This window comes from Onychomys torridus, chromosome 5, assembly GCF_903995425.1.
Source record: "Onychomys torridus chromosome 5, mOncTor1.1, whole genome shotgun sequence".
Lineage (NCBI taxonomy): Eukaryota > Metazoa > Chordata > Mammalia > Rodentia > Cricetidae > Onychomys > Onychomys torridus.
The window spans coordinates 71,126,164-71,386,538 of NC_050447.1; the positions used below are offsets into that span (position 1 = coordinate 71,126,164).

Here is a 260,375-nt window from a genome sequence, read left to right on the forward strand (position 1 = left end):
GGTTATTCAAAATTGGACTCAACAATTCACCCCTTTATCCCATCATTATATTCCCTTTTTCCCTTAAGAAAGAGATCTTTGAATCTAACCTCCTTTTATTTTTTTCCCTGACCATGACCAATAACAACTTGTAACCAACCCCCTAAACAATGACAAACATCCATCAAATGACCAAAACCTATCCACTCCACCTCTTGGGAATATGGGCATCATGCTCCCTAAGACTGCTTCTTGTTGTTTGGGGGTGATAACATCTTTGGGGGGACTCTGAAAAAAATTAAGATAATTTTCAAGTCCTGGGGAAGCTAGCTGTTGTCCAATCTCAGTGTGATCAGATAATGCAAAGCTTATCTGAAGTTCTGGCTAGAGTAGTCTATAAGGCTGGACCACCTCAGCCAGCAGTCTTGAAGCTGTTCTGAATGTAGCACACTGAGGAAACTGCAACAGAGGCACTCTGAGAGGCTGGATCACCTGGGCCACCCATTTTTATTGGTGTCTGGTCTCCTTGCTCTGAAAACACATAAACTTTAAAAGGTAACATATATATCCGCATTAACACATGTACAGAATGTGCAGTGTGCACAAGTCAGTTAAAGATGATTTGTTTGTTCTATGTTTGAGCAGGTAAAAGGCATCTGTAAACTTTATAAGTTATTCAGACTGCATAACAAAACTGTAAAGGTCTCCCCTGGTCAAATCTGATCTCAATCAACCTAGAAGGAATCCACAGCCTTTCATATCCTGTGGAAACAAAAGCATAACCTCTTCCCCAATGTAATACATTTTTTGACTTCCATTTTAAAGCTAAGGCATTCCTAATGTACATAGGTTGGTTTAATTCAGCAGTCCCTTCCACAATCTAATATCTCTCAGCAGCTGTTGTCTGTTCATTAGCATTCAAAAAATTCAAAATTAACAAAGCATCATATAAGGTCTCAAACTCCCTGTGTTATAATATTTCACATTCTTATGTGGCTTCTTCATTTTTTATTACTTTGTTTCTCTCTTTAAAGACTTTACTTATTTATTTTTATGGATGAGTAGAACCTCCTTGTATCTGTCCCTCGGGGAGAGACTTTCCAGTGGCAGATTGAGGGGTGCAAGGAGAAAACTTTCAGACAATGCATGCTTTGAAAAAAAAAATGTAGTCTCCAAGTTATATTTACCCATTTGAGTATGTTATTTGGAGCAATTTAAACTATTTATTTTTTGACTGTCTATATCCTTTTTTTTAATTAAGCCTACACATATTGTTAAATATGCTGTAACCTATTTAGAGGGTTTTTTTCCATCTGAACCTGCTTTACTGAACATCTGTAACCTTTTCTGTCTGCATGAGCAAAATCTTAAACTGCCACACAGCTTAGTTCATGACGCGCTGGAGGCTCAAACCTGAAGACAATGGCATTAGAGAATGTGGGACTAGGAAGCCACATTTAGCTCTGATTCTGTGTGTTTGGAACCTTATTTTTAAGCTTTCTCGGGTCTTATATGGAAATATGTGCCCCTACATTGGGCGCCATTTGTAGTTGGGCTTTTCTGTGGGCTGCCAGCTCACAAAAAAATGCCATGGAGTCTTATAATTAATTAGGAAAGCTTGTCTAACTAGCTCTTATAACTTAAACTAACCCATATCTTTTCATCTAAATCTTTTATGTGTCTCAGTCACCTTTACTTTGTAATGTCCATACTGCTTGCTCTGTGTCCCTGGCATCTCCTTCCTTCTTCCCAGCATCCTCTCTGCTCAGAAATCCTGCCTAGCTATTGGCCATTCAGCTTTTTATTAAACATCTTCACAGTGTACAAAAAGATTATTTCACAACACAATGTTTCCTAAAGTGAACCCTTCCAGGACCACACTTTCCACTCCTGTAGTCCTCCCTGTCTTAGATAGGGTTTTATTGTTGTGAAGGGACATCATGACCATGGCAACTCTTATAAAGAAAAACATTTAATTGGGGATGGCTTACAGTTTCAAAGGTCTCGTCCATTTTCATCATAATAGGAAGCATGGCAGCAAATAGGCAGACATGGTGCTGAAGAAGGAGCTGAGAGTTCTACATCTGGATTGGCAATCAGCAGCAAGAGAATGCCACATTGGGATACATTTCCTCCAACAAGGCCACCTCTACTCCAGCAAGGCCACACCTCCTAATAGTGCCACTCCCTATGAGCCTCTGTGGGCCATTTTCTTTCAAACCACCATGTTCCCTGTTTTCTTCTCCATATTCTTCTAGCATTAAGCATATCACATTTCCCTAGGCAGCGGTGGCACATACCTTTAATCCCAGCACTACACAGAGAAACCCTGTGTGGGGGTGGGGGGCAGACAATTTTAGGGCACACCTAAAAGAGGAATGTTGCCAATTGAGTCATTACCTCATTTAATTCACACCCCCACAAGGTTCTTTAATCAATCTGAAAAATGTTAAGGGATGTTTCTTGCCTTTGAAGGCATTCTTGGCATGTGGTAGATAGTCTTTAGCAATTGCAACACAGTAAGAAGACATGACAAAGTGTCTTCCACTTGGGGGTGTCCCCTTTCCATGGCACCTAAGGACAGCAGTTTGTTTACAGGAAAATAGGACATTGTGCTCACTCTCCCAACAACTGATATTTTGCTTCTTCATTTCCATTTCAATAATGTATCATTACAAAACCTTCTAGAAGATATTTTAATAATAAACTGATTCTATAATATAGGTGCCAATGGTAGCCATAATGTAATGAAAGCCAAGTAGCAACAATATACACAGTGTAAGTCAGGTTAATAACAATCACGTTCAATAACAAGGACCTAAAGACTGCCTGACCAATAGTAACTGTAAGATGCTAGTGACCATGACTGCATCCCAGTTTCAGAGGTGCCAATATAAAACATCTTGCTCCCTAGAATCAATATAACACAATAATTCATTCACTTCGTCCATTATCTAACTTTATTCATTTTTTAGCTCAAGGAAGATGCCAAATTTGTCTGCCTACTGACAAATCAACAATGCCTACATAAGAACCTGAGCCACAATGTGTGCTCAAAATATTTGTTAAATGAAGACACCCATGAGATAAGAACCGTCTAGTTGAAAAAACTGTGCTTGACCACTGCCTCCATACATAAAATGTAGCTTTTCACTCAAACATGTCATACTATCACATGGCCAAACTCACTATGGTTTTCTTCTTGACCCTTTGGCTGGCTGGAAGCCTGTTTCCCAGAAGAAGACAATAAATGATTGGCATGTGTCATCCAAAAGACGACTGAACTTTCTAGGCTTCTACGCGGTTTTTAACCAAATTTTGGTAGAGTGACCCAGAAGATTCCACCACAGCATTCTCTATAAATCAATGGAGGAAGGAAAAGAAAGGGAAGGAGTGGAGAGGGAAAAGAGAGAAATGGGAGGACAGACAGGTGAGATAGGAAAAGAAACAGAGAGATAGGAAAGAGGAAAGGAAGAAGAAAAAGTACAGAGAGGGTAGAAGAGAGGAAGGGGAGAAAAAGAGGCAGAGAAAGTGAAGGGAGGAAGGACAAGACCAAGTCTCATACACAAAAGGAAATTCACTTGCTCATACAGTTGGGTACTTCCCTGATGGGTGCTGTGGAGCAGTAAAGATGTGGATTTTAACATCTCAGAAGTCAAGGAAATTCTCCAGGAACCCAGGAAGAGCTAAGCTTCCACAGTAGAAAAATCCCAGGCCTAACCTTTTGTGTTTCTAAGCAGCTGTCCATCTGCAGTGTGTGTAGAACAGCTCCATAATCATTCAGTTTAATATCCAGTTAAACAAAAAAGGGAAAGGCCATGTCTCACTGACTGTATGCTCTCTTAAATTCCTGCTCCTGGAGCTTAATTGATGGGGATCAATGGTAGGGAGATCCAATGGCTGTCCTCTGCAGAGAGACGCCAACTCTTTTTCATACTCATGACTCAAGAACTTGCTCTTATGGCCATCAGAAAGGTGCCTCTGTACCAGGAAGATCTAATGAAAGCTCTTGAAGCCTGTTGGTACAGAGCATCTTTTTTAATTACCCATCAAAACCCATCTGTCATCTGCACATTTCATTAAAAGAAAACCCTAAAGGGATAAGATATATGTGATATACTCTTTCACATTAATTAACACAATTCAACTTTTCATTTCGATACCAACAGCATCTCATGTCTTTAGTTTCTTAACATCACACACTTAAGTCTGAGGTTATTTAGTGCTTGGGAATTGCTTTTTTCCCCTTTCAAAATGCACAGAAGAGTGTTTAAACCATAGCTCCTGCTTAAAGTGTGGCTGAGACATAGAAGGCATGAAAGCCTGGACACCAGCCCTAACATTCATCTCATTGAACATGACCCGGTAAACAATTGCTGGGCATGGTGCCAGGAACTCAGACCACAAATGCGCAAGGCACCTACATCATCTTGGGGAAAGCTTCAATAATAAAATCTGTTATCAGAATAAATTTAATTTACTTGATATGCTCTCCCTCACATGGTGCTATTTTCAAATAAACCATCCTTTCAATGAAAGAAATGGTAACAATCACTCATTGAGGGAGATGATGGAATTAAGACATTGTTGCATAAGGTTCCTCTCCTTCAATGTTCATGATATCTCTCTTTCACATTTCTATTGGGAGCATCCCAAAATCCACCCTCAAAGAACAAAGGAGATTTAAGTTGTCCCTGCTTACATATTCCAGGGTTTCTGGGTTCTCAAAGGCAGAACGATCTCACAAGTGAGTAAATTAGACATAAAAGGAGAGCTTGGGGCCAAAAAAAAAAAATCATAGTAAATAGAACAAGAGTGACGAGGGATGTGTTGAGCTGTGGCAAACAAAATAGCAGACACACAGGCCTGGTTGCTATTCCCCCTTGCCCCTATTTGTGTGTGTTTAATGGAAACCTGGTTTCTCAATGAAATTTTACATTAGGAGATGGCTTCTGTTCTCAGTCGCATCCTTGGGGATTTTAGTGGAAAAAGAGAAAGATGAACAACTTTGAATTCAGGATGCTAAACATTAATTTACCTACTGCATATTTACTGCTAATATTGCTAGTCATAGGGACTTAAAAATAAGTAATGTCGGTGTAACCTAAGTCTATATTGCTGCAAGATACAGGCATCCTAACTTGTCCCCCATGTCCTCTGTGACAATATACATGCATTTATTTTACTATGTGGGCACGAGGGTTGAGCCCCACTGAAAGCATTGGCTGATGGGCATGGCCCTCCATCAGAGTGATGGGAAAGGCAGCTGCCTGCAAGGAATGTAAAGATCCTTCTTTCTAGACTATTTCATTGAGAATATACCTGGTGGGCTTTTTGAACCAGTCTATGGCTTCCTTCTCACATTCATAAATATTAGTGTCTGCTTCCTGGATGACCAAGACTTATAATTCGCAAAATGAATCATAGGGTTTCAGTGAGAATTTGTCACTTAAAAATTACAAAGTATTTCCTACTGCAGAAGAGTGCTTGGGTCTCTTTAGATACCATAAGCAATAATGAGTCAAAAGCTTAGGAAACCATGACCCAAGTTGAGAAACTCAGCATTGCAGTTTCTTTGTTCTCCCCATGGTGAATGCTCTATCCTCACCCTGAAGAGGTGACCAAGATGGCTGCCTCCTAGTTCACAACATACCATCCTTTGCCAAATCTAAGGGACTATTCTTTTATAGACACATATATTTTTGTTTTAATATACTCCTGAAAATTGTTTTGTATATAAAATGAAATAGGGCCTTATTTTAGTTTTCTCATTTGGATAACTATTTAAATATCACTAAAATACCAGTTTTTCTTCACTGATTTGTAATATTACCTATGCTATATATTCAAAGCACAAAATCTAAGAAATGTGGTTTCAAAGAGTTTTTTGTTTTATGTGGGTGAGTGTTTGTACTGCAAAGGCCAGAAGAGGGCATTAGATCCCCTGGAACTAGAATTATAGACAGTTGAGAGCTGACATGTAGGTGCTGGGAATAGAACTTGGGTCCTCTAGAAGAGCAGCTGGTGCTCTTAACTGCTCAGCTATCTATCCAGCTGCTATAAATATGGGTTGTTGGGTTGTTTTTTTTTTTTTTAAGATTTATTTATTTATTATGTATACAGAAGAGGGCACCAGATCTCATTACAGATGGTTGTGAGCCACCATGTGGTTGCTGGGAATTGAACTCAGGACCTCTGGAAGAGCAGTCAGTGCTCTTAACCTCTGAGCCATCTCTCCAGCCCCTAAATATGATTTTAGACTCCATTTTGTTCCACTGTTCTATTTTTTAAATTTCTGTATCCATGTTGCACAAATCTCAGCTGGTTTATACTACATGCTAACATATGGTAGGACTCCCCCTCTCCTTAGCTATCCTTGGCCCTGCCTACCTCTATGGAAACACAGAGTCTGCCTATCAAGCTGCGCAAACTCACAAAGCATGCTGAACTTTCTTTGAATGCACTATCAATTTGGAGTGAATACTTTTTCATATTTTGAGTAAAATTTTAAAAGTTTAAAAATCTCTAGGTTTATGGCATTCCTTTTTCACTTTTCATTTTTCTTTATTGCCTGGAAATTTTATATGTAAAGTAAAATATTTTGTAAACATGGAAAAGTAGCAAGGGAACTCAGAAATCTTCAAGCACTTAGGAAACCTTTTCCTCTTCATAAGGCAAATTTATATATTTATCATCATTGCATATTTAATAATATTTGAATTTATTTACATTGTAAATATTTAAGGTATATAACATGATGTTTTGACATACAAATGTATAGTGAAAAAATTACTGCAGTTCAATAAATGAACATATGTCACCTTCTGTAGTGACATTTTGTGTACATAGCAAGAGCATCTAAAAATACTCCGCAAATCTCTGTACGTAAAGAAGTCTTATTAGTTACTATCTCCACTGTGAACATCCATTTCTATGGCTACAGATTTGTACACTCCGACCTGTTTGTCCCAGTTCCCTCTTCCCGTCTCCCCTGGAAACTACCATGTTACTCTCTCCATTTATTCAATATTTTAATGCCTTGTTTTTCTTTTCCATTTGGGGTGTGTGTGTGTGTGTGTGTGTGTGTGTGTGTGTGTGTGTGTTGTCTGTGTATGTGTGCACGCATGTTTGCATATGTGTGGATATGCATGTGTGGGCTTGTGTGCAGATGGCCACATGTGGAGGCCTGAGGTTGCTGTTGGAAGTCTCTTTCAGTCAAATCCACAGCTCACCGCTACGGCTAGTCTCCCAGCCAGCTTGCTCTGGGGATGACAGAGCAGTCATTTCATACCCTCTTCTTTCCAAAGCTGGAATTACAGTCGAGATGCCACATCCGTCTGGCACTCAGGTGGTTCCCGGGTCTAAACTCCATCAAGCACTTAGTCACTGAGACATCGCCACACCCAAAATATCTGGATGCCTTTTAAAGTGCTTTTAAATTCTGTTTTAAATAGCTTTTCAAAGCATGTTTTACAAAGTTTATTTTCGGACAATTTTAGTCTTATAGCAAAAAAAGAAATTAATTTCATCTTCTAAATTTTTGTTGCCAGGACATAAAGAGACAATATACTTTTTATGTTTATAATCTGAGAAAATTCTCAAATCTAATAATACTGTGTGGCTTCTTTTGGATTTTTTCCTTTATACGATCAAGGTACCTGTAAATAACGGCAGTTGTTTCCTCCTTTAGAATTCCCAATATGTAAAAATGATTCCCATAATTCCAGCGCTCTGGAAGCTGAGGAAGGAGAATCTTGAGTCTCAGGCTTACCCTGATTCATAAATAAAAATAAATAAGAAGAAAAATGTGTGCAAGCATGTTTGCATATGTGTGGATATGCATGTGTGTGTTTGTGTGCAGATGAGTATATGTGGAGGCCTGATTACAAAATCTTGTGATTTTGTAATGCCACATTTTCCCCAGTTACAAATTATATTCTATAAGGCAAAATTTTTAGTAACAAAAAAAAAAAAAAAAAAAAAAAAAAAAAAAAAAACCACAACCACAAAGAGTCCTAAGTTTTCAGGGCTTAACATCTAGATCTCTATTATTCAAGAAGGTTAGTGTGGTGGTGAGGAGACCTACCCAGAAAGGGCAGCAGGTGACAACCAGGGAAATGAAGAAGCCTGCCTCACGGGACAGAAAAGTAGTTCCCGGTGTCATAGAGCACGTGAATCCCCATTAATAGCTCAGCCAAACCCTCAGTTCAGTGGCTGGGCAGATGGCCCGGCCAGTAAAGTATTCCTCTGCAAGGATGAGGGCCTGAGTTTGATTCCTAGAACCCACTTTAAAGAAATCAGATGTGATGGTACTGCCTTGCTATGCCAGCATCGAGCGAGGAGAGACAGGAGGAGCCCTGGAGCTCTCTGGCTGGCCATTCTAGCCCATTGGTAAACTCCAGGCCATTGAGAGACCCAGTCTCAAAGTGACTGTTAATGGCGTCTATGTGCACACAGGTGCGTTCTCACAGGCATGTGCACACAAACACATACATACACACCACATCACACACACACACACACACACACACACACACACACACACACACACTTCAAGCTTTGTTTATCTCACTTACCTTCTGAAGAGGCAGCATTGACTACCACCAGACTAGGCCACCATCTTTCTAAGGTTACCTTAGGTGACACTGTTCCTTTGTGCTTCTCTGCAATCATTAGATTTTAAATGGCATGAGCAATCTACATTAATTTTTCTACACAGTGCCCATAATGTCCCAGTGTTTTGGAGTTTATTGACATGGAAAGTGATTCCAAAATCAACTAAGCTACTCCAAAGAGTGAGCTGCTGAGGTTTAGCACACAGATTCGAATCTAAGAACCTACAGGGCTCAGAAATCATTCTGTGGTCCTTCATTCTATTGAAAAGGCAGGGATGCATACCTGAAGAGAGGTAGAGCTCCATGCAGAATCAAGGGGCTGGCTCCTGGGCCTTGCTGTTTGCATCTCCAGTCACTTAACTGTTCTTTAAAAGCCCCCTGGGAGGGTTGGGGAGGGTGCTTACCTTTATGCAAAGACTTTATGCAAATTATTTCAAACCTTTAAGTAATGTGAAGGACAGAGAACAATTACCCTGGTTAAAGGACAGAAGAGGTTTTAGTTGCTATGGAAAGTGGCCTAAAATCAGTGGGAAAAAATACACTGCACAAATTAGTACATGGCATTCTAGATCTGTTTCTATGCAGGAAGACTTTTGAAAGCATCTGACAGCTTTGGCCTCTCTGATAGCTTACCGTTCAAATACTTCTTCCTGGGCTGTTTCATTTATTACCATTCAGCAAGCCCTGACTGTTCAAACAGCTGTGAGTTTTTCCAAGACTCTTCACGTGTACGGAAGGGTGCACATATGGACGTGAATGGTCTCTAGTGTACATGACAGAGCACTGCACACGGAGTGGGTCTTACAGAACTGGGAGAGAGAGGGCAAAAGCATCGTGTGCGTGTTAGAGCAGCGGCATTAGTGGAATAGTTGAGCTGGGTCATAGGCCAGGAAGAAGTGGAAAGGCCAGCACCAGAGGTACAGAGAGAGAGAATTGGGGGGAAGAGAGGCAGAGAGCAACATGGCGGCTGTGATGGAGAGGCTAGGGGAATGTGTTCTGCAGTTGGGTGGGCAATACTGAAAGTGTTATGCTCTGCATATGAACTGCTCTCCCATGAGCTCATGTGTTGAAGGCTTGGTCCCCAGCTTGCAATAGTCATTTGGGAGACTGGAAAGTTTGGGAGATGGGTCCATGCTGGAGGAAGTGGGTCATGAAGGGTATGCCAGGAGTCAACAGAGCCAGAACCCCTGAACTGAGTTATCTGAAACTGTGAGCCAAAGCCAAGCTGTTCTTGATTTTGTTCCCTTGGGTTACTGGTTACAGTTCCATGAAAAGAGCACACATGAAGACATGGCTCACAGGCAGCTATGACAACAAACCAACAAAACACTTAGCATAACGGCTAACCTGCAATAAAGGCTGTCTGCTTCCATTCAGAAGCCGGGAAGTAGCTTGATAGAGATGGCCAATTTGAGTAGGACCTAAGTTTCCACATTAGACAGACAGATCTTCCTTATAGTGACAAGGTGGAAAGTTTAGAGTGAGGCCATCATATGTTCAGATCTGTGTTTCAGGAAGTAACTACCATATAATAAAAGGAGAGAGATAGAGGGTGGAGGGAATGAGTCTTCTATTAATCACCGTGGGGTGTGGGTGTGTGAGTATGCCTGTCTGTGCACCATCTATTTCCTCTGTCAGCTGCCAGCTCCCGCGATGATAGAAACCCTGACTTCCTGCCTCCTGGACACTCATTCACTGGATGAAAGAGTAAGTGGAACTCATTCTCACAAACGAATCGGAGCCCGTTTCACAGCCTTTCAGGAGGCTCACGCGCTGCCCCTTGCCCCATAGTCAGCAGCAGCCCTGGGATGCGGACAGAGGATTTTTCTCTTCTGGGTCCTGGAACTTGTCAGGTCACATGGCAAGCTTAAACTAAATTTATTACTCACGCCTTAAATTATCTCAGACAGACAAAGGCAGAAGATTAGGGGCCCGGCGGGGAAAATAACACCAACAATAAACTAACACATCGATTGCTAGTCTAAAAAATAGGAGTTCCACTGGATCCCAGTAGGTGGCAGCATCCGGCATCATTTTAAACCTTTGCAAACAGGCTCTACCACCTCCACTTAGGCTCTATATGGGCCAGGTGCTAGGCTAGGACTGGATTTTATTATGAAATTTAAGCCTCGTGGTCACTTAACACGGCAGGGGGTGGGGTGGGGGGTCAGGGGCTTATGAGCATCCTAGTTTAAAGGATCTAACCCAAAGCTGCTCGATCTCCTTGTCAACAGCAGGCAGGCGTGGGAAGGCCTTTTCGGAGTGGAAGGCTAGCACAACCTTGCAGCTGAAGACTTTTCTGTGGGGGGCCTCACTTCCTACAAGCCTCTCACTCAGGGGCTCTTTGTGGGTGAGAAGGTGGAGCAGACGCTGGCTGCTAGGCCGAGTCGCCTGCTGTCTGCCTTGCTTCCTGACCCTCCACCTTCAGCTGGACTGGCCTGGTCCTGGGCACACTGATTAGAGACACCACCACCCAGTAGGCTCCCCACTCAGCACCTGTTCTTTAACAGAAAATGTCTACTGAAGGGGTGGAGTTGGAACTCAGTCACGGAGTTCTCATCCAGCCCGTGGGAAACAGGAGTTCAAGCCCCAGTATTGCCAAAAAGGGAAATATTTACTGAGCACCTACTATGCCGGTATTTACACTCCTAACATCAGCTTCCCACGCCCACAAGCTTCACCCCCAAACACTATCCTCTTGTTCTAGGCTCCTCAAGGTTCCCAGATGACTTCCTCAAGCCCAAGTGCTTTGGTCCGGCCTTAGGGCTACCCTTCTAATGCCAGCAGGACTGTCCTGACTGCTCCCACTGCATGAGAATGTGTCCGTGTTTTGCTGCCATGAACCATGGCTTCAACGTGTATTCTCCCCCAAAGCAAGGGCACAGCGGAGCTCAGCCTATGGAAATGGTGCTTAGAGTTCTTAAGGTCAATGTGAACAGACTTTCAGAAGAGGAATCTGGAGGCAAGCATCATGGCTGAAGATCTCATCAGTTGCTGGAGGATCTCTTTACCTAGCATTATCCTGTCATTTGTTGGTGACACGGGCCGCACAGCTCTGTGGCCTTCATTACATAGGATGCTGGTGACTGAGCCCTGATGGACTTGAACTGCATAAAAACAAAACATTGATAAATATGAGAATTATAACTACTAATGTTTATTAACCAGTTTACACTTACAGCTCAGCATGGCAGATATAACCCTTATGCCCATTTTATAGACGAGGAAGCTGGGGCCAAAAATTTTATTTCTCCAGCATCATGAAGCAAAAAGTGGTAGAAGTAATACCAAGTTCTCTGAGTCCAGATCCTGAGCTCCTAAACTTATTCCACTGTCCACTCAGTTTCCACCCCCAAACTCCAGCACCCTGAACGATTACATCTGACAGTTTATATAGAGACAAACAGCCTCCTGTTACACACACACACATATAGATACACACACAAGCACGTGAACACATACAAACATATGTATGTACACATAAACACATGCGTGTACACACACACACACACACACACACACACACACACAAACACACTCACACTCACACCTCCCAGCCAATGAAAATTGATCCAATAACTAGAGCTAGAAAGCCATAGATTGGCGGGACTTGGTCACTGCTCTAGGCTTACTGCATTTTGCTCTCACACAAAATGCATGCGTGTGTGTGACGAGTTCCCATGAGAACAGAGACAAGACTATGGTACTTTTCTATGACAACTAGATCTGAACTTTCCTCACGATCTTAGGAAATTATAGATTGCCATTTTGTGCTCACCTTTCATCAAGGTTGACACACTGGGAGGCTCCTTCCATGGTAAGGACTCTAGCTCACCTGTGAGAATTTTCTGCATTAGTTCTGTTTTTCATCCCCATGACCATAATGCCTGAGAGAATGACACTAGGGTGGAGAGGGCATTTATTTTAGTCACAGTTTGAGAGGCTTCATTCCACCATGGTGGGGAGAACATTGCAGACCACCTCACCTCAGGGTAGACAGGAAATAGAACAGTACAGAATAGGGAGGGGTCAGGGCAATACAGAGCCCCCATGCCTCCAACAAAACCCTGCCTCCCACACTCCAGCACCTCCCAATGGCCTATTTAAATGTGGAATGCATAAACAGATTAAACTATTAACTAGGTCAGAGCCCCCATGACTTAACTATGTCTAGACTACCCAGAGTAATGCTTTGCAAGCATCCTAGGTGTCCCTCAATCCAGCTAAGTTGACAATCAAGATTAACATCACAGAAGGCAACTCTCTTCTCCTCATCCTCCATCTGTATGCTGGCTGACATATAATAAGTGTTCAATAAACATCAGTTCACACAAGAGAAGGCATGAACTCACTCTTGGGAGAGAAAGGCAGGTTGAGTCTTCATCCCTGAAAATGCCTGCTCCTTAAATCCCTGTTCCCTCTCTTGGCTCTCCCCAGTGTGTCTGCCTCTGTGCTGGGTCCCCACTCTGTCACTTGGAGGGAGATGTGGCAATGCACATCCAAAGCCAAGGCCATCGTGTGCCAAGTAAGATGGGAAGAGAAACACAAGCGACTCAGAAGAGCCAGCAGCCTTTGTCAAAGGCTGGTGAGGTGATCCTGGAAAGAAGCAGGCTCCTAGGAGAGTGAATGGAAGGGTGTAATTAACCAAAGCATGATAGATTAGCACCCCATGTCACAGGCTTTCAGAAAACTCACCAGAGAAGGGCAATTTATGGTCATCTTAGACATCTTTAGTTTTACTGTGCAGCACAGGGGAAGACAGCAGAGAAACACTTTGAAATTTTAATTTTTTTTTGGGGGGGGGGCAGAGTTAATACAGGATTTCTCTGTGTAGCCCTGACTGTTCTGGAACTCACTCTATAGGTCAGGCTGGTGTTGAACTCACAAAGATCTGCCTGCTTCTTGAGTGCCGAGATGAAAGGCATGTACCACCACCAGTTTATAATTTAATTTTTAAACCAGCATGCAAAGTGTCACAAAATGCATTGTGACATTTTCAAACAAATACTGTTTTAGTAGATTCCTCTCCCTGCTCACCTCCCCCATCATCCTGCCCCCACAACTTGTATCCTCCCCCTCCAGTCTCTTTTTTGCTTCCACATCATGTGTCCTTCTGCCCACTTACCACTCTTTTTACCTTCTTTTGGTCTCCAGAAATTAAAAACTGAATTACCATATGACCCAGCTATACCACATCTGGGCAGACACCCAAAGGACTCTGTGTGTGAATTCATAAGTAATGTCCTTTACATTACTTAATTCCCCAAGACTTGAGTCAACACACAAAGGACAATGAAAATGTGGTATATAAACACAATGGAATTTTACTCAGCTATAAAGAAATGCAAAATTATGAAACTGGCAGAAAAATGGGATAACACTGAGGTGACCCAAATTGAGAAGGGCAAAAAAACCCATGTTCTCTCCCATATGCAGCTCATACCTTGTAATGTGCATGTGCATGTGTGTGTGTGTGTGTGTGTGTGTGTGTGTGTACAAACGTGGGTAAAGCCTAAAAAATTAGGAAGGAGAGAGCCTCTCTGAACAGTACTGAGAATGAGATTGAGAGGTATCTTAGCCTAATGATACCCTGGAGGGAGGAAAGAGCCTGCATTGAGAGAATCCAAGTCTTCACGGTACATTAAACTTCTATACATAAAAATTTAAATGTGTCGGGGCTGGGGAGATGGCTCAGTGGGAGGGCTTGCTGAGCAAGAGGGCCTGAGTTCAAATCCCCAGCACTCACATAAAATGTCAGGTGTGGCTGCCTATGTACCTGTAACCCTAGAGCTGTGGGAGAACACAGGCTGCTTCCTGGGGTTTGCTCACTACCAGCCTAGCTCTAGGTTCAGTGAGAGACCCTGTCTCAAAGGAACAGGGAAGAGTCATAGAGCTATCTGACGTGCTCCTCTGGTACATGTGTGTGTGTGCACGCACACACACACACACACACACACACACACACACACACACACCCCACATATGCACACCTATACCACACACTCACAAAAACACAAATAAGTAAAATAAAACATGGAAGAGAAAGAGCTGTGGCGTACATTCAGTTTTGTGCTTCTCAGACTTGGCCTCGATCTTTCTCTGTCTAGTAGTTCCTAGTTGCCTGTATTCTTTGGCATGGCTTGTCTTATGGATTCACCCCTACTACCCAGAGTCCAGCTTCTTTAGGGGATGAAGGGACCTCACCAGCCCTAAGGCAATGTAAATGAGCACACGTCCATGCCAAAAGTCCAGCCCACACACCCACAGAAGCCCCTCTCCCACATCTTAGGCTAGTGCCTCTAAGTATACAGTAGGAATCAATTTGCAATGCAAAACTGTGTTTCCAGAGCCTACACATTTACTATGAAAGGTTACATGTGCATACAAACATCTGTCTTGCCTGATTTGGACTGTTTGCCCACACACATTTTGTCACACCTGATTTACATTGCTTTGGGCTGACGGAAACAATTCCAGCACAGACATTTCTTCCACTGTGGCAAGAACCCCCTCACACCCTCCTCAACAGGAAGTCGGGACACCAGAATTGACATCCACTTTCCTTGATGGAAACACAATAGCTCTTGAAGAGGAAGAAAGAATATTTTTCCAGCAACAACTCAATAATGCAAATCCATGCACTCAATACATTTTTATTCATTGATCATGGGCAATTCATGAAGCTATGAACTGAGCCAGCTGGGGTCAGAGCAGGATGAAATAAGCTTTGGGTTGGTTTTTTTGTTGTTGTTGTTACATTTTTTTCAAATAGAAAAATATGTCTTCAAGCAAAAACTGCTCTTGTAACAATGATTTTTTTATGTTAAAAACTGTGTTCCATATGTTGAACATGCTCTACCCACCACCTGCCCATTCTCCCCAGCCTTCCATTTCTCACCCATCTCATTAATAAATACCCTTTGTTCCCCTAGACAATAAAAATGGATTTTTTTTCCCCAAAGCCATACACTCTAAAGAGAAGCAGGGTGGGATGTAGATCATCAAACACAATAAACATCCCTTAATAAAGTTCAATAAAGTGCATCTTCCAGCATTTTTATGAGAAATAAATTTATTGATCATGACCTGCATGTCTAAGGCACTTAGCAATCAAGTGCCCGACAGACTACCCTCTGGAGGAAGCAATGCCATTGTCTTTGTGACACACAGCCATGAGTCCCAGACCCCCTGATTACCCAGGGATCTGCACAACCATACCAGCCAACCAAATCTGAATCCCAGGACTCAGATTTTATAAAATAAAAGAGGGGTTAGAAAGGTGGCTTAAAGGATAAGAGACCTGGGTACTCTTGCAGAGGACCTGTGTTTGGTTCCCAGCACCTACATGGTAACTCACAACCATCTATAACTCTAATACCAGGGAATCCTCTCCTATCTTCTGACCTCTGTGGGCACCAGGCTCGCACACAGTATATACATCATACAGGTAAAACCCTCATAAACATAAAATGAAAAGTAAATAAATAATATTTACTATTTATTTAATAAGTTATTCATTATTCATTATGTAATTTTTTAATAAAAGAGGGTGAGGAGTAAAGAAAAGGAGGAACAGGGATAGAGGGGAGGAGAAGACACTGCCAAGCCTTGCGATCTGGGATAGAAAAAGGAGTTACCCAGTGCTCACTCGGTATTGGTTCAAAATTCCCCTGCATGCTCCCAAGTCCCTCATAGAAAATGGCACAGGGTGTGGCCCCAGGCAGACCAAAGACACCCACAGGGCAGCCGGGGTCCTTATGGTCCAGCCTGCCTGAAGCATCCACAGGCCCACCTGGCACCTTGCAGGGCTGGTGTGTGGGTGCCGTTATAATGAGCAAGAATATGATGGAGAAATGGGAGAGAAAGAGAGGAGAGATAGTTTGTGCGCTGTGGTAAGAAACACCACTGAAGAGGCAATAAGGAATGAGCTGATACTGGCAGATACCTAAGACCAAGGTGGTTTAAAGGCCTGGGCTGCTGTCTAGGGCCATGTCTGGGTCTATGGTCCTACTGCAGCTGGGTTCTGTGTTGACGTCCATGACCTATGTTGCCACCAAGGAACACAGGGATGCCTGGAGTCTGGGCTGCCACCTGTGGTGTCCAAGGGCCATGCTGCTACCAGGGTCATGTTAATCTGAGTAGCCTGCACTGCCATAAGGTGCCATGGTAACAGATGGGCCTGGGGGCTTCAGGTGAGGGCCAAGTCTGGGTCCATGGCTCTACCACAGCCAGGGTCTATGTTGATGTCTAAGGTTCCTGACACCATCAAAGGCCATGCTGATGCTAGGGGCCTGGGCTGCCACCTGGGGTCATGTTGGTGTCCGAGGGCCACTCTGCAGTGGGAGCCATGCCAATCTGAGAGGCCTGCACTGCCACCTGGGGCAAGATGACATCCAAGCCTGGGCTGCTGATGAGTACCATGTCTGGGTATGTGGTCCTAACCACAACCCAGGTCTGTGTTGATGTCCGTGGCCCATGGTGTCACCAAAGGCCACATGGATACCCAGGGTTTGGGCCACAACCTATGGCCACTTTGTGGCCCAAAGACCATGTCACCACCAGGGCCATGTCTATCTGAGTGTCCTACGCTGCCACACAGTTGTTGTCCAGGCCCAAGCTGTTCTCATGTGCCAAGTCTGAGTCTGTAGCCCAGCAGCAGCCAGGGTCTGGGTTGAACCTGGCTAATGTGGCCACCAGGGGCTGAGTGGATGCCTGCAGTCTGGACAGCCACCTGAGACCGTGTTGATGTCCCAGAACCTTGCTGCCGCCAGGGCCATACTAATCCACGTGACCTGTGCTGCCAAGAGGGCCATAGTGACGTCCAGGCCCACGCTGCTGCCAAGAGCCATGTCTGAGTCTGTGGTCCTGCTGCAGCTGGGGTTTGTGATGATGTCCATGGCCTATGTTACTACAAGGGGTCATAGAAACCAGGCATGTTGAAATCCCTGGCCCTCACTGGCCCTGGGATAGCTTGCCTCGCCCCTTGCTGGACACTGCAGCAGGAGAGCTGGCCCCTCCACACTTGGAAAAGATGGCCCCAACCTTCACCATGGGCATGGGAGAGCTGGCTCTGCTCCTTGCCTGTGGGGGTGGTCCCAGTGGCCTGGACTGATCAGCTCAGCTACCACCCAGCCCTGGGCCTTGGGTTGGCCCACCCTAACATCTATGCCATCTTGCTGGAGTGTGTGAAGGGATTGGTTGTGCAGAAGAATAACTGCAGGATCCCCATGACTTGGGGCAACAGCGGGATTTCTGAGTGGAATTTCAGTCAGGGCCCAGTGATAATGGTGTGTGTGCCAGAGGCCTTGAACCAGGCCAATTGAGTGAACATTTTGTGGGTGGGGCTGATCGGACAAAAGGGTCTACCGTGTGACACACTGCAGCTCCCCATGCCGCTAGGATGAGGGAAGAGGTGTTGGAAAGTCGGAGGAGCAAGCTGAGTTTTTTCAGTTTTTTGTTTGTTCATTCATTCACTTGTTTTGTTTTGTTTTGTTTTTAGTTAATTTTAGGGGGCATGCTGCAGGTGTGAGAGGCCAATGTGGAAAGACTGGGATGTGAGTGGGACTGGGGTACATGATTCCCAAGGAATCAACAAAGAAATACGTTTTTTAAAAATGGCGTAGTACGTATGTACAGCCTGTGCACCTCTTCCCATTGCCGTTTCTAGTTTTCTTTTTTTTTTTCTTTTACTTTTATTTTATTTTTTGTTTTTTGTTTTTTGAGACAGGGTTTCCCTGTGTATCTTTGCGCCTTTCCTGGAACTCACTCTGTAGCCCAGGCTGGCCTCGAACTCACAGAGATCCACCTGCCTCTGCCTCCCGAGTGCTGGGATTAAAGGTGTGTGCCACCACCGCCTGGTTAGTTTTCTCATAATACCCGTGGGCATAGTTGTTCCACCATGTTGTTTAGGGGCTGATAACAAGATTTTTAAAAATCTGTCTATGTGCAATACAGATGCAGGTTTTTCTCCAAATACTACAAGGTGTGATTGGTTAAATCTGCAGAGCCTTAGATATGGGGGCGGGGGACTGCATAGAAGTGCCTCAGTCTCCTTGACTTACATATTGAAGTATCTATGGATACCATTTTTTAGTTTACATAACCCATATCATTAATGTATCTGAGATAATTGTGAAATGTTAGAAATTAATTCTTCCATGTTGACTCATGTTCTTTTGGATGGAAATATGGAGAAATCCATATGCTTAAAACCTTCTCAGTCACTTACTATTATTAAACTCTGAGACACACCTACTGGTGTAATAGTGGCACGCCCAGTGTAGGGTTCACCAACTGCTTTCTGGTTGAATTTGAGGCCTGCTCCACAGCAGTGAACACATGCTTGGTGCTGTAAGCCTTGTCAAAAGCAATGGCTGGGAAGTCACAGGCCCTGAAAACGTGCTACTGGTGTTTTTTGTTAAATGGACATGTAGTCATTCTGCCTCAAAAAAAAAAAAAAAAAAAATGTATACCTATAGACTAGTGCTGCTCTCAGCCTGAGTCAGGGAACTTTTTTTTTTTTTTTTTTTTTTTCAGCAGGTGATGTTTAATGAAGAAATTTACACCTGGTCAAAGTGTTGAGAATAAGTCACTATTGAATGCTCATCCCTAAATGAGAATTTCATCACTTCCTCCAAAGCCTAGGAAACATCATAGCAGAGGAGCTGGAGAGATCGTAAGAGCCAAAGGATGGATAGAAACTCTGTGAAACACTGCCTCCTGGATATGAAGCTGTTGTAACCATGAACACACAGCAGAAGTGACTTCCTGCACAAGACCTGCTCTCACACACATATGCATGCACACATACATACATACATACATACATGAAGGGAGAAGAAAGACTGGTTGGAAGGGAATCAGCAGCAAGAATAGCCATGGATAATGGAGGGCAATGGGCGGAGGTGAATAAGCTTATAATATAATCTAAGTGTGTGCAATTATTGAATGTATGCAACTACAAAGAAAGAGAATAGGTGGTGCCTACATGAATCATGTAAGCAAAGAAACTCCAGAATCTGCACATGTGCTTAGAATTAGTGATGTTCACCAATGACAGCATTATTCCTCTCATTGTGTGTGTGTGTGTGTGTGTGTGTGTGTGTGAGAGAGAGAGAGAGAGAGAGAGAGAGAGAGAGAGAGAGAGAGAGAGAGAATTTTTCCTTCCTGCCCTTTTGCAGTAGGCATAGCCACATCATTTGCTGTGAACAATGACACATGTCACCTCTGGTCAACATTCCAGCCCCTTCCCTACCATACAAGGTAGTATCAGAATGATGTGCTACTGTGAGCTTGAAGTGCATGTGGAGGGCAGGTTCCTAGAAAGTTCCATGGGTCTATTACACCACAGGACTGATCAGTTACTGTAGCATGTGGGCCATCATCACTGGTACATAGTCTTAAAATCATTCTCTCATTCGCTTATTCAACATGTCTTTTGTACACATCTAATATATGGTTGTCAATATTCCAAGGATATGGCCATGAGCAGACACAAAACTCCCTGATGTCCTGAAGTCAAACTATAAGCTTTCTTCACCTAACCTTATCTGCAGCTCAACTGTCTTTTCTATTTCATTCCAGTGCTGTGTCATACTTGACAAATGACATGTTCTGGCTGAAATACCTGCTGATGCTGCTTTACTGATTACATTCTGTTTTCTCCATACCCAATAAAGGAAAATCCAACCAGCTACTATCAAATACCATCCTCCACTTTCTAATGTTTTTTTTTTTCCTCCTAATTTTCATGGACCTCTTGATTCTGATCACACGTGGTTTTATAGCCCCTTCTAGTAACAGCACATGTAAGAACAGGTGGGGAGCTGGAATTATGTGGCTCATGCAGAAATACAGATACAAAGCATGCTGTGGACAAGCATAGAATCTTGACTGTGTGCACCTGCAGCATGCTTATGTTCTTACCTCTTAAATCAGCATCAGGACAGGGCACACATGGCAACAGTGCAATTATACATGCTCTTTGGCTCAAGTGCTGCTCCTGCCAGATATTTACTATGTCAACTCTGGAAATTCGGGCATTGATTCAACAGATACTTGCTGAGTGTGTACTAATTGCCCTGTCCTGAAGTGTGAAAATTGAAATGAGTCGACAAACATTAGACCTTACCTTATGATTTCTAGATGGCCACACTCAGGGTTTTGATCTTTACCCTTACATCCACAGGATGCTAGTAAGTGAGGGAGAGACTGAAAAGGAAGTCATGGTATCAAAAGCTGCCATTCTGAAATGGTAGTGGGGAAGGACACAAAAATCCAGGAGATATTCAGGGAGCCAAGAGGACAGAACTAGGTGGCTGGCTGGATATCGGGAGAAGTATACCAGGCTTTTTCTTTTAGGTACCAACCCCGCTCCCAAATCATGACACAGAGACTATTAGTTTTGAATGCTTGGCCTAGCTTGGCTTATTTCTGGCTAGCTCTTTTAACTTAACTTAACCTGTTTCTTTTTGTCTACGTTTTGCCTCAGGACTTGTTCCCTTTTATTACTTCTGTGTATCTTACTTTCCCTGCTTCTCTGTATCTGGCTGGCATCTGCCTGGCTTCTTGCCCAGGCATGTCCCTCATTCTCTCCTCCTTCTTTCATTTTTCCTTGTCTCTTTCTAGATTTCTCCTATTTATTCTCTCTGCCTTCTAGCCCCACCTATCCTTTCTCCTGCCTAGCTATTGGTCATTCAGCTCTTTATTAGACCGATCAGGTGCCTTAGGCAGGCAAGGGGAAGTAAATGCAACACATCTTTGCATAATGAAACAAATGCAGCATAAACAAATGTAGCACATCTTTACACAGTTAAAGTCATGTTCTGCAGTATAAACAAATGTAACACACCTTTGCCTAGTTAAAATAATATTCCACAACAGAGGGGCCCAAAATAACTCCCAGCTCCTCACACAGATGAGTGTGGTGGTTTGAATGAGAGCAGCCTCCATGGGCTCAGATGTTTGAATACTTAGTGCCCAGTTGGTGGAACCGTTTGAGCAGGATTAGGTGTGGCCTTGTTGAAGATGTGTCATTGGTAGCAGGCTTTGAGGTTTCAAAAGACTTACCCTATTCCCAGTGTGTTCTCCACCTACTGCTTGTGGATTAAGATGTGAGCGCTCAGCTACTCTCCAGCCACCTGTCACCATGCCTTTGCTCCACCCTCATGGACTCTAATAACCCTCTGAAACTGTAAGCTCAGTCAAACCCTTTCTTGTATAAGTTCTCTTGTCCATGGTGCTTTATCACACCAATAGAAAAATAGCTAAGACAAAGAGTGAGTGTGGTACTACCAATGAAGACTGGAGAGTAGACAGGGGTGCCATTGAGGCGGGTACATATTGGGCTCAATTATTTAACTTTATTGAACTGCATTTCCCTCTTCTCCGATGACAGCAGCACCCAGGGGAAGACTGTAAGAACTACAAGATCATTAGATCCTGAATACCAAATTCTGCACCAAGGAATTGGCACAGATAGGGTGTAATCATGGTGGCTATGTCTCCCCTCATCAGCCATATAAGAAGCAGGGGACAAGGGTACCTGTTCTCACAGCCCTGTCCATTGTTTTTGTACTGCCCCCCCACCCATGGTTGCCATGGTATTATATTTCTGGGACTCTTTAGATGTTTGTCTCTGGGTTTGCTTTGATGTTCCAAAAAGACAAGGACTGGCTTTAATTTCGCTCAACAGTGTATTCTCAATAATAAATATGGTTGCAAAAGGAACAAAGTGCATAAGATGCTTGCTTCCCAGGGACCTCATTCATTCCTGTGATATGTATCCAAGACAGGTGAACAGAAATAGATAGCCTACCACTTGGTGGATATTGACGCTGCCATGGCAAACCACACCATTTCATTGCTAGTAAGCAAAACGAAAAGACCCTCAGGAAGTTCTCTGGAAATAAATGACAGGTTTCTCCTAGCTACACCCAGGATGCAGTACATGGGTAGACAGTATTCACATTCACTCCTCCTCTTCTGTCTGATCCAGGTCTTCTGTTACTACTACTGTTGAGAACCTGGGTTTTCAAAATGTGCCTTTCTTTTTACCCCCACCCTATGTGTGTGTGTGGGGGGGGGGTCACTTGCATTCAGCTGTGTAAGTGGAGGCACACACATGCCATGATGCATGTGTGGACGGGTCAGAGGACAAGCACAGGTGTCAGCTTTCACTTTGAGGCAGGGGCTCTCATCTGCCTCTATGTAAACCAGCTAGCTGGCCCTGGAACTCTCAGGGATTCTCCTGTCACTGTCTCCCGCCTCTGCCTTGCATCTTTAAGAGTACTGGGATACAGATGTGTCCTATCACACAGATTAAGTGGGCTCTGGAGATGTGCAGTGAGGTCCTCACACTTACATGGTAAGGGAAACCTGCTGAGCAATCTCCCCAGCCTCTAACTTTGCCCAGTCTTAATTTTTGAAACTAGAGAAAGAGGTAGGAAGGTGGAGAAACAAAACTGGTATTTTGTTTAAACCACTTAAACTGTTAATCTCCACTGTGTCCCTCGGAGAACACTGATGTGAATGAGCATCTATCCAGCAATAAAACCGTGTGATTTAGTGTGTATGATCCTCCTGGATTTTCCCTGTAGTTACTGTCTTCTGGCTGGTCCTGTGGCGTTGTATTGAACACTTACTATCTATTACGTCTGTGCAATGTCTTCTGTCTGAACAAGGTTATAAACACTTCAAAAGCTGAAGCCAGCACCTAGTAAGACATAACTGTATTTGTTAAATACATGCAGTTAATTGACAGGCTGCTCTCCGCTGACAAACACTGAAATCACTGAGTTAGGAAAAGGGAAGTGGGAGGAGAGCTCATGCTGGGACAGTCCCTTTTCCATAACAGCACTAACTCAGCAAATTAAAGCTGGAAAATGCCCTTGGCCCACTGGAGTTTTACACAGTGGTTGTTTTCCACACTATGGCCCTAGGCTGGTTACCAGTTCCACACCAGCTACCTATCATCCCTGATTCCGTTTCATCGGTAAGGCATGGCCCTCTGTGGTGGGTATTGTGTTCCCCAAAATATTGTGTGTTCCCTGAAATAAACATATCTGGGGTCAGAGAACAGACAGCCACTAGAACAAAGCCAAAAATGGTGGCTAGAAAATGGGAAGAGTAGGCTATAGCAGAAGTTGGGCGGTGGTGGTACACACCTTTAATCCCAGCACTTGGGAGATAGAGCTAGCTGGATCTCTGAGTTCAAGGCCACTTTAGAAACAGCTAAGCATGGTGACCCACGCCTTTAATCCTAGGGAATAGGGGCAGAAAGAGAAAAGTATATAAGGCGTGAGGACCAGGAACTAAAGAGAAAAAGCATGTAGTTAAGCATAACTGGAGAAGTATTCAGGCTTTGGAGCAGCACAGTTCAGCTGAGAGCCTTTGGGATGAGGACACAGAAGACTGGAAAGTCTGAGGAAACAAGACCAGCTGGGACTGGCGAGGTGAGGAAACTGTGGCTTGTTCTGTGTCTCTGATCTTCCAGCAATCACCCCAATAACTGGCCTCGGGTTTGAGTTTTATTAATAAGACTCTTTAAGATTCATACTACAGCCCTCCTGGGTAACTGTTGACTTTTGTATCACACCACTTTCCCCCCTTGCTGACACTTGGCTGACCCAGATGCAACTATTTCCTGGAATGACAGGGATGAATGAATAGGGAAGGGCAGGTGATGAAGAGGATACTGCAGTGAATGGACCTCGGCAGTGCAGTCAGAATGGTGGGGCATACCACTTCACTGCTGCTAATTCTCACTAGGCCGGCCTCTAGGAGGCCTCAGGAGGAGGCAGAAGTCAACGTTTCTCCAGTCTAGACTAGCTAGCTCTCTTCCCCAAGCATAAGTCTCAAGCATTGGCTAGCAGGAGAGATAAATGTACCGAGTAAACCTGACAAAGGCTCCACCTGGAACCAAAGAAGAAAGTAAATAGAAATTTCACCATCATCCAAGGCAGGAGATTTGCCAGGAAGACCTTGACTGAATGGCCTGGATTCCACCAAGGCCCTGACAGAGTACCAGTCTCTCATTATAGAACTTCCATTTCCTCCATGTTCCCAGAAACCTTGACCCCAGCCAACATAAACAATAGCAGGAAGAACCAGAGAAGTGGAAACTTACCTTAAATTCCAGTAGCAGAAAAACACATAAAGGTCGAAATTGTGTCCATGGTGAGATCTACAGCCTCTGAGATCCTTCAAGGGAGACTCCAGTTTGGGTCTTTTCCTGCTCATAAACATTACACACACACACAGGTTCTCAAGGGCATAAAACCCAACAGGATATGTGTAATTTTACTAATCGGGAATGCGGTCGGTTGGCTCACAGCAGCAGAGGCTGTGTGGCTTCATGGTGACTGTCTGCAGGCTGGAAAGTCAGGGGACCCAGCAGCTGCTCAGTCTGAGAAGCTGGAAGCCTTAAGGCTGCAGCCCCAGTGATGGCTGGAGGCCTGGAGCTCCCTGAGAAGTTGCTGGTGTGGGTCTGCGTTCAAAAACTGAGGAAATGTGGAAGCAGGGGCAGAGGCACAGCCGCAGTAGCTTAGACACACCTGCTGGGGGGAATCGCCTTGCACGCGTGCGCTTCTGCCCTTCCGGCTCTTTGTTCCGTCTCAGTAACAATCGTATTCAGAACACTGACCTACGTCCCACTGAGATATCCCACAGACATACCTAAAAACACGTTTCCAATTCTCGAGGCATCTCTCAGTGCAGTCAAGCTGAGCACCAAGACTAACCACCACAGGGGGCCAGAAAGGTTAGGAAAGTTCTTCACTCTGATCTGTTTCACTCTGTTGCTCCAAGGTCTTATGTAGCCGAGATGTGAGTGTTGAACTCATGTCCACCTCCTGTGTACTGAGATTATGCACATGGCACCACCACACATGGCTTCTTTTTATTCATTCAATACCGCTACTTTGACTTTATCAATTGTGAGTGTCTGTAATCTTGGCTCACTGAGACCATTGTGGCGTAACCTATCATATATGCACTGTGTGTGCCAGTAATTTCAAGATGCATAATGTGCATGATAAGGAATGGTGAGCTAAAGTGCTTCTAAACATTTCCTTCATTTCTGTGTCCTTTTAAACCCTAGTGAGTCAACATTGCCTTACTGCACAACATTTTAAAAAATAAGGCCAGGTTCAGTGACATACACCTGTAATCCCAGCTCTGGGTGGTGATGGAAAGATGAGGAGAAAGCTCATTACAGGTTCAAGGCCAGTCCAGCCTATGTGGCAAAATTTAGGTGAGCTAAGGATATACAACAAGACCCTGTCTCAGAAAACAAAACAGCTGTAATACAAAGTAAGAACCAATGAATCGAGGGAGTGTTCACGTACAAGGGCATCTTTCTTGTTCTATGAAGAATATACATTTTTGTTGTTGTTGTTGTCTTCGAGACAGGGTTTCTCTGTGTTGTTTTGATGCCTGTCCTAGATCTTGCTCTGTAGACCAGGCTGGCCTCGAACTCACAGAAATCTGCCTGGCTCTGCCTCCCGAGTGCTGGAATTAAAGGCGTGCACCACTGCCACCCTGCAGAATATACATTTGTTTAAAGTATATGGATGTGTTTGTCTTTAGCTTGGCATGCAGGCAACAATACAATAAAGGAATTATAAAAATATAGAGAGAATACTGAGGCTCCTATCTGACAGCAAATTAAAGAGGGCCCATCAGTATGTCCAAGATGATACACAGCCAAATAATCCCAAAAATTCACTACACACATATGATGACTCTTCTTCTCAAATAAATAATTGCAAAGTGATCCTGCTAAGTTTGCAATCTAGAAAGGCATATATTTCAATAATACTAATGGATAAGATCAATGTGTCATCAAGGCAGGAAGGTACTGGCCATGCTAAAGGAAGGCACACACTGTTTCTGAGAAGGACAGCGAGCTAGAGTTCAATAAGTGAAAGGTACTGAAAAGGCCATGCCAAAGCAAAAAGGATTAATCATAACAAAGGCTTTGCTCCAAGGCCTGTGACTCATGACTGAATTTAGACGAACCAGCCAGCCAGCCTCTGTGCAAGCAAAAATCAGTCCAAAATGCAGATCTTGTTCCTTCAGTTCATCTAAGCCTAGATTGATTAAATTATACTGAGACTCAAGGATATGAAAATAAATATGGCCATAGTAATAGGAAAGTAAATTTTAAATATAAAAATAATAGAAATGTCTTAATTTTTTCTTTGCACTTTACACTCACATGTATGTGATGTGGTTGTACATCTCCGTGTGTGCACACATGTATGTGAGGGTCACATTCACATGTGGAGGTTAGAGGTTGATGTCAGGTGTCTTACTTGGTCACCTTATATTTTGAAGCAGGGTTTTGGAATTGAGTGCAGAACTTGCCAATTTAGCTAGTCTAGCTAGCCAGCTTGCTCTAGGATCATGCCTCTACCTCCCGAGTGCTAGGATTACAGGTGGGCCTGCCATGTCCAAGTGGCATTTAAGTGGGTGCTGAAATCTGAACTAACTTTATTCCCTGAGCCATCTCATGAGCCAAAGGTTTGACTTTTAAACTGAGTTTAAGTCAGTCATTTCTAAAATGTACTAGTCACTGTATTCAAGTATGTATTGTATATTAATTTCAAAGTTCCCTAATATCAGCCATACTAAGCCTGTGGTTGTAGTTGGGTTGTTTGGGGGCAATTAATTAACTATATTTACAACACGTTTAAGTGTTGAAGAAAAAGGAAAAAAAAGCAAGATGAAAGGAGACAAGAGAAAATGAACGCCAGGCTTATTAGGCCATGATACCATTTGGGAGGCTGAGGCAGAGGACGGCAGGATGAAGACAAGACTCAACAGAGAGAGAAAGAGGCTGGAGGAGGGAAATAAACTTAGTCATTCCTCTCCTTTGTAATCAGAACCAGCAGGCAGGGATAAGGGGAAAGTGGCTGAAGAAGGGCAGGGGAGTGGTCAGACCCACAGGCCTGAGGAAACGGGAGGACGTGGGGTGGAAGTGCTGCAGCCAATTCACATTCAACAAGTGTAACTATAAGCATTATCAACGTGTGTGGGCGTGTACACACACACACACACACATACACAGACACACACCTTGATGAAACCTGAGTACAGTTATAACCCCATAACAATGAAGTCACTTCAATAAATAACTAGGCAACCTTTATCCCAAATTCTGATTGGGAATTAATACATTGTTGGCAAGATAGCTCATAGGACTTCTTTATCTTAAAACCTGGAAATAAAATACTCTCATTACACCCATAAATGCAGTAATATAATTTTAAAATTTCTTTTAGACATACAAAAGTATTTCTAAGGTCTTAAAACTTCCCAGACACTTCAATGGCCCTGTTTTCTTTCAAGTGTATTGTCATTGTAAAACATGCTCACAGTGACCCACTTAAGTGGGCTGACAGCTTCAAAACTGCCCCCTTGGGAAGCTGGTTATTCCAAGGGGGCAGCTATCACTCTGATCTTTTGTGGACTCCATCTTCTGCGCTGGTTTCAGAGTCCATAGGATAACCTTAGAAAGAGCAATATTTACTCAGAGACTTCACAGTGCTCCGCTCCATCAACTGAGCCATCAAAGAGAGTTCTAATAGACTGTAAGAGGCCAAAGATACTGAAAGTTGGGTTCGTGGTCAAAATTTATAGTTAGAGAGTAGAAGTGTTGTGTAGCTCTTTCCTCCCAAATGCCTACCCCTCCTGAAGGAATGCTTGTATAAAAAAAAAAAAAAAAAAAAAAAAGAAAGAAAGAAAAAAAAAAAAAGACTAAGCCGGGCGGTGGTGGCGCACGCCTTTAATCCCAGCACTCAGGAGGCAGAGGCAGGCGGATCTCTGTGAGTTCAAGGCCAGCCTGGTCTACAGAGTGAGATCCAGGAAAGGCACAAAGCTACACAGAGAAACCCTGTCTCGAAAAACCAAAAAAAAGACTTTCATTTATTCTGTTTGTATGCACTAAATTAAGGGCAAGCTACACAGGTGTTCTACCTCTGAACAAGCTCTTGCAGGTTTTAAAGATATTTATAAAACCTAATACAATGCACTATTATGTAAATTAATGAAACAGCAGTATTATTATTGATAAAATGAGAAAAACACACACGTTCAGTTCATATGTAATTTCTCCTCCCTGCCTCCTCTTTCCCTCTCTATCCTTCTGTCCCCAGTAACCACCCTCTTCCCTTCTCATATCTCAGGCATTGCGCTGTCTTCCTCACACTGCTGCTTAAAGACCCTACACACCGTGTAAGACTTTGGAGTAAAAGACACCTAAGTTTTCTCTCCAGAGTTGTAACTAACAATTGCAGGAGAGAGGAGACTCTCTCTGCAGTGGATACAGCTTTGATGAGTCCTTATGTGTGGCGGGCTCTTCAATGATGTTTTCTGCTGAGTCACCCATACTCCTGTAACCCCCGGGGTTGACTGAGGCAGATGTGGAGAGAGTTGTTTCTTCAGTGTGTCCTCTGCCCCATCCGTGATTCATTTCCATCTCCCCAGGGAAAGTCACACAGTAGGAATAACTATCAGGGAGGGAGAAGGGAACCTCCCAACTATTTTAACCAATAGTACAGTACAGCCATGTGTATAGAGTGTCCCCAATTCGTTTCTTTGAGGGTAGTATTCATACAACTGAGTAAGACAAAATAAAAACAAGAAAAAGCAGAATTACTAAAAATGTTACCATTCACAAGCACTAAAAATCTGGCCCTTCCAAAAATACATCTTCCACTTTCTTACTGAGCTCCTTCCAATTCTGACTATTGTGACCTGAAGGCCACAGGTGCAATTATGCCGTCTGCTTTTATGCAAAAGCAACATTTAGAGCAACTGATATCTTCAGATGAAATTATTTCCCATGTAAGTTTCAGACACCAAGACATATCTGATGTCAGAGAGAAGTCACCCTCTGAACTGAACAACGCCCCCCTCATCCCTAGGTCTACAAATCCACCTTAAACAATGAGACAAACACGCAGTGTGGTCCAAGCAGTGGTGGTTTTTATTAAGAATAACTTTGGTTCTAAGAATTCCACCCTCGATTCTGTAATACTTTCCATTAAAAAAACAATTATACAAGAGCAAATACAAAAAATATTAAATTATGAAAACAAATCCATTAAGGCTCCCTTTATATATATTATGTACACTCAAACAGGTCGAGATTCTCAGAGTAGAAGAATAAAGTCAACTGTTATAGCTTAGAAAGCAAACTACTTTACTAGCAGGAGACTACAAAACACAGGTCTAGTTTACGAAAACCACAGAGTGGAAAAATGGAGCCTTTTGTTTCCCCTAAAAGTGGCTCGAAGCACAACACTGCCCAGATGTTGACAAGTCCTCAGGGTTTGGACCATACAGTGTTAGGAGCAAAGAAACAATCATGGCATCTTAAAATGCAGGCTCCTAAAAGCCTCCCCACCTATATGCTCTGGGACGCAGCAGAAGCCATCACTTCGTGCTATTTACAAGTCCTCTTTTGGCCAGACCCTGTAGCACTAACCACCAAGGGAGATCACAGGTCTGAATGCAACCAGGAAGGAAATACATTTGTAGGTAACTTTTCCCCAGTGGCGTGTGAGTCTTAGAAACACAATCAGCCCTGTTCCTAAGGAGCTGGTGATGGCCCTCAAAAACCCTGTCAAGCAGTGGAACTGTTTTCAGGATACACATCTCAAGAGCTAACTTCCAGTTAGACAAAAAGGTATGAGCCAGTCCTAGATCTTCACCCTAACACCTGACATCATTACTCCATACACGCAAAGAAAGAATAATTGATGTGCATTGGAGACATTTTTTCCCAACAATCAGGAATGAACTTTCTTTTCTCAAGAAGAAGGTAGAACACAAAGTAGTCACCATTCCAATCTTAAAAGGCAAACAATTTTATCTTCAGCATCTCTTATTTTATATAGATCACACTTGCTGATAAGACCTAGAATCCATTTCTGCTGTAATCAACTCTTACATTTCTCTATCTAGCAGTGAATTATCATCCATTTGCTTCTTAATCAAACTTGGATGGAACGTGGGCCTGTTAACTACCAAACTGAAGTGTTCCCAGTGAAAGCTACTATCTAGTGTGCTAATCAAGGATTCCAAAGCACTATATCCAGCATTCTATGCATCATGAAAGGAAATAGAAGTCTTCAGTGTAGAAATTACTGGTTAAATCATCTCTATGGAGAAGTACTAAATTAAAAAAAAAATTCCTCCCATGCCTGCAGTATAAAATATATTTTGCATGAGAACTCTCATATTATTTGTAACTTAGGTGTCTCATTGAACAGCATGCTAGCTAGCATGAGGAAACTGAGCAGCTCTGCCCAGCACCTCAGCTTTTCCTGAGAGATGCAACACAGTAGTTAAGACCGTCCTTACCAACAGCATCATGCTGAGAGCACGCCAAAAGAGCTGTTCAGAAGAAGAAACGAAAGGGGGAAGAAACACATGATCATTCACAAGAAATGATTAAAGCTAAGAATCGCAGATACTCAATGTAAAAAGTATAAAGTCTCCCACTAAAGCCGCCTAGAAATGGATCTCTAAATGCATCACATACAGTATCTAATGGCCTCACGGCTCAGTCCTCAGGGATGCCCCTCTACACTGCTCTCAGGCAACTCAAAAGATCTGGCCTCTCTGTGGGACACAGAAGCTGAGTTACATACTCTAGTTAGTCCTCCAAAGAACTAAGGAATTGCTTCATCTAAAAAGATAGTTGAGCAAGAAATGACAATTAAAACTGAACAGGAAGCCTCTGGTCATCAAAACAAGAGGATTAGACACGATGTACCTTCTCGGAAGTGGAAAGGCAGCATGTGGCATGTCATTCTGAGAACCTGGAGAGATTAGAGTAAGTTCAATGGGTGTTGCCATGGTAAAACTTCTTATCCCATTTCTGAATTTCAATGTCAACCAAGATAATAGGTATGGTTAAACATAAATATGAAACACTAACATTTTCCATTCTTAATTTGTAATGTGAGGGGAAATAATACATTAAAGAAGAAAATTCCGGGTTCTCTAAACGAAATACAAATACTGGATGTAACAGATGAAATGCATTTTGATACAATCAAAATGATCTAACAGCTAACCAAAGATTCCACACCATTTCTTTAGTTTGTAAAGGAACAGGGCTCCATGTCCCACTAAACTTGAAATGGAAGAAAAGCTGAGTAGCGCAACCCTCCCATGACATTCCAGTGTCCACTCCCTAGTTCTCTGGGCTTGCTTTTGTGTTTTGCTTTGTCTAAAGTCTCTAAACACAGGTCCATGATAACTTGTGTGCTGGTCAATGTCTTTCATTTGGCGAATGGGGATTGCAACCGTCAAAGACGAGTCATCTAGCATGATATGATGGTAAATCAAACCCAGTCCTTTTTAATAGCCAGACTTCTCGGCGATCTGGATTCTCTTCCTCGGGACATTGGCCCAAGATGAGCGCTGCCGAGGTCCCTAGCCATGCTCCTACAGCGATGGTGGGGACACGCCAGGTCACAGGCAGCCTGGCCTAGGACTCCTGGGCCTGGGCCACCTCCTGGCCTGTTCTCCTGAGATTGCCCTTCACCTTCACGAATTCCGGGGCATTTTCTTGCTCTTCTTCTAATTTCTGCTTCTCAAGTTCAAGCTAAATAGATTTCAAAAACAAGAGAATTAGTTATGTACTGGGAGGCTTTTTAAAAGAATCCCAACTTTCAGAAAAAGGTATGTGTATAACTTTAGGAATGTTCATCTGTACAGAAGCATGAGCCTAATGCTTGCTGCCACAAACCACACCAAGAGGTGACAAGAATAAAAAGAACATCCTAGGCTCAGCATCCGGTTGCTCTGGAGTCTTTCTCACAGAAACCACATTAAATTGGACCAACACTTTGAGTACAGAGAGACTTCTTCAACTTTTCTGGAACACGTACGTGCATTTGTGTGCATCTGTGTGTGTGGTGTGGCGTGCATGCCTGTGTGCATGTATGTTCACAGGAGCATGTGTGTGCAGGTCTGTGAAAGGCTGAGGTTGACCTGGACAGTCTTCTTCAGTCACTAGCCACCATATTCTTTTGAGGCAGGATCTCTCAGTTGAACCCAGAGCTGGTCAACATGACTAGTCTACCTAGCTGGCTTGGTCTAGGACCCCTAGTCTACTTCCAAGTCTTAGAATGACAGGCTGGCTGCCACAACACATCCACCCCACATTTACACAGATTCTGAGGATCTGAATTCAGGTCCTGGTGCTAGCCAATGCTTTATTTAGCCTGAACATTCTTCCCAGCCCCTTGGACTGGGGACTGGCTCTGGTCTCTGGTGCTTTCCTTTTGGTCCTGAACAGAACCTGAGTGCCTGCCTTGGAAGGGATGTATGCCTTCCACTGGATTTGCTTCTTGTTTTCCCCGCAGAGTACACACATGCACATCTGGCCTGCTGGAATTCGGCTTGCCCAGCGTCCAGTGACCTCACGTCTCAGAGCTAGACTGCTTCTCATCCCAGCCCTACCTGCTCCAACTTCTGCTGCCGCTTTAGTAGTTCTATTTCCAGGTCGGATTTCTTCTTCTGCGCTTCCTCCTTCTTCTGCTTTATCACTTGGTCTCGTTTCCTCTTCTCCATCACCTTCTGCAACTCCGGTTTATTCTGAGGGGCCAGACCCCTGCAAGAAGAGAAAATGAAAAAAAAAAATGTTAGCTTAATGGAAGTATCTTTCAGAAGAAGACATGTAATCAAAGGTATCAGCTGATGGACAAGGAATTAACCAGATGACTAAACCAAATGGTTCTTCAACAGGACTCAGACATTCGCCAGCATGGAAGAGAAGCCAAAAGCCTCTTCCAAAGAGTTCATAAAGTCCATGAACTCAATTAAAACACATTAAGCACCTACTGTGTGCAAGACACTTGGCTTGCAAAGAAGACCAGGATGAGTGGGGAAGGCAGGCAGCAGCATGCTCATACAGTGGGTGGGGTAGATCCTCACAAGAGAGGTGAAGATGCATGCCCAGGACATGAGCTGAGTCCACCTGAAGTCATAAGTCGCAGCCTTTAGTCTCATGTGCTGAACACAGCTTAGGCACAGGCCATTCTCGAAAAATGACTGAGAAAAATCTCCTACCTTTCATTTTCCAGATCTGAGAGGGGCTCGCTCTTGTACCTTTAAAAGGTCCATCCAAGGCTAGGCTGTTCGAAGGACAGAGGCATTGGAGCACACTCCCTCCTATCTACCAGCCAGCTATCCCAGAGTATCACTGTTATGTGCTTTATGATATATACAAGAGGTCAGACTTCAGGGAAACGCTACATTCCTGAGAAAGAAACTAGGAGGCCATTTCTTCAAATGGGGAAAACCAAAGCTCAAACAGACCATCCCCTGAGGAAATGCTTGGGGCAAGCTAACAGTAAGACCCCATCAACATGTTCTCAAGTGGCATTTGTAAATTGTATGCCAGCTAATTCACCTTCTCTTTCCTTTAGGATTTACTCACCAGCCCCAGCTCTCTAAGATTCTAGATGAACCTGCCTACCTCTTCTTTACCTTCCTTATTTACTCCGCTGACCCATAAATAATCTCTACTTGATGTTAAAATGTATTAGGTACATTTCAAATAAAAATGCAACACCAAAGCAGGAAAAGCATTCTGCATCAGAGGCAGAACAGGTGTGTGTTAAGTGTGTGTACACACTCATGCTCTGCTCACACACATGACTGCATAATGATCAACCTTTCCACACGGCACACGTAACCTGAGGTACACAGGGAGCCTACACTCTCCCACTGCTGCCTACCTGGCCTGGTTGCTGACTGCTGGTTGCCCTGTGGGGACAGTGGTCTCTACGGATTCTGTCAACTCATACTGATTAATCAACTGGTATTTTGATGAACACCTTTTAAAGAATTATTTCCAAAATGTTGCTCAGGTTATAAAAAAAAAAATCAACAACATATGGAACTCATACAGACTTTAATTTTCTGATTCAAGATTCCATTTCCTTAGCACCCTGTGTGCAGTTTTGTTCCTGTTCATTCTTGGCAATTGTGAAATAAACCATAAAACCATAAAAGTAATCTCCCTCCTTTCATTAGAACTTAGAGCAGTTTTCTTCTAAAACCTGCTAGGGAAAACAGGGGAAGAAGAGGTGCGTGCGTCTTTATCCTTCACTACCAATTTATCCTTCACTACCAGAGGTGGAATATACTAAATCCTCATTCTCTAAACACAGCCACACAAGCCACGACAAACCACCCTATATTTCACACTTCCTAGAAAATCACACACACACACACACACACACACACACACACACACACACACACACACACGATTCTGGCATCTCTCTTGCACAATAAAATCATAATAAAAATTTAAAGTTGTTTAGAGAATGAGGATTTAGTATATTCCACCTCTGGTAGTGAAGGATAAAGACGCACGCACCTCTTCTTCCCCTGTTTTCCCTAGCAGGTTTTAGAAGAAAACTGCTCTAAGTTCTAATGAAAGGAGGGAGATTACTTTTATGGTTTTATGGTTTATTTCACAATTGCCAAGAATGAACAGGAACAAAACTGCACACAGGGTGTCACGGAAATTAAATCTTTAATCAGATAATTAAAGTCCATATGAGTTCCAAGTATCACTGACCAGGTGGGTGTGATGCCTCACTGTAATCTCAGCACTCAGAAGGTTAGAGCAGGAGACTAGCCTGTGTTAAATGCTGTCTCAGAAAAATCCAAAAGTATCATTAAGGAATAATAATTTAAGACTTTCTCAGTTTTGTGAATATATAGGTCTCAATATGAAACTGTAGACAAAATTAAATTTTAGGATTAAGAATTTAGTTATATGAATAATTTAAATTTCAGACATCTTCCTATATTTCACTAGAAAAATTAACTTCAATTATTAATAAATTTTTCTGGGTTATACCAGAGTTGCTGAGCAAACTCTGATGTCTGACTCATTAAGCTGATATCTATTGTAACACAAGAATTAGCTTAACTATGTTAAGTATTCATTTTCTGCTCAAAGCTTCTACAGAATGGAGATGGTCAGATAAAATATTCAGCAATAGAAAATATTGGGAAAATGGTCCTTCTGTGATAATAGTCAAGAAATCATACATACTTAAATTTTACTCCAGTGCATCATTTAACTTTCTGTGTTGATGAGAAAATGAAGAACTGTCTGTAGGCTTGCTAAATCCTCAGAACAGTCTGCAGACTTGACGTCCCAAGACAGGAATGAGCCTTTCCAAAGTTTGTAAGTAAACCCTTCATCCCTTGAAAGGAAATGGTGGGTTCTCCTCATGAGCTCTAACATCTCCATTAACAAGTATGTCCAGCACACATGCATGTGGATAAGTGCATGTGAGAGCAGGTGCCCAAGGAGAACTGAGGTACAAGATCCATGGAGCTGGAATTACCAACAGCTGTGAACCGCCTGACAGGAGCACAGAGATCCAAACATAGGTCCTCTGGAAGAGCAGCAAGTACTCTCGATTGCCAGATCTCCAGCCCCAAGCACAGCCAATTTGTAAAATTCAGATTAGTATTTTATGCCAAAGGGTCATGAAACATATCAATTCTCATAGAATGAAAAGTTGAATGCATATCCCAAGCTCTCTCCCCTTTAAGCAAACTGCAGAGGCATCATTTACACTATATACTAATGGTAAGCATCATAGTTTGAATCTGAAATCCCCAACCCACTCTCAGGATTGGCTTAAAGCCTATGCTTATTTCATTCCTATTATGTGATATTGAGATTAAAAATTTTCAAATGCTGATTATGAAGATATTGAGCTTTTGCTCAAGCTTTTGCATGGATGGATACTGAGAAGAGACATTAAATAACAGTGGTGTCCTCTGTAAGTACATATTATATTTGCAACAGTTTAAACCATCAAGCTTATGATACTTTATTACCAAGGCAACAAACTGATACATATAAATTATTTTAATTTTAATTTAAAAAGAGAGATTGGGAGGCTTAAAATTTTTTTTTATTACATATACTTGTTTTTTTATGTATGTGCACATATGCCTGTGTGTGTGTGTGTGTGTGTGTGTGTGTGTGTGTGTGTGTGTGTTCAACACATACCACAGTATGCATGTGGAGGTCAAAGGACAACTTGCTGGACTCACCTTTCCCTTACTATGCGTGTGGATGAAGGACTAAACTTGGGTCATCAGGCTTGGCAGCAAGCACCTTTACCCACCGAGCCAGCTCACTGACCCTTGAGGCATTTTTAATGGCAGTCTTCACCCCAAGGACAGCCTCCCCACCAGAGCTGCTGACACCTGCCCCAGGAGTTCTCTCTAAGCATCTCTCTCCTTCTAGGTCATGGGACTGTGGCTTTGTTGGTTTTGGCACTGGCCAAGTGAGGGTGCTGCTGGTCGAGTGTTAATGGTCCTGAACACAAGTGCGGATATTTTTCATAAATGCTTAGCTCCTGCCTGCTTTGATACACAACACAAAAAAGAAATCATGGATTGGGTCTTTGGTCTTCACACGGCCAGAGCAAAGGCAGGTCCAGCGATATCTAAAACAGATCACAGGATCTGAAGCAAGCCTGCCTGGAAAGTGATGCCTGCATTTTGCTGAGGAAATGGCCTGCTGAGTGGGCTCCAAACTGAGGGGCTGCTTTCTGTAGGCTCCCATTCTTCTGACTGTTCTGCTCTAGGGCCTCCATCCATTCCAAAAACTGGTAGGGGAAGGGCTACCCTGTCAAACTCTAAGAAGCATTTTAGCTGAAAAGTTAATGAATTTTGTGAAAAAGAAGAATAAAGCAAAAGTCAATCTTAATTTTACTGAAAATACATTTTCTAGATTACAGGCTATAAACTACTCTGCCAAAATATTAGCAGCCTGGGTCATATTGATGCTAAAAGTAGGACTTAGAACAACCAGAAACCCCTCTTCCCTTTTCAACATTATTCTTTATTGATTCTTTGTGAATTTTACATCATGTACCCCAACCAAGTTCATCTCCCAGTCCCTCCATATCACCCCTCATCCCTGCAGCATGCCCCCCCAAATTACTAAAAACAATCAAGCAAACAAACCACCTCCCTCTTCTGTCTTTCCAACACCTCTTTATTCATTCCAGTGGCATTGGGAGCTGCAGTGTGTCACACAGTATACCCTTTTGTCCACTCAGCCCCACCCACAAAATGTTCATTGCAATGAGTCACTGGTCTGGTTCAAGTCCCCTGGCACACCATTATCACTGGACCTTCACTGAAACTCCTCTCAGAGATCCTGCAGCTATCATTCCATGGGACCAGTGCTCCAGCAGGTCCTAGATGAGGTAGATATTAGGGTGGGCCAACCCAAGGCCCCGGATGTGGGTCTGGGTGGTAGCTGAGCTGGTCAATCTGGACCATTGGAACAGCCTTCTCAGGTGAGGGGCAGAACCAGCTCTCCAAGGCCCAGGCTATCAAGGCCAGCTCTCTCATTCCCATGGTGAAGGATGGGGTCATTTCCCCCGAGTGGGAGGGGGCAGCTCTCCAATGGAGGGCAGGGCCAGCTCCTCTGCTGCAGTGTCTAAGAGGGGCAAGACCAGCTATTCTAGGGCCAGTGATGGGCAGGGTGGCTAAGCATGGCCCTCGGATTTCAACATCCATGGTTCCTATGATTGTAATAACACAGGCCATGGGCATCATCACAGACCCCAGCTGCCTCAGGAACACAGACTCAAGACATGGGCAGCAGCTCAGGCCTGGACATAACCATGACCCTGGTGGCAGCACAAGCCACCCAGATCAGTATGGCCCCAGCGGCAGCAAGGCCCTCAGACACCAACATGGTCTCAGGGGATAGATACTGTTTATAGAAATTAAGACAATACTATAAATTAGAAAACGAAGTGAGTAAATGAGAGGAATCAGGCAATTAATACAAATCAAACATGAGAGACTTAACCTTGCATAGCTACACATTTTAACCCTCCAAATTCACCCATGTTTAACTTGCTTTGAGCATCTTTCTTTAGAGTCAGTTGTAGATCTTTCCATGAAGGCTTAGCAGAGTGTTAGGGGATGAGAAAGCTACAATCTCACAAATCTGAATATAATCCTATGTAAAGCGTACTCATTCTTCAATAAAGTGATCCTGTGTCTTTAACTGTCCCTATGCACTGGTCTGTTCTAACATCACTTAAAAAGCAGAGGATGACTTAATGGGTAGAATGATTGCTATGTAGGCATAAGTACTTGAGTTTGAATTCCCCAGAACTCACAATTTAAAAAGGAAAAAAAAAATCCTAGTCATGGTAGCAAGTACCTGTAATCCCAGGACTAGGGTGTGGAGACAGAGGGTCCGGAGAGCTTGCCGCCAGCCAGTCTGGTCAACCAGAAAGCTCCGAATTGAGTGTGACACCATGTTTAAAATGAAAAAAGGTGTGACAGGCCCAATGTCAACCTCATCTCGACATGTGCCTTCCCACACACTATACACAACATGTAATAATAAATTAACAGATAGCAGGGACCCAGGCCTAGAAATAAATAGGAGTGCTCCATAAAATATGCATACATAGCTGGGCAGTAGTGGCACAAACCTTTAGTCCCAGCACTCAGGAGGCAGAGGCAGGCAGATCTCTGTGAGTTCGAGGCCAGCCTGGGCTACAAAGTGAGTTCCAGGACAGGCTCCAAAGCTACACAGAGAAACTGTCTCAAAAAACCCCAAAGAAAAAAATATGCATACATTTGGAAAGAGACAGTGTAAAACCCTGCCAGTGGCAGACACACCTGCAGGAGCTTCATGGAGAGACAGTCTGGCTCTGGGATGCTCATTAACAGGATGCCGTCAATATGGCGGACAAACAAAAAAATCCTTTGAAGCCTTTGTAAACACAATTAAAACAAAACGGTTACCTTCAAATTCCTGAAGGAAAAAAACATTCAAGAAACTGCCATACCTTTTTTGATTCATAAGGAGCTCTCTGTGGAGGTCTTGATGGTTTCGGGATGTTTTGACAGGGTTGATTAGCTTCTGGGGCTTAATTAGTTCAGGATTGTCATCTTCTATGTAGTCTGGCTCGGCCATGATGTTTTTAGGAATGAGACAGGAGTCTTTGGGATCAGTATCCTCAAGTGGGCTATCTGAAACACAAAGAGAAGGTACATTTATTTGCAGGCTTTTCTGTCAACACTTCCTTCACTGATGCTGAGGCCCGGAGGGCTGGGCCTGGACTGTCACACTAGGGCATGCTGTCCTCTGGTGTCTACTTCAGGGACATCATCAACTAATCCTCCTAAGGATTAGAAAGCAACAGGGCAAAACAAGAGCCCCCATCTCATTCCTGTTCATGCCAATCACACCCCAAGTTCCAGTCACACAGGACACTTCCTGCCACCACATCTCAAAGACGAGCTCACAAGAAACACTTGGGTACCATCTCTTTCCTCAACCTCAGCAAATGAATCTGCACTACCCGAGACTGCATGGAGACAAACTTCCAGCACTCACAAGGGTAACAGGAGGCCTGTTCCCTTCCATCCACTCATCTATTCTTGGGGCTAGAGCTGAGAGAGAGTGAAGGAAGGGAAGGTAGGTGACCTTGCAGCAAGATCCCTTTGGGGACATGTAGAGAATGTCTCTGGAATATAGCAGAACAGCATGCTGACATACTTGGCCTGGGACTTCCTCCCTGGCTCTCTCCAGGTCTTTCTGGAACTGTCTACTCTATGACTCTCATGTTTGCACCCCTTCATGGAGACACTCTTCCAGAGAGCCAGGCATCTGTCTCCTTTCTTAGAACCTGTAACTAACTAGGCTGTGTGCAACATGTAGATGCCTATGAATGTGACTACTATTTCATGACAGAAGAAAAATCCCACTGGGGCCTGGAGCAAGAGCACCAGGACCAGCTGCATGGCAGAAACCAGGCCCCGGGTGGCGCTAGAGAATGACTGCCATGCATGCCAAGATGCATTCCTTGGTGCTGACCCCATCCCTGCTCCCTGTCCTCAGAACAAACCAGATGAATACTTCATAATAATTAACGGGAGGTTTGAACTTGCCTGTCCCAGTTCAGTGACTTTGAGTTTCAACCTCAAAATCAGTTAAGGGCCTAACTACAAAGGAGTATTCCAACCTTCCCTTCTCTGGAAAGTCCACAGTTACGACTACTAACTTTGTTTACTTCCTCACTTACTAGGTGGGTCAGAGAACGAACCACTGGATCAGAGAACAGGGGAACGTGTGGGAGGAAGAGCCACACCCAAATGGTTCCTATCCAGCACTGCCACCTTCCTGATACATACACCACAACAAACATCCAGACACAGGGTAATGTAGGTTTCTGTCCATTCTCTGTAAGGCAAGGACCACCTCTCCTCTTGTTCTAATCCTGGCTCCTCCAGATATGTGGAAGATGTTGCATGAACATTGATATATGAAATCTGCACCAAGAGAGTGAGAAAAGTTCCTCCGTGAACAGGCTCTTAGGCTAGTGCCAGCTTCTCCCTCTACTTCTGCCCATGGAAGCCAGCCACCACAGATGGTTAAGGGAGGAGTGAGGCTAAGCGGAGATGGAGGAACAGAGAGAGCAGGGCCTCTGTCCGTAGACTCCAGGGTAGACACTGGGGAAGAGCAAACATGCATGCTGCAATAATCAAAGCAGGGGTCTGAGATTCAGGGTTATCAGTGATGTCTCTCTGAACTGTCACCAAATGGTGCTGGATACCTAGCATAGAAGCCAAAATGAGGCAAAGTGACAGCCAACAACTACCAGCACCTTAGGAATAGCAGGTGCAAGGGCAGGGCCACATCTGGTTCCAGCAACAACCCTAGAAATAAAAGACTCAGACTCTTCAACAATCAGAGAAACAGAACTTACTATTAGGCTGGTACTTATATTGCTAGCGGCGTAAGGCTAAAAGCAAATTGCAAGTCCACTTTTGGTTTGCCAAACTGCAACACGTAATGTTTGTTTATAGCAACTGATGTAAAAAAAAAAAAAAAAAAAAGATTCAAAATTAACATGAAAATAATCATACTAGACACCCAAAGAATAAGTCAACTAAAAATTTTAACTGTAGCTGCATCATTTTAAATATTTGAGGTAACACTGCATGTAATATTAAGGCTCAAAGCTATCAAACGAGGAAAACACAAAATAGAACCCACATATTCCCTAGATGCTGATAATATCAATATATCAACCGAGAAGCCCTGCAATCATAACCAAGAAGAAAAACACAAACCTTGTATGTAGGGAGTGAGGGAGCCCATCATAACCAGCTTGACTTCAACACTGCTGCTCCCAGGCAAAATGTGACCCTTTGCTTGAAATCTCAAATGCACAAGGCACAGTTCTACATTCCTGACCGTCTAAAAGAGCCCAGAGAAGATTCATTCTAGTTAATCAGTAGACAAAGCAAGCCACCTGCTTCCATAAAAGGACCTGCTTCTCTACTCCAAGCCATGACATCCATTCAACACAGGAGTGACTCCACAGGTCAAAGTTACAGAGGGAGGGAGGGTTGGGAGCAGATTGAAGGCAGACAAGGAAAGAATAGGGTGGCCCTCAACTCCAGGTGACAGGAGACTCGGGCCAGGATGCTGTACACAAGTAGGTGGCCAGCAGAGTGTTTATGACTTCTCTTTTAGACTTCAGCTTCTTGGAAGGCCTCCTCCCTGACAGTAACAGTGGGTGAGATGCTAAGTGAGGTCTCCTACGAGACAGACAAGACCCTGGGGCAGTGAGGTGGAGCTCCATGAGTTCTTCTCTAACCAGAGCAAACACCGTCTTTAATTTTCTTTGACTTGGAGTAGGGGAGTGGGCACAGGAGCCCCACGCCCCAAGTACCATGTGCAGATTCTGAGCCTTCCGTGGCCCAGGCAGTAGGTGTGTGCAATGCTCCTCCTGCAAACTGCTGTAAAGGGACTTGGAAAAGGGAGTGAACTGGCCCTGTACCCTCATGACTGTCCCACAGGGTGGCTGGCACAGGAGCTGGGGACTAGACAGGGTCCTTTGGCTTTCCACCTGGAGCCACAGCTAGGGCCAGATGCAGCCATCTCTATGGCTTTCCTACCGGCCTCTTTCCTCTGTCAGCCATCCTGTTCATAGTTCCCCAAGTCCGACAACAGAATCCTGATCCTATGGCAGTGTGTCTGTCTCAGAGGGCCCATGCTCTGACTGAACTGGCATAAACACTATGGACTGCACCATCACTCTCCTTGGCCTTCCTCTACCAGGAGGCCTTGGCCACTTCTGCTCCCTCTAGCAGGCACGATGGTCCTTTTCTATTCCATCCACTGAGCCTCACACCAAGCCAAATCTCACTCATCCTCTCAGATGCAGATACGTGTCAAGTCTTCCAGGAAGCTTTTCCTAATTTCCTGACTATAATTAAACTCTGGCCTCCAACAACTACGGAATCATCTTTCCTCCCTCTTTCTAGTATGCATCAATTGTGTGCTTCAGAAATATCTACATGTAACTTCATCCCTTTATTGCAAAAACTGTAGCTCTTCACACTCTGCAGCCACTTTGAATTTGTTCTTTGGCAGGACTTAAAAGAAGTGGCCAAGTCGGGGTAAGCTATCAGTAGAGGGAGCCCCTGAGCTACTTGACGTCCTTGGCCTCTTGGAACTGTGCTCAAAGTAGGGTGGGAGACTGGGTGGGGTTTTCACAGGGCATCAAGCAACCAAAATGAGAGTAAAGATGCGATAGAAAAGCCTAGAGGTAAACGGGGTACTATCCTTACATGAAGTATCTCTTCTAGAAATTAACACAAGATATTCTCATCATACTGATGCCAGTGGCCAGTAATAACTGGACCACAGCATCAGCTTTTTTTATGTTGTTGTTGCTGCTCCTCTGTCTATCAAATATCAAGTCAAGGAAAGAAAAATCAGTGCTGGCTCAACCAAGGAGAAATACCGTAGGCTGAGATCTTCGACGAGGCTTAATTTCCTTGACTTCAATTGCCTGACTGTCTTTGAAAATGAGCGAAATAATGTGAAAGTAACCTGTTATTACCTAGGCACCCTCTTTAATCTCTGCCATGAATAAATAGGAGCTATTACTAGCCAAGCTATAGCCCACATCATTACCTATTGTATCTAGAGGTGTGAGTAACTCATTTCTTTTGGCCATATTTTCTTCCAAACCATGACTTCAAATTAATAATGCAGTTTTCCTCACTGGTAACATTCAGTGAATATGTGTGGATATATATATCCATATCCATGAGTGTATGTGCATGACATTTGTGTATAGAGGACAGAGGACAACCTCAGAGGTCTTTCCTCAGAAGCTCTTCACCTTGTTTGGATACAGGGTCTCTCACTTGGGACTCACCAATCAGGCTAGGCTGACTGGCTAAGGAGCCCCAGGGTTTGCCCTGTCTGCCTCCCCACTGCTAGGGTTACTTATCACACCACTATGCCCAACATTTTATAAGTGTGCTTGGGATCACACTCAGGTCCTTGTGCTTGACAATAAGCATTTTTAACTATCAAGTGCTTTCCCCAGTCCAATATTCATTAGCTCCAAGACCACCACGCTACAAAAACAAGACCCTTCTGGCAAATGTTCAAAGGTCTGCCTATCACTCTACTGAGGTACTACACTGTGTCCTGATGACTCCAGACAGTGTCTTTCCAAGTTAAATAATGATTCCCAGTAAAAACCTTCCTCATGGAGCTAAGAGAACAAACACTTATTGTGGCTGTCACTATCAGGCCATTCTGGTTCCATCTTTGCACATCCGTACACAAAACAGATAAAATGTGTGGTTGAAAATTAGAATACAGATTATGGCAATTTTCATTTGCCTAAATATAAAAAAAATTTTTTTGATTCTATCTGGAAGCCTTAAGACTTGAATCTTGGTTTAAAGAGTTATCTGTTTTGTGGCAATGCATATACCAGATGCATGCTCACATACAGCAGGGCACACCAGAGCCAATCAACACCAAGCAAGTGAACTTTTGAACTGCAACAGCTACTCCCGGAATGCTAAAAGGATCTGGAGGCATTCTTTCCGAGAATCTATTCCCCAAACTGGCTCTAGAAGATTCTGGCAAATGCAACTAGCAACTCTGAGAAATCCAAGATGCTTAAGACTGTAGCCTGGCAAACTGAGGCTTGGATCAGCCTGAAAACCGGAAGGTGCTTCTGATCCAAAGCAGTCTCCTCCCTCTTTCCCCCGGATCCCAGACAGACAGGAAAGTGAGTTAGTGCAAGAGACTCTCTCCCCAGTGGCACTGGCCTCATCTGCCAATGTCTTGAACAGCCTGGCCTTAAGGTGAACCTAAAAACTCAGTGTGGAACCAGGAGCCATCATCTGATACCCAAAGGCATTTGACAAATGCTTGGAGGACCTCTGGCCACAAACTTGCTATGAGAATACTTGGGGGAAGACACCCCTCTGGGATTATCTTTGTAAACAAATAGTGTTGCTTTTTCCTATTCTGCCAAGCTCTACTACTGTTAGAGGAGACCCTAGCATTCCCAAGTGGCTCATTTAAAACAATGATGAAATCTTGACCAATTTGCTCCCAATATGCTGCTGTCTGAACACCATACAATGACGTTCTTGGGAAAATGTCCAAACTCATTTTCTCATCAGTTTTCTTCACCCCCTCCCCCCAATGTATTTTTAAAGAGGCGCATACTTTATATTTAGACAATGGGAAAAGCAGAAGGCGGAATGAAGAAAAGCAAGAAACATCCAGAAGTCAGAGCATGTACCAATAGCCGTGATATGCTGGATCAGCGTCAGCTCCAATCAGTGGTGATGGTACAAATAACACTTGGGTGTATGTACTTAAGAGTCAAACAACTCCTTGTTATTTGCTATCAAGACGATGTTATCTAGGAGTGGCTGGTGGAGGGAAGACATCAGACAGGGGAGGGGGCATTCTGGGGTATGATGTTCCATGTGCTAATACCAGCTTTGGTGGCACAAGATGTTCACTCTGAAGATTCATCAGATGGCACTTTCTGGTGCATGCCCTTCTCTGTAGGCACAATAAACACATCTCAACAATGGCTGTTAAGACTATCAACTAAAAATCACCTGTTGTTTCAATGCTATTAGCATATGGCCTTGCCAACAGCAGAATATCTGAGAGAAGCTTTGGTGAGGGTGCAGTATTGATAGTGTACCAGAAGCCAGAGGCCTTGAACCAGACCAACAATTCATTACAATGAAAATTTGCAAGTAAGGCAGTTTGGGCAAAAGGGTACACTGTGTGACACATCACAGCTCCCATGGCCACTATGGCAAATGAATATGTGATGGAGAGGTGGGAAAGATGGAAGAGCAAAATTTTGGGGGGTGTTATTTTATTTTGTGGGGGGAGGCTACAAGGGTGGAGGATGGACACAGAAGGACTGGGAAATGAATAGGATTGAGGTGCATGATGTAAAATTCATGAAGAATCAATAAAAAAATATGAAAAAAATAATTTGACCTTGCATCTCATTAGACATGTAGGCATAGTAATCCTATGCCTAACCTTAACAGCATAAAATAGAGACATGTTAATACCACAACGCATCTTGGGACTTTTATTCTGCCTCCAGCCCAATAGCTGTCTACTTTACTCATTATGCATAGGTTCCATTGAATATTACACAAAACAGGCAGAACATGTCCATCAATGTATGCAGACAGTAAAGAGCTGGCTTGAGAACAGCAGTCCTGGATAGGCCCTTGCTTAGGTCATTCAGCAGTTATGTGATTTTGTTTAAATGGCTTACCCTGCATCTCAGCTTCCTTAACTGGAAATCAGAGCTAACTTAAAACAGCTATGGACTACTCGAAGCATGAGAAATAGGTGATGTGGAACTCATCTACCACCCACCAGTGCCCATCCATGCCCCAACACACCAGGTCAACAATCGCCTTCTCTGTAATGAAAGTGCTAGAAGAAGGGATAATGACAGCATCCTGCAAGTCTGATGTAGAAACAGAGAGTTAATGCTGATGAACCCAATCTTGGCCTCTGTTCATTTTTCCAATCTTGACCCAGAAGTGTGAAAGACGGGGACAGAGAGAAAGTAGAGAGAAAAAGAAAATCCCTGATAGGCCAGGATGGATCCCATGCCTGCCATGGCCTGGGAAACCCCGTGAATTCCCCCCAATCTCCTTGATTCAGTCTGGTCTCTAACACTGAATGGTCTTCCCTCTCCTCAGGATTTTTATTAATCTGCTGCACATAAGTAAATGTCCTGAGCACAGGCCAATGCTGTAAATATGAAAGGTCTTACAGAAAACCAAGTGCACCCAGGGCAGGTTTGCAATTTATCTAATTTCCCACATATCCTATGGAACATGAATTAACCACCAGTTAGTGAAACTCCAAAAAAAAAGAAAAGAAAAAAACCAAAACAGAAACAAGGGAGATCCTTGCAGAGGCAATGTTTGTATAATATTCAAGGAAACCCTATGCACAGGACACAAGCAGATAAGCAACAAGCTGTCGGCTACTGTACTAGTTTACACATCTACATTCCATGCCCCTGACATCAGACAAAGCTTACTAGGCCTGTGTGTTTAATATGGAGTTCTGGGGTCACTGTGGATTTACACTACCGTTTAACCACAAGTTATTCAAGTATATACAGTGGCTACAACAAAGTGAATGGTGGAAGCATAGCTCAGAGAGATAGTGTGTCAGTGTGGTACCCAGATCCCACCGTGGGATTCATCAGAAGATGTCGATGCTGCCAATTAGTAAGCAAAAGTTAGGGTTGTTTCCCATGAACACTAGCAGGGAAAACAATTGTATTCCTTCTGCCTTCTAGCCACTCAACATCCAACACTGCCAAAAAGAGGCCTTGTCTAAAGTTGACCAATTATGTGAGCAAAGCCAAAGTAAAAGATGGCAATCGCTGACCAAGCCAGTTTTGATAAGAAGTTGGATATTCAGACAACTTTAGAAAAGTCTGAAGACAGAATGCAAAGCGATGATGTAAAGAAAAAGATAGCAGTGTTGAGCTGGGGTGTGGCTCAGAGGCAGGGAGCTTGCAGAAAGAAGCTTTTGGGACCACAGGCAGTACCACACAAGAATAAATAAAAACTACACACACGCCGGGCGATGAGATGGTGTTTAGGAGGTGACTTAGATCCTTCAAGGGCAGAGTTTAGCATGCCCTCCGAGACTATAATATTACTCTGAGTGGGCGCGACAGTGGGAGAAAATGTTCTTTGGCCTTGGGGAACAGTAGCACACCTGTGCACGTGCTGAGCGAGGTGACCAGACAGCAAGTTCTCATGCAGAGGTGAAAATACAGCACAGTAGGATGAAGACAGCATGTAGTGGTATTTGCTCTGTCCATGACCTTGAGCTATAATGCCCAAAGGAGGCGTGCTTCTTGCCGTAGTATGTGATCTCTTAAAAGGAAAGGGAGAGGGGCCCCTTCTCCCTGCTTCCTGCTATGATAGAACTGCCAGGTGGATTCTCTCCTGGTCAGATAAGAGGACAATTTCATCTGTCTACTCAGTTCTGTATTCATGAGTGTATTTCCTCAATTTATCCTAATAAATTTCCCTAATACTCCTTAAGCAGACCCACATGGATTTCTTGCATTAATAGCATGCCAGAGCCAAATACCCACAGCCGACTTAGTACAAACTGAGGCTCAAAAGCACAGATTGGGTTATCAACCCCAGGAATCCATTAGGGATTAAGCCAGCAAATGGCTGAGTCTAAGGACTCCAGAGAAATATCATCCATGGTAGAGCCTTGGCAAGCATCCCCCTTCCCAACTGTCCTCTGAGGGCTGGTTGTGCCCCTTGGCCAATCAGATGTTCTTTCAGTTGAAATGTACTGTGGAATGTGATCCACAAGGCAGCCAAAGACAGGAAATGGATCACTAAAGACAACAAATGCTCTTCTTCCTCTACTCAGCACCACTGTACAAGTCGGTCCCCGCTCCCATCCTTGTCATTATCAAGCCTATGACTTCCCTGTGGGTAGCTTTCTCTTCCAATATAAAACTGTTGTCCATCTGCTGCATTTGAAAGACAGTCTTTGGGGTCTGCACCAAAGCTTTTTTTTTTTGCTCCGTGGCCTTCAATGACAATGGTGTCCAAGAACAGTCTAGAGCCTTGGGCCCCACCCCTACACTTGCATCTGAAGACACTGCAAGCTCTCCCTTTATGCTACAATGTGAGCCATTTCTAAAGTAAGCCTGAGCACCATTGCCATCTTTCCTAGCTTGACTCAAATTCCAGCTGTGGACTTCAACACCCACCTCAAGACCAGCTGTGCAGCCAAACTTCATTTCATTCTTTATCTACAGCAGTACTAGACACTACCTAGGTACAAGAATGAAAGGCCAGCCAGACCTCGCCCTACCTAGCTATTGCTGCAGCAACAATCATCCAGGCAAAGACAGGCGAAAGCTGCTATCTAGTGTGTGCCATCCACACCAGCCTGCCATTGGTAGAAGCCATCCTGTGTTCTCCTAAGCTTCCTTATTTCACACCTGTCTCAGAGAAGGTCCTCTCAAAGCCTCCATGGAGGACCAATCTACCCTGGATTCTTTTCCACAAATGTACTTGGAAACCATCCTCTTCATTGCCAGAATCCTCCTTCCCTCTTCCCCTCTGACCTTGCAATCAACTCCTCTCTGGGCTTCATCACTCCTGACCATTCTTCCATCCCTTAAACAAATCCAATATGCCAACTTAATCAACTCAGAAGCCCACAAGGGAAGCATTGCTGTCACCTTAGGAGAGAGTGTGCAGCTGCCTGGCCTCCCTTCTGGGTTTCCCATAGTCAGGTCCTCAGTCATCCTTCTGAATTTCTGGGTCCTGCTCTCCCATATCAACAGTGCACACAAATACACACACACACACACACACACACACACACACACACACACACGTCCTCTTGTTTCCCCCCACACACATATGACTCCACCCTCCAGTATAATGAAAACTCCATACTTCTGCAAAGACCTAGCCCGAAGCTTCCCTCTCCATGAACTACACAATATTCCTAATGTGCTGTCTCCCTGTCATGGTGTGTAGGATACCCTTGCTCCCATGGATTTAACGCTTAGACATTCCTCTGCCCTGGGAGCTAATTCTTCACACCATCTCTGGTGTGTCCCTGCAGAACAGATCCTAACACCACAGCAGAAAGAGACCTCTGATTCACTTCCATCATCACCCCCTCCCACTTCAAGCACAACTCGTTGGCCTATGCCACACAAAGCAGAAGCAGTCACACTGTGACACCAGATCATCTATTAGAAATCTGGGGCTGCCAACTACTTGTGCCATTAGTTGAGTCCCAGGAGACCTGCTGCGCCTCAGGTCTCACTCCACATTGCTTTCCACAGGCCCACACAGCATGTCACACCAAGGGCCGTTTTAACAATGTGCTAATTGAATGAAGCACACACTGAGGGATCAGAATATGCAATGGAGTCACCAACCTCACTCAGTTCCATTTCTGGTGATTCTTCCAGTCTCACTTCTTTATGTCTCCATGAGACATTGTAAATACTTTTCTTAGGATCCTAAAATTAATTTTCAACTTTCTTATCCCTCCTAGTAAGCTAGAAAAGGAGAGACCTGACTCTTCCACATTCCTTGTCCTCAGAAATATCAGTCACATGTTGTTCAACTGAATGTGACCAGGTACTGGTCATGCCAAGCCTAGAAGGTGGGCCTTGGATTTGCAAAGAAGCTGAGAACCATGGAGGGCAGATCGACATAGCTTTGTGCAAGTTCCTTCTCTAATTTGATCTCAGGAGTTTGGCATAAGTTCTAGACAAGTTCTATTTGCTACAGATCTCAACTGGGAAACCAATGTCCATTTCCCCAAGCAACATCTTAAGCTTCCTCTTAAGACAGCTCAGTAAAATCCTGACTAGTAGTCCATACACAGCACTGGGCTGGTGAGCTAGATCAGCAGAAAAAGCCCTTGCTGCCAAGCTTGAGGACCTCAGTTCAATACCCAGGATTCAGACGAGGAAAGGACAGAACCAACTTCTTCATGCTGTCTTCTGACCACCAGAGGTGTGCACCAGAATGTGCAAGCAACCAACAAGGTTTTGGCCACCAAAAGATAACTCAGATTTGTGTCAGGTGTGAAATAAATATTTGTACCAGCATCAGTTCATATAAATGTTCCCCTGAAATAATTAGTAGTTCATGAATATGCAGCACATTAATCTAAACAAGCCTCCAAGCAACTGAAGTGCTAATTAATGATCCTGTTAATAATTGATTACCCTATACTCACTGCCCTTAAAATTGCTTCAGACTGATAAATCATACCTATCATGTAACGGCTGAGCAATGACCAGTGCACACTTTAGATTTAAGAGCTTCCTTTTCTCCTGCATAAAATAGTTTGAAGTCTGAAGTTCAAGGGCCCCCAGTCCCCTGGTAAAGCATCTCTGGTCTAACAGCGTCACCCAGCGGTAGAAGGCACAAGTTGTTCTCACACTTCAAAAGAAAGCATTGTGACTTACGCCATTACAACAAGGAAAAGAAAATAACTTCTTTTTTGAATTGCAATAAGGAAACTGGCAAGTAAATTCTAAAGCATTATTAGAAGAGAGCCATTCTTTGCCCAAGGTTATTCAGAGGCCTTAGTGAACCACACTGGAGGAAGGACCACCTCTGAGGCCCTGTGAACAGGAGCACTGTAGGCAGACTGAAACCAGCCCATAACCGCAGGAAGTGACCACGGCCATGCTGGCTCCTAGCTGCGCTGTCTGTCCGGCTGTGCTGTCTGTCCAGCTGTGCTCCACTACAGTTCTGCCACCTCAGCTTAAGGGCTCAGTACTTATGCCCCCAAAAAAGAAAATTTGCAACATCCAACTCCATTCCAAGGAAGGCTCTTTGAGTCTACAAATTAAGCAGAGAAGAGGGAGGAGGAGGAGGAAGAAGCGAACAGGACCTATGAGATGGCTCTATCGACGGAAGCAAGTCAGCCGAGTTCAATCCCCAGAGTCCACAGTGGAAGGAGAACTGACTCCCAAAAGCTGTCACCTGATGGCCAGTTGTCTGACCTCCACAAGAGTTCCCATGCCATGTGCACACACACAGACACAGCCCCCGCGTGCCCCTCACTTGTTTACCTGGTGAAGCTCAGCTGAAAACAATCAGTTTGCTGGGGCTGTAACTCAGTGGTAAGGCCCTCGTCTGACATGCATGAAGCCTGGGGTTTGATCTCCACTACTGGAAACCAAACACATGAATAAGCAAAATTTAACTGTACAAAGAAGGCTGAGCCAGATGAGCCTGAGGTCCTTTGAGAGTTAAACATCTTGAGAAGAGGAGCTGAGCTCACCCATTGACCTCCATCAGCCTAGCTGAGGATGACCAAGGGCTGCAGAGTATATGACGCCGAAAAGAGAGATTCCCCTCAGACTCCACAGAGGCCCCAGGTGGGCCGCCACTCTGCTCAGACTGCTCCCTAGAACCCCTCTCCTGCAGACCCACACTGAGCAGGCCTTCTGACCGGGCTTCGGCTTCCCTCACCTATCTGCCCTCCCTCCACGCCATATGGAAGAGTCAAGCTCTGTTCCAGGGCTAGAAAGGAACACAGGAAACAAAGAACGGACCACACTTTATTAAACCAAACTCCAAATCCAGGGCCTCCTAAATATGAGACCAGAAACAGTTTCAAAAGCAGGGATACTTGGGGCTCAGCAGTTCCCAACAGGTACTATTCTTCCTGAAGACCCAAGTTCCATTCCCAACATCTACAATGAATGGCTCACAACAGCCTGTAACTCAAGCTCCATGGCATCTGATGCCCTTTCTGGCCTCTGTGGGCACTGTACTCATGTACACATACGTGCATGCAATACACTCATACACATAGGTAAATAATCAAATAAATCATCAAAAATGGCATGTTCCTATGAACATATCATCTCGTTCTGCAGCTTTCCATTAAAATGAACCATGCAGCAGTGGTGCATTACCATGCATGGTAAGAAAAGCTGAGCAATGTTTATCATTCTTTGCACGAAGTCCTCTAAAATGTATGAATTACAGCATCATGACTTTCATTGCAGCCTGAATCTAGGCTGCTCTGGAAACAAAGCACAGGTCAGCTTTCTTACTGTTCCCTTGACTTCTCTTGACTTGCATTTACCTTCTCCAAAGTTCATGGTATTCTTCACCTAATCCTACACAAATTAAAACAACACTTTTAAAGACATTTTTCTCCTCATTCCCCTGCATTTAGAAAATGTTTACTCCCATAAGCTATTTTTGCAAAGATATATTTTAACTTCCTTTCTGAAGAATTGTTGACAACATGTAGCAAAAGGCCTTAACACCCTTAAACTATGTTAGCCCAGTTCCAGAAAGTTATCTAAAGAAAAGATATGTTGACAAAAATATCAGGAGGCTGGAGAGATAGCTTGAGAGTTAAGAGCACATACTGCCCTTGCAGAGGACCTGAGTTCGTTTCCCAGCACCCACATCATAAGCAAGTGTTAAACTGTTAAGGAGGAGGAAATGAAAACACCCACATTATGGCTCACAACTGCCTTTAACTCCAGCTCCAGAGGATCTGATGCCCTATTCTGGCCTCCACAGGTACCTGCACTCACATGCACAGATACACACATAGACACACACACACACACACACACACACACACACACACAAATAAAACCTTAAAAATAAATAAGAATATTATTTCCAGCATGATCTATGATAGTGAAAAAAGTATAAATGATATTTAAATATCTAACAATGGAATATAATACAGCATAAAATTAGGTATCATCAGACTAATGAAAGGGAAAATATTCATGATGCATTAAGTGGAAGAAAAACACCAAACTAACATGGCCTTTGTTTTGAGTACATTTGTGTGCATGGAAGCACAGCCCAGAGATCTGCAGTGTCTCAAACCCCAGAGCCAGCAGCATTAGGGCCACAGGATACTGTCCAACACAATCAGAATCAGAATCTCTGGGGATGTGCCAAACAATCACATTTCCATCATGTGTGCTATGTGTCTCACAACTTTTAAGGGGATAGTAAAGTAATCTTTGTACAGATGGAGAAACTGAGGCTCAATGCAGCTCTGGAATAAGCCTACCAAGCTAGTGCGTAATAATGTCACACAGACACTGCACTAATAGTGACTCTTTCTGTAACTAGCATTTGGAATCCTGCTTTGTGCTCTTTGCCCTATATATGGAATATGAGGCATCTCAGGTATTACTTCATCTCTTTCTTCCAAGTGGTTATCACTTAGCTATGAAGTTATTAATGGCCACTAATGCTGGCATCCCCATTGACGCTCGCCCTGATGAGTACCCTGATCAAAACCTTTGAGAACCACACAGAGATGTTTCGATGTAAGTGCACATTATTAAATCCCAGACTATATTATCAGCAACTAAACTACCAAATGCTACCTGCTAGGGTACAGTGGCCATGTGGCCATCACATAACCACTGTCCACAAGCCTCAGGGTCTGCAACATTGAAAGCTATGAAAATTTTAACCAACTTATTTTGATTATTCTGATTTCTGCATTATTCTTTAATCTGAACATTAGTGCAATGCTTAAATATTTATACCATGCCAGTCTGTATTCACAAAAGTCAAGCTGGGAGAGGAAGGGAACCACAGTTCATCCTGCTTCAAACTCCTGATTAAAGAGGCTCTCTCTGGCACTTGCTGTACAGCTCAGTCATTCCTTTCAGGAAACTACAAAGGGAACGGACTGGCAAGAGGGCAGCTTGGGGCCTGGTCGTTCCAGAGAGGAAGGAAGCTGCACAGACAGACCAGAAGAAACTTCTGCAGGACTCGCTTTCAAGAGATGAGATAAATAATAATGCAGAGACTTTATGACTGTGCCGACCAAAGAGATTCAAACAAGAAGCTCGATTTTCAAAGGCCCTAATGGCTGAACCTCTGCAGAAGTGACCCATTCTGCTTCCCTGTTGTTACAGAAAAGGAAACTGAGGCCGAGAGCTGAAACAGCCAAGCCACTGAGAAGGCTGCGAGATCTGGACAAGGGTCAAGGCTAGCCTTGGGTTCCTATTTATTATGCTGCCTCACTCACCTACAGTTGCTCTCTCAAGCTTGCCAAATCTATTTTTTCCTGATGTGGAGTTAAAATTTTGGCACCGTAACTAATACTGCCATTATCATGATCAATAATAACTGGATGTAATGTTTGAAAATCTATTTAAATTAGAGGTATACTTTAATAACAGTATCACAATTTTACATGCTTCTAGAAGCTTGCCAAAGACTGCACAGAATCAGTAGGGTGATCCTCCACCTTTTCTGTTGAGGTTAAGTAACCACAGTGTTCAAAAACAGTGATCTCTCAGGCCCCATCACTTGAGAACTCCACTTCTGCTTTGTGGCTGATCCTACTGAAACCTGGCTTTTCAAAAGCATCAGCATTCAGGACAAAAGTGTACATAATACACTTTTGAAAAAAAGGAAAAGATGAAAATCAGCCCCTTTGACACCCAGAGGAAAAAGCAGCATCCTCGGTGACACTTGACCCCAATACATCATCAGAACACGAGGAAGGTGCCAAACAGGACACAAGCCACACTTCCACTCCTCACTGATAGGTATGGCTGCTGAGTAACTTTAGTTCCCATTTCCTACACAAACATCATGAAGATGCTCCTGTCCATCATACCTGGCCCAGGCAGAGCCCAGCTCCAGTGGCTCCTTCAGATCACTCAGCACAGCGGGAGGCCAGCCCTGCCCTTCCAAGACAGCCCAGGTTCTTCTGGGCAGGCTGGCCCTGCTGATGCGAGCTCAATGGAACCACTCCTCCAGAAGTCTGCATGTGTTCTGGGGGCTCTGGTGTTCCTTTCGGCTTTTTGCTAAGTCCGTTACTAGTAAAAAGATAGAGCAGAAAGCGTCTTAAATGAAAGGTCTGGAACCTAATCCTAAGCTTGTCACCTCTGCCATCTGTACCCTTCCTGGTAAAACGACAGCCATTTATTCTACTACAGTCCAACTTTTCATCTCAAAGAGTGCATTTCAACGGGTGTGGCTCCTACACAGGGAATGTATTCTACCTTCAAACCACTCGACATTCAAAGGTTCATTTTTCATAATTATCAAGAAGAAACTTGCACGCCAGAAACAACATTTACAATTATGTGTTTTTCTGGATGTGTTAAAATGTTTCACAGTTATGAGAATGCACAGTGAATATACCTGATATGTTTCCACAATGAGAAATTAATGTGGAGACTGGGGCATATCTTGTCTGCATCTTTGGAGGATGCCTGTCTCTAACTAACCCCTTGGGAACAGCTATTTACACAGCTCAGATACATCTAATTAAAGTGTTTTCCCACTTACCTCTCTTCAGGCTACCTCATGGGCTTTTCTGTGAACAACAAATTGTCACTTTGTTAATGGAGGACAGCAAAAGCAAGACAGGAAGAATAAGGCAGAGCCAGCAGTGAGGCAAGGACTAGACAGCTCACCCAAGGACTAAATCATCACCATGTTTTTCTCCTAAGCATGGGTGGAGAGGTAGGCCTTAAAGACCTGGAGGTGAACGAGACATGGCCCCCAATGTCCAGCAGCTCCGACAAACACACAGAAGAAATCTGATGTGAGACAATAGTGTGGGCTCTAGGGGTAGGAAATACTGGGAGGCTTAGAAACAAGATTTGTAGGATGACGGCTCCTGTCAGCTCCAGGAGGAAGAAAATTTCCCTTGTAGACTCTACCAGGGAGATGCTCTGGGGTGCCAATAACACGCCTACAAGGAGATGAAGCTGGATGAACTTCCTTTTAGCCCACACTAAAATGCTGACCTTAAGTCAAGGCTGCTACAGGATTCATAGGTGTTGTGGGTTCTCAATATCTAACCCTGCCTCCCCCCCAACTTCCCCCCCCAGTCCCTCCCTTCCCCCCCCATCCCCCCTCCCTCTTGCTATAGACCCAGGAGGAAGGGAAAGGAAAACAGGGAAAGCCCCACACTGGCTCTTCACCCAGGGAGGACAATCCCAGAAACCCCCAGGGCATTTGTTTTTCATCTCAATGTCCAAACAGTGTTATGTGACCAACCCAGCTACAAAGGAAGTCAGGGGAAATGTGAACCACATACCAGCTGTAAAAAGGGGACAGCAATGGCTGTTGGGTAGAGAATTAGCCTACCCTCACCGGCACACAAAGTTATAGATTGTGTTCCCCCCAAATTCAAAATAGCTATCTAAAATCTGCCCTCAAAATGATAGATTCTGAAGCTGAATTCTTTGGAAGGTAAACATTTAAAGCAGTGTTCTCAACCTCTGGGTCGCAACCCCTCTGGCAGACCTCTATTCCCAAAACTATATTTACATTATGATTCATAACCAGTAAAATTGCAGTTATGAAGTAGCAATGAAATTAACGTTATGGTTGAGGGGGTCACCACAACTTGAGGAACTTTATTAAAGGTCGCAGCATTAGGAAAGTTGAGAGCTACTGCTTTAAAGGAAGCCAGGGGTCTTAGGACAGGATTAGCGTCCTTATAAGGAATGAGGAGCTGTACAGACGACTCGGGGTTGAGAGCACACATGCACTGTTCTCACAGAGAACCTGAGTTCAGTTCCCACTGCCCAGGCAGGTAACTCACAACCACCAGAAACACCAGCCCAAAGGGGATCAGAATCCACTGGCCTCTGGGGACACTTGCACTCTCATGCAGAGACTCACACAGACACCTTAAAAACAAACTCTTCTTTTACAAAGAGAGATCTTGTTCTTGGCCCCTGTCCCCTCACATCACACATCCACCTAGCTCAGGGCCTCAGCTCCAAAGCTGAAGGGAAACCAGAGCAATTTACGTCTTCTAAGTATTTAGCGGCCACAGCATCCATAGCTGCACTAGGTAACAGTGATAAGGTTTTCATGGGTCCTCCTGCGTCTCAGGCCTCACCACCTGTGGAAGGTTTGGCAGGCACACATGTAAACACATTAGTAGACAGTGTGGGCACAGGCACACAGCACAGGTGTACACTCCACCAACTCTAGCATTCTCAGAATGAACTCTGCACACTAATTCAACTCCCTCTGGAGGCAGGTGTGAGGAAACTTTCCGAATCAGAATAAGGAAAATGGCAGCCACCGTCCTGGTAAACAAGGAGCATAGAGGAGTGAGAGCCTAGAAACAAGCCACGTTTACATGGCCAGACCTCAGGTGCCATGATGTCTGCAAGGCATAATGGCCTTTACCCTTAGGGGATTCAGAAGGATGCTCACTGTTCTAGAAAACCCTCCAGAGCTGGGGGTTCTGGCTCCGTGTGAGAATCTTGCCTAAGACACTTAAGGATCTGAGTTCCAACCCCAAAACTGAAAAACACACACCACCAACAATAACAAAAAATCAAAATTTCCAAATTCAGACTGGGAGACAGTTCAGTGGATAAAGTGCTTCCATGCAAGCCTGACGACATGGTTCAGACCCCCAGGACCCACATAAAAGCCAGATACAACCGTACGACTATCTGCAATCCCTGCGTGCTTCTGTGAGAAGATGGGACGGGAGGCAAAGAGAGGAAAATCTCTAGAAGTTCATGGCCCAGCTCACCAAGCATAAAAGTGAGGGCCAACACCCAAGGTTGTCCTCTGACCTCTATACAAATGCCATGGCATGTCCACACCCACACAAACATATACCCCCCCAACTCACTCTCTCTCTCTCTCTCTCTCTCTCTCTCTCTCTCTCTCTCTCTCTCACACACACACACACACACACACACACACACACACACACACACCACATAGTTTATATGACAGGCCACCGGACAGCAGTCCAGATCCTACAGCAGTTGGACGCTCTAAAGGCTCATGTACATACACTACCTCCTACTGCTACCGCCGTGGGTTTCTCAGTAGCTTCCTGGGGGTAGTTTCATAAGAATGGCCCCCACAAACTCATATATTTGAATGCTTAGTGACCAGGAGTTGCAGTATTTGGGAAACTGGAAGGATAAGGATGTGTGGTTAGGTGGAGTAGGTGTGGCCTTGTTGGAAGTATGTCACTGGGGGTGGGTTTTGGGGTTTCAAAAGCCCAAACCACCAGGTCCCATTTCTCTCCTCCTCCTCCTCCTCCTCCTCCTCCTCCTCCTCCTCCTCTCCTCCTCTCTCTCTCTCTCTCTCTCTTCTCTTCTCTTCTCTTCTCTTCCTCCCCTCTCCTCCCCTCCCCTCCCCTCCTCTCCCTTCCCCTCCCCTCCACTCCCCTCCCCTCCTCTCCCTTCCCCTCCCCTCCCCTCCCTTCCTCTTCTCTCTCCTCTCTCTCCTCTCTCTCTCTCTCTCTCTCTCCAGGTCAGCATATAGAACTCTCAGCTGCTCTCCAACACCATGTCTGCCTGTTCGCTGGCATGCTCCTCACATGATAATGATAACTGACTAACTTCTAACTGTGAGCAAGCCCACAATTAAATCCTTTCTTTTATAAGAGTGGCCTTGTCTCTTTAGAACAGTGACTAAGACACTTCCCCTCCTCCACCCTCACACATAAGCACGTGAGAACACCATTGTCCCACCACCAAGGATGTGGTCCACATTGATCGTGGGGTTTTAGGGTTCTGGCCCCAGGAACCAACACATTCCCATCAGCCTACTCACACCAGCAACTCACGGCACAGCAATCAATCTGTGACTAAGAACACTGCAGCCAAATACCGGCTTCACTAAATCCAAACGTGGCGTCCGTAAACAACTCCGTTCAGCAATCAAGGGAAGCGTGGAGGCAAGGCTAGCATTCCTCTGATGCTGCGCCTCATGCTCTGCCTTGTGAAACAGAAAACCCACTGCCCTTCTGGCAGCCACCCAAGTTGCACATGTTTCCATTCTTTTATTGCCACAGGATTCATTACCCAATAACTCAGCATCCAGAAACTTCCCCTCAGCTCTGACTTTTCCCGCACCTCTTGTCAAAAGAGGCAGAGCTTTCTTTCAAGGAAGCTGTTTTTAAATCCACACACGGGGACTAATGATGGCTTTAAGTAAATAGAAAGGACACAGACAAAGGACATGTCCGCACAGTCACAACACAAATGTGTCCTTTACTACAGCCGGCCATAAAGGAACTCATGAATTGCTTCCGGACGAACAATTAGAGAATAATTGTCTAACAAAGGGCACATGCATCATGACAGCTAGCTACTTCCCTTGTGGGGGAGGGGGCTAATCTGAAAAACTTAACAATATGATCTACCTTCTTAAAGGATCAAGCGCTGAAAGTAAAATGTAGCAAAAATGTCAGGGGAAAAAAAAAAAAAAAGGAGAGGTTTCTTTTAAAAGATTTTTCAAGGCAGGTCAAAGAACAAATCCCAGAAAGAAATCCTCCACTCTGGTTTACAATCTTATGAATATCATGCTGAATAAGATTTCAAGTGTTTGAGAAAACAATGTTAAAATTCAGTTATAGTTAGAAAATACATAAACACAAGAGTACATGTGACATGTTGAGACAATCCACCAGGGAAGGGGAGGTAACTCAGTGGTGGACCACTTGCCTAGCTGCATAAGGCCAGAGGGTCCATTCTCAGCACCACAAATGAAGAGGGGAGGGGGGAGGGGGGGGGAGGGAGGGGAGGAGGGAACTAGGCTTGGTGGTGCACACCTATTATCCTAGCACTCTGGTGGCTGAGGCAGGAGGATTACAAACTGAAGGTCAGCCTAAGCTATATAGCAAGACTCGAAAGAAAAGGAAAAAGGAAGGAAGGAAGGGAGGGAGGGAGGAAGGAGGGAGGAGGGAGGGAGGGAGGGAGAAAGGGAGGGAGAAAGGGAGGGAGGGAGGGAAGGAAGGAAGGAGGGGAGGGAGGGAGGAAGGAGGGAACTTCATTTTCCTAATTTCATCTATGAATGTTCAGTATTGAAGTAATAATCTATTATTATTTACAAAATATATTATTAGTTCTGGGGGAGGAGGGACCTATTACCCTTTTGAAAACTGTTGTGCTTGATAAGGATATACTGTCACAAATATTTCATCTTCCAGTTTAACCCTCTGACCTGTCGGTTCCAATAGCAGCCCTCACCTCTTCATTGCTCTATCACAGTCTCCCAAAGTCCCCATGCTCCACAGCCTTCTTGGCAGATGGGACACCACTTCACTAGCTTCTCTTATTTGACTCTGCAGAATTAGAGTGTCCCACAACACACACACACACACACACACACACACACACACACACACACACACACACCTTCCGAGACACCTGCCTTTGAGACACACAGCTTGGTTCTGTCATGAGAATTTGGAAGCATTATATTTAAAGAAAAGAAACTACAGTCTAACTGAAAATTAGTTGGAGTGGTCATACCCCATGTGTCATGCTGACTGTGACAATGGGCTCAGCTGAATGTGGCTCACAATGCCTTGAAAGATCTTAGTGGGAAATGGAGAAGGAAGGGGACACTGTGAAACAATGCCATTATAACCACCAAAATTCCCATATTCTAAAAGAAAACGGTCACTCAGAGCTCACTCAGCCAGCAGCAGAAAAGAGCTAAGAAAGACCCACCTGAGGCTTGGAAGACCCTGTCCCACTTCATCAGCTAAACATGGAGGGCAGAGCCAGGCTCTGTGGTAAACGTCTCAGTACTTGGGAAGTAGAAGCAGGAGGATCCAGAGTTTAAAATGGTATTCAACACACACACACACACACACACACACCCTTGTGCACAATCTTTAAAAAACAAATTTGTATTATTAGTTGAGTCACCATTTTATAAACTCTTAAAAGTAATTTTGGACATATGATTTATTGTGTCTGTTCTTTTGTTTGTAAATAAACTTCTGACACTGCTTTTGAAAACCTTAATAAACAGAACCCAAACAAAACTTTCTCAGCCAATCGGTCTACATTCCATCTTCCATCATGGCAGGAGGAGGCCCATATCACTATGAACAAACCTAACTTTTGAAGTAATCTTTCTTACCCCCTCCCTTATGTACACACAGATAAAGGATCTGGGGTTACTCTGTTAGAAAAGGGATAGTTCAGAGGTGGGGCCAACGACAGCTGGATCAGAAACACTACTGCCAATCATTTGCTGTTCGGAAGAGATGACGCACAGCCAACAGAGCTCCACTGAAGTTTCCATGTGCCTCCAATTGGACGAAGAGCTGCCAAACGATCCTGCACAGCATTGCTGTTGTTTTGATAAGACAGGATCTCAAGGAGCCTAGACAGGCCCCTCCAATTCACTCTGTAGTCCAGGCTACCCTGGAATTGCAGGTAATCTTGTTCCAGTTTCCCCAAACCTGGGATGACAGGTGAGGGCCACTGTGCCCAGTACTATCTGATTAATGCCAAAACAGTAATTCAGTATGTATAAGTCGTTCATGTGTGTGTGTGTGTGTGTGTGTGTGTGTGTGTGTGTGTGTGTGTGTGTGTGTTGTGCTGGGGATGGATCTCAAGGTGTTGAGCATGCTAGGTAAAAGCTCTACCTGAGCAACATTTCCAGGCCATTTATATAACCTCAAAAAAATAAACTAAATTCCACTAAGACAGTCAGCAAGGAGCAAAGAAGTTCTCCAGGATAGAGTATCAGAAACCAAACATCAAGCCACAGATCCCTGCCAAGTGTGTAGAAACAGATGGTATGGGGGAAAGTCAATGTTGGTCTGACGAAATAGCACAAGAGCTTAATAAGTGGTCAGGGTGCCGCCCAGGGGTACAGCTCTTGCTCACCATGCACAAGGCCTTGGGTTTGATTCCTAACACCACATACCAAAGCCAGCTTAAGGAGTTTCAAGATCTGAAAAAGTCAAGGCAGCTGTAGCTACACAATGAGTGAATCCTGCCCTGCAGAGCGAGTGTGGACGGGGCTTTGGCTATACTGAGGCTGACCTGGGGAGAAACAGAACCCTCAAGCCCGGGTCCCTGCAGTGAACAGAGGGAGAGCCAGAACTCCAGCCAAGACTGACTCATTTCCAAACCCTTGTGGTGTCCCGCTGCCCTCAGAGCTCTACTTACCTTCACCTTTCAGCCTTGGTACGCGGACTGCCATCTCTGACCTGTCTGTCCTCTGGGCTTCGTCACCATGCACACACAGGTTTGTCGCCTCTACCCAGGGAAGCCGGCTCTGCCTGTTTGGAATCAGCAGTTGGCCTCTTCTCTATCTTTTCACCTTTCACCCTCCCACTGCCCCTCCCCTCAAGCAGACCTCCCCCATGGAGTCCTTCCACTGGCCTATTTCATCAGGTGCAAGTAATATAATCCTCGCCATTGGTATATTTACTAAAGGAAGGGAGGTGGGTTATCTAACATTTGTCAAACAGGCAGAGTTCAGGCTGAATTCAAAGCCAAAACAATGACAGCAGAAAGCCATAAAGTCTGGGACACCAACCAGGTCCAGGAGTGCCCTGGAACAACCACTGGCCTTAAACACACTTACACAACAATGCCTTTGGCACAGTCAGCAGGAGGGAAGGGAGGAGATGAAGGCGAGTTTTGCTGGTGTGAATGGACTGGGCCAGTTGTGGCTTGGGGAATCTGGCAGAAATTAATAGGGGCAAGGCCTCAAATATGCCAGGAATTCTGCCCAGGGCAGTAAACAATCTCAGTGTGGTGTACGACTGCATGAATTTGGGTTTTGGAAAGAGGAAAAACCAGGAGAGTAGCTAATAAGTTCTGACGGGGCTTTTCCAAACAGTGTTCCATTTTCTCTTTCTTGTCTACACCATTAGCGAATAGTCTCCAATCCTTTACCAAGGAAGTGGGTGAAGAAGGACAAGTGGCCAACTGTTGGATGGAAGCAGTCTAAGTGCACGTTAGATGTGACTAAATGGATGAGAGGTGCCTTCCTGTGGAGAACAACTCAAAACATCAGACTAAAAACCGTCATCATTGGCTGGGCAGTGGTGGTGCACGCCTTTAATCCCGGGACTCCCGAGGCAGAGCCAGGTGCATCTCTGTGAGTTCGAGGCCAGCCTGGTCTACAGAGCGAGTTCCAGGACAGGCACTAAAATTACACACAGAAACCCTGCCTCAAAATAAACAAACAAAACCAAAAAAACAACAACAACAAAGTCATCATTGGTGACAGGACACTGAAAAGTCAGTCTTGAGCTGACTAGGAAACTCTCGCTGTGGGCTAGCTCTCACAGTGCTGGTCCTGATGTGCTGGCTGCTGGGGCAGAAGGTCTCAATGGTCTTACCCAGTGCTGTACCCTATATGCTACAGTATCAGCCCTGCAAGCAAGTAGTGCCCACTGGCCAACTGTGGCAAGACTCCATGGGGACATGAACCACTCTCTTGACTGGACCTGAGGCCTGTACCACAGGAGAAAATTCAGGCCTGGTTACAGTAAATATGGTCAAAACCCATAGCTAGGGAAGTCCCTGGCCCAGGGGAGAATCTACTGATCTTGTTTTGCTAAATGGTTATATTGTCAGATTGCCTTGTAAGTATTTGTGTTTATATCCACAGATAAGTGCTGCTCTCAACCTTGGTCAGAGAAACATATTATAGTGGGTAGGCATTCATGCAAAAAAAAAAAAAAGGAAAAAATTAAATTAAAAAAATACATCTTAAATGTTGTCATAACAACAGTACACATACCTGCACACAAATCAGCAAACCATAAAGCTCCTTGCTTTATATTTTTTGGATAAACCATTAACTATTTTTTAAACCCTACCCCCAAGAATTAAGAAATCTCTATTTTCTCAAAACAGGGAAGGCTGTAAGCCAGAGTAATAATCTTCACTTGGAAAACGCACCCACAGCCTAAATGAGATAGACTGAATTTCTAAACATTCAGAAAACAGGACATTGTTATTATAAATCTATTTAATGATTTGAAGAAATGCTTGATTCTATCTTAAAAGAAATGTTATGAAACAAGACCAGATTAAGCAACAAAATCATCTAAAAGTAAATTTACTGATGTGTCTGTTACTTTAAGTACTGAGGACACTGTGAACTTGGAGTCATATTCCCACAGACAGAGTTTAATTATAAATTATAAAATAACAGACTAACTGAGACTAGCATTTTTAATATAAAATTTAAGCATCATAATCCTTCTTTGTGAGAGACTAATATTTATTTCCATCTTTAAATATGGCTTTATTTCACCTTATTCTTATTTTTTAATATAATTTATTTCCATTCCATTGGGAAGAAATGAATTTTGTTTTACTCTTAAACTGTTCACTGCAAAGATAAAAAGATCAACTCACTGAGTTGGAAAAGTCGGACATTATGTGTTTCCTCACCACATCTGCTCCAAACCATTTTCACAACCTCATCAAAGAGCACCAGGCCCAGAGCAGCTGTCACACTCAGACCCTGAGCCCTTAGAAATGAACTAGCCTTACATGCACACAAGTGTGCACGTGCATGCAGGTGCATATTTGCATTGCTTCACTAGGCAATCCAATTGGGCCATGTGTGACATCTTTCCGAGCCTCAGGCTTTCCTTCTCCAGAAAAGGGAAACAAGAGAAGTCTGGCTTTTACCATCTATGATACAAAGATGCCTATGAGTCACAGAAATCCACAGAAAAGCTTATGCCTGCCATGCAGCCCTACACCAGTACTGGGGCTCTCAGAACTAGGAAGGGACAAGGCACATACAGAAGGCCTAGAATATTTCTATGTGACAGAATATTTCATTCCTTTCTCAAGACTCTGTTATATAGACCACACACACATACACACACACACACACACACCCAAATACACACTCTCAATTTTATTAGAAATGCTTAACTTAAGGACCAAAGGGTCCTTCCTATTGTTCGAACCAACCACTTTGATGGGAACTGACTTGATAACAGAAATTTACAACTAATAAGGTTGCCCAAGTGACTCCTTTCCAAAGAACAAAAGACCTAGAAATGCTGATTACTGAGTTCCTGGATTGTTCCTGGCTTGGCCAGGGGTCTGGGGTTGAAAATGGAAATATATTAGTCAGCACCCAGGCTGCCAGAATCAGCCCAGGTCTCACTATGCTCCTCTGCCACAGCCCTGATCCAGCGAGAGTCCCGCTCTAGACAGCGCGAAGTGGCATGGCACCTCCACACCTGATGAAAACCTATGCCACCCACACTCCCTGCTATTGCTGCTCCCACAGGAGACGTGGGGACGCCTCTGGGCCATGCCTGGCTCCACGGTACAATCTTCCGTGGAACTGCAGGGTAAGAACAGGTCCACCTCTGCACTGCCACTTCTCTGGAGACCCTAGTACTGACAGTTCTGTGCAAACAACCAACAACAAAAGGAAGCATTCATCCACACTCCCCTGTACCAAGAATCTACTTTCTTCCCACAGTTTGTCAGTGCTCACCCCTATAGGTCCTCCAAGGCCCAAGCAGGAACCACCACCCCCGTTCAGCCTAGCCAGCCTGCTCCTCACACTTCATGGCGTCACATGTTCTTTGTCCTTTGGCCAACTTGAGCATGCTGCCGAACCCTACTTGCACACCCAATGCCGCTAACCTGGAATGTGACCTCCCAGGCCCTCCTCATTCCAAGCCTCTCCCATCACGGCTCATCCTCATCCTCCCAACTCACCAATCTAACACGGATCCCTCCACTGTCAGTCTCTGTCCCAACCTTCTTTCCCAACCTCCTAATCTGTGACTGTTTTAACTAACATCTGCACACCTGTTACCTGACACTGATGTGAGAACTCAGGCCACCTCTAACTTATACACTGATGTAGCTCCAAAGCAGAGAATAAATGTATAAATATTTGATTATCACTTGTTCTCTCTCTCTCACTCTCTCTCTCTCTCTCTCTCTCTCTCTCTCTCTGTCTGTGTGTGTGTGTGTGTGTGTGTGTGTGTGTGTGTGTGTATGCTGTGTGTTGGGGTTAGAGGGTAACCTCATGTGTTGGTCCTAGCCTGCTTTTACCTTGTTTAAGGCAGGGTCTCACTAGCTAGACTGAGAATTTCTGTCTCCCCACTCCTTGTGGGAGCCCTGAGATTACAGTCATGTATGCTCTAGTGTCCAGCTTTCACATGGGTTCTGGGGATTCAAACTCTGGTCCTCATGTTTGTGTAGCTAGTGCTTTACCTACTGAGCCATCTCCCCGGCCCTCAGTCGTCACTTGTTAAAGTGATGAAGTCTCTCAATAAATTTGCTAAGGAAAAAAAGTGCGAGCATTTTTATTAGTACTGTATTGGCCGGCAGCAGTAAAAACAGTTTTCACAGGTCTTGGGAAACATCCGTTTCTAGTCTATTTATTCCTACTGAATACCCACTGTGGCTGGATCTGGTCACAACTGCAAAGCCTTGCTTACAATAGGTTTGTTATCAGCTGTTTGGAACTTGTAACAGTAATTACATTAGCAATGACTGCTTGGTCCTCTAGTGACCCACTGAAATACTACTCTATCACCAGAGAACTTCTGAAGGCCTACAGCATTCCAGGCACTGTTTGAAACACTCAGATTTCATCTCCTTTAAGCTCCCCGATAGTTCTATGCATGAAGCATTTGTGTTCTTACTGATGGAGGGATAGGAGATTAGCAACTTACCTAAAGTCATGCAGCTTGGAATTCTGAAGGGCAAAGTTCATGTTTTAGCCCCCTCCACTTGAGACCTAGGAATTCCTCTCCCAGTTGCCACACTTTTACTCCTTGGTCTGCAGCGACCCCTCATCCCTGAAAGCTCTGAGCTATGCATCTCTGTGCTGTGGAATTCACAGCAAAGCCCATAATTACTCACCTCCCCTAGCTGAGCACAGACACAGGAACCCTTCCAAGAAGCCAACACCTTTCTCTAGCTCTGAGAAGTGAGGTCACCCAACCTAAATGTTTCGCCCTGAGATATGAAAGGTAAACAATGTCTTAACTTTCCTACACATGCCAGAACCTAGAACTAACAAAAGACTGCTTGCCTATAACGTATAATCTGCATTACTAAAAAGCCAAAAAATGAAGAAAGTTGGATGGGAATTTCCAGAAGTAACGGGGGAAATCATTAAAGAGCCCAGCTGGCCAACAAGCTCCTGGTCCTGATTTTCCTGAGTTCCTTCCTGTTTCTGAGAATGTGAAAGTGGATCCTGACTGTGCTTCTGGTGAAGGCAGGGAACAGGGCAAAGATGGAGGAGGTCAGGCCTGGTGGGGAACTGAGCAGGGGCACCTCTAAATCTACACTGTGGAGCAGACCATTGGAGCTAGGCTGATGAACTTTAAAAATGCATCAACGCCCTACTAATACATCCTACTGGATCAAAAAGTGTCTGAAGAATTCATATTCTTACTTGTTCTCAAGAGCTAAGCAGAAAGGGAAGGCCATATTCGTTAAAAAAAAAAAAAAAAAAAAAAAAGCCAGTGAACAATGCCAACATCTCAGTAGTAAAGATTCAACTGAAGAGTAACAAAACTGTACACTTCTCAAAGACCATTTCCGTGTGAACCACTTGGAGTAAGGACATTAAAAGAGAATCAATCACCATGGCCACAACTGCAGCAGGGTCTGCACCACACCATCACCATGCAAACGGTGCAAGCTCATGGAAAGTGCAGTAGCCACTGCTCCCCAGGCCTGGGTACAGGTCTCTAATCCCAGCTACTCAGGAGCCCAGCCAAGAGGATCACAAGGGCACAGCTTGCCTGGGCTATCTAGTGAGTTGAGCATAGCCTGAGTGATTTAATGAGACTTTCGTCTCAAAGGGAAAAGTAAAAGGGGGGTAAGGTGGAGTGAAGCTCAGTGGTAGAGGGCCTGCCTCGAATGTTCACTGTCTTAGGTTTGGTCCTGGCTTGAGCTTAGACAGGTACAGCTATAGATTTAGTGTTGTACACAATCTCCAGATTACTGAGTCCATAGTTTTGTCTGCCCAAACTCATTTCATTTCAGCAGGCAGGCTGGCCAGTACACAACACAGCTTCATTCAATCAGTAGGATTTTCTCAGTGCCCCCAAATACCCTCCAGACAGCTCAATTCCCAATTTTGCCCTATTGGCATTTTCCTCTCCTCTCCTCTTCCTCTCTCTCTCTCTCTCTCTCTCTCTCTCTCTCTCTCTCTCTCTCTCTCACACACACACACACACACACACACACACACACACACACTTCTCCATTCAGAACAAAGGCCCTTAAAAGATGAGCACGAGTCCACATTAAGAGTGCTTGCTCTTTTGTAAAAACTGAAGTAAAATCTCAGTAGCCAAGAATACAACACTAATTCAGATCCAAACTGCCTAAGACAATGGGGAAACCCTTAGTAAGAGTGGAAGTTCTCCTTAAGACAGGCCATGAACAGACTGTGGCCAGTCCTGGCAGAGGAGTTTACAGAGGACCCAGAAACACAGAGGCAAAACCAGTATGACTGCTGAGGGCACATTTAGCCACATGACAGGAAATGTGTCTGAGTAAATAGAGGAGCAATTGACACAGGTCTTAGAATCCTATAGGGTCCACCTATGATGTGGTCGGTAAAGGACACCTGTGGTGGTGGTGGGGGGGGGGGGTCCTATCGAAGGACAAAGCATGATGGGAACTGTTACAGGCATGTGGGTAAAATAGCTATCTTCAACTAACTATACTAGGGGAGGGGCTTCCACGCTCTCAGTATCACAGGCAGGCAAGGGTAAAGGTCCCTCCTGTTTGTAGTTATGCTAATAGAATACAAACCTCCTCAAAGTCTGAAATCCTTTCAAGCCATATCTAATTCATAAAGACAGCTATAAACCCAAGAAGAAACCAAATGTGAACAGTGGCTTCAACTTCTTAAGACAAACCACTGGGCATTCTTGAAGTACATTTTCTAGTCTCCAAAATATTCAACCTGTGCTAAAATTGGATGAATGGTAAATTAGCCTATTTCCTAGTATAATGACAATTAAGGATATTGTTAGGTTCAAGTGGTCTTTTCATAGAAAACATTTTTAGAACACATGATTACATTGTATAATTTTCCATCACAAACTAAGCTGTGCCTTCCATAATGGCCACAGAGTCACCGGCATATCATGGGAGTCACACACATTAGAAAAGCCACAGCAAACAGAACACAAGCATGGAGCTGTCCACATGATGACGCTCTCAGCTATAACATGAGGTGTGTCAGGTGCAGAGCTGCTATGTTCTTGCTGTGAGGAGACTGTGTGGAGTCTTCAAGCATCTTTGTAATCACTAATTAAAGCACAAAGGACGCAAATCAAAGAAATGAAAACATGATAAGCTGCTCCATTTTCAGGAGAGCGACCTCCATGAGATCTGGATTCCTGCCCACACAGGACAAAAGCCCAGGAGCAGCAATCCTTTCAATGCTGCCTCAGCCACACAAAGCTGCCAGATGTCCTCTCAAAACCAGGAGTAAGCAGAGTGTGTCCTCGCATTTCTGAAACCACTTCTGTCCATCCATGTAACTGTGAAGCGACACTCACGCCACCAGCAAATGACCCTGACACTAACCCAGAGTGGCTGCCAGCTCTTGTCGGGCACTTCCTAGTCATGAAAGAATGGCATCATCACCACAGGAAGGACATCCTCCTCCATGCTCTTGGGAGAGGAAAAAATTCCACCTGGGCCAGAACAGAGATGAGGAAAAGGCAAATCCTGGCCCTGCATGCAAAAGCTCTGCTCACACCAATTTTTCCATCTGAAAGTCTCTCCACCTGCTACTAAAATAAAAAGGAAAAGCTCGAATCTCAGAATATCCACAGAAAGGCCAAACTGATCTGTTCGGTAAAAATTTGAAGGAATACAGTGTATTTCAGCTCCAATTGGGAATAGAGAGTTTTCCTTATAATACAACCTACTGAAAAAGGAATACAGGCTTACTGGGCATGTGCATTCCTCAAAACACACACACACACACACACACACACACACACACACACACACACACACACACGACCAAAAACATTTAACTTTAAAAGAGAAATGATAATCATATAAAATTGGAAGAGAAAAGCATGTGTGAGACAGACATCAGCTTGTTACTAAGAACATATTAAAACAGGCTAGTGGGGCTGACTTATAGGAAGTGAGAGGGACTCTTCTTCCATCATAAACAGAAAATATGCAAATGGAGGGTGGGGTCCAGGACCAGGCAGAAGAGTTAAAGGTCAGCAGGAAGAACTGACAATATTGGCCTTTACATGTCTCATCTGTTGATGGAAGATTATCTGACTAGAGAGAATGAGATGGGGAAGAGCGGAGAGAGCAAAACTCCAGAATTATGACGGGCAGAGAAAGTTGAAAGGCATTGTGCAGAGTGTGAGCCAAGGAGGAAAAGGTTTCACTTCTATGCTGCACTGAGACCCTTGGAGGTGGGAACAGGATCTCACAGTTACCAGGCAACTTTCTCTGGCAGGGCTCAGCCATCTAGGGAGAGGCATAGGTGGGCAGGGATGAGGATGGGAGAGATGCCACGGTGTTAACAGGGCACAGATGGAACAGAGACATGCGGCAGAACAGGGCCAACCCCTGGAGAGAACAGCAGGAAAGGGCGGTAAGGAGAAGTGAAGCACACAAAGGCCCAGCCTGCGAGCCCGTGAGGTCTCGGAACCTCGGATTGACCACAGGATAGGGGCAGAAGATGAGTGACACAGAGCAAGAGCAGAGAAAGTGTGAACACAGGACAGGAGAAGCACATGCAGGGCAAGCCAAGAGAGTGGCATAAAAAGGCACTCAGAACAAGGACTGGCCACGTTGCAGGAACTCTGCTACTGGAAATCAACCATCTGACCACAAAGGGACAAGTGTAGAACTCAGAAGGAAAAACTCTGCAACTTAGTGACCTCAGATGACATAAGGCCAGAACAAACTGCCGTCAAAGCAGGACCAGCTACTACCATCCCAGCCCCATAAAGTGCACACACCATCACTCACACAAGTAAGATTCAGTTGTGCATGAAGACCTCACTCTACTAGAAAGCAAATACGCTCTGTGCCAGTTCACTGAAATCTATTTACAAAAGCAAACATTTGTCCCTGGTGAAGTAGCTCCCTCGCTCTGTGACAATACACCATATAGCTGAGAGGTCAGACCTACTCGGAACCCTGTATGGATGCTACCCTCAGCCCAGCGTTCACACCACTTCACCATCTGACACATGCTGAGTCTACATTTCTACTTATAAACACTACCCCCAAATGCAGAAGGCTGTTCTAACCTGCCTTGTAATACTCCCCCATACATGGAGTACACAGATTCCAGGGCCTATCAGAAATGTACACCTCAGGGTGTGTTCATGATGTCACAGCTCACTTAAATTGTGGACTTTCCTGTGGAATCCAATCACAGCAAGGGGAAGACTGTACTTGAGCTGTAGGCCCAGCTCTAATTATTATGTGTACACTGGACCAAAGGGTCCTCTTCTCTGAAATGGGATAGATTATTATTGATAAGCTATTAGAATATTAGAAAACATAAAATCTACATCAAAGCAAAGAATATAAAATTATAACTGCAGAGTCCTACACAGGAGTTGATTTTAGTGAAAGACAAGGATGCTTTATCTCCTACCAACCCAATGGTAGGGCACAGTCACCAGGCGTGCCCAAGATTACTAACGGCTCTCCCAATGCACTGTGGAGTTGAGAGGCTCCATGAGAGACCCTGAAAACAGTGCTGCCTGGCCATTATCTGATTCTGTCAGATTCCTCCTGAGTGTGTCACTGTGGACATGTGGGATTCTTAAAACCAACTACGCCCATGAGTTCATCTGTGCTTCCTGGCTTCCCTCTCATCCTTTAAGCCTTGTCCCCCACAGGAAACGCTGCATAGCTACAGTGTGGAAGGTGTCCCAAAACCTGCTAGACACGGGAAACGCAATTCAGTGCTAGTGTGCTCATTAAAAATAATAATGCAGTGTACATGCAGACAGAGCACATACATAAAATAGATAAATCTTTTTAAAGTATTTTTAAAATAATAATAATAATAATGTAGAAAAACAATCAAAATGAAATTTAAAAACACAATTCACTGAGAACAGATCTAGTAAGGTACACAACATACAAATATACACACACAGAGACACACAAGTGAATATACAACCCTTCTCCAAAAATCTTTTACCTAGTATGTAACAAATGGTCAACTGGGTAAAATTACCTCATAAACACATGGTAGACAGAACTTACTCAGTATCTCAAAGGCAGGCCATGGATTTTGCTGCTCTTGTTTTCATCTGCTCACTTCTAAGACTGAGAGATATGTGGCTGGGGACAACAGCATTTGGGACACTCTATACATGCACTTGCTGAATTCTGCTCTGAGCTTCTACAAATCAAAGGTCACCATCATCATCCAGACTTCAGGACAGCAGTTGGGGATGACCACAAAGACTTTGCTCTTTGCAGTAAATCAAACTAGTAGGCTATTATTCAGTTGTTCAAAACTGACCAACACAGGATACAGAAGGAAAGACTTAATATGAAGGCCGCTAATAAATCACTTAGTACACCCACAGGAAAAGCAGGAGGCAACTGTACCCATAAGTTTACAGGAAACAAGGAAAATGAGATTATGTGAAACTTTAATAATATTACATTATACATTTCCCAGTGTAGCTCTCCCTTAAAACAAGTCACCTACGGTCCTTTAAATTCTTCATGAAGTTAAGAAATTCCATTCTAATTCATGCAGAATTGGTCACAACTAGCCAGTAGCAGGAAGTATGAGTCTAGATCCATTTTTATCCCAGAGATTAGAACAGTCTGCAGCACTCTGTTCCCCATCTGTGCACAGCAGGAGAGGAAATACAACATTCTATACCTGCACTGCGGCTTCATGGTGGCCTTTCATGGAAACAGACTTTGTTGGCCTTTGTTATAAGTCGCTCCTAAGAGTAACTTATCCACAGGAATCAAGAGAGAGTGGTAAAAGGCACAACTTCTTGCATGGGACAAAGTGGGAGCCAGCGCTTCCAAAGTTTTTATATCAGGCATTTATAGCACCCTGTACTAGGCCTCACCGACTAGGAAACTTCCCAGTAGAGAGCCATGAAAACTCAGCAAAGAAAATGTGCTGTGTGGCAGCCTTGACACCAAGCAAACAGCCACGAGGAGGGTCAACAGGCACACACTTTCACAGTCATTCTCTGATGGTAAGAAAGCATTTTACAACGACTCCAGCCATGTGTGGTGGCACACATCAATACCCCACCACATGGGCGGCAAGAGCAGGGCACCCAGCCTGGCTACAACAGCTCAGCTGGGGCTGCACAGCAAGATCCTTTCTCAACTCATCTCCAAAGAATATAAACCCTGGCATAGATGACCCACATCTATGCTTCCTAATACAATAGTGATTACATCACACAGACACACATTTTCTACCAAATTTTATGTTTTAAAGTGCATTTGTAGCACACCTTGGAAAAATAATGAGATTCAGCAACAGGTAAAGGAATAAGCAAAATGTGCTATCTGCATACAATGAAATATTAGTCAACCAGAAAAAAAAAAAAGGTCTGACCTATGCTTTGACCTGGATGAAAGTTGAGAACAATAGGCTCAGTGGAATAAGTTAGACACAGAAAGGCACACATTGTACCACTCCACTCATGCAAGGCCCTTCATGTCATCACATTATAGAGCAGAGTACTGGCAGCCAGGGGTGGAGGAGAATGGGCCAATTCGATTGTTTACTGGATACAGAGTTATGGTTTCAGATGATGCCAAAGTTCTGGTGATGAACGGCGGTGGTGCTGGGTACACAGGACTAAAGTACTTGATGCTGACAAACTACACACCTGAGGCTGTGACACATGAGATGGCTGGGTGGGTAGGGGCATTGGCAGAGCAAGCCTGAAGACATGAGCTTAATCCCCAGAACCCAGTGAAGATAAGACGGAAAGTTGACCTCTGACCTCCAGGCCTCAGCAATGAGGGGCTGGCAACACAGCTCTGTGGTTAAGAGCACTTGCTGCTGTTGCAGAGGACCCAGGTTCTGTTCCTGGCTCCCATACTGGGGTGGAGGGATGCTCTGAACCATCTGTAACTCTGGGGATAGGGTATCCTCTCCTGGCTTCCACAGGCACCAGCACACATGTGACACACACTCACACAGACATACACACATACACATGAATAAAAGATAAAATGCTGGGCGGTGGCGCACGCCTTTAATCCCAGCACTGGGGAGGCAGAGCCAGGCGGATCTCTGTGAGTTCGAGGCCAGCCTGGTCTCCAGAGTGAGTTCCAGGAAAGGCACAAAGCTACACAGAGAAACCCTGTCTCGAAAATCAAAACAAAACAAAATGTTTAAAAGTAAATAATTTTTAAGAAGTCTTTTCTCTCTAAAGGTGCGCTGCTTTGATATCCACGTTTGCTCTTCAGCTCCCACAGTGTGGCAGCTTCCACCAGGATCTCTGCTGGATCCCAGCTGCAGAGCCCTTTAAGCTCAGAGTCTAACCTGTGCTTATCACAACGCACATCCATACTGGCCATGCTGGGTAAGGAGAAACAAAAAGCAGAAGTCTTACTAGTCATCCACAGCTTTCCATTCACACAGTGCTCCGGAAGTAAATGAGCCACTTTTTCTCCTAAACATCTCTGGACAGTTACTACTTCTGTAACCGCAGAAAGTCAGGGTTACATTTACTTAAAACCATTTTTTTTTTTTTTTGATACACTCATTTAGGAATGGCTCCTAATCAAAACTCTTCCCATTTGGATAGTCCTAAAGCTGACACCTATGCTAACATTTAATAAAATGTCCATACTAATGAGGAACAGTTCAAAAAGCAAAATGGCAACATCTTCATTTCTAAGGTTTAAAGCTTTTGTGAATTTGAAGTATCACCCAGCTTCCTTCAAGACACTGACCTCAAGCTTCCTGACCCGAGGGAGAACGTCTGGTCTGGTATCATGTAGAGGATGCCTGCCCTCATTTAGGAGTTTAATACATTCCACCAACTCAGTCTGATTTTACTCATCCCTCTTCACTTTGCCAAAGCTTTTTCAGTAATTTCCTCAATGTTAAAAATACAGTGAAGAAAATTCTAGAATAAACAGGCTCTTTCCCTTTTGTGTTTGCATGTTTCCTTTGATGATTCTGAAATAATAATGGTTTATAAATATGACAAGTCTTCACTGGGGGAGGGGGTACTGTGTTCCCTGAAATATTGTGTGTTCCCTGAAATAAATTTATCTGGGGTCAGAGGACAGACAGCCACTAGAACAGAGCCAGAAATGGTGGCTAGAAAATAGGTTAGAGCAAGCCAAAGCAGAAGTTGGGCGGTGGTACCAGGTGCACGCCTTTAATCCCAGAAACCCAGCCTTTAATCCCAGGGAGTAACGCAGAAAGTAGAAAGATATATAAGACGTGAAAACCAGGCACCAGAGTGAGTTAGGCATTTAGTTAGTTAAGTATTTTGGCTGGTTTAGCATTCAGGCTTTGGAGCAGCACAGTTCAGCTGAGAGCCATTGGGATGAGGATTCAGAAGCTTGTAGTCTGAGGAAACAGACCAGCTGAGGAACTGACTAGGTGAGGAAACTGGCTTGTTCTGCTTCTCTGATCTTCCAGCATTCACCCCAATAACTGGCCTTGGGTTTGATTTTATTAATAAGACTCTTTAAGATTCATACTACAGGGGTCCATCATCTCAGAGTTGCTGAAGAGATTGGAGCTTGCCAAACTTTCCACTTTCTAGTCCTGTTTATAAAGTAAATCCCAGCAGCCCTCAGGACTTATTTCCCAGTCAGGGAACCATTCAGAAGGCAAGAAAACTAGGAACAATACTTTCATATACAAGAAAAAAAATCATTTGGCAATTTCTATTACAAAAAGAAATTGTAACTACTAGGGTTAGAGAGATGGTTCATCAGTTAAGAGTGTTTGCTGCTCTTCCAGAGGCCCAGAGTTCAGTTCCCAGCACCCACATGTGGGGGAAGGCTCATAACTGTCTATAAATCTAGTTCCAGGGGATATGATACCCTCTTCTGATTCTGCAGGCAGCTATACTCATGTGATCTCTCTCTCTCTCTCTCTCTCTCTCTCTCTCTCTCTCTCTCTCTCTTACACACACACACACACACACACACACACACACACACACACCTTTCAATAAAGAAAATTATGACTATTATTGGAGAGATTAAAATGAAGGGACTGGGCAGATGGGAAACCAGCTCGTCTCGCCTGATAAACCACTGCTAAGAGCTGAAGGTCACAGGGTCCAAACTCTACCCAGAGTGTGTTCACTGAACTCATCTGCAGTTCATCATCACAGCAAGCAATCATCCCTCGACCAGACTCCCCAGAAAGGACAGAACATTTTCATTTAAACTCAGGCAAAAAATAAGAACTCTGATCACATGCTTTCTTTTAAGGTTGCTATGGTTTGAGTCTGAAATGTCCCCCACGGGCTCATATGCTTGAACATTTGGTCCCCAGATGGTGGCACTGTCTGGAGAAGTTGTGGAGCCTTCACAGTGTGAGGTTCAACTGTGGGAAGCAGGTCACTAGATGTGGACCTTGTGGTTCTGACTCCCAGAGCAAACGCAGCTTCATACTCTCACCTCCCAGGGCAAAGCCACTCATCACGCCATGCCTTCCCCGTCATATACAAGCTGCAATCCCTCTGAAACTGTGAGCCAGAACACACCTCATGTCCCTGAAGTGTCTTCTGTCAGGGATTCTACCTTGGCAACAAGGAAAGTAACTCATTCCAAGACAGTATCAGAATTATAATGGAAAAAAATAGGTTATTTCTCTATTAATTTCCATGACACCTCCAACACAAGCATCTTGAAAATGTCTACAGTGTAATAAGGAGCAAATAAACTGATTTTTTTTAATTATTTCCTTAATTTTCAGCTAAAATAGTTACCATTTGACACATCAGCTTTAAAAAACAAATTCATTAAAGTATAACTCTCTCCTAAGTGGTATGGCATTTAAGTGTCACTAGTAAATGGACACAGCAACTGATGGGAGTCCAGGGACAGGAGAGGTCATCAGGGAAAAAATCCCTCTGGGAACAACAAAAACTGTGAACCACGTGTTACTACTCAGAAGCCAGGTTTCTGACTGCCCTGGAATAGAGAAAGAACACTTACCTTTGAACGGTAAAGTAACTAAAAATCTCACAAGTGGAATAAATCAGGTAAAATCTGTGAGAGCTGAATGGCACTTTGGTGATTTACCAGCACCAACCTCCCCACTCAGCCTGTGACACCCCCAAAACTGCTACCCAGAGCATAGCCAAGCAACACAAAGTTTACCCATGCAAACATGGGCACTCCTGTATTTCAGTCCCACTCTCTGAAGTGAAAAACACAACAGCAGAATTTCAAATTCAAGTTGGGCTAGGCTTTTTTTTTTTTTTTTTTTTTTTTTTTTTTTTAAGCCCAGAACTTGGAGGACTGAGGCAGGTTCACACGTTTGAGGCTAGTATGCACTATGTATCAAGACCTTGTCTCAAAACATTGAGGAGTAGAGATGTAACTCAGTAATGGAGTATTTGCTGAGCACGGGCAAGACCCTGGATACAGCAGCTACACACACACAAACACACACACACACAGAGAAATTACTCAGTGTCCCATATTAGGACATAAAATTATTTTAAACATTTTGTCATTCCCTAAATTCTTTTCCAAGAAGACTAACAGCACTATAAATGTTGAGTTATGCATATAAATGAAGTCAGATATACAAAGACATAAATAAGAATCAGAAAGCCAAAGCACCCAACGCATGAAACAAGTAAAGTGCCACTCATCAGAACTAATGGAATTTCTAGGTCCGAGTGTTGACTGCATTAACTGCTTCTTGGTGTCTAGGACCAAAAACTTACATATTTTTCATTCTCAAGGAAAAAAAAATAGCATCCAACTTTCTCAAGGGAAAGGAACAAACATCACGGCATGCTAGTCTAGAAGATGCTTCCCACATGGCTTAGATAAGGAAGGAAGAGGAACAGTGCAGACAATACCCTCATTCATCCACACACATACAAGTGCAATGAGCACATGGCTATTTCCGACTTTTAAAAAGCTATTAAAGGCCAAAGGGTCGGATTATGCCTGGTCCTCAATCCACTGCTTCCAGAATCCTAACTTCACACCAAAATGAACTTCAAAATACTGTATTCTGCAGAATTGTCTCAAATCATTTCCATCTGCACACTTATTGAGTCAGAGGAGTATGCAGCTCTCCTCAGAGATGAAGACCTAGAGAAGTCCTGCTGCATTGACCAGTGTGAGAGGAGCTCTCCCAGACTGAAGGACACCTGGGGCTCTGGTGAGCTAAGGAACACACCAGGTGCCTGGGCCTGGGCAGGGCAAGCTTGTAGGCTAGAAGACTAGAAGATAGGAGGGCCTAGAATAACAAGAACAGAACACACATTATCTGTGATGCACCTGATAAGGTTTGAGGACAGAAAATAAAGCAGTTGAAGAGGGACTGACTGAGGCCTCTGCAGGGCTTTCCAGAGAGGGATCCGGGGGACCAGAAAGGCCTAGGCAAGTACAAGAAGAGACATTAATGGAAATGAGACCAGGGAGGGGCAGGGGAGCCACCAGACTCAGACTCACCCTTGCATGTGAAGAACTAACCTTAACCCTAAACCCATATCTCGTGATGCATCTTTACACACAGACCTAGATGTTCCTGGAGACATCTACCTCTGGCATCACTGCAGGTGACCACCCCAGTAAGTGTTAAAATTGATATCCATTTGGTAAAAGACAGACTGCGTAAGTTGTGACCACCCCAGTAAGTGTTAAAATTGATATCCATTTGGTAAAAGACAGACTGTGTAAGGTTCCATATTGTTTACAGCTGTGGAAGACATCTGTCCAGGTCAACCATTTCAATTCTAGCTTACTGCTGACAGATACCTGGTGGGTCTTCTGGTTGTGAGATGGTAGAATAAACCTGTCCTCACAATTAAGAACACTGTCATTATCTGGTGTATATTACAGAGATACGGGTTTGGAGGGGTAGGAAGGTAGGACACAGTGCTCAGCTTCAAAATACCTTTGACTTGCTGCCCCTATAAATGCATGTCAAGTTCCCAAAAGACTTGCTCTGACATGAACAGAAAGCAGACCATGCCCCCAGAAGAGCCTAGCCTAGAGAACAGGGCTTTGCAGTACACGTCCTCAATAGCAAGCACACCCAGTGTTGTCAGCTGTTCTGGGGAGTGCTCACTCTACCCGGGCACACTGCGGGCCCGCAACTACATTACTGCAAAGCTTGCTGAAAGGGGCGCCATTCCTCCTCTCCAGCTTAGGGGTACAGACACAAACTCAGGCAGGCGCTTCACTTGCCTAGTGAGCTGCGGACCCAGAGGTGGACCCAAGCGGTGGAATTCTAGGACCCATCCTTCTGGGGAAACTGATTCACAAGGCAGAAGTTCCCCAGGAAAAGAAGTGAAGATAGACCTTTTCCCTGGACCGGTAAGAGAGGAAGGGTCTCACTGAAGATCCAGAGGCAGATGTATGCGACCCAGAACCGAATACACTGCAGGCCATCCACCTGTTGCTAATAAGGGACAAGTGACTCGAAATGCACAACCCCAGGACAGACCGCAGAACTCTGCAAACAGGATATGGGTGCACCTTCCTGAGCACCCACCACCCACTCCCCAGCTGCTCTTCTAGATTTTAGTGTTTTGATCTGTGTTATCACAAGCGTGTTGCACGGCTCTCCAGCTGTCTTTTGTTTTGGGTTATTTTTTTAGAAAGTGGTCAAGGAACTTGTGGTCAGACCCATCGCTCCACCCAAATCATAAAGATAGGGTGGGTGGAGACCAAAGACTCACTTGCAGATATCAGCAGCCAGGGAGGAAAAAGAAAAGTTTGTGCTAGAAGCAAGCAAGCTACAGAGGGAAAGAAGAACTCCAAGTCCATCTGCTTGCTAGAAAGGTCTTCTGCATTTCAACCTTGCTGGGACACTCCCTGCCATCACAAAGTCACTTCTTAGGAGCCAGGGCTAGCAATAGCACTCAGTGCAGGATGGTGCTTTCTCCCGAAGAGGCCCATTGCTGTCACTGTCCTTAGGGAAAAGGGTTCTAAGTTCAGGACATGTGGAACAAAAAACGATAGAAATACACAAGAGTAAATGCCACCTTATCAGGAAATTCCCAGCTTCTCCTGACAAACACAAAGACTAGCTGAGGAGAGCAAACAAGCTCACTCAGCCCCATGGAGATAAACAGTGAATGTCACACCTGAGTACAGGCAGAAGCTTAGTGACAGGTGCCCAGCTACAGGAAGCAGGAAAGCCCTGCAAGGGACTCCAGATTCGAACAACAAGGTCCCTGTCCTGTTTCCAGACCTGGAGGACCTCAAAGCATAATCAAGTGAACATAGGCACAGCCCAAGGTGGGAAAGCAAGCATGGCCCCCACGGGACTGCTTTCTCATCCCACAGCATTCAGGCTCCGGGTCTTTCATCCCATTTCACCATGAACAAAGGCATCTCAGGTATGACAATGGTCTACATGCGGTGGCCTCCAAATAAAATGGTTCAACTAAAAATCCCACTCTTGATTCCCAAAGAGAGACAAGGAACACAAGCATGGGGGCTCTCTCTGCATGAAGATCAGCAACTCTGAGGACCCCAGATCCCTCCCATTGACCTTACCCCATCATTCCCACTTTTCAGCAGTCAATAAAAACAAGGCTTCAGAAACGAGTTCTCATCAGGCTGGAAAGCAAAGAAGGCTCAGCCTCCCCTCCTTCCTCTCTCCCCTGCCTCCTTTTCTCAACAGTCCAGCAACACCTCAAGGGGCCTCTGTGCTCCTAGCAGCTCCCAGGAAAAGAGACCATGGTCCCCTAAGAGACTCGGGAAGATGCACAATGACAAATACTGTAGCATGTGATGTCCTGAAGTTTCCAATACTAGCTGAGCAAGCAGTCAGTCATCTAAAACAAACCCAGAGAGGAGAGCTCAGAGAACTACAACACACAGTGTCTTTTAGAATTCCAACAGCCAATATGCAGAGGGAACAGCCAGGGCTCTCCAATGACAAGCAAACTGTTGGCTCAACGTGGAAGCCCCTGTGGGACAAATCTTCAGTCAGGATTTTCATTCATGCACGCAGTGAGCATCTCTCTGCAGCCACATGTATATAAGCCAGGGGACTGTATTATCTGCCATAGCCACAACACTTTTGGGAGTGGATAAAGATTCTGTTAGTAACTACGCCTAGACTAACCAGTCAAGTCAGAAGAAATACTGACCCTGTGCAGAAGGTTCCTTCCCTGTTCTCCACCTGCCATTAACAAGTGATGCTGGGTTCTGCTTGCTTGAGTGTAGTGTTACTCTCAACCAGCAAACAATTCTTAGCTACCAGGCCTCCATGAAACAACAAACAATCTGGGTAAGATCTACTGTTCAGCATCACTGCTCACCCTGAGTTTGGGTAACCTGATCTAGTGGCTGTCTTGTGTGCCAGATTCCTGCCTACTCCAGCACTGTTACTTCTACCATTCCCAATCTTTCACCTCCACATCCATCCTGGACCCCTGAAGACCAACCTTCTCTGCAGAACACTTTCTTAATCCTAAGAATCAACCTTGCCACCTTCCCAGAGAGTCTAAACCACTGATCAAATGTTGTCTCACCTAAAATTCACCCTTTTGAACCCTACCCCTAAAATGCAATAGTATTTGAAAGTGGAACACTGGGGAGGTAATACATACTCAGAGTAGAGCTCTTCTGATGAAATACATACCCTTCGAGAAGGGGCAGAGGAAAGCTATTTTACTTTTCCTCTCTGCCATGTCAGGATACAGCAAGAAGGTCATCTATAAACCTGAATGCGAGCCCTTCCTAACACTGAACCTACCAGCACCTTCATCTTGGCCTTCTCAGTCTCCAAACTAAGAAGTGAATGTTGGTCACTTAAGCCACTCAATATCTAGCAGCCCAAACTAACAGCCATCCACATGTTTCTGCCCAGAAGTGCCCCCTCCACTCGCCAATTAGATTTGGTGCTGGATAGTTTTATATCAATTTAACACAAGCTAAAGTCATCTAAGATGAGGGAACTCAATTAAGAAGATGTCTCCATGGGATCAAGGTTATAGGTTGAGGGGGGAAGGCCCAAACCATCATAGGTAGTCCTGTGTTCTGTGGGGAAGTAGGGTGGGCAGGCCATGGGGAGCAAGCCAGCAAGCAGCACCCTTCCATGGTCTCTACATCAGCTCCTACCTCCAGGTTCCTGCCCTGTTTGAGTTTCTGTCCTGACTTCCTTTGATGATGAACAGTGATATGTAAGTGTAAGCCAAATAAACCCTTTCCTTGCCTTTGGTCCTGATGTTTCATCACAGCAATAGTAACCCTCACAAACAGATCCCAAAGCTCCAGGTTGAACCCTCTGCCAACTCTTATCTCTTCTTTATACTCTACCACTGCTTAAGCTAGCCCAACACTTCAAGAGCAGATGAAAGGGCTCATGAGGATGGGACCAGTAGAACAGGCTAGCCCACCCTGGGACAAATTCTCTGAGTCCTAATGAGACTGAAAGCCTCATGCCACTGGATAGCCATGTCGTCAGTCATGTATGAAGTCACATCAAGATAGCATCCTGGAGAGGCGCCACGGGGAGCATTACTGACACCTGCACATCGATTCAGTGCCTACACTTTGCCTGCTGGCTCACTTTAGGGTCAGAACATAAAGCGGAGGACATTTGAGTTCACGGGGCAAGAACATCTCACACATCACATAGTTCTAGCCAACATCAAGTTCTTAGTTTCTCTTGCGCGCCGTTTGAATCAATGAACAATGTCACATGCTTGCAAAAGACTAAGGCTATGGCAGTGTTTGAGATGCTTCATTCAACCTCCATGAGAAGAACTCGCATTTTATTCCCATGTGTTTATCCACAAAGACACATTCTCTTCCATTTATTTAGAATGTCCTCATAAATATGTTCAACCACAGGAAGTTGTTTGGCCCTAGAAGTCAAAACGAAGAGGCAGCAAAGAAAGTTCTCATCTGTGTAAACAAATGCCAAGGCTTTTGTCTATACTATGAGAAACTATTTTTAACACTTAATGTTTTAGATTTTCTATTCGTATAAACAGGACTTGTAAGAACACACAGAATTTCAAAGCCTACTATTCTTTCTCTGCAATAAAACCATCACCATCTCAGTAACCAGTGACTTTTATTTCCTATTCCTGATTGTATTCTTTGCGGTGGCAAACATATAGGGTAGGTATTATAAGGCAAGACCACAACAGCCAGCAACACTGCATTAACCTGGAGGTCAAGGGAAGAGAGTCCCAGCTGCAGATGCATACTCAAGAGCTTTAGATCCTGTGTGACCCAGCAGCTTCAGCATGTTTTACAAAATAAGAGGGCTGGGGAGAGGTCTCAGCACGTAAAACCACTTACTGAGTAAGAATGAGGACCTGAGTTCAAATTCCCAACACAGTAAAAAGCCAGATATGGCCATACATATACCTGTATCCCATGCACTGTGGGTTGTAGTGAAGAAGAAGCAAGTGTGTTGGGGGTCTTACTGGCTACCAGGCTAGCTCCAGGTTCAGTAAGAGACTATTCCAAGGGAATAGAGTGGGGAGTGACAGAGCAGGATTTCTGCTATCTCCTCTGGCCTCCATACCCATATATTCCTTCTCTCCTCTCTCTCTCCTCTCTCCTCTTCTCTCTCTCCTCTCCTCTCCCCTCTTCTCTCTCTCTCTCTCTCTCTCTCTCTCTCTCTCTCTCTCTCTCTCTCCCCACCACAGCTCTGTCTCCCTTGCCGGTCCTCCCTCCCCCTCCTTACACACACACACACACACACACACACACACACACACATACACGATTGTGAGTTCTCTAAAACACCACCCCACATTCAATCCAATGCTAATTGTTGAAAACTCCTCCCTGGGCTATGACTGAAGTGACACGCTTCAGAGAAACCGTTGGGTGTGAATTTATAGAGGACTATCAAATGAATCACTCACACATAAAAAACAATTTATCTCCATTTAAAAAGCCATGTTGATCCATATGACGTTAGCAAGAACACACAGACCAAGTGTCTGACAATTACTCTGAGAGGGCTATAAATAGGCCAGTTTTGAAATTAGTCAGCTATGCGCTCTGTTTTCCACAACGCGCAGGCATGCAACATGTTCCAGACAGTACACACGAACTGCTTAGTTTCTAGCAGAAATGGACTAAGCGGAGGAAAAATCAACCATCTTGTTCAAGACACAGATCTCAGCCATTAAGTGTGAAACAGGAAGTGCCCAGTGAATTGTAATTTAGGGGCACTGAATGCAAACAAGTGTTCTCTGGGCACATCTAAGGGGAGGCGCAAAGCCAAGCGTGGTTTCTATTGTATGCCAAACTGAAGCTGCTCGGATCAGAGAACAACCCACACCCCAGGGACCACTCTTCTCCACCCTCCTCTTCCTCGAGGGTTTGGGTAACATAGGTGACTGTCTAAGGAACAGCTCTGGGGCAACACCCACTGTGCTTCCTGTGCTGCGGAGGGAAGGGATATCTGAAGCCTGGAGGGAGCAAGGCTAAGCTCAGGAAGTCAGCACCAGACATCTTCTCCCTTCATTTCTCACTAGAGGGTGAACCCCACCCCCCCCCCCCACCTGCCACCCACACTCCTCCTCCCCAGGACTACCTTCAGGAAGCCTCAGCTCCAGAACTGACTGGAATAGGGAAGAGGAGACAAGCAGTTCCCAGAGGGCTCCCGAGTCAATTCCCTGGTGATGTTTTCATGTATTTAGAGGGCAAATGGTAATTGTATAAAATAAAAGTGATCAGAGGGTTTTTTTTTTAAGTTGGCCCAAGGCACTTATCAAAAGATACAATCAGGGGGGCTGGAGAGATGGCTCAGTGGTTAAGAGCACTGACTGCTCTTCCAGAGGTCCTGAGTTCAATTCCCAGCAACCACATGGTGGCTCACAACCATCCGTAATGAGATCTGGTGCCCTCTTCTAGCTTGCAAGGACACATGCAGGCAGAACACTGTATATTTAATAAATTAAATAAATCTTAAAAAAAAAAAAGATACAATCAGTTCAAATTACCTAGACATCTTCTAAGAGTCTTGAAGCATCTAGTACCCCAAAGCTCTTTTAAAGCCTTTTTAAAAGCTGAAAGAAATCACCATTTAAATATTATTTACTCTAACTAACACATCAGTTTCCACTGACCAAACTTAAAGCTGGTATCTTAAAAAAGAAAAAAAAAAATCATTCAGATCTTCAGAGTACATGGAAGGCTCTGGAAAGACAATCTTTATGGGCAATGAGAATATGGCATTCCTTTGACTCCGCCCCCACCCACAAAAGCCCACATTAAAAATTGTAAGAGGGGGCTGGAGAGATGGCTTAGAGGTTAAGAGCACTGCCTGCTCTTCCAGATGTCCTCAGTTCAATTCCCAGCAGCCAAATGGTGGCTCAGAACCATCTGTAATGAGATCTGGTGCCCTCTTCTGGCATGCAGGTATACATGCAGGCAGAACACTGTATACATAATAAATAAATCTTTTTTAAAAAATAGTAAGAGGGACGGAGGGAGGAGGGAAGGCAGTCAGACAGGACCACGGGGTGGGTACAACACACTTTCTGTAGTTAGTATAATGCAGGTCTGTGTGACAATGGTGATCATGATAAAGCAGAGTTGATCATAGTCCTTTATCACGAGGTTGTAAGGCGTCATACCTGATGCATAAAAAGCATTTAGCATGCACATAAACACCCAAGTATTAGGGAGAAGTTCTCTAGAGTTTAGGCTACAAACCTCCACCATTAGCTGTGTGGTCTCAGGAAGGCTGCTTAACATCTAAGTACTAGTTCATTCGCCATTGCCCCCATCCCCTCAAAAGTGGAGGCTAAGTCAGATGACTTCCTGATTTCTGTGGCTTTTGTAAGCATCACTTTACAATGTCAAATTATTTTAATACTCCAGATTCATCTTTTTTATGCCTATGGTCAGAGCCAAGATTTACTTGATACAATTGTCTAGTCAAAAACATGATCTTTAATTAAGACTCTTAGTTTCCAGAAGCATCCTTCGGTACCAAGAAACGGTCATCCACACAGGAGGAACCAATATTTCCATGCCCTTCAATGCGGAGGGTAGTCCAGGTCAGACTGTAGTGGCCAAGTGCAGCTTGCTGGTGAAGTAGGCTAATTTCATTTGCTATGGCATGGTCCCTTAAAAGGAGCACTCTAGACTACTACTGGAAACACAGTAATCCATCTTTCCCAACCACTCTTACCATTGAAGCTGAAAACTGTCTGCGATTTCGCCTGTGTTTCAGCAGAACTAAACAAAACTAGCTCAGCTTTATCATTCTCCTGTGTGTGTGTGTGTGTGTGTGTGTGTGTGTGTGTGTGTGTGTGTGTGTACATACTTGTTCCTGTGTGCACATAGACATATGTGAAGGGCAGACGTTGATATCAGGGGTCTTTCATAATCACTATCTACCTTATTTTATTTAGAGACAGTCTCTCACTGAGCATGGAGCTCATCAGTTCAGCTAGACTGGCTGGCCAGTGAGCTCCTATGAGCCTCCTTTCTCTGACTCCCCAGCACTGGGCTCACAAACACATACTGGTGCACTTGGCTTGTGTAAAGGTTCTGGGTATCACATTCAGGTCATTGTGCTTGCACAAGCAGTACTTTACCAACTGAGTTATCGCCCATGCTCCTCTTTTAAAAAGAAATTTATGTATAACATGTATGTCTCGTGTGTGTGTGTGTGTGTGCGTGTGTGTGTGTGTGTGTGTGTGTGTGTGTGTTTATGTGTGCGTCTGTGTGTTGTGTCTGTGTTTATATGTCTGTCTGTCTGTACATATGTATGTGCATAACACATGTGCACTGGTGCCCATAGAGGCCAGAAGTCATCTGGAGCTGGAATTAAGATGGCCATGACCCACCCAACATAGGTTCTGGAACTAAACTTGAATCCTCTGAAGGGTATAGTAGGCACCGTTAGCCACTGAGCCACCTCTCCAGCTCCATCTTTTTTTTAATTCATTAATGACTTACCTTTTCTAAGAAAAGCCTGGTCATATATGTCCTTAATTCATCAGAAATTTACAAATGGTTACTGAAGAAGATAATGGATAATGGTCTGTGCCACAACGTGGAACTGTACTTTATAATCCTATGCTCTAAGCTCCTAAAAGCATAAGCATACAGAATTTAATATTACTATAAAACCCAACTTACAATAAAACTAACTTGATACAAAAACATGTATAAAAGACAGTACAAATGGCAATTAACTTTAATGGTAGGAGGTATGCCACATGAATAACTGGAGCAGCTCGGCTACCCTCTGTTTTTCTCTGTTAAGTCCCTACCGTCCTTTAGCTGCTCCAACATGGAGTTTCGCCAGACACTTTGGTCACTGTGCATCTTATCTCACACTCACTAAGTTGCTCATCAAACAATCTCTAATGAAATACTTCATTCAAGCAACCATCATCAATAGATGCTAACAACATTAGGAGAAAGGTCGATGGGGGAAATTCACAATGAAGGATCAAGCTGCCAACACAGAAACGCAATGATCAATGCTCACATCGCCATGAGTGACAGCCAGGCACTGTCTTGGGATGATGCAAGATGAAGCAGATGTTACTACCAACAAATTATCCCTGCCCAAAGAGCTGACCAGCGCTGGGCGGTGGTAGTGCACACCTTTAATCCCAGCACTCGGGAGGCAGGGGCAGGGGCAGGCAGATCTCTGTGAGTTCAAGGCCAGGCTGAGCTACAGAGTGAGTTCCAGGTAAGGCTCCAAAGCTACACAGAGAAATTCTGTTTCAAAAACAAAAAACAAAACAAAAAAGAGCTGACCAGCAACCCAGTGGAGCAGTGGTACTAAATTCCAGTTTACATGAGAACTAGTGGGACAAGTTTTCAAAGTGAACTGCAGTCCAGTCCAGGAAGTGGGCCACTCTATAGACAAGTCTCCTGGTTTCCTTGACAAACCATCAGCACACGGAAGAAGGTGCAGAGGAAGAACAGCGGTGCTGGATTTAAAAGTCTTTAGAGGAGGGACTAACACATGCAGCCTGTGTACATTTTAAAGATTTGGTTTCAAAGAATCCAGATATAATAAAGCTACTGTCACACTATTTAGATGAGGCTGATGTTATAACGTGAACAAATTCAACAGATCTCTGGCCTTGCCCACATCTTGCCTGAGTTTTCAGTTAACAGCACCTTCAGCCACCCCTCAGGCAAAGGGCAGGGCCTAGCAACAGAAATAAGCAAGGATGGTATGTTATGCCCAGCTCAGAAGGGGAAGCCTCTGAGTTCGAAAGAACATGGGCCAGTCCTGGGGATGCCCCAAGAGGAAACTTGAAGATCTTCCCACTCAGAAACTTTTGCTAATAAGTAGCAGCACAGGGTTTTTTCTGAAACTTATTCTTACAGAAAGTGAAATGTCAGTTCTTAGAGCAGAGGAGTCAGATCTGAAGTGAACAGGACGCAGGACGTTGAGAGAACAGGAGACAAGGGGTGCCAAAATGCTACTTAGACGTTTACATCTTAAACAAGGCTCCACTCTACCATCTCTACTTCTGGAGTTAGGGTAGGATTTGATTTTTTTTCACCAACTTCAGTGTGTAGCACCACACCCACTAATCTCTTTTAAGAAAAAACAAAACAAAACAAACAAAAAACCAGCAGACTCCCTGAAATTCAAACAAGATAAGTCAAATGAAAATTTTTTAAATTTAATCTGTTTTTTTTTTTTTTTTTAAAACAGGGCATTCTAAAAAAAAAAAAAAAAAAGTAGGGTTTTAGTTGTGACTCTGAACTAGTAAACTAGATTATATGGTAAAATCCTAAAAGATGGAAGGCATACTACCTTTGAAAAGCTAGTAACAATGCTACACTTTCATCCTTAGGAACTTAGAAAGATGTGGAACTAGCAAAGAGTGTCTTACCAGAAACCAAGAGTGAAATCTAGGTGTAAAGTGTGTCCTTATTCCAAACACTCCCTGCTGGACAACAGTCACAGCTCATGGGTGCTTATCCCAGATAAACACATGTGACCAGCCCTTGCCAAGCTACTGGTGGGACTGAGTTATTGAAAATATCTTCCACAATTTAGAATATTTGTGATATATAAGGAATCCTTCTGCAACACAGGATATGAAATCTTCTAATAGGAATGTTACATAAATGGGAAAAAATCTGTTTAAATATGCAATTGGCCCAAAGAGGAGAAAATACATTAATAACTAATGCAATTATATAATCATCTTTAAAAATGTATGATGCCCAATTAAATTCCATCCAGTAATAGTTAAGTCATAAGCAGCCTCAGGATACTTCATACAAAAATATATTTCTGGTAAACACCACATTGAAAACATAGCTCAAGCATGCAAGCGCTGCCTAATGGCATAATTATGTGCTTTTAATCTGGTGCTGCTCTGATGCTACACCTAAGAAAATTACCCCAAGAAAGGACCACTTTAAGACTCCATAATCCCCATATGGTAAAGCCAAACTGAAAATTCAGGACAAATAGTGTTCTTCAAGCTACAACTTCAGATTTATCTGCAAGCCTGTTTCCCTACTGGAAATCTCAGGCCTCCCTGAAGTTAGGATGTGCAGACTTTAAATACGGGGTCAGAGGAGCTCATATGCACAGTGAAGAGGCAGTTCTAGAAGGTCAAAGCCGAAACTCCATCTCAGCTTTATCATCCTGGGCAAGCTCTTTAGTGTCTCAGCACTCTAGACTCCTCCTTGGTCAAGCACTAACCACACAACCACCCTCATGGAATCTCCTAAAAGATCACAAAAGACAGCAACGTTAACAGAGCCGTGCACTGGTGAACACGACCATGATTTTCACTAATGCCATCTTAAGGTACATCCCAATGATGCTTTGCCCATCAGCACAGAGTACATCGTCCTAAGAAAGGTCAAGAATGCCCCTTAATAGCATATGAATTATGAAACCAGGTAGTGGTGGTGCACTCCTTTAACCCTAGCTCTCTAGAGGCAGAAATAGGCAGGCCAGTCTCTGAGTTCAAGGCCAACCTGGTCTACACAGGAAGTTTCAGGACAGCCAGAGCTACATAAACCCTATCTTAAAAAAGAAAAAACAAAAAACAAAAAACTGAACAAACAAAATGGTATATGAATTACAAAACAATGAATGAATCTCAAAAGCTTTATGTAGCTCAACAAAGCCAACCCCATAGCTATACTGTATGACTCCATTTGTCCAAAATTCCTGAAAAACAAAAAGAAAAAGGAGACTCTGAGCTGACGGAAAAAGGAGACATCTCGCCAAAGCCTGAGATGGGAATGAGAACTGAGTGCGGAATCTCAAACTGAATGGGGATGATGGCTGCCATGCCTACAAATTATGAAAAACTATGAACAGTATGTTGATAATAGGTGAATTCAATGAAATGTAAACTATACTTCAACAAAGTATGCTATAAAAACAAAGAATATAACAAAGGTGTACTGTAAAAAAAAAAAAAAAAAAAAAGACACATTTCCAAAGTGTTCCCGTGAAACTTGACACCCATCTGCCATCATCATTCAGCTATAGACAGAAGGGAGCAAAAGTGAGTGAGAAGCAGTGGTTCAGTTGGATTCTATCACAACTCCTAGCCTCTTCCCGGGCAACATCTCAGCTTCTCTAATCCTTGCCTTCCTCATCTGTGATACAAGAAGAAAGCAATTTCAGAGACTACAGTGCATTATAAAGATAATTCTCACCCAGTCATTCTCTTCTAGTAAATGGCATCATCATTCACCTGCTGGTTTGGGTCTCATAATTTAGATGTAGCTCATGATTCCCTCACTAGCCAGTTCAATCCAAAGCGTTAGCAGGTCGCTGTGGCCTGTCTTCAAAATATACCATCCAGCTACTTCTCACCAACTCCATGCAGTCACTAAAGCCCCTCAGGGATACAGTTGAGCATCTGCTTCCACTGACCTTCCTGCATCTACGTTGGATCCTCAGAAGCCACCACTACTCTCTACAGCCAGAAAGACAGGCAGAAAACAGGCCATCTCTTCCACTCCTGCTCAGGATGCACCCATGGCTTCTGTATCAGCCAGTTTCCTCATCATGGGACCTCATCTCAAACCCTTCCTCTTGCCTGCTGACCTAGCTCCCTCCACACTAGCCTTCTTGTGGTTCCTTCTACATCAACCTCCCATGGACTCCAGGCCCTTTACTCTACCCAGACAAACTGGAGTGTGTTACAGATTTGTTCCCTTTGTTCAAAATTCAAAATAGGACCCTCACCCTATTAAAAGCATCACTTCCTCTCCAGCAGGTTGCAGCCCCTAACTAGACTTGTTCCCTTGGCAGCACAGCTGTATAGCTCATCTGTGTATTTATTTACTGTCTATCGGCCATTAGCACACTAACTCCAAACAAGTGAGACTTCAATCTGTTCTATCCCCAGACCCTAGAGTCTGCAATACGGACTGGCACACACCAGCATTCATTAATGCTGAATGAACAAATTTCATAAAGCATTTAGTATTAGGTCTACTACACCGGACACTACCAAAAACTGTTAGTTGGCAGTAATTATAATGTCAGTATTTGCATTTGTTGCTATTATTGTATTTTACAGATAAGAATATAGGACCCTTAACAGCCCACATCAAACTTTAGTCTACATTGTTTCCAGTTCCATGAGCACAGAATAACTGAACTGAGCCTCTCACAACAGGACCTACGGGAAGTGCAAAGCATTTTCCTCACCATTCCAGTCCTGCCTCCTTACACTATCTCCTAAGGAATGGCTCATGTTCTGAGACCCCTGGGGCATGCTCTATAGCAGTAGTTGATCGTCACAAGGTGCATCAACAGGAATAGAGACATGAGGGTAACAGTGAGAGGTGGGTTTGTGGAATGATCTCCACTTACAGAGGAGGCAGCTGAGCAGCTTGACTCAGACCACGCACTAATTTATGGTGAGCTGGGCTGCAGTCTAGGACTCTCTCTTTCAAGCACACTGCATTACCCTGTGCAACCACGGAGGAAAAAGAAAGGAAGAAAGAGGGAGAGAGGGAGGGAGACGGGGACACAGCTGTCACAGCTGCACCTATTTCAAATGGCATCAACTCTTTGGGGGAAGAACATTATTCATCTACATAGAGATCTCCACAGTGACATTCTTAACTTTGTCCAGAACACAGGAATTTTCCTATCTCTATCTTGGACACTCATAAACAACCTGTGCTCACTTGGACTGTGGGGTTTTATGCTTTGAGTATGCAAGTCTTATAAACTCATTAGCATCCATCAGGCTCAGAAGCCTTAAAAACCTGACGTTTCACTTCCACTCTCAGAGGGTATACACTTAGGAATATCGATGTCAGGGTTCCGCAGCCCTCTCTTACACACCTCGTTATGACACTTCAGGAAAAATGCCAAAACCTGAGTCCAGGAATAGAATACAACATGGAATTTCTAATATCACAACCAGGTTATCTTTAAAACTCTCCAGGGAACATGAAGAGAGGAGATGGCAGATGAAGAAAGGGACCGAGTCCTCGCCCTCTCCACACATACCTATGCCAGCATGTGACACGCTGCCTTACTAAACTCAGTTGCAAGGCTGTGGGGGAAATGCAGGTTCCAATCCCTAGCCCATTTTAATTGGGCATTTTCACTACTGAGTGGTGGAAGTCTTGACAGATTAGGAGATGAGCCCTCTCTAGCTAATGGCTGGCAAATCATTACTAATTCTGTAGGCTGCCCTCCCACTTAGCTCACAGCTTCCTTTGCTGTGCTAAGGCTTTTGCTTCGATGGGCTTTTCATTTACTTTTGAGTTTTTTGCTATATTCTGTGTGTCACATCCGTGAAATCATCTCTAAGGCCAATGTTATAATAGTTTCCTGTTTTCTTCTAGAAGCTTTGTGGAAACACCTAAATATCTACCAACGGTTTTGGACAAATGTGGTATATACTTAAAACAGAATGCTATTTGGCCTTACAAGGATGGAAATTCTACAGTATACTACAACCTGAATGAACCCTGAAAGTGTCATGCTGAGTGAAGACAGTCAGTTGCAGAGGGGCCAATGCTGCATGGTGGCATTTCTGTGAAGTCTCTAAGAGTCAAGTTCACAGACTCAAAGGGAGGAATGATGGTTGAAAGAGCCGAGGAGGAGGGAAATAGGGACTTTTCAGTCAACAGCCATAAAGTTGCAGTCAAGCAATCAGCTCTAGACAGCAGCTGTTCAGGGCCCAGCCTGTGGTCAGCAATGATGTACAGGACCCAGGTATCCTCCTGTCTCTGGGTTTTTACATGGGTGCTGGGGATCTGAACTCAGGTTCTCACGTTGGTGCAGGAAGCACTTTATGAACTGAGCCCTCTCTCAGTGCTCTACAATGAAAATGTTAGGTGTAAAAGGCCATCAAACTGTAACCTGTATTATACCTTGTTATAGAAAAGACTTAACCATTCACTCTTAGGAAGCTTACAGAGGCTCAGCAAATTCCCTAACTAAAGCTTTCTGTGTGTCTCATGACAGGCAAGGGCTTAATCAGCAGCAGCCCAAGGAGTGAGGATTGAGGGGTTCCTCCTTAATCCCCAAAGAATGTTCTACAAGTACTCCATGCCTCAGAGTGTGCAGTGAACATTACTGTCATCAACATCAACTCCCATCTCCCTCATGACCTCATACAAGTGCGTCACACACACACACACACACACACACACACACACACACACACACACATACCACTCCAGAGGGCAAATCAACTATAGGCCCAGCTTTACACCTTTACATATTCCACTTTGAGTGACATCTTTGGCAGAGCTGCCCTGTGTTCCTCTGAACTGTGTTCCACAGCCCTCCTGAAACTATCCCCCCTTCCTTCCTGTATCCTATACGAGTTTGGGAATACTCTGAAGCCAGTCTCTCACTATTTTCCCACAAGCTCCTCTAGCTACCTCTTTATCTCTAATCGAATTTCCAGAAAAGGGGGAGGAAACACAGCTGTCGTCGGCTGATCTCTGAGCAACACTAGTATTCATTTCTCAGAATCTCTGCAGGTCAGGACACCGTGTCACTTCTACTGGCTTCCAGGGCTGCTGGCCCTGAGGTTTACCTCCAGTGAGGATGATGAAAACGTGCTGTGACATCTCTCAATCATTCCTCAATTCTACACTAGAAGCTGTCCTAACATCCCAGTCAAATTGTAGACAAAGCATAGCAGCGCTCCTGTTAGTTCAGTCAGCCCCAGTCAGCAGGCTCTGGGCGATTCATACTCTCAACTCCACGTGTCCGCCTGCCACATCACACTTTACACGGCTGGAAACTTAACCCCATCCTGCCCTGTGGTTTTCGTCATCCTTTCTAAAGCAGCTGACATCAAAAAGTGCTAATCTCTATCTACAACTCTACAAGTAACAGCCATTAAACAATGTGGGAGTCACTTTGTACACTTCTTAAAATATCCCCTTGCCTACCCTGCCCCAAAGGCCTAGTTGGTCTTGTTAACTACAATAAACTCAATGCCTGGCCCCTAAGCACCTATGCAAAGCTTCCCCAGCAACCTCAGAAACAGTCCCCATCGATTTACCATGTCTAAATGGTAACCCAAGCCGGGCGGTGGTGGCGCACGCCTTTAATCCCAGCACTCAGGAGGCAGAGGCAGGCGGATCTCTGTGAGTTCAAGGCCAGCCTGGGCTACCAAATGAGTTCCAGGAAAGGCGCAAAGCTACACAGAGAAACCCTGTCTTGAAAAACCAAAAAAAAAAAAAAAAATAATAATAATAATAATAAAAATAAATAAATGGTAACCTAAGCCAGCTTTCCCAAACAACTGTATTTCTTCCATGGCTAAGACACAGAACCATGATGCTAGGTGGATAAAAGCAAGCACCCATTCCTTTAAGTGCAGTCCCACAAGTACTGGGGGTGAGGAAAAGTTCAGATAGAAAAGACCCAGCACTTCTACAGGAAGGAAAAGAGAAAATAATAGTAGATGGCTTTGAGCAGGAAAAGCAAGAACAGGGAAAGATTAGACCCAAGGAAATGGGAAGTTCTCGTGGGATCATGCCAAAGTTAAACGTAGCTGTGGATGCATACATAAGACCTTCATTCCTGCTCAGTGTGGAGCCAATGAGCCCCAAAGCTGCTCAATTTCTCCCCAGCACTTTTTCTAGACTCAGCACATATTTCTAGAAATATGGATTTCCATGAATGTCTGAAAATCCAGATCTCACTGAACCAAACTCCCAAGTCTAGTTTCTGAAAACACTCTTTCACACTGAATTCTAGAAGGAATTCAGACATTTAGACACTAACAACCCTAACTTAGCCACAGTCCTCATCTGGGCCCCGCTTTTGGTGAGGAGCAGTCTTCTACCCCTCAATCATCACAGAGAAAATCAGTGAAGACCCTTCCTACCTTTATTTGCAGCATTTTAAACAAAAGTCAGAGCAATGAGTGAATGAGCGACAGCATCTTCTTCCACAGGTCAGGAACACGATTTCTCTGAGCATGTCTCTCAAGTTCAAAACAAGTCTTGTAACCACTTCGGGAATGGACTCCCCAGCCCTGACACTGGTCACCCCAACAACTGGCTCTCGTCCTGATGGTAACAGAACAGAACTTCCAAACTCTGACCTCAGCTCCAAGTTGGTTGTTGTTCTTGCACTGTGCACAGCTCCATGGGAGGATGGAGACTGAGAGCTGGGCATGCTTCTGTTTCCTCCTGGACTTTCTTTGGATTCTATTATGTAGTGAAGTGCCATGACTAGGAAACACCACAGATCACTACAGAGACTAAACATTCTGCCCTCCACCCAGGGGTCACTACAACCCTGCAACTACTCCAAGTGTTCATGCGGGTTAAGGAACCCCAAAGTACAGATGCAAACTCCAAATGGGAGGAAGAGCAACAAAACCATGCACCTGATAGCACACAGCCACAACTTCCTCCTTATGATGTCTCCAGGCTTCAAAAACTATTGCATCATCTCCTCAGCACCCTGCTTCTAAAGGGCTGTCTCAAAGGCTTCTTTCTACTTTGCATATTAAAGAATTCAAAGATCAAAATTTTTACAAGGGGAAAATAAAAGTAATGACAAACACATCCATGTATTTGGCCAAATATGCAACTGAGTGACTTTTTAAACACTCAAAACTGCTCACTGCACAGTGGAAACTTACTTTCCTTTCTCGACTCAAACTCTGTCTGAAGCACGTGTGGATGCATCTGGAAAGCCACAGCTATTCTTTCTACAGAGGGCTCTCTTTCCATCATGCATTTCTCATGACTCTCAGAATATTTTTACAGTAAGAAGATTTGCTTTTTAAACAGTCAGTCTCATGCTACTCCTGAAATTCAAAGTACATACACATACCTATGTATATGCATATATGTGTGTGTGTGTATATATATATTCCATGAAGCCTTCTGATGCGCTCTCCAGTAAGGTGCAGAACAAATTACTTTTCCTTCATCTTCTCTCTCCCTACGCATAAGTAGTTACTGGCAAGACTCTGAGAAAATATATTCCAAAACAAGTTGTTGGTCTAATCCTCTGGGAAAGTGGCAAAGGAATATTGCAAAGTTATCACTATTAAATGTCATACTCTAGACAAATGCCAAAGTTAGGAATTAGTAATGTGTTCATTTAGTCAGTGTCTCTCTCTCTCTCTCTCTCTCTCTCTTTCTCTCTCCCTCTCTCTCTCTCTCTACACACACACACACACACACACACACACACACACACACACACACACCACTTTCCTACCATGAATGAAGCAAGCATGCCTTCATCCTCAAGGTATGTTTGGGTGATGGCCACACGAGTGACCTTTTTTCTGTGTGTGTGTGTGTGTGTGTGTGTGTGTGTGTGTGTGTGTGTTTTAATTTTCACAAATATATATGTTATATAATTGGAAGTGTAAAGCCTGAAACTACAAACACTAAGAAATCTTCGCTAGACAGGTACCGGCACCTCTGACAGGATTTAAAGCAACTTTCACAGCTAACATTTCCAAATGACAGAGGGGTGGCCATGCCTAGAAAAAGTCAGTGGCCTACCTGTTAGCAAGGAGGCTCAAATTCAGAAGGTCAAGTCTAACATGCCTCATCCTGTTCTTCTGTTAGCCTCTTCAACGTCACACCCATTCTAATCAAGTAACTTCGCTTAGCCGTCCTGGACAAAAATTTTTCTGAGAAGGGACTGGTATGGTTGGTATCTGCACTTCATCCTCTCAACTGGAGCCCTCTAAATTTCAAAGAGAGCTGAGACGCTTCACTTCCCGCACACATGTCAAAACTTGGCTCTACCGCATCAGATTACCTCCCAGTCATCCAGAACTGTTGGAGGAGGCAATCACAGAACCCAAACAAAATACATAGACTTTTAGTGCGTAGACATCACCCAACCTCCTGGGGCTACCGGACTCAAAGAGGCACGGCAGCGTCCGACACAGAAAAGTTACTTGCAGAAAGGAAACCACCTTTCTCAGCAGCACGACCCCGCCTTTGTCTGCCGGGCAGGGGCTGGCGTCGGGCCGCTGACCCCATCCAGCCCCCGGGGCAGGCAAGGCTGGCATCTGGCCGCGGGCAGCGCAGCCGCTGCAGCCAGGGTCTCAAGGTCTGGGTCTGCAGGGCCGAGGATACAACAATGAGCCGAGCAGCAGCCCGGATTCCCCGCCTCTCCAGGGGGCCCTCCGCCCCAGCGCCCCTCGATCGGGGCCGCCGCCCGGGCCCTGCACCCTCGACCTTCCCAGGCGGCGCGGGCCATCGGGCTCCCGGCCGCCCGCTTGCGCCGGAGGGACCGCGAACCCACCCCGCGCTGCTGGCCAACGTCAGGGTCCCCGGGGCCGGGGTCAGGCAGGCGTCGCTGTGTCCCCGCGGGCGGCCGCCTCGCAAGCCCCTCGTCTTTGTGTGCGAAGTAAGTGTGGGGCCAGCCTACCTCGCACAAAGGCGCGCGGCTCCCCGGCGCGCTCCGCCGCTTGCGGTGGTAGCCGGTACCTTGGCCGCCGAGGTGGCGAGAGGGCGGTTCCGACGGCGGTTGCAACGCCCGACTCTGAAGCCCGTCCGGCTCCGGGCGGCTCTCACAACCCGCGGCCCCGCGCGTCAGAATTAAGTGGCGGGGCGGGGCAGGGGTGGGGCGGGGCCGCTGAGTCATCTCCAGGCCACGCCCCACGCTCCGGCCACGCCTCCCGAGCCTCCGGCTCGGGTTGGCCCAAGTGGGCGGAGATGAGTGCTCGGGGTCCTGGGTCAGGTGGCAGGGGGCCTCTGTTGTGTTGCTTTGCTTTGGTTCGCTTGGGGACCCAGGAAGGAAGAACAGGGAGGTAGAAGGAAAAATTGTCACCTGCCTAACGGAAGGTGACAGATGCAAGTTCACTGGGTCCACATTTTAAAATTCATTACGCACCTGCTTGTGTGTGCGCTCGCTCATCTTTCTGTCTGTCTTTATGTATGTGTGTCTTTTTTGTCTTTCTCTGGGTCTCCTCTGTCTCTTACTCTGTCTGTCTCTGCCCCTCTGTCTGTCTTTCTGTCTCTGTCTTTTCTCTTTGTCTCTGTGCGTCTCCGAAGTCTTTCTGGGTGTCTCTGTCACTTTCTTGCTCTATCTCTGTGTGTCTTTGTGTCTCTCTGTGTTTCTGTGTATCTCTGTCTCTCCGTGTTTCCTCCTTTCTGTGTTCTCTCTCATTCTCTCTCTCTGTGTCTCTCTCAGTCTCTGTCTCTCTCTCCAGACAGTTGAATTCCTGCCAAATATTTTTGGAAGAAAACCCAAAAGGAGTTTGTTTTAATTACACAAACTTACAGCCAACTGAAGGCTCAGAACCCATGACCCGGGTTTTCCTCCCCACCCTCATGAAAGGGCAGTTGGAGACTTAATTCAATGAAGGACTGATTCTGACATTTTTAAAATCCTCTCTAATTTTCATTCTCTGGCTCTCTTACATCGAGATGTTTCTCTGGCCAATCCAAAGGTTCTAAGATTACCATGTACCTGAGGTACAAAAGCAGGACCTGTCTCAGGGAAAATAAGGCCATCAGGTTGATGGTTCTATATCAAAAGCTTTTTAATTTCCTTTGCAATGGATGACTAACGATTTATTTATTAGGAAACTTTTCTGACACAAAGAGCTTAGGTATTATTCACACAGAAAAAAAAAAAAATGCCCTCAATGGATTTCAGTGAGCAAATTACTCATTCCAAAGGCATCTGTCCTACACAGTGCCCTCAGCCAGCTCCTGGCCATCCTCCCTACCCGGAAGACTCCTGAGCAATAGACTCGCTCACCCCAGGATTTACATTCTTCATTTTAGTCTGAAATATGACATGTAATAATTACAACTTTGCAATATTTATTTGCTACTTCCATGTAGAGTTAAATCAACAACTTGTTTTAGAATATATAATATAATATAATATAATTAATATTATATATATATATATATATATATATATATATATATATATATATATATATATATATATGAGCCTTCCCAGCCTGAGCAGCGTTGCACTTGCCCTTCACTGTCTTCTGCTGTCATTTCCCCTTGCCCCTGCTTTGCATGGCCTTTCGTCGCTCCAGAATGGCTCCCTAGTCACCATCAGAACTTGGGTTCCTACCTACATTCCTACTCTTCCCCACACTGACGTGAACTCTTAAGTTCTTACTAAAATGGCTAGCTACCCACTTCCCCGTTTACCTGAAGCGCCACACTTGCCTCTGGGCTCTGTTGCCACAGTATGACAGGGGTGTCCTAACCAGTCCTGGCCACCACTGTCACAGTGTCCCAGCTGCTTTCCGGGTGAACTTTTCAGGACAAACTGCTCAGTTTCTGCTGCTGCTAAAATCTCTATCTGCTTTAGCTGCTTTTCTTGCCACTTCGACAAAACACCAGCTAGCAACAAGGGAAGGAGGGAATTACTTTGGCTCACAAATCTGAGTCCTTCCTGGTGGCTGGTGTATCTGATGGTAACTCCTTACATGATGACCAGAAGCAGAAAAGAATGACAGTAGAGCCATGTGCCAGTTATCACTTTTAAAGCCCACCACTAGTGATAACGCTGACAAGCACACCCGGAAGATTCCATAGCCCTCAAAATACCACCACCGGCTGGCTGTGGGCCACACACTTGACAAGCATGGGACCTGAGTCAATGTCTAACGTTTAACAGGTTCCCAATTGCTGCTACGAGGTGAAGTTCAAGCCTCTTAGAGCAGTGTTCCCAGAGGAGAACATCCTCCCCTGAAATCTGGACCATGCCTGCATGCTCTCCCTACATCCCCTAAGCACTCAGGACTTTGCTCAGCCCCTGTGCCACACACAGTTGCTGCATGGCCCTGCTCTGTGACTGTTGACACCAGACAGCAGGGTGAGTAGGTCACCTCATATGTTCTTCCACACGCTTCTGCCTCTGCCTGGTACACCTCTACCCACTCCCAGATCCAAAAGCCTCCCTGAGTCTAAGGCTCCTCTGAAAAGCCTTCCTGACCTACACTTAATTGAATGGGTTCATTCTTCCCATCTGTACTGAGCACAGCATTGTAATTACCACACTGAATTGCTAATACACATTTCCTGGGTGCGTTTTGTGCTTGACGTATATATATTTATCTATACATCCCTAGGCTTAATTTAGCATATGTCCTATAAGAAGTGCTAGGATCTAGATTCTATACTCCCTATAATATACAAATTGAAATCCTATCCACTCTCACCCCAGTAGAGCTATGTTTGTTGATAAGCCCTGTATAGAGGTAATTAAGTTAAATTAAATCATAAGGTGACTATATGTTAGTTACTTGTCCTGTTGCCCAAACAAAATACCTGAAGGAAGCAACTTTAAGAAGAACAGATTTATTTTGACATATAGTTCAAGGAGATCATTACAGGAAAGGCACATGACAGGGGTGTCAGGTGGCTCACACTGTTCCAGCCAACAGAGGTGAATGCTGGTGCTCAACCTCTTTCTCCTTGGTATGTAGTCCCAGACCACAGCCTATGGAGAGTGCCACCCATGTTTAGGGTGGGGTGTTCCACTTCAGTTAACCTAGTCTTTATAATATCCTCACAGATATACCCAGAGGCTTGTGTCTGGCAATTCTATTAACCACAATGACCTTATAGGAAGGAAAGTGACAACCCCCCACCACACACACACACACACACACACACACACACACACACACACACACACATGCACACGGACATGTACACACATGGACATGGACACGAACACAGAAAGGAACATCCAGAATCCAGAACAAGAAACCTTAACTGAAAACAATCGTTCTGGCATCTTGACTCTTACATTCCAGCCTCCAAAATGGCATCAAAATAAAATAAAGGGTCTTACTTACTCCTTGCAATCTGTCGTGTTCTTTTATGGCAGCCTGACCAGGTGATATAAAAAGCATGACTTTGAGTCTCACTCTGGTAAAACCCTACCCTACCAGTGTGCCTAACTTGACCCTCCGAAGCAGACTGGACAAACTTCCACAGTGTCAAACATTGGGCAGAGTCTGAATGTGTTGATGTGACCACACAGCTTTTCCCTTTCCTGCCCTCCCAGAGAAATGGAAGCATACAGTTTGTTCTACTGTCTGAGATAAATGCCTTCAGAGCCTACCCTGTGGTATCAAGTCCCACGTTTCTTTTAACACAAAAACAAAAGAGAGAGCAAATGTTTACTTTGATTTTTTTTTTCAGTTGACAGCAGAGAGTATGAAACCCACTTTTGGAAGCTAAATGTCTCACAACCCTGGGGAACCAGAGGATCCAGTTAAGCTCAACTAAGCCAATTTAATTTGGTTTTCCCTGGAGCCATTGTGGGTAGACCCTGGAAATAAGAGCTTTAAAATCATACCTTTATAACATCTGTCACAGCGCCTGTACCACAGCTGATGTGTGATTGGTAGTTGTTGAGCAGCTAAACCTGGTAGTTCTGAGAACAGCTAGAAGTCCCAATACCCTCAGGTGATTCCACACCCCACAATGAGTCCAAACATGAACAGGACTCTGGGAATGCCAGGGAAACCAAGGACCTACAAGCACACTGAGCTGCATGATAGCTTTCATTTCTGGCTGACTCGGTTCTTTGTCAGGTCATGGTAGGCCTTGGCAGACTGGCAATGGCCAAACAGAACACCAGAGGAAAACTCCTCTAAAATGCATTGTGAGTCACTCAGCCCACCACGGTGACAGATTCTATAGTCTCACATTACTGGAAAACATATGTAGTCAGCTTCCAACTTCGAGCACTCATCCATAAGGTAACTTTTGAACTTGGCATTAGCCTCATGCATTTGCTGTGATGGGAAGGGGGAACTTTAAAAGTGATGCCTAAAGAAAACTGAAGAGCAAAGTGAGCATTTGGAGCATAAAGTAGAGAAAAAAATCCACTTGGATTAAGACATGCTGTTTTTGTCCTTTGGCGGTTTCCTTACATGTCATCTTGCAAACCATCCTAACCATCATCCGAGGGGGCTCTGAAGGCACAAGGCAAGCATAAACGTTCCCTGAAAGAGTCCTGACAGATGTGTCCTTTTGTGCCTTAAATCTTCACTGTCTCATACATGGGACTCAATAATTTATTCAAAAAACCCCAAAGTTTTCATTTTGAAATCATATGTTGAAGCCATGACTTTTATCCATATCAGGTTCTAATGTCTACATCCATTACCTGATACATTAGCATGATTACGTCAAAACTTAGTGTCTTCAGATAAATGAGTCATTTTCTCATGGTGCTGTGGTAGTATAAGCAAGGCTCAGCTGAGACATCTCAATTCTGTCCCATGTAGCTTTCATTTGGCTCTGTCAGCTGGAGGATAGCCAGGGACTGGCTTGTCCTGAGTACCCTTCAAGTCCAAAGCTGACTAACCTTGTCAGCTTGGACACTTTGGACCTCGTTCACTTTGGCCCTCCGCATGGTGTTTTAACTCATCACTGGTGGCAGATTCTCTCTTCTCATACTACTTTGAGATATACATAGTAATTCCAAGCTATTCTCTAGTTATAGACATCCTCGTGTAGCACACAAGTCCATGCAATCTGATGGAAGCAGTTCCTCAACTGAGGATCTCTCTTCCCAGGTGACTCCAGTTTGTTTCAAGTTGACAAAGACTAAGCAGCACAACAGTGGAGGGTAGGCAGTCTCCAGATATGTCTCTAGGTTATGAAAAGCCCAAAGCCGTTTGCCATTGTACGTTAAACTCATACGATAGGTTCAATAGTTTATTATTGGTCTTATGTCCTAAACTGGTAGACCGACATAAATGTTAGATTTCTATATGTCTGTTTCTTATTTAGTACGAATGAGAAGGGGTCTAAAGAACAAAGGCTTTGGACAGGATATAGTTAAGGTTGATGGGGTTCTAAGCCATAGCTAAAATTCAATCTATGGCATATTAGATTCCAAAACTGCAAAGCAAACTACTAGAGACTATGTGATTGAGGACACCAGCCCAGCTACGTTCAATGCTAAAGAACTCCTAAAGACAATTCAAGATGCTGACAGGGTTTGTGGCTCACCCTCCTACATCCACCTGGTCATGCAGCTTACAGTCCTCTTCTAAGCCCATTTCATCTCATGTGTTGTGGTCGAAGCACTGAATTTCTTGTGTTTTGCTGACTGTCATAAGGAACTATTCATAACCCCTCAGCTCTGCCCACCTGCTTCAGTGCATGGCCCTTTCTACCATTAAGCCAGCAGGGACTGGCCAAATTCTTCAGTGCTTCTAATCCGTGATTTCCATCTCAGCCTCTAGTGACAGTCGGACCATTGTGGAGGCCCACAAAGGTTTCCTAGTGAGATCTGAGCTTGCTTTACCCAACAGAGCTGCATTAGAGGATTGCTTGACCATGTGCATGGTTACCAGGGGACTGGAAAGGGTCTGCACTTGGCTGTGCTGGGGGGAAGTCTTTTGCTCTGCCCCTTGGCATTCCTATATATAGCCCTTTAGAAGAGCCAGAAGGGGCTGGTGGACAAGGATCCAGGCCCTCCCGAGGCTATCCTGTGTTTCTGTTTCTCTCTCTTCTCTCCTTCTATCTATATCTCTTATCCCTCACAACACAAGAGTACCCTGGGGTGAAAAATGTGGGAGCCAGTCTCCCAACTGGCCTCTCACAGACTATCTCTCTGTTTTACAGCCAACCAGTATGAGACCTTCCCTGCATCTTCAAAATCCCATCACAACATGGCATGGTTTGGATATGGTTTCAGTTGTGTCTTCTCCCAAAATTCATGTGCTGGGAGTGTAGCAATAGGAGGCTTTGGGCTACCGAGATGGAGCCTCATGGGAGGTCCTTAGGTCACTGGGAACCTGCCTTCAGAAGAGATTCTGAGTCCAGCCTCTCTGGCTTCCTGTTGCAAGATGTGATCTCTTCCTCCCACAAATACCCCAGGTTTTGATGACATCTAGAATTAGCCCCTACAGAAATCAAACTGAGGCCACTTGATCTTGAACTTTTAGCTGCCAAACCCATGAGGTAAATAAAACTTTTTTCTTCATACAACTAGACTGTCTTAGATATTTTGCATGGTAATGAAAACTGACTAACACCCAACAGGGCATAGCTTAGCATATGGCAGAATAACTACATCAAGGTATGGGTACTCTATAGTCCAGGAATCTGGGAGGCTACCTTAGAATTCTATCTACACAATTATGAGCATAGGCAGATGGGTACAGAGGCAGACAGACATTCTCTGGTATAAAATTTCTAGAACTCAGGTCAGCAAGATGAATCAGAGTGTAAAGGTGTCTGCTGCCAAGCCTAGCAGCCTGGGAGTTTGATCCCTAGAACCTACATGATGGAAGGAAAGAACCGATCCCTGAAAGTTGTCCTCTGACCTCCACATGGACACCCTGGCATGCATGCACATGAAATAAATAACATAAAATGTTTTAGAAGGGACACTTCCTGGGGGAAGTATCCCGCAAAGAGTCCAGCAGTGACTCACGTACACCCGAAAATGCAGGTCTGAGAATACTAGTGCTGGTGATAACTAGTTGAATCTATTTCTATCCATTCACTCAAATTCCACAGTTCAATATGCGGTAGTGTTCACTGAGCCCTGCTGACCCGAATACCGAAAAACAAAGTTAAGAATATGTCACCCTAATTTTATAGCTTAAATAACATAGTGGTGTGAATACACTATGCTCCACTTATTTTGATTGGGTGTTTGGCATAGTTATTACATAACGGTAACCCAATATGCTATCACCCTGGGACTTTTTTTTATTTATAGGACTTACTTGTGGAATATATTGTAAAAAGTTCTGTGATTTGTCACAAAAAGACAGTGCACACATGCCTTCTAAAACAAAGAGTGCTTAGAAGTCGTTAATAGTCTTAACTGTCAACTTGATGAAACCTAGAATCACTATGGAAACAAATCTCTAGGCATGTTTGTGAGGGATTTTCTAGCCTAGCTTAATTGAGGTGGGAGGATCCATCCTAAAATTGGGTGTTACCATTTTACAGCTTGAGGCCCTGGACTGACTAAAAAGAAGAAAACAAGCTGAGTAGTGATATTCATTGCTCTCTGGTTCCTGACTGTGGATGCAGGAGCTGCCCCAAGCTCCTGCTGCACGCCTTCCCTGTGATGACGGATGGTACATTTAAACTGTGAGCCAAAATAAATTCTTCCTTACTTAAGCTGCTTTTGTTGGGTGGGCTGTCACAACAAGAAGACAAATAGCTAATTCACAAGGGATAAAAATGGCATACATGAATTGGCTTATAGCCTATAAGCCAGATAGGATAACCTGTTACATTAAGCAATCTCTTTTGTAAGCAAAGGAATAGAATCATTTCATTAAATCTGTTAATAATATATTAGCAAAATATGATAATAGTTAATAGCATAATAACAAAAATAAATATTGTCCCAGTAGGACTCACCCATTACAGAGCATTTCACAAGCTTCCTGCCTAAGCTACATCTCACAAGATGAATGAACACTTCGTTATTTCTAGAGAGCTGAATAATTTCAAAAAAATTACTATATGTATTTCTTAAAACATTTAATTTCCTTTTGAGGAGACACATTCTTTATTGTTTGGAGTTTTAAAATCAAAGGGGCTTTGCAAAAATCCTGGTACTGATTTGTAGATATCACAAAGAATCAAGAGGAACAGCTGTTAGTCACTAAATAATTACCGAAAGGTGCAAAGATCTGAGCTTCACATCTTTTTCTTTACATGAACCTAAAACCAGAAAAGAAGGATTTCCTGAGGTCTTCCTGTGTGTTTAAAATGAAAAATCTGTTAAAAAAAGAAAAAGAAAAAGATAGGGATGGTGCACAACTGCTCATCCTGTTGAACACATTAAGATAGCTAATAGTTGAGGTTAAGAGATAAATGACCCATATATGCATCTGAACAGTGAAGTTCACATCTCTGTAAAAGTGACTAATGTAGAGTCCATACATATCACAGTCTACTTAGAAGTTTCTATGATCCATTCCAACTTTTTTTGTTTGTTTGTTTTTTTTTCCCTTGGTTTTTTCGAGACAGTTTCTCTGTGTAGCTTCGGTGCCTGTCCTGGATCTTGCTTTGTAGACCAGGCTGGCCTCAAACTCACAGAGATCTGCCCGGCTCTGCCTCCTGAGTGCTGGGATTAAAAGCATGCACCACCACTGCCCAGCTAGGACTTTATTCTTCAGAGATGTGTTCAGGCTGAAACTCTGAGCTCAGTGGTTAAGAGTGCTTACTCAGAGGACAGGGCCTACAAGGGTCTGCACCATGTCTTCTTCATATATATTAAATATATACGTATTTATTAATAGCTATTGGCTTAGTATTTTTATGGAAATCCTGACTATGAGAAAAAGTGGGTCTCTAACTCTTTTGCCTACTCTTGGGACTCTTTTCCTCCTGTTGGGTTTCCATGTCCAACTTTGATATGAAAATTTTTGCTTCGTCTTATTATATTTTCTTTTTTTCATATTTTGTTATCTCTTAGAAACCTGTTCTTTTCTAATGAGAGACAGGGGTGGATCCAGGGGGGAGGGGAGGTAAGGAGGAACTGGGAGGTATAGAGGGAGGGGAAACTATAAACGGGATAAATTGAATGAGAAAAGAATCTATTTTCAATAATGAAGAGGAGGAGGAGAGCACTTACTCAGTTCCCAGCACTCACACTGGTGGCTCAGGACTGCTTGTCATTCTAGCTCCAGGGGATCTGACACCCTCTTCTAGTCTCTAGCAGCACTTGGACACACATGATGCACATACAGACAAGCAGGCACACACGTAAACATAAACAAATAAGTAAACACACTTAAAGAGATCTCTTTGTTTGTTTTGTTTTGTTTTGTTTTGTTTCTGGTTTGAGCTCTGCTGCCAGGTGCCTTTGAACAAGGATTTAACTCATTGTGTCCTTCATTTTCCTCTGGACCTGGTGAATGATTCCTCCTGTATACAAAAAGCTCCACAATTGTAGTGTTGCTGACAGACTTGGTTGGAGAGCAAAGCTGTTTAACCTGCTTGATGTTTACTAGTAAAGTCCAAACTGCAGCTAAAGTGAAATCTTGCCAGGGAAGGTTTTCTTATTAACTCTGCTTAGAGACACATGTCTCCCATTTGAACTGCTAATGATTACTAGATTTTCAAAGTCCTTTCCCACTAGCAACACTTCTTCTATTCTGTCACAACCAACTATAAGACGAAGCAAAGCTCTAACTAATGTCTGCATCCTCTGGATCACGTTACGAGGAGCGTAAATTTAGAGACAAGAAGGAATAATGAAAGACACCCAGGTTCGCCTCCCACCGATCCTCGGGACATGCTGCCCTGTCCTCAGCTTGCAGCCTGCCCCATGCCCTCCCTCTTCTAAGTAAACAGCTGAAAGACATAGCAGGGCATACTGACACACACCTGCTCCCCTCAGCGCATTTTTCTTTGCAGCAACTGCTTAAGCCACTTGTTATCATCCCCACCATTCATACACGAGTTCTTGTAAGGAAGGAAAGAAATGCTAATCTATCGTAGATATTGTCTTGATCTGTGAGAGACCAAGAACATTGATAAATCTCTACCCAAAATAATGAGAGACCGAGGCAGAGACAAAATTCTGCAGGAAGAGAAGGAGTTTTTTTTAAAAAGGAACGAAAATGAAGAAAACAGCTACAAATACTCGGGGGGGGGGGGGGGGGATACAGAAACACTGTGAATCATTTGTCTGAAACTGACATGACATGAATTAGAAAAATGGAACTTGTCTGTGCATGTCCAGGGTGAAGCAGGAAATCTGGAGACTTCTATAAACGTTCAATAAACACTTTTCTCAGAAAACTAGAAGAATCTAGCCTCGTGAAAACCAATTTTAAGACCTATTTATTCGCAACTTGCTGAAAGGTCCTCTGAGAGATGCCTTATCTGTGTGACTAAGTAAGAACAAAAGGTCTCTTTTCTCTCATAACTTCTCTTCTTCCCCTAGAGCCCTCTTATCAAGTATACCCCAGATGGTCTCTTTACCACACAAACTTCAAGACAAAACTTCCCTATCGAGTGCCCAGCATGCACTAAAGCAACCACACCAAGCTACTGTTTCCTCTACACACATCTCATAATTTCTCCTCCCTCTCTATGAAACTTTGCCTGGCTGACAGGTGCATCCCTCATGGAGTGAATATCCATTCCACCTGCCTTCCTTCTGGTTGCTTCTGGAATATGTAAAGTATAGTATGCTCAATTCCTCAAGCCATCTTGCAAAGGGGCCACATGAGCTAGCCTAGTCAAGGAAAGCACACACACCAGATTCCTCTGAACCAGACAACTGGCTTTTTCCTGTCATTAAAAACAAAGTACCGTATCAGGAAGATGGCTCAGTGGGTAAAAGCCCTTATCATTCTAGCCTGGCGACCTGAGTTCCATCCCCAGAGTCCACGTTGTAAGTTGGATAGAGTAGTACACATCTGTAATCCCAGCACTCCTGCAGTGAGAAGGGGGCCGTGACAGGAAGAGTTGGCTGGGTGCTCATGGTCAACTAAACTGCAGTGTCTGCACAGCAGCAGAGACCCAGCCTCAAAACAAGGACAGAGAAAACTGACTCCAGAAATCTTGTCCTCTGACCTTATGCCCACAGACACACTCATCAACAATTAATGTTTAATGATTTTAAAAAGGACTCTTTTGCTGGAGATAAGGACTCATTGCTAGAGTGCTTTCCTTGTATACATGAGTCCCCAGGGTTCCCCAGGGTTGATACCCAGCACGGCCAAAAAAAAAAGGATAGAGCTGTTTTCTCCATTAACTGTGTCGGAAGGAGGCAATGTTAGTGGTTCCTTTCCAGATTTTTAAGTTTCTCTGTGTGGAAAGAGTAAACTGGATTTGGGAAGAGAATAAGTCAACGTCAATTAAAAGTACAGTAACAAGGCTGGGAAGGAAGCGAGTAAAGGCACTTGTCACACAATCTGGTCACCTGAGTTCCCTCTACAGAATCCACAAAGGGGTGGAAAGAGAGAACTGAGTCTATACAGTTGTCCTCTGATCACCACACATGTCCTATGGCATGTATCCCCTCCCACACAAATCGTGCTTAGAGATATGTACTAAAGAATCACAAAAATAATGAGAAAATCAGTGTCTGCTCTCATTAGCTAATTTAGTATATGTCCTATATTCTAATGTTTATACTCATGGGTTTTGCCTTAATTCAATTGCAAATTTTGAAAGTGGATGAGACTCACTGTTTAAATGTCTTCAGTGGTTGGTACAAAAAGTCCTTATAAGATGATAGATATTTATTGAATAGTATTAACAATCCATTGGTAGAGATTGAGAATGGAGTGATCAAGGTGCTGGAGTGTGTGTTTAGGATATGGGAGGCCCTGGGTTCAGTCCTCAGCACCAAAAATCAAAGAAAAAGTCACTAAGATGAAAGAATTAAGCTATCACTGGGGACTGGTGAGAAGGCTCGGTGGTAAAGAGCACACACCGATCTTGCAAAAGAACCAAGTTTGGTTCTCAGCACCCTTGTGAGGTGGCTCACAACCACCTAAAACGCCAGCTGCAGGGGCATGTGATACTTCTGGCCTCTGCGGGAACTTGTATTCACATGAATACATTCATACAAAGACACACAAAAATATACACAATTTTAAAATAAAAATAAATATTTTTAAAAATATATTATTATAAGTTGGGCAGAGTGGCTCACACCTATAATTACAGCACTTGGGAGGTAAAGATCAATAGTTCAAGGTCACCCTTGCATTCATAGCAAGTTCATAGCCAGTTTAGACCAAGAAAAAAATGATATCATTATCTCTCAATTATATAAACTAATAAAACTTAGCTCGATAGTTTATTCTTTCAAACTTTTTATAACATTTAATACTTTCTTAACTAGATTAGATATTTTCCTGCTACATGAATAAAGGTACAGAAAATAGTTTATTTTATTTTGCTTCTTAAATTTAATTACTTTTTACTTTCTGGCTTTCACAGATTCTAGGGCTTTCAAAATTACACTTATTTATTTACTTGCAGGGGCAAGCACACGTGCCATGACACATATGTAAAGGCCAAAGGGCACCCCGTGGGAATCAGTTCCCTTATTCCATGATGTGGGTAGTGGAGGTGGTCTCAGGTGATCAGGCCTTGCATCCATCGCCTCTACCTGCTAAGCCATCTTGTCAGCCTACACAATTTTTAAACTATGGGTATGATCTGCTGTGAAGGGCAGAACTGAGCATTTCACTGGGAAGCTGATAAAGCTGAACTTGGTGTTCCTCACATATTTACCGGCCTGCTATTCTCAGGATCAGTTTAATGGGTAAGAAACAAACCTCATCCTCTCCATGGAGCTGCTGGAAATGCCTATGTCAGGTACACTAAGAGCAAAGGAGAAGACAAAGGTTGTTGTTTTAACAGAGTTCTCCACTTTTCTCAGTGCTTTCCCCATGACAGGCAGTAAGCCCAGGGGACTATTAATGAGGCAGCAAATTAATATGTATGAGTTGGAGTCCCACAAAGAAGCTGATAAAAGGTATTGTTCCCACTGCCTAGGTTGGACTGGCATTACAAGGTAGAGACCCAGTTGGCATATGGCTGACAAGATCCAGATGAACTTTCTTCTTGGCTTACTAGAGAACCCAAACTTTCATTGAACAAGAGAAGATATAATGAAAGATACAATTGGGTCCCTTTTAAAAATCAGTAGAAAGAGTGGGTGCATAAACGTTTAAAAATAAGGTAGCAGATGGGGAGGTAAGGGAAGGAGGAAGTGGGGTAGGAGGGCACAGTAAGAGAAAATGGAAAGAGAAGAAAAACAGGCAGGAAGTGTTAACCACAGGCGTGTTTGTAGTAGGAGGGAGGAGAAGGAAATAAAGAGGCAGGGAAGGAAAAGGAAATGGACAGGAAGAAAGACGGGGTATTTTAAGGCTTTGTGTGTGTGGAGGTCACGGCCTCGCTGAACTGTGAATGAAAGACTAAGGAAGCAAACCTTCCGCTGAGGGATTCTTGCTCCGTCCCTCCTGGCCATTGTTTCGGATTTGCTAAGATAACAGTATTTGCAGAGAGTGCAGTTGCTGTGCACATGAAGCTGAGGCTTTTATTGGTTTAGATACTTGGGGAACGGACCTGAAACTGCAAATATGGAGGAGCCCTGTCCTTTTGTGTGAGAAACTAAGCCCTGGGGGGAGACGCTGTGGAAGCAGACAAAAGTCAAAACCCAATGATATTCTGGGATGTCACACAGATGCATAAAATCATACATGTTCAGCCAGGGAAACAGAGGAGACTAGTGGGGGAGGGGGAGAAGAGAGGAGGGTCACAAGGGCTAAGGTGGAATATGGTCTATAATTGTATGAAATGTCACGCAATACATGCATGCACAATACAAAAGAAAAAAAAAAAGAGTGAAATCAATCAGATGATTGCCTTGTTCTGTCTTCATTTCTGTGGCTGTGACAAACACCCTAACCCGAAGCAGCTTTGGGGGAGAAAGGAACTGTCTGGCTTACGATTCCCAGTCATGGCCGATCACTGAGGGAAGTTTAAGGCAGGTATATGCAGGCATGCCTGTTTGCTGTGCCACATACATGTTACCTCCAACCACGGAACTCACTTCACAGCCAAAGCAGTACAGCAGGAAGCATGGCGGATGCGGCCTGCTGCCTAGCAGGAAAGCTTGTGCTTATCTACCTTTCTCAAGCAGTTCAGGACCATCATCAGCCCAGGGAATGGTGCCACCAAGCCCTCAGTGGGCTGGACCTTCTTACCTCACTTAACAATCAAGAAAATCCTCTACAGACATACTCACAGGCCAATCAGATGTGGTCAATTCCTCAACTGAAATTCTCACCCTAGATAATGTAAAGTTAAATTAAATTACCAGCTGACCGCTAAACCTAACTTAGAACAGATAGCAACTGAATATGACAACATAAAATTGTACATTTTTCTTATCTGAAAGCTTCATGTATCAAATTTCCACAACTGATGACTTCTTAGAATTGAGGACGTATGGACATAATGGGGTATATTTGGATATAAAAGGGAAACTGAAGAAAACCAAGCACACACTGTCCTCTGAGGGAAGGCAGAACACAGCCTGCCCAGGAAAGAGCTTCCAGAAGGAGAGAAACAGATAGGGAAGGATCAGGCAGATAGCATGGCGTTAGCCAGGACAGACGGACGGGAGCGGGAACCTCATTGCTGTTTGGATTTGGGAGGTTCTGCAAACCCCAGATTGTCTCATGGGCTGTGCCTTAGAAAGATCTAATTATTATTAGTATGTATGATAATAGTATGTGCTATATTTTGCTTGACAAAAGCCATCAAGTTGTTTTTTCAAGTGCCTGTATGTGAATTCCAACCAGCAAGGCGTAAGGGATCAGAATTGCAGACTGGTATTAAGTTTTGCTATTCTTAGATGTCTGTGGTACTTTTGGTTTTCATTCCCTTAATGAATTATGATATTGAACATATTTTTGAACATATTTTTATGTACTCTCTTGCCATCTATAAGCCAATCCATAATGAAGTGTCTGCAAAATTCTCTTAACCGATGTTTTTGGTTGTGTGCTTTCTAAATGAGCTGTTACATGCAGGTGTTTTCTGTTTCCTCCACTCCCTTTTCCTTTTCTCTGCTTTTCTTTTGAGACAGGGTCTCACCGTGTTGCCTAAACTGGCCTCTTAATCCTCCTGCCTCAGTCTGCCCAGTGCTGGGATTCGAGTCATATGCACCTACACCTTGTTTGTTAAGGTGGTTAAAGGATCTTTGTTCTTTGCTTTCATAATTTGTTTTTACTTGCTTGGTGGATTGCTTGCTCGTTTGTTTGTTTGAGACGTCATACCCTATATCCCATGCTGGTCTTAGATTCATGACAATCCTCCTGCCTCAGCCTCCCAAGTGCTGAGAGTACAGGTGTGAGCACCAGGACCCACTCTGTGTATGTCTGAAAAGTGTTTTTTGCTCATCTGTGACTTTTTAAAAATTATTTTCTTAATTCCTTTTGAAGAAAAATAAACCCTTTAAGTTTGATGAAGTGATGTAACCCCCTTTTTTTTTCTTTTTCTTTTTGAGGTTATTGTTTTTGTGTCCTCTCTGAAAACCTCTAGGCCCAAATCAACGTTCCAAATACTTTCTCTTGCCTTTTCTCCTAGAACTTTTACAGCAGTTGCTTTTCAGTTTGGTCTGTAACCCACACCAGTCTGAATATTTTAACATTTTCATACAGTGCCAGACACACTTTTTGATGCCCCCGCTTTCTTTTGCCATACAGTCATTCGTTGGCTCCTTTTATTAAAAGTACCCTGCATATTGGTTATCTTAGCAGCTTTGATACACATCAATTAATTATGCAAATGTGGGTCTGCTTAGGTCAGCTTCCAGACCTTTCTGTTCACTTCCTTGTACCTACAAAGCTGTCCTCCATTGACACCACATTGTTCTTTGCCTTGCTTTATTGAATGCCTTGAAATCAGGCCATGTGGATTATGTACCTCTGCTGTTCAGAAGTTATTTTTGTTGCTCAAGTTCCTTTGTTGCCTATACACATTTTAGAATCGCATGTTTATTTTTTCCAAGTATTTGCTAGATTGTTTGTTTGTTTGTTTGAGACAAATTCTTACTATGTAACTCTGACTACCCGAAGCTCACTATGTCAGCTATGCTGGTGTGGTGCGAAGATTAAAGGTATATACCACAAAGCCTGTTTGCTAGATTTTAGTTGATAGGTTTTAACTAATCAATATGGGGAACTAATCAATCAATATAGGTTTTAACTAGATCAATATGTGGAAACTGATATAAAACTAGTATTATAACAATATTTTCTCATATGGAAACATGGTATATCTTTTTTTTCTTTTTTCTTTTTGGTTTAATTTTTTTTTTCTCTATGAGACAAGACTGAATCCTAGGCTGGCCTTAAATTCACTATGAATCAAAGATGAACTTGAATTCTGATCTTCCTTTCTTGACCTCCCAAGTGCTGATATGTCAGGCATGAACCACTATACCCAGTCTATGCAGTGCTGGGGATCCAGCACTTCATATAATGGAAAAGAAGCAGGCTACCCACTGAGCTCCATCCCCACTGAGCTCCACCGCCACTGAGCTCCACCCCCAGTTCCTGGGTCTTTCCATTTAGTGGGGTCTTTTTCTTCCCTCAGTATTTTCTAACTTTAGGCATACTAACCTTACACATACTTTGTCAGCCTTGTTCCCAAGTATTTCCTGGGTTTGATGCCATTATAAACAATACATTTTTAGATTTTCAATTTCCTTTTTTTTTCCATGCTGGTGTATAAAAATACAAAGCTAGAGTAGTAGTACATTCCTATAATTCCAGCATTGAGGATACTAAGGCAAGAGAATTGAGTTCTAGGCCAGCCTGAGCTATGGAAAAAGTTCAAATCCAGCCTGGGTTGCATAGCAATACCCTACCTCCAGCAGAGCTGTATTTCTTTCCATAGAGTGCTCCTAGGTCTTAGGAACTTAACGAATTCACACTACTAGTTCCAGCAGACTTTACTTTGCCCTTTGGGAAGTGTCTGTGTAGACCTATGCATGCCAACTGTAACAACAGTAACTATCCCTTCATATCTGTGGGGTTTGCTTGGTATTCTTTTCAAGGGTCTCAAAAGGGGAAGGACCACACCTGCAGCCAGTAAGAAAGATGACATTCACTCTATTTAGATTCGTTGTGAGCACACATTAAGTTACTGCACATATCACATGGACTCCATTTATGATTCTGCTGAACTACACTTTTACTATTTGTGACTGACTCCTAAAGCACACTATTTGGTCTCAGATCTGGAATGTTCTGACTCTTATGTTCCTACTGAATGAAATACTTCCTCCTGTGGTCTGCTGCTTTAAACTTAGGTAAAATGGAGCATTCTGTGGGCTAGACAAAATGCCAGAGGGAAGAGGGCAAAGCATTCGATTACAGCATTAAAACGAGACACTTGAAGAATATAAAAGACAGAGAGGGGAGTTAATGCTTACCTTAGTTGGGCTTTGAGTCTATTAAAGGACATGGGATACTTGGCCTTAAGAACTTCCAGAGGTTTCCAAACTGGAAGCATCTGCTGATTTGAGGTTGGGAAAGAAAGGAGCATAAACCCACAGACTGATTGAGACTTCTCCAGCCCACCAGGGGAGGGACCAGCCCTGTTCCATAAGGATCTGTTAGCTCATGGAAACAGAGGTAACACACAGATAAACAAAGGAAGGAAGGTCTTCAGGGTGGGAAAGACCTACACAATTATCTTGAGGTCAGAGGTGTGCTACCACAGTGAATACTTGACTGAATCAATCAAAATGGATTGTGGTTCCAAGGTCTTGACTCCTCAGCGAATCACAGACTGTAGTTCTTGACAGAAAAACCTTCCTCTCGTTTCCCTGTAAAATAAGACACCTGGTCTTTTAACATGGCTTTCCCACCAACACATTTAGTGAAGTCTGTCCTTCATCACTGAATCAATAAATGTGTGTGTTCACATTGGGACCAAGCAGGATTTCTCGACTTAAGAATAGGGGCATTTAAAATGGGTCACTGTCCTCCCCTGGCCCAGAGCCTTCTGGAAGAGACAGACAATGGAGTGAGCAGTTATGATGTCATGAAATGCCATGAGGGAAAAACAGCAGGGGATTCATAACACAGATTGGAGCGAGCAGTCAAGAAAAGCTTTGCAATGAAGATTCTATGGAAAAAATACACCAAACAAAGAAGTACATTCTAGAACACTAAAAATCCCTTGTACTGATGATTTGAGCACAGGTGGCTGGTCAGTTTCAGAGATGAAAACTTCATTAGCATAGTAAATGCTTTAAACAATTTAACTTCAACTTACAGTGGGTATCTATTTCCCAGTTTATATGACCGATGCCTCAAGGTTTTCTGCTAAGCATAAACCTTCTTGATGAGTTCTCTATTTTCTTTCTTGCCGAAATATCACCCCAAATCCATCAAATGCATAACTGATGCTATGTTTCTATAAAAAGAGAACAAGATGTGGATAGAGGGGCTGAGGAGATGGCCCAATGGGAGAAGAAGCACTGGTTATGTGTGCCTGAGGCCATGAGTGCAGATCCCCAGAACCCACTCAGATGCCCGATAGAGTGGTGTGTGCATCTATAATCACAACACTCTTTTTTATTATTATTAAATTTTTCACTTATTTTACATCCTGATAGCAGCTTCCTCTCCTCCCCTCCCACCCCCTTCCCCCACCCCTCCTCTGACACCCTCCCCAAACCACTGCTCCTCCACCTCTGTTCAGAAAGGGGCAGGCCTCCCATGGGTGCCAACAAAGCATGGCAGATCAAGTGGAGGTAGGACTAAGCTCCTCCCCTTACCTTTGCAGGGGGAGAGTAATGGAAGAGAGGACTTGATTGGGGGCCGGGGGTGCTGCATGTGGAAGTCAGGTAGACCCCTGATGCAAGGGAAACTCGCATGAATCTACAAGGAGGACCCCAGCCAAGACTGGGCTGAGACTGAGGAATCCTATTGAGGAGAGAGAGGAAAGACTGTATGAGCACGGTGGGGTGGGGTGGAGGTAGGGAGGGGTCAAGATCATCACAAGGGAACCCACAGAAGCAACTGGCCTGCTCATGGGAGCTCAGGGACCATGGACCAATGCCTAAGGAGTCGGCAGGAGAATTACCAAAAGCTCAAGAACCAGCTAGCTTGGCATACGGAGACCCTGTCTCAAAGAAGAACAAAGTGGGTGATTGAGAACTAACACCAAAGCTTGCTCTCTGACCTCCACATGCACGCCACTGCATACACATGCCCTACCACCACCACCCACAGATAGAGGAAAGATTGGGAGCTTCCCCTCAGAGGTCAGGAACCCTGCAGAAAAGGAGGCAGAAAGAGTGCAAGAGCCAGTGTGGGTGGAGGACACCAAGGAAACAAGGCTCTCTAAGTCAACAGGATCCATTCACGTATGAACTCACAGAGACTGAGGCAGCATGCACAGGGCCTGCATGGGTCTGCACCAGATGGGATCCTAGAGCTGAAAGAAGTGGACACATGTCCCCATCCCTAACCCAGAAGCTGTCTCAAGTGTAACCACTTGCAAATGAAAATTTCCTTTTCACCAAGTAAGTCTCACTGAGGAAACAAACTACTCTGAAGGGTAGGCTGCATGGCCAGCAGTAGATGGCAAAGAGAAAATTAACTCAATGGTATCACTAGAGGTTCTTTGTCTCATAATGTCATTTCAGGAGTTTTTCTTTCTTTACTTTTTAAATTTTATTTTATCTTTTTTATTTTTTAATTTTTTAATTTTTTTATCCTACAGGTTCATATATATATATATATAAAATTGCTCCGGTTTTGTGTTTTTATGGGATTCCTGAGTGTGCAAGCAAGTGTGCCTCTTGGGCTCTTTTCCTTCTGTTTCTTGGTTCTGTTCTACTCCAATTTGTGTGTTTTTTTTTTACCCTATTACATTTTATCTGATTTTATTATTATCTCTTAGATGCCTGTTTGTTTTCTAAGGAAAGACAGAAAGGGGGTGGATCCAGAGGGGACAGGAGATGGAGAGGAACTGGGAGAAGGGGAAGAGGAAACCATAATCAGGATATATTGTATGAAGAAATATACATTTTCAATTTTAAAAAAATCATTAGAAAAGCCACAGAGACTAAGCATTGCAGACATGGAAACAGTCACAAAGAAAAGCAAATACATAGAGGATAAAGATGGGGAGCTCATGCTTCAAGCCAAATAGCTCACAATCAGGCTCTACTTTTCAAAGGTATACATGACCGTCTATTTTCGTAATTTTCCTAATCCTCAATGAAATGTCAAGAACATCTTTCTCAATGCAAACACTAGATATCACTGAAGACACTGCTGTTTTTCATGATCTTGCCAACCTCAGTGGCAAAGCCTTCTTCCAAATAATGGAGCATTATAAAATATCAGCTGCGTATGTCAACAGCTTCAGTGCTTATCTCAAATGGTTCCTAGTGAGCATATAACAAACAAAATAGTGGCAGGTGTGGGAAGCAGGAGGCCCATTCATAAAGCATGTGGAGGACCATTCAAAAGCCACTAGAGCATTGAAAGCAGCCTACTAATAACGAGAACAGTGGTCATAATAATACTAAGTCCAGGAAACCTACCAGATAACAGAAGTGTAGAAGCTGCTCCAAGGCTGGTTGCAAACATGGCTGACAATAATGGGAGAGCCAGTTCTCACCGGGCTATTGTTGAGGCTGCCCTGTTCTATGTCAAGGTGAGACGATCTTGGCAGTCTGTTGTAGAATATTATTTTAAGATGTGTTACATTTGTTTATGATGTGGAACATTTGCTTAATGATGCAAAGATGTGTTGCATTATTTTATACTGCATTTGTTTAACTCTGTGAAGCTGTGTTACTTTACCTGTCTAAAATGTCTGCTGGTCTAATAAAGAGCTGAACAGCCAATAGCCAGGCAGGAGAAAGGATAGGTGGGGCTGGCAGGCAGAGAATATATAGAAGGAAAAATCTGAGAGGAAAAAAAGGAACAAGAGAACAAGGAGAGAGGATGCAAGGGGCCAGCCACCCAACCACCCAGCCAGCCATGGAGTAAGAGTGAAATTAAGATATACAGAAGTAAAGAAAGGAAAAGGCCAGAGGCAAAAGGTAGGTGGAATAATTTAAGTTAAGAAAAACTGGCAAGAAACAAGCCAAAGCTAAGGCCAGGCATTTATAAGTAAGAATAAACTTGCATGTGTATTTATTTCGGAGCTGGGTGATGGGACCCCAAAAAAGCAAAAGCAACCAACAATCCCCAGAGAGGATGAATGCACCAAAATAGGATTCCATATTTTGGTAGAGTAAGCTATGCTTAAGACAAATGTGGTAAAATTGCATGAGCAGCCACCAAACATGAGAATAAAAAGAAAGAGGTAGGTGGAACTATTGACTAAATAATATAGAGACTGAATACACAAAAAGCATACATATAACAAAGCTTATTTATACTGACTAATATTTAAGAATAAAAAAGTACAAACTGGGAAGATGGCTCAGTTGGCAAAGTGCTTGTTGAGCAAGCACAAGGACCACACCCATATAAAATGCCAGGTTGGGGGTGCATGCCAGTAATCACAGAGCTGGGGAGATAGAGGTAAGAGGATCCCTGGAGTTTGCTGGCTAGCCAATCCAGCCAAGTCAGTGAACTCCTCCCGGTCCAGGGAGAGACCCTGTCTCGCAAATAAGGTGAAGGCCAGTTAGATGGTTTGGTAGATAAGAGCACTTTCTGTACTTGCTGCCAAACCTGATAACCTAAATTCCAGCCCCATAACCTACGTGGTGAGAGACAGTGCCTGCACATTGTCATTTGGCTTCCACACAGGCACCGTAGCACATGAGCCCATATGCCCCCTCTGAGCCCTGCCAATTTTCCAACCTGACACTAAATCAATGCCTTGTCCCTGGGCCATCTTTAGTTTTTTTTTCTCTGACCCTTAGATGAAGCTTCATCTAGTCCCGGACACCTCCCCAGGGCAGCCAGAAAAGCCTTGCTTGGCCCAGCTCCTTAATGACTTACTTCTGAGCTGTTCCAGCCACCAGGGCCTGCCAGTCAGGAACATGACTCTTCTGGCAGCCTCTGCACAGAGCTCATAAAGACAGAACAGGAGGGAACAGCCCTGCTTCGCAGCTGTGACATGATGGGCCAAAACAGGCATTAATGTCGCGTGTGAGAGAAACAGGCAGAAGAGACAGAGAGGATTTGTCTCATATTAGAGCTGAAGCTGCATTCTACAAGTCGGGTCAGATTTCTTGATCTCTTTCATGGGGAAAGTCTAGTGCTTACAGAATCCAGTGCTGTGGCTTAGAAGGGAGGGGGTGTGCCACCAAGGGATAATTGAATTAAATAAATATTCAAGAGTGCTTCCTTCCATACTCACTCAGTTTAACAGAGCCAGCCCAACCATGTAGTCCTGCATGCAGCTGCTCCTGGTGAAATGAACAGCTAATTTCAACAGGGCTGCTGAATAACGAAGACTTAAAAGGCGAAATCTGAATGCGATCTGATCCCTTGCCTCCATCGTTAGAAAACATACAGCTGTCCATCAAAGCCAGAATAGCTTCCCCCCTCATTAAAGCTGAGGGAGGCTCATGACACCAGTGCTCTTCAAGGTACAACTGGGACTCTCTTAAGGCAGTGATTGTTTGGAAGCTGGTAAGGCTGAGGAGAGGGGGAAAACCACCTGCCATGTTGATATTGTGGAGGACTGGTCACTGCTGGTCACTGCTGTCCACTACCAGCCCCTGGGTGGCCTTGGATTTACACAGGACTCTTCTTCATAGAGCATGAATGGAGCTGAGACTCTTCCCCTCCTGTTTTCAATATACAATTCATTAGAGAAACAATGCTGCTTTGTATTTGAACAGCAGTGGGAGCTTTCCCTTGGACTGTGCAATTGTCTAGGTTGGGAGCTGGAAATTTTGACATGTAGGTACCAAAGGCCGCATTTTCCAGTGCCTTCGTTATGTGGCTTTTCAATGTGCAATCTCAGTTATTTCAAACCCTGACTTTGATTGTGGCACTAGAGATGAGGTGTGTTATAGCTTTGAGTGTCCTGTAAGATGCTGGGCATTTCAGCAAAGGTCTTCGGGCCTTGCATTGAAAAGACCATGAGGCAGGAGGCTGCAGAGCTGTTTCCGATCTAAACCTACATGATCTGTTTATACCACATTCCCCTTCTAAGCCACCTGCCATCAACCCTCATGACAAAACTTTTGTGGGGTGCATGTGAGTTGATGAGTGTGGGCGCTTGTGCGCCCCAGGACTCACACGGAGGGCAGAGAACAGCTTTAGAGTCAGTTCTGGCTGTAGGGCGCATGTGAGTTGATGAGTGTGGGCACTCGTGCGCCCCAGGACTCAGGAGGAGGGCAGAGAGCAAGCAGCTTTAGACTCGGTTCTGACCTCCACTTGCTGAGGCAGGGCTTCTTTGGCTGTTTTGGCAGCTGCACCTCCCTCTATACAACCCCCTTTCTGGTAATGTTTCTACCTCGTAACTCACCAAAGCAATGCTGGGACTGCAGAAGTATGACACTGCATCTGGCCTTTCAGAAAGGGTCCAGAGACTCCAACTCAAGTCATCAGGTGTGTATGCCTAGCACTTCTTCCCACTAAGCCATCTTCTCATCCCCATGTACTCTCATTTTTAAATCCCGATTTTCTTCTGAACCAGTTGGCCATGGTCCCTGTTTTCATAGACCTCTCTCCCTTGACAGGATACTCCTAATTAGATCCAAGGATAGCCTGAAAGTGAGCTCCAGACAAGACACAAAGCAGACACTGGTTCCTTCCAGGTACCAATTGCCACACAGGCAATTGAGGTAAATTGTCATGACTTGAACTGCAGAGTATAAATTATGGTGAAATAATTAAAAAGGAAACTTTCCTAAATGAATGTTATTAATTCTTAAAGCATTGCTATCCAATTCTACAAAAGCATTGCTCAATCACAGTCCTGTTTATTTCCATATCCCAGTCTGCTTAACAGTAGACTATGATCAACAGAATGATTTTAGACACTTGACCTACAGAGAAACAGTCAAGAGGAGGCATGCAGAGGATAACATGTCATGCAAATATCACTTAAAATAGTAGCTCATGCCCCTCTAGAAAGAAGGTGGAGAGAATTCAGATTAGAAGCAAAGATCAAGAAGACTGCATTCATTTAGAGGCAAAGAAGGAGATGGTTTGGGGGGAAGATCATGTGATATCACTTGCCCTAATCATCAGAGGACACAACTGATAGCCACCACAAAGAACAAGAATAGACAAACTAGAGAGATGTCTCAATGGTTAAAAGCATTTGTTGCTCTTGCAGAGGACCTGAATTTGGTTCTTAGCACCCACAAAGCAGCTCACAACCATCTTTAATTTCAGTTCAGGGGATCTCGTGACCCCTTCTGACTTCCATGGGTTGCATACAGAGCACATGTATACATGCAGGCAAACACTCACACACATAAAAATAAAAACAAAAATATGTTTTAAAAAAAACAAAACAAAAAGAGAAAATGCATTCAGAAGACCTTGGGACATCAATTTGGAGTCTGGAACAACTTGATGTAAGTCATTGCTAACTGAAAGGACTTCCAGAGCAGTCTACTGGTAAGATGGCGTTGGTACCATAGCTCTTCAGCTCTCAGCCTAATCTGCCTCTTCAGCTCCTGTGCAACCTGGCCCCTGGAAAGGTTGTCTTAAAGTACTCAGGATGGAATCTCATATTCCCTAAAAAAGCACCCCAAAATTTCTTGGAATATAAATGAATGGGCGTGGGATTCTATAATTGCTTCTTTGGTGTATATGTGTATCTTTCTGTTTTTATTAGTACATATTAATTACACAAAACAATGGGTTTATTATATTTTTACAATGCATATAATGTACTTTGAGCACATTCATTATTCCATTTAAAAAGCCATTTCTTTTTTTAAGATTTATTTATTATGTATACAGAGTTCTGTCTGCATGTATGCTGAAGAGGGTACCAGATCTCATTACAGATGGTTCTGTGGTTGCTGGGAATTGAACTAAGGACCTCTGGAAGAACAGCTCCTAACTGCTGAGCCATCTCTACAGCTCCCCAAAAAGTCACTTCTTAATAATGGAGTAAATTCATCAAGAGGCCATAAAGATTTACTGTATTTGTACATCAAGCTACCAAATATATGAGGTAAACTCTGCACAGAACTGTGAATAAACTCACAAGTCTAGTCAAAGTATCCAACATTTTTATTCTTATTTTTTAATTCCCTTTTAAAAACAAAATTCACTTCCCCAAATGTCTTTGTTAGGGTTTCTATTGCTGTGAAGAGACACCATGACCATGGCAACTCTTATAATGGAAAACACTTAATTGAGGTGATGGCTTACAGTTTCAGAGGTTTAATCCATTATCATCATGGCAGGGAGCATGGTAGCTGGGAGTATGGTGGAGTGCAGGCAGACATGGTGCTGGCTACATGATAGACAGGCAACAGGAAGTGGTCTGAGACAACTGGGTGGTATTTTGAGCATATATGAGACCTCAAAACCTGCCTCCACAGTGATACACTTCCTCCAACAAGATCACACTTCCTAATAATGCCATTCCTTTGTGGGGGGGTCATTTTCTTTCAAACCACCAGGTCACATATATATTTTTTAATATCAAGAAAATATAGAATTAAGTATAAATATGATTTTAATATCAAGAAAATTTAGAACTAGGTATAAATATAATTCAGTAAATAAAAATTGTACTACTGATATTTTACATATCAACATATAGAATACTTTTATGTTATACTTTTAATATTTATATCATCCTAAAGCAATTTGTCATGATTAATGGATTTGTACTCATGTTTTTAAACTGACATAGTTAGGCCAGTTTCCAAACAGTGGTGAAAAGCTTAGGAGAATCTGTTTGTACATAAGTGTGTATGAATATATTATCAATGATAGCTTTAGATTAAAAGTCTTAGGAAGGTTTTGCTCTCTTAAAAAATTAAAGACTTTGCTGGGTGGTGGTGGAACATTCCTTTAGTCTCAGCATTAGGGAGGCAGAGGTAGGTAAATCTCTGAGCGGGAGGACAGCCTGGTCTACAGAGTGAGTTCCTGGACAGCCAGGGCTACACAGAGAAACTCTGTCTAAAAAAAAAAAAAATTAAGCACTGTCATAGTTTGGGTTTTTATTGGTTGTTTATTATTATTATTATTATTGTTATTATTATTGTTTGTTGCTGTGAAGAGATATCATGACCACGGCAACTCTTATAAGGAAAACATTAAATTGAGGGGGTTCACTTACAGTTTCAGAGGTTCAGTCTATTACCACCATGGCATGAAGCATGGTGGCATGCAGGCAGATGTGGTGCTGGAGGAATAGCTGAGAGTCCTCCATCCTGCAGGCAACAGGAAATCAACTGACAGTCACATTGAGGCAAACTTGAGCAAAAGAGACCTCAAAGCCCACACTCACAGTGACATGCTTCCTCCAACAAAGCCACACCTCCTAATAGTGCCACTCCCTTTGGGACCATTTTCTTTCAAATCACTACAAAGACTAAGAAAACTATAAATTTTTATGATTAGAATTATAATCTACAATATTTAAAGGAGTTTAAGTCTATAACTGAGATCAGATACCAATGAAGGACATAAAAATCATTTTAAATATGTTAGCATGATATGTAACACAGTATGACATATTTTTTTTTTAAAAGTCATGATTTTAAATTTACTCTTTAATATCAGTACTAATATTAGAAAACACATAAGTCACCAGGATACAATCTTTGTTTGCAAGGGAGACATGAACTGCCTATGTCTTTTTTGAGATTTCGTACTAAAATGAACTGTTTTCATCATGATAAATACTTCAATGGAGTTTAACCTCCTTCCACAAGTACTGGGCAGGAATAGAATCTCCTTGGCTGAAGAATGTTCTATTCTGAATGTTGAAGATTGGGGCAATAATCAAGGCTTTTAAGAAAATATACTTTAACACTGTGCTCCAAAGTAAGTCTTTTCTGTCCCATATAATTGCTGAAATTTGTCTGTTGAATTTACTATGCCTTCCCTTCTTCCTATTCAGAAAGTAAATAGAAGAAACAGAAGTATGGGGGGAAAATAGCTGCATTGTAATAATTACCACAGTAATCATAGCAAGATTGGGATTGCCCACAAATACCCACTGTTCACAAAGATTCCAACTATCAAGAATTAAAAGAGTACACTGAAGAAGATTTACTGAGCTCACATTTTCAAAACCATGATTTGAAAGTAATCCTCTTTGAGAGCAGTGGGATATGCACATGCATACTGAGAAGGGGCCACCGGGAAAGAGGCTTCAGATGCTATTGTTTGACTTCTGTGAACTGTAACAGGATCTGGTCGTTTGGGATGCTCATACTATTGAGATTTTGTTACTCTTTTACATTTATTTGGAGCCAAGAAAACCGCCAACATAAAACCAACAGCAAAGCTTACAATAGTCACCTCCACCTTGCCCCTCTTTCTATTGTATTGTTCCTTTCTGGATTAACAGAAATGATTTTCAAGGACAGTGTAATTGTCTCCTAAGTCCTTTATGCTTCCTTGTATGCATGAATCTCAGTGATTTCCTCATGCCCTGCCTGGACGCCACGACGCACCTCTTTGGCAGGTCTGCACGACAGTCCTTTTCTAGGTTTACCAGAACTCCTTTCCCAAACCACCACCATAATCCCTCTTTATGGCCCATGCCCATGACAAGGACTTCTTGCCATCCTGGGACATGCTTACAAATGGCCTTCTTCAGATAAGATGTCAATCTTTATCCAGTATTCTGTTTAAATGGAAGAGACAGCCCAATGTGTAATTTCTACAGAACAACTGTTATAATCCATCTGTTTTTAGAGACAGATTCCTTTTCTAGAATTTGGCAGGGAGTCCTCAAGAGGAGATTAGACTGGATTGTGATCATTTAACATTTTCCTAATTGAATTACCAAAGAAGACTGCCACCGTGAGCCCAGATCTGTTTCTCTAAAGAGATTCTCAAGGAAAGGGTGCGGGCTTCTAAGCTTCCTTCCCAGGGATTGTATTATTATCACCAATTCTTCTCTTTTCCTCTGTAGGAAACTGCATGTTTCTGTGAGCAGTCCTTCTTACTGAAGGGCTGGCTACATAGGTTGTGGAGACCAGTGTCAAAATGTCTAACCATTCCAACAAGGTGCCTGCAGAAGCCAAATGTGGGCTCTTTCAGAGAACAAATCCATGCTACTGTACCAATCATAACTGATGAAGGAAAGCAGATTCCTGAGCCAGAAGAACCACTGGAGTCCTGTGACAGGATGCAGAACTCTGTATGAGAATTATTTCATGCAAACTGAGAAAACACCTTTTCTCAGGGACAAGGTGGATGTCAAGTAAGGCTGGGAGGAAAAGAAGCTAAGGTGTGAGGTGGGGATAAAGGAAGGAAAAGAGCAAGACTTAGCTCAAAGGACTGAAAGCCAGAATGGCAAAGACAGATGACAAAGCCAAGGAGATATAGGGGAAGAAGTGTCAGCTAGGGGAGGGTATCAGAAATGAGGCTGAGGGTCCATGCTCAGGACTTGATTTTTAAATGATATACTTGGTCAAAAGCCTCTCATTGGGGGCTTAGGGAGATGGTTCAATCACTAAATTGCTTGCCATGCAGGTATGAGGGCATGAATTTAATCCCCAGAATCCACATTTAAAAATTCAGCGAGTCCCAGTAGTCCCAGTACTGGGGAGGCAGAGACAGGAGGATCCCTGGAAATTGCTGCCCAGCTGGTCTAACCAACTGGTGAGCTCTAGGTTCAGTGAGAGACCCTCTGTCCAAAAAAAAGAGTAGAAAGTGATGGAAGAATGTAACATGAATCTTAAAAGGTCTTATTAATAAAAAACAAACCCGGGAGCCAGGTATTGGGGTACATTCTGAAAGATCAGAGAGACAGAACAAGCCACAGCTAACCTCACCTCGCCAACTTCTCAGCCAATCTTGTTTCCTCAAACTGGAAGCCTCTGAGTCCTCACCCAAATGGATCTCAGCTGAACTGCTGCTAAAAGCCTAAAAGCTTCACCAGCTCTAGTTCCTGGTCCTCGTGCCTTATATACCTTTCTGCTTCCTGCCATCACTTCCTGGGATTAAAGGCGTGAGTCATCATGCCTGGTTCAGTTTCCAGTGTGGCCTTGAAATCACAGAGAAGAAGAAACTCAACAATTGATTGACTTCTATTTTTGACTTGCATGTGCACATGTGTACACATACACATAAAATGCATAATTGGGTGAAGGTTTTTTTTTTTTCAGTTCATGTGTAATTCACATATAAGTCTTTAATTGTGAAACTAACCAATAAAAACAAATTTACCAAATTCTTTAGGAGAATAAATACATCTACTACACACAGACTTCTGGTTTTCAACTAACGCAAAAATATATCTTGATGGAAAAATTCCCCAGAGCAAAACTCAATCGAATTAAAGCTATAAGCTATTCCAGGATATTGAAATGTCCTGGAATAATCATGAGAAATTTTATGATCAATTAAATTATCTCATTGAGCTATCCATAGATTAACTCAATTTGTGAACTAAATTAATTTATTGATGAATGAGTATATGAACATACCGGTTAATCCAAATGTACAGGATACTAAATTAGTGTTCCATTAAACAAACTAAATTTAATAATCTGTCACGGGTGATCCAACAAATATTTATTGAGCAAATGAACAAATGGGAACAATGCAAAAGATTCTTTACTAACCCTCATACTTGAAGATGGCGAGGCATAGAGCATGGCTGAAGGATTGCAAGGTTAATCAACAGAAGACAGACCCAAGGAGCTACAGTTTTCCAACCTGAAACTTAATGGCTTTTCCCATAAGGTATGCAGAGAAAATACTAATTCAATAGGTTTGCAGGATTAAGCTCCTATTTCTCCAACATATCAAGAGATTTAGAACATTTCTACTCATCAGTCACTGCATTTTGTGGAGCATAAGTTCAATTTAAGGAGATGACACTACATGTAACACACACCAGCCATGTGAGAGTGTTTGGACTGCATGTATGCATGTGCACCATGTGCTTGCCTGGTGATCAAGAAGTTCAGAAGGTGTCAGATGCCCTGGAACTAGAGTTATAAATTGCTATGGGCCACCACTGGGGTTGTGGGTACTAGACACTGAATCTGGGTCTTCTATCTACAAAGGCAATCAGTACTCTCAATGCTGAGTCTGTTATGGGAATTTTGTCTCTGTTGTTGTCCAATGTCCAAAGGAGCAGAGTGTTGGTTCGAGAGGCAGGGTTCACATTCAGGGGCTAGAATGAATCATAGAGTTCTCTGGTGGACTCAGGACAAGGGAAAGAAAAGCCCCGAGAAGAGGATGAGGCAATGCTAAGGGGCTGCATGGCCCTTTTGAGCTGAGAAGTAGACAGTAGTAGTGTGTCATGGTTGCTTGCAGTTATCTCAGATTTTTATCTTTAGCATTTATTCCCGAGTTTTACTTTATAATAAACGATAAAAGAAATCACTATATGAGTCACTCCAGCTCCAATTATTATTGTTTTTTAAAAATACTTATTTATTATGTATGCAGTATTCTGCCTGTACATATGCTTGCACTGCAGGCCAGAAGAGAGCACCAGAACACACTATAAATGGTTGTAAGCCAACATATGGTTGCTGGGAATTGAACCCAGGTCCTCTGGAAGAACAGCCAGTGCTCTTAACCTCTGAGCCCTCTCTCCAGCCGCCATTATTGATTTTTTTTAAGCAATGTAAAATAGCTTTTAACATTTCAAAACAGGGTTGACAAGATGGACCAGAGAGTAAAGGTGCTTGTCCCCAAAACTGACAGCCTGAGATTGGTACTCAGAACCTATACGCTGGAAGGAGAGATCTGGCTCCCACACATTGTCCTCTGATCTCCACACATGCATTTACTTTTGTGATGGTTAATGTTGACTGTCCGTTCCATGAAATTTAGAATCACCACAAAAACGAATTTCTGAGCATGCTTGTGTGGGAGTTTATGGATTGGGTTATTGAGGTAGGAAGACCCATCCTACATATAGACAGCATCATTCTACATCATTACCTAGGGTCTTGGACTGAATAAAAAGAAGAATATGAGCTAAACACTAGCATTCAACTCTCTCTACTTCCTGACTATGACACAGTATAACCAGCTGCCTCATGTTCCTGCCACCATGCCTTTACCATCATGATGGACAATCCCCTCAAACTGTGAGCCCAAATAGACACTTCCTCCTTAAGTTATTTTGGCAGGTGCCCTATTGCAACCAAAAAAGAAACCAATTCAGCTCCACATCCTGATTTAGGAAAATAGGCAGACAGACCTGAGTTTATACACGTGGAAACAGCAGCCATGGAATAGAGCTGTAAACTTTAAATTAAAACAACAACAAAGCAGGGAGAAATGGAAGAAGACCAGTGAAGCACCCACTTCTTGACTCAGTAAGCATGTGAGATAGCATATGCATTCTTAGCAATTTGTTCCACAGCTGAAGATAACTAATAGAATTTCTCACTCAGATCAGCATCAATTCCCAAGACCAGAGATATATATATATATATATATATATATATATATATATATATATATATATATATATATATATATACCTATGGCAGTGACAGCCTCAGTCTTCAGAGTGACCACTCAGATTCTGAGCTGCTTCTTTGTTTGTGTCCTCTGAGAATTTTCATTGTTTCTTTTAGTAATTAGCAGTGTATTTACAAAAATTGGGGCATGGTAGTGTGGTGATATTTTATTTGTGCTGAAATGTGTTGATATTTTATTTGTATGTTAAGAAATAAAGCAGAGTCTCTGTGTGTTCAAGGACACACTAGGGAACAGCCAATCGCGGTGACATACGCCTTTAATCCCAGTACCACCCATAGAGACCTGGAGGTCTGCACAGACAGGCAGTAACAAGGAAATGAGGTAGCTGGGCTAAGAGCCAATGAGAGGGCAGAACAGCAAGGCAATAAAAGCCTGGGTAGACAGGAAGTAGCTCTCTCTTGGAAAGCTACAGCGGCGGCGTGGTGAGCTAAGGTTAGCTGGTGACTCTCACTATTGCCCTCATCTCTGCATCTTTCACCCCTATATTTGGCTCTGTGTTTTTTATTTTATAAGACTGTTTAGAAATTCATCTACATGGTAGTTCCTGTCTGTTGTCCTAGCTTTCAGGAGGCTGAGGCAGGAGTGTTGCTGAGAGCCTCTTCCACCTGATGGTTGCCATGTCAAAGTCCTTTATATTGCTAGAAATGGAAGAAGTCATGAAAGATTGCAAGTCAGAGGGAAAGCATTATGTTCCTTATTTCATATATTCTGTCCCTAAGAAAACATACCCATTGATGATTATTTTTCTCCTCTCTTAGTGTACATTAGCACTTCCCAGCACTGTAGAGGCTAGGCAATGAGAGGAAGCTTCTAGGTTTGTCTCAGCTTGCTTGCTCCATGTTTTATGTCTCAAGTAAGTGGTATCTTTACAACAGGTTCTTACCATTACTTTCTGAGGTAACCAAGAGCAATTGTAATAACCTATAATGTTTGGAGATCTACAGGTCCTCACTGGCCAACAACTCCAAAAAAACTAACCCATTCCTGGCACTGGGCTTTTTGTTAGCTTCTGGACCCTAGTAGGGGTATTGTGGCCTGGTATTAGGTAAATCCATTTTAACTCATCCCCCACCTCTCTCTCTCTACCTCTCCCTCCCCTCCACCCTGCCCTCCCCTCCACCCTGCCCTCCCCTCTCCTCACCCCAATTTAACCCTTCATATTCCATTATTCCCTAAGTCTCTATATCAGTACATTAAATCTTCCTGAACTCTATAAGATACAGTAATGACTGGTCTGACAAGACATGCCCACTAGTGCAATAGTGGCACAAGCAACTGACCAAACACTTTCTGATTGGATACTTGACAAAATGAACCCCAGACCTGGCACCATTATTAGGACAAAAAATTATGGCTAGACAAGTCATAGGCCCTGGGGCCTACTACACTTTGATATATATATATATATAGTCAAGGCTATAGTATTAAACCACCTCCTAAAGACTCACCATTCCTTCCACCTAATGCTCTTTGACTATTTTGGAAGATAGGGCGGAAAGATTGCAAGAGCCAGAGGCAATGGATTACTACAAGGAACAATGTCTTCTGAACACAGCTGTGCGGCTGCACATATGAACAGTGGTTGTAAGATTATGCACAAATCCTGTGCAAGTCTAAGTCAGACCAAACCTCAGCATGGAGATGGGAGTTTGGGCACAAAACCCCACCCCTAGCCACAGAGCTATTGGCAATTGTGGGCTGCTGAGAGGGAGAATCATTTTTCTTTAATGATGTAACTCCTGGTGGGTCAACCATGCCCCAGTGGAAGAGCATACATCTAAGAATGTTTTCCATGTCCTTGTAAATGTCTGCCATATGTATGCTGGTGCCCACAGAGGTCAGAATAGGGTGACAGGTCCACTGGAGCTGGCATTTACAGGTGACTGTGAACTGCCTGAGAAGGATGTTGGAACCTGCACTTGTGTCCTCTGGAAGAGCAGCAAGTGCTCTTAACTATTGAGCTGTTTTTCTAATCATCTTCCAGGGTTCTCTTCCACTAATCCCTTGTCCAGGAGGCACTAACAGGTTCTTTGTTTTCCAATCCTCATACCAGCCTCTTCCTCACTGCTGCTGTTGCTGACATCCTGGTCTCAGTTGTCTAGATCTCATGTCCAGACACCACATTATTTTATCTTTGGTGCTCTTTCTTACATTCTCATCTGCTCTTCATACTACTTCCTTCTAGATTGGTTTTTTTTTGCCTTTGGGAATTTAAACATCTAGATCAAACACAGCTTCCTCCAGGCATCTTTGACTTAATCATGCTAAAGACATCTCATTACCTTCTGAACCTAAACAGCACAGTGGCCCTCTGCTCTGGCTGTAAGTAAGGCTCTGTCCCTCTCTTTACTCTGTGTCTTTGCCCCATGTGGGGCTTCCTGTGAAGTGAATGCTCAATATTAGAACATGATAAAAGTTTGTAACTGGGATTTGAAAGCTGCCTGCTCTTCCATTTAGGAAATGTAAGATTGGACACAGAGGATCAGGCCCAAGGAGGCAATGCTGAAATATGCAAAAATTATCAGAGTTTCTTATCCCCTTAAGACTAAACTCCAGGATCTACTAGACGGTGGATGCAAGTCTAACCTCAGGCCTTGGCTACCTTCACTTCAGATCCAGCTTCGCTCCAAACCTGGGGACATCTGGATTATGCCTGGTGATACCTTTAAACTTCTTCCCAACATGGAGTGTCACCCCAAGCCCTTGATAATGCAGTCACTCATTCCATGGCATTTTCCCCTCCTCCCACCCCAGCCATCTCCTAAAACAGTAACCTAATCAGAATTTTCCCCCTTCCTTCTTAAGTGAACTATCTGCAATGGCCGTTTCCTTGTCCAACAAAGTCTTGTCTTGACATTTTCAACTTTTTGCAGTGCTGAAGAGAGACCCCAGAGGCTTGTACATGGCAGGGAGCTGCATCCCTAGACTGCTCTCAATGTTAAGACTCACTGGGATGATCTCTTGGAAATTTTCTCTGACTGACAGTCCCCTTCCTCGGTAATAACATCATTTGCATCCTACACAAAGTGATGTCACTCAGCTCCCGTTTATATTTAATACAGAGTATGGCCATGGTAACAAATGCCATTATTAACTTTCTATGTGCCAGGCAGTGTGGTAAAGATCTTACCTGTATTAACTCACTAACTCTCACAGCAAGCCTTTGAAATGGGGAAACTAAGAAATGGGGTAGTTTGTTTAAGATCACAAAGCAAGAAAGTGATGGAAGCAGAATTTGGAAGCACAATGTTTGACTCCACAGCCTAGATGCTTAACTTCTTGAACTGTGACAGACACACACACCCATGTGGGTGTGTGCAACTGGATGTGGGAGCTGTGAAGTGTGGCAGGAGTAAAATTTTGTGAGTGTACAATGAAACCAAGTTAGTTCAAAATCAAATGTGCAGTGAACCCTGGTGTTGCTGGCAGCGCTTACCTAAGCAACAGCCTTACATGATTTCACTGCACCCTTGGCTCTGACCACACAACCTGTGCATTTTACACTCTGCATGCTGCCACACAATACAACAACAACCAACACTATCCAAAATGCCTTGGCTTAGATTTAAGACTGTTGCCTATTATGAACTGCAGGGTTTTTACTATACAGACTAAGTTTTCCATTCTTACAGAAACATGATTTAAATACAGAAAACAAAAACTGGTAATATTTTCCTATCCTCACTCCATCTTTGCACTAAATTGTGTTCAACAAACAAGAATATTCACCTAATTAGTATGCAAGTTTGCATATGCCTTTATTAATAGGTAAAATTATATTTTATATATATATAAATTGTATTAGAAATGAATTTTGCCAGGCAGTGGTGGTGCACGCCTTTAATCCCAGCACTTGGGAGGCAGAGCCAAGTGGCTCTCTGTGAGTTCAAGGCCAGCCTGGTCTACAAAGTGAGCTCCAGGACAGGCACCAAAACTACACAGAGAAATCCTGTCTCAAAAAACCAAAACAAAAACAAAAAAATAAATTTCTTTGTGATTTATCACCCATAAAAGTTTTACTTGAATGTTTATTTTACATACCTTTGTGTACAAAGGCACAGGAATCTATCTCCGGTGAAAGGAAGGGGTCTTGAGTGGAAAAGTTTTAAGAAGCTCTGTAATTTACTGCCTCCCAGTAAAAGCTGGTTAAAAAACACACAAAGAGGTTCTCCAAAGGGGTAGGAAGTCACCAGCCACTCTTTTCCTGGTGACGTCATTGTTCACAGAATACACTCTTTCCACCTACTCTCTCAGAGAGGGTTTTCATATGCTTTAATTCCCTTAGTAAAAAGCAGAAGAGTGACCCACCTCAGACTAAAGCAGTACCATGAGTTCCCGATGACCTAGCTGAGGATCAAACTGAACAAAGAAGTTCTTTCCTCCAAGCCAAATAAATCAGAGTTTTAGTTTTTGCTTGCTGAAGTTATTTCAATATGCCTTGCAGAAATCCTAGCTGGCATCAAGGTTGGATGGACTTTTTAGATGACATATTTCTTCAGCGTTAGATGGACTTTTTAGGTTACATGTACCAACTTCTTAGCTTAATGACAAGGAAGTTGAGACTCAGAGCAGTGACATACTAAATTGGTCACTAGTCATACAGCTAATTAGTAATTCTCAGACCAGAATACAAATGAGGGAAAAAAAAATCCAAAAAACCATTGCTATTCATTTTTCTCCAGTGGAAAATTTCATTTCTGACATTTCCCCCCATTCTTTAAAAAATAAAAATAAATAGCTTGCTCTGAAGGAGTTTTAAGCAGGAGTTACTTATCCTTGACCTAGCATGATTACCTATGACTTCTACTTCCAAGTTGGCATAGAGTCCAAGGATCTGTGGTGGTTCTCTGCCTCCTCATTAGATGAATGTTCTTCTGTCTCACAAAGAAAGGACTACTTGGCATTCCTAACCAGCAGTTTTAGCAGAAGGGGAAAATGTACTTCAGCCAAAGTGCTAAAATATAATGTAACTAAGCATCAACCAAGCCCTACCAGACTCTAGTTTCTTCTTAAATAAGTAAAATAGCCACATTGGTACTCTCCATTCCTAATATGTCCAATTATCAAGCTGTGTGAGAAATACCACCTTTTCTAGATAAAGACATAAAAACACATTTTAGGAATTTGGAGCCTCCCAGACTGTGAGATTTCTGTTTAATATGTTGGTTTGGGAAAATACAAGTTGGTACATTGAGCATTGTATGTGGGTTAGAGAAACAGATGTAAAACAAAATTGGGCTAATTTTGAAAGATTGGCTGTATTAGCTCAGGCTTCCACATGAAATGCCCATCTGGGTGGCTCAAGCAACTAACGCTTGTTTTCTCACATCAAATGCCATGGAGCCAGAGGTACAGGGGATTGGGACCAGCCTAATGTGGGTGCAGGTTCTTTGTCAGAGCATCAAGTATTATCAACCCCTGAGCCATCTCTCCAGCTTCAGCACTCATGTTCTTAAGAAGAGAATCCAGAAGGACACAAGGGATTACATTTCCCAAGCACGCATAACACCAACTAAAGATTGGAACACTCTTTTGGGCTCAATGTCCCACCATCCATGTTTGGTGCAGTTTTAATAACCCCCATGGCTCTAGCCTCTGGCTCTTCTATGACATGGTCCTGTCAGAAGCTCTTGCCACCTCAATGTTCCATGACTGACCCACTTCCAAGGTGCCTGGGAGAGTCTGGGGAAATCAAGGCAATAGTTCTGAGTGTAATTTTTTTCATGTTCTTGATAAATAGTGAATGCTTGTCCCATCTTATCAAACCTAAAACATCAGAAGTTTCCCTTCATTTCGTCCTGTCTCCACACCTCTCAGTGTAAGCTGACTACTCATAGACTTCTATAAGTTAAACTGTTAGTGTTCTCTTCAGAACCCTTCGTTTTTAGGAAGGGTAGACTGGATCATCCATGTCTTCAAGTTCTGCTTCCTTCTTAACACTTTCATCTCCATCCCTTTTACATTTTACTATAATAAACTGGGAAGAACCAAGCCCCTTTCCCAACACCCTGCTTAGAAATTTCTACATTTGATTCCATCATTCACAGTACAGTCATTACACTAGGTCCAACATTATGGCTCAAATCTGAAAGCTGACAGGCTTCAAACTTATTAAGAGCCCGTATTTCAGTCAAAGGGGAAAAATCAGTGTCATGACTCAACCTAATTACTCAGGAGGCATTCTTTTTAGTTGTTTTTTTTTTTTTTAATTCTTCAGTTGATTGGTTCAATACATTTTATTCAGTCTACTGATTCATTTATTAATCTCACCCAGAAACCTCTTCACCAAGACACACACACACACACACACACACACACACACACACACACACACCATACGTATGTATCAAACCCACCAATCCAGAGCCCTGTGTATGTCAGCCTAGCTATCACTCAGCTACACCTACAGCCCCAGAAAAATATTTCACCAAGTGTCTGGAATACCCCTGGCCTAGTAAAGTTAATAAATATTGACTCTCAGGACATGACCTCTGTATTTAGCAGTGTCCGCAGGCTTCCAGAAATAATTTTAGAGAACAATTTAATCATCTTCAGCTTGAGCAAAGACATAAGAAAAACTCAACTTACGATTACTAAATCTGATTCACATTATTCATTTAGAAACTAACAGGACTAGTAATGAGGGGCAGGGATTAAGTACAAGAATGGAGGTTATCTCTTCTCCCTGTTTATAGTCTTAGCCTCTTCCCTATGGCTTCTTCATTTTGGTCTTGCAGTAATATGGTAGAGCTTTGTGAGGGGAGTCAAACCTTGAGACTGTTAGTGACGTAGCAACAGTAACACCAGATACCACCTGAGTTTCGGACACACCTCTCATTTCTAGTTCTCTATTTAATCTTTTACAGTATCTGACAGTGCACACATTACATAGTCTGTTATGTTGCCCTCACCACCAGCTGACCAGGTATGTCCTATTGTCTTCTAGAACTGGAAATTTCCCAGTGAAACAAGACTTGAACTGGGCTGTGCATCAAGGAATGTCTGTTTTGGAAACGCATGTCCTTTCTCATGTATGCTGCTTTTCACTGCTGATATTCATCAGTACCGTGTACATAAGCAAAAGCAAATACTACAGCAGATGGCATTGTCTTCGATATTAGAGATTAGGAAATGGGAGGGTTTATCTTGGTCTTGCTTCTACTTGCCTTATGACCTTAACTACATCACTTCACTTCACTATGACTCAGTTTCTTACCCTGTAAAGTAAATGTTCTCTCTGTCCCACCCTATGCTGAGAGGTTTTAATGACAGATTCAAGTAAAAGGATTATGAAGACATTTACAAGATGCAGATGCAGGCTCAGGGGTGCTCGTGCTTTTTGTAAAACAGAAACTGCCCTCTTTTCTGTGTGACAGACAGGACTTCCCTTTGTGTTCCCACTAGCTCATCATCTTCATGCCCGCCTGTTCAAAGCAGAGACAAACTTCTTGTTAATTACAGAAGGTGTGTGTGTGTGTGTGTGTGTGTGTGTGTGTGTGTGTGTGTGTGTGTGAAGGATCTCTGCTCTCGTAGATACTCAGGAAACATTAATACCCTTACTTTGTATGACAGAGCATGGGAAACCAGGTCTGGTCTTTGTTGGTCAAGTGTCATGGGGAATCCATTTATAGTATCTTAAAAATAATAATCAGCTATGCCCTTTTTGTGTATGGAATTAGATTCAAAATAAAAATAAAACATAGGGTGAGAAAAGGGAACTGTGTCTTAGATTCCTTAGTTAGGGAACTGGGGAGATGGTTCCATGGGAAAGGTGCCTGAAGACCTGAGTTTCATCACCAGAACCCACATAAAAGCCCAGAAGCAGTGCTGTGCATCAGTAACCCAGTACTCCTATGGACAATGGAAGGCCAAGGCAGGAGAGCCGTGCATAAGCTAGCAAGCCAGCTAGCCTCATGTACACAGCCACAAAAACAAGAAAGCCTGCTTTACAAATGAGGCAGAAAAGTGGGGACAGAGCTCTCAAACATTCTTTGACCGCCACATACACATGTGCATGCCATGCACTAATAGATATATCACATACCCGTGCATACACAAGTACACCATATACACCATGTATATGCATGCACATATACACACACGATAACATATACACAAACATACTACACACACAATACATGAACACACATGTACCATACATCTAAGTACACAAAGAAGGGAGAAAGGGAGGGAGGGACAGATAGACTGATGGATGGACAGACAAACAGATGGAAAGAAAATTATTTAGATATACCAGAGTTCCAGCCTCAGGATCTGGAAGATGCAAAATCTTCTGGGAGGTGAGGCCTCAATGGCCTTTCTGCCCTGAGGCACAGGGCATTTATTTGGCTACAGAAGCTCCTTTATTGGCTGCCTCATCCTTTCCACACCCTAAATCTTCAAGAGGTATCAAGTGGACACAAGGCAGAGAGAGGCCAAGTGGGCAAGGCTTGTCACTGGCTGCATTAACATTGGCCTTTTCATCTCTGCTTCCCTTTAGCCTAAGCAGACCTGAGAAGGACACACTGGAGCTGTCTGATTTGGTCTTTTATTCCTACATTTTCTGACTCACTGATAATTCTTAATGGTTTGTTTGTTTTTTCCTGGCTCACCATGGCCGTAGGTATGACTGTGACTAAACACAGCACCCTGGAAAGATTCCTCAACCCCCAGGAGAGATCTAGCTAAAGAGGAAAGCGCCTGTTCCCTGAGGCTTCGGCTGCTAAGATGTATTTATTCTTTCTTCTTCACTTGCTAGTGAAAAATTATGTCTGGGGAGGGGAGAGCATAAACTCTAGCAATTCAAATTCCACCCCCGAGCTAGGATTTACTTTCGACTTTTTGCAGGTTCCAGATAAATCTCTCATCTTGATTTCTGTTTTCTGTCACTTAAGCTGACATACGTCACACTGATTAATAACAGCCATGAGGGTGAAAATGGGGCATCATGAGGCAGAGGCGGGGGGCAGGGGGGGATTTAACTGTTACATCTTGATAAATAAGAAGTTAATAACAAGAGCTGGACTCGCATTATTGGAAATGAAGTCTTCTATCTGCAATACATAAGCCTCCCAGCTCACCTGCTACTTCACAGTATGGTGGACCACTCTCAAAGAAAGGCAGTTTTATTCTAACTCTCCACGGTCACCTTTGGCATGGAGAGATGTGACGGAAGAGACACGTGACATGCATGAATGACTTGCAGATGCCTAGCTTATTTCTATTTTAACCCGAGATCTCTCCCAGGTCACAAAGGAATGAAAACAAGGACATGACCACTTCTAGATGTCGTGAAGAGAAGGTTTTTATTGTAGGTGTGAGGGGAGAGAACAGCCAGAGGCATCTGGAAGAGTCCAGAGCAGGGAGAGAATGTAGCAGATAGAACATAGCTAGCAGATTGAACCAAACCATGGGGGGGGGGGGGGGGAACAGTGAGAGAGAAAAAGAAGAGAGAGGAGCAAGAGAGGAGACCAAAAGACCCAAGAGCGAGCCAGGAGAGTGCATGGCCAAAATGGCAGGTTTGTATAGAAATGAGAAGCTGAGACAGATGCAGGCGGATCTCTGTGAGTTCAAGGCTAGCCTGGTCTACAGAGGGAATTCCAGGACAGCCAGGACTGTTACACAGAGAAACCCTGTCTCAAAAAACGAAACACACACACACACACACACACACACACACACACACACACACACACACAGAGAGAGAGAGACAGAGACAGAGACAGAGAGACAGACAGACAGAGACAGACAGACAGACAGACAGAGAAGGAGAAGCTGTGATTTAGGGTAGGGGATGGAGTGAGAATTGCTGAGATGAGCCTTAGGTACTGAGAAAGCCTAAAAGTCAAGCATGTGCTTTTTGTATGCTAATAGACACCACAGTTAGTCTTTGGTTCTTTGGGATCTAACAACAAATTGTGACATTTCCTGTTTTTCCACCAGACAGCACAGTGTCTCCCACTTAGGAGATGCTCAGCTGCTAATACTTGTTAGTTGAGTGAATGAATGGAAAGGAACATATTTAAAGGTATTCGCTGCCAAGGATTAGGAGGTCATCAGTCTCAATTAATTGCCATCGACACCAGCGATCGCGGCTGGATGTTCAATTCTTATTCTGTTCTCAACTTGTGGGCAGATGCACAGCCATCTCCCATGACAGTGCCGTTCTCATGCAGTTGCTGTTTGAAAATAAAGCAAGGAATTTTCTCGGTAGTGTGCGGCACAGGTTAGAGTTGTGTGCTATAACAGAATGCTAATACAGAATGCTGGGGCCTCAGAAGGACACAACCAATGTCCCTATCAGAACTGTCTCTAGAGCCCAAATCAAAACTGTAAACACTCTCTAGGAAGACATTTCATGTTGTCCCACCATCTTGCACATTTAAATATATATTAGGGTGCTGATAGAATTAAGGATCGAAAAAATATTTTTTTTTGGTATCGATAGAAAAGTAGAATGTAAAAATAGGACGAGGCATTGATCTTTTGGGGAGAACAAAAAATACACTAAACCTTTTTCTTAGTAAATTTAGCAAAGACATTACAGTGTAGGAAAGCTCGGTTCACATTTTCTTGTCACCTCAGTCTTTTCCATTTTGGGTCAAAACCTAAAGAAAGACATGAGGAAGGAAGGAAGGGCTGAGGTAATTACAGTCTAACCAAGAGCAAAAAACGGGCCCCAGATCTCACAAGGAAGCTTGACGCAAAGAGGAAGAACGCCGCAGTTGGCTTGGCAAAACCGAAGCAGCAGAGTTGAACTAACTGGGCCTCCGTCTGAGCAGGTGCAGACACTCTGGCCTCCGCTGACAGGCCACAAGCAGGAGAGGGAACAAAAGGCAGAGCAGTACTGGGCGCTGTGAGGCTTTCAGAGGCGCCTGTTGCTAGGGAACCGCTTCCTCTGAGTGCACACGCAGCTAACTCAGGCTATCCAGAGGCCCCTAGAACAATCTTTCTTGGGCTTCACCAAGGGTGGGAGAGGGAAAGAAGCCCCTCTTAAAGCTCACACATCGTGGTTGCACCAAGCCAAGCTTGGCTTTTCCAGCAGATGTCAAAGAGCTAAGAATGCTGGGAGGCAACGGAAAAGAAATGGGTGTCTTCTTTTGATGAACCAGGGGACTGGCCAGATTCTGCCTTTACCTATCTGAGTGTGCCAGTTGCAAACTGTGGCACATCCTTACACAATTTTATTTACAATTCCTTGAGGTCCCCACAATTCCAATACAGTTCTTATAAATAGCTGCCCAAGTTCCTTGATTTCCACTTCTCCATCCCATTGAAGATGTAGTAGGACTTGCTCAGGTCTGAGTAGAGAGCTGACACGGAGATAAAAATACAAAGATAAAAACCTTTTCTTCAAGATGCCTCCAGGTCTGTTGCAAAAGCTGTCCTCAGAGCATCTGAAATCATTCCCTTCTTCAGGGCAGCTGTGACTGTACAAGAGGAACCCCCAAGGCTGTCTCCTCAAGGCTGTCTCTCTGAAGGTTGTTCATAGAGGGACAGAGTTTGGGGGGGGGGGGGCATTAGACCCTCACCTGAGATTCTGCCCTCTTTCCTACACACACACACACACACCCATACAACTGCACATGGTAGCCTGAGTGTGTGGGAGAGTCCCTCTATACAACTATGGGGAAATCATCATCCATGCAGGGGTGAGACCTTGTGGTGATGCAGCTGCTTTGGGGTTACCCATTCTCCTATAAATAACCCCTTACACTTGCAAGTGAACTCAACTAATTCATTGGTTCGCTAAGCAGGACTTTGGCGGGTAGAATCATTACTCTGGCCTGTCGTTGGTGCCCTGTCTGGGTTGAGTAAACATTTGTTCCCATCTCCCCAGGAAGAGGACATACAACAAGGACTTGTATAAGATGCACAGTTAGGATAGGTTTCGCTACAAATAGCAATAACAAGCAGTGGAGATGTGAATGAGATGATCATTTTCAGCTTGGGGTTCCTACATATAAGATAATCCTGCAGAAAGACAGACAGCACCTGATGGTGTGACGGCTTTCTGGTTACAAGAAAGGCAGATTTCTACACTTTTTCTCTACTATTTTCAATACATGGGTTCATTTTTGAGGTACCCTGTAGTGGGTAGCCATTCCAACCTTAACCTGGAAGTTCCAACCCCCATTGAGGCTTCGGTAATGGTCACGCCCACAAGGCGGGGCTGAGAGAGGACGCTGAAGACCCAGGATCAAAGACCATTACCGAAGCCTCAATGGGGGTTGGAACTTCCAGGTCAAGGCTGGAATGGCTACCCACTACAGTACCCCATGTGATCCCACCTGGCTAACAGAAAAGAAAACAAACATATGTCCCCTGGAGGGAACATTCCAGAACTTTCACTGTAGTGGACACTGTATTCAAAGCTGACTACGCCCGAAGCTAAAGTTATGAAGGTGAGCACATGCTGGAAGCATACTTATTTCCTCCTCCGGGCAAAGCTGGGCCTATTTTATTGTGTGTGTTCTATTAATGTTACAGCCCCAAAATTAGACCTTCCTTTTTCACTTAATGTGAAGTATGTTTTTTTTTTTCATTTTGTTTTATCACTATATATTTTAATAATTATATATGCTCACAGGAAAAATGAAAATAGTATTTAAAAACAAGCCACATTCCCTTGCTCATTGTACATCATTGAAAATTCACAACGGGCAGTGGTGGCTCACGCCTTTAATCCCAGCACTTCGGAGGCAAAGGCAGGCAGATCTCTGTGAGTTCGAGGCCAGCCTGGTCTACAGAGTGAGTTCCAAGAAAGGCGCAAAGCTACACAGAGAAAACCTGTCTCAAAAAACCAAAATAAACCTCCAGGGGCTGGAGAGATGGCTCAGAGGTTAAGAGCACTGACTGCTCCTCCAGAGGTTCTGAGTTCAATTCCCAGCACCTACATGGTGGCTCACAACCATCTGCAATGAGATCTGGCATCCTCTTCTGTATACATAATAAATAAATAAATCTTAAAAAAAAAAAAAAAAGAAAGAAAGAAAGAAAGAAAATTCAGAAAAGGTGGCTGTTAAGGGGTCAGGACATTAAAGAAAATGTCTGGCATTTGTGGTACATTGTAGAGCTTTCCAGTATGTGAGAATCCAGGTACCAAGGTGATTCTTCTCTTAACAGTCAGTGTTTATTGGCTGCATCCCCTGTGCTCTGTACTGGCTGCATTCCCCATGTTCTCTATATCTATTTCTTGCATTTGCTGATATTACCTCCAAACAAAAGAAGCCATATTGGAATCCCAGGATCTTCTTACACAGAAGCAGATGAAGACACATCTTGACATCTTGAGTTTATGCATCATTAGCCTGCCCTCTTTGATGATGGTGAGGAGGAATGTAATTTTCTAGCTGAGACTGTCACTGCATACAACAATATCAGGATTCTACTGCTAACAAAGAAAATATGAATAACTGGCCCATCTCTGACATAGGAGATGGGACATATCCATATTCATATACTTCTGGGAGATATGGGCCACATTATAGGGATTACTTCTTGGTTTATACTCCATTATCTCAAAGATACCAAAGAATCTGACTTGGGTCCTCATATCTAAGTGTTAGATTTTGATGGCTAAGGACATGGCAATGACTTTTATAAGAGTGGATCAAGCCTGGACCCACAAAGGTCAGCAAGCAGACTATTAAGACGGCTTGAGTATGGAAGAACAATACCTAGCATGACAGCAGGACTGGACAGCTGGGACTGATGACACAGTTCAATGGCCAGAGAGGGTGCTTGCATAGCATGTTTGATCCCTAGCTCCACTATTTAAAAATGAACTCTGGAAAATTGGGAATCCATATGAGTCACTCACTATGGCTGGATTGGAGGTTAAATGTAAAGAAAGAATTCACCACAACCTTGGAGTTTGAAGCCAGGATCCATGCTAGCACCATGAACAGAAGTTTTATACTCAGAGAGAAAAGGGGATGTCTATCAGCTGACTTTGCTTCTACCAGAGATAAATACTATGTCCTGCCTGATAAAGCCAGAGTTCAACACCTACTCAAGTTCACCAAAGCTAAGTGGAACAGCAATGACTCACCTCCACACTTTATCTTCAGCAGAATGTGACTTTGTATATACAGGGAAAATTCCAAGAACTCACTGGACCTCGTTCCCTTTTCATGGAGAAGCTGGGGAGTTAGGCTAACCTTCTTGACAAAACACTGATGAGAAACTATCAAATCTGTCTAGAGTACACACTGATTTGGAAAAGCTCTTAGAAAGGATAAGAGATAAAAATGGCAGCCCGGTGGTGGCCATGGTGGCACACACCTTTAATCCCAGCACTGGGGAGGCAGAGGCAGGAGGATCTCTGTGAATTCGAGACCAGCCCAGTCTACAAAGCAAGTTCCAGGACAGCTAGGGCTGTTACACAGAGAAACCCTGTCTCAAAAACACAAGACAAAACAAAGGCTTTGGACTTCACTAGGCCTGGGTTGAGTCCAAGTTTCAGCCTCTTCCTGCTATGTGACCTTGGAGAGAAAGACTGTTAAAGATTGAGTTATCTGCAAAGGAGGAAAAAAAATGCCCTGACTGCATAGGGTTAATAAGAGGGTTAGACAGCACTTGACCAAACTTTCAGCAAGGTGCCTCATACATTCTAAGTATTTAAGGAATGCTTAGCTACTGTTGTATGGAGGCTGGCTTGATCACCAGATATCTTGTGTACATTGTCACAATAAATCAATGTGTTAATGCGATCTTTAAGTGCTAAAAAAAAAAAAAAAAAAAAAAATCAGTTTGGTAGCTGGACCAGAGGAATTCAGGACACAATCAAGGGGCTAGCTGAGGAAGTTGTATTTACCTGAATAAGTTCATGTAATCATAATTATTCCCTTTCTTTCTTTTTTGGGGGGTGGAGGTGGGGCATGGTATGTTTATGTAGCCCTGGCACTCAGAGACCTGCCTGCCTCTGCCTCCTAAGTGCTGGCATCAAAGGCATGTGCCACCACCTCTTGGCTCATAATCCACTTTCTTTATGCCTTTATAAGTCATTGGCATAAAGCACATGGTGTGGGAAAGGCATCTGTGAAAAGAACCCATACAGAAAACATTATGAGGCATACACTTCCTGAAAACTGATTAATAAAGTTGCCAAGAGTAACAGCTTTAACTGAACATAACAAATTCAAGTAGGTGAAGCTGACATCCCATCTCACTGCATAAGGCTGAATGAGCAAAGGCTCTGGAAATGCTTAGGGAATGAATGGACAAATTACGTGTGACCAAAGGCATGGATATGCTGTGTTTACAATGAAGGCAAACACTAGAATCCATCCCTGGCAAAAGGTACCCTAACTTTTGAATTTTTTTTTATTTATTTATTTATTTATTTATTTATTTATTTATTTATTTATTTATGGTTTTTCAAGACAGGGTTTCTCCGTGTAGTTTTGGTGCCTGTCCTGGATCTCACTCTGTAGACCGTGTTGTGCTTGCCAGGCAAAGACTGTACCACTAAGCTAAATCCCCAACCCCCTGGCTGACTTTTAAATCTCTGATCCTATTTCCATGGCTTGAAAAAGCCAAGAACAGTTTGTCCCTTTTGCCTACTTCTCCTTAGATAAAAAGCTGAAATTTCCCATGATTCTTACACACACTGGAATCACACTTGATCAAAACTCCATCTACAAGGTGCCAGGCACACAGCCAGATGGGAAACTTCTCCTGCGGTGATTTTACCTCGTCAACTATTCCAAGCAAGAACAGAAGGAAGCAACTATGACTGCAGTACTCTAAGAAGTACACAATAGCCTTCACTCCCTAGAGAAGCCCAGGTTCCAAGCTCACCCTGATGTCAGCTACCGTGGCATCATGAGAGAAGCAGTTATTGCCAGCTGTCCAGCCATACCATCCAGAACATGACTGCAGTTCTAAGCGGTGTCTTCAGAGTTGTGAAATCTTTCATAATCTCCCATTACTGGAATCACGGAAACTTCACGTAGTACAGTATTAGCCGCATGTGGCAAGTAACTGCAAGAAGCTCACTCAGGCTTAGGTAAGCACTCACAAGCTTGGTGCTAGCATTTCCTCTCCCATTTCCATAGCAACATCCCCACACTATCTGCTCAGAACCTCAGATACCAGACCAAGCAGAAACTTCAACAGGGCCTGAAACACACAACATGGTCCATGAGGTGTGTGGGAAGAGTTTCCTCTTGCCTGAAAATGACAAAGTTTCTCATTTGTGCCCATGTCCTGCCCCCACCCTCACCCCCACCCGCTCTTCTTATTTCCTCTCCTGTCTTAAATCCCTAAGCCTTTAGGCTTCAAAGGCCCTCAGGGGCCTTGCAAGATAGGGAGGGGCAATCAGGATTACAGCCAAACTGATGTTTTCATTATTAGAAACAGAGGCCTGTCTGGAGACTTCTTACAATTTCTGTGGAAACCAAAGCCTGGAAACTGAACCTTTTTTTTTCCATGAAATTTTCAAGTTTTTAAATGTTGGGAATTATTTTTTTTTTAAGACTACAAACAAAACGAAAATCTTCTATTAAATGAGTGTGCTGTGTTTTGAGTGTCAGTCAGTTTAGTTAGGATCTCCTTTTGGGATTTCAGAATTATTTACTGTTTCCTGTGTGGCTATGAGGAACATAAACATTGCATTTCCCCTAGCTACCAATTATGGCCAGAATCTGTTAATTTGCTAACAGGAAAACATTATTTCAGAACAGGCTTTATTACTCTGTTGTGCTCCATGTTCTCTTTCAACATTTATTTGTACTGCGGGATAAGAAGCCAGAGGTGTTCTTACCCAAGCTGATTTTTATTTCTCCACAAGTGTACACAAAGCCAATCAGCAATTGAGATGAGTACTAGTGTACATGTTTAGTACTCAACATTAATGATACCATGGTTCCAATTTATCTTAACTCAAACCAAGCACATTCAAAGTGAGTTGAAATATGGCAATAGACATGCTTCAAGACAGTGAAAATAAAGAGGATAAACATCACTTCCCTTTACCTGTCATTAAACACCTAAGGGATAGATCAGTTAGAACAGTACAAGCAGAAAAAGCCATTAAGAATGGAAATTTGAGGTGTGCTATGATGTTGACCAATCAGCTATGAGTACTCTAAAGAATCTACTTTAACGTATGCCGGGCAGTAGTAGCTCATGCCTTTAATCCCAGCACTCGGGAGGCAGAGCCAGGCGGATCTCTGTGAGTTTGAGGCCAACCTGGGCTACCAAATAAGTTCCAGGAAAGGCACAAAGCTAGACAAAGAAACCCTATCTTGAAAAAAAAAAAAAAAAGAATATACTTTAACTTATATTTACATATATTTACACTTTTAAATTTTGTGTTATTATAAGGAGTTACTAGATCTCAAAGAAACCCAGGACAAGTCTCATTCAGTGTCTGTGCTTCTCACTCCACTCCCTACCCAAAACCTCTCCCACCCAGGGGTGGGACTTCCCTTCCCTTCCCCCAGCCTGATGCCTATATAACTCAGCCAAACAAGTTTCAAGGAACTTTTTGCTACTCTTCTATTTAAATTTTAAACTTTAAAAGAGCTTGTCCTGCAATGACTGCTCTCAGTAATCAACCACCTTTGTATCACAGTAAAAGGTATATGAAAAATAAAAAGTGTTTCACATTTCTGTCCTCCTCACTTTGCTATTGTTATACTTTCAACATCAGTCAATGAGGTTCTGGTAAGCTGGTAAAGCATTGCGTACCATTGCCAGTCACAAGGTCAAGATTTTAAATTTCCTTTGGTTGTCTTCTAAGACTAGACTTAAAGGTGCTTCTCACTGTGCTAAAAAGACCTCTGCCCACTCTATCTATCCAATGCTTTGGATATATAGGGAAAATGTTAGTGCTACTTACCTGAAATCATTTTTGGATCCTCAAGCTTCTACTATCAATCAAAGATGTCACTCTCCTGCCTTTTCTACAATGTGGATTTCTGTAGAGATTACAAACCATGGGAATGCTAACATATCTAAAACTTTTATCTCTTTTTGTAAGCTTAAAAATTTTAAGTAAGCTTCGGCAAGTCAGCTTGGATTCACATCTCACAGGTTGAAGGGACTCCAGATAAATATTCCTGTCTATCAACAGCCTAAGTTTCCCCACCTGCCTATTCCTGAAGATGTCATCTCTCTATCTCACCACACCACACACACACACACACACCCGTCTTGGGACTACCCTCTTCCAAATACCAGGACCATGGGCCTGGAAGTTTCAAGTGTATACTGAAGATAAAAATTTTTTCCTAAACTCCTTAACTTTACCTTTTCTTCCTAGTCATCTGTCCCAGTAGGTTTCAAGTCAGCTATAGACTGCTCCAAGGCTGCCTACAACACATTATCCCAAGGGGGTCCGGCATTCTAGACTACTCCAAAGGGGCCTGCACTTCCCTAGCCCCAGGTGGCCCCACAGAACCTAGACTGCAAGCAAAGCAGTCCACAAGCCTCTCTCTTCCTGTCCTTTGACCATGATTCCACCCCTTCTGGGTCCCAACAATGACACCCCAATTTCAGCAGGAAATAGTTACAGAAGAGATTACATTGACCTTTATCACCAACAAAAGACTGAATGTTAGATCTCAAACCAGGAGAAGTCTCCCACAGTGCCTGTGGCTCCTCCCAGCACTTCTAACCCCACCCTACTTCAACTTCTTCCCTTCCCCCAGCCTCATCTTTATATAACTCACCCATTGTGGTTACACCCATCTCCTGGCTCAGGCAACCTCTCTCGGTCAGTGGCTCCTCTCTTGCTCTTCCCCTTCTATCATGGTCTGGTTTAGCCTGCCAGCCATGTTCAGCCTGGACTCTTCCCTCTGTCTGCATTCTCCCTACAGTAAAAATCTTCTCCTTACTTAAGGAGTAGATATGGCCTCCTCTTTTTACTTCATTTTTTTTATTCAGGAGTCGTGTATATTTAACTATACAAATTAATGGTTCTCACTGTCATTTTTATATAGAGAGGCCAGAATCAACATCAGCAATCTCCCAGAATCTTCCACTATTGCTCTCTATTTTTCAGAATGGGGTCTCTCACTGATCCTGGTGCTCATAGTTGTATCTAGATTGGCTAGCTAGAAAACACCTAGGGATCCAATTATCTCGCTCTTACCCCAGTGCTGATGCCACAGGTACAAGCAACCATATTATCTTGTCTGCCACTTGTGTGCCTGGTGCCTCCAGAAGAGGGTGCTGGATGCCCAGGCACTGGAGTTACAGACAGTTGTGAGCACCCCTGGAGTTGCTGGGAATCAAACTGAACCAGTGCTCTTAACCACTGAGCCATGTGTCCAGCCTCACCACTCTGGCTTTTAAACAGATGTTAGGGATCTGAACTTGGGCCCTCACGCCTATTTGGCAAGCACTCCATTTACTGAGTCATTCCTCCTCCAGCCTATTCAAATCATTTTTACGTTTATTTATATTGTATATGTGATCTAAGTCAGGCTGTTGATGCTTTCAGATATGTTACAGTTGTCTTGAGTCAGTGGGTGAGCCCAAAGGACCCTGTCTTATTTCAGGGCCTCCAGAGCCAACCGTGACACTGGGATAGAGACCAGAGCAGTTGAGGTACGAGTTGTCAGGTGTGGGGAGAAAACAAGCAGGAGAAAGAATTGCCAGGGAGTTGTATCCACCCAGCTACTCCTCAGGGTGACATGGCTTCACTCTGCTGGGAAAACTGGAAGCCAGTGGAGAACATGCTCTACCATCCTCTGCTAAAGGGGAGCAATGGCACATTCACTCACCCACTAGGTCCCACTGGTGATTGGTGGAGGGCTGTTCCCAGAGGAAGGAAGAAGACACTTTATATAAAGGCATATAGGTGCTAGAAGCCGGGGCAGTACATTGACAACAAGGGTGAGGGAACACTGGCAGGTGTGGTGGTTGGCTGTACACCCAAACTTCACTGTTTGCCGGGTCTGTATCAAGGGCTATGGAGAAACAGTGAGGACATGCCTGACTCCCTGTGTAGACATTTAGGAGAGGGGGCTGCTGGCCTACCAAGAGACAGCAAAGATCTGGTAAGTTAGTGTATCTGCAAAGCCTGGTGGAACCGGGATATGGATAGGAATAAGTGAGCTGACTTGGATGGCATGGGGGCATATACTGTAATCCAGCCCTTAGAAGGCAGAAGGAGGGGGGTCGGGAGTTCAGGGCCACCCTCAGCCACCTAGAGTTCAGTCTTTCATGAAGCCTGTCTCACCAAAAGAAAGAGGCGGGCGAAAACATGTGAATTTTATGAAGGATCTCTAGAGACAGAATTTTCATTATTTTTTTAAAGTTTACGCAGGGAAACACGGGTAACAGCAAAAACAATGGCCTCAACAATAATCTCTGAGATTTCTATCTTAGAGATTCATGTCACCATCAGCTCGAGTTTCTAGAGGATCCTACTCTCTTCATCCTGAGAATGGGAAGAAAGGCACGCTCCAAAGAGAAAGCTGGTTAGGCACTCAAACCCACACAAGGGGAAGTGAGAAGTGGGAAGTGGGCAGCATTTACGGGGTTCTTCCCAGAGGAAAGCATTCAAAGCTTTACTTCTGATTTTATATGCAAATGTCACCTTCACAACAGTTCCTCCTTCAAGAGATCTTTGCAAAGAGACCACATTCAGTTTGAAGCAAACAAATAGGAAGACATTTTAAAAGGTAAAGTAGAGGCCTGGAGAGAGCTTAGTGGGTAACAGAGCTTACTATGGAAACCTGGCAACCCAAGCTGGATCCCTGAGACCCATGTGAAGTCAGAAGGAGAGAAACAACTCCACTAAGTTGCCCTCTGACCTCCACATATGTATCTTACACACATGACTAGACACATATATCTTGCATACAAACACAATAATTAGAAATTTAAAAATCTAAAATATTTTAGATACAGATTTTGTGACATTAAAAATTTCAGGTAGCCAGGTGGTGGCGGCACACGCCTTTAATCCCAGTACTTGGGAGGCAGAGGCAGGAGGATCTCTGTGAGTTCGAGGCCAGCCTGGGCTACCAAGTGAGTTCCAGGAAAGGTGCAAAGCTACACAGAGAAACCCTGTCTCGAAAAACAAAAACAAAAACAAAAAAAATTTCAGATAATTCTCCTCTACATATTACCATACTGAATGTTTTATTCTAGACAACCAATATATCTATCTTATAGGTAAACACCTGGAAAGTTCCATGCCTCTACTTTCCCCGTGTGAAGAGACATAGGGGAGGACATAAGAAATAAAGCTGCCAAAGCATCTTCCTGGAGGTGTGGACACAATGTCAAACTCAGCTAAGGCCAAAGTGGAGCCTCTCAGCCCCTGTGAGGACACAAATGCCTGGTCAACCAATAGCAGATTGCATGTGAAAGCAGCTGGATGCAGAAATCTAAATGAAAACCTCATTTTTATTTCTCTTTGACAATTCCCTATCCATGAACAATAAATGACCGGCGGAATTTTCTGTATTAAGAAAATCTAGTGCATGCACAGAAGTTGTCATCTTGGTGACCTACCGTGAGGAGAACAGGTACTGTGTTTCTAGAGCTGTGGGTGGCCTTAATAAGTTTAGCTTAGCAGAAGAGGGTGCTAAGAACTTTGAAACCCTGTGCCATGAGCTGACCCCTTCTGAATGGAAATGGCAGTGGCCTGGAAGCAGATGGCGTATCATTTAAAGCAAGCAAAGAAATCTCTTTCTGTCCTGGACCCTGAAGGGCACATTGCTGCCTTCTCCTCCCTGGGACATGTTGCTCCCACTTCTGGTCACTAGAGAAATGGTTCCTTACAGTGAGAGAGGATTGCAACCAGTGGAGAAGACACTAAGCAAAAACGACAACATTTCTCTCTTACTTCCTGTCTAGAGTGGATCGATAGTAAACTCAAGAAACCTTTCCTCATGAATTAGGTCCAAGTTCATGGCCTCCTGCCACATTTCACTTCCTTAAGCCTGTCCCCTCTCCCTCCTCTTCAGGAAGAAAGTAGAGGGCAGTGAAATACAATCTCTAGGATTTGAAACAAAGGCAAAATGGCTTGATGTGTAGGCTAGAAGGTTAGTTAGATCATGAAGGGTTTTTTTCCTTCCTTCACTCATTGGTTGAGATGCTGAGAACTTAATGCAGAACTCAGCCTCTCACATACCAAAGCAAGTGTTCCACCACTGAGCTACACCCCAAGCCCTTGTTAAGACAGGTAAGGGACTCAGGGAAGCGGTCTTTGTTAGGAGTCATCTGCAACCCGAGATAGTATCTTTTTCCTAGTAAAAGGCCTCCCATAAATTCTCAAACTACCCTAGGGTTAAGGGAATGGGAAGAAAGTAAACTCAAAATAAAAGAAACATATTTGGCTTCCTGGAGGCAGGATCCATGTCTGATGCAGCTCTGACATCCTATGGAGGACTCTGAGTCACTTCTTGTTTACTAAATACTCAAAGAAACAGCAGATTTTACATCACAAAGCTTTGCTGTAAATGACTCAGACCATCGTTCACAAACTCCTGGAGTTCTTACGCATTCCAGGCATTATGTGGGAAGCTGAAGGAAAATGACAAACAGAAGGTAAAGTGTTTGGTTTCTGATTCACCGAACTGATCTAATAGTTTAAGAGACTAGACAAGCATCCCTGCCTCCTTCAACAAATACCTCCTAAGCACCTGCTATGACCCATGTTCTATTCAGGATGTTTGGTATGCACACAGCAGTAGCATGTAACGAGAGCTGGTCATCCCTGCCTCCACAGAATTTGCCTTCTGGAGGGGTAGACAGACATAAAGCAAGTGAACTGGACCATGTTGGATAGCAGTAACTGGTTTTGGCAAGACAAGTCCATGTAGGAAATGAAGGGAACGTGGTGGTTTTCCTGAAGGTGACTGAGAAAAATGGAGAACAAAGTTCTGGGGTACAGTGAGGACATGATCCATGCAGACCTAAGAGTCTCATAAAGAGATGAAGGCGTGTGGGAACCAGCTCTCCCCTGAAAGCCATCATTAATCCTTGTAAAACCTCTTGTAAAAGATTTGCCCAAACCCTCCCTCTTTGACCTGGGGATTAAAGCTGGGGCCTTGCACACACCAGAGAACATGCTAAGTAGCAGGTCTGCCATTCAGCTGTCACCTAAGCCGCCCCCCTTTTAACTCTTTATTGAAGACAGGGTCTCCCTAAATTGCCCAGGTGCCCTTGAACTCACTCTGTAGCCTGTGTAGGTTTTGAACTTGAGTTCCTATTTCCTCAGCCTTTCAAAGAGCTGGAGTCACAGATGACGCCATCACTCCACTTACTTTTCTTATTCCCCCTCACTTTGGCATCTCAGTAGTTACCTGTTTTAGAGCCAGAGCCTTGGAAAACTCTGGGTGGATGATAAGTAACTTATTGGTGCATTCAAAGGGGATGTGTGATCAAGATGGCTTACTTTAGAGGAGGGCTCACTTTAGACTGTACTCCCACGAACCTGGAAAAGATGGGCTGGGAAGGGGGCTCCACGGGGAATGGGGAAAGACTCAGGACCAGCGTTCAGATCCTGAGCACACATGGAAATATAAGGCCTGGCACGGTGGCTTGCCTATAACCCTAAGCACTAGAGAGGCACAGACAAGGGAACCCGGGGGCAAGCTGTCTAGCTAGCTAGACCAGTCAAGCTCTGGAGGGTTCAAGTGAAAACCTCTGCCTCAGTATGTAAGTAGGAGAGTAGTTGAGGAAGGCGTTCGCTGTCAACCTCTAGCCTCCACATATACCACACACCACATCCATACATACACATTCACAAACACTCAGAGAGCGACAGAGACAGAGAGACAGACAGAGAGACAGACAGAGAGACACACACACAAAGAGAGAGAGAGAGAGAGAGAGAGAGAGAGAGAGAGAGAGAGAGAGAAACCTGACATTATTTTACTATTATTTGTGTGAACAGATGTGTTCTGCTGGCTTTGCCCAGCAAGAAGGCCTAACTCTAACCCCCACCTGGATGGCTGGGGTTCCCCATGGCTGACTTCACATATGGAAAAACAGGTTTCTGCTCAGCCTAACCCTGGTCTCACTTCCTCACAGCAGTTACAAAAATGCATAGTGGTTTGTCTTTGTGCTCACTGTGACCATTTTCAGGTGAAGAATTTTAACTGTTTGGGGTTTGTTAGCACACACTTAAGTAACCACCAAACCACAGGAAACGAAACTTGTCTAAACTGTGTCACCCAGCCAATTCTGAAACTGTTCTCCAATCAACTCCAGGTGACCCTTAGCAAAAAGAGGGTACACTGACTAACCTTGACTCACTCAGGAGCTCTAACTTAGAGCTCTGACCCTAAGTCTAAGTATCTTTGCAGCACTGACTAGAAATTGCCATTGCTGACAATGAGGTCCTGACAGCACAGGTTGAGTAGATACTCAGATAACATAAAAATTCTTTCTCCCTCTCTGTCGTGTGTGTGTGTGTGTGTGTGTGTGTGTGTGTGTGTGTGTGTGATTGTTATTGAGATGGCAGGGGTCTCTTGTTGTGTGGCCTTGGCTAACCTAGAACAGGATCTTCTTGTATCAATCTTCAGAGTACTAGGATGATAGGTATACTCTCATCCCCAGACCAAATTTGACCAGTAGCAGCTTCTTTTCACTTGGGGTTTTGCTTTTGTTTGTGTGCTTGTTCAAAACAGGCCTCAAACTCACAGACCTCGACCCACCTCTGCCTCCTGAGTGTGTGTGGGGGGTTAAAGGCATGAGGGATGGCTCAATGGTTCAGAACACTTACGGGCTCCTGGGCCGGAGATGAGTTTCCAGCACCCACATGACCACTCACCTCTAACTCCAATTCAAGGGGATTCAACACCTTCTTCTGACTTCCCCAGGCTCCTGCACACATGCAAGTCACATGTTTATATGCAGGCACACATATACATAAAATAAATACATAAACTTAGAGTTGCTTTCTAAAATAAAATGCAAGATTGTTATGATTTATTATGCCCCCCCGGGGGGTTATCCTCAGCACACTGGGAAACATGCTGGGCAGATGCAGATGCAGCAGGGCTGGGCAGATGCAAGCCATGGCACAGCAATGGCCCCAGTAGCCAGTAATACACAACCCAGTGGAAAGTTTATTATAATAGAGAGATAAAGAGGCAGAGAGACAAAAAGAAGGAGACAGAGAGAAGGGGGGAGAAAGGAAAAGAGGAAAGGTGAGAGAAAGAGAGAGGGGTGGGCACCCTGTGGGAGGAAAAGCAGGAGAAAGAGAGAGAGGAAAGGACCAAGCTTTTCCTTAAGAGGCTTCTGTGTCAGGATGCAGGGCATCTGCAAGAGGTGGGATCAGAATATTGACAAAGATGACCATAGAAGACTCAGAGAAAGGAACATATTTCATGACAGGCCAATAGGAAAGGAGGCTGTCCAGGGGAAAGTGTCATGATTAATCCTATGGGTAAGGCTGACTGGGCCCAAAGTGTCTAGGTGGTCCTAGGTGTTTATGTCAGGGTGTTTCTGGAAGGAAAGTATTAGAAGAAAGTATTAGAATGAAAGTATTCTTCAGTAAAGAGACAGCCTGTGGAGTGGGAAGAATTGTCTACTCTGTGAAGAGCCAGAATAAAAAGGTGGAGGAGGGCCCTTGGTTGCTGGGGTTGGGTGTTAGGATTTGGACATAAATGGCTTAGATGGGTGCGTGCCTTGAATACTCAGTCCCCAGCTGGTGGCGCCATTTAGGGGAAGTTATGAAAACTTTAGAAGGCAGGGCCCGGTTGGAGGAAGTGAGGCAGGTTCTGGGGAGAAGGTTTCATCTTGGCCTATGCTTCTCTCTGTCTCTCTCTTTCTACTTCTTACCCTGACATTCAGGAAGAAGCTCCTCTGCCACAGAAGTCTGTGGTCCTGCTCAAGTGTGTGGGCCCAGCCAGTCACAGACTAGACCCCCTGAAACCCAGCCAAAATCAACACTTCTGCCTCTGTGGTTTTTAGATGAGGTGTTGTGAAGCACCATGGAAAGTCTGCCACAGACCTTGGATTAAGATTCAACACCCATGGCTCCTCTCGGTCTCAGACCTTTGGACTCAGACTAGAGCTAAGCCACCAGCTTTCCTGGATCTGCAGCTCACAGTGGCAGATCACAGGATGTATTAGCCAGTCCTTCATCAAACATCTCTTACCTCATCTATAACCTAGTGGTTCCGTTTCTCTGGAGAGCCCCGATTATCATAGACAGAGAAGGGCCTGGGCATTGTAGCTACTGAGAAGTAAGGCGTGCTCTCAGGAGAGAAGACATTGGCAGGCTAACGTCCCTGTCCTCAGCTACTCCAGTTATGGGCTTACCATGCTGCCAAGCTTCATGACAACACCTTTGTGTTGACAAACGTTTCTGTCTGGCATTCCAGCCTCCTTCTTGTCACTATTAATGAAATGTCTCTGTTTTCCTCTCTATTATCCAAACAACAACCTCCTGATTACAGCAAAGGAAACCTTAAGTATGGAAAAGTTTCACTCACAAAGCCTCCACCAACCTACCATCACTTTTCACAAAACCATAACCTCAACCTTTATCTTCGCTGTGCATTTATAAGTATAGCCCAAGATTGGTTTTGTATCCTTCCTTCTAGTTTCACATCAAGTATTGTATCCAACAGATGTGATGCTCCTTCAAAATTTCAACATCCCATGAAGGGTCTGAATTCATTTTTCCCTTCTTTTTAAAAAGTGAGTGTGTGTGCACTCGTGTGTGGTGTATTTGTGTTACACGCACGTACTTGTCCCTGTGGGTATAGGTGCAGGATAGAAGTTGACATCAGCATGCCTTCATCGCTTATCCACTTCATCTTTTAAACAGTCTTGCACAGAACGTAGAGCTGGCTATCTCAGCTAGGCTGGATGGCCACCCATCTCATGAGATCTGCGTAGCTCTGCCTCCAACAGACACTTGCTGCCATGCCAGCCTCTAGTGTTTGTTTGGGGATTCAAACTCAGATCCTCAAACTTGCACGGCACACATTTTATTCACTGAGCCATTTCCCTTGGCCCTGGCTTCATTTCTAAACAGATGTGGTCCATTGCTCTTGGGAGGCACACAGCCTCATGGAGCCTTGTGTGTGTTTGCCTGAGATTCTTGGTATTCCTCTGCTCGGATAAAGAAAGGGATGGCCACATGATATGATTACCTCTGACAGCATATCCCCCACTCACCTCTGCTACACTCATCTTTCTCTGCCTGTTGGCTGATACTGAAAACACTCCCAACAGCCACCATGGTTTTTCATTTTCTGGGTAAATCTGAGACTTAAATCCCTGTGTAGTAAGTTGTGTGCCTGGCAGCATGCCCTCTGCTGTTCAGAAAACTAGGAGCCGAACAGAACGAGAAGGAAGTGATATGTGGCTGTTCCTGGGGAAATGGGATCAGGCACCAGTGACAGACTTCATTCAAGGCTAGCTCCACGAACCCGTGGGTTTAATTGGGATTACTTACAGAAGCACGGGTGAGGGGCATTTATAGAAACACGGATAATATATGGGCAATGATACTAAACCCATCTTGCTAAATGTTATAGAGGGGCATCACGTGCCCTCTCTTCTTCCACAAGGGAATGTATATAATGTTTTATTATGGCATTTCCATACATGTGTGTCATTATTGTTAGAATTCTGACCCATCCCTTGAAAAACCCTCCCCTTGGGGTGGCCCTGCATCCTGACTTAAAGAAAAACCCCTCTCCTTCCTCTTTCTCTTTCTCTCCTCTCTCCTCTCTCCTCTCTCTCTCTCTCTCTCTCTCTCTCTCCTCTCCTCTCCTCTCCTCTCCTCTCCTCTCCTCTCCTCTCCTCTTCTCTTCTCTTCTCTTCTCTCTCTCTCTCTCTCTCTCTCTCTCTCTCTCTCTCTCTCCTCTCTCTCCTCTCTCTCTCTCTTCACAAGGAGTGCACACCTCCACTTTCTCTCCCTTCTCTTTCTTCCTTGTCTCCTTCTTTCCTATCTTTCTCTTCATCTCTCTATTATAAGGAACTCTCCACATGGATGCAGCACCTGGGAGTGAATGACTTTTCACCTGCCGCCGCCCCTGCTACATCTGCCCACCATGTTTGCGTGCACGCGTGGGATACCCTGGCTTCTGCTTTAGTAGCCTTCTCTTTCCCCTTCTTCCTCCGCTCATGTTCTCCTTTCTACTCTGAGGAGCATGCAGATATATTCCCACAAAGGGGATCTTGGGAGAAGAGCACACTGCTTTAGTGGACTCTCAGCTGCTCTGATTTCAAGATGCCGATGACCACGTCATGGCTGAGTGTGCCAGGAGGAGGGCTGGCAGAGAGGAGCAGGGTATAAGCAGAGCTGGCTGGGGACAAAAGTAAACAGCTTGCCTGCCTGCAAAACCCACTCCATGGTCCTCTAGCTGAAGCATAGCAGTGGAGGGTAGCGATAACATTGCATCTCTGAAAAACAGACTTTATATAGAGGGGAACCCTCTTTGTGCTCAGCTGGACTTCCATGGAGACTACAGGAAATGCTGCCTGGTTCTAGGTAGGCATTGGGGTTCTGTCTACTGCAGCCAAGTCACTTTCCAAGAAACCTTTCAAATGAGCATAAGCACTGGATTATTAGGAACAGAGAACAGGCAATGACTGTGATAAAGATTAAACACCCCCCCCCCAAGGAACTGTCATTGTCTCTTGGGTAGCCCCTACACATATAAACTATAGACTCAGGACAGATACCTAAGGATTAAGTCATCAGCCCAAGAAAGGGGCTGATCTGCTATGCGGTGGTAGTGCACGCCTTTAATCCCAGCACTCAGGAGGCAGATCTCTTTGAGCTCGAGGCCAACCTGGGCTACCAAGTGAGTTCCAGGAAAGGCGCAAAGCTACACAGAGAAACCTTCCCCCCCCCCAAAAAAAAAGGAAGAAAGAAAGAAAGGAAGGAAGAAAGAAAGAAAGGGGCTGATCTTCAAGTAGGTGTCACTTTGAATCAATTAAAGTAATTGGGTTTCACTTTATTAATGCCCTGGCTAATGTATCTCTCTTGACAAATGAATTCTATATCCATCTTTGTTATCTGCTTCATATGTCATGTTCTCTGAGAAAAATTCCCGAATACCCCAAATTGGTCATGTCATCCTGAGTGCTGCAATGCCTTCTACTTTTGTGTATGTGTGCATGTGCTCATATGTGTGTGAGCATGTGCATGTTTTTGTGTGTGCACAGGTGTACCTTTATGTCCAAGCATGTGTCAGTCAGAAGATAACCTCGGGGTCAGTCCTCAGATACTGTCCACTTTGATTTTGTTGTTGTTGTTGTTTTGACTTTTCTTCTTTTCTTATGACTGTATATATGGTGTGTATGTGTATATATGCATGTTCTCATGTGTATGCGCACATGTATGGAAGTTCAAGGGATCTTCCTTCATTGCTCTTCTACCTTATCTTTTGAGGCAGGGTCAAGCATGGATTTCATCAATATGGTTAATCTGTCTCACCAAGCTGCGCTGGCAGAATTCCCTACCTCCGCTCTCAAGGCTGGAGATGCAGGCAAGCTGACATACCCACTCAGCATTCCCATAGGTTCTGGGAGCTCTGGTCTTCTTGTTTGCACATCAGGTGCTTTAACCACAGAGTCATCTCGGCAGCTCCCCACTCTGTTTTTAGGACAGAGTCTCACTGACCTGGAGCTTGACAAAAAGCTGAGGCTGCTGGCCAGGAAGCCCACGGGATCTGCCCCCCCTCCACCTCCACAGCACCAGGAGTCCAAGCACACCCCACCCCACCATGTTTTTTGGGTTTTTCTAAATATGGATGCTGGGGATTGAACTCGGGTTCTCGTGCTTGCAAGGCAAACACACAGTTGACTGAGCTGTCTCCCTGGCCCTCTGCTCTTATTTCTGTTTGGACACATGCAACATCCTGCCTATGTTCTTGGATCTCAGTGTCTATAAATTACAGGCCATGTTTAATTATAAGGCCCACAAAGACAAGACTTCCTCAGCACTCTGACTTCCCTATAATTTACATTTTACTTGTCTAAAGGTTATCATTTGGATAGTATACATTTCCTTTTCATTTGTTTAATGGCTTCATTTCTTGTTGTCTATAAACTCCAGGAGGCATATTGATGTATTTTTGTACTTAGCCACTAAATATGGCATAGTCTTCATGCAATATCTGGCATGTAGTAGATATCCAACAAATGTTTCTGAGTGTGTATATTACACTTTCATACTTTTGAAATAATTTAGCAAACACAACCTATCTGCTTCATACCTAGCAGGATTACAAAGAATGGTTCACAGATATCAGAGATCTCAATCAAATGCTCTCACCTGGAGACAGCCCTTTAGCAATAAAACCTGAGTAAAGGACCCAATAACAAGCATGAATTGAGTAAATCCAGAGAAGTTTGGAAATACTGAGAAATTGCAGCTGGAGAGATGGCTCAGGGGTCAAGAGTACAATTCAGAGGACCTGGGTTTGGTTCCCAGAACCCATACTGGGCAGCTAACAACCACTGGTAAACCCAGTTACAGGAGATCTGATGCCCTCTTCTGGCCTCTGTGGTCATCTGATCACATGTTGTACACATAAACTCACACAAGTATACACATAAATAAAAATTTAACTAAATCTATAAAGAAGTGGTGAGAAATAGTATTCTTTACTTGAAATGCCCACTTATAGCATAAAACTATTAGGTAGAATTTTGTTTTGGTTTGGTTTGGTTTTTCGAGACAGAGTTTCTCTGTGTAGCTTTGGCTGTCCTGGAAGTCACTCTGTAGACCAGGCTGGCCTTTGTCTCACAGAGATCTGCCTGCCTCTGCCTCTCAAGTGCTGGGATTAAAGGTGTGAGCCACTACCACCCGGCTATTAGGTAGAATTTAAGATAATAAACATAAGCCATTTATTCATATGTCCTAAATCTAAATGGACAATAATCACAAAGAAAATGTGATTCTAGATTTCTTTTTTTTTGTTTGTTTGGTTGGTTTTTTTGTTTTTGTTTTTTTAAAGACAGGGTTTCACTGTGTAGCCCTGGCTGTCCTGGAACTTGATTTGTAGACCAGGTTGGCCTCGAACTCACAGAGATCTGCCTGCCTCTGCCTCCCGAGTACTGGGATTAAAGTTGGGAGGTGCCACCGCCCAGCTTCTTTCTTTTTCTTTTCTTCTCTTTTCTCTTCAGATAATGTCTTACCTACTGCATAGCCTAGGCTGGCTTCACGTTCACGATCCTCCTTGCTTCTGAGAACTGGATGACAGATGTGTGTCACCTTACCTGTCTTGGGGTTCTAGGTTTCAAGCTAAGCATTGTTTCCCCTTTTGTACAGAACTAGTTTTCCTGGCTATGCTCTGAGTCTGAATGCGTCTGCTGAGGAAACTCTTACTATGATGCTCAATTTCTAGTGACAGCCTCGGAGGTTCTAAAGACCAGGATCTTCTCAGAATGGAAATGAAATGTCTCCTTTCCCTAAGGCGTGGTAGGATTCAGTGGAGTCAACTGTATCTTAGAAAATCCTTGTAGAGGCACAGCCTTGTGGGTAAAGTGCTTGCCATGCAGGCCTAAGGTCCTGAGTTCAATCCTCAGAACCATTTACAAAGCCAGCTATAGTTAGGGAATTAGGCAGGTTCTTCTTCCCTAACTGGTCAGCCTAGCCAAACTGGCAAGTTCCAGGCCAGTGAGAGACCCTGCCTCAAAAACCAAAACCAAAACCTCACAAGGTACAAATCCTGAAGACTGATACTTGAAGTTGACCTCTGGTGTCCACATGTACCTGTGCACACACATGTACCCCTCCCACCTACATGTGTACACACACACAACAGAAAAATCTTTGGAGAGTGGTAATACTCTTCCATGTATATGAATAAACATCCTCAAGCTTTAGTGAACATTTGGCCAACACAGCAAATATCATTTCTGAGGTCCTGGTCTTCTTGTTGGCTTTGTAAATGGTTCTGAGGATTGAACTTCAATTATTATGAAGAATTGAAAAATCAAGGGCAAAAGTGCAGTGACACTCAGAACCACTATCAGGGCAAGAGATGTGAGTCCAGCTCTGCCTTGTGCCCCTCCTTTCTAATTCCAAATGTCATTGCAAGTGTCCTCACCCACGAGGTTGTCACCGTCTCCCAGTGCAAACTTGATTCCTCCTCTTCATGGTTCCCAGCTGCATTTGATAGCACAGACATTTCACAGTATCTCTTGTGTTATAAACACATCTGTCTCTTAGACACAATCTGTTGTGTTGAGTACAAATATCGTGGCTGATCCTTTTTATTTAATCCCGAAACCCAAACCAGGCACAGAGTGGGCCTTCACCAAACCACCTCCATCTCACAGAAGAAAGACAATGCTTTATACAAATGAATACAACAGACTCACGAACAAGAAACTCCTAAGGGCTGGGGTTCTAGCTTAGTTGGGAGAGTGCTGCATTAGGTCCTGGGTGTGATCGCCAGCATCACATAAAGTGGGGATAGTGGTACACATCTGTAACCCAGCAATGGAGGTAGAGGCAGGAGGATCAAGATCACCCTCAGCTGCCTAGCAAGTTCAGGGTTACTTCAGACCCTGTCTAAAAAGAGCAGAGGTGGAGAGAGACCTACCAACACTGCTAGGACTACTACATGCAGAGCTGTCCCCGGTGCTCAACAGCAAGGCTGTGAGTGAAGTGACTTGGGAATGGGAAGCGGTCAGGGAAGTTTTCTGTAGGATGGAACTTTAGAGCAAACACCCAACCAGGGAGCCAGGAATACAGGAATCTGCCAGGGAGAGTGTCCTCGGAAGAGGCACTAAACCAAAGCAATGGTCGTATTTGATGGGGTATGGGTATGGAAGTGAGGGAAGAATTGTACAGAGGGAAATGGTGTGCTGGTGAGATAGCCCCATGAGTGAAGGCACTCGCTACCGAGCCTGAGTTCTACCCCTGAGACCTGCATGGTGGACACCGAGAACAAAGTCCTGCACGTTGTCCTCTGACCACCCCACATGCCCAATGACCAGAGCACACACGCCAATAAACAGATACATGTAATAGAAGGCGATGCCATGATGGGTTAGCAGCTCGTCCCCTCCTCCATCATGCTAGAGCCGGACACCGCTTGGTTCTCACTTTGTGTCATCTTTTCATTATCGCTTTCAGCTCTGTAACCGTAACGCCTGATTTCTACTAAGTGATAAGCCGCTTCTAGCAACCATCACATCTGGAGCCATCTTTTAGTTCTGAGTCATGCAAAAACACAACAGTTGTTAAGAAACAAAGGCGGGGACTCTTAATTTTCGGCTTGTGTTATGTTGAAGTCCCCACTGATGTTTATTTTTCTGGCCGTTGCTTCTCATGATCGTCATTTGATTACAGTCTGAAGTTTCTCTCCACACAAGCCCTTTCTGTTATGAAGTAAATAACTTCAGCAAAACTGTACACTTGACTCCACACTAACATTTAAAAGAATAGCAAACGGATCTAAATAACATCTCCCAAGGTAATTATAAGTATTTCAGTAAACAACTACACTTTGTGTCTTTTCTTTTTATTGAAAATAGATTTTTTTTTTTAAATCACATAATTTATCCTGATTGTTTTTCCCTCCCTCTACTCCTCCCAGCTCCTCCCCTCCCATCCAGATCCACTCCCTTTCTGTCTCTCATTAGAAAAAAAAACCATGATTCTGAGGAATAATAATAAGATATAATGAAATAAAATATAATAAGATAAGACAAAAACTATCATATCGAAGTTGGACAAGACAAACAAAGAGAAGGAAAAGAGCCCAAGAGTCAGAGGCCCACTTGTTGGCACACTCAGGAATCTCATAAATACACTAAACCAAAAGTTATAATGTATATGCAGAGGACCTGATACAGACTGTGCAGGCCCTGTGCTTGCGGCTTCGGTCTCTGCGAGTTCATATGAGTTGCTCATGTTGATTTAGAGGGCCTGTTCTCCTGGTGGCCTCCATCCCCTCTGGCTCTTAGAAACATTCCTTCTCTTTATTACTGAATCTGAAATGCTTCATCATCACCAACACTGTCAGCATCAGCACCACCATCTCCTTTCCAAGTATTGCCTCATCCGTAATTGTCATCAGTGCACGAAAGAAGACCAGGAAGGGAACACACCATTTTTGCAGCACAAGGGACTGTCCAGGTGTGCTGCCTGGACACCACTGTCAGGGACACATGTCTGCAAATCTTATGACAGAGCTACGCCCAGCTGTGAGTAACAGCAACCAGAAAAAGAAGAGCCATGCTGGCATCCTCTACCTGACAGCATCGTCTGTTTCAGCTCGGGACACTGGCGCCCTGGTTGGAATTCTTCTTCCTAAATTCCAGCCCCAGAAACAAGAAAAGCAGAGAGAATGTGAAAATAAGCGTTAACTTACAGTCACATATTTTTGTAAATCTGAATTCATATATGAGACTAAAAGCAGAGACATTTAAACCAAGCCCCAAATTATGGAGGTTTGGGCCGGGCATGGTGTCCCATGCCTTTAATTCCAGCACTGAGCAGGAAGATGCAGGCAGATCTGTGAGTTCAAGGCCAACCTGCTCTACATAGTGAGTTCTAGGGCAGCCAGGACTACATAGAGAGCCTGTCTTGAAAAAGCAAAACAGATAGAAGGGAGAACTGAGGTTTGAGATGTGTATGTTCCTGTGTGTCTGTGTATCTCTGTGTACATTTGTGTATCAATGCATGTGGATGCAGATGTCTATGTGCTTGTGTGAGTGAGTGTACATGGAGGTCAGAGGTCAACCTTGGATGTTATTCTTTGGGAGCTAAATTTGGTTCTTTGAAAAAGAATCTCTCACTGACCTGGAGCTTGCTGATTGTGCTAGGCTGCTGGCCAACAAGCCCCGGGGATCTGTATGTCTCTACCGCTCCATCACATGACAAGCACACACCACTACACTGGCTGTTTTATGTAGGTTCTGTGGCTCAAACTTAGTTCTTCGTGCTTGCAGCAAGCCCTGTAACAACTGAGCCATCTCCCCAGTTCCAGGAACTGAGGTTTCAGATGAACTACAGATGTTAAGTAGGATAAATTTGAAGGTGCTAGGTTACACATCTCTGGGTACCTTTGAATAGCCTCCTTAGAACAGTATAAGTCATGGGTCCCTCTGACTAGCACATTGAAGGTACCAACCACCTAAATGAAAGAGTCATCGGTTTCTCCATGGATAATAATTCTGGTAGTACATGAGACAAAGCAAAATAGGCTCTATCCTTCCTAACGCTTGGAGCTGATCCTACATACTTTTGCAAGTTCTAACAGTTATCTTTTGTCTGGGAAAGTGGTGTACAAATTCCTCTCTGAATACTGGTATAATGTTCTTTACTGATTATGCTTTATTTTGATTAATGTATTTCAATGCTGATCAATGTATTCTAATCAAATCCAGTCTCTCTTTATCTACACTTCCTAATCATTCCATACTTCTCATATTCAATGTTCTACATAAAGTCAACATTTTAGCTTCCAGATATGAGAAGGAATGTGTGGCATAATATAGTCCATTTTCTATCTAGCTATCTTGTAGCAGATGGCAGGACATTATACATAGGGATGAATGGTATTGTTTACGAATACCACATGTTCCTTACATTCACCCATGGATCGGCCCCAGGCTGGTTCTATAGCTACTGAGAATAGTGCCACATGAGCATTACTGTGCAAGTTATATTTTTCATATGTTAATTTCACTTCTTTGGGCCATGGAACCAGCAGTTGAATCATGAATCATGATGACAGTTCTGTTTTTTAGTGTCTTTTTTATTATTATTTTTTTTTTTGGGGGGGGGTTTCGAGACAGGGTTTCTCTATGTAGCTTTGTGCCTTTCCTGGAACTCACAGAGATCCTCCTGCCTCTGCCTCCCAAGTGCTGAGATTAAAGGTGTGTGCCACCACTGCCCGGTTGTTTTTTTGATTTTTGTTTTTTGTTTTTTGTCATACGTTTATTTTATAATTTTTTAAAAAGATTTATTTATTTATTATGTATACAGAAGAGGGCACCAGATCTCATTATAGATGGTTGCGAGCCACCATGTGGTTGCTGGGAATTGAACTCAGGACCTCTGAAAGAGCAGTCAGTGCTCTTAACCTCTGAGCCATCTCTCCAGGCCTTATAATATTTTTTATTAAAATATTTTCTATTTGTTTTACATATCAACCACAGATTCCCCTATCCTCCCTCCTCCTACCCTCCAGCCTTCCCCACCAACCCACCCTCCTTTCCCCACCTCCTCCAAGGCAAGGTCTCCCCTGGGAAGTCAGCAGAGCCTAGTAGGATTCAGTTGAGGCAGGTCCAAGCCCCTCCCCCCTGCACCAAGGCTGAGCAAAGTGGCTCAGCATAGGCATTAGGTTCCAAAAAGCCATCTCATGCACTAAGGACAGGTCCCAGTCTCACTGTCTGGGTGCCCCCTAAACAGTTCAAGCTAAACAACTGTCTCACTTATCCAGAGGGCCTAGTCTAGTACCATGGAGGCTCCTCAGCTATTGGTTCACAGTTCATGTATTTCCACTAGTTTGGCTAGTTGTCTCTGTACTTTTTCTAATCATGGTCTAGATATCTCTTACTCATATAATCCCTCCTCTCTCTCTCTCTCTCTCTCTCTCTCTCTCTCTCTCTCTCTCTCTCTCCGCGCGCACGCGCGCCAATTGGACTTCTGGAGCTCTGCCTGGGGCTTGGCCATGGATCTCTGCATCTGCTTCCATCATTCACTGGATGAGGGTTCTACCATGACAGTTAGGGTGTTCAGCCATCCAATCACCAGAGTAGGTCATCTCAGGCACCCTCTCGACCATTGCCAGGAGTCTATAGTGGAGTCATCTTTGTGGATTCCTGGGAACCTCTCTAGCACTCTGCTTCTTCCTATTCCCATGGTGTCTTCATTCACCATGGTATCTCTTTCATGATGACAGTTCTGTTTTTTAGTATCTTTTTTTGATGAGCATTCATACTGTCCTCCCTAACAGCTGAACTAGCTTGCACCCTCACCACTGGTGTGTGAGGTTCTCTTTCTCCATATTTTTAAAATATGTAGCAGCCACATAACTGAGGTGAGATGGTATCTCACTGCAGAAGTATCCTGATACCTGATTTTTAAAACATTACATGCATGTGCTGTGTGGTGTGTGTGTGTGTGTGTGTGTGTGTGTGTGTGTGTGTGTAGGACTCACATGTGTGTGAGCACATTTGGAGGCAGAGTTTCTCACTGAACCTAGAGCTCACAACTTCAGAAAGACTAACCAACCAACAAGTCCCAGAAATCCTCCTGCCTCTGCCTTCCCAGTGTGGAGATGACAGGTATGTACTGTTGGACTTAGCTCTTTTTATCTGTCTGCTGGGGATCTGCACTCTGGCCCTCATGCTTTCTCCACTGAGCCATCTTCCTGGACTCAAGAACTGACAACAGCTACTCCTATTACATCACTAACACCAGAACCTGCTACAAGTAAGGGAGATGAATCAGGAATGTCTATAAGGTTCCTCTATTGTTATGGAATGTTACTTTAACTAGGCAAATATGTGTTGCATTTGTTTATGTACATTTATGTAAATATAATATATAATTATTATCTTTAAATAAATATAATTACTTAATTATGTAAACATGTGTTTCACCTTGTCTGCCTAAGGCACCTGATTGGTCCAATAATAAGCTGAATGGCCAATAGCTAGGCAAGAGAGGGGTGGGTGGGGCTGGCAGGCAGAGAGAATAAGGAGGAGGAGAGACCTAAGCTCAAGAGAGAAGAAGGAGAAGAAAAGAGGGATTAAGAGAAGAACACTCCCAAGGCCAGGAGCCAGGCAGCCCGCCAGGCAGCCAGATGTGAGAAACAGTGAAAGTAAGACATACCGAAGGAAAGGAAGGTCAAAAGCCCTGAGGCAAAACATAGATGAAGAGAAACAGGTTAAGTTATAAGAGCTAGTAAGAAATGAGCGTAAGCTAAGGCCCAGCATTCATAACTAATAAGAAGTCTCTGTGTCATAATTTGGGAGCTGGTTGACGGCTCAAAAGAAAAAGACTAGTACACTCTAGCTTTGTCAGCAAGATGAATTTGTGATGAGTCACTCCTCTATCAGCATCCCTCCTGCAGAGTAAGCTGCCTCCTCAGCTTCCTTCCTCGGCTGGCACTCTTCCCGTTCACTCATTGCTCTTTCTGAGAATTTAGCCCAATAGATGAAGCATGTGAATATGAAGTTCTACATGTGATAGTCAGGTCTACTCTACAACTGCAGCGGAACCACAGAACTCAGAATCTGTTTCCACCCATTATAAAAAACACTCTTGAAATGTGTTCTGAGTTAGCTAGTCCCTAAGTAGTATCTCACCGGGATCAGCACCCCATCAGACTCTCAGGCTCAGTTAGTAAGACAAATGTGCCTTCTAATTCACAAAACTAGTGTCATCAAATTACCATCAGTATTGCCTCAAAATGGGAATGACGTCACTGTGTCGAAGACAAGTGTTTTCCCAAGGATCCAACATCATCTCCAAAATTCCTCACTGGAGACCAGATCCCCCAGTTAACCCTACTTTAAAAGCCCATAGAATAGCATCAAATGGGTAATCTGAGTATACAAGACCCCTATCCAATTATCTCAGATTTATGTGTTACAAGAAATTTAAATGAAACAACTTGCTTTTCCCTTTCTATAAAGGGTGTGAATTCACAATACAGCAATGATACGCAAATTATACAAAATAATCCCACCAGTACACAGCAACTCAACACAGCACATGGATTCTTGTTTCCCAAAGGTCAACAGAATGCATACATAATAAAAACATAGAGTTATAATACAGCCACAGAGGAAAAAAAAAATCTCTTGAGATGCCAAAGTTACCCAAATAAAGTTGTTTTATAAATGGAATAATTCTCCCTTAGTGCCAATGAGACTGCTTACTTGTTTTGTTTTGTTTTGTTTTGTTTTGTTTTGTTTTGTTTTGTTTTGTTTTTCAGGACAGGGTTTCTCTGTGTAGCCCTGGCTGTCCTGGAACTCACTCTGGAACCAGGCTGGCCTTGAACTCAGAGATCCACCTGCCTCTGCTCCCCACATGCTGGGATTAAAGGTTCATGCCACCACTGCCTGGCTAGACTGCTCACTTTTTATCTCTCTGACTTTCAGGAAAAAGGAACAAACACAGCCCTTTCGCTTCCCTCCAACCATGCTTATTACCCCATCTTAAACACCGCCACCTCAGCTTTCTCTTTAATGAAAATTGCTAAGTCCACAAGAATCAGCAGGGAGGGTGGGACATCTGCAATCCTCTTGGCCAGAGAGTAGTCAGTGCAGACTAAATAAACATGTGTTTGGTAGTATAAACCATGTTCTATTTAGAGAAAGAAGGCTGAAAATTCACATGTCTCTTCTCTTGAGTGTGAGAGTTGCTGAATATGTTCTTAGCTGGTTTTCCCAGCAATGATACCATAAAATGACAACAACCCAACCAGAGGAACATCTGCTAATTTTGTTGCCTGGAGTTCCTCCTGTGTCCCCATTTTCTCCATAAGACATCCTGTCCCACTCTGAAGAGCCTCTGGCTCCTGTGGCTGCCTGTATGACTCGGGCCAATGTCCATCAATCTATTGCACTTTGCTATCATTGGCAGAGTAGTCATGTGATCCAATCAGGGCTAAAGAAAAGTCACAAGGGCAGGAGAGATCGCTCCAAGGGCAAAGTGTCTACTGTGCAAGGGCCTGAGTTTGAATCCCCAGAACCCGTGTAAAAGCAAAGGTTTTTGTTTGTTTGTTTGTTTGTTTGTTTGTTTTTGTTTGTTTGTTTGGTGTGTGTGTGTGTGTGTGTGTGTGTGTGTGTGTGTGTGTGACTCCAGTGCTCCTACACTCAGACGGGAGGTTGACACAGAAGGATCCCTGGTGCCAGCCAGCTAGGCTGATGAATGCTGGGGTGAACAATAAGAGACCCTGCCTCAAACAATGTAGAGGACAAGGACCAACACCCAAGTTTGCCCTTCCACCTCCACACATACACTGTGATACATATTTGACTATACACATAAACACAAAATAAATGCACACAAATAAATAATTTTTTAATGTTAAAAGAGCCAAATTTTTCTCTTAACTTCTGGGACAATGTGTCAGACTTACCCACTGGCCCTGAAACCTAAGGCCACTGTCCAGGTTGGAGTTGTTATTTGTAGTTACCATATATGTATATATATATATATATATATATATATATATATATATATATATATATATATATATATATATTATTCTTTGAGAATTTCATATGTGTATACAGTGTACTTTGATTCTCTCCACCTCCTAGCCACCATCCAGTTCCTTCTATATCCCCTACCACAGAGTTCACCTTCCCAATTTCACATCCTTTTTTTATAATGCACTGAGTCCAATTAATGCTGTCCATCTGTGTGTGGGCATTGGACCATTCACTGGAGCATGAACAATTTATTAGGGACCATATTCTTGAAGAAAACTGACCCCCTCCCACAAAAAGCCATGTAACTGAGTCTGAGCCAAGAGAGGGGACACCTGCTGGCATCAACTGAACCCCCATTTCCACCATATCTGAAGCAGGGCTAAGTTAGTGTCACAGCTTGAATGGGAAATGCCTCTGTAATCTGGTGTTTTGAGCACTTGTCTCCTCACCCTGTCTTGTTCTTTTCAGGGGTTGTGGAAAAGATGGAGAAAGGGGCCCTTTCTCCTACCTTTGGGGCTCTTTGCAGTGTGACAATGAGAGTTGTCCCTGGCCCCAGTCCTTGTCTTTCCCAGTGCTTCCCGGTCCACTATAAGGCGAGGAAGCTCTTCCACTACATGTTCCTACCACTGTGATATCTTTCCCAAGATCAATGTTCAAGCAGCCATAGGCTGAGTCCTCTGAAACTGTGGGACAGAATGAATTCTACTAAGTTGTTTCTGTCCAGCATTTGGTCATAACAATTCCACTTCTTTCCCTTCCACAACCATTCACTCTAAGGGCAGTCTTACCGAGCTGCACCTGCTACTCTCCATCCACATGCAGTGTGTCACTTAGCCTGCTGCCACAGTAAGAAGTACCTAAGAAGAACAGCCTCAGGAGGAATGATTAGTTTGGTTCACAGTTTCAGAGCTCTCAGTTCATGGTCACTGGCTCCATGATTTCTAGGTCTGTGGAAGGCAGGACATGATAGGACAATACGATGGAGATCTTGGATTATGCCGTATTCACTGTAGTACTCAAACATATGGAGTTTAAGTTTCTTTTTGAATGCACATTGACTGCAGTGAGTATGGCCTAATCAATCGGGAAAGAGTTGCCAGTGGTTGACCTCTAACCTCCTTCTTTGTCCTCTGACTTCCAGTCATATGCCAGAGCATGTGCATACCTGCACATACACCATACTGAAAGGTTATGCTTAGTTAAAAAAAAACCTGACTAAGGAGATATGAAGCAAAGGACTGCGGAAGAGATAGCTCTTCAGTAAAACAAGCTATTGTTCCTCAGTTTTAAAGGCTTCTGCAAAGAGAGATAACTATGTATCTGAAAGTTTACAGAGCCCTGGGCCAGAAACATGACAGAAATGAACAGACTTTAACACATGGTAGGACATTCAGGCCCAACTGCATAGGAAAGTTTGAGACATCCTTGTGGCCCTTAGTCCTAAGTTCAAAGTCAAATAATGAAGGCAAAACACATTTGAATTAAACTAAACTTTTGTCAAACTACTTGGGAATGGAGGAGGTAAGACTAACTACTTCTATTGCTGCCTGGTCACCTGTATGGATGAATCAATAGCTTCTATAAGTACCTTGCACTCTGGATTATGAGTGAGTGACAAGAGAGAATCATAGCTTTTCAGCTACTTATCATAGCCTATAATCTATCCACTGTCTGTCTATAAACACTTGAATAAATAAAAATGTGAATGAATCTTGTTTCAAGAAAAAAGAAAAAACAAAAACAAAAACAAAAAAACCTCTCCCTCCCAGAAATCTTCTTGCCTAAAAGTGAAAAGCCAGGAAGCTATGTGGACACACTGACTGGAATCTGGAGTTAGACACAGAAATACTTGTCCTGGAAGACAACATACAGTGTAAGAGGTGAAGCATGGCTCAGTCCACTCAAGCTGCTATAACAAAATGCTATGAATTGGGTAGTTCTTAAACAACAGAAATGTATTTTCATAGTTCAAGATCCTGGACATCTCAAGATGAAGGTAATAGCGGATTCTTTGTCTGGCAAAGACCCACTTCTAGTTGGTAGATGGCTTCTGTTCAGCTCCATCTTCATGTGAGAGATTTGATGAACAAGTTCCTTCAGGCCACTTTCATGAAGGCACTAAACCCATTTACGAATGCCCCACCTCTAACTTAACCATCTTCTAAATACATTCCATACATAATAACCCTCCTTAAATACATTCACCCTGTGGATTATCATTTTAACATATGGATTTTGGAAAACAAAAACATTCAGACAAAGAATTATGTCAAATATTTCATAAATATATTGTGAATGAGAGAATGAAGAAATTGGGACGCCATTTTTATTGTATCTCCATACTGACTCAAGAAATTACTAATACCACATATTCATCTGACACTTCTCCATGTATACAATTTATATAATCAATATTTTATTTGATTCCTTTAATAACTGTATATGTAGGTAGAGTGGTGATTCCCCCAAGTTCGTGCATCAGAGATGTGAACCCCACAGCCACATAACCCCAAAGAAAGGCCAGGCCGAGCCCTCTCCTCCTGCATTGAACGAGTTCGGCAAGGGGCCAGTGACAAGACTCAGCAGGTAAAGGGGCTCACCACCAGGCTTGATAACTGGAGTGAATCCATGTGGTAGAAGGAAAAAAGTAATTCCCACAAACTACTTGGTGATCTTCACAAGTGTGGGGTTGCATGTCTGAACCCATGGCTGCACACCTAAATAAATGAATGTAATAAAATTTTAACAGGAAAAAAGGAGCATGGTGAGATTGTTTCTGCTGTGGTTTGGGTATAAAGTGTCCCCCTGAAAGGATCATGTATTGAGATTCGATCCCTGTCTGGTAGATCTAATCATTAAGAGGTGATGGAATTGTGTGGGTACTGATCCACTCACTGGTGGGTTCATAATTAGGTGGCATTATCAGGAGGTGTGGAAACTTAGATCAGAGGGCAAAGAACACTGAGGTGTATGCTGCTCACCCCCTCTTCCTGGCCACCATGAGGCAAACTCTCCCAATACATACCCCGGCCACCAGGATGTTTGGTCTTACCAGAGCCCCCTAGCCAAGAGCTAGCACCCCAGGAGCCAAAGCAAACCCTCAGCCAGTCCTATAAGCCCCTTCTCTCAGCATTTGACACAGCAATGAAGGGACTAACCTGGATGGCTAGTGGCTCCCACTGCTTCCTCAGAGTTAACACAGAGACTTCACAAAGCAGGGCAAAGAGGAGATACGGCCAGCTGCCTCCAATCCTCCAGGGAGAGCATTCCCTCGAAGCTTTCCTAAGATTCTTGAAGATGATCACAGAGTTCTGCATTCCACACCCTGCCCAGACTCCCACTCAGCACTCACTCTAAACCCTGTCATTTGCACAAGCTGAAATTATATCTGTGAGCAGGAGTCACAGCCATGAGCAGTGACACCCAACAACTCCCCTGGTTTCCTGCAAACTCTTCTAGAATGGATAGGAACTTGGTGGTGATATTGTTCTTTAAACCGAAATTGTTCTTGCTCCCACTGAAGTTGAAGCTGTGGTGAAGTGTAGACTAGAGTTTGGCACCCAAAACCCTGTCCTGAACTTTCAGTTGACAGAAAGTACAATTTATAAATTGTCTACATGAATTTAAAGTATGATGTGAATTCATCCAGGGAAGAAATGCTTAATTAAGGTTCTCCGGTGCCAACTAAATAATTAGAAAGACTGGGCAAGGGGCCAGAGACTACTGTCTCCTGGGCACCCTAACACACAGGGTCCTTGCTAAGTATATATATAAAGACAATGTTTTTTATTTTAATTTAAAATCTTTTTCTTATAAAGACTTATTTTATGTGTGTTTTGGCCTACATGTATGTTCGTGCACCAGGTACATGCCTGGTGCCTGCAGAGGCCAGAAGAGGACATCAGATCCCCTGAGACCAGAATTGTAGATGGTCATGAGGCACCATGTGAGTGCTGGGAATCCAACCCAAGTTCTCTGAAAAAACAACAAGTGCTCATTCCCGCTGAGCCCTCTTTCTAGCCCCAACAATATTATCTTTAATGTAATTGTGATGGTTCTTTTAACCAAATGACAGCCATATTATATAACTCAATAATTTCAGGAACTGAGAGAAGCTTTGTGCTCAAAATACCTGGCAAAGGGTCATAGTTTTAAGGGTTTCCTGGAGTCAGCACACAGCTTCATCTTTGAGATTAGCTTCAACAAAATAAACAATGTACTTCCCCATAGCCTTTATTAACATTTGGTTTCATTGTATCATACTTTATTGAGCTTTTGTGAAGGAAACTCGACATAACTCAGGTTGACCTGAAACTCACAATCCTCCTGCCTCAGCCTCCTAAGTGCTGAGAGTTCAAGCTTGGTAACCTCATTACAGAAAGGCGACATCATACAGTGGAAAATGAGAGACAGAAAGCCCACATTTCCCTCTGAAATGACTGGGTGAACCTGACCAAATCTGCTCTTTTTTCAGCTTCATTTCTCAGTAATGAAAACGAAGGTAACCATGGCTCTGAAATCTCATGGGATGTCTCCAGATCGAATAAATGGAAGAAGCATGAAACACATATAGAGATCTCTAGAACAGAAACTTCAGCCTCATTCATATTGGAAAGATCATCAAGGTCAGTATCTGTCTGATGGCTTCAGGAGAACTCAGTCATTCCTGGGCAAAAACAAAACCAACACAACAAACAGAATTTCTGTGGCTTCACACACAACAATCATTCAGCAAATATGAAAAAAAAATCATTCATACAACTCCAAGAGCACGGAGGATCCAGAGAAACTCAGCACGAAACAGGTGGTGGTGTTATGAGAGGAGAGGGGAGGAGAAAGCCTGGTGAAAAGTACGCCCAATGTCTTCTGTTTCCACTCTCTTCCCATCTGTAACCATTCCTATGGGAATCTGTGGGAGTCCAGCTCCAACCTGCTCCCACCTTACAAAGGATTCTTTGGTAAAGGAGAGAGGAATGAGGAAATATTAGGTAGAAAGATACACCTAGACAATGAGAAGAAAGACAGAGATACAGGATAGCTTCGGGAGGGTCTAGGTCAATACCCAGTCACCACCAAGAGCTTTATTTAAAAGGGCTTTTTTATAATATGCCAAAGGCAGAGTCAAAAGACCTCCCACTTGCAAGATCAAATGCCTGGTAAACATGTTCATGGTCAAATCATCCCATTACAAAGCCCTGCTGGGTAAAGCAAGCTCAGATTCTCTGACCCTGAGTCAGGTCTCACTAGAAAGCCTCTGTGGGCCACCACAGTTCCTGTGCCAAATTCTTATTCCTGAACAGAACCTGACAGAGCTATTTCCAGATCATGAAGATTGAGACTCTCTCTCTCTCTCTCTCTCTCTCTCTCTCTCTCTCTCTCTCACACACACACACACACACACACACACACACACACACACACACACACACACACACACACACACACACACACACACACACACACACCAATAGGCAATAAGCCTGGGAAGGAGATTTTGATAGTTCAGCCCATTCTGCAATGCCTCTGATCTCCTAGCTAGACACAACCCTTTAGTTCTTCTTTCAGAACTTCCAGAAAGGGAATGGCTATTTACAGAGAACTTGAGTGAGTGTCCAAGGTCCCTTTACAATGAATCTACAAATGGAGCTTCCTGTCTGAAGACATCTCTCCTCGTCTGATCATCCTCTCCACCCACAGCTTCCTGCTGGTTTGATGCTTCCCACAGCCACTGCGAATATGGTCCAGATGTTCAAACCCATCAGTGACCTTGAACCAATTCTGAACTTTAATCAAGAGAGGATTTTATTATAGCCTAATGTCAACCTTCCTTTCATTTCCTGGAAAATATCATTCATTCAACAAACAATGATGCAACACCAACACTACACATGCCACTGGGCTAGTATGAGCATGACTGCAGGGGACCCAGGACATGGTCCTTATCTTCCAAGAGCTCCTTCAGAAGGAAAACAATCATTACACCATAAAGAACAGCTAGTGCAGAGTTACAAGTTAAAAACAAGGCACTCAGGGATACTGAGGGACACCTCTTCATCTGAAGATCATGAGAACTAATTACAAGGAAGTCTTCTCATGGTGATGGTACATTCCAGGGAGGTGGAAGTGGGGTAGCATTCCAGGTGGAAAGTGCTTAAGGAACATAGTCTTAGATAATACTTTCACATTTAAGTCCTTCTGTCTCAGAGGAAGAACATATCCCCAGTATCTTTCTCCTTGTGTCTTTTGATACAATCAATGGATTCCCTTGGCCTATGGCTTCCTACTGGGGTCAACCAATGAGAACCACTAGCTGTGAAAGGGAAGAGAGCAGGGCCAGGTTCTTATTTCCCCATGCTCACCTGTGGGTTCCTGAAGATCAAGGCTGTGTCAAGGCAGTCTTCTCTAGGAAAGACTTTTTCTCCAGGTTCCTATTTCTGCTTCCTCTCCTCTTCTCTGGGGGCTTAAGGGTGGTCATAGCCCTAGCATCATCACTAGCAATCTTGGTGAGAGCCATTTTCTATTGAGACCCACACTGATACAGCAAATAGCAAACATGTCAATGGTGAGCAGGATTCAAAACCTATATATGGGTGCCAGTGATAGAACCAATGATAACTGATCAGTCTGTTCAATTAACCTATAGGCATTTTTCAATGGCCAACTATAAAAACAGAAGAAAGAGAAAAACCACAATGGGTAAGGAAAGCAGAGTTTCTGGATTTTAGAATGTGGGAAGGAGTTGAGTCAAACAGTGCTCTGGGACATGACAAGATTGTTTCATCCACGAACTCACAGCAGATGTGGTTGCTGCACAAGACCTGTTCAATATCAAGCCAGACAACATTCCATCATGAATGGAGGAGGCTTGCACAAGCCTTAGCTGTGGAGCCATTGTCAGCTGCTGGCTACTAAGGGAGGGAGAGTCAGTTTTCTTCAGAGGTGTGGCCTTTGTTTACCATGTCCCAGTGGGTGCCCCAGGGGGGTAACACTAACTTGACTCAGTGTGTTATTTTTTAAAGAAAAAAAGAAAGGACACGATGTTGGAAGAGGGATGTGGGGAGGGATCCAGGAGGAGTTAGAGTGGGGAGTAGGGTGAATGTGAATGAAATGTATTAAGCATGTACAAAATTTTCAAAAGATAAATCAAAAGATATTTTTTACAAAATAGGTCTTAATAATGGGAAAATGAACAAGGCAAATGCTCGACTCACAGAGAACATCCTCCAGCCTTGTGTTCCAAAGTCCCACGTGTGTAAGGGAACAGAATAGGTAAAGCCTGAGGCATGAGCAAGCAAGACTGTGCATTCTACAGCTGCACTGTGGGTGAAACTAATTGGATCTGTTGTTCAGGGTCAAAGGCTCAGAAGACAGGTGGCGAGCTGGAAGCTTTCTACAAGGTACCACACTCATTCTTTATTGACAGTCTCCAAGAAGTAGGTATTATCTTCTTCACTCTGCACATGAAGCAATGGAGGCCTTCAGCTTCAGCCAGCCAGCAGCAGGTATTAGACAGACAATGCATGGCCAAGACCAAAACTAGTTGTTGAACAAGACTCAATTACAGGTTTGGTGTTAAGGGCTATCCTGCCATTTGGGTTAGATTTCTATCATTATGTGCACACAGTAGGGTAAGGAAGCAACTTTTGGGAATCCCCATTCTACAAGGTAGATCAGACACCAGCTAACACTTGGCCTTAGAATTAGAAATGAAGAATGATAACAGGCCAAGCAAGGAGCACCCTAGGGACACACCAGATAATTTGCTTTCGCAAGGGCTCTGCTCCCTTTGAGCTGACTGTTAATTGTTGGTTTGAGGTGGTATTGGAGATTGATGACTGGCAAGAAGGGTCCTCAGATTCAGATTGTAAATTTATGGCTATTAGCTGAGCCATAAATTAGTGGTGGCGCATGCCTGTAATCCCATCACTTGGGAGGCAGAAGCAGGTGGATCTCTGTGAGTTCGAGGCCAGCCTGGACTACAGAGCTAGTTTCAGGACAGCCAGGACTACACAGAGAAACCCTGTCTTGAAAAACAAAACAAAAAACAAACAAAAAAACACATGACTATTCTACTTGTGATACACAAAGGCTGGGAGAGGGACAACTTCACCATGTGATTCTTTTGAATACATGGGTAGCCTACCACCTACACAGGAGGGGTTTCATTGGTGACAAACATACAGGTGCTAGTAACTTCAAAGTAGCCCATAAATCTATAAAATTCAAATTTAAGAGCTATTGACATCTTCATTTAAAAAATAATAAAATATTTAAAAATTACTACCTTGTTTCCCTTATGCCTAAAGAACTCCCCTGTTATGGTTTATACCTCCTGTTCCCTTCCAAGGCCCCCGAGGTATCAATTTGGGTGAGAAACATTCAGCCTACCTATGTAACTGTCACACAGGAAGGTGAAACACTGGGCATCTAGCAGCCCACCTCTGGTTTCAGAATGAATATCTTGCTGCATTAACCTCTCAGATACTTTATATGCCAAAGGAGAGTAGAATGTGTGACCAGTGACTTTTATGAGTGATGGCAAATAGAGATAGTTCACAGAGTTAAAGACTTTAGAGCTAGAACTGACCTCAAGAGATCATTCAGTGCACAGGGCTCTAAAGAGCAATACGAAAACCAGAGTGAGGCATTCAACTGTCACCATGGTCCTCTCCCGTTCTAGAGAAATCTCTACCCCTGGTAAACTACAGCACAGAGATCCAGTAGTGTCTTGATGACTAAGTCTCTTAGCAAGTAGAATTCTGATTACCAGTCTCTGTCACGTATAAATTTTGCTGCATACATTTAAGCAAATCTTACATTTTGTTTAAATTTTAGGACTGGAGACCTCAATGGGCTTGCCTTGTAAGCATGAGGAACTGAGTTTGCAAAACGTTGGGTGAAGTGTACCCTTATAATCCCAGTGCTGGGGATACTGAAACAGGAGGGTCTCTGGGATACACTGGGCGGCCAGCTAAAGCTGTTTAGTGAGTTCCATCCCAGACCAGTGAGAAAACTTATCTAAAACAAACAAACAAACAACCAAAACCCAAACCAAACCAAACCAAACAACAAAAAAAACTACGGCTGGTGCTAACAACAGCCAAGGTTGACCTTTTGCCTCCACATGCTTCTTTGTGTACTCCCTACCCCCCAAAAAAATGCACACACATTTAACTAAAATAATATAATTTAAATAAATGCTATTGTATATATTTAAGTCATACAGTTTGGTGCTATGACATACAGAGAGATGGTAAATGGTTATGGCAGTGAAGAAAATCAGCATACCCACCATTTCATAGGTTACTGCATTTTTTTTTTAATGATAAGAGCATTTAAAAAAATGACTCACTTCATAGGAATCTCTACAACAGTCCAATTTTGTCAACTATAGTAGTCACAGCAGTGTGTCTGTGTGTGTGTGTGTGTGTGTGTGTGTGTGTGTGTGTGTGTGTGTGTGTGTGTGTGATAGCTCTGTCAGGTCCATCCTGCATAGCTGCTTTGTCCCTGGTGACCTGCACCTCCCCCCACCCCAGTGGTGCTGTTTTTGCTCTTGACTGTTGTAGAATATTACTTTAACTATGTAAAGAGGCGTTACATTTGCTTATGCTGTGGAATATTACTTTAACAATTTAATAATTTTACTTTTAGGCAAAGATGTGTTACATTTGTTTATGTGCATTTGTTTAATTATTTAAAGATGTGTTGCTGTTTCACCTTGCCTGCCTAAGGCACCTGATTGGTCTAATAAAAAGTTCAACGGTCCATAGCTAGGCAGAAGAGGGATAGGCGGGGCTGGCAGAGAATAAGTAGGAGGAGGAATCTAGGCTCAAAGAGAAGGAGGGAGAAAGAGAAGGACATGCCAGGGGCCAGAAGCCAGGCAGCTGCCAGACACACAGACATGAGAAGTAGCGAATGTAAGATATATTGAAGGAAAGAAAGAAAGGTTAAAAGCCCTGCAGCAAAACATAGATGAAGAGAAACAAGTTAAGTTATAAGAGCTAATGGAATAAGTGTAAGATAAGGCTGGGCATTCATAATTAATAATAAGTCTCCATGTCATGATTTTGGAGCTGCTTGGTAGCCCAAAAGAAAGCCTGCTACACTTGATCTCTATGTTTGAATTTTTTTCCCATGGATTTTACACATGAGATTGTGCACTGTTTCTCATTCTGGTTTATTTCATTTAGCTCTGTGTCCTCCTGGTTCATCCTTGTAGGAGCAAATGGCAGGATCTATTTCTACAGCTGAATTATATTTCATGGTACATCCATTATTCCATCAGCACACACAACAGATTGCTTCCATACTTTGGGCTATTGTGAATAATGCTGCAATGAATATGGAAGCACACATATCTATACAAGGTCCTGATTGCACTTCCTGTAGGTATGTGCCCAAAATAGGGAGTGCTGCGTCTTACCACCATGCTATTGCTTAAGAGCCTCCACACTTATTTCCATAATGACTACACCAACCTACAGCCCTAAGATAGTATACAAGTTTTCCTCTTTCTGGACATCCTTGTCAGCATTTGTTATCTATTGATATTTTGATAACAACTATTCTAAAGGGTGTGATGTGATATCTCACAGTGGCTTTGACTTGCCTGTCTCTAATGATTACTAGAGTTGAACACTGGACTAGTTTCATTCCCATTGATTCAGCTGGGATTGGGGGGAGCCACTTAGGGGAGACAAGGCTTGATTTAGCTCACAATTTTAGATAATTTATTCTTCCTTTAATGGAGTTTTGTGTGTGATATACAAAAGCCAAGGACAATGTCAAAGAAATTTACCAAAAAAATAAAAAAATGTTTTCTTCCAAAGAGTTTATGGTTTCATATCTTATACTCTGGCCTTTTATTAATTTGAGGTCAGATTTCATTCTTTTACATGTGAAAATACAGTATTCCTGCATCTCTTTCTGGCTAAATCATGTTCCCTCATAGTGCATTCTTGATATCCTTGCAAGAAGTAGTTGACCATAGATGTTTAGATTTCTATTTTGTTCTTTTCTGCTACATCTCTGCTTTATTTATGCCAGTATCATGTAGGGATTTTTTTTTGGGGGGGGGAGGTGTGTGTGTGTGTGTGTGTGTGTGTGTGTGTGTGTGTGTGTGTGTGTTGTGTATAAACAGTAGCATAATGTCTCCTGGCTTGTTTATGTAGTTGCTTCAACCTAGATAATTCTGTGATGTATTATCATTGAGGATAGATTTCTTGCCAAACATTGGCCCAATCCAATTCAATATTTTCTCTTAAAACACAACATCAGTATCAAAAATAATTTGAATTCACAGTAATTTTAACACCCACAAAATCCAATTACTTATGTAAAGCAACTTACACATGGTAGATTTATTAGAGGCGTGTAGAAATCTACTGAGAGTAGATCATTGTGTCTTTTTAAGTTAGATATTTTTCTTGTTTGTTTTGTTTTATGAGAATCATGCCATATGTAGCCCAAGCTGGCCTTGAACTCATGATCTCCTGCCTCAGTTTCTCAAATACTAGAACTATATATGTGAACTGGCACCACTGGAACCTCATTTTTTGTGTGTTTTGAATTCAGTGATTACAAGGCCAATCGAAAGAGTTATTTTTCTTTTTTTAAATTTATTTATTTGTTTGTTTGTTTGTTTGTTTGTTTATTATGTATACAATGTTCTGCCTGGCCTGCAGAACAGAAGAGGGTACCAGGTACCAGATCTCATTATAGACAGTTGTGAGCCACCATGTGGTTGCTGAAATTGAACTCAGGACCTCTGGAAGAACAGCCAGTGCTCTTAACTGCTGAGCCATCTCTCCAGCTCCCTGGAAGAGTTATTTTTCAAGATATAGTAGCACATGCCTTTAATTCCACCATTCACGAGGCTGAGGTATGAGGATTAGGAGTTCAAGACCAGTCTAGGCTATATAGTGGGGCTCTGGAAGAAAGAGGGGGAGGAGGAAATAATTGTTGTTATTTGAGTAAAAGGAAAAGAAACGTGAGCAGAGCCCAGGTAAATCTGAAAGAGTTGTCAAAACACCTGTGTCCTCAAGAACTTTTTATAACAATCACTTACAAACGCTCCAGTGTTCACTGTTTACATGCATACATGTGCTGTGCTTTGCTGTTTCAGATGAGCTAAACTGAGCCATGGAGCAGCACTTTGAGGAAAATGCTGTCATGCTCATTTTATAGTTGCATGTGTTAGGGAACCTCTGTTAGTCAGTGTTCTGTGACTATAACAAACGCCTGGGATAATCCGCTTGTAAAGAGGAAAGGTTTCATTTGGTCCACAGTTTGGGAGATTTCAGTCTGTGGTTCACCTCATTTCTACTTCATCGTGGTAGAAGCCATAGTTCTATTTACCTTGTGACCGGAAGCAAAACCGAAAGAGAACTGAAGGGGCTGTGGTCCCACTCTCTCCTCCAAGGGCATGTCTCCAACAGCTAAAGGCCTCCTACTAGGCCCTACCTCTCAATGGTTCTACCACATTCCACTAGTACCAAGCTAGAGACGAAACCAAGCCTTGAGCACACAGGCCTCCGGGTGATATTCCAAATCCTAACTATAGAGGCCTCAAAGAAGCATGATTGACCAAGACTGGATGCTAATACCAACCCCAGACCTTCAGCTTGGGGTTCACTCTGCTGCATCCGTACTGGCTCGTTTTGCCTACCTCATGCAGAGTGTCAGTGCTCAGGAAATTAGATTTTTTTTTTTCCAGTGCTGCCCTGGTTTCTTTGAGGCCAAGACAGAGCCACATACAATGTGAGCTACAAAACATGTGTGTGGTCACCATAAAGGAGCATTAGCTCATTTCACAGGCTGTGGAAGGTCAGGGAAGGGTATAGCTAGCTACCTGGGAGACAAGAAAAATGTCAATGGCAGAAATAAGCTTTAGTTAAACCATGGAAACCGGGTCCACTGAAACAGGCAGGCAGAAACAGGAAGTGCAGGTACACTGAGAACTAAAAGGTAATATGAGGAAAAAGCCAGGAATGTGTGGTGCACAAGGCGAATGCTGAGTGACAGGCTCTGGTAATAGAGGAGGGATAGAGAAACAGACTGAACCATACTGCTTTTGTGTTGTCCAGAGAAACAAACCAGTTAATATATTCATAGATTAGATGAAGACAGAGAGAGAGCTTTACTGTGATGGATTGATGGAAGGTGGAAACACCCTTGGGGCATACACAGAGACATAGTCTTATCAGCAACCCTAGCATTCCTTAGTCCTGACAAGGAGACACATAAAATTAACCCTTATGTATATTGTACACTACCTGATAGCCATGCTGGCAACCATTAATTTTCCACGTTGCAGTAAGCCCCCAGCAAAACCAAAAGCTACCCATCCTGAAGATTAATCTGGCAACAGTGTGGGGTCTGGACTAGGTACTTATGCCTGTGAGTAGGAAGAACAATGGAAACACCTTACAAAAAGCAGTGGTCAAAATGAAACCCATTCTATCAAGTAATTCAAATCCAGGCACAAATCCAGAGACTCAGAGTGTGTGTGTGTGTGTGTGTGTGTGTGTGTGTGTGTGTGTGTGTGTGTCTGTGTGTGTCTGTGTCTGTGTGTGTCTGTATGTGTTTAGATGTGGGAATAGGCCATGAAACTATAAAGTGAACTATGAGAGAAGAAAAAGAGGTCTTAAGGGAGCGGAGGGGGGTGAAGGAGAGGGGACAGAGGTGATGTCTGAGAAGAAGGAAATCAGTGTGGTTGCGAATCAACAAAAACAGAGTCTGGGGCTGGAGGGATGGCTCAGTCACAGAAGTGCTGGCCACTCAAGCCTGAGGTCTCAAGTTCCATCCCCCAAAGACATGTGAAAAAGGAAGGCACTGTTGCACACCTGTGTCGCAGCACTGGGGAGTAGAGACAAGAGAAGCCCTCTGGCTGCGTGGCCATCCAGTCCAGCCCAAGCTGTGACTCTAAATTCAGCAAGAGACCCTGCCTCAAAAAATAAGGTGGACAGTGATGGAGGAACACCCAATACCAACCTCTGACTTCCACATGCATGTACACACATATACATATCTCTGCATACATGTGCACACACAAAGGAAAGCTGTATTATGAAGATATCATAATTAAACCCATTATTTCATATGCTGTTTTTGTTGTGCTTTAGTCCTGGCTGTCCTGCCGCTGCCTCCCCTGTGCTGGGAAGAAAGGCTTGGATCACCTTGCATGCTGCATACTAATTTAAAAATAACAATAATAAATATGAGTGAAGATAACCGTGGTGCAAGAGGAGAAGCTGACTGGGGTCAAACACAGCAAGGAGAAAACTCCGCAATTGAGGAATAATCCCAGTAGGAAGACCAGTCTTTGAAACTAAACCATTAATGTAATAATATTATTATACTTGGGGGCAATGTGTGGAACTTGAGAATTATGTTGTCGCAATGAATATGCTTTATACTTGGCATTGTCTAATGCACTTTGAGGGTTGAAATATCACCTAGCTCTCTTCCTCAAAACTTTCAGAACTCAAAAAAAAAAAAAAAAAAAAATGTAATGGAGACTCATTTCCGTATAGAAGCCCTGAGGGCAGCTGGATGTCCACATCAAATTGTACACAGAGCAACCAGTGATGAATGACATCAACCAAATGTGGGCTGAGGGGATGACTCACGGGCCAAAGCATGAGGAACAATGTTCAGGTGCCCAGGACCCACATAAAAGCCAGCTGGGCTTGAGAGCCTGCCTGTCAGTCTAGCCTGGGAAGGGGGAGATGGGATTCCCAGAGCAACCTGGCCAGCAAGACTAGGCACATGGGAGAGTTCTGGGTTTGACTGAGAGACCCTGCCTCAATAAGTAAGGTAGAAGAATAATGGAGGATGATTCTGACATCCACCTCAGGCCTCCATATGCATATATGTACACAAGTACCCCCACATATGGGCCACATATATTCAACACACACACACACACACACACACACACACACATGAAAATGGAAAACATGAAAGAACAGAGGCACTGATGCAGAAATGGCAGAAATGGCATGCCGGTGGGTGGGAATGAAGAAGCAGCCTGTGTCTGTGTGTATCCAACGCTGAAGCATCATGTATAGACTGCACTAGTGCCCAGAGCATCAATCTTCTGCCATGAGCAACAATGACATACTCCTTCCCAGATGCTGAAACAGACTGAATAACCACTGGCAACTCCAGCAGCCAAAGTCACAAGAACGGCACAGGCCTGGGGTGCACTATGGGCCCAGCTGGCCATCTGGAGGCTGACTGCAGGAAGAAAATGATGACATGGTAAATACAAACTTAATCTGGCTTCCTGGAAGGCACAGGACAACAGCCAACATGTGGGGTACACATGCACCTCCCATAAGCCAGGAGCTGGATCCCGGGGCACAGTGCATCAGCAAGAGTGTCATCCTGACACCAGGAACAGAGGGAGATGCAGTCATGGTTTTCCTTGGAAAATATTCTATGTACTGCTGTCTTTTAATGAAAGCGGGGACTTTATCCAGTTTCAAGTCTCTTGGAATAAATGTTCTCTCTCTCTTTCCCCCTCCCACTGTGTGTGTGTGTGTGTGTGTGTGTGTGTGTGTGTGTGTGTGTGTGTGTGCATGTTTATGTGTGGGAGGGTGGATACACATACATGTTTGTGAGTGAGCATGCATATGAAGGCCAGAGTTCGTCATTAATGTCTTCTTTAACCACCTTCCACTTGATTTTGGGGGACAGGTCTCTATTGAAGCCAGAGTTCACCCATCTGGCTAGACTGTCTGGCAGCAGACCCCTCCTCATGTTTCCACCTCCCCCGAGCTGGGATTACAGGCGAACACCACTGCTTCTGGATCTTTTAATGGGCTTGGGGGATTGATCACAGATCGTCCAGCCTCTGTGGCAAGCACTTTACCAGCTGAGTTGGCTCACCAGCCCTGGAAGTTCCTTGACGTTCTAATCTTACCTGAAGCTCTCTCACAGCATACAGCATCCAATTCCTTCCAACAAATTGACTTTTTTAAATCTTAGTGCCAGACAAATTGTTCCATTTGCTGTACATTGCACAATAATATTTACTGAATCACAGAATCAGTGAGAACACTAAAGGAAGCAGAGACCCCTTACACGGACCATCTCAGGTTGCAAACAGGACACAGACTGGAAAGATAGTGTGGTGGCCCGGTGTAAAGGTTTCCTGGTTTTGTTTTCCCACAGAAAGGGTGAATGATGGAAGAGGAAGTGTGTGCTATCATACTGGCAACTTCTGGAGATACTAGACCCTTGTAAGACCTGAATCTCTGTGGGAATTTTCACTGAACACAGGAGGCCCTGGCATCTAAAGGGGAGCTGCAGAGATGAAGAAGTAGCTGGGCCTGCTCAGACTTAGTCTTGGATCAGCATGTCAGCGGTGTTTGAAAACAAACTCTCAAGAGTTTGGGACTCCAGCTGGTGGCAATAGCTACCCACTAAAAAAAAAGAAAAAAAAACATATAAATAAAAACCCTTCTGTTTGTTTTATTTATAATTCTCAGATGTAGAAGGTCAAGTACATTGACAAGAGTATGCAGGAATTAGAATCATTAAAATCATCTCACAAACACATTTCATGACGTCCTAAAAAAAACAAAGAGAAACATGGGATTTACTTATACACACACACTATTATAAATTTTGTGTGTACATTTTTGTATGCATATGGTATACATACATGGTTATGCAGGTGTGTGTGCACATTCATGTGGCAGCACACACACAGGAGCACACACACACATACACACACACACACACACACACACACACACACACACACACACAGGAACAAACACACATATACACAAAGGAAGGCCATAATATGAACGAACCCTAAAGATATTATACTAAGGGAAATCAATCATATCAAAGAAAAATACTGTACAATTTTAGTCAAGCAGACAGACAGAAAGTAGAGAAGTGTTAAGCCAGGGCTGAAGTGGGGAGTTAGTGTTCAACAGGAATAATTCAGTTTGAATGATGAGAAGTTCTGAAATGGATGGTAGCTATGATTGGGGATACTGAGCTACATCATTAAAAATAGCAAGCATGATAATATTTTATATTGTGTATGTTTACACACATGGCTTGTGTGCTTCTGCACACACAAAGGGTCTGGCTCATATTCATTCACAGTCCCCCTCTCCAATGATGTCATAGGCTGCAGTATCTACCTTTGACCTACTTCCCACCAACTGTTCCATCAAGACACAGACAGAGAAAGACTACCTCCTCTCCTCCACAACACTCAGAGCATATGAGTCTCCAAATACCTGCCAAGGAGCTCCAGATCCTGTGTCACCAGGATCAAAGGAATACTTATCCCCTGCTTGCAGGATGTCGGGAGACTGGAGAGGGGAAGCCCTTCCTGCAGAGAACGAGATTGCTCCCACAGCTGTGGGCTCAGCTTCAGGCATCTATTTCCATTCAAGGATGCTGGTCTCATGGGGCAAGTACTCCAATCCCATCAAAGGGCTGTGGCAGCTGGGAGATTAATGGGCCACATTAGCACCTTAACCGGGCAGCCCCGGTATTTATTCTCCCTCTCTTTCTCCTTCTTCATCTGTTAAAAATCTCTTTGGTGTTTGGGCCATAAGCTTGGCTCCCTCCTTTCACATTGTCACACTGGTGAAATGTGCAGACATTGTGAAATTGTATCTTCCAGTACTTTTCAAAAAGAAGCAATGAATCTCCCAATGGGTCCCAGCCTCTAGGGGCAAACTCAAGCCCATGAACAAAAACATGCAAATTCAGCCCCAGCTGTGGAAGGAAGAAGGCATAGCACATGGTAATGGCAACAAGTGGCCGAGCCTTTCACTCTCAGTTGCTGACAAACCAGTGCCTCCCACACACTGTCCCCACTCTTTCTTCACTTCCAGGCTTGCAGTGGCTTTGACTGTCTGCCCAGTCTCTTCCCTTTAGGAAGTGTGAGCCCCAGATCAACTCGACCATTTCCCTTTCTCATGACTGCTTGTGCATTTCAGACACACACTGCCATGAAGACATCACAAGGTGTTTCCCATTTCTAATCTGCCAAGCCAGTATATGCCCTGGGAAACAGCTTTTGAGACCAATGGGAAAGGAAATGTACAGTCAGGCCCCATTTAAACATTGGCTATTAGCCCTAATAATATATGTGATGGAAAAAATAGATAAACTGGATCCTAGTAAATTTTTCTTATTGTGTGTCTACATGTGTGTATGTCTTCATGTGTGTCTGTGCCAGAGATCTGTATCAGGTGTCTTCTTCAATCACTCAATCCACCCCATTTTCTGAGACAAGATTTCTCACTGAAACTGGAGCGAGATGATTCAGTGGGACTGTCCGGCCAGTGAGTCCAGAAGATCCCCCTGTCTCTACTTTCCCAGTACTGGGATTCCAGGCAAATGCTGGCTCACCTGGGGGGTTTATGCAGGTGCTAGGAATAGAACTCAGTTCCTCTTGCTTGCACGGCAAGCTCTTTGCCAACTCAGATATCTCCCAAATCCTAAAATTAAAAATTTTTAATCTGCAAAAGACATAGTATCGACATGCTGCAGCCCTCTGCGGTGACTGGTGGCGTGTACATTACTCTTTGTTTTGATTTTTTCTTCCTGCCAAAGGCAACACTTCCACATTTGTTATGTCCCTCACCCCCTTTGTTCTTGTTTGTTAAATACTTGGTAAATTTGAGAAGCATATTTGTGGTGATATTTTGTTCATGCTCTAAGCAAATAAAGCTTGCCTGGAGATCAGAGTGTGGAGCTAGCCACTTGTTAACCACAGAGGCAGGCAGTGGTGACACACACCTTTAATCCCAGCACTATGGAGGAGGAAGCATGAAGTGATATGGCTGGGCAAAGACAGGAGCTCACCCCCCCTTCAGGATGAGGAGTTGGTGAGGTCAGAAGTGACTACGGCTTGCTCCTTTGTCTCTCCGATCTTTCAGCATTTACCCCATATCTGATTCTAGATTTTTATTTTAAGACCAATTAGAATTCGTGCTGTATACATTATCAGGAAATGCTGTGCTGTTAACCTTCTTCCTCTGTATATCCTGGTAACCTTCTGGTCTACCTGGATGAAGGCATCCTGAAAGCCACCGGAGCAACTGGGTTTGGGGTTTATAAATAAATGTCATCATGAAGAAATACCTCAATAATGTCTATTTTTAAAACTGGCCTTAGAGGTTAACAGATCCAGCCTGGTGGGATGTTTCCCATCATCATTTAACCAGCAACGGTTCTAAATGCTTCTGTGTATCCGCCTGGTCTTAGACCTACTTTTAATGACTGTTTTAAGTTATGGGCTCAGGCCATATCTTAAGGCTATCTCAGAGCACACTGGCTGAATGTTGGCATGTTTACTTTCTTTGTAACCAGCTTTGCAATAGTTCTTGTGTTTCGAGCAGTCTGTGTACTGTCCTCCTTCAAGTGGAGACTGTTCGTATGTGTAGGGCTTGCTTGTTTTTAGGATGCTAAAATGTCTTTTCCCTTAACGTCGGTGCAAGTGAGGGTAGGTGGCTTAGCGATGTTGAACTAGCATGTTACATGTAGTTGTGGGTGGGAGGGTTGTTCGGTTTTTGTTTTAATGGGTCTTGTTTAATACTATCCACTAGCTCTCATGCTTGGTCAGCCAAAAAAGAAAGAAAGATGAAAGAAAGAAAGAAAGAAAGAAAGAAAGAAAGAAAGAAAGAAAGAAGGAAGGAAGGAAGGAAGGAAGGAAGGAAGGAAGGAAGGAAGGAAGGAAGGAAGGAAAGAAAAGAAAAGAAAAGAAAAGAAAAGAAAAGAAAAGAAAAGAAAAGAAAAGAAAAGAAAGTTTAATTTTTAAGTAACCATAGAATACATGACTCAGTTGGGTCTCTTTTTTTTTTTTGTTTTCCTTTTTTTTTTTTCCAAGAAGTGAATACAGGGCTGGGCGGTGGTACACAGACATACATGCAGCAAAATACTCTAAATAAAATAATTTTTAAATTTTATTTAAATAACACTTTAATAAAATAATTTTTAAAATACAGTATGAAAGATTTTTTAAATGGTAAACTTATATAAGATCCTTACCACAACTAGTGCTCAAATTGGGGAGTGAATATGTCACTGAACATTCATTATATACCCTCACACAGACAGACACATATGTGAAAATAGTTTCTGTGGTGAATTGGTGAGTGAATAGGGAGTGAGAAACCCTGCATCTCTATTGTATTATCTGTAGATTTTGTAGGCACTATATACTTGAAACACTAAATTCATAAAAATTATTCTTTCTTCAGTAATAAATGAACCTGAACTTGTAACAGGAACCTTAAAATCTTATTAATAAAATCAAACCTGAGGCTAGTTATTGGGGTGAATGCTGGATGATCAGAGAAGCAGAACAAGCCACAGCTACTTCACCTCGCCAGTTCCTCAGCTGATCCTGTTTCCTCAGACTGGAAGCCTCTGAGTCCTCTCCAGAATGAATCTCAGCTGAACTGCTGCTCCAAAGCCTAAAAGCTTAACCAGCCAAATGCTGCTAGTTTCTGGTCCTCACGCCTTATATACCTTTCTGCTTTCTGCCATCACTCCCTGGGATTAAAGGTGTGAGTCACCAAGCTTGGCTGTATCCTTGAACAGAGATCCAGGTAGATCTCTGCCTCTGGAATGCTAGGATTAAAGGTGTGTGCTACCACTGCCTATCCTCCATGTTTAATATTGTGGCTGTTCTGTCTCTGACCCCAAATAAGTTTATTAGGGTTCACAATATTTTGGGAAACACAATACCACCACATGAACTAATTATAATTTTTATATTTAAATTTCCAATGTTTAATTTTTAAGAATATATAGTACTGTGTTTCTACTTCTCCATCCCACCTCTAACTCCTCCCATTTACATACTTTCAGTTTCTCATTTTTACCCTTTTGTAATAACCACTTCAGATACACACACATTATATATCTGTACATTTTGTTTTCAGTCTACAGCCTTATTTTTCTTACAGTTTTTTTCCCCTTTTCCTTTTTAATTACAATACAATTACATCATTGTTCCCCCTTTCTTTTCCTCCCTCCAACTCTCCCAATTACCTTTCCCCATACCCCCTCTTGAAATCATGACCTCTTTTTCTTAAATTGTTAGCCCATAAAGTAGATTCAAGAACTGAGTAGACTTGGGGAATTCATAGAAGTGTAGAAGTGGGGACCAGTTAGAGGACGTGTGTCATAGGGCACATGCCCTAGAGAGACACAGCTTGTCTCTGCTTCCAGCCACTCTTCCTGCTTCCTGGCCTTGGCAAGGGGAGCAGCTTTGCTCAGCCACTTCCTCTTACTCTGTGGAATGCAGCATTTGTCACGGGACGAAACAACTCCAACCATGAGCCAGAGGCTGCCTTTCCTTCTGGGGTCTTCCCTCAGGTATTTGCCACAGCAGTGAAAACACTGACTGATACAGCTCCAAGCAAGACTTTGTCTTTCAAGTCTTTGGAACACGCATTGGCTGCCCCACCTTGTGGATGAAAGTCCCTTCAGGTATCTCCTCATAGTTGAGGAAGGCTCCATCCCAATGAAGAGTGTTGCTGGCAAGCCATCAGCTCCTCTAGAGTGTCCAGGTTTTCTTCAGCTGCCTTTCACATCAGCACTTGCACACTCAACACTCACCCTCACTGCATTACTCTCGCTTTACACACTGAAGACCATCCCTGGACCACTTGAACCATCCAGAGTTAGTAGGAAAGTCAGCATCCTAGCTGGGTGCAGCCGTTTCCTTAAGTGTTGCAAACAGCATTTGGCTTTGGCTGTGGTCATTGCCATGTTGAGAAGGAGATGCTGTTTAGCCACTAGAAGTTTCTTGACTCTCCACCAGTCTCACCGCTTTCAGGGAAGCAGATGCTTTAACAGCTTCCCTCCCTTTGTTCTCATGCCTCGGGTGGAATGGGACACCCTGCCCTGGACAGCAGCCACAGCGCCTCTTCCACTCTCATGGCGGAAATTTTTAACTTCATTTTTAATCCATTTAAACTTCATTTCCAGGTGAATCAACACCAGCCCTTCTTGGCAACACTAACAGTAGAGATTTTATACTTACGGGTCATGATGAACAAAATAGCATTCAGTTAAACCAGTCCCACGAGAAAAATGAAGCAATCATGATACTCAGTCAACATGAGACACATGAAGATGTTGCCAGAATAGTACAGCATAGTGTTCTGTACTAAACATTTGTTAAATGGAAGTACGCCCAAGAGTGATAGCGCAAACAGATAGCATAGCAAATGCATGGCCAGACACATAGTCTGTATCATGATCAAGCATCCTGCACTGTACATATCTGTGTGTGCTGTGCCTTTCTTACTATCCTCACATGACAAGAGCTGTGTTCACCAGCATGTGAGCCATGGATCTCTCAAAGACATCCTAACAGCTATGGTGTCACTGGTTAGTACGGATTCTTCAGCTTCCTTCTTAAATTTATTTTTTTATTGACTGAAATACTATGCTTCACATGACCATATAAAAAATTTTGGAAAAGAGCCAGGCAGTGGTGATGCACGCCTTTAATCCCAGCACTCGGGAGGCAGATACAGGCGGATCTTTGTGAGTTCGAGGCCAGCCTGGTCTACAAAGTGAGTTCCAGGGAAGGCGCAAAGCTACACAGGAGAAACCCTGTCTCGAAAAACAAAATTAATTGATTGATTAATTAATTAATTAATTAATTAAAATAAATAAATAAAATTTTGGAAAGGAAAAACTATGGAAAGGAAAAAAAAAACAAATAAGAGCTACAAGAGGTTTGAAGGTAGGTATGAAGAACCAGATACATGAGAACAGGAGACGTTCAGAGCAGCTAAATTATCCCACATAATACCATATCAGTGAATTTATATCACATGACTATCAAAATCACATAGAAGAGGGCATGAGACATGGCCCAGCTGTTAAGAATACATACTGCTCTTGTAGAGGACCTGAGTTTAGCTCCTAATACCCAGCTTTCTATAATTCCGGCTCTGGAGGATCCGGTTCCCTCTTCTGTCTTCTGAGGCCACTATACTCTGTGCACAAACCCACACACAGACACTAGACCATTAAAAGTCCCACCCTGAGGAGCTATTGGCAGTTGATGGTTACTAGGGGAGGCAGAGCCAGTCTTTCGGGGATGTGGGCTCTGAGAGACTCCTCGTGCTCTAGTAGATGGTCCTACACCCACAAGTGCATCCAGGCAGCACTAAGTGGACTCGGTGGGCTGTGCTTTGTTTTGTTTTGTCTTATTTAAGAGTTCATGAAATTGATAGGTGAACGTGATGCAGGGGATGCATAGGGAAGGAGTCAGAAGGGAGATCATAGGGATGGGTTTGATCAAAACACTTTAAATATATGTATGGAATTCTCAAGCAATGAAAAGAGATTAAAAGAAAATCTTTTTGAAGACTACACACAGAAAATACCCTCCAAGTGAATTGTAGAAAACTCTGGACGTTAGCTAGTCCTGATGTGACCTGTGTTACTCACCAATCACTATGAGAAACTGATCCACTTTTCACCCAATTTTTCCCTAAAAGTCTATACATTTAAAAAACCAGATAAGGAGATATTTAAAAGTAGTGATGCTGAGCCCTACCTCAGAGTCGATTAGTTCCCAGTGGTATACCTGGGCTCTCCTGTGGAAAGTCTAATGCTTAAATACACAAATTATTGCTAAAGAGCATGAAATCCCCACCCCCACCCCACCTCGATGTTTACCAAGTTAAGAAAAAGGACTTTGAACCCTAGCTGGTTAGCATCACTTGAGCAGAAAGACTTGGGCTGAGGAGATGGCTCAGTGGCTGCAGCACTTTCCATGCAAGTTCAAGGCCTGAAGTTTGAATCCCCAGCACTCATTTAAATGCCAGTCAAGCATGACAGTCCACCTGTAAGCCCAACATTTGGGAAGATAAGTCAGAGGACCCCTGAGGCAAGCTGCTTAGCTAGACTAACAAGGTCAGTGAGCTCTGGGTTCAGCAAAATCAAGCCTTTGTCAAGGAGGTTGCAAGTGTTATCTCAGAAGACACCCAACCACAACCTCTGGCCTCTGCAAGTGAGTGCACACTTGTGTAAGAACACACATAGGTGCATACATACATACTTGTGCAAAAACCCCCACAGACATGAATATGCTGTCACAGAAGTACAGATGAACAGAAGTGAAGACCATTGGCACAGGATCAAGGCTTAATGAGTTACCTAAACTGTTGCTACATTGCTGAAAAGGGCTTAAGGTTCAAAACTGTCAGAGATTCTGAGGCGTGCCTCTCTCTGTGTGTGTGTGTGTGTGTGTGTGTGTGTGTGTGTGTGTGTGTGTGTGTGTATTCCTGGAAGTTCCTTTTATTGGGAGTGATCATGAAGAACGTTTTTTTAGAACATGAGCCCAAAGTGAGGATTGGTTTGGAGATCTTGTTTTAAGCAATTTCCTTAAGAGTCATGGAGACTAAAAAGTGTGCTCAGTTTTCAGCTTAGGGAGATGGTTCTCAATCTGTGGGTCGTGACCCCTGGGCCCTTCAGAAAACACAGACATTTTCTATGATTCCTAAAAGTAGCAAAAATTACAGTTATGAAGTAGTAACTAAATAATTTTATGGTTGGGGCCATCACAACATGAGGAACAGTATTAAAGGGTCACAGAGGTAGGAAGGTTGAGAACCACTGCCTTAGGGCTTCTTATCTCTTTCTTGGACTTTCCTTCCTGTATTCTGGATTTCTGCTACAGCCCAGTCCTTGGATGTGGAGTTTCAGGGTGGTCTTCTTTCTCCATGTCTCATCCCCCAACATCAATCCCCTGCCGTGATTTGTCCCACTGTACAGGTTTAGAGTTTCATTCCAAAGCACGTTCTCCACTGGCTAATTGAATTAACCAAACCACATTACTGTAATGGAAGATAATGGAGTATAGTGTTACCCTTCTCAGCAATGGACAACAGGCATCAAACATTTCTCTGCACATTGTTCCTGTCCACAGCCCTGCAGTTCCACAGAGGTCGGCAAGCTTCATCTATAAGCACATTTGCTTTGTGGTGTGGACAGTGTTACATAGAAAACATGTTGAAAATAGAACTCCCCATTCACCATTGTGGTTCCACGGTGAAGGGTGAGGGGTAACCACTGAAATACAGAGGGCAGGGCATTCTTGGCACACAAAAAAGACTGGTGCTGGTCCCTCACTCTTTCTGCAATGAGAAGCGGTGTGGGTGCAGGGACAGTCAGAGCCTAACACTGCTTCCTTATTCCACATCCAACTTTTGGAACACAGCATGTTAAAAGAGTTAAGCAAATGGAAAGGGGGGCCTGGGAGTACAGTTCAGTTAGTGGAATGCTTTCCTCACATTCTTAAAAGTCTTGGTTTCAATGTCCAGCACCACATAAACTGAATATGGCGGCACATGCCTAGAATCCCAGCATTCACCCCAGAGGAGCAAGCAAGCAGGATCAGATGTTCAAGGCTGTCTTTGTTTACATAACAAGTGTGTATGTTTGTGTGTGTGTGTGTGTGTATGTATGTGTGTGTGTGTGTGTAAAATACAGCAAGATACAAATGGCTAGAACCATAAAATCCAGAGTAGGATGGCTCTAAAATCCCTATTCCCACACCCAGCAGACCAGTGGACTGGGACATCCAGCCTGCCTGTTTTTGTTGGAAAGCAATGAAAGCTCAGATGGTGTCACAGGGAACCCAAAGCCTTGAACCAGCCCCACAACCCCATGTCAACATCAGACTCAAATCTCAGGCTGGGAGAAGTAAGGCAAATTTGAAAACCTGAACATTTATACAAAGAAACTGACTCAAAAAGACTTCCTTGACTGCAAAAACCTGGGAAATTTTTCCTTTCCTTTTCAAAATAGTTTTAAAGGTCAGAAGAACAAAATGATAACAGTCCGTGAAACTAAACTCTGTTACATGACTTTTCCTTGGTAGGTGTGAACATTTATCTGTTCATAACAGAACAAATAACTGATTCTCCCCAAGTCCAGCACAGTGAAGCAATGAGCTTGTTGGGATGATTTATAGGAAAATGAATAAAGGGTTACTTACAAAAATAAGGATGATTCAAAGGCAACTGTATCACCTCAAGGCCTACCTAGCAGACTCACAAAAGCTGCCTTCCTGGAGCTCTCTCTGTCCTGAGGGAGCTCCTCTTGAGATTATCTTCTTCTCTTGAACAACCATGGACCACTTTTATAAACTTGGAGGAAGGCCCTTGTGAACCCTGGTACTTTCCTGAAGTTCCTGAGCCTCATAAACTTCATAAAGCTTCCTGAAAGGGGTCTCTTTAGCTTCCTGAGTCTTATGAGCCCTCACCCTCCCTCCATGAAGAAATGCTTCAATTTGGAGGAAATAGCCACAAAATTCTATTTCTTTTTTCAGTTGAGAGGTGCTGTGTTACATCCACATAGTGAGCAAACTGTGCACACATATGGCCAGGTTCATGTAAGCCCCTCAAGCCACATGAGTGGCCAGGCCCTTCCCCCAAGGACCTTCTACTGCCAGGTTCCACCCACAGAACACTCTACCTGCTGGGCCCAGCCCCCGACCAATACAGAGTATAAAGCCTAATCTCTGGACATGAAATCCCAGCAATCTCTACTATGGAAAGCTCCGCCCTGAGAAAGCTCCTCCTTCCCAAGAAACTCTATATAACCCCTGTGTCCTGTTCAGTTCTCTGCTGTTTCCCAATTCTTCTGGTTTTGTCTCTCCCAATAAACTCCTGTGTGAAGTTTGTTGTGTGGTGTGACTCTGTGGTATTCCATCACTTCCAACTGCCTGGATACCTTTCCATCCGAACTGTAATGCTTACAGTTTATCCTCAAGAGTGAATAAAGGACCATTTCACAGATCTAAATCAGAAGAAAGACCAGCAACCATCGCTGATGAGCGGTTACAGTAAGAAGTCCTCAGTGTCCCATCATCCACTGTGGTATCATAAATAAGCACACCCTAGACTTTCCAGCCACTTTGTTTCCCCTCTTAGGAATGAAAGAATAAGACAGGACCAGCAGACACCTGAGGAGGACTTTGGACATGAGAGAAAAGAGAAGTGTGGGACTCAAAAGAACCAAGTGATCCAAGGATTCAGGTGTGGGGAAATATCAACGACTCAGTAATGTCTTCAGAGAGAAGTCCCCTCCAGTAAACGACCAACTCAAGAGCACCTACAGAGACTTAAAATATGATGATTGAATAAACAAGCAGGCAGGTTAAATAGGGGGAAAAATCCCCTAAGAAGTGAGAGAGAGAGAGAGACAGAGAGAGAGAAATGGACAAGAGAGGAGAAAGAGGCAGGAAAAACACATACACCTTAGCTAATTATTAGACTGGCTTAAAATAACAATAAATGCTAATGATCCTATGTAGCTTTGCAGATCATCTCACACTTTACTAGATGACTCTACTGGAGACGGTTTAGAATGGTAGTGAAGACACTGGCTTTCTTCCCAGGGCAGTTCCTGGCTAATTGACAGAGGAGATCTCTGCCCTCCATTGTGTAGGTCTCTGAAAGAACTGCCTGTGGGTAGCAGCTGGCCTCTCTCAGAGAAAGCAATGTGAGTGGAGGCAAAGGGAAAGTTGATGGGAGCTATAAGCCTACTTGACCTTTGACACACATGCTGCCATATTGGGCTTCTCTCCTCTTTCTTAGATCTAGGCCTTGCTTAAGTCTCCATAGCACCAGAACCTCTTCTCACAGATACCAGAACCTCTTCTCGGATATCAGGTGAATGAGCTGCAGTTAAGCAATTAGGCTGTTAGACAAGGGTAATTAAGTCCCTTCCTGCTTGCAACCCCCATTACTACATCTCTTCCTGCTTGAAACCCCCATAGTTAAGTCCCTTCCTGCTTGTACCCTGCTTTGCCTGCCTATATATGCCTTGAGAGAAAAATAAAATTTTGGAGCTTGATCAAACATCCTGTCTTGCTCTCATTCTTTGTGTCTCTTGTCCCTCTCATTTGCCAGCCCTCCCTTTAGGTCCCTGTTGAAGACCCTGCTGGCTGGGGCAGAAAGTCACCATGCCTTCCACCATAGTGTTACATGTAAGGCATCAGCTCTGGCCCAAGGAGAAGGGCTTAGAAAGAGTTCACTGGAGGGAGATAGCCCACAGTGGTGTGTAGTTGGAGAGCTTCTCTCCAGGTGCCACCAAGCCCCCGAGGTCCCACAACTCACATATAAAATAATCACTTAGACACTTATATTACTTATAAACTGTATGGCCATGACAGGCTTCTTGTTATCTACTTCTTTTATCTTAATTAACCCATTTTTATTAATCTATATTTGCTATGTGGCTCATTGCTTACCAGTACCTTACATCTTTCTTGTCATAACAGCTCGCTGCATCTCTCTACCCAGCCTTCCACTTCCCACAATTCTCCTCCTCCTTGTCCCGCCTACCCTATCCTTCCTGCCTGGCTACTGGCCAATCAGCACTTTACTTATTTTAACCAATCAGAGCAACACATTTGACATACAGCACATCCCACAGCAATGGTGAGGTAGGAAAAAGATAAGGACTGGAGTCAATCAAAGGACTGATGATTGAGTCTTGGCTCCTCCCTTCCTTGGTTTCCCTCTCTGGAGAGTGTGGCATGCCTGTCACTGTGCACAACTCTCTCAAAAGCAAATCATTTAAAGTGACTGTTCATGGAGACGCCACCAGAGCAAGATCCAGGAAAGGTGCAAAGCTACACAGAGAAACCCTGACTCAAAAAAAAAAGCGGGGGGGGGGGGGGGGGGGGGGCTTTTGGTAGAGTATGTGCTTTATCCCGCAGCTCTGTCTAAGGTCCAAACCAGAACTCAGCAAGATTTCCTTAACAGTCACAGGAACAGACAGAGAAGGAATTGGAACACAAAGCTCTGTCTTGTTTGAATGATGAATTAGTGTTTGCTTACAGTCCAGAGAAGTCTGGAATGCAAATTTTATGGACTTGGAATGAAAAGCTAAGAAAAGGCTGTTTTGATTTCTAGTCTTTTTGGAAGCTTTTGCCTAAACCCAGGAGAACAAATACATTAGAATGTCCAACTTCACAACAGAGTCAAAGACAGCCTGAGTTAGTGAGTGCTGAGAAGTGGCATCCTCCATCCTCATTTGAGACTCCACTAACAATGACAGCTCCCAGGGGGAAGCAGGTGCCATATAAAATATGCATATCCTTGGGCATGGTGGCTCACCTGCAATCCCACATCTGGGAGGCGGGGCTCCCGAAGGAGGAATTTGAGGTTGGTCTGATAAGCACATCTTGATACCCTACTGCAAGAAGCAAAGAATGCATCTCTTACTTATAGTCTACCTGCGTTTTATAAAATGGATGCTATAATTACTGCTGGGTCTATGAACACTGTATGTAGGAGACTCCCTACTGATTTTATCACCTGTGGCTACAGCTCTGTAAGAAATAAAATTGTGCCAGACTCCTGAGAGTTCAGCATCTATTTGTCTTAGCATCTACCATTTCTCTCGCTCTGCTTTTCCAACTTTGACTAACTTTTAATACTTGAATAATTAGAACTGTTCTACATTAAACATCCCAGAGTCTTTTTTTAAGTAATGAAAAACAAATTGATAGCCCACACAAATGATTTATAATCTTGCTTCTGAGTTTTATGGTAATTTAAGAAGTTACCACCCCTGCCGTTTGTATATATGAATCTGCCTTGCCTACAGAGTAGTCACTAGTTTTAATTATACACTGCTCACATGCCACACACCGGGCACAGTGCAATGCAAAGACAAAACAGTCCTTAGCACTGTGGAGGAAACAAAGAACTAGTGGTCTGGTTCCACAGACTTCCCATATGTTCAAATGGTTTATTTACTAGTGTGACATTAAAAAAAAAAAAAAACCAAAAAAAAAAAAAACCCCTGGAACTCATAATGATCAGCTGTCTAAAGCATGTGCCCACAGTTTTGCTTTTAAGATGAGAGTGTTTTCTAGCATGAGAACTTTCAATCAGAATCTTTCAAGAAAGTTCAAAGCCATCCCCAAACAAACATTATAGAAGTCCTCAGGAACCCAGTAACATCAAGCAGGAAGAAGGCTGGGGGCAGGGATAGGAACGCACTCCCACATGAAAAGTGATGTGCCCAGGCCACAAACACATGGGTCCTAGAGACTCCGCTGACTTCCATTCCATCGTCACTGGTTGTGAGAAGACAGAACGGGGGCCTCTCTAAATCTCATTTGGGATGAAGCAAGAAAATAAACATTTGCAGAGTCATCCATAAAGCTCCCTTAACTTCAAAAGACTGCAAGGGAACAGCCCCTCCTTTGAATTCTGTGGAAAGAAACAGACGCACATGATTCAGATTTCTTGAGAATAAACACAACTCTATGGGGGAAAGAGAATGGGCACCTGAGGGCCAGATGCCGTCGTGTGGGGGCGATATGTTAACCCACAAGCCTACAGGAATTGCTCTTTCCCTCTCCCAACAGATCCAGGTTGACTTGCTGTGGGAAGCCTGGCTGGGTTCTATTGACACTGGACTTGCAATTAGAGACACTTAGGAGTCAGAAGGGGGGGTGGGGAGAGAATACATGTGGGGCGGTAGAGGATGGGGAGGGAAAGAGAATGGGAAGGAAAGGGGGAGGGGGAAAAGCAGGGGAGAGGCAGGAGAAAGCAGGCAAGAAGAGAGGGAGGGGGGAAAGATAGGAACAGGGAGTGAGAGGATATGAGGGGGAAGGGAAGGGGTGGGAAAGAGAGGAGAGAAAAGGAGGAGTCAAAATGAGGGAGGGAGGGAGGGGAAGGGGGAAGGGAAGAGGAGATGCAACACGAAATTGGGTTTTCTCCTCCCAGGAAAGGGTTATGAACTCTGAACATGTTCAACTGCCCTGCTGCCTAATACTATCATATTACATGTGGGTTTAGGGGGAACATAAACATTCACATGTGAGGAACAGGAATGCCCGGGTGCCAAGAGGAAGCCTCTGTTATGTACGGTACAATGATGTAGTTTGTGAGCAAAGCCAATGCACAAGGGTTGATGCCACATCAGACCTGGGGAGGGAAAGGGTTGAAGCTGTATCACAAGACAGCAAAACAATCAAACACAAAACACAGTCAGGGTCCTTTGGAGATGACAGTGGATGGGTAACATCCTAAGATTAAGGGTGAGAAGGGAACACTTCCTCCTAGAAGTCATGCCTAGCCATATGGCAGCTAGAGATCTGCACTTCCAACTTCCTATAAGTAGGACGACCGACACAAGAAACTCTGCCCCCAGAGGACCAGGGCCAATGGAGAATCCTTTCGCTCCTCCCAAATTCCAGTTTGGGTCTTATGTTTTCCTCTATGAAGGAGTCCTTTATACTCTAACTTTCTCTGATGCTCTAACAGGTATGTGTAGTTCTAGAAACAGTGTGGTAGTGCAGTGCATACCTCATTAACACTGCCCAAGCAGTGACTCTAGTATCTTGACTGTTAGGAAGTATTCCAGTATGGGCTTCCAGCCGTCAGTGGATCCATTTATAATTGAGTTTCTAAGTCGAGAAAGATGTCATCAGCAGGCTAGATGAGTCAGACAATTAACACCTCACAGCCGGTAGCCCCCCAACCATGGCTCTTAGGATCTGGTATACACAAGCCCACCCCTATGTCCAGCTGGGTACTTCCCAGGGTTTCCCCCATGGTGTACACCAGTTAGCCACTGTACCAGTTACTTGCACAGTCCTGTGACCAAAATATCTGAGAACAATTGAAAGGGAGAAGTAAGTTGCTTTAGATATAGTTTTGGAGGTGTCGGACCATCATAGGAAGGAAAGTGAGGCGGAGCTGAGCAGTTCATGCTGTGGCAAGCAAGAGGGAGAGAAAAAGGGGATGCCTTCTTTATTCTCATCTGCTCTTTCTGGGGGCCCAGCCTGCAGGATGATGCCACCCACCTGAGGTGTGCCTCCCTGGACTCCTACGCTGGTCAAGTTGTTGATGGAGATTAACTTACACCACATCCACTGTGAGAAATGAGTCAACAACAGGCTTCCTCCCATGGGTCACTGACCTTCTCCTACTGAGTCCTTTGGAGAAACCCACAGTAAAACAGATACCCAGGGTTAGTAAGATGGTTCAGCAGGTAATGCCCAAGAGCTCTCAGCCTGACAGCCTGAACTTGATGCCTGGCCCCACACTGTGGAATGACAGAACCCACTCACACCAATTGCCTTCTGACTTTCACATATATACCATCCCCTCCCCTCCAAATAAGTAACTACATTTAAAAACAATACTCAGATGCTAAGCTAACTTTTCATATACCTGAACAGCCCACCTCTCTTTCTAATAATTCTGGGTAAGAAGACATAAAAGCCCCATTTTAGGATGTTTGGGGTAAATTTTAAAAAGTTCTAAACACATCCAAAACAAGGATGAAGCCGGGTGGTGATGGCATCTTTAATCCCAGCACCTGGGAGGCAGAGGCAGAGGCAGGCGGATCTCTGTGAATTCAAGGCCAGCCTGGGCTACCAAGTGAGCCCAGGAAAGGCACAAAAGGCTACACGGAGAAACCCTGTCTCGAAAAACCAAAAACTAAAACAAAACAAAACAAAAACAAAAAAAAAGGATGAAATACACCCTAGCAGCAAGTTGTTAAATCCCAAACAAAAGATCCTGGACTCCTTCAGAGACTGTTGCCCCACCCCACCCCACCCCTCCATCTCTGTCTCTCATATATCTATGGGAGAAGCCTACTGAGCAAGGCAAAAAGTCAAATGGAATGTCCAGCCAGCACAATGTGAACGAGTGGGTGGTCTGAGGTCTGGGCTTCAAGCCATGACTCAGGTCATATTTACATTTTAAGATCTATTGCATTTGAGTCATGTTCTTTAACCAAAATTTTCCATTCATCAAAACTTGCTTTAAGACATCAACTTTCTAGAAAAAACAGTAAAAAAGTTTCTAGGAAAAAAAAAAAACAGTAAAAAGTTATCCTTTTCTCATTTCTATTATTTCTTTGGTATTATGGTGTGTGTGTGTGTGTGTGTGTGTGTGTGTGTGTGTGTGTGTGTGTGTGTTGTATGCTGTGATAAAAGTCATAATTTTTTGTAACGAAGCCAAAAGACAGAACGCACCAAACTAAAGGGAAAGCTAATAAGAACTGCCCGGGTGGGGTTGGGTGGGTATGGATTCCTGAACCAGCGGGAGGAATTTATGTGATTTGTACATCAGTCAGGGTCCCATTCCTTCCTCTCTTTGTCCTTGTTTCCCTGGCCCATACTTCCTTAAAGACCAGAGCGAGAGGTCAGGAGGTTATATGTACCGCCTGTTGATTTATTTGCAAAACTCTTAGTCACAGCTAGGCTTGCAAAGCCATCTGGGACGACACAGGTGCTCAGAGGCCAACCCCTAACAACACTGTGGAACTTATCTACCCCTGAGCACTGGCAAGCCGAGAGCCTTCCTCTAGTCTGCCTACATGTCAGAAAAGCAAATGAGTTCTAGGAAATTCTTCCTCTTGAGAACAAAATTTTTCATTTTGTTTCAAGAATGAGACCCTACTCATCCCTAAATAACATTTAAATAAGGGCACACTAATTAAATTATGTGTGTATGGATGTGTGTGTACACATGTATGTATGTACACACAATATATATGTGTGTGTGTATGCATATAGAGAGAGATAGAGAGAGAGTCTCAAAAATAAATAGAGGAGAGGTAATGACTTCTTGAAAGGGGTAATTGGAGGACACAGGAGGAGTTGGAGGAGGGGGAGTGAGGAAAAAAAGTTTCTCTCTTATTTTTTTTTGTTTGTTTGTTTGGTTTTGTTTTTGTTTTTGGAGACAGGGTTTCTCTGTGTATTTTTGGTGCCTGTCCTGAAACTCACTCTGTAGATCAGGCTGGCCTCAAACTTACAGAGATCCAACTGTCTCTGCCCCCTGAGTGCTGGGATTAAAGGTGCGCGCTGCCACCACCAGCCCCTCTTATTTTTGATAAGAGGAAACATTTAGGCACAATGAATATTTGGATATGGCTTGGTTCCCCAAATGCATGCAGGAATTTAAACCCTAAAATCTTATGTCAATAGTATTAGGTTAAGGTTGTACAAAATGGCCTAGGGAGTAAGGGCCCTTCCACCAAACTTCACACCCTGAGGATATTTTCCTCTGCCTCCACATACAGTGATGTCAATGTCCCCTCCTCACTCACATAAAATCAAAAAATGTAAGATTAAAATTTAATCGTGTTAAGATTAAACTCAATTTATGTGTGTAAAGTGCACTTTGAGAAGTGTTTAAAGGCATTAGGCTAGTGCCCCCCATATCCTGGTGGTTTTAGGAGGGGAAAGAGGCCATATAATATAGAATGCACACAGACCCCCACCATGATACAGCTCACAGGCACTTTGCAAGAGCCCACATAATATTGTTTGACTTGGTGCCCCCAGAACTATGACCCAAGGCAAACTTCCTGTCTTTGTAAAGGAACCTGCATTCCATTATAGTAGTGAAGAGAAAACTAATACAATGGAGAAATGTCAGGAATGTCCTTTCTTGCTCATCTGTCACCAAATTAACAAGAGAAGTGCAAGCCAGGCACATGATATGCTAGTTTTTAACTTCATCTGTCTAACAGATGAAGCCTGTGGGGGGTGTATCAGAACAGGGACATAGGGAATATGAAGAGTCACAGGATCAGTATTCTCACTCTACACCAGTAGTTCTTAATCTTGGCTGCATGGTAATCATCTAAAGTTATCATCTTTAATAACTACAATGGCTTAAGACTTTAGTGATGGATAAACATGCTTGCTGCATATTGAACCTGAGTTCAAATCCCTGCACCCACATTTAAAAGACTGGGCACGACCATATGAGCATCCATAACCCTAGCACTGGGGGTGGATGGGGTTTGAGACAGGAGGATTGCTGGGGCTTACTGACTGCTCCAGGCTCAGTGAGAGACTGCTGTGGATATCACTCTGTATAAATAAAATGCTGATTGGCCAGTAGCCAAGCAGGAAGTATAGGCAGGACAAGCAGAGAAGAGAACTGTGGGAGATAGAAGGCTGGGGAGGACAGACACTGCCAGCAGCCGCCATGGTAAGAAGGATGTAAGGTAATGGTAAGCCACGAGTCACATGGCAAAGTATAGATTTATAGAAATGGGTTAATTTAAGTTAGAAAAAGTAGATAACAAGAAGCCTGCCACGGCCATACAATTTGTAAACAATATAAGTCTCTGTGTGCTTTCTTGGTTGGGTCTGAGCGACTATGGGACTGGCAGGTAAGAGAGATTTGTCCTGACTGGGCCAGGCAGGAAAACTCTAACTACAAATGGCGCCCAACATGGGGCAAGAGTTTCTACCTAAAACCTGACAAAAAAGATTCTAAAACGGAGCTAAAAACAGCTTCCTAGTTGTCTCTCTCAAGTTAGCAGCAGCCTGCCAGTTTCAGCTACTATGGCGGGTTCCTGGCGTGTGTGTCTGACCTACAGTGTGGCGGGAATGAGGAATCTACAAGCAGCACTTTACTCTGCTGCATGGTGGATTTAGCCTTTGCTAGTTTAAAAAATATATAAATAAATAAATAAATAAATAAATAAATAAATAAATAAATAAGTAAGTAAGTAAGTAAGGTTTCTGGGCTATGCTTCTGATAGTTGATGGTACACATGGCTCCAGACCCAGAGCTGGCGGTAAACTGTACCACCGCCATGTTGGGAAGCTGAGGTGGGTGGAGCCAGCAGCCACAGCGACATTTCAATCTTACAAAGATGGATATTACACAGAGAATCTGGTTTGTCTTGTCTTTGGGATTTTTAACTGCAGAAAAAGATTTGATTGTAAAAGCTGTTGAGTTAAACAAATATGTAAATTTTAAAGGTACCTTGACTTAAAAATTTGGATATAAGGATATGTTGCTTTGGAAAAGAGTCTTTGCTTTTGTTTCCACAGAAAGCCAGAGGCTGTGGATTTGTTCCAGATTAAGATACATCAGATTTGATCAGCCAAGACCACCTGAAAGGTCTCCAATGACACCATGGCCCAGATGATCCAACATCCAAAATGGTTTCAAGGCAACTGGCTCAGAGGTTTACGCTCACAGACTGCTCCATAATCCTAAAATTTTCTTTGTGTTCCCATAAGATACAGCGCCCCCCTACAACAGGAAGTAGTAAAAAAAAAAAAAAACTATGCCCAAATTCCCAGCTGGCTTTGGAGATGGAATTGGCTCACTCCTTCTCTAAACCCAGGCATATTATTAAAAGAAAAGGTTAAGAGATTCTTATGTCCCAAATCAGAAGAGCCCTCTAGTGTGGGACAGAAAAACCAATATTTTTATTTAAAGCAGGTTGATTATAAATGTGATCTCTTTCTAAAGAAGAAAAGGGGATATGATATAGATATAATAGTCTAAAAGTATAGATTAAGGAACTTACTTCTAAAGAGCAACAACTTGTTTAAAATGTTTTACATTGGTATAGATTTTAGTCTATTGATACAAACTTAAAGTTAATTTTGTTATACTGTATGTATATTTCTACTCTTGTTTAAGGTATTATGTTTGTACAGCTCATTTAAAATTATAATGGATAATTAAAAATATATTAATAGTCATCTATGATAATCATACTCATAGCCATGTTAGTTAAGTCTTCTAGGTATACACAAAGATATTTCAGATAGATGGGTAATCTTCAAATACTTCAAAGACCTACAAAATATGGCATTTAAAATATTTTTAAAATTTAGACTTTCTGGACAGTGAGACATATCTGCTCCTGGCAGCACTGTTTTACTTCAGAGAGGAGGATGGGCATTGAAGACACTTTCATATGGAGTTTATCTTCACCTTGCCAAAAATAGCCATTTGGGCAAGAAACTGTTCTTACCTGGACTGCTTGATCAACTGGACATACAGGACCCATAGAAAGGTGACCAGTGAACTTTGCTTGACAAAATGGTCCTCCAGGTTCCTTCTTCGCAGAGGAAACTGCCAAACATTCTACAGGACACTAAAAAAAGTGACCAAGAGACTCTAGCCCTATGGGCTGAAGACAAAATGCCCCAACTTTACAAAGGAACATTAGGTGACTGTTCAGGCTGCCAGCTGTCTCTGTCTACCCTGCAAGATTCCCGAAAGTTGCTTGCATCCTTCTCCTGGTAATATTATATCCTTCTGAGGTTTTTGATGTAATTGAAGACTAGATAGATATAATTTCCTCAGTTATGATAAAAGATAAATTAGATATAAAACCTTAAACTCACAAATATAAGATAGATAGGATATCTTCTTTAATATTATAACTGTAATTCTTGCTTGATAATTGTTTTGTTATCTGTAATTTTACTATGTGAAAATTAACCTTCCTTTTTTAACAAAAAAGAAAAGGGGAAGTACTGTGGATATCACTCTGTATAAATAAAATGCTGATTGGCCATAGCCAGGCAGGAAGTATAGGCGGGACAAGCAGAGAAGAGAATTGTGGGAGGTAGAAGGCTGGGGAAGTCAGACACTGCCAGCAGCCGCCATAGCAAGAAGGATGTAAGGTAATGGTAAGCCACGAATCACATGGCAAAGTATAGATTTATAGAAATGGGTTAATTTAAGTTAGAAAAAGTAGATAACAAGAAGCCTGCCATGGTCATACAGTTTGTAAACAATATAAGTCTCTGTGTGCTTTCTTGGTTGGGTCTGTGGGACTGGCGGGTAAGAGAGATTTGTCCTGACTGGGCCAGGCAGGAAAACTCTAACTACAAGAGACCTTGCCTCAAAGTACTAAGACAAAAAGTGCTACAGCAGGACATCTGACATCCTTCTCTGGATTACATCCAAATATATCTAGACACACATGCATATACCACACACCTATATCACACACATACTCACATAAACTATAATGCTTAGTTCCACAGGCAGGCAGGAAATGAATTGACATGGCATGGGCATAAGGATCTTTAAAGTTTCCCCAGATGATTCTAACAAAATGAATGCCAAGAGCCACTGACCCATAGTAAAGCCACCTGGACTCTGACTTGTATCACACATAATAGTCTTGGGCAGGATCTTGAAGGGTAAAGTAATAAAGTGAGGATCTAGCTAAAAGGTAGAATGTTTGCATAACATGCCTGAGGCCTTGAGTTTGATCCTCACCACCACCACAGAAGAACTCAACACAATCCATAAGCAATAACCTCACATGTATGACAGATGGCCCCGAGAGTAGAAAGTACACTGTGTTTGGGGGACATGAAGAGACAGAGAGCAGGGAAGAACAAGGCTGATGGGTGAGAACCAGATCAATGTGGCGAAGGGTTTTCTCCAAGACAGGATCTGGTTTTCACAGAGTGCTCTGGCTGCAGCACGGGAACGAAATGCAGGGAACAAAACAAAAGATGAAGACACTGTTGCCATAGACCAGGCAAGATATTACAATGGCATTGACCTAAGGGAAGCAACTTCTGTAGTTTGCCTGGAAATGCTCTGACTTTTGCATGGAAAGTTCTGGTTAACTCTTCAATCTCAGGCAAGCCAAGACAGCTAATGAGCCCATGAAGACCATGGCGGCAGCAGAAATGAGTCAAAGTTTCACAGATAGTTTAGAAATGTGTCAAGTTGAATTGGCTGGAAGAAAGACAGTAAAGAGAAAGGAGAGGAAGAGGAGAACAGAGAGGAAGAGGAGGCTGTGAAGAGCAGTGGCAGCCCCCCCCCCCACAGTAATGCTGACTCCCCAGTTCTTAGCATGGCCACTGAGGGATTGTTTCTCACCATGGTGGGGACACTGGGTGAGGGAGGAGGTTTAGTCGGTCCAGGTGGTAGTTTAGGCTTTGTTTTAAATCTGCTCACTTTGTAATCAACAATCTAACTGACTCATGCTACCTAAATATCAATGAATGCATTGATTCACTTACTGAGCAGGCACCAGAAAGTGAAAAAAAAAAAAAAAATGAGGCACAAAGGGTGTATGCCTCAGTAAGCACTAAGTTCAGTGGGAGAGAGAGGAAGTCAATGATCCTACCATGTTTTATTTTTAATTTCCCAAGGCAGACATTCATCATTGTTCTTGCTGGGGTTTTTTCTTTCTTTTTTTCCCCCTGTCCTAATACCACTGTATGTAGGATGACCAAACACCTGCTTTCCCTGAGATGGTACTGATTCACACTTACTGCCTCAATGTAATTTTAAGTAACAACTGTTCTCCCTCTCGGGAGTACCCGTTTCTATGGTAAAATGTGAAAAGACCTAACAATCACTGGCCTCTCTCTACCAGTTCAAGTGCGCTATTGATTTCCTGTGTTCATTTTCTTAGAACACCTCTCTCTCCTCACAGATACCATTGTTCAGCAAGTATTGACTATGCTCTGAATAGCCCATGGGCAAGACTGAGGCAATGAAGCAAATCTCTCTCTCTCTAGTCTACAAACTATTCTCACCCACAGACTGACAATGAATCAACCTGCCAGGGAGCTGGTTCTGTGTGCTGGAAAGAAACTGATTGACAGGATGCAAAGCCATGCCAATGTGGTCTTGCCAGTGAGTAGACATCATTTCATTTACTGGATCCTCAATAAGTAGCCGTAGTTGCTAGATGGGAATAATAATATCTGCATGGACTAATTTAGAACACTTTGAGAAGCAAATGTATGGATAGATTTTCAAATTGTAAAGTGCCATACAAATGTGATGAATTCTTTTTCTTTCAGGACTGAGTAGTGAAGAGGAATTCTACACATAAAATAAAAACCTGGCCTGGTGGCCATGGTGCACGCCTTTAATCCCAGCACTCGGGAGGCAGAGCCGGGTGGATCTCTGTGAGTTCAAGGCCAGCCTGGTCTACAGAGCGAGATCCAGGACAGGCACCAAAACTACACAGAGAAACTCTGTCTCGAAAAAAATAAAATAAATAAAATAAAAACAGAAAAAATGAAATAAAACCCTATTTACAGACTGGTGGGACGGCTCAGTGGGTAAAAGTGCTTGCTATTCAAGCCTGACAACCTGAATTTCATCCCCAGTGGAATGGGAGAACCAGCCCCAAGCTCTCCTCTGACTTCTCCATGCATGCTGTGGCTTATGTGTACCACACACAGATGCATCAATAAATAAAATATTCATGTTAAAATTTAATGCACTCGAGAATTTCCATAGAATTGACATGGTAAGTGCAAAATGTGACTCTTGTTGATAGAAATATATCATTTTCATATAAAGTACAAACATTGAGGGCCAAGGATATAACTTAGTCAGCAAAGTTCTTGCCATGCTAGCATGAGGACCTGAGTTCAGATCCCCAACACCTTTATGAAAAGTCCAGCTTGACACCATGTACCTGTGTCCCAGTGCTGGGGAGGCAAAAACAGAAGGATCCTTGGGACTTGCTGATCAGCCAATCCAGATAATTAGTACAATTTAATATTCACTGTCAATCTCTAGCCTCAATGTGCATGTGCACACATACAGACACACATCCTCACACACAAACATGTACACACATGAACCTCAAAACACAAGAGTTTAGAAGTCATATATAAAAATGTTTTATCAGCATTAGTTAGTGATATTAAATATGACATTGGAGACTATTTTATAAATGTTGTATGCATAGTATATAATAGAACATTACAGTAATAACATTAATATTGAGAAATAAGTAGGTTATTCAAATCATCCACAGCATTTGAACTAGTCTCTGCCATCACTCCGGACTGAGCTCATAGAAAAGAATATGAACTGTGGTCCATCAGCCAACCCCACCCACCTTTTCAACAGCAGACAGCCCCAGAGTCAATGTAAAGTATCTAACTCAGTTTCATCAACAGACACTGTGTTCCATTTCAAGTTTATCAGCAGTGGATGAAAAGAATACTCTGTATTTTGGTAACAAAATCTCCTTGTGTTCCATATAAGCCTGATTAAAGTTACTTAAAGAAGAAATGATATTTAGAACAGTAGTAGTATTTTACCCATGACTACAAACTAGTCTCTAAATGCAGAGTAGAGAGACAATGGTGTGTCTCATACCTAGGGAATTATACTGAAAAATAATATAGTTATCAGCAGGCTCTGGAAATCTTAGACTAGATATACAGACCACTAGAGAAATATCCGGAATAGTAATAAGATTAATTATCAGTAATAATGATAGGCTTCTATCACCTAGCCTGTCTACAACACAAGCCAGTGGGTCAGGTTTCATAATTTCTATTTAGCAATGCAAAATCTGGAGCTGGGGAGATGGTTCAGTAGATGAAGTACAAGCACAAGCATGACAACCAGAGTTCGGGTCTTGAGAACCATGTAAAGGGAAGGTGGGGTGATGGCCTGCCTGGTATCTGCTGCTCAGGAGGCAGAAACAAGGAATCCACAGTGCAAGCTAATTCACCAGACTAACTAAAATGGCTATCTTGGGGTTCAACAAGAGACTCTGCCTCAATATATAAAGTGGAGAGTCAATGAAGAAGACACCCAGCATGAGCCTTAGGTCTCCACATGTGTGTACACCCACTCATGCATGAACACACACACACACACATCATCATCATCATCATCATCATCATCATCATCATCTTCATCATCACCAGTGTCTCAAAGAATCTGTACAACTTTCTCAAGAACAACAAGCTGGCAGCTGAGACTCGGGTTTAACTTCAAGTCTGTCTCCCTCCAGAACTCCTGTTCTTCTTAGAAGACAGTTATTCTGCTTGCCAACATTTTCTTCACAGATTTCCTTTACTATTATTAATTTATTACTTTCCCTTTTATTGAAAATAGAATCTTTTTTGTTTTTTGTTTTCGATATAGGGTTTCTCTGTGTAATTTTGGTGACTGTCCTAGATCTCACTCTGTAGATCAGGCTGGCCTTGAACTCACAGAGATCCTCCTGGCTCTGCCTCCTGAGTGCTGGGATTAAAGGCGTGTGCCACCACTGCCACCCAGGCTGAAAATAGATTCTTTTCTCACATAATATATCCTGTTTACAGTTTCTCTTCCTTCTAATCCTTCAAGTTCCTTCCCATCTCCCCTCCCATCCACATCCACTCCCTTACTGCCTCTCATTAGAAAAAACAAAAACAAAAACAGGCATTTAAGAGATAATATTAAAATATAACAAAATAAAATATAATAAGATAAAACAAACACTATCTCATGAAAGTCAGACAAGACAAACCAACAGAAGGAAAAGAGCCCAAGAGAAGGTACAACAATAAGAGGACTGTTTGTTAGCTCACTCAGGAATACTATAAAAACTGGAAGTCATAATATTTATGCAGAGGATCTGGTGCAGACCCATGCAGACTCTGTGCATGTGGCCTCAGTCTTGTGAGTTCACAGGAGCTCTGCTCACGCTTCAACAGACTTCCAGTTTGGCGTTGTTAATGGTATAGATCTTTTTGATATAATTTCAGTGAATACTCTTAATGTTCATTGTGTGACCAGACACTGTGTTTAGAGAAGACTGTGAGAGCAGCTAATGCCAGACCAATGTTTCATAGTCAAGCCCTTGAAATGAAGAAATGAATTGCTGACCAGGACCATGTGAACATAGGATAAGATTTATGTAAACACTTGGGTGTCCTTCAGTGGAGGACTCTTTGTTGAAATAACAGTAATGATTTGAAATAAGATGAAAATAATGGGTTAGCAAGGAGGATAAATGCCCTTCCACGCGAGAGTCAGAGATTGGGGTCAGGCTGAGTCAAAGGGCAAGCTGAAGTCTCTGTGGGAATGAATGGCATGCTCACCAATACCAACATCTTTCCATGGAAGCTGTGCCCCTGTAATGCTGCCTTTATACTGGCCCATGCAGACCTATGGGACTTCAAAGTATCTATAGGATGGCTGAAAGTGTGATTATTAAGAATTAGCAGGATTTGTGCTCCAAACCTTAGGTCATGTCCCCATAGCTCAAGGTGCGTGACAATTCAGGTCTATAAATTCAACATTGCTGGCATTTCCTTATAGCTCTGCAGTTTTGAACAGTTCTTTTGTCAAAGACCTTGGCAGTAAAATGAGGAGAGTATGGTTTTATAAATCTGTCAAAGAAAACAAATTAAGGCACGTAATCTCCTCCGGCAGCATACAGAAACCCATCTGTTCCAGATTAATCTGCCAAGTTAGCAGAGTCTCAAGCCAGCCCTTGTTGGCCCCTACACCTGCTGGTGTCCAGCGAGATGTCACCCACCTGCTCTCTTGAAGTAGGCTTCTATTGCAAAATTGGATTGTATTTCAGTGTTCCATCACTCTGAGTCCTCTGCATCCCAGCAGGAAAAATAAGTAGACCCAGCACCCATAAATGGTGGTCCTTTGTAATAGGTCAGATACACATCGGTTGGAGGCATTTCGGGGTAGTCTTGGCTGAAAACAGGGTAGCTGTTAGACATCCAGAACGTCTGTCTTTCCAGGATAGAAGGGGCCTAAATCCAGAACCATTTTGTTGTGACACACTGTTAAATCATCAGAAGGACAGTTTGGGGCAGCAAGAGAGAAGGCTTTAGAATGGTCCTGGGGAGAGTTCCCCAGCTGGAGGAAGACAAAGCACTGGGGTGTTCACTGCAGACTCGGGACCCACTCCCTTCCAAAGCACTTCAAGGGCAGGGCTTGTGGGGCATGGATTCAAGGGCCTTCCGAATCCACTTCCACATTTGGGAGCTTGTTCCTGTGTTACCAAGTGGATGGAGAATTCCTCCCTAGGAAATGTAGCCATGTGAAACCCTAATATTTGAGTATTGCTCTAAAATGTCCTAGAAATGCTAGTCCATCACAGTATACATTACTTAATTTACACATATTCTAGATATCACAAATTCTGTTTCAACATTACAAGAAACCCATGAAGAAGGTGGAACATGACTATAGGCTCTGGGCATTGAATTATTCAAGAGGTTTGTTTAGGGTGCCTGGGGAAAGGAGAGCTGAAGGACAAGTTGGGAGCAGGTAGCTTAGACAATTGTCCTCAAAGGAAGTTTCTCTATGTGGCCAAGCCTCTATAGTAGTATGTGCTTCTAGAACACTCTGTGATAAGCAGCCATAAAACAGGCTTGCTCCATGTGGTCTTAGGAGATTAACCAAACTCAGTCACTAGTATCTGGGTGAAGAAATCCAGCCCACTGATTAGACATGAAGAGATCACATTCTCACACACCAAAAGAGAGGCTGAGGGCTGGAGGATGCAGCTCATTTAGCAGAGTGCTTGCCTAACATGCACGCATGAGGCCCTGAGTTCAATCCAAATAGAATGTGGTAGTCAGGAGAATCAGAAATTCAAGGTCATCCTCAGCAATATAGAGAGATTGAAGACAGCCTGGGCAGAGAGAGGGGGGTGCGGATGGAGGGAGGGAGGGAGGAAGGGAGGGAGAGAGAGAGAGAGAGAGGGAGGGAGGGAGGGAGGGAGGGAGAGGGAGAGGGAAGGAGAGAGAGAGAGAGAGAGAGAGAGAGAGAGAGAGAGAGAGAGAGAGAGAGAGAGAGAGAGAGATTGAGATTGAGGTCAAGCTGAAGAAAACCATTGGTGGACTTTGGATTGTTTTGAAAGCTTGCCCCAAGCTAAGGAAAAAGTCACCCCTTGGGCTAGCCTTCCTGTAGACTCATGACCATCTCTCCAGCTGTTTGTCATTTCCATTCTCTTCAGCTTCCTAGCACACTGTAGTGAATTATAGCTTTTGAAAGCACAGAAGATCTGCTCTCTTAAGGACACATAAAAATGTGTATTATAACTCAATTCGCCTCCCCTGTCTCTATCAATCAATGCTATTTTCTAAGTCCAAGATACACTAAAATCCTTTACTAAGTACAAACATCATGAATCATTAATTGGTCATTTCCAAAAGTTTATCTTAACTCTGGACAGGGGTAAATTTTACTAGGATTTATTTTCACTCACAGGCCTGCAATATTATTTCTGAATTGTCAATGTTAGAATTTTGAAAAGGTCATTTAAAAATAGATTCTAGATGGTGCCATGTTGAATATTACCAATAGAGCCCAAGGTTGTGGCTGAGAATTGCAACAGAACAGATGAGAGCCTTGATAATGTCGTTCAAGACGCTCCAATCAGAAGTCATGACCAGATGGCCGACTCATGGTCACACACCAGACCTCACTGCCTGAGGAAAGGGGAGAGTTTGTTTGTGAAACCACAGAGGGAAGAGGGAGGAGGCATGAAGGAGGCATGATGTAAGTGAGCCAAGAGAAATTCCTAAAGCTGAATGGAGTTGGAGACCCTGTGAGGGCTATAGGAAAAACCAAAGAGCCTCCATTCATACCGCCTCACAGTGGGCTCTTTTGTCCCACTCATATGGTTCCTGTTACTTATATATCATGGAGTTATAGTGGGGTAATGAGAAGAGAAAGGAGAAAGAGAGAAGGGGGAGGAAGGAAGGGAGGAGGGAGAAAGAGAGGTCCTTTCCTGCCAACAGAAAAAAGCACTTTCTTCCCACAGGCAAATGCCGTAAGCTCACTCGCTCTTGCTCTCTCTCCCCCATCTCTGTCTCTGTCTCTCTTTCTCCATTTTAAAAAATATTTATGTTTATCTGTCTCTGTGTGTCTCTGTATGCATATGCACATATGAGTGTAGGTACCACCAGATGCCCTGGTTATAAGCATTTGTAAGCAGCTGGACCTGGGTGCTGGGAACCACACTCTGGTCCTCTGGAAGAACAACAAGCACTCTTAACCACTGAGCCACCTCTCCAGCCCCCCAGTTTTAAAATTAGTGGAGAAGATGTTAGATACCTAAGACACTGTCGAACAGTGTTTTAGTGAGTCCCCTGCCCTACCATCTCCCTCGCTGCTAACTACTGGTGGCAGTTCCCCCAAGTCTCTTTCCCTCTTCCATGTCCCATGTGCCTTTGCCCACTCTCCATCTTTCCTCATCACCATTATTACCCTCTCTTGGTCTCCTTTTTCCTTCACATTTCCTGATTTCAATTTTCTTTACAGTTGAATAAAATTCTACCTTTATAGCCTAATCTCACCAGTTTGGTGACTCATTTTATGTTTTCCTTCCTCTGCTTGAAACATATAAATTTACCCCCTGGCTAGTGGCAATATTATAAAACATGCTGAACATCTTGGAACAAACCTTTCTCATGGACAAGGCTCTGTCCTTGTGCATTTCAATGTCTGACATTAGAAATGCCACCCTGTGGAATACTCAATATGCATTAGCTCTGTGAGCACGGTTCACATGCATGAGCTCCTTGAATTTAACAGTATTTATACATTCAGATGTGCAGCAACCAGGGAGAAGGGCTTCCTAAGTCTACAGCTAAGAAAACATAAACTCAGCAAATTTGAGTAACTTGCCCAAAGTCACAGAAGTAGTTAAGTGCCTGATTTTTTTTTTTTTTTTTTTTTTTTTTTTTTTTGGTGGAGCTGAGGATCAAACCCAGGGCCTTGTGCTTGCTAGGCAAGCACTCTACCACTGAGCTAAATCCCCAGCCCCAAGTGCCTGAATTTATACACATTGAACCACAGAGCAAGGCTGTCTTCAGATTGCCCTAAATTAGGTGAGATGAAAAAAAAGGAACGGTAAATCGGTTGTAGACAGGAACTAAAATGAGAGATAAAGTATAGCTCAGAAAACAAAACACGTGAATTTATCCATGCCACCAGTGTGCCCACCCCATTTATATCAAAAAGTCACTGTTGGCTGCAAAGTGAAAGCCATCTCAGGTTCCAGCTGGGCTTTTCCTCCTGAGCACAACCAAGTCCCCTGACCTCCTTAGGTCTCTTTAAATCTTAGCTGTACAATGAGATGGTGTCTCAGGACCTTTTCAGATCCCAAACATTCCCTGGGGAGTCTCAGCAGGAGCCTGTTTCTGCATGGCCAGAAGTACATCATGCATCACCCGAGGAGTGAGATTAGATGAGGAAATACAAAACTGGCTCAACACTACGTCTAGGACCACCTGTAGGACCAGTGTCAAGGAGTCTGCATGGTAAAGTGAGCAGATGCATTACGCCCATTGGGCCTGTGTGCTAATTCCCACTGGTGGTAGGTATCATTACAGTAGTTGCATCCTAACAAGCAACCCCCAACTATGGCTCAAAGCAACTATTTTATTCACAGTCTCCTGGATCAGGAATTTGGAAAGACTCCTAGAGCCACTTAGAGATAGACTGAGGTAAATATCCATAACACAATCCTGCAGGATGAAGAGGACAACTGAGTAAGAGAGGGTCCTGGTAACATCACTAGACATCCAACTAGCCCAAAGTTTGTCTGGTCCAGGAACGACTCAGCCAAATGGCTGAGATGTGGAACACGGATGACACCAAATGCTGGTGGGGACGTGCGAAGTGGCAGAATGGTTTTCAGCACAGCTGAGGAGTCTCTTACAGAGCTCAGCATAGGCTCTCCACTCAAGCCAGCAATGGTATCTCTTGATATTTACCCAAATGAACCATAAACTTAGACCCACACAAAACCCTGCCTTTGGATCCTGGTGGCAGCTTTGTTCAGAACTGTGCAAAATTTGGAAGCCATCAAGGTAGCCTCCAATAGCTGAGTGGATCAATAGACTATTATTCAGGTATTTTAAAATATGGCTGCCGGGTGTGGTGGTGAATGCCTGAGATCCTAGCACTTAGGAGGCTGAAGAGAATCACCACAGTGAGTTCAAGGCAGGCCTTGTTATACAACGAAGAAACAAAAAAGGACAGGGATGTAGCCCAATGCTAGAGTACTTGCCTGTTGGGTGCAAGGCCCTAGGAAGAAGAGCAGGAGGGAAGGCAGGAGGGAGAGGAAGAGGACAAGGACAGGGGAAGAAAGTAAGTAGACAAGCAAAGTAAAAGAAGGAGGCTAAGTAAAAGATTCACACCGCACGCAGTTACCTCTATATGACGTTCTGGAAAACACCAAGCTACAGGAAGAAAACAGAGGTCAGGGGAAAATGTGAGGAACTCAGCAGACTTAGGGCATAACATTATACATTTGCCCAAACCCTCAGAATCACACAACATGGAGCCTTAACCCTGATATGATTATAGAGTTCAGTCAGGAATCATATGATCAGTTTAATCATAATAAATGTAGCGTGCCAATGCAAAACACTAACAATAGGGGAAACTGGAGGAAGGGAGAGAACTGATATGATGGAAAAAATGAAAACTTGCTATAGTTTTTCAACCAATCTTCTATAAACCTAACACTACTGTAAATTATACCATCTATTTAAAAACAATTAATGGGACCCTGATGATACTATTTCTCACATTCCAGAGCTGGTCTGTCTCCAGGATGATTTGTTAATAAGTCAGGACAATGTCATAAAGTCTAACCTTTTAGCTTAAGCAAACTTAGGTTCATTTAAGAGACAGAGAGAGAGAGAGAGAGAGAGAGAGAGAGAGAGAGAGAGAGAAACTTTTAATAGGTATTAAGAGAAAATCCAGTGTGGTGTCATGTCTTCATGCTGTGAAGAGACACCATGACCACAGCAACTCTTATAAAAGAAAATATTTAATTGGGGCTGGCTTACAGCTCAGAGGTTCAGTCCATTGTCATGGTGGAAGGAAGCATGGTGGGACACAGGCAGACATGTGCTGGAGAGGTAGCTGAGAGTTCTAAATCGGGATCCAAAGGCAGCAGGAAGAAAATGACACTGGGCCTGGCTTGATCATCTAAAACCTTAAAGTTTGTCCCTAGTGACACACCTACTCCAACAAGGCCACACCTAATAGTACCACTCCCTCTGAGCCAATGAGAACCATTTTCATTCAAACCACCAGAGAAACCATAGATGAAACTCTTAAGAGCATCTGATTCAGTCCTAAGAATAATCAAGCAAGAGATACTAGGGATTCCCAATGAGGAAACAGCACAAGCAAGGAGATCTCCATGGCAGTGGCAGTCCAAAATGTAGTAGGCAATGTGGTGGTTAAAATGAGGTATTCAGTGAGGGCTTGAGATAGTAACAGTGAGATGGGAAAAGAGAAGACCAGGGCAGGAGCTGAGGCCATGAGCACATTGCTGGAGCAGCCTGGCTCAAGGAAAAAGGAAATGCAAGATACCAAGAAATGGATATGTTCTGGTGCCATGAACTAACAATAACTGAAAGCTATCACCTCAAAGCAGAGAGAGAGAGAGAGAGACAGAGATAGAGAGAGATTGTCTGCCATACCAGGAAGTAAGAAATGGGGCAAGCAGAAGCCCATGCTTTAGGCTAGATAGCATCTATCAGAATAGCCCTCAAGAAAGTCTGAGGAAAAGAAACACCAAGTAGAGATGGCACAGGTCTCAGTATCTCCAGGAGGGAACAAGGAAAACTTTTCCCACTTAAAATACAAATTGCAGGTCTAGGATCCTAGAAAAACCAATTTAAATATAATCCCCATGAACCTATCAACCCCTGGTCCCGGAACTAATTTTTATCGATTTTTGATACCAAGAATTACCCCTAGTGCTTCCTGTATGTTAGACTAGCACTGAGATACAGCCCAGAATTTTTTTGTTTGGGGAGATAGGATCTCACTAAGTTGATCAAGAAGTCTGCAATTTGCCTCAGCCTCCTGAGTAGCTGGGATTACTAGCTGTACCCCACATTTTGGTTAGTTTGGAGGTTGCATTTAACAAGACAGTATTTACCCTTTTTTCCTTCCCCACATAATTCCTCACCTTTCTAAATAAATATTGCCCAGGAATTAAGTGCTGCAGAACCATCCAGAAGCCATATTGTAACTGTTGATATAGTGACACACAGGCAGGGAACAGAAGCTGGGAATCAGCACAAGACACTGTGATTGTTCTGACGTCAGACACTTAACAGTGTGTGTTATTGATCCTGTTTGTTGTCAAAACTCTCTCTAAGCAATATAACATGTCTTTCTTTCTCATTAGTGACTTTAATTTAATACGCTGGTAGTAACATTTAGAGAGCTAGTTTGAAGCCTCCCTACACACACACCCACACACAGAGACACACACAGACACACAGACACACACACCATTTAACATGTCGATCACATGTCATGTAATAGGGATTCCCATGCAATAGAGATTTCTTTTATCTTGACTTTTTTTTTTTTTTTTAAGCTGAGGATTGAACCCAGGGCCTTGTGCTTGCCAGGCAAGCACTCTACCACTGAGCTAAATCCCCAACCCTTTTTCTGGGACTTTTACAAATTTTTTATCTGTTTGTCTATCTGTCTAGCTATTATGCTCACCCAGAGATTCTGGTTTTCATGAGATTAGTCATCACTGTATAGTTCACTCTCTGATGTACCCAAAAAATAGTACCTAGAACATGGAGGTTGCTCACTAAATATTTGTTAAATGTTGGATAAATACTTTCTCTTCCTTCTTCCTTTTTCTGGTCTGCCCAGGCCTTCGAGTCTATTGGACAATGCTACCCACATATTGAGTGGGTCTTTCCCTGTAAGTTTCCACGCCAATCATTTCTGGAAATGCCCTCACAGACACACCCAGAGGTGTGCTTTACCCATTCTCTCAATCCCCTCAAGTTAATCTTTGAGGTTAACCCCACAAACTCCAGCCTCCACCCCCAACTTAGTCTACTCCCTTGAAGTTCTGGCCCACAGCTCCCTCTGCCTGTAATTTATCCCTACTCCAATTTAGCTTCATAGGCATCTCAAAACCAATACTTCCAAAATTAAATATACCTTTACTTCCCTAAGTTTAATGTCGCTCTCCACATAGGTGACCAAGCAATGAGTTAGCTGTCATCTGAATCCAGTACAGCAGTAGAGGTCTGGGATTAAAGAGTTAACCATAGTCTGGAGGTGTATACAGACAGAGAGGAAGTGATAGAGCTGGGTGGAAAGAGAAAAGTGGTACAGCTGGGCAGAGAGAAGAAGAAAGAGGGCAAGGACAGAAAGGCATGCAGATGTGGGTAGACAGGAAGTAGGTCTCTCTGGAGGCTGAGGAGTTGGTGAGGTGAGGTTGGCTGTGGCGTGTCCTATTCCTCTGATCTCTCAGTTTTAAGCCCAATATCTAGCTCCAGATTTTTTATTAATAAGACTGTTTAGCAATTCATCTTACATGTGACTTTCCCTCATTTACATCCCACAATTAGTCAGTTACCTTGTGAAATCATATTATTCTTGAATCTTTCTTCCCCAAATCTCTGCAATTATCCACTGACTTATCTGCTCACCTGTAGTGTGGTCAGTCCCATGCAGTTTATTTCCCATGACAAAGCATTATCTATAACATGATTTGCCTTAAATTTCTACCAGTGATTTTTCCATAATCTTAGACATAAAATCCAAACTCCTCAGTAGGGCATGGAAAGCTCTTATGATGTGTCTCTGCCTGTCCCTCCACCCCAAACTCTACCAGGTCCCATTTTATAACCATATTTAGCCACAGTTCTTCCTCTTGAGCCTCTACCCGCTCCAATACCATGACAATTCATTCCCACTTATCTATCTAGACTCCATTTACATGTCACATCCTCTGATGACATATCTCAGGGTATAGTCCTGCCATAAACTCACTGTCCCGATTTATTTTGTACAACTTCCCAACTGGATTACTGGATTCATGAGGAAGTGGTGATTCTCAGAAGAAACCATAGCGACTGACTCTAAGATGCTAAATAAGTATACATTGAATGAACAGAAGTCCTTAAGCTTGGAATCAGTACATGGAGGTCAAGGATAGATCTATTGGAGAATGATGGGTATCTGTCATTCTTTTGAACCACCATTATTTGTTCCTTTCTATTATGTCTAGAGGATTTCTCTTTAAAGTTTCAGGCGGCAACAGAGACTACTCAGATCAAGGATGCTGAAGAAATAGCTGGACATCCCATTCTTTCCTATCTCTACATCCTTGGACCTCATAGCTAAGATGCTTGGCCCATCCCCATGACTGAATGAGAAGCTTGCAGTTTACGGTAGATAGAATTGGGAATGGCCCACTAAGCATGTTTGTATTCTCATGATAGCAACAGCAGAGATAATTGTCTAATAGGCAGCAGGGTCCAAGGATTCAGCTGCAGTGTATACACTTGCAGTGTCAATGCCTCTATCTTCCCAGGCTGGTTCTGCAGGGTGGTTTGAGGTGGTGTTCCTGGATATTAGCCCATTTCCTCAGCATCCTGATGACTCTGTCCCTGTTTCTTGTGACTACAACATCTCACTGATACTCAGAATGCCAAAGAACAGCTTTTAACCAAGATATAGCACAAAGCAAACTAGGTAAATTTCCAGGGCCCTCAAAACCTGAATAGTCCCAAGTGGAAATCATGTGGCCTGCTTGCTCAAGTGCCATCTGGCCTGGATTTTACCCCTGTCATTTTCAAAGCAGGATATAAGAATAGATCTGACTATGCCTTGGGGACCAAATGTGACTTGCTTAAAATAAGAAAAAGATCCCAAGTGTGTGCCATAGTCAAGACCCATGTGTTATCTGGTACACTCTGAGTTTAGCACCAAATGAGACAAATAGAGGGAGCTTGGGTCCAGCCAGCCTTCTGGAAAGGAGGAATTACTGAGGTGAAATGGCTGAGTTTATAATCCATGGAACAATGCCACTAGGAAGAAACACAAACCCAGACCTTGTTGTCTGCCAGTCCCTTGAAAGCTATCTTACCAGAAGAGGATGACGTTGAGTGACACTGAGGGATGGTGGCTGATGTGAGGGTCATTCCCTGCCCACATGACCAAATGCACTGTTTCCTCTGACAGCCCCAGCATTTCCCTGTCATCCCCATGCTCTTCTCAAACTACCTGGCATCTGAGCTCCTGGTGCCTCATCCCCTGACCTGTTTCAACTCTACTCTGCAGATGAAAGCTAGACTGTAAAATCATCTACTTAGTAAAGCCGCATACTTCAGCATGCAGCTGTGTCCCTGGTCAAGTGAGTGACAGAATGGCTTTATGAGAACTAAGATACAACCAAAGTCCACGTCCTACTCTGTAATATGCTCCAGGGATGGTCAAGTCTGTGGAATAGGAGATGTGGGTCTCTTGCTGGCCTAGAATGCTCCCGGCAGGCTTGGCTGGCAGCCCAGCAAGCCCCAGGACCTGCCTATTTCTACCTTTCCAGTGCTAGGATCACAAGCACATGCCACCATGCCCAGCTTTCTGATGTGGGTTCTGAGGAATCGAACCCAAACCCTCATGCTCCCAAAGCAAGCACTTCCTAGACTGGGCTAACTCTCCAGGCCTAGTCACTCTTTTTGAGACAGGACACGATTCCAAAGCTGCCTTTGCGACACTGTAAATGTGTTGGGGATGGGATCAAATAGTCATGGACAGGACTCGCACCTTACCACCTTGAACAGTCAAGGCAAGGGCCATAATGCACAGACTAACCACTCTAAAATATAGCTGTGAACTGCCCTGATAAGGAGAAGGTGGAGAGAAAAGCTATGGAGGGACAACACCAGAAGGAAAAGCCACTGGTAGCGTCCCCAAGGCCTTTCTTGTCAAAGTGGAACTGCTCCCCTGCACAGAAGCCTTCTGAATACTTCCTTTCCAGACAAGTACTCACTGTAGACAAAGCCAATTCTCAAGACTTGGGAAATCTATGGAAACTTCATCAGAATGGAAAGACATGAAAATAGAATTCCCTCGACTACTTTAGAGGAGCACAAACTTACCAAACAAGAACATCTGGGTCTGTGCAAAATGCAAGCCTACAAAAGAGCAGCACACCGCTCTCACTCATGTTGCACCACGGAGATTGTGCAATTGCAAGATCTGGAATCCAGCCCTAGAACCCAGACCATCAAGGTCTCTGCAACACTTTGTTGGAGAGAAGCCCACTTCAGGCGTCCTCATGGCAGTACCCACTCAACGTCCCCTACCCCCCGCCAGATCACGATCCTAGTACTTGGGACCCAGTTCTGTGGCCAAACCACCAGAGTTGTGCATTCTTCCTCAGCACTGTGCTCCTGGTAGACCACACACAGCGGTATGTACACGTGTCAGGAAGGGCACCCAAGGAGTGGCTCCCTGGAGAGGCATGTGATAGCTGGAGGTAGGACCTGTAGGTAGAAGAGTACCTGAGTGTGTACTAAAGGCCCCACAGGGTGTGCTGTGCAATCAGGGATGGCACGGGGCTCAGGGATGGCACGGGGCTCAGGGATGGCACAGGGGTCAGGGATGGCATGGGGCTCGGGATGGCACGGGGGTCAGGGATGGCATGGGGCTCAGGATGGCACGGGACTCAGGGATGGCACGGGGCTCAGGGATGGCACGGGGCTCGGGATGGCACGGGGGTCAGGGATGGCATGGGGCTCGGGATGGCACGGGACTCAGGGATGGCACGGGGCTCGGGATGGCACGGGGCTCAGGGATGGCACGGGGCTCAGGGATGGCACGGGGGTCAGGGATGGCACGGGGCTTGGGATGGCACGGGCCTCGGGATGGCACGGAGCTCAGGATGGCACGGGGGAAAGGCTTACACTCAGCTTTGTCATCATTCCAACCCGAGTTCTGCAGACATTCATTGTAGGCCTGCCTCCAGCATCATCTCTATGGCAGCACATCTGTGAAGGGCCTGGTCCCAGGTGCTGCTGGCGTCCACAAGATAATGAGAGGGAGGAAGAGCATACTGGCACCAGCTGTACGGAAGGGCCATGCATATCTGCTCCCTCCCTTCTGTACTAGTTCTTGGAGAAAGATGGAATCCAGACACAGAGACCTCACCCCAGCCTTCCCAAAAATAGGTAGCTCCAATACAAACCCTGAGATGTGATTTTTCTAAAGCAGTTCCTTCAGCTATGAAAACTAGGGGACGTTCTTAGGAAACCCCTTCAGTGTTTGTATAATTTCTTCCACACAGGGCTACATCGAGGAGTTGACTGAGCACACTCTGACATTGTAGCTGGTCCTCTCCACCCCTTTGGGAGCTGAGCAGCCAAGGCTGGGAAGTGCAATCAATGAGGAATGCTCAACAGTGGACAGAGCTCCAGAGAGCAGGGTAAGGAAGTGCACTTGTATATGAGGTGCTTTGGGAAAGTGTAAGAAATCCTAACATAGCCCCAGTCCTCTAGAACATGACCAGCTGCCTACAGACTTGGTCCTGGGTATCTTATGCCCTGGCCTAGGGCTCTTAGAGCTGGAAGGACAAGAGGACAAAGATGAGATGTTCTTGAGAGAAAGCTGTAAGTTACCCAGACTGAATTCTAAGCATGCCCTGAACTCCACATCTGCTTCCAAAGATGGTCAAAGTCAAAGGTGGTACCAGAGCTGGGGAGTTCCCCAGTTACTGGATACAAGGGGTTTGCAGAAAGCATGAACACCATCAGACAGAAGGTCTGTCACAGAGCCTCTCACTCTGGATTCCCAATGTTTTTTAAACTAGTTCCTTCTGTAAGCCTTGCTAGGTGAGGGCAGATTAATATGATTCCCATCCTGCGGCTTTCCCGCCATCTCATTACACGGGCATGGGACTTTTTGCAGAGAAATTGACTATAGCTCAGCTCTGAACAGCTGGACATCCATCTTTCCTGTTTTTGTGGCAACCTAAGGAAAAAACCCAACAAATGGTTATGACCGTCTTCCTGTCCCATCCACCTGGCTTCAGAGCCTTATCCTCTGTGCTTACTCAGCTGTTCAAAGGTGGCCCTCAAATTCATTCAGCTGGGAGAAGAAAGAAAGGGGTCCCTGGGAGGATCCAGATTTGTATCCTTTATGTTCAAAAGTTGCTATGGTGATCTCATCCACCAGAAAGTATAAACCAGAGCCCAGAGTGCTGATAAATCCCTGTAATTCCACCATGTAAGAGGCTGAGGCAGGAGGATTGTGAGTTTCATGCCAGCATGGGGATAGAGCAAGACCCTGTCTAAATAAAAACAAAGCAAAATAACCAAAAACAAATGCAGACTAAAGTGTTAATGCTTCTCAAAGACTTTGAACCAATAGAACCATACCATTTTTTAGTAACTATCACCTGCAAATAAGAAGGGTTTTGGTATAAGATACAAACAACCAGTACCATTGAAAGTAAATTTGTGTTGTGATCTACGTTATCATGTATGATCTGACCAATGTGTTTAGCAATATCTGGCACATATGTTTATGTGCACAGGGGTATGTAGTGTATGCATATGTGTATATGTGTACACAGGTGTGCTCACACATGTGGGCATGTAAATGAAGGTCAGAGTTGACGTCAGGCATCTTTCTCAATTGCTCTCTATCTTACCTTCTCAGACAAGGTCTCTCACTGAATATGGAGATAACCTGCTAGAATGGCTGGCCATCAAGCTCCAGGATTCCCCCTGTCTCCGGCCCCTTCCCCCAGAGCTAGGGTTACAGACACACATTGACATGCCCAGCTTTTATGTGGATTCTGGGGATTTGAACTCAGTTCCTCATGCTTTTTGCAACAAGCACTTCATCCACTGAGCTGTCTTTCCATTGTCACTCTGGCATTATGTTCATTGTTTTGATTAGCACACAAACAAATGGATTTAATTGCGACAGTTCCATACATATGTTATATGTATTTGCTCTTACTTGCCCCTCCCTCATATACTCCACACACACACCCCTTGCTGGTCCTTTTCCTCCACATAGCCCCCCCTTTCTGTTTTCAGGACATATATATTCCATTACTCTTTTTTTCTCCTCACTCTCTCTTTCTCTTTAGATCTCCTTATCCCTTCTCAAAGCCCCCTTTCTACTTCAATGTTCTACACACACACACACACACACACACACACACACACACACACAGACGTATTTCACATATGAGAGAAAACTTAGCCATGCAAACAGAATATTATATAACAAAAATGTTATGGGTAGGAAACTTTTATAATTTTAAGAGCATAAGTACCCCAGAAGCATAAAGCTAATAATGCTGTAAATTATCTAATTCGATAGCTATGTGTGACATCATAAAGATGCTTAAAAAAAAAAGTAATGACTGATGCCAATCTATCTACATAGATACATATCAACATGTGCATACACAAATACATGAGCACACACAGGCTGAGCTCTCCATGCACACACATGTTGAAGGGAGCCAGCCTCAAAAAAGCAATTGAACCTGTCACAAAACAGAAAGAACCTTGGATGCCATCTTGGGGCCACTGTGAGAAGCCACCATAAAGCCCAATCTAACATTGGGCTTTTTAACAACCAAGTAATTGTTGTATAATTTAATTTTTATAATTAAATAACAATCATACTTCATCTGAGTTGGAGCATGTGAGACACAAGTGAGTTTTGCCTGACGTCACAACTGTTGTGTGTCTGTAACCAGATGGGTAATTTGTTTTTCTTACAGCAACCCATCATAGCCTGAAAAATTCGCCAGCTTCCTCTCCTTTAAAATTACTCAATCAAAGATAATACACAGGCTGGGGAGCATGAAAAATGTTTCTTAACACAAAGGCTTGGATTTGGTCCCTAGCTACAGATTTCAGATAGATTCTGAATCTCAGAGGCCGGGCATGGATTCAGAGCCAGTTTGGTGATAGTTTAATATATCTGACAATATTCTCACAGCCGAGGGAAAGAAACTGCATACTTCAAAGGAAATCAGCCATCTGAACCAAGTCAGCAAATGTATAGGCTTTGTGCCTTGACCTTCTCTAAGTTGTATTTAATACCAGCTTACCTCTAAAGCTAAGCTTAACATAATTCGGTGGTACTAGAGAAATCCTTGAGAAGAAATTCACTCATCATGGTGGCAACAGCCCAGGGTTGGGGCTCAGAGAGAAGAGCTGTCAGTAACAGAATCAGGAGTGACTGGCAGATCCTCCAAACCCATGCTCTATGACAACAATGCTACAGCACCATCCTTAGCTTCATCTGTCCACATCAATTCCCTCAAGATTGCTGCCTCTATAAGCTCATTTTTCATCTGCTCCTCCCCAGTGAACACTTGTTCACACAGTTGCAATTGCCCAACACCTTGTCTACAAGAGGAGACACATTTTTTTTTTTGGAGCTGAGGTTCGAACCCAGGGCCTTGCGCTTGCTAGGCAAGCACTCTACCACTGAGCTAAATCCCCAACCCGAGGGCACATATTTTTTAAGATGGGAAGAAAAACATTGAGGATACTGAATGATTTTAAGAGATTCGGAATTATAGAACCAAATGGGACATTACTACCTTGGAAACTTCCTGTCTATTGCCCCCTCCACCAAGAATTTTCAAAAGAGTAATATTAGGCTCTGAATGTTTAAGAAATGGTCTTAAAAACAATTTAGCAATTTGAGACTGGAGCCCAGGTTTTCTGGATCCAAAATCCAAGAGTCTTTTCCCTTTATCAAGTGCTTTGTAGTAGCAGTCTTGGGTGTCAACTTGGCCAGGCTATACTACCAAGGTATTTGATCAAACAGTAATCTAGGACTGTTAGGAAGGTAATTTGTAGGTGAGGGTAACATCTACCATCAGTTGACTGGAAGAAAGATTGCAATCAATAAGGTCAGTGGATGTCATCCCATCAAGTCAAGGTCTTCAAAGCAATCAGTGCAGGTCTGAAAAAAGAAGAAAGCACTCTGTGTCCAGACAGCAGGGGCTGGGCAGTTTCTAAGGAACAGAACCCCACTGTAGATTTTGACCTTGTCAATCCAAATGAATATATGAGTCAAGCTTTTAAAACACCTCTACCTCCTTCTCTTGTTATACACACACACACACACACACACACACACACACACACACACACACACACACCACCCCGCATATATTCTACTGGTTCTGTTTCTTGGGAGACTCCTGAGTTACAAATGATAAAATAGCCCAGGTGGTGGTGGTGCACACCTTTTAGTCCCAGCACTCAGGAGGCAGAGGCAAGTGAATCTCTGTGAGTTCAAGGCCAGCCTGGTCTACAAAGTCAGTTCCAGAACAGGCTCCAAAAGCTAAACAGAGAAACCCTGTCTGGAAAAAAAAAAAAAAAGAAACAAATGATAAACTATTAAAGAGGCCAATGAGACTATGTGATCATTCAAGAGAACTTGCAGTGAATTCTTGTAAGTATTTGTTGGATAAAATAATGATTGGGTGGAAATTGTTTTCTGATTTGAGTTCTACCCAAGTAATGCCATTTTTACTGGGAAACTTGGCAATTAGTTGCATAGAGATGGCCCCTAGGAGCATATCCCTGATATCCATGAAAATCTCCATGAATGGTGTCAGTGCTAATAAAATGCTGGCAAGAAATACCCAGAGACTTGTCAGTCATGTGTTCCTGAAACTAAGCTGGGAGTTCAAAGCTCCCCTAGTAGGTCATTCCACAGAGAGTCTTTAAAACTTGCTAAAAGGGATTTGCCTGGGACCTACAGAGATACATGTACAAGCAGGTCAATCCAGACCATGCAACAGTGAAGAACAAAATGACTTGCTATGATTTGATTGTTGCCACCAAAATCCATATTGAAATTGAAGTATTAAGAGATGAGGTCAGGACCCAGGGAAATGGCTCAATAGACAAAGTGCTGACTTCATAAGCATGAGGACTAGAGTTTGCATCTCCAGCACCCAGGAGAAGTATGAGGATCCCTGGAGCAACATGGCTAGCTGAATCAGTGATCTGGATTCATGTGAGAAACCCTGCATCAACATGAAAGGTGGAAAGTAATTTTGACAAGGATACCTGATGTCACACACATGTGAACATACATACACATGTGCATTCACACCACACATGCACAACAAAAAGAGAGACAGAACCAGGGAAGACCTTTAAGAAGTTATCAAGTCATCTGTGGGTGAGTATATTCTTAGGTTATTTTCAGAGTGGGGCTGTTATAAGAGCCAATTTGGCACATGTGTGTGCTCTGCTCACCATGTGATATACAACAGCACCTCAGAAGCAAAAGTCCCCACCAGCAAACATGGTGTCACCTATGCATTCCTCTGACCATTGACTTTCCAGTCTCTAGAACTGTAAGAAACAAATGTACTTGAAAACAAATTACTCAGTGTACATGGTCATGTGTGGCGACTAAATGTGGAGTAAGGCAGGAAGTCTTCTTAGAGTGGAGAACTGGTTGTAGCAACTGGCTGCTGGATATTTCAAGAAAGCATGGATTTTGACGCTAACCAAAATAAGAAGTAGGAAAAAGAAAGAGACAAGAATAACAAATAGGAGGTTGTGATAAGACACTGGCATATAATCAAACTCAAGTTCATGGAAAACTCACTGCGTGGGAAGAAAAAACAAGTGCCTATAACCATATAAACACCTTTTACCCCAAACTGTAGAGACAAGTACTCAATGCCACTTACAGTGTTATTGCAGCTGTTGTTTGCCTGGCTGCTGTCTTAACAACAGCAACTAAAGGCAAAACCAGTGCTTTATTCTTCATAGCCTGCTAGTGCCTACCAGAGAGTGCTGCCCCCCTCAGTCTGCGGGCCTGGGAACAAACATGGGCTTTTTTTTTCCCCTAAAGATTTATTTATTTATCATGTATACAGTATTCTGTTTGTATATATGTCTGCACACCAGAAGAGGGTACCAGGTCTCATTATAGGTGGTTGTAAGCCACCATGTGGTTGCTGGAATTGAACTCAGGACCTCTGGAAGAGCAGTCAGTGCTCTTAACCTCTGAGCCATCTCTCCAGCCCCAAACACAAGCTTTTAAACTTCAAAGTTAGACTTGACACCAATTACTGAAAGTACAGAAGAAATAGCATGTTGGTTGTTTTATTTGAAATTATTTGTTTTTTGCTCAAACTACTTTTTCCTTATTACAGACATCCTTTGGTATCCACAGAGAATGAACTCTAAGATGACCTATAGACACCATAATCTAAACATGCTTACGTGCTTTATATAATGTACATAACATTTGCACAAAAATTTACCCAATCAGCCCATAAAGATGATTTCAAATCATCTTTGGTTACTTATTACTAAACACACTGTAACTGTTATGTAAATCTGTTGTGGCAGCATATACCTGTAATCTCAGCACTTTGGAGGTTGAGACAGGAGGATAGCAAGTTTGAAGCCAGCCTGGAATACATAGCCAGACTCTGTCTCAAAAAGAAAGAGAAATGAAATTGGGGGAAGGGAGATAGAAAGAACAGAAGAGGAGAATGAAAACAGAGAAAGAAAGGAGGGGAAGAAAAGATGGAAAGAGAAAAATAAGCAAAGAGATAAAGAAAAAGAAAGGAAGCAACAGAAAAATAATGGAAAGAAAAAGAATATTTTACTCTTTAGGGAATACTGACGAGAACAAACCTTTATACATGTTCAGGGCAGATGCAAACATCCTGGCCCTCACGACACACTTAATGATCCTTGGTGGGCTGAATAATAGCTCAGAACTTAGGAGTTCTGAATATCTAACCCTTATCTTAGCCATGATACCGAAGTCCTTGACTAGGCCTTCAACTTTAGAAGGTAGCCCATGTAAGTACAAGATTATATATTTCATACTTCAATAATATTAGCTATAAAATATTTTATGGACATTAAGTTCTCTGCATATCAAGAAAAAAAAATCAAAGTGTCAAAAGTCCAGAATTATGAGAGAAAATGATAAAAGCACTCCTGCCATTGTCCCCATGTCCTTCAAACAGCTCGGTGCCTGGCTAGTGTGATCAACATTGGTGTGTGCTTCTAGACTTGCTGCTAAAATCATGAGGAAAACACGGCCCTTGTTGTCCTCTGTTTCTGATGTAAATATATTACTCGGTGTTATTAATGTTGTGTATTTTTCCTAGAATGCTTAAAATCCTGTGCAAATAGTTACTCTTTTGGACACAGTATTAGGATCATAAAAGCTACTATACTCTTAGAAAAAAGAAAGCATGGAGAGTTTAGTTTGTTTCAGGCAACAAATTTCAATGAAGCAGACAGGAAGTTAACTAGGGAGTTGAAAGGCACAATTTCCTCTGGTTGAATTCACTTGAAAATGAAATTTTCTTCATCTTTTGTCTTAAGTCGATTGATACACAATTTATTCTTCCAAAAGAAAAATGATCTTGAGTTCTACTCCTTCTATATTGTCTTAAATTATTTTCATGAATTCCTAGAAAAATGGGTAGCTCACAAAGATACTGACAATACTAAACAAAGGCTAAATGATAAGAATATATGAAGTTCTATCATAAGCCTGTCCTTTGATTTTGGGTTTATTGACTGGTTGGTCTTTTCATATATTCAAAAATATCATTAAAGGGCTAGAGAGATGGCTCAGTAGTTAAGAGCATTAACTACTCTTTCAAAGGACCTGGGTTTGGTTCACAACACCAACATGGCAGCTAACAACTGTCTGTAACTCCAGTTCCAGGAGAATCAAACTCCCTCTTCTGCCTCTGAGGGAAATGCATATGCATGGTGCACAGATATACATGCAGGCCAAAGATTCATACTCACACATATAAAATAAAGATAAAATTGAAAAATATATATTATTAAGGGTGTTGGAGGTATCACTCAGTGGTGGAGTATTTGTCTAGCATGTTTAAGGCATGAGTTTGATCCCCAGAATCATAAGACTGGAGTTCACATCCCCAGAACCCATGAAAATGTTGGGTGAGCATGATAGCTCAGTTATAACACTCATGAAATAGAGTCAGGAGACCCACAGAACAAATTGTCTAGTTGGACTAGCCTGTACAGGTGAGCTCTGGTTTTAACTAAGAGACCCTGTCTCAAGGAATAAAGTGAGGAACAATCAGGAAAGATTACTGATACCAACCAAATGCTTATGCACACATGTGTGATGACACATATGAGTGCACACACACACACACACACACACACACATATATATATGTATATCACATATGTCTACACATGAAACATAAGTAAAGAATATTCATAAAGATATGCATTGTTTTATGTCAAAAATAGATTCTCCTTGTCTGTTATTTGCAAACAAGTTTGTGCTGGTTGAAATGAGAATTGTTCCCATAGGTCCATGTATTTGAATATTTGGTCCACAGTTGGTAGAACTGCTTGGGAAGGATTAGAAGGTGAGGCCTTGTTGGAGGAGGTGTGTCACTGGGGTTCGGCTTTGAGGTTTCAAAAGCCCACATCATTTCTAGTTAGCGTGCTCTCTCTCTGTCTCTATCTCTATCTATCCATCTCTCTCTTTCTCTCTCTCTCTCTCTATCTATCTATCTATCTATCTATCTATCTATCTATCTATCTCTGCCTTGAGGTTGTAGATCAGATGTAAGCTCTCAGCTACTGTTCCATCACCATTCCTGCTTGATGCCTTGCTCCCCACAATGGTCATGGACTCACCCTCTGAAACTGTAAGCAAGCTCCCAATTAAATGCTTTCCTTCATAAATTGCCTTGGTTATAGTGTCTCTTCGCAGCGACAGAAAAGTTAACTAAGAGTGTGTTAATCTCAATTAACAAAAAAACTAAAGGAGACCCAGATTCTTAACATCTTTAGAGGATTTTATACGTGTCCCCATGTATCCATATATTTGTGTATGTATACAAGTATACATGTTCATTCTTAGGAACACAGCCTACCTCTTTTGAGTCAGGATCTCTCACTGAACCTGGAGTCTAGACTGGCTAACCAGCAAGCCACAGGAATTCTCCTGTCTCCACCTCCCAAGCCTGATTTCAATTGCATGATTTCAAGTGTATGACCACACTCTGCATTCTTAAGTGGGTCCTAGGGATTGAACTCAAGTCCTCAAGCTTGGAAGGTGATCACTTTACCAACTGACCTATGTCCTCAGCCCAAGATTTGACATTTTAAGTTACATGGTCTGATTTTTTCCAGGCAGGCAGCATCTTGAGGAGGAATTTCTCCTTGTAACAGGTCATCAAATCACACCTGTGGCTTAGGTTCCTTCTGAGCTGTCATTTTCCATTTAACTAAGCATGGTAGACACACACTGGCTTTTCAGAATGAGACTATCCCCACCTCCTCTCTCAAGCTCAGTGGTTCCAGTGGAGGCTTCACCTTCCTCTGATTGCCTCCATTTTCCAACCTTTCACTTCCCCCAGTGCGGAATTACAAAACCAAGTGTGTCAGGAGCATGTTGGAAAAAGTGTTAAGTCAATGAGTTACATTTTCTTTGGAAAGGAAGAACACAGTGGAAAATGAACAAGGGTTCAGATCAGGTTAACAGAGTTCTTAGCTGGAAAAAATCCTCTCCAGTTTCCCATGATTGATACAGCACATTCATTCGGCTAGCCCCTGGGGTTCCTCGAACATAAGACATATTCAAGTTTCCAGCAGATTCAGCAAGTGAGATGGTGGAATGAAAAGTGTTTCAGCTAAAGCATGACTCCAGGTTATAGAATCTAGAAGACAGAAATTCCAACTGAACAACTGAACACATGCAGATAATCTTGGGGAGACCATTCATTTTACTTCAGCCTCAGAGGAGCCAATTAGAATCTTCTTGGTAGCTCTTTGGTGAGATGGTCAAGAGTGTTGCCTATTTAAAAAAAGAAAAAAAAAAAGTACAGTGCTGCCTTTTATTCATTCTGTAAATTTGGGGTTGGGGATGTCAAGGTTGTGTCTCAGTTGGTAGAGTGCTTGCCCAGCATACCTGAAGGCCCGTGTTTAATCCCTGTGCCTCATAAAACTGGTATGGCAGCACAGATCTGGAATCTCAGTTCTCTACAGATGGAGGCAGGAAAATCAGGAGTTCGAGGTCATTCTTGGCTATGTATGAGTTCAGGACTGGCATGAGGTTACATAAGACCCTGGTTTGAGGGAAAAAATTAAGGAAGAGTACAAATTAGTCACAAAAGGGTCATTAGATCCTCCCTGTATAACTGGAAATAGGTACTGCTCAAACATGGGCCGACCTTTTCCTCTGTACCCCTCTCCCTCTGACATGCCGATCTGTGCTTAAATGGGTGTCATTTTTAACTGAATTTTAAAGCAGTGAAAGCCTCAAGCTTTCAATTTTTACTAAATTATACACTTGTCTGTTATTTCATAGTTTGGAATCTCTCCTCCCTTCTGCTCTAAAGTGTCTGAGAGTTCTACATATTTGCTGTCCTCCGGAGTCTTTTCTGGAAGCTTTCCAAGAACCAAAGCTGTACAACGTAAATTTCATGGTTTTATGAGGACCATTCATTTTACTTCAGCCTCAGAGGAGCCAAGAAGAGAAGCTGTTTCTCTTTTTTTCCAGTTGGAATGCAACTGAATATCTGGCTTGGAAAATTCCTGACTGAGTGTACAGGTATATCATGCACAATCCTGCACTATGCCTGACATCTTTTGAAAGTAGAAACCTGGCATGAAAAACTACCAAGTGCTTAAATGAAATGGGATGGGATTTGTTCTACATCATTCAAACATCCTCTTTGTTTGAGGAAGTAAAGATGGCTGTTTTGCTCAGGACCATAAAATGGAACGAGACCACTTACAGTGACTGCGTGTCTGTAATTTGCTTTTGATTAAAAAAAATTATGTCAAGAGGATTAATACCTAGAATAGATAAATAATCATAAAAATTAAGCCCTCAAATCTAAATCATCCAATCAATAAATTGGCAAATGAGCTGAAGAGACAGTTTTCAAAAGAAGAAGTGGAAGTGAAAAACACGTGCTTGGAAAAGTGTTCAGCTTCCTTAACCACCACAGAAAGGCATGTTAAAATTGCTGTGAGCTCCCTCTCACCCCAGTCAGAATGGCTGTCACCAGGAAAACAAGTGACAGTGCTGGCCAGGATGTGGAAGAAAGAGGAAGCCTCCTATGCTGTGGGAATGTTAGCTTATGCACTTTAAAATCACTGTGCAGGTTCCTCAGAAAACTATAAACAAGACTACCATATGATCCTGCATATAAAGTCTGAACAACACTAAGTCAACACAGCACACAGACATCTGCATGCCCATGTTTATTGCTGCACAACATATTTACGATAGCTAATAAAAGGAACCAGCTGAAATGTCCATCAGTGAGTGAGTGGATAGGAAAGCACGGTGTACATGAACACACAATGGAATTTTGTCAGTCATGAAGAAGAACAAAGTCATGACACGTGTGGTAGGGTGGACAGAACTGGAGATTATTATATTAACCAAAGTAAGCAAGGTCCACGAAGACAAGTATCATATGTTTTCTTTCATGTGCAGACTTTAGATTTAAGTGTGTGTGTGTGTGTGTGTGTGTGCGCGCGCGTGCGCACGTGCGCACGCCCGCACGCGCGCGCACATGCATGCATGATATGAAAGTGGAAAGGGGACTGTGAGAGGAGAGGATGAGATCTTAGAGGAGGGAGGAGAGAAGAAAAGAAGAAGGAAGGACCACTGCAATCTTGAACTCACAGCATCTGTGGTTGCCTGCCCAAGACACACACAAGATCAAGCCAGGCACCATTCTAGTACAGAGTAGGAAGGAGTCTGTAAGCCTCACTCCTAACTGAGGAGCTATGGACAAGTCATAGTTTGTAGAGTCAGGTTTCTGGAACAGTATGGCTCCTGGGAGGCCCACCATGCCCCATCCCCTCATCTAGAAGGACATGAACAACATAAACAGGAGTTATTAAATTTACTTTAAAAAAAAAAAAAGAGTACATGAAGTTGGGAGGAAATGAGAGGGAATCTCAGTTGGAGTGGGGGGAGGATTGGGGATGAATATGATCAAAGTACATTATATGAAATTCTAAAAGAATTAATAAATATTTAAGTAAATTAAGAAGGAAGGGGAAGGGAAGAAATAAAAATAGAGCAGTGAAATACATGTAATAGGAGAGCGGAAGAAGCCATGATTCGGGAGGAGAAAGAGACCAGAAACAGTGATAGAAGAGAGCTTGGCAAGAAGTATGAATAAGAAGAAAGCATCATGACATATATGTGTATCCAAAATGCCACAAGATACCTATGACTCAGTATGCAAAGTCAAAGCTTCTTAAAGGTCATGTCAAATCATCTGTTCAGCAGGAAATGTCTCTGATAGGGCACTTGTTCTTACAGCTACCTTAAAGTTCTGTTGTATTCAAACTTCAGGCCCATTAGAAAAAGATGGTGCTCTCATTCTAAAAAGAATCAGAGGAAATTAACCAAAAACAAAATGAGTGTGTAGCCTTACAGAGTTTCTCCCAATGATGCTGCCTTTGTTAGGTTTTGTTATTGGTATAAAAGTCTCTAACCAAAAGTAACTAAGGGAGAAAAGGCTGTGTTTCAACTTACACTTCCATGTAACAGTCCATCACTGAGGAAAGTCAGGGCAAGAACTCAAGGCAGGAACTGAAGTAGACACCATGGGAAAACCCCACTTTTGGGCTTTCTTCCTGGCTCACATCCAGCTGCCTTTCTTACATAGCCCAGGCCCAACTGCTCAGGGACTGCATGGCCCAAAGTGGCCTGAGCCCTCCTATTTCAATTAGCAAAAAGAAAATAACCCTTCAGACATGCCCACACCCCAATCTGATTTTTTCTTGTAAGTTTGTATGTTGCTGCACATGTGGTTGCATGTGTGCATGCAGATGTGTACATGTATGTGAGAACATATGTGGAAGACAGAGGTATCATGCCAAGGCATCTACTCTTCTTTTTGAGAGAGGTCTCTCACTGTCCTGGAACTTGATTATTATACTAGCTGGCTGACCAATGAGCCCCAGGGACCTACCTGTCTCTCCCTCCCCATCACTGGAATTCTAAGTGTGCAACACCATGCCTGGCTTCTTTATGTGGGTCCTGGGGATTAAACACAGCTCCTCATACTTATGCAGCCAACACTTTACCAAGGGATCTCCTCAGTCCCTACTTGTAATTTTTTAATGGAGAGGATATATGGCTTGGTCTGTCCAACTCTGACAGTTAATTCTCAAAGTCTATGACATTCTAATTTATATAGTTGGCTCTTAAAAACCTGTATCAAGACTTGTGTTTTAGATGAAGATGATAAAGGAAGACAGCTGTCTCAAAGACAGCAAAGCCAAGGTCTATACCCTGAAAAACAGTGACTGCCTGAGTCTGCATCTTTCCCCACGCCACTGTGAGGTGGATAACTTTTTAAATTTAAAGCAAAGATTTCTGTCTGTGTGCTCATGTGTGTGATGCAGGGGATGAACTCAGGTTGATAGCCCTTTGCAACCAGGGCCTTTACTGCTCAGTCACCCTTCTGGCCTGACATCACTTTTCAGTATAGATACATACTTTACCCCAAACAAAATCCTTCATTTCTACTTAGTTTGTTATTTCATGACTCCCAGCGTTTCCTCTCACACTAGATGCCATTCCAGATTTAAGTGACTCTCCTTCCCCTCTGGTCACACACCACGGGGGGTGGGGGGGGGTGTTGTCCCTATTTCATATTGTTATATGTAAAGCTACCAAAGCAGCGTCCACAAGGAAAATCAGTTCACCTGAAGGGGAAATATGTCTGCCACCAGGCACGACTATAATAAAGCTAGCCCATTCATCATCCACCTCCGGGAATCGAGTCACTGAAGATTCATTCACCAGGTAACAAAGAGGCCAATGGCACTTCCAATCAGAAGATCCCCACAGCCATCAGCAAAGCTTTGTCACTGACAGAAAATGAAAAATGTCCCATTTCCACAGTGTTACAAACCTGCCACCATGGCAGAAAATGTTATGCAAATAAATTTTAAACTCTAATAATTATAATCAGACACATGCATGCATTTATAAATACATATTACAGTGCTAGGGACTGAATCCAAGGCAGAGCCCAGCTGATACATTTATATAACTGTACATTTCCATAAATACACACCATCTACATGTAGGTGGACTTCAGATTTAACTGAAAAGCAAGTGGGCTCATATAGGACTATCTGGTTCTAAGTCCTTGAGCACTACATAATTAGTAACGGAAGCACATGCTATTTCGGCCGTGGACTTTGGAGTCAGAGAGAAAGAGACTCTAATCCTAAACCTGCCACTTCCTCCCTCTGTGTCCTTGGCCAAGTGCCAATGCCTTCCTCTGAAAAATGAGCCCCATGAGACTGTGACACCTCACTCACTAAGGGTTAGATGAGAGCCTCCATGTAATGTGTTGAGAAGAAAGACTGACAGAGACCAGCAGACTATAGGTGTCTGTACCATGGAGCTCTCAGCATTGGAACCACATATAGGGTTGGGTTTTGTTTCGTTTTGTTTTGTTTGCTCTTTGGGGGCCTGCCACCCAGCTCCCAAATAAATACACAGCATTTATTCTTACTTATGAACATCTGGTCATAGCTTGGCTTATTTCTAGCCAACTTTTCTAACCTAACTTAACCTGTTTCTTGTCTATGTTTTGCCTCTGGACTTTCTACCTTTCTTTATTCTAGATGTCTTTCTTCCCTTCTTATTCTATGGCTGGTTGTGTAGCTGGATGGTTATCTCCTGGTGTCCTCCTCTCCTTCCCCTGTTCTCACTCCTAGTCCTCCTTCTTTTCTCCTCCTATTTATTCTCTCTACCCACCAGTCCCACCTATTTCTCTCTCCTGCCTAGCTATTAGCTGTTCAGCTATTTACTAGACCAATAAGGTGTTTTAGACAGGCACAGTAATACACAGCCTTACAGAATTAAACAAGTGCAACATAAAAAGACGCAACACACCTTTGAATCATTAAACAAATATTCCACAGCATAAATGTGAATGTTAACACACATCTTAAACTAATATTCCACAACAGATGCCCAATTGCCTTGTCCATGGAATGCCCTCTTATCACATACTCTGGCCCTCAATTTCATGGTGTTTTCCTTTTATTACTTTCCCATCCCACAATCAACCTCTGCATCCTCTTCTGCCTATGGTGTCCCCTACTGATTCTTTTAGGACTATCCCCAGGACTGGGTTATTGTAATGGCTTCTCAACTTTGGCCTTCTCAATTCTAGTCCACCCCAGGATGAAATCCTGTACATGACATAGCTCTTCACAACATTCCCAAAGTTCTCACTGTTCCTCACTTCTCTCACTGTAGCATCCCAGAGACCCCTCTTTGGGCCTTGTGGATTTTTCCAGGCATTTCTCCAACTTGTAGCCTCATTTTGAATCACTCTGATATGCCTACTCCTATGCTGCATTCAATTCCTATAAGTGGATAATCTTGGTCACATGACTCCTTTATCACAATGTACTTCCCTTACTGTTGCCTATAAAATTTCTAAGACTTGTGCAGGCAACATGGCTCAGTGAGAAAAGACACTTGTCACCAACCCTGATGACCTGAGTTTGATCCCTGGACCCACGTGAAAATGTAGAGAAGAACTGACTCCCACTGTGTTTCATTGGCTCTTGTGTCACAGAAACCACTCAAAAAGGAAACCAGATCAAACCTTGTTCATAATACTAAACTCAGCAGTGGAGGCTGGATGCTGGGTTGCTGCGCTCCCTCCCCAACAGAATGCACATTTCCAGCTCATCAAGGCAGTGCAACTTTCATCCCTTGAACATGTAGCTAATGTGAACTTGGCCATGATATGTACTCAGATCCACTACAAATATCTTAAATCTATACATGGGTATGCACAAGAAACTGAACAAGTATGTTGGATTTTCTTGGCTTTTAGGGGGTTAACTTAATGGTGCTAGCAAAATATATATATTGCTATAAGACAGGGTTTGGTGAAATCTGCCCAATTTCAGAATAGAAGAGTTCAAACAATGGAGTTAAACTTAATCATTTATGTTTTGTTCCTTAGCAATTCTGGAGATGGAGACCATGGCCTGGTGCATGCTAAGCAAGCTCTCTACCACTGAGCTACACCCCCAGATCTCTGTTCACTTACTTAATATAATGCTGTAGACCAGTGGTTTTAACCTGTGGGTCATGACCCATTTGTGGGGTCCAATGACCCTTTCACAGGGGTCACCTAAGACCATCAGAAATCACAGGCATTTACATTACAATTCATAACAGTAGCAAATTTATAGTTATGAAGTAGCAACAAAAATAATTTTATGGTTGGGGGTCACCACAACATGAGGAACTGTATTAAAGAGTTACAACATTAGGAAGGTTGAGAATCACGGCTATAGATGGTCAGATAGAACTATATTTTAAATTATGTTTTAACTCTATCTTTGCTGTTAGACAAGACTCTAGACCAGGTCAGCAAATCAGACAAAAAACTATTATTTGTTAAACTGGCTGAGGAAAAAAAGTTTTAAATCAGAACATCTAATTAATGAATACTCGAAACTGTAGCGGGTAGCTCTTAGAAGTCTGGTCCTAAATTAATTAGGCAAGAAATTACCACCACCAACAACAAAAAAATGCTTAAATAACATCTTTGGGAATATACCCTTTAAGAGACTCTTTCTCAACCACCCCTCTTAATTGGTATTGCCAAGAACTATGAAATCGTGTGTACAATCAAATCAGAACACTAAAAAATTAAAATCCAGTGATGCCAGAACAAAGAGAATAGTAACTCAAGATTGTGCCTCAGGAGAGTATGGGTGCCAGCTTTCAAACCCCTTCCTCTTCCTGTTTTTAAATCTCCAAAATTATAAAGCATTCATTCATGGTTTTTTGGTATTTTGTTTTTATTTTTTGAGAAAGGGTTTCTCTGTGTAGCCTTGGCTGTCCTGAAACTCACTCTGTAGACCAGGCTGCCTCAAACAGAGATTTTCTGCCTCTGCCTCCTGAGTATTGGGATTAAAGGCATGCGCCACTACCACCCGGCAATTTATGAATATCAGTTTCCATCACTTCCTTTCTGCCCTGTACACAGGGCTGCTTCTCATTTCCAACTCCCCCATCATTCCCAATTTTCCATACATGATACATTCTAACCACCAAAGACAATTTCTGAAATCCCATAGTCATATTGTGGGTTTTAATACATATAAAATTATAGATCAGTTTTTTGTATGTTTTGGCTTGGTTTTTGGTTTTTGATTTTTGAAGACAGGGTTTCTTTGTATGTAGTCCTGGCTGTCTTGGAACTCACTCTGTAAACCAGGCTGGCCTCAAATGGACAGAGATCTGCCTGCCTCTGCCTCCCTAGTGCTGATATTAACGGCATGTGCCATCACGGCCCAGGATAGATCAGTTTTTTAAAAAGCATATGTATGTGTGTGTTACATATGTGTGGATATATGCATATGTACGTACGTATGTATATACATATATCTCATACATATACCCTCTGCCCTTCTGGTTTTTTGGAGAAACTGTTTCTTCCGAGACATCATAGCCAGTTCACTAAAGTTCTGTTTGCCGCTGTCACAGCTCCTGGACTTATCCTCCTTTCTCTGGTCACATCTTCAGAGAACACACCAAGAACTTAAAGGCCTTTCCCCCCTTCCTGTCACTAGTGAGAATTCCCTGTGTCTTATACAGCAATGAATTTAAACAGGATGTTTGCCAGCAAGTTCCCCAAATGGCAGAGTGCTCCCGCACGCCTCCCCATCTGTGACAGCCTTGGGAAAGCTCACTCACCTTCGGCATGTCAATGATTGACGGTCTGGGGATGGATGTCTGGAAAGTTACCGCTTCACAGTCTGGTTCGTCATTTAGGGACCTGGGCACACTCTCGGGGGTCTCTGCAGGCTGGACAACGGTGTGTTTGCTGCTATTGCCATTTGTGCTGCCGTTTCGCTCTGAGCGCCTATCAGAATCTCGTCTTTTCTCCGGAGCTCTTTCGTCTTCTGCCTTGGGGTGACGACTTGGATGCCTTCCTGCTTTGGCCGTGGGCTGGACATAGATGGTGGAGTGAGTATCAGCTGAGCTGGACTGATCAAAGGCGACATTCTCCCTGGTATTCCCAAAACAAGCCAGCAGAGCTGAGCAGGGGAAGGAGTGCATCCTTCGAGATGGGGACATCAGGCTTTTGGTGAGCCTCGCCTTCCACGTGGACATGACCTGCAGTGAAGCATGGCAGAGTTCAAAGGAGAAAAGGAAGTCTTCGGGGGGCTGCCTTCCAGTAACCGTTCCTGTGCCTGAAGAGGACGCACCAGTGACTGTTGCCCCTACCTAGAAGTGGAGATGGCCGGCCCATCTTCTCCGAGAGAGTCTCTCAGCATCTAGCCCCTCTTGGAAGCATTCATCTGGGGGATTTCACGCTCTTCCTTCCTTTCTTGCTGTCAGTAGCTAAAGAAGCGTCTGTGAGGCCGGCACTTGGCTCGGGTTACAGTCCCCAGCAGGGCAGACGCTTCTGGGTAAGGCAGTGCCAAGGCAATAGACAGCTGCTTCAGGTTACCTTGGAGGCATAAAGATAATGTAGCCTGTTAGCATCCGCCATAACAGCGTCAGCCTGTGTATCAATATCATCATAACAGCCGCAAAACCTTCTACAGTTTCCCCCTTCAAATATTTATTCACCCAAACAAAACAGAAACCACCCAGTTACCTGTGGCAAATGAAGACCCCTGTGAGGCCACAACCCTGGCACCTGCTTCATTATTAAAACAGATGATACACTGGATCTTTCATCCAGAGAGATCCATGTTTGTACTTAATGTCATGAAGACTTTTCTGGGTCTTTCCTGAATCTTCCCATAATAGCAGTGTCCTGGCTTCGGGGTCCATGCTGGATCTAGTAACTATAAGTGAGTGTTTATTGCTCTGTTTTCTTACCATCAAGTTCCTGATTTATTTTTGTTATGATTATTTTTTAAACACTACAAAAAAGAGTACACTAACAATTAAAATTATGTAGTATGTTATGCTCCTGATGGTACTACACATGGCTGGAGTGGTAGTCTATTGGCTATATTTGTTGCCTAATTTAAAAATAAATAAATAGGGTTGGGGATTTAGCTCAGTGGTAGAGCGCTTGCCTAGCAAGCACAAGGCCCTGGGTTCGATCCTCAGCTCTTAATAAATAAATAAACACATAAATAAATAAATAAGTTTCAGTTCATGTAGACCCTTTCACTTTTCAAACCATTTTTACGTGAATGAAGCTGAGTGTGGTGGCACATGCCTCTAACCCCAGAACTCAGGAGACAGAGGCAGGAGGATCACCCCAAGTTCAAGGCCCAATTGTGCTACATAGCCAATCTAGGCCAACTAAAGATACACAATGACAATTTATCTCAAAAATAAGTAAACAGAAATAATAATAGTAAATTCTAACCCCATTCTAAGACAATTCAAAAAGCAGGATTTTCCCCTAGCCAAACTTCTGCTAGGAATGTTCTAGAACTGTAATGCTATAATGATTTTGCCATGAATAGTGACTTCAGGATCAAGGTTTCAGGACATATCACCTACTCTAATTTATTTGTTTGTTCTTTTATTTAATGTCAAGCTATATTCCCCACCTGAGACAGAAAGTTATAATAATAATAATAATAATAATAATAATAATAATACCGCCTAATTTGCAGACTCAGAAACTGAGTCATTGAAACTTCAACTGACTAAAGGAAAATGATGCCATCAGGAGGGTCTGGATGGAAGTTCAAAACACCTGCTGGACACAGCATCAAATACAGACTTTATGTTAGTGTCTACTAAAAGTTGGACACTATGCAGTGGTGGTGCACAAGTTTAATCCCAGTAGTTGGAAGGCAAAGGCAGGTGGATCTCTGAGGTCAAGGCCAGCCTGGTCTACAGGGCTACACAGAGAAACCCTGCCTCCAAAAGACATCCCCCCCCAATAAAAAGTTTGACCCGGAACATGGAAAGATGCCACTTACTGAAAGGTCATCACATGACAAGCCCTGCACCAGACTTCCCAGGGTGTAAATCTCATTCTTCTTTTAAAACAGAAGTAAGTGCACAGTCCAACCCTTCCTCCCGGGAGGGAGCAGGAATCCCATGCTTTCCGCTGGCCCCCTCATTCCTGGGGGGCCTGCACACTGCTTCGTCTCTCGCCCGCCCCTCTGCTACAGTCACTACATGCTGCCTTCAAAAGTACTTACAGGTAAGGGCGGCTATGACGCTTAGCAAGGCTTTGGAGGCTTGGAAATAACAGGAAGAAATGAAAGGCAGTTCTTCAATCTAGTCTTATTCATTTATTCGTTCAAGTACAAGTGAAAACACTGTCTAAAGGGGTAGATCGGGGTTAACAATGGCATCTTCTCTCTTTCATTTTGAGAAGGAGTCTCTCAGGTACACCAGTCTGACCTCAAACTCTTGACCACCCTGCTTCCACCTCCAGAGTGCTGAGTGTCCCAACAGGAACATATCCAAATAAACCAGCATCCCAACCATGGCCCACGCAGAATATGAACATTTCACTAGGGTAGCTGCAGAGTCTGAACTAGAACACTGTTAACAGATAATGGGTATTGAGTATCAAGAATCTCAACAAATTAGTTCATTTAATCCTTACAACCCTAGAAGAAAGATGATATTATTCCTATCTTACCCATTAGCAAAACAAGGTAGAAATTTAAGTAACTTACCCAAGGCCACTAAACTTATAAGGAAGAAAGCCAAATCATAAGCCCGGGGAGCCTGGTCCCAGAGTTCACACTCCAAATCAGTGTGTAATGCTATACACACACACACACACACACACACACACACACACACATCAAAGGGGAACTTTCCAGTGCTCTTCAATCCTACCTCTAAAACTTTATTTCACAGATATATGTATGCAAAGGAAAGTACTCCTAACAACTGAATTTAAAAATCATAGAATCCAATGTTAATCAGCAGAAGACAAGCTAATATATAAGAAGCCATCTGTACAAAAAACATTACACAGCCATCAAAAAGAAGGACGAAGAAATTTCAGGTATAATGTAGTATACTAATTAAGCATGTGTATATATAGACTCTGTAGGAAATCAGTTCAACAATGGTAATGAAATTCTCTCTCACAGGTTTAAATGCACAGCACTAAAAAGCATGAGAAGATGATCATTAATATACCAGAAAACTCAACAACGTCCCACAAAACAAAACCATATGTAACCTTATTAATGATTGAAAAAGAAATCTTTCAGGACCCCATGGGAGCCATTGATCAGGACCTAAGCAGCAGAACTGAAGAGTAGGTCTAAGAACAAGATTGATGGAAGTTCTGGTAGGAAAGTCAAAGTTGCCTGGATTTGTCTACCTGAAGACAACATACACCTCCAGTCGGAATGAATCCCCAGAATGCATTTACTGCTTTTAAACCAGCACATTTAAAATCCAAGGCTCAAATCTAAATGAGGTGGGATAGCTGCATCTTGCCTCCTTGATGGGAGAGCTCACCCAGTTGAACTAACACAGAGCAGAACTCAAGAGTTGTAAAGAGAAGGACCCTGACACTCTTCCGGATCAAGCATTACCTGCAACTGTATCCACCACTGTGCTGAAACTGCATCCACGGCCACCCTTCCCTATTCTCCAGGAAAGCAAGTCCTTTTCCTTTACTTCTCCATGTGCTTTGAGCAGAGGTTTTTGAGACTTCCTACTAAGAATTCTGATCAACACAAGCCCACTAAGGTTACTAGGGATGGCCATAACAACCTAAGATGAGGGACATCACTTCAAGCCAAAATCAGAATGTCTTCAGATTAGTCATCTTCCACAGAGCACGCAGAAATGAAGCACTGACATTTGCCTCATTTCTGCAAACAGCTCACTGAGAAGCCACCATGGGTCAACCAGGCTCCCACCTCAGTGCCTCAGCCAGTCTTAGGAAGGAGTGCGCTGTGAGGGAAACCAGGTGAATCCCGGAAGTGAAGGCTGGCTGACCTCACATCTGGCATACCTGGGCCCACTCTCTCCTTGGGTACCCATCACTGTCTTGTCACAACAGCCTTCAGCTGCCTACCCTATACTTCATGAGTTCAGCCCAAATACATATATAACTGGTCCTTCTCCACAGTTCAGCTGGTCATAAATTATCTATGATGTTTGAGCAGACATCATTGACTAGAAAGGGGAATGCTACTTCCTCCTCCTCCTCCCTGCCTACTTCCTGTGCCATCGCCAAGAACTGACCATCTGCCTTCTTAGGCCCCTCTGGACTGCTGATCATAAAGAGTCCAGAGACAAGACTCTTAACTCTCCCTCTTTCTCCTCTCTAGTCATTTCCTGATCCAGGGTGATAAATGTTGAAATATCCTCTCCCCTGAGGAAGACACCTCCTCACCACCAGGTCTTAGACCTTGTCCCATAAGACAACATGCATAATTGTATTTTGGAGCCCAACATAAGCCACTGATAGTTGCAGGAAAGGTTATTTCCTTCTAAGTGTGGAAGAAGTAAGGCCACCCAGGACAGGAGGACAGTCTCAAGGAACAGGGGACTCGAGAATCAGAACCACAAACATATGAATGTAAGTAAAGCTTTGGCACCATTTGGTTTTATCTCCTCCCTTTTCTTGTTATGTATTTATAAATCAAAGTGAATTAAAAATAGGATTATGCTTTTTTATTAAAAATGTTTCTGCAACAATTTCTCAAACATTTGTGGGAAGATTTGAAAACATTTTAATTTTTTTTTAAATTGTATTTGAAAAGCACACAATTTTTTTTTTCTCAAATAAAACTGCCCTAACTTTACATGCTAAAATTCTCTTTATCAGGGCTAGGATGTAGCTTACTCTGTAAGGTGCTTGCCTTGCAAGCATGAGGATTTGAGTTTGGATCCCCAGTACCCATGTAAAAAGCTGGATGCAGTGAAATATGCCTGTAATCCCAGAAAGAACACAGGAAGGCAGAGACAGAGGTTCCCTAAGGCTTAGTGGCCATCCAGTCCAGTCAGTGAGCAAGCTCCAAGCAGTGAGAGACCCTGACTCAAAAAATAAGGTAGAGGGCAATTGAGGAAGAAGTCAACATTGACCTCTGGCCTCAACACAAACATATGTGCAGACAAGTACACACACACACACACACACACACACACACACACACACACACACACCCATACAATTCTAGTTACCTCTCTTTCCTTTTCTCATAAAAAAAATCCCAGATGATCATAATGTTATATTCCCCCAGAGCATGGGAATAAAAAAGCTTTTCAGCTTTCTACTCAAAGCTAATAAATTGGATTGCCCAGGAAAATCCAGACCTTTTCTGTTTGATATTTCTAATTAACTTCCTTTAATAAATCTTTGACCTTGGGTAGATTCTGAGATCCCCACATGTGTCCCCTCTCCAGATCTTTCCACCATGGTTCCTGGCCCACAAGCCACCATGCAAGGGTGTCATCAGTCCCCTGAGGTGGTCACAAGAACATCATGGAAGTCCTGGTAGTGTCGGTCAGTTAACAAAGGATGGATGAATTCTGTCCTGATGATGGTTGCTGAACCGTCTCTTGTGCCGTCATTTTCCTGGCTCGTCTGTTGATAGCATCCAGCTAGCTATGGATGAAATTTTGCTCTGATAGTCTCAGACTCAAAAGGTACTGCCCTGAGACACAGGTCTTGGATATTTCTCTGCAGCTGCACTGGGGCAATGGTTTGCCCCACACTCCCATCACTCCCATCTTCCTTTATTTAGGACCCACAGTGCCTGTAGTCTTCACCCTCCTGTGGGCAAGTATGCCAACCACACATGGGACACCCTGGGTGGGTGTGGGTGGATAAGGGAATGAAGAATCTTAGTCAAGTCTAACCCACGTGAAAAGCCCTCAAGAGTATTTTAATTTTTAAAAATAATTATAATAAATCATTACTTATGATATCATTGTTACATAATTTAAAAAACAAGTTTTAAAGAAAAATAGAAGGTGATTACTGGAACAAGTTCTAAATGAGTAAAGAAACTGATAACAGTTAAAGACTTTCACTGAAATTACAGGAGAATAATTTACAGCATTTAACTCCTTAAGGATAAAGAAGATTAGAAAAAAAAAAAGACAATAAAATAATCAACCTAAAAGGAAACTGACTTAGCTGGTTGATAGTTCATGCAGATAGAAAACCAACAAAACAAAACAAAACGAGAGGCCTGTAAGGTTTAAAAATCAACATTGCCCAGCAATCTGGGGTAAGGAAGGTGGAGAATTGTTTGAGATTTTGCTAAAAGAGCAGTTAGCCCCTGCAATAGTCAGAGTTTTGTATACCCCAAGTTTCTATATCAAGATCTCTCTCTCTCTCTCTCTCTCTCTCTCTCTCTCTCTCTCTCTCTCTCTCTCTCTCTCTCACTCACACACACACACACACACACACACACACACACACACACCAATAAAGCTCAATAGCTTCACTCGAAAGGTTTCTTTGGAGCTGGAGAGATGGCTCAGTGCTTATTGAGTAAAGTGCTTATTGCATAGGCATGAGGACCTGAGTTTGGATTCCCAAGCACCTCATAAAAGCAGAATGTAGTAGTGTGTACCTGTCACCTCGGCATGGAGGGGATGGACACAGGCAAATCCCAGGGAGCTTAATAATCAGCCAGGCTAGCCATAACATTAAGCTCCAGGTTCAATGATAGCCCCTGTCCCCAAAAATAAGATAAAGGAAGATATTCGGAGTTGGTCTCTGTCTCTTGCATATGCACATACACAGGTAAATGTGCCCATGCACATGTATGTATACATGCAAACACACACATACACACATGTTCTCTCTCTCTCTCTCTCTCTCTCTCTCTCTCTCTCTCTCTCTCTCTCAAAGGCTTGCTTGTTTTTTATGCCCCAGTTCACTGTGATTGTTCCAAATGCATCTGTTCCCAGGAAGAACGAAATGACACAGGTTTGCAACATCTTTTAAGAGTACTGTCTGACACTTGCCTAACATGGTGCCCAAAGCAGAACACAGGGCTGGAGGGTCACCTGGGATTCATCAAAGACTACATTTACATGTGCCTTACATCACTTCCACTCTGGATTGCGTAGAACATAAATACACATCCCCCAAAACTACTACAGAGGAGTCTGGGAAAATGTTTTCCTGTGCACCCAAGAAAATAAAAATCGGCTGGGACACATAGTTAGAATTCTGTACATGCGCAGCTCGGGGCCTGGTGTCTTGAGTCTTACATCATCAGCTAACACCATGTGGTCATGTAATCCCCGCCTTAAAAAGCCTGACACAGACCCCCACTCCCTTCTTTCTGTTTCCTCTCTGCTCTCTGCTCTGCATCCTTCTATCTCCTCTGCTTTCTAATAAAGCTCTTCATAACTCTGGTAGTCGTGGCTGTGGCCTGACTTTTTGGCTGATAACCAGCGCCATATACCCATCACACATAGCATTGACTAAACCATAAGAAACAAAGTGAGTTTGTTAAAACATTGTAAAATTTGCTGGGCGGCGGTGGTGCACGCCTTTAATCCCAGCACTTGGAAGGCAGAGCCAGGCAAATCTTTATGAGTTTGAGGCCAGCCTGGTCTACAGAGTGAGATCCAGGATAGGCACCAAAACTACACAGAGAAACTCTGTCTTGAAAAACCAAAAAAAAAAAAAAAAAGTAAAATTTTTTTAGTCCTGGGTCCTAAAGAACCAAATTTAATATCAGTTGTTGCCCAGAACTGAGGAAGGGATGTAGAAGACTCAATTTACAGAAAAGCACAAGGAAATTTAAAAGGCTAATGCAAATGTTATATATTCATTTGCAAAAACTCACAGAAATATATATATATATATATATATATATATATATATATATATATATACACACACACACACACATATAACACATATATATGGTGCATTGTGTGTGTGTGTGTATATATATATATGTTATACTTTGATAAATCTGGCTTAAAATAGTGTTAGTAGGTCATGGAGTCTCTAAGAAAGTCAGAAAATCAGATTTTCAGATTGTGCTGTTAGAAATAACATTAAAATGTCATCAGTCCCCTCATGGAGACTCTACCAACCCATTAGTTCATACCATTAATAAGCATCCAGGGGACTGCAGAGATGGCTCAGAGGTTAAGATCACTGGCTATTCTTCCAGAGGTCCTGAGTTCAATTCCCAGCAACCACATGGTGGCTCACAACCATCTGTAATGAGATCTGGTGCCCTCTTCTGGCCTGCAGGCATACACTCAGGCAGAACATTGTATACATAGCAAATAAACAAATCCTTAAAAAAACAAACAAACAAACAAGCATCCAACCTCCCCTGGCCTCAGCCACCACAGCTTCCCATGGCCCTTTATCACCATAGTTCTATACGTTGCTTATTTTCATCCTTTTTTCCTATCTATGTTTAGTGTATATGTGTGTGCATGTTTGTACATGTGTGGGTACATGCATGGGGTGGGGGTGAATATGCATTTGTGTACATGCATGCATGTGGAGTCCCAAATCATCTTTAATTTCTCTACTACCTTCTTCATTGAGTCAGGATCTCTCAATCAAACCCAGAATTCACTGATACGGCCAGGCTCATTTACATGCTTTCTCTGTGGATTGGTTCCACATTCCAAAGCTGGAATTACAGATTGGCCACCACACCCCCGTTCTCCCCAGGTTTTACCTGCATTCTGGGAATACAGCTGTTGTTCTTAAGCTTGTGCAGCCAGGGCTTCGATCACTAAACCATCTCCCGTGTCCCATATCCTGTTTTACTCTTGGTTTGATCCATCCTCTTTCCATTTCATCACTCCAGTCCAATAACTCTCCTTTGATCGGATTCATCTTCTTTATCATTTTTGTTCTTTAGTTAATTGATTTTGGTTTTTGTTTCTTTAAGATAAAAGATTTGGGGGGCTGGAGAGATGGCTCAGAGGTTAAGAGCACTGACTGCTCTTCCAAAGGTCCTGAGTTCAATTCCCAGCAACCACTTGGTGGCTCACAACCATCTGTAATGAGATCTGGTGCCCTCTTCTGTATACATAATAAATAAATAAATCTTAAAAAAAAAAAAAAAAAAGATTTGGGGGTTGGGGATTTAGCTCAGTGGTAGAGCGCTTACCTAACAAGCGCAAGGCCCTGGGTTTGGTCCTCGGCTCTGGCAAAAAAAAAAAAAAAAAAAAAAAAAAAAATTTGCACTTTGGGGATTTAAAAAAAAAATGAAATGAATGTATTCTTCATAGTAAGATGCCCATGAACCTATGAGGCAAGAGATGTAAGGTTATGGTTTAAAAGTGATATATTTGGTACCCTAACCCCAAAAAAATGGGCATTGGAGGCAGGTGGATCTCTGTGAGTTTGAGGCCAGCCTGATCTACAAAGTAAGTTCCAGGCTAGCGTGGCTGTTACACAGAGAAACCCTGTCCAAAAAAAAGCAAAATAAAAACAAAACAAAAATGATATATTTGAGTATCGAGTTGACAAGAGTTGGAGTTATAATGGTTAATCTTGATTGTCAACTTAATGGAATTTAGAATTTATAATCTATGGATGTGTCTATTAGAGAGTTTCTGGATTTCCCACTTGAGGTGGGAAGACCCACCTAACTGTGGGAGCAACATTCCATGGGCTGAACTGGGGTCCCAACACAAATTAAAAAGAGAAAGTGATCTTAGTTCCTATAGTCACACTGTGAGTGGAAACAATGTGATTAGCCATCATCCCTTCCCTGACGTGATAGACTGTATCTCCTGGAACTGTAAGCCAAAGTAAGTCCTTTGTCCTTTTGATTTCTTTTATCAAGCATTTTCTCACCATCGTGAGATAAACACCTAATACATGAGGTATGTTTACTTCACATATCCTTTTGTTGCTAATTTACAGCCATTTTTAACAATGATGAAATCAGAAGATTTGGAATCTGTTGGAGTTTCTCATCTAGCCTAGTTTGTGTTCTGCTTTTTGTCTATGTTTTGTGTGTGTTTGAGAAAATCATGTGTTGTTAATGAAATTAAAATTACTATCTCAATAGCTCAAGCGATCCTCCCCACAGATGTCCGTGCTCTAATTCCTGTAATCTATAAGTGCTTTAGATAATGAAAAGCTCTTAGTAGACATGATCAAGAATCTTAAAGGAGAGGGGTCTTCCTAGATGAACCTCAGATGAAACCACAAGCATCCTTCTTAGAGGGAGGCAAGCAAGATGTGAGCACAAAAAGGTTGATGACAGCAGGAAGGTTGAATAAGGATGCAGCAAGCTAGGGAGCATCCGTAAGCTCTCGCTAGTGAAGAAGACAGTCATCCCTTCAAGTCTCCAAAAGGAACAAATTCAAGAGCTTGGCTACAGGGGCTGGGAAGAGGCCTCAGCAGTCAAGAGTACTTGTTGCTCTTGAGAGAACCCGGGTTCAGTTCCCAGCATCCACATGGCAGCTTGCAGCCATCTATAACTCCAGCTTCAAGGGTTCTGATACCCTCTTCTGACCTCTGGAGACATCAGCCATGGATATGGTAAACATATATAGCCAAGTAGAAAAACATTCCTAAAAGTTTTTTAAATAAATAATTTTCTCAATGCCTGACTATGCCTTCATAAAATTCATTTGGATTTTTGTTTTCTAGAACTGTGAGAAAATAAATCTATGTTGATTTCAATCACCATATTTGTAGCAATTTGTTATAGCAACAAGAAAAAAATTACTACAGCATCTAAAAGCTTGAGTTTCCTAATTGCACAATTCTGGTCTATACTTTTGCTTACTTTTAATCTGTGTCTCTATTTCTAAAATAATCATATTTAACCTTCCAATTATACTTTTGACATATACTTATCTACTTATACTTTCTACTGTTTTGTATACCTTGAGTGTATGTTGTTAGGCACATATATGTTCTTGATATTTATGTTTTCTTTCTGTATTTGCTCCATTTATCTCTATATAACCATCTTATTTTTTTCCTTAAGATACTTTTATCTTTAATATTTTAATGGATATTAACATTGTTTCCAAAAATATGATGGCTTTGGCTATCTTCAAACATACACAAACACACATTTATGTAATTTACATGTATATAGATAAACATATACATAAACAGATGTGTATATGTGTGTGAATGTATGCATGTGTCCATATACTTATTTTAGTGATTTATTTATTTTTATTTTATGTGCATTGGTGTTTTGTCTGCTTTTTATGTCTTTATGAGGGTGTCAAGCCACTTTGAGCTGGATTACAGACAGTTGTGAGCTGCCATGTGGGTACTGAGAATTGAACCCAGGTCCTCTGGAAGAACAGCCAGTGCTCTTAACCACTGAACCATCTCTCCAGCCCCCATCTGTATACTTCTTATTTACACCACTGAGAAAACCTAGAAGCAGTAACATCTGGCAACAATGAGACACCTAGCTTTCATATCTTGCTTCTAAACACTTTCCTCCAATGAGATGAAAGTAATTTCAAAAGGGCAAAAAAAGAAAAAGTTTCAAGATGAACTTAGAATCATTTTACCATGACAGAAAATGACACACAGGAGAAGTAAACACAAGTGAGTCGTGGCTTGCTAAGAGCCAATGTGAAAGAGCCTACCATGGCCATTCCAGAACAAAATAAGAAAACAGAATAATAACGATAACAATAAAATTGAATTGCCATTCAAACAATAATAATAGAACATATATAATGTAAATAAATATATGGGGAAGGGAAACAAATATTTTTACAGAAAAATAGAGATTGATATGGAAATTATCAATATTAGATGACCATATGATCTGAGAATTACTTCAAAATAATGGATTTTAATTCTCCTGAGGGACAAATCATCCACTATAACACTGATATTTTTCTAAGGCCATGTATTTTGGCATCAGGCAATGGATGATACACTCAAGTTTATTTTAAAGATCATAATGGGGTTGGAGAGATGACTTGGTGGTTAGGAGTATTTTTGCTTTTGCATCCATCCTAAGTTCAGATCCCAGCACCCATATCTCATGCCTAGCTATAACTCCAGCTTCAGGGGATCCAATACCCTCTTCTGGCCTCTGCATGCACCTGTACTCACATACATATACCCAATTACAGGCACATACACATGTATATAATTTAAAATAAGCTAAAGAAAGCATAGTGAAGTAGTATATACAGAAATATAGGCTGAATAAAGGAACCAAAACCAGTAGGCAAAGCATTCCTATCCATGGGTCTGAAAGAGCACAGGGAGGGTAGTGTGAGCCCAGCAAATTTGGAACAGGAATTTAGTCTTTGTTATCTTTCATGGTTTTGATGTTCTTGAAGTTCAGCCTACTTAGCTGAAGGATACATCTCAATTCAAGGTTGTCTGATATTTTGTCATGAGCTCATATGTGTTTCATGTATGTTATAGGAATATCACAGAACGATAATGTGTTTGTCTCAGTGCACAGCATTAAAGGCACATGATGTTGATTTAACCCATTTCTGGTCATATAAACTTTTCTCATGTGGTTAAAATGATGGCTGTCCAGTTTTTCCACAGAGAGGCTCATTAAATACTCTGTGAAGGCATTTTAATAAGCATTTAATAAGCATTGGTTGGTAACTATCCACTGGGATGTTATTAGTGTTTTGTGGGCAAGACTGGGAGACTGTATAGACATCTATTGTCCCAGGGAACCATCACCCATTAATTCTGCATCTTCCTAAGCCAATTATTAACATTATTGATGAAAATTATATATGCAACCTACTCCTTCTAAAATTATCACTTAGCAGTCTTACTCTAAGGTGTACTTTTTATTTATTTAAGCCAGTGTTGATGGATGAGTTCTTATTTTGTTGCATGGACTATTGTCAGTTTTGAACATTATTTCCTTTACTTCTCAAATTGGCTCAGATTTGGCCAGCAAGAACCCCTTGAAGGACCCATCAGAAAAAGAAACCAGAAAAGTCCTTGTTTCCTGTTACCAGAAATTCTAGACTTACCTGCCTTGGCTGCTAGAATTCTGTTATTTCTCCGCAAGGTTATAGTAATTTTTTTCTTTTAGAGAGAGTTTCATGTAGTCCAGGCTGACCTCAAATTCACTATATAGCCAAGACTAGTCCTGAAGTCCTCAATTCTCCAGCCTCCATATCCCAATTTCTGGGACGACAGAACTATGCCATCATGCCTGGTTTTATGTGGTACTGGAGGTTGAACTCAGGGCTTCTTGTATGATAGGCAACTGAGTTGCATCTTCAGCTATGTTTAGTAATTTTTAGTTGAAAATCATGTTGAGGAGCTGAGGTTCAGGCATCAACAGTGCTCTGTCCAGGGTGTCATTGATCCCAGCCTCTCTCAGGAGGTAGCGCTACACACCCAAATATACAGGCCACATATGCAGTTCATCAGTTTCTGTATCCAAATCTTTTAATGTCATTGCATCCATGCTAATTCCCCTAATTACATAAATCATTAAAGAATATTGTGCTTTTCTTCATCAGCAGAGAAAGCTGGCCCCCATTGTCAATGCTTTTGATTAGTTCTTTTGCACACGGTCAATCTTACATTCATTGAAGCTTCTTCTCAATGCCAGTGTTACTAACACACATTAGCCAGTGTGACCAGGTACAAAGAGGTACACCCCAGCTCTGTTGTTTCAGAGCTGAGAGCTCCACATCCATACCATCTCCAGTGAATCCTGACTATTTTCACTCAAGTGGCTTTTTATTCATGGTTAAGTGTGAGGATTCTATAATTACAAGGTCTAGCTTATATAACAGCCCTGTCACTTGCTGGCTGTGTAGTCTTAAGCAAATCATTTAATGTCTTCCAGTATCTAAAAGTTCTCTGTTCACAGAAAGGCCATAACAGAGACAGTGAGGGTTATCTGACATTTTTTCCTGACTTGAGTATGGCTCTTGGTCTAGAAGAAAGGATTCTGCCTTCTCCAATCAAAAAGCCATTGGCTGGACCCGAGTGATAGCTTTCAGCTGGAGGTGGTGAGAGACCTTCAGAGTATACATCTCCTCCAAGTGGGAGAGAAGCATCCAGCAGGAGAATAACACCCGCCACAGAGTCATGTAAATCTGGGGCTCCACTCTCTCCACTTTCAACCTGATGGTGATGTGGGCTTGCCAGTTGCAGAGAACCAAGTGAGTACCAAGTGAGCTAATGTTCCCAGTGCATGAAGCAGGAAATAATTTAATGAACACCCTGCACTCCGCTTTCACACCCTCTTAAATGCAGTACTTATTCACTGAAGAAAGTGTATAAAACGCAGTTGAGCAAAGCTAACTCCATATACTAGGGCCCATTAGGCAAGAAATAATGCTGTTTACATTTTGAAATAGCTCCTTCCAGACTGATTTCTTTGCACATCAAGTGTAAACATTATGTGATGGAGTTCCTACTCCTTTCTCTCAGTGCAAAGAGAACCAGATTCCCTTTGGGCCCTCTTCCCTGCCTCTCCTGGGCCTTTGTCTGGCTGGCCTCACTATTCCAATATCCCCTGAAAATATCTGGGGACAGCAGGGCTTACATGGGCACTGTGTGCTGTATACACATGCACCTTCCTGGTGGGTTCTTCCGTCTGTGGCACCTTCTTCCCATGGGACCTGTCATCTGAGTGTGTTTCTCTGTCTCTGTCTCTGTCTGTCTGTCTGTCTGTCTCTCTCTCTCTCTCTCTCTCTCTCTCTCTCTCTCTCTCTGTGTGTGTGTGTGTGTGTGTGTGTATCTGTGTGTGTGTGTACTCTAGGCAGGAGACCACTGTGCTAGGAGCTGTAGATACACCAATTCACGAGCTTCCCAAGTCTCTTGACTTTCCTTTGCTTCCTTTGACACTGGGCAACAGGTCAGCTGGTGATTTGGGAGAAGAATAGATAAAGTAGCTGCCTTGTCTCAGAATTTTCACTATACCATCTATGAAAAGACACTAACTAGTCCAAGGTCAAGTTTACTTACAAACTCCTAGAAGATTTACTCTAAAGATCTGTGTCTGTTCCCATCATGTAAATCTATCAAAACTCATTGAATCAGCCAGACATGATGACATGTGATTATAATGGTAGCACTTGGGAGCAGGAGGCAGGAGATTCATGAATTTGAGATCAGGTTGGGCTGTATGGTAAGATACAATCTCAAAAAGCGGTATAAAAAAATCACTTCATCAGGAGTAGGATTCTATTCTGGCACTGTCTAAATTTTCATCCATTCAGAACATTCAGAATCATATTAGTGTGTGGTAAATATGCTTTCCAATTTTTGGTATTTGCTGTTTGCTAGTGATTCAAAATTTCACCTTGAAATATTTGAACCCCTATCCAGAAAGTTTAATTCATCAAGATGAAAGTGTCTAATCACTTCTAATGCTCAGGAAACATCGTGGAGAAAGGAGGCAGAAAGAATACAAGAACTGGAGTGAGGGGGGTGTGGTGTGGAATGCCAGCAGCAAGGAATAATGTGGCCACTACACACTTCAAAAAAGTGTCCAGTAAAAACACAACCCTTGGGAATTTTCTGTGGCTATGTTGCTGTGTATCCGTTGACACCAGCTCAGTGTTAATACCTGGATGGCCACAAGGACAAAGGAGAACCCAAGGGCGACTGTGGAAGTGTCCCAGGAAATGACACAAAGCATTATCTTGGCAACTTTGTGAAGCATGTGATCTCATCATTTAGCTAGCATTCGAGGGGGGGTAACTAGTACTTTATAACCCACCCACCCATCTATTCCATAGCCTCACTTCCAGTCTCACTATCGTTAGCAATATTAAAGTCTTTGCATGCTCCCCACCCCCAGGCTTCGGTCTTATATTCCCCTACCAAATTATTGTAGAATCTACCTTTGCTCTCTACTTCTCTGGATCTGAGCGGTTGACATGGCTGGAGAGAAGCTCACAACCTTGAGAACTGTCCACACAAACTCAGGGAGCCCTCAGTGAGTCTGGTAGTCCTTCCATGGTTTCTGAGTTGATTAACTCTTCTACACTCAGAAAAGACCATGCCCCATCTTCTGCTCTTTCCTGGAAGTTCAATTGCTTTTCTTCGGACCTCCTCAAATTGATGGGGGCTAGCTGATGATCTTGACTCCAATTAAAACAACAACAACAACAGCAGCAGCAGCAGCAGCAGCAGCAGCAGCAGCAGCAGAAAATCATCACAAGAGGACGCCCTTGGCTCCTCACTTCTTAAGTCTGCCAATGTTGGACAAGTGTGTGCTCTTTCCCTTCTGTTACCAGTGACAATCAGGCTGTGGCCATTGCTTTTGTTTTCTCTAAAACCTGACTCAATCCTTCCCTCTCCTACAACCTGGGTGTCTTCGTTCTTTTGAATTCTTCTCATAAACATTTGAATATGCTGTATTTCTCCTTACCTATAAGTAAGAAGAAATCCAAAATCTAAGACAGACTCCCCAATTCACCATGGTCCCATGTCTCTACTTCACAGCAAAATATCCTGAGTTTTTTCTATACTTCCAGCTTCCCACACTTGGAGGTAATGCTGCCTTATCTAAATATATGTGCCTATATATGATATAGAATATATATGCTACCTAGGCATCTTAAAGTCTCAATAAAAATCCATCATCTCTATCTATCTATCTATCTATCTATCTATCTATCTATCTATCTATCTATTAGCTTCAGATTGATTCCTACTTGTTGCCTGACAATTCTTCTTCAACACAGATGGAAGGTTTTTTTGTTTTTTTTTAAGATTTATTTATCGTGTATACAATTTTCTGTCTGCAGCCAGAAGAGGGGACCAGATCTCATTACAGATGGTTGTGAGCCACCTTGTGGTTGCTGGGAATTGAACTCAGGACCTCAGGAAGAATAGCCAGTGCTCTTAACTGCTGAACCATCTCTCCAGCCCCGGAAGTTTTTGTTTGTTTGTTTGTTTATTTATTTACTTATTTGTGTGTGTTTTGTTTTGTTTTTGAGCTGAGGATCAAACCCAGGGCCTTGCGTTTGCTAGGCAAGCGCTCTATCACTGAACTAAATCCCCAACCCGGAAGTTTTTTTTTTTTTTTTTTTTTAAGAATAACTATGATGCTAATTATAGAAATTTTGGAGTGTTCTTGTTGAAGTCAGAGATTTGGTGAATCCTACATAAATGAACAGAGAGCATTGGGAGAACCCAGCACCTCAGAGAGAAGCACTCGGGGATTTACCCAATTCTAAGCTGTGTGTCCATGGGACTGGCCACTTTCTCTTCACATGATGTTGGGCTTGGCCTTCACAACACCTTCTAGTCTTTATTCCTCCAGTGCTTCCCAAGAGCCTTCAGGATGGAGCTCAACCCGTTTTAGCATGGCCGAGAAGGACCCACTTTCACCCTCCCATGGCTTACATCCTCCCGTCTACCCTTCAGACGCTTGAAGGACTGGTCCCTCCCAGGCGGACCTTGCTTTCTTTGGCTTCTAGATCTCATTGTGTACTCCCACTTCTACCCGGAACGTTCCCTCCCAGCCCCTTGTGTCCCTCGTGTCCCTGTTTCTGTATAATTCATCCCTACTTACATTTTAGGACTCAGTATAAATGTAACCTACTTTAGGAAGCTAAATGCTCAAGGGGCTATAGAAGAAGTTTATCCTGTGTGTTCGGTGACACTGTTCATTCTCCTAAAATATACAGACATCTGAGCCCCCGTGCATTACCTAGCTAAGAGCCATCGCTTGCATTCCCTTAGGTAATCTAACAGATTCCTTCTTTGGCTGAAACTGTTTTATCTTGCACTGATTCCTTTGCTACCACGCCTCCATAAATGCTGTTTATTAAGTTGGCACAAATACCTTCCCAGTGCACAGAAGGGAACACCTACTTTTAGGAAGATGGTGAAGAAGGGGTTTGGGAGATAGTGAAGGGGAACCAAGAGGAATCTAATAGGTACAGACAGCATCTTCTCGTGGCCTGTTAGCTTCTGGCTACTTGAGTTCCAAGATCCCAGAGTATGCTCTGGCTATAACTAATTCAGATAAAAGAATGGAAATACACACACACACACAC

At 43.3% G+C, this 260,375-nt stretch overlaps 1 protein-coding gene across 3 annotated transcripts; it reads right to left on the reverse strand.

The window, feature by feature from the left end:
* Positions 1 to 29,677: 29,677 nt before the first annotated feature.
* Positions 29,678 to 242,627, reverse strand: Fam107b (family with sequence similarity 107 member B). 3 transcript variants are annotated; one of them, XM_036187762.1, is made up of 5 exons: positions 242,208 to 242,627; positions 164,158 to 164,215; positions 39,485 to 39,668; positions 33,075 to 33,225; positions 29,678 to 32,214 (listed from the first exon to the last, which is right to left on the reverse strand). In XM_036187762.1, exons 1-5 carry the CDS (start codon positions 242,625 to 242,627, stop codon positions 32,098 to 32,100), a joined length of 930 nt encoding a protein of 309 aa, XP_036043655.1. In that variant the 3' UTR covers positions 29,678 to 32,097. The 3 variants fall into 3 exon arrangements, with proteins under 3 accessions (XP_036043655.1, XP_036043657.1, XP_036043656.1); XM_036187764.1 differs by lacking the exons at positions 164,158 to 164,215; positions 242,208 to 242,627 and adding an exon at positions 98,316 to 98,455; XM_036187763.1 differs by lacking the exons at positions 164,158 to 164,215; positions 242,208 to 242,627 and adding an exon at positions 62,489 to 62,559.
* Positions 242,628 to 260,375: the final 17,748 nt, after the last annotated feature.

Coding starts and splice junctions, on each gene's coding strand:
- Fam107b (XM_036187762.1), bottom strand. CDS start 242,627: ATGTCCACGTGGAAGGCGAGGCTCACCAAAAGCCTGATGTCCCCATCT. Junction 39,669..164,157: donor GAAACAGACGATGCTGTCAG/GTAGAGGATGCC, acceptor TTTGTGTTTCAG/ATAGCCCACTTGAGGATACT. Junction 32,215..33,074: donor GGCAGCAGAAGTTGGAGCAG/GTAGGGCTGGGA, acceptor AAATCTATTTAG/CTTGAACTTGAGAAGCAGAA.